This window comes from Mytilus californianus, unplaced genomic scaffold, assembly GCF_021869535.1.
Source record: "Mytilus californianus isolate M0D057914Y unplaced genomic scaffold, xbMytCali1.0.p SCAF_7, whole genome shotgun sequence".
Taxonomy (NCBI): domain Eukaryota; kingdom Metazoa; phylum Mollusca; class Bivalvia; order Mytilida; family Mytilidae; genus Mytilus; species Mytilus californianus.
The window spans coordinates 32,591,068-32,879,425 of NW_026262723.1; the positions used below are offsets into that span (position 1 = coordinate 32,591,068).

Here is a 288,358-nt window from a genome sequence, read left to right on the forward strand (position 1 = left end):
TCTCTATAATTTTCCTACATAGATCAATTATCCCTTTTTCTTTGTATATCAATTTCACCAGTGCGCTTGGGCAGTAAGTTAGTGCGCTAAAGCTTTTAAAAGTACCCTTGGGAATTTTTCTGTAATCAAATATTCATTAACTACTCTTACTATCAGAAAAGGTCAACAATATTAGGTAACCTCATTGGTTTTCTTTAGAGTTAGAATGATCTACTTCAAGGTTATGTCCTGATCTACAAATTATTCCAGTTTTTGCATATTTCAAATAAAGTGTAAAAACTGACCGGCTTATCAAGCAAAAGACAATTTCTGCATGTACATAGTTGTTTTTTCAATGGAATTCTTGTCTTTTTACCAATAAAAAAATCAACCTTGTGGGAAAAATATCAAGAAAATGTTATAAACACTTATTTAAGTGATTACATTTTAACTTCTCAAAGTAAGCTGTAAGATTAAACTATTCGCGGACGATACATGCATCTATGCTTTTGTAGATAATCCACTAGTTTCATCGATTTCTTTAAACTACAACTTGCGTAAAATAAATAGCTGGGCGGATAAATGGTTAGTAAATTTTAGTCCGTCTAAGACAGAATCCATTTTATTCTCACGAAAAAGCGAACCAGATTATCATCCACCTTTGAATATGAATGGCGTCATAATAAAAAGAGTTCAAACTCATAAGCACTTAGGATTAACTTTCTCGAGTGATGGAAAATGGAATCATCACATCAAAAAAATTACATCAAAGACATTATCTCGACTAAACTTACTGCGTCGCCTAAAATTTAGGCTTGACAGAAGATCTCTTGAAAATATGTATTTTAGCTGCGTACGCCCATTACTTGAATATGTTGATGTTGTCTGGGATAACTGTCCCGAATACTTAAAAGCCAAGCTTGAACATATAAATTACGATGCTGCACGCATCGTTACTGGTGCAACAAAACTCACCAGTCTACGCTTACGTTTAGCAGAATGCGGATGGGAGAGACTACAACAGCGAAGAGATAAGCATAAATTTTTACTTTTTCATAATATGGTGAATGGAAAGACCCCATGTTATCTGAATGATATCATACCCGATCAGTTTAGAAACATACACCAGTACAGAACTCGTTACGCAAATAATTTTCCATCAGTACCCTGTCGAACTACTTATTATATGAATAGTTTCCTTCCATCAACAGTTCGACTTTGGAATAGCCTTCCCCCAGATATAAAAAATGCTGGTTCTATCGCTCCACTAAAAGCCTTTCTTAAGTTAAATCATTCTATACCAAATTATTATTATGCAGGCAGTAGATTAGGTCAGATATATCATGCCCGAATCCGTACCGAGAGCAGTAGTCTTAGAGATCACTTGTATAAAAAAAAATTGGAATCAGACCCATTTTGTAAATGTAAACAGATAGAAACCTCGGAACACTTCCTTCTAAACTGTCCCATTTATCATCGAACTCGTGAAGCCCTTTTTGTTAACCTAGTTGGTACACTTAACATAGATACGTTACTGTATGGTGATCCGAACATTACAGATATAGACAATAAAACAACTTTCTTATTGTTCAAGACTATATATTGAAAACTAAGAGATTCACAAAATAATTCTTGTTGGCTTAACAACATGTCACCCAATATTAAAAAAGACTATCTGCTTTATATGTTAATTTCCATTACATTTGATTTCTTTTTCTATGATATTATGTTATATGATTGTACATTTTCTGACCATTGTAATTAATTTTGCCGTTCAAAAGGAGAGGAATTTGTATAAGTGACTTGTCACTTGTTTTCCAATCCATGTATTGTATTGATGTACGTATTTATTTATCTGTTTCTAAATAAAAATATTGTTTACACTAACTTCTCAAATTACTTGTTTCAGTGATTTTAAAAAGTCTGTGTCTATTTTTGTGAAAAATTTTAATATTTCACAGCCAAAATCACTTGAAGAACTGATTCTGAAATCACTTGTTTAAGTAGTACCCCTGACTGTTCAATGTTTGACTTAAATATTTATTTGTTTATATGATTACAATTGATTGATATGTTTCGTTGGTTTTTGAGTCAAACATTTCGAAAGTCTTTGGTCCAGTGAACACGAAATTACGAGGTTCATTTTCCAGTCAAACACTACGATGATAACCAGTAGGTATATTTATTTATCTTGGAATGTAGGACGTCACGAAATTGATTGATTGAATTTAGTTTTTGTTGAGAACGACCAGTGGACAGTGACTTTCAATTAAAATAACCAATTTTCAACGTTCACTTTTCTGCATAAGTTAGTTTAATAGGAACTAATAATGATAGACAATAATATTTTCTATAAAGTTGCATTATTATCAGTACATCTGAGTTTGTCGACTATTTTCAGGTTTTATCCGTAGTTTCATGGTCCAACGACTTTAGTAATCCGAAGAGACACATGATGAGACACACGAAAACACATACTAGATTGATTGATTGTTGGTTGCTTTACGCCGCATTAGCACAACAAGGCCACATACTAGAGATAAGACTTATAAATGTAATGAATGTGGTAAAAAGTTTAGTCTAGTCAGTGATTTAAAAAAAGGGCATCAAAGCATATTCAGGTGATAAACCTCATATATGTGATGTATGTGATAAAGTGTTCAGTCAACCTGGTAATTTAGGCCAAAAAAAAATATATGTCTGTTTAAGGTTACATCCATGAAAAAAATAGGGTAGTAGGTAGGTATTTCCATTTTTTTTTTTTTTTTCATTTTTTTTTTGGCGAGATGTGTGATGTTGTTACATGTTGTTTTTACTAATATTAAGTGACTATATTAACTTTTTACTGTCATATACACATAAAATAAATTGTATTGTCCTTTCTAATATATAGGTTTATTAATGTACATGTATGCAGAAATAGATTCATTATGCTGTACTGGTGTATGAACAATCAATATGTATAAAACAAGAAGACCCATCAGAAACGAGGAAAGATGACAAAACCTGCACTTATACATATGAACGTACTGGTTCAAGTTTTGGGGGTTGTACCAACTCCTTGTATTAAAGAATGTTTCTTTCACTTTTGCAAATTTGATGCATTAATCTTTTAATAAATTCAATTCTTTTATACCATAATAAATAACCTTCCCAGGAACATTGCTGACAAGTTTGGTACTGTGTGTTGTTTTAGAAGACACGAGGAGTAGACACCCCTGCAGATCATACATGTTATTAAATGTGGTATTTACATTTATTTATGAGAGGTTAGTCTGAAATTATCTATCTGTCAGTACTTGGCTAACCTCTACAAGTACTGACACTTACCTGCAGCATTAATAAATAGAAAACAAAAACATGCGTGTTTTAACAGGTTCAATTCCTGGTTTGAAATATATTTGCAGGGATAGGTGTCAAAAGGGTGATGTCAGATGACTTTTAATATTTAAAAAAAGTTGGATATGCTCGTCCTCCAGCCATCATAACTTGAAAAACATTTATTGCAATGTTGGTGGCATTGTCTGCCGCTGTTTGAACAATAGATACCAAATTATTGTTGATTTCCTTCTCTCATGAAATATCTATACATTTAACATTGAATTTATCTACAACATCTCCAACAGTTAAGTTCCCGTCAGCAATATAACCGTCACCTTGTTGAATTTCAGTTTTCAAAGTCACCGTTACTTTGTATGTTTTTGCAGGTTGTTTACTATGGTACAGATCAAACACATCGGTACCTTTTAATTTGTTTGGTAACGTTGTCAAAATAGATTTTGTAAGCATGTGGTCGCATTTTTTTAACTTTAATGTGACCACGCTTGCTGCCTCAGCCTGTTGGGGCCATGCAAGCTGTCATTGAGATCTAGATCGTAAAAACGCTTCAATTTCGAGTCCGCGATTTTAAATTAAAGCGCTCAGATGATCACGCACATACTTTCACTTTTGTTTTAAACTGAAAGTAGGTGTTTCCTGCTTTGTATTTTCACTTTCGATTTCATTTTTGAATAAATTGACATAGGGTCGGCACCCCAAAATAGGGACGGTCGGGTAACCGTAAACAGACATATATTTTCTTGGCCTTACAGATTCACACGAAAACACATACAGGTGATAAACACAATACATGTGATGTGTGTGGTAAAGGATTTAGCCAGCAAAGAAGTTTACAGAGACACATGAGAATACACACAGGTGATAAATATCATGTCTGCGATGTATGTGGTGAAGGATTTAGTAAGAGTGGTAATTTACAGATTCACATGGGAACACATACCGGAGATAAACCTCATAACTGTGATGTATGTGGTAAAGGATTTAGTCTACTTGGTCAATTACAAAGACACATGAGAATACATACAGCCGATAAACCTCATGACTGTGATATTTGCAGTAAAGAATTTAATCGGCATTATAATTTACAGATTCATATGAGAACACATACAGGTGATAAACGTCATGACTGTGATGTATGTGGTAAAGGATTTAGTCTGCTTGGTCAATTACATAGACACATGAGAATACATTCAGCCGATAAACCTCATGACTGTGATATTTGCGGAAAAGGGTTTAAGCAGCATTATAATTTACAGATTCATATGAGAACACATTCAGGTGATAAACCTCATGACTGTGATATATATGGTAAAAAGTTTAGTCATCATAATCATTTACAGAGACACACGAAAACACATACAGCTGAAAATTATCATGTCTGTGATGTATGTGGTAAACGGATTAGTCGGCTTAAATTACAAATCCACATGAGAACACATACACGAGATAAACCTTATGAATGTGATGTATGTGGTAAGGGGTTTAGTCAGCATGGTCATTTAAAAGACACATAAGAACACATACAGGTGATAAACCTTACGACTGTGATGTATGTGGTAAAGAGTTTCGTCATCTTAATAATTTACAAAGACACATAAGAACACATACAGGTCATAAACCTCATGACTGTGATGTATGTGGTAAAGGGTTTAGTCAGGTTGGTAATTTGCAGAGAAACATGAGAACGCATACAGGTGATAAACCTCATGACTGTGATGTATGTGGTAAAGGGTTTAGTCAGGTTGGTAATTTACAGAGACACATGCGAACGCATACAGGTGATAAATTTCATGAGCTTGGACTATGGTATAATCTGATATTTTTTATGTTAAACCATGATTTAAACTCCGCCTCTTTGTTATGCTTCAATGTGATGATGGTTTAGTGAATGCACGAGGACAATGATTTCGTTTGTTTTACAAATAGGATTTCTACTTTCTTGGAATTCCGTCATTGACTTCATAAATTTCAACGAAATTTGTAGACACACCTCTAACGACTCGGCCAGTGTTTCATAAAAATACAGAGAAGGCATCTGGTCCATGCTTTTAGTTTTAGGAACAAACATATAATTTTCGGAGGGGTGGGGCTATTTATACCTGAGCCGGATTATTGTTGCCAATGCATTTAATAAATACAATAAAATTTTGTTGCAACAAAACAATTTTAGGGGGGGGGGGGGATTTATTTCTTTTTATGACAAATCAGAGCCGGAATATTTTGTTCTAAAAATGCCCAGGCCCCCAAAATCAAATGGTATGTGCCTTAGAGGAGCCCGAGTCGCTCAATTCAGAAAAATAACTTTTTGTCATGTCTGAGTGATGTGCCGTATACCCCTTATCATTTGTTTTTTTAAACTGAAAACTGATATTAGCTAGTGTATAGGATCAATTTATTGGAATGGCTGGTGTTCTTGTTTTGTAGTTCATTCCGGGGCACCTGGGGTCGAGATAATTCAATGTCCTCGGTGGCATCAATGAGCCTCTTGCTCGGTTCCAACAATATCCATAAAATCTACGTCTTCAAATTTCACGGCCATTCTAAACGACATGTAAGCACTGAAAGAACCGGCTGATTTTCGAAAAATTGCTTGGGTTGATTTTCTCGTTCGCGCTAAGCATCGGGCTAGAACGATACTTCCACTGTTTTTTTATTGGATAAAAAATCATCAGGCCACTTTTGAATGATGTTACAAAACATATACACCACGCCTTACTCATTAACATATTTAAACGAACGCCTCCTGCGGATTCGTCGTTTAAATATGTTAACTTAAATATCGTGGTATATATATAATACATATTCCGTTTTTGTATGCTTTACTTTCATTTACCTGTGTTTAAAGTTATTGCAAATGGATGGTATTTTTGTTCGAGCATATTGTTTTTCTTTTATTGTTTAACATTTCTTACCTATATAACATGTTACTTTTATTATTCTTCCCTTAGTTTATTTATTTTGTATTCTAAATTATTTATTTTGTAAAAATATTTCCTTTCTCTATTGGTACTGTACACGTATACCTAACAACAAAATTATTTTCATTTACCTGTGTTTAAAGTTATTGCAAATGGATGGTATTTTTGTTCGAGCATATTGTTTTTCTTTAATTGTTTAACATTTCTTACCGATATAATATGTTACTTTTATTATTCTTCCCTTAGTTTATTTATTTTGTATTTACATTGTGTCATAGGTCAAATTTATTTGTTCAGTGTATGTTCAATGGTGTTAATATGTCCTTTGATTGAGTTAAGCTATTTCAGTTGATATTTTATAGTGTGTCTTTCTATGTTGTGATGTTACACTATTGTTTCAGAAAAAGGGTGAAGGTTTGGTACCATTAAAACGTTTAAACCCGCTGCATTTGTTTGCACCTGTCCTAAGTCAGGAATCTGATGTTCAGTAGTAACTGTTGTCGTTTGTTGATGTGGTTCATAAGTGTTTCTCGTTTCTCGCTTTTTATATAGATTAGACCGTTGGTTTTCCCGTTTGAATGGTTTTACACTAGTAATTTTTTGGGGCCCTTTATAGCTTACTGTTCGGTGTGAGCCAAGGCTCCGTGTTGAAGACCGTACTGTGACCTATAATGGTTTACTTTTATAAATTTTGACTTGGATTGAGAGTTGTCTCATTGGCACTCATACCACATCTTCTTATATCTATTTACGACAATAAAGATTTATTTATACTGCACTCGTTCTATTTGAGCAGTCAAAATGCGTTGACCGTATATTTCTATGTCATATACAGTCACTGACCTCATATCACTTTTCCTCATGAACATTTAAATAGAAATTGCCAAAATTATAATTAATTATTCATATGACCTATTCAACTTGTTCTTGTTTCCAATGTATACAACGACTCAAACTTATTTCTTTTGCAATTTTTAGAAAAAAAAAACATATTTCACTTGTTAATATTTTTGGTTTGCAAACTATAAATCATTATGTTTTATGCTTATTGTTGATATTTTAGTTCATTCTCAAACAAATTTGTTCACCATCGATTGCGGGTTTCAACAGGTTATATATACATTTTTTTGTATGTACATTTCATTGTGTTGTATATTTCTCCGCCTGCATGATTTGGGGCCATTTTATAAAAGGGGGAAGTTCCCAATATTTAAATCAAATAATAAAATTAACACATTAAACAACTATTGAACATGTTTTTTTTTAAGATTGCGGTATAAAGACAATAATAGTGCATTGACTTGACATATCAACGATATAAGGATTCGGCCCGAAACGGGAAAAAAGCTCGGCAGAGCCTCGCATTTCCCCGTTTCTAAGCCTCATCCTTATATCGTTGATATGTCAAGTCAATGCACTATTATTGTCTATATATATACTAGTACATTTATATTGGAGATAAACCTTATGAATGCAATGAAGGTGGTTGCGGGTTTACAAAGAGTAAATTATTAATGTAATAACAAACATGCATGTATATACACATGATAACACATACTGAAGATCGACTTTTTGAATGTAATGTATATGAATAAGTGTCCAGTAAGAGAACAAAAGAACACTTACTAGTGATAAATGTCATCTAATTTGTTTAAGTGGAAGAAGTGTCGTACAGAGAACACATATAATTGTGACGAACATCATGAACATGCACGACTCAGACAGTGTAGTTTGTGTGTGCTTTGAAGAAATATTTTAGAAGAAATATACAATTAAGTAGATGTGGTATGATTGCCGACTCCCCACTATGCCAAATGGCCAAGAGGTAAACAACTATAGATCACCGTACGGATTTCAACATATAAAAGGCCCCGAAATGACAAATGTAAAATTGTTTAAACTTACGGCCTTATTTATGTATAAAACAATGACAAATATTTATATTACCACTAATATACAGGCTCCTGAAATTGGATAGGCACATACGAAATGTGGCGGGATTAAACTTGTTTGCCGTTGCCAAACCCTTCCCTATTAAACATAGAATTGTAAGGTAACACTAAAACACAAGTGCTTAGATGCGGCGGCGACGTTAGCTAACTTTTTAAAAGCTTTATATTTTAGAAGGTGGAAGACCTGGATGCTTCATACTTTGTATATAGATGCCTCATGTTACGAAGTTTCCGTCTGTCACATGTACATTTTCCATGACCTCATTTTCAAAGTTCAGTGACTACTTGAAAAAAAGTTAAGATCTTTTGTAATGTTAATTTAGTATGTGCGTACCTTGCAAGGTCCTCATAGCCGTAAGACAGTTTTTACTTGACCTCGACCTCATTTCATGTATCTATGAACAAGGTTAAGTTTTGGTGGTCAAGTCCATATCTCAGATACTATAAGCAATAGTTCATGTATATTCGGTATATGGAATGATTGTAAGGTGTACATGTCCAACTGGCAGGTGCCATCTGACCTTGACCTCATTTTCATGGTTCAGTGGTTATAGTTAAGTTTTTGTGTGTTGGTCTGTTTACTTACTGTAAGCAACAGTTCTACTATATTTGGTTTATGGAATGTTTGTAAGGTGTACAGGTCTAGCTGGCAGATGTCATCCGGCCTTGATCTCATTTTCATTGTCCAGTGGTCAAAGTTAAGTTACTATAATATGCAGTAGGTAAACTATATTTGGTGTATGGAATTTTTTTTATGATGTACATCGTAACATGTCAGTCCAGTCTCGCAGGTTTTTTTGACCTTGATATCATTTTCACGGTTCATTGCTCAGTGTTAAGTTTTGTGTTTTTGGTCTGTTTTCTTAAACTATAAGCAATAGGTCAACTATATTTGTTATATATGGAAGAATTGTAAGCTGTACATGTCTGCCTATATGGTTCATCTGACCTCATTTTCATGGTTCATTGGTCAATGTTTAGTTTTCATGGTTATGTCGGTCTGTTAGAAACTATAAGCAATAGGTCAACTATATTAGTGTATTGAATGATTGTAAGGTGAACATGTATTTCTTGTTTGGTTTATATGACCTTGACCTTATTTTCTTGGATCAAGTTAAGTTTATGTGATAGTTGTAGTAGAGATTTCCAATAAAATGACTTTACTCGACATAACCGACCTAACTCAACGTATTTCGTCCTATTGCATTGAAGCATGACGGAGGGGAGCATACACTGCATGCATCGTTTTGCTCTTTGAACACGCATTTTTTGCTGATATAGACTTAATGTAAAATTCAACCCCAACTACTTTTTTTAATCTTTATATATTTTGTTATTAAATTTTGAATGACTTTATTGACAAAAATGTGTTAAGGGAATAAGTAAGCTAGCAACTTGTAATCAAATACACCCATCATTTCTTGTCATTTCACTTGACCCATATTTCATTTCGTCTCAAAATATGAATTTTAAAAACTACCAAGTAAAAATTTAGCGTGAAAATATTAAAATAGTGAAATCCGAAGCGAGAAGGTTATCTCTTTTTTTTTGTTTTTATAAGTTTTAACATTTAAAAAGTAGATTCAAACACACCCGAATGTAAAAGGTGTACGCGACTAACTTTTAAAAACAATTATTTTTTCTATAATTTAATTCAAGATAATTTGACGTGGGCAGAAATTCATATCATTGATACATTTATCAAATAGTACTTTTTCGTCTTTAATTATAATAATGCATGGGACGAGGTTTTTGTCCATGTATACCTAAGCGTGCATTAACGGATACATGGGTAGAGGGCGTACTCCCTCCTTTCGATCGCCGAATAGTTTTGAAAATCTCACGTTTTTCACGTTATCTTTACACATTTTTAGTATAAAATCGTCCAATTTTTTTTCGCATCGCTCCGCTCGGCAGTATAAATTCAGTTATCGGGAACTACGCCCTCTTTCAAATATCTTGGATCCGGCCATAATCACAAATTGTATAGCACAAAAAAAAATGATTGTCGTTTGACTTTGATAAATACGTTTTAAAAACAACAATGTTTGAACATTAGACATATCGCATGAGATTTAAAAGTTTAAGACTACATGCTGAATTGGATTTTTTCCTGGATTTAGAGCTCACTTAACACGGAAATGTGATACTGACGTGTAATCTAATGGACACATATTCTTCTTGTTTCTTTTAATATAACTATTTATTTATTTAGTTATATATAATTCCACTAACAAATCATCATGTATCTTTTGCCGATAAATTATCATTACATTTTATAGAAACCTACATATAATCTGCTATACAGTTATAATCACTAATGGTCCTACAGACACTCTGTGCTTTTGACATGAAATTCTAGACTGTTTATGTACTTTTTATACTTAATTTGTAAATGTACAAAAAAGAAGATGCAGTATGATTGCTAATGAGACAACTCTTCACAAGAGATCAAATGACACAGAAATTAACAACTATAGGCCAGCGTACGGCCTTCAACAATGAACGGCCCATACCGCATAGTCAGTTAAAATGCCACAAAATGACAAATGTAAAACAACTAAAACGATAAAACTAACGGCCTAATAAATGCACAAAAAATAAACGAAAGCACAGCAACAAACGATAACCACTGAATTACAGGCTCCTGACTTGGGACAGGCACATCCATGCATAATAGGGCGGGGTTAAACATGTTAGCGGGCCCATTTACCTGGGACAGTGGTGTAACAGTACGAAATATTTGATTACTATTCTAGACTAGATAATTATTCTGTATTTATTAGTTGTAGTTGTTTTTAAGATAGTATTCAGCAGCTGTGAATACTCTAAGATCAGTACATGGAGTTTATTTGGAAATACTAGTAATTGCTGTGCTTGTGCTTTGTTTTAGTCGGACGAGTCAATCCCTTTTTTACTGTTTTAATTGTGAGTAGACATGATCATGTGATAAACATACTTCTACAGACCTTCTACAATTCAAACTGACCATTATTCCGTGCGTTCATCGTGTATCGTGCGTGTTGCGTGCGTGTATCGTGCGTGTACCAATCGTGCGCTCATCATTCATCGTTCCGTGTATTTTCCGTGTAACGTGCGTGCATCATTTATTCTTAATCGTGTATGGTGCGTGTATCGTGCGCTCATCAATCATTCATTCTTAACCGTGTATCGCGCGTTCATCAATCATTCATTCTTAACCGTGTATCGTGCGTTCGTCAATCGTGTATAACTGTGTACATCAGATAACGTGCATTTGTCAAACGTTCATCTCTTATCGTGTAACGTTCATTCATTGCGGTTTTTATATGATAGTCGGTTATAGAGCTCATCAAAGCTTATATTTCATCTCACGGTTAAACGGTGTATGTATATGTTCGGACTTAAAACAAAATTTACATTCATACTTACTTTCTTGTGAACACTTAATTAACTTCATCGTACAGAACGTTCTTACAGATTCATGACTTTTTGTGTAAAATTCATTTATCATCTGTAAACATTTCGTGGTTATTCAGTGGATCTTGGCTGGGACTGACACATTTTAATATAATGATACATGTTCTACGTACAAACAATAACATGATGACATTTCTACGACAGAACAGTTAAAATTGGAATTTGTATTCAGCTGAGCGAAATGGGCTTAAAAATATACTGTTGGCCAACTGTTATTTGTTTAAAATATTCTGTCAATTAAAAACAAAAGTGCTTTTGCAAAATTTAGATGTGGGGTAGCTCCACTAAAAATAGAAACTGGAAAGTATGAAAGAAAAAAAGTCCACGAGATGACATGTGTTGTAGCTCTACTATTGAAGATGAACTTCGTGTCATTTTAAAATGCCAATTATATGTAGATTTAAGACAAATTATGATACATTAAGCTAAACATTTTAATGAACATTTTAACCTATAATTATCAGATAGCGAAAAATTTATATTTAGTATTTAATATCGGCAATGTTGCTGCTATAGTTGCCAAAAACATCAACAATATTTTATTGAAAAGAAACGGTATTTTATTTCCCAGTTCTCAAAGAAAAAAACAAGTTTTATTTTCATATAGTACAGGTGGACACAGTAAATTTTAAATGTAAATGAGTAAATATATTGTGTCTTAAAAGTCTCTCATTATTCTTTTTAAGATTGGTACATACAATGCAAATGTTTTAATGTTTTATCTTTATTTCTGTGATTCTCATTTTATGTTTGTATGTGGTGCATAAAAAGAAGTGTGTGTATATATATATATATAAAGTATATTTTAACAAAACGCATTTGACTAGCAGGTCGAACAACGGATGTTCTTAAACCCTGCTGACTGCCATGGCGATTGCCAAATAAACGGATCACAGATGTAACAAAATGGATCTTAATTTTAATCTAATACCAAATAGAAAACAAAAAACTTGCGGAAAAGATGGTATACCGCAAACATGAGGTGCAAAAATGTGTACACCATATCCGGATTTCGACAATTAATGTCTCTTCAGTGATGTTAGGAATCGAAACGGTATTTGGAAGGCCATATAATTTACCTCAATTTGGGATTGACTCTTGAATTTTGAAGAGTCGAAATAGGATGAACGGATCATATAAACCCGAAGGCAAATATAATACAAGCCCAAACGAAAAAATATAAACAAGTCTAAATTGAAAACAACGTTCAAACCTATGATTGCGTTGGATAAAAACCGAAATTTTTATACGTGTGCATGCAAAACAAATTTCTTGGTAGAGGGGTCTAAATACAGCACAAACAACATTTTCCAAAAGACCAAAAAGTGAAAAAGTATATTTTAACAAAACGCATTTGACTAGCAGGTCGAACAATGGATGTTCTTAAACCCTGCTGACTGCCATGGCGATTGCCAAATAAACGGATCACAGATGTAACAAAATGGATCTTAATTTTAATCTAATACCAAATAGAAAACAAAAAACTTGCGGAAAAGATGGTATACCGCAAACATGAGGTGCAAAAATTTGTACACAATATCCGGATTTCGACAATTAATGTCTCTTCAGTGATGTTAGGAATCGAAACGGTATTTGGAAGGCCATATAATTTACCTCAATTTGGGATTAACTCTTGGATTTTGAAGAGTCGAAATAGGATGAACGGATCACATAAACCCGAAGGCAAATATAATACAAGCCCAAACGAAAAAATATAAACAAGTCTAAATTGAAAACAACGTTCAAACCTATGATTGCGTTGGATAAAAACCGCAATTTTTATACGTGTGCATGCAAAACAAATTTCTTGGTAGAGGGGTCTAAATACAGCACAAACAACATTTTCCAAAAGACCAAAAAGTGAAAAAGTATATTTTAACAAAACGCATTTGACTAGCAGGTCGAACAATGGATGTTCTTAAACCCTGCTGACTGCCATGGCGATTGCCAAATAAACGGATCACAGATGTAACAAAATGGATCTTAATTTTAATCTAATACCAAATAGAAAACAAAAAACTTGCGGAAAAGATGGTATACCGCAAACATGATGTGCAAAAATTTGTACACCATATCCGGATTTCCACAATTAATGTCTCTTCAGTCATGTTAAGAATCGAAACGGTATTTGGAAGGCCATATAATTTACCTCAATTTGGGATTGACTCTTGAATTTTGAAGAGTCGAAATAGGATGAACGGATCATATAAACCCGAAGGCAAATATAATACAAGCCCAAACGAAAAAATATAAACAAGTCTAAATTGAAAACAACGTTCAAACCTATGATTGCGTTGGATAAAAACCGAAATTTTTATACGTGTGCATGCAAAACAAATTTCTTGGTAGAGGGGTCTAAATACAGCACAAACAACATTTTCCAAAAGACCAAAAAGTGAAAAAGTATATTTTAACAAAACGCATTTGACTAGCAGGTCGAACAATGGATGTTCTTAAACCCTGCTGACTGCCATGGCGATTGCCAAATAAACGGATCACAGATGTAACAAAATGGATCTTAATTTTAATCTAATACCAAATAGAAAACAAAAAACTTGCGGAAAAGATGGTATACCGCAAACATGAGGTGCAAAAATTTGTACACAATATCCGGATTTCGACAATTAATGTCTCTTCAGTGATGTTAGGAATCGAAACGGTATTTGGAAGGCCATATAATTTACCTCAATTTGGGATTAACTCTTGGATTTTGAAGAGTCGAAATAGGATGAACGGATCACATAAACCCGAAGGCAAATATAATACAAGCCCAAACGAAAAAATATAAACAAGTCTAAATTGAAAACAACGTTCAAACCTATGATTGCGTTGGATAAAAACCGCAATTTTTATACGTGTGCATGCAAAACAAATTTCTTGGTAGAGGGGTCTAAATACAGCACAAACAACATTTTCCAAAAGACCAAAAAGTGAAAAAGTATATTTTAACAAAACGCATTTGACTAGCAGGTCGAACAATGGATGTTCTTAAACCCTGCTGACTGCCATGGCGATTGCCAAATAAACGGATCACAGATGTAACAAAATGGATCTTAATTTTAATCTAATACCAAATAGAAAACAAAAAACTTGCGGAAAAGATGGTATACCGCAAACATGATGTGCAAAAATTTGTACACCATATCCGGATTTCCACAATTAATGTCTCTTCAGTCATGTTAAGAATCGAAACGGTATTTGGAAGGCCATATAATTTACCTCAATTTGGGATTAACTCTTGGATTTTGAAGAGTCGAAATAGGATGAACGGATCACATAAACCCGAAGGCAAATATAATACAAGCCCAAACGAAAAAATATAAACAAGTCTAAATTGAAAACAACGTTCAAACCTATGATTGCGTTGGATAAAAACCGCAATTTTTATACGTGTGCATGCAAAACAAATTTCTTGGTAGAGGGGTCTAAATACAGCACAAACAACATTTTCCAAAAGACCAAAAAGTGAAAAAGTATATTTTAACAAAACGCATTTGACTAGCAGGTCGAACAATGGATGTTCTTAAACCCTGCTGACTGCCATGGCGATTGCCAAATAAACGGATCACAGATGTAACAAAATGGATCTTAATTTTAATCTAATACCAAATAGAAAACAAAAAACTTGCGGAAAAGATGGTATACCGCAAACATGATGTGCAAAAATTTGTACACCATATCCGGATTTCCACAATTAATGTCTCTTCAGTCATGTTAAGAATCGAAACGGTATTTGGAAGGCCATATAATTTACCTCAATTTGGGATTGACTCTTGAATTTTGAAGAGTCGAAATAGGATGAACGGATCATATAAACCCGAAGGCAAATATAATACAAGCCCAAACGAAAAAATATAAACAAGTCTAAATTGAAGACAACGTTCAAACCTATGATTGCGTTGGATAAAAACCGCAATTTTTATACGTGTGCATGCAAAACAAATTTCTTGGTAGAGGGGTCTAAATACAGCACAAACAAAATTTTCCAAAAGACCAAAAAGTGAAAAAGTTTATTTTAACAAAACGCATTTGACTAGCAGGTCGAACAACGGATGTTCTTAAACCCTGCTGACTGCCATGGCGATTGCCAAATAAACGGATCACAGATGTAACAAAATGGATCTTAATTTTAATCTAATACCAAATAGAAAACAAAAAACTTGCGGAAAAGATGGTATACCGCAAACATGAGGTGCAAAAATTTGTACACCATATCCGGATTTCCACAATTAATGTCTCTTCAGTCATGTTAGGAATCGAAACAGTATTTGGAAGGCCATATAATTTACCTCAATTTGGGATTGACTCTTGAATTTTGAAGAGTCGAAATAGGATGAACGGATCATATAAACCCGAAGGCAAATATAATACAAGCCCAAACGAAAAAATATAAACAAGTCTAAATTGAAAACAACGTTCAAACCTATGATTGCGTTGGATAAAAACCGCAATTTTTATACGTGTGCATGCAAAACAAATTTCTTGGTAGAGGGGTCTAAATACAGCACAAACAACATTTTCCAAAAGACCAAAAAGTGAAAAAGTATATTTTAACAAAACGCATTTGACTAGCAGGTCGAACAACGGATGTTCTTAAACCCTGCTGACTGCCATGGCGATTGCCAAATAAACGGATCACAGATGTAACAAAATGGATCTTAATTTAAATCTAATACCAAATAGAAAACAAAAAACTTGCGGAAAAGATGGTATACCGCAAACATGAGGTGCAAAAATTTGTACACCATATCCGGATTTCGACAATTAATGTCTCTTCAGTGATGTTAGGAATCGAAACGGTATTTGGAAGGCCATATAATTTACCTCAATTTGGGATTGACTCTTGAATTTTGAAGAGTCGAAATAGGATGAACGGACCATATAAACCCGAAGGCAAATATAATATAAGCCCAAACGAAAAAATATAAACAAGTCTAAATTGAAAACAACGTTCAAACCTATGATTTTTGTTTTCATAGGAAATGTTGTTTGTGCTATATTTAGACCCCTCTACCAAGAAATTTGTTTTGCATGCACACGTATAAAAATTGCGGTTTTTATCCAACGCAATCATAGGTTTGACCGTTGTTTTCAATTTAGACTTGTTTATATTTTTTCGTTTGGGCTTGTATTATATTTGCCTTCGGGTTTATATGATCCGTTCATCCTATTTCGACTCTTCAAAATTCAAGAGTCAATCCCAAATTGAGGTAAATTATATGGCCTTCCAAATACCGTTTCGATTCCTAACATCACTGAAGAGACATTAATTGTCGAAATCCGGATATATATATATTGAATGACAAAATAACATAAATGTAGCTACCCCAACTATCATATATTATTTTTAAAGACATATTAATAGCTATCATTGTTACGCTTTTTCATGGGGAGATAAATAGTTATTTAAGAGTCTCTGGTGATTTAAATTTCATCTGTGAAAAAATATCGACATCTGATTAGTTTCAGATTCAATCATCAACAGGCTTGTCTTATATTTCACCTTAATTTTTCGACCTCATGAAATATCATGAAGCTTCAAATAGTGACCTATCCCAGCGACTAATCCCTTCCACTCATTACATAATAAGTGCCCCCACACACACCCAAGATTGTTGGACTGGGTTGGATGTTGTCTAGATCTCACTAGCTATTCCTACCAAGATATCAGACGTTGAAGAACAGAAGATCGAAAAATGTCTAAAAGGAAATATAAGAAGAACAAAAAACTACTCTCAGACGATAAAAGCAATTATACTTGTATTCTAACACATTTTAAGCAAATTGTTTAATTTCTATGAATGATTTTAAAAATGTGAATTAAACATTTATTAATTAATTTAGACAGCAACCCAATTAAAAAACAAACAAAACGTGACAATTTACTTCTAAGGTTCAATCTACGGTCTTCTTTAATCCACATGTCATTACAACATTTTAAGTTTTTTCTCCACCCAAGTCTAACTGCAATGTATATAATAGTTGTGTATACATGTAAAAAATAATCTTAATAGTAATAAAATAATTTAGATATTACTTAAAACTATGAGCAGGGTCAGGAACAAACTTCAAATATTTGTTTTGAGGTTTATTGGCTGTTTATACTAGACATGATATATGCGAGAAAGAAAACTTTTATATGTCAACATACGAACGGTCTCCCACAAAAGATTATATCAATCCAGTATGTCAAGCTTTGAAAGGTGAGTACGATAAAGGTCTTTTTAGTCAGCCAACATTAAATGGTATATATATTTTGATAGATTTAAGCCATTTCAATTGATATTTAATAGTGTGTCTTTCTATGTTGTGATGTAACACTATTGTTTCAGATAAGGGTGAAGGTTGGTACCTATTAAAACGTTTTAACCCGCTGCATTTGTTTGCACCTGTCCTAAGTCAGGAATCTGATTTTCAGTAGTTGTCGTTTGTTGATGTGGTTCATAAGTGTTTCTCGTTTCTCGTTTTTTATATAGACTAGACCATTGGTTTTCCCGTTTGAATGATTTTACACTAGTCAATTTTGGGGCCCTTTATTGCTTGCTGTTCGGTGTGAGCCAAGGATCCGTGTTGAAGACCGCACTTTGACCTTTAATGGTTTATTTTTGCATATTGTGACTTGGATGGAGAGTTGTCTCATTGGCACTCATACCACAACTTCTTATATCTATATAGTAAATAAATATGAAGATATGTACAAGTAAAACAATAACAAACAATACAGTATCAACCTGTATGCCTAATAAAGTTTTTGGTAAAATTTGTTGATTCTCTTATGTTGATGGCCTCATAGTGAACTTTAAATAGGACTGCAGAACCTATCATCTTCTTTATAACCAACGACGTCCAATATAATTTGAAAAAGAATGGCAGCGAAACTAACATGTTTTGAATTTCATCCGCTTACAATAGATCTTATATAACAAATTACCTTCTGAGTATTTTTCCTAAAATGAATATATTCAAGACGTCCAATAAAAACAAATAATATGAAGAAAGAAACATTTAATTGTAAGGATACTCGTTATTTCAAATATAAAAAAAAAATGGCATGTGCCATTTCACATTATAATCCAACTACAATAAATAGACAAGATCTTCATTGACAACAAAAATAAACATACATGTATGTAAACTTTACATTTTGAGGATCATTATGAAAAGATGTGAGATACCGTTTGAAATATATTAATTGTGTTATTATATGTTAAAATTTTACTTCGTTTCACTCTCTACACTTTTCGATACCTATTTTGAACGAACAACTTTCTTTGGAACGGCCATACTTTTCTAAAACAAATAAATAAGCAAACAACCAAAGAAAAAGTAAGCGAAAAACTCCGATATTGGTTTGAAAAAAAAGAGGTACAAACGCAGATGATTAAATGAGAGGCGAAAGATACCAGAGGGACATTCAAACTCATAAGTCGAAAATTAACTGACAACGCCATGAAAAAAAAAGACAAACAGACAAACAATAGTACACAAAACTCAACATAGAAAACTAAATACTAAGCAACACGAACCCCACCAAAAACGGGGGGATCTCATGTGCTCCGGAAAGGTAAGCAGATCCTGCTCCACATATGGCACAAGTCGTTTTGTTCATGTTAGTATAAACCCTAACTGTGTAGGTCATATTCGTGAAAATTCGTCTGAACTCTTGGTTTAGACATTACCCCTCCCTTTCCAGTGTTCATACATTCTCCATAAAAATGAATTTGTAAATCTAAAAAATTGTATAGACTTTTATAATATTTGTAACCCACTAAAATTTATATATATATATATATATATATATATATATAAGGCTATTCCGAACGAATCAAACAACAAAGAGAAAAAATTTTCAACTTTCATCAGCTATGAGACGGCTAGCTTTTTAGAAAAGCTATTACTTGTATATATTCAGTAATCAATACTGTATATATCACAAAAGGAATTCTATCTCAGTTTTTTTATGTTCTATTGGAGTCTAGAAATCTAGATAACTTGAAATGTAGGATAAACGTAAATGGTATATTAAAGAATTTAAACCAGTATATTGAATCATGCATGCTGTAAAAATAATCACACGTTTAACAGGCATTTCAAAAGAGCAACAACATGGCAAAAAAAAAAAAAAAAACAAGATTGCACACGCTGAAATGATTGCATGTCATACTGTTAACCGAATTAGTCTATTGCTTATAGTATCTGATAAACAGACCGCATAACAAAATTGAACATTGATTTACTTGACCAAAAAGCTATTGAAATGATGTCATTGTCAGATGAACCTTACCAGACAACACCATGCAATTGTTCCATATACTGAACATCGTTGGCCTTTTTCTTACAGTATCTGAGAAACAGACATAACCGTTAACATTGACACTGGGATAAATGTGATATCCGTAACTGCAGTTACGTATATCCAAAGATGGTGGACGACGTTTCTGGCGGCCGTCAAAAAAACGCGATGATATGGATAACTGAATAAAATAAATTGCCGTTGATATATTTAACTGATTTAACTGGAAATATTGATATCCGTAAATGATTTCATTTCTATACAATTGTACTTTTCGTTTGAAATGAAATAAGTGTCTCCGGTTAATGAAATTGTTATAAATCGGAATCTGAATTGTTCTTGAAAGTCTTTACAAAAATTGTGTGAAAATATATTGATTAGGCTACCTATTCTGTATTTCTATATAGCCAAGCCAGCAGCATGCCTAGTTTAGTAGTTAGATAGAGGAAGGAACTTGTGTTGTTTATTTCGGATGAAATATAAGTGTCAAACAAGACATGCATATCGCTTATAACGAAAAAAGTAAAATAACAATAATACCAAGAAAATTAATACGGAAAGTCTTTTAGCAAATGGCAAAATCAAAAGCTCAAACACATCAAACGAATTGATAACAACCGTTATATTCCTGACTTGGTACAGGCATTTCCTTATGTAAAAATGGTAGATTAAACCTGATTTTATAGCTTACTAAACCTCTCACTTGTATGACAGTCGCATAATAATACATTATATTGACAACAATATGCGAGCAAATCAAACAGACATAATAGGTCAAAATGTCAAAAAATGGGGTACAGCAGTAAACATTGTTTTAAAATCTTAATCACTATAAAACAAATAACTTTTTTAACCAAGAAAACCAAATGGCAGATAGGCAAAGAACATACGCGAAAAATAAAAGACCAGAGCACAAACATGAATGTAGCACGATTACACCATGGCGGGATGTATAAGTACCGAGCCACGCCAAAAGAATATTCCCAAAAATAGATTAAACAGTAAAGGTTAAAATTATACAGACAGATAAAAAGAACACTATAACACGTCATTTAAATGACAAACTACGACAGTACCTATAATATATAATACAAGACCATCACGTATTATGTTTATGACGTCTTTACACTAAATTCATTGGATGTTGGATGTGTAGTGATTGATAATTTAGTCTTAGATGCATGAGTTTTTTTATCAGTTGTTATTGGCTTTGAACAAGCTGTCAGTAACTACGAGTACTTCTATATCTGTACATAGCGTCTCACGTCAACTCTGTGTATTTGTTACATTTATTTTTATTTGTATATATATGATGAGTTAAGCCTTTTTCAATTGATTTTTATAGTCTGTTCTTATGTTGTACTGTTACACTACTGTCTTAGGTTAGGGGGAGGGTTTACACAGTCGATTTGAGAATTCATTGTAACAAATATGTTCTACCAGAACAACTCCGTTTGCGACCGTCATATATTATATCCTATTGACGATAACAGTTTTGTGAGACGGGTCTAGATCACCCATCTGCTGATACGGCACCTGCTGATTTTGCACCATTAACCTGCCAATTTTGCCCCTATGTAGAACAACTAAAGTTGCTTCCCTTGGTACATTAACCGATTTTAAATTGAAAATTAATGTCATGTTACTTTATCAATTAAATTAAGATAAATAACAGCTAGAAACTAATTATGTAAGATCGCAGGAAAGTATAATCTAAATGGTTTATAAAATTTGTAATACACTGTTTAAAAATTTGTGTTTTTTATAGTTCACAATAAGAATACATAAATTAATTGGGAAAACAATGATGTAAAAAAAATGAAATTAAATAATTTGAACTTATCATGCTTATGGCAAGAAATTAACTTAAATTCCTTTAAAAAGAATATGACTGTAATCTGTTAGATTTTTTTTTTATAAAAGATTATTGTTTGGAAAACACTAAAAGAAGTTAATCATACAATTAATATAATGTACACAATGATTTTATGATTAATGCAAAACGATAGTCCACCTACGACCCTTCAAAGAGTTCTTTCGAGGATTCTTAACGTGCAGAAAGCCTGACACTCTATTTCTTCACGATATATAGGATTAATGCCTCCTTTCTGACCAAACGACGCTGCGTATATTTATTCATCTAACACGACCAAACGTACGCCCCACATTCACAGGGACTAAACTGGCGGTTCAAAGAAGACCAAAAGTGACCATATTTTTTGTTCCTGAGTCACCTTTAGGTTTAACGCAAATATCATCTTTAAAATATTATAAAGGGGATCTAAAATGAATTTGCTCTTATTTTAGAATGAAATATGCTAACAGATGACATCATGGTGCAAATCTGATAAAGAAAATAGTCTTTGCATGAAACATGTTAAATATATTGCATAATATATTTAATTCTTTTGGTAATTTTTTGTGAAAGTAAGTTTCTCCATCAGCCCTTTCTTTGCTTATAACATCACCTGCTGATATGAACCCTCCCTATAGGCACCATATAAAGTGTCTCTATCGACCCTTTCTTTACTTATAACATAACCTGCTGATATGAACCCTCCCTATAGGCACCATATAAAGTGTCTATATCGACCCTTTCTTTACTTATAACATCACCTGCTGATATGAACCCTCCCTATAGGCACCATATAAAGTGTCTCTATCGACCCTTTCCTTACTTATAACATCACCTGCTGATATGAACCCTCCCTATAGGCACCATATAAAGTGTCTCTATCGAACCTTTCTTTACTTATAGCATCACTTGCTGATATGAACCCTCCCTATAGGCACCATATAAAGTGTCTCCATCAGCCCTTTCTTTACTTATAACATCAACTGCTGATTTGAACCCTCCCTATAGTCACCATATAAAGTGTCTCTATCGAACCTTTCTTTACTTATAACATCACCTGCTGATATGAACCTTCCCTATATGCACCATATAAAGTGTCTCTATCGACCCTTTCTTTACTTATAACATCACCTGCTGATTTGAACCCTCCCTAAAGGCACCATATAAAGTGTCTCTATCGAACCTTTCTTTACTTATAACATCACCTGCTGATATGAACCCTCCCTATAGGCACCATATAAAGTTTCTCCATCAGCCATTTCTTTACTTATAACATCACCTGCTGATTTGAACCCTCCCTATAGGCACCATATAAAGTGTCTCTATCGAACCTTTCTTTACTTATAACATCACCTGCGGATATGAACCCTCCCTATAGGCACCCTATAAAGTTTCTCCATCAGCCCTTTCTTTACTTATAACATCACCTGCTGATATGAACCCTCCCTATAGGCACCATATAAAGTGTCTCTATCGACCCTTTCTTTACTTATAACATCACCTGCTGATCTGAACCCTCCCTATAGGCACCATATAAAGTGTCTCTATCGACCCTTTATTTACTTATAACATCACCTGCTGATATGACCCCTCCCTATAGGCACCATATAAAGTGTCTCAATCAGCCTTTTCTTTACTTATAACATCACCTGCTGATATGAACCCTCCCTATAGGCACCATATAGTGTCTCTATCGACCCTTTCTTTACTTATAACATCACTTGCTGATATGAACCCTCCCTATAGGAACCATATAAAGTGTCTCTATCGACCCTTTCTTTACTTATAACATCACCTTCTGATATGAACCCTCCCTATAGGCACCATATAAAGTGTCTCTATCGACTCTTTCTTTACTTATAACATCACCTGCTGATATGAACCCTCCCTATAGGCACCATATAAAGTGTCTCTATCGACCCTTTCTTTACTTATAACATCACCTTCTGATATGAACCCTCCCTATAGGCACCATATAAAGTGTCTCTATCGACCCTTTCTTTACTTATAACATCACCTGCTGATATGAACCCTCCCTATAGGCACCATATAAAGTGTCACTATCGACCCTTTCTTTACTTATAACATCAACTGCTGATTTGAACCCTCCCTATAGTCACCATATAAAGTGTCTCTATCGAACCTTTCTTTACTTATAACATCACCTGCTGATATGAACCTTCCCTATAGGCACCATATAAAGTGTCTCTATCGACCCTTTCTTTACTTATAACATCACCTGCTGATTTGAACCCTCCCTAAAGGCACCATATAAAGTGTCTCTATCGAACCTTTCTTTACTTATAACATCACCTGCTGATATGAACCCTCCCTATAGGCACCATATAAAGTTTCTCCATCAGCCATTTCTTTACTTATAACATCACCTGCTGATTTGAACCCTCCCTATAGGCACCATATAAAGTGTCTCTATCGAACCTTTCTTTACTTATAACATCACCTGCGGATATGAACCCTCCCTATAGGCACCCTATAAAGTTTCTCCATCAGCCCTTTCTTTACTTATAACATCACCTGCTGATATGAACCCTCCCTATAGGCACCATATAAAGTGTCTCTATCGACCCTTTCTTTACTTATAACATCACCTGCTGATCTGAACCCTCCCTATAGGCACCATATAAAGTGTCTCTATCGACCCTTTATTTACTTATAACATCACCTGCTGATATGACCCCTCCCTATAGGCACCATATAAAGTGTCTCAATCAGCCTTTTCTTTACTTATAACATCACCTGCTGATATGAACCCTCCCTATAGGCACCATATAGTGTCTCTATCGACCCTTTCTTTACTTATAACATCACTTGCTGATATGAACCCTCCCTATAGGAACCATATAAAGTGTCTCTATCGACCCTTTCTTTACTTATAACATCACCTTCTGATATGAACCCTCCCTATAGGCACCATATAAAGTGTCTCTATCGACTCTTTCTTTACTTATAACATCACCTGCTGATATGAACCCTCCCTATAGGCACCATATAAAGTGTCTCTATCGACCCTTTCTTTACTTATAACATCACCTTCTGATATGAACCCTCCCTATAGGCACCATATAAAGTGTCTCTATCGACCCTTTCTTTACTTATAACATCACCTGCTGATATGAACCCTCCCTATAGGCACCATATAAAGTGTCACTATCGACCCTTTCTTTACTTGTAATATCACCTGCTGATATGAACCCTCCCTATAGGCACCATATAAAGTGTCTCTATCGACCCTTTCTTTACTTATAACATCACCTGCTGATATGAACACCCACTATTGGCACCATATAAAGTGTCTTTATGGACCCTTTCCTTTCTTATAACATCACCTACTGATATGACCTCTTCCTATAGGCACCATATAAAGTGGGGACTAACCCTGTTTATCATTCAAACCATCTTAGAACACTGTGCGGGACAAATTTGCCATTCCAGAATTGGCAAATCTGACTTTGTTGTTTTACAAGATAGCAAAAATATTTTTGGCCAAGTGATAGATAATTAAAAAAATTAAATTTCCCCATATGTCCTAACATGTCACTGTTGTCACTGTTGTCACCACAGCTGATTAAAAGTACATTTCCCATGGGAAATTTAAAAATTCCCATGGGAATATTAGAAGTTCCCATGGGAAAATTTAAAGTTCCCATCGGAAAAAGTACTTTTCCCTTGGGAATTTTAAAGTTCCCATCGGAACTACAATTTCCCATGGGAACATTAGTAGATAGTTTCTTCCCATGGGAAATTCTAAATTTCCCAAGGGAATTTTTGTTCCCAAGGGAACTAATTTTTCTTCCCATGGGAACACCTTTTTCCCTCGGGAACATTTATTCTTCCCATGGGAAGATATATTTTCCCCATGGGAACATTAATTTTTCCTTTATTATTTTTTTTCGGAATTTGTAAAAGAGCTATAGAATTTCGCAATGGACTGATGGTAACTAATAAACATGTCTGGAGCAGTTGAACAAAAATTTCATTTGATAAAAAAAATATGTAATTACAATAAATTAAAGGTATTTCTATCATACTTTTACATTCAAAAGTCTTTTATTAGCATTGAATGATTGATAGAAACTCTAACGTCCAGCGCGCTGATTTTACAATTTGAATCTCTCACCTTTGTTTTCGATCAATAGCATCGTGCATTTCATGTAATATTGTTCGCTGAACTGCCAAGTATCAGCGCCATGCCTTTGTATTTCAGAATTTAATAAAAGAATAAAAATTATAAATCTGTTTTAATCTATATACATGGGAAATCACGAATCGTGTTTAAGATTGTTTTTCTAGTTATAATCCTTGAATTGATGAAATTGACATCATAATTATTATTAATATACTTATTCTTTTGCATCTACGTAACTCGATATGCGTGTTTTTCTCCACTAGAAAGATGTGCACTGATTTTTTTAAAAGTTTATTTCATTCATTCGGTCAAATTTCCTACTTCAATGTGTTACTCGTCTACAAAACAATCTTTTATTTCGTTTCATTTTTCGCAAACACCCTTGAAAGTCTTGTTAGATTTGTCTTTTATGATCTCTCAGGTAAATATCAAAGAGAATCCAGAGTTTTGCATTTACAAGGACGGATGAGGATTAAATACTTTATGGTATTATATACACTTGTATTTTACCAATAGGCTGTCTTCGTGTAATTTATAGTTTAAAGGAATACGAATACTTTATTTCTCATAAAACTTCTATTACTAGTTATAGAGAACATACATAAACATAACTATAAGGTAAAATTATTACATGCATGTCGGTGAACGATACAATTAATTAAAATTAACTTGGAGGACTGACTTTCACATTTATAACTCTGGTAATTTACATAGTTTTTCTAATATCACTATATTTGATGAGTTAAACAGTTGATCAAATTTATAGATATTAAGGTTTGACCAACAGTAGTTCGGCAAAAATTTCTTTCTTTCTAGTTTAAATGTTCCGCAATTCATAATGTAATGGTACTCGTCACCAATGTCGTTTGAGTCATAGAGACGGCAAATTCTGTCTTCTCTCTGTAAATCCTGTCACCTTCCAGACTCAATCGGCAAGAGGTGACTACCACATCTATATTTGCATAATATATAAATGAATTTGTAAGGTAAAAATGAAAAGTATTTTTCAAATTGTAAATTCTTTTTAAAAATACGATAACATAAAGTTTTATGCGATTCTGCAACAAAAGCAAAGCATTCTTGTTGAAACTGGTCTTTTAGTTTTTGCTCAATACATTTTGACACCCATTTATCAACAAACTGTGCATTCCATATATTGGACATAATCATACCGCAATTATCAAAAATATTTTTTATATATGATATCCACTTAGTTTCTATTCCGTTATCATTATAATATAAAAACACAAGTTTGTATAATACAACACAAATTTTACTTCCTTTTCCATTAAGAAGTCTACTCTAGAAATTTATCAATCGCAACTTTACAGAGGACAGTAATGGGTATCTGCCAAGCTCTGCATACACTATGAAATTTGGAGTAGACTGTTTTAAATGTAAGAAGCATTGTCGTCTTTTGCATCTAGATCAAAGACTAAAATGAGTTATTTTTGCGATTGCATACAGGTAAAAAAGTATTTGATTTTTTAATTTAAGATAATTGCTGGTGATTTTTTGTACGAATAGAGAACAATTCGAAATAGTTTTAATTTGCAAATTTTATTAAATTTGTTTTTTTTTTTCTCACTAGGCAGGTGAAAATGATGTATACAATTTATTGTAAATTTGCGAAACTTGCATTACGGGCATATTCTATACTTCTTAGTTTAAATAAAGAGTCTAATTTTCTAATATTGAATACGCAACCAAATCTCTGTAATCTTATCCATGTTTTATTAATGTTTCTGTCAAAGGCGGTTAATTGGGTATAAGTTTAAGGTAGGCGTGGTTTACTTTAACTTTCCTTCAATCAACTGTCCTATTCGACAAACCTGTGTGCGCTGATGCGTGCTAACAGGCTATGACATTATAACGGCACGTGTGTTACATCGGAATATGTCGTGCGTGACCAATGTTTATTGTAGTATTTCTTGTCATGTCGTCAAATTTATCTGGTATACAAGTTTTAAAGATTGAAATTTAAATTTGCTTTTTGAAAAATTATTTTCGGCAGTGCCCCCGAGATACGGTCCTAAAGTGTTTAGGAAAAACAAAACTTAAAAAGAAGGATGCATATTAACAGAGACCAAGGAATTGCAAATATACAATTCCTTGCAGAGACATAATCTCAGCATATAATACATGTATTATATGTCTGTGATATTAACTATAACGTGTTTTGGAAAAAAAATAAATGTCCGAGAATTTGAATTACGCAATTAGCGCATCTCGATCACTTTCGATAAAATAGTAATGCATTAATGTTACATCGTTGATTTTTAATATTTAGAAGTGATTTGTGACTGTTATGAGCAGAGACATCTATACGCATTCTGGATTAAGTTTACCCAAAAAGTAAAATAATTGTATATTTAATTTGAATTATTGTTATAAAACGTAATTTCAATTGAGGTCCGCCAAACCCAAATTCAACAACAAGGAGTGTCCATACATCACACAAGGTATTAAAAAAAAAGTTCTCCGCTATATTTCAACAAACATTTTTTGTGATTTTTTACTATAATCAAAACTGGCCAGGTAAAAAAATCAGCATTATTTTCATAACTTGAAAGTTTAAAGTTGTTTGTGTAATCATTTTTTTTTTACATTTCATTTATTTCAGCTTTCATACACCGGGTTTATTTTCTTTTAGCGGTTTTGATCTTTTTATTTTGTTCAATAAATAATAGTAAAATTTACTCTCCATAATATATATTTGAATTCCTAAATAAAAAACACTTGGAAATAAATTGTGAACAATGAATTTGTCACCATTTTGCTTTTGTCGTCTGCACAATTTAGTTTGGTCTTGAATATGCATGAAATACTTTCCACTGAACGTTAAACAAACGGCAACTATCCACTTATCCATCTGCAATTGCGATACCTCTGTTACATACCCGTCATTTTGCCACATGCTTGGTACTTTTGAACTTAGTAAGGTAGTATGGTTACCGTACACCTTCCTGTTATAACAGATACGATCGACGTGCACTACAGCGGAATTACGGCTTCAGTTGTTATAGTACACACAACAATTAATTGGGCTAATTTGGTCTCTGCTGCATAGTTTATTTCATTGGCAATCATAGTCCACATCTTTTTATTCAAGAAAAGTTGTAAATCTTGAATATTCTGTAATATCTTTATGAAGCTTGATTGTGACGTAGATTCACTCAGATACCGATCATTGTTATCTTTTCTTCTTTTACACAAATGAATGTCAGGGATTCGGAATATGGCAGTTATATATATATATATATTCTCAGTTTTTATTTAATTCGAAGCATTATCGAACTATTGGATTTTCATCTTTAAAATTCACTTTGCATTAAATATCTAAATGAGATAACATAGGAATAACTTGGAATGTATTCATGTATATGTAAAAAAAAGAAACCAACAACAATATTTGACGAAGACTAAAATTGAAGATGGAATTTTAACGTACAGTGACATATATTACAATGCATGTCGAAACAGAACTTGAAATTGAGAATAGGTATTAATAGAACCGTCGCTTTTCCAAAGTATTCACTTTTAGTTGGAATTTCACGTGCTATTTCACAAGGTTTGCATTATAGTTATACATGTACAATATAACTAACAATTGTGATGACGAATTTCTTAAACTGGTCTAGAACGTTCTAGTTAAAATATAAATCTGTGATTTTTCTATATTCATAACTTCGACGAACTTGCGGCAAAGCAAGTTAGATATAGATCTGGACTGAAATGCATAAAACGATATCCAATCGTAGTATTAATTTATCGTAGAACATGTAGAAAAATCCGTCCGTTCGGAACAAATCTTAACTATAAGTACCTTTATGCAAATACGGGCCCTGAATTTAAATCAGATCGGTTCTGGAGGTTTTTGTCTTATTTTCAAAATACATATTTTAAATTGTGACTATCTTTTGTTCCGTATCTTTCTATCTGTATAAACCAACGATCGACAAGTGCGTACATTTTTGTGAAATGAATATTTAAATGTTTTCACGCAATGTCAATAATTATTGACAAGTAGTACAAACTTACATTTTTCAAGTTTTACCGATTGAAAAAATCTCAATAAATTGTTACTTCCTCAAATCTTTGGTTGGAATCAGTAAATATCATTCATTACAAAAGAAATGTATTTCATAAACAAGTGGTGGTAAAATTGACTAAACGTACGAGTTTAGAAATTATAGTATATCCCTGTCAGACTCAAGATACAAAAAAATGTACACATGATGTATATTATAACAGATGAATTTTAAATATAAAGTTCCAAATTACCGTTCGCTCGTACACTGCTCAGCAGGCGGTGCGTGAACCTGCATTACGTGTAATCAGAGTTTTTAAACCCGACAGGAAATCGCTTGAATACCTGGAAGTGTCACCTCACAGTACCCCTGGCAATAATTCTTTTAGCCATGCTGATGGTCAAGTTAGGGAATTAAATAAAGGTATTATATAAAGGCTTGGACATAAAAAGATTTTATATTGTATAATAGTCCCAGATAAAAAAGTTATGAACAAATTAGATTATTGGAAACAATTTTACACGGAACACCGCTAGTTAATTATTGCTTTAAACCATGAGAGAATCCATAAAAGAAATTGCTCCTATATTTACTTGTTTCATAAAGTTAGTTAGAAACATGTTTAAAAATGACAGATCATAGTTATTCAAAAAATTAGAGAATGTAGAGAATTGATATTTTGAGTTTGAAATTGATAGTGATATTTTATCTAGGAGAATAAAACGTTAATATTTATGAATTTGTGCTGTTTTATACAAAATGAACATGATATCAATTTTTCATTTTTTTTGCGGAGTTTCCCTTTAACTTTTTAGACTTTTATTGCTGTATGTTTTGGTTTTATTGTGCTATCATGATACAATATTAAAGTTCATTATTATACAACGAATGAATAATATTCTCTAAAATGGCATTGATAATTTCTCGGTATAAATGGACTGTTTTTTGCTAAATGTCCTATCTATGCGCTAAAATATTCTCCGCCGTTGATAGTGATACACTTTTTGTGAATGAATTGAATATGAATACACATCTTAGCATTATTCAGTGTAAAATAAGTTAACATCATCACACGGTATTGTTTTAACACATGAAATTCCGAGCCGGAATATGTACAGAATGTATTAACAAGGAAAATGCACAGTACAAGATTAAATGTTCTTGAAAAATTGAAATATGCATTATATAGAAATAGTCTTGCTCGTATAAACTCAGGGGCGGATCCAGCCATTTTCAAAAGAGGGGGTTCCCAACCCAGGATAAAAGGGGGATTCCAACCATATGTCCCCATTCAAATGCATTGATTGTCCAACCCCCGGACCCCCCCCCCCCCCCCCCCCCTGGATCCGCCCCTGAAACTTAACTTTTATTATACCAATTATGGAATATGCATATGTGTTTCGGGATAGTTGTACTCAACAAGGTTCTAATAATTTAGAACATGTTAAGTTGGAAGCAGGAGGAATAGTAACTGGGTTGCCCGTGTATGTCAGTCGTTAAGCTACATATTTCGAAACAGGCCGGAAATTGCTAGTAGACAGAAGAAAGTCAAGAAAGCTCAATGTGTTATATACCTTATATTCTTTATATAACGAGACTGCTCTTGATTATCTCTGCGATTTAATGCTCCCACTTATTGGTCAAATTTCAATTATGATTTACAAAATAGTAACAACTATGTAGTACCCCGCGTCATAGACTAGATATAACCAGAACATCTTTTTTCCCATCTACTACAATTGAATGGAATTCTAAACCCCGACATATGGACTTCCCGAAATATAAAAACAGCCACCCTTCTACTTTAGTTGTGGTGTTAGAAAACCTAATATCAATCATGGTTCAGAAATATGCGAAGATCTTTAAATGCAGATCTGCACCGTGTTAATATTAAACTAAATCCCGCATGCAGCTTTTGAGGATTGTATTCATAATTTTTTCGAGTGCCCATTTCACAATGAAGCAAGAGAAATATTGTTTTTGATTTTAAAAAGGTATTCTATACCAATTGACCTTCTATTGGCTGTTCACGGTGACCTTTATACATTTCAGCAAAGTAAAGCATTTTTTGCATCTGTTCAATCTCATATCAGAATTACACAAAGATTCAGAACTTCGCATACTATTAAAATTCTGAATTTCTACTTTCTCACACTTCACGCCAGTTCATATTACAACAATAATATATTGCATTTTCGTTTTTGTTTATAGTTTGTATTACATGCATTCCTATTTTGTTTTTCGTCATTATCTTATGTATTTTGTGTTTGTATTTGTATAAAGAGAGATGTGTTATAAGTTATAACTTGTGTTCAATCCCATTTGCTACTTTTGGAAATAAAATGTGTTTAAACAAAATCAAAACAAAAATAAGGTAAACGGAAATAAGTCCCACACAAAAAAAAACAACTCACGTGAAAAGTAACAAACTTGTACATTTGGTACATGAACGTGTATATATATGAAAAACAGTCACAGAAATCACTAATCCATGTCAATGTTAAGTTTTTAAAACAATACAACAGAGACTAATAATATGACTTCAATTTACTATTTTCTGTTCTTGTAATTCATCTACATAAACTGCCTAGTATACAAAATATAATACGGAAGGAATCAAATTGTTGAAATAAAGACGTCCGTAGAAATACCGCAAATGATTACCTCAATATTACGCACTAGGGCCTTAATGGGATGATATAGTTGGCACAAAGGACATGGAATATAAAAGTAGACTATGTTATTATAAATAAATAAAAAAATTCCAAATTATTTAATCATATCGTTAGTAATGACCATGATTACAGTGTTATTAAATGTTTTCTCTAATTCTTCGTCAATTTATCCCTTTCTGCACCCATTGTATAAAAAAATTTAATCAACGTGTGGTTCGTTTGATCTCAGTTCTTCATTGGTTAAAATCCGATTATGACGTCGAATTTTCTTGCTTTCCTCTGAATTTCCTATTGTGACGACATGAAAAAAGGCGACCATGCATGATGACGTCACATAGAAAGAACACATATTTTTGCAGATCATTCGAAAAGAAGGAATAAATTTGCCTGCGTATTGTTTGAAAATCATTAGAGAAACAGATTCCACCACCAAATCTCGTGTAATACGATATTTATCCACTCCCGACAGTTAAATTTTAAATATTTAAAACGCTCGGCGAGCCTCGCGTTTTAAATTTGAAAATTTAACTGTCTTGAGTGGATAAATATCGTATCACACTCGATGCAGTGGTAGAATCTATATTTATCGACACGTGCCACACTCTATTGATTGTCATCTGTGTGTAATCGATTGAAATTCATGTTCATTCAACCAGAACCCGTTAATTACGCACGTGTATACAGATTGTAAATGAATATATTATTTCAGCATGTTATAGTGTTTTTGTTTTATGGGTCTTGTATTTTGTAAAAAAAAAATCAAAATTTGTGGTATTTCTACGCACCGGAAAAAAGTTGTTATAAACATTTTTTATCTATTTTCCAATAAAGTTCAATAAAAGAAAAAATAATATTTTGTTATCACAACACACACACACAACTTAATTTAAAAACTTCCTTGTCATTGCTTCATATTTTACTGGATAATCAGAGTTTTATGGATACCCATAGGTAGACAAATTTTCCATTCGGAAAAATAAATGTTCCCATGGGAAGAAAAATTGTTCCCATGGGAAGATAATCTGTTCCCATCGGAAAAGTTAAATTCCCATGGGAACTTTTTGTATTCTTCTTTTCCCATGGGAACTTTAAAATTCCCATGGGAAAAATACTTTTTCCGATGGGAACTTTAAATTTTCCCGTGGGAACTTCTAATATTCCCATGGGAATTTTAAAATTTCCCATGGGAAAAGTACTTTTAATCAGCTGTGGTGACAACAGTGACAACAATGACATGTTGGGACATATGGGGAAATTTAATTTTTTTAATTATCTATCACTTGGCCAAAAAATATTTTTGATACCTTGTAAAACAACAAAGTCAGATTTGCCAATTCTGGAATGGCAAATTTGTCCCGCACAGTGTTTTAGCATGACAAACCAGAATATATATGATTTAGGGGTGGGGATCTCGACCATTTACAAGATATTAGAACTTTCTTAAATGGGAGGGGGTGGGGGTGACCCCTGGGGACTAACCCTGTTAGATATTAGATCTTTTTTGTAAAAATACATTTGTGGATGTATGGTGGTAGAAACGCACATCTCGTCTTTTAATTTTTCTCTGAAACTTTAAAAGATTCTGTGCAAAGGGAGGGAAAAAATTTACCAAAAAGGTGCCATATTGCCAGCTTATGGTGCTATATCAGCAGGTGCTCTATCAGCAGATGAGTGATCTAGACCTTACTGAGTATTGTTTGTCCTGAAGTTGAACATATTAAAAAAGCTGATTATTAATAGCAAGTATCAACATAATTCTTTCATAACTTTATTCAGTTATTTCAGTGAGCAAACTTCATTTATCTATGATTGATTTACAACCATTTCTACCGATTGCACTGTATTCAATAACCCAAGTTCTAGAAAATTAGCCATTCAGGAAGAAAATGTTGGCGGAAAGTAAAATTGTAGTTATGGTTCTTACATTGTGATTTTTCTTATAATAATACAGGTATGTTCATATTCCTAAGTCGCATTAGTACATTACAGGTTCAATATCCGACTGAATATAAACATAAAATTAAGCATTATACAAAATGTTATACTCTATAAAAATCAAACATTAAATATATTGTCTTTATAGCTATATATCGTAAAACCTTCAAACTATTGAATATATATTGGTGAAATAAATACATTATTTACATATGTTATATTTAAAATGAAGGTGTGAACCGTGAAATATTGTTTTGTATTTTCATTGTCATATTCAAATTCTACATATTACAGAAGGTCTGCCAAAAATGTGAAGCTACATGTAAAGTACACGTGATTATTAAATGCTCATATCTAAGTATTGTTACGCTTGATATGTTTACGTTTTTTTTTGTTAATTTGTAAACGATACCAGTAGTGACAGAGACGGTAATTATATTTTATCAATAGAAATACATTCAATGTCAATATAATTTATGAAAATGAGTAATTCAAAATCAAAAATACAATTTTAATCAATATACTAGTAGTTGTGGTAACGTTGTACTAATGTTAGCAAGGTTATACCGAATGGTATTTTTACTTTTGTTTTGTTTCGAAAAGTTTTAAATTATGCAAACTGAGGATCCAGACAGAAATATGTATGATACTATATGGATAGAATGTAGTTAATGTAAAATGACTGACCATGGGAATCATTGTAAAATAATGGAAATAGTAAGAAATCAACCGAACGTATAAACAGGTTAACGACTTTTTAACAGGTCAAGAGCCACTGTTACATTTATGAATATAAATTATTTTTAAGAAGTATATAAAACAGAATAATAAGAAATACATGTAAATACGGATTAAGCAATTATTGTCCATTGTTTAGATAATCTGTCTTTGACACGTAGATACGATGTCCATTATCGGATTAGTAGAAACATAACTTTTAACCGAAAGATAATTGTGTGGGAATATTTGAGCTAATAATGACAATTAAAAGATATAATAATTAAAGTCAGAAAGATGATAGTTCAAATAATTAACATGCTTTTCATCCGGTCATATTTGCCACTCTCGTCCAGAATCACGTCCACGGGATTTAAATTTTCATAACTAAAATCTTCTTCCACGGTATTGATAGTTACGCCTGTTTTGATGATTATTTCCTGAACATTTTTGAGTGTTGTTTCTTAATTGTTCTAGTTCATATTTGTAATTTTTGCAAATTTCCTTTAAATTAAGTTGTCTTTTTCTAACTACATTGTACATTTCTGAAACATCATTACACTGTAGTTTCCAATTTTCTTTTTCTACTTTTATCTCAGTGACATAGTCTGCTATTTTATCGTGTCCTCTCTCATATTTTTGTATGGTGTTTTCCAGTTCGATAATTTCAGCGTCTCGATTTTTAATTGTTTCACGAAGCTTCCGAACAGTTTCTTGTTCTTCTTGCAATTCCATTAATGCAGATGTATGGTTAAAACTTTCGTCTTCCAATTTCGTTTTTAAAGTTTCAATTTGGTCCCTTCGAAAACAATCACTACTGATAGTTGAAATGAAGACAGTATTCCCGGTTTTGTTAAATGGACGTTCCTGAAGTGTCCGTTTTCGATCAAAATAATCTTGAAGTCTTTTAGAATCTCTTTCCTTTTTCTTAATTGATTTCTTATGGTTACAATTTTCCGTTTGTGTCGAAATTGAAACAGTTTTAAGTTCATTCTTATGAATTTTAACTCGGCAAACACGAGTGAAGCACTGCCGAGCAAAGTGTCCTGGTTTTTGACATTTGAAGCATTTTGAATTTCTTGCGGCACACCAACTCTTGTTGTTATGTTGTTTTCCACATTTTCCACACATTCTGATCAAGTTCCTTCTTTCTGGATTAAAGCGATACGGCGAATAATTCCACATCCACTCTGGTCTTAAGGAATATCTGTAATAATCCATTGTATTTAATAATACTGTCCACATATAGTTCGTCCGAAATATAAGAATTCTGTGGTAAGCTATTCACTTGTTTGTAACTTGTCCTTGGGGGATATTTCGCTTGGCTGCTGAGGTAACGGAATCTTGTGTTGATCTATAATAGATAACACTCACGAGTCTCTAACACCATGTATAGCCAGCCTATTTGCTGGGTATTAAATGAAGATTCAAGTCGGTATAAAGTTTAACAATTTAATAAACGATCCAACAAGAATATAAACGATGTTACAATATTGAGTCCCGTGTTTACGGTTCGAGAACCTTTCCAAAACTGAATATAAATTATTTTTAAGAAGTATATAAAACAGAATAATAAAGAAATACATGTAACTACGGATTAAGCAATTATTGTCCATTGTTTAGATAATCTGTCTTTGACACGTATATACGATGTCCATTATCGGATTAGTAGAAACATATATTTTTGACAAAAGATAATTGTGTGGGAATATTTGAGCTAATAATGACAATTAAAAGATATAATAATTAAAGTCAGAAAGATGATAGTCCAAATAATTAACATACTTTTCATCCGGTCATGTTGGTGGCAAAATTTAATATAGGATTGCTTGCTTGTCTATGTAAGAAAATAGTACCTTCAGTCAAAGTTACTCTACCGTTTGATTGTTAGCCATCTTGTGTTGCTTTCTCGATGTTCATGATTCATCTCCTTTTATGTCTCACCTACACCGAGGAATCATGGTTTATAATCATATCTATTAAAGTTAGCTTAACGTCCAGTGGCAAATATTTCATGCATATTCAGGAGAACAAATGAACAAAATACAACAGGTGTGTACTGTAGTAGAGTCGTCCGGAATGAACATGATGAAGGTCGGGAAATTTTTAGTGCCAATGGAAAATTAGGATATATTTGATAGGGACAGAAATGTTGCCTTGCATCAGGCCATCTACGGACCTCGCAAAGAGTTGTTGCTAGGTTACTTAGCGTGCACGGAGCGTGACGCTTTCGTGGTTGTGGCTGCCTACTTTTACCAAAATTTTACTGATGTTCGGAAGAAGACCAAAGTGACCATATTCTTACTCCCTAATCATCCGGGGGATATGGGGGATTATTGGACGGGAAAGGTGCACGTTTGTGCGGGTGAACGGGAGTGAAGAATGGGATGAATTGTAATACAATAAAATTGAGAATGGAAAGGGGGAATGTGTCAAAGAGACAACAACCCGACCATAGAGCAGACAACAGCCGAAGGCCACCAATGGGTCCTCAATGCAGCGAGAAACGTCTGCACCCGAAGGCGTCCTTCAGCTGGCCCCTAAACAAATATGTATACTAGTTCAGTGATAATGGACGTCATACTTAACTCCAAATTATACACAGGAAACTAAAATTAAAAATGATACAAGACTAACAAAGGCCAGAGACTCCTGACTTGGGACAGGCGCAAAAATGCGGCGGGGTTAAACATGTTTTTGAGATCTCAACCCTCCTCCTATACCTCTAGCCAATGTAGAAAAAAAACAAACGCACAACAGTACGTACAGTAAACTTCAGTATAAGAGAAGTCCGAGTCCGATGTCAGAATAGGAAACAAAAGAAAATAAACAAATGACAATAATACATAAATAATAACAGACTACTAGCAGTTACTGACATGCCAGCTCCAGACTTCAATTAAACTGATTAAAAGATTATGTCTTCATCATATGAATATAGTATACACTTCCATATTGATTAAATTTACATAGTAAGTAAGTTTGATAAATTTATCACAGTACTTGGAAAAAATCAATCTGTCACTCCACTAAACCCGCACATTTTTTGTTTAATCTGGATAATTTTCTCTCGAATGTCTCTATTAATATGAAGGCTTCCAAAGGCTTTGAAAGTTTTTGTGTGCCTATACATGTAGCTAATTAATAGCGTGCTCTACATACACCGGACACTTCGATAATTGTTCAAAGTCAAAATCACTGCCATAAGCTCTTTCCAAATAGAACTTTTTTGCACCATTATAAGTTAACCTCTAGGAAAGTTTCTGAATTTGAGCTAGCACACAATTAGGTAAAGATTTCAGTGTAAAATGCCAAAATTCGAACTCTTTGATGAACATAACTTTTATGATCTAACTTAACTCTAAAGTCCCAAGAGGATCGCTCGTTTACTAAGCGATGTAAATGTCTTGTCATAATTCTACATATATTACCTAATGCGGGTGATAATGCAATGATTTTACCAATTACCCCTGCAAATTTCCTTGCAGTCATATTACAAGGATTTACAAGAACTAAAGCAATAAAATTGCAAAATATTCAACATTTTCTTTTCGAGTACTCTTAAAACAACCTATGTAGATCCCATAAAAAACCAAGCCAAACTGAACTTTTTTGGATCTAAACAAAATCTTTGTGTTCAAAAGCAGATATATTGTTATCAAAAATACAGACGGAGGTGTATTTGTAAATTATAAAGAGAATACTATATTCAAGCATAGGTAAAATTAAAAATTTTAACTATCAGCCAATACAAGTTTTCTTTCCAAAATTGTAAAATATTACATAATGTAACTTTTACATTATAAAATTACACTGACTCATTCTCATACTCGTATGTGTCTGAACACAAATCAAAGCTAATCAAAGATAATACCTCATTTGGAACTACTGGTTTTGTTAGACTTGTTGACTTTTCGGGACAGTTAGACGACCAGTGTCCTGTGGCACCACAGTAGTAGCAGATGTCTTGAGGAGATGGCCCTTTCATTGCTCTGAAGATTGCGGTGCTTGATCTTGGACCATTATATCTTGGTGTTGTTCGTGCACTATTGGTAACTTTTTGTTTCATGTTTTCAGCTAAAGCCACGAAAAAGTTTATCAGTTGCGAATTCATTTGATGTATCTTTGGGTGCGACTTTCTTTTTTTTACGTATAGCACTGGTTTCGGCTTGTCGTAGACGGTGCGTATTGTCAGAATTATCAGCAAGAGCGTTAACTACATACTCGCTGATGGTGTCCAAACCATACTTGTCATCAATCTTGACAGTTTTGTTGCAAGCAATAATATCTTGTAAGACTTTTTAAACAGTTTTAGAGCATAGTCACGATTATCTGACGAAATGGCGGCTTTCAATATTTCAATGTACTTGGAAGCTTGATCATTAAATCTGAACTGCTTTTTATTACTTACAAAGCTTACTTGCAGGTTGGTTTAAGGCTTGAACTTTTGCTTCAAAGACTGTGAAGATCTTTTTTGTTATGCCGTTGTCTAATTGCTTGGAGGGATGTTTGTAGAACTATCAACTTCACGCCTATAATGACTTCTTGTAGATGCACGTTCAGGCGAACTTATGATTTCCTCGTCAGACAGGAAGGAAAAGAAAATCAAACAGATCTTAGTAAATTTTTAAACGTCTAGACTGGTTGAATGCAAACCGTTGAATTGTTTCATATTTATCATGTCGGGGCCTTGTATAGCCTACCATACGGCATGGGTTTTTCTCAATGTTGAAGGCCGTACGGTTGCCTTTAATTGTTTACATCCATTTTTTTTTTATAAAATTCATAATGCCTCGTAATGAAAAGAAATTTATGTACTCGCAGTTACTGACAGCTAGTTCAAAACCAATAACAACTAATAAAAAAATCGTGTATCTAAGACTAAAATATCCATCATAACACATCCAATGTACTTGAAAACTAAAATCGATAGATAGAAATTTTTTAAATTGCATAAATGATCAGCAAGGCAACATCGGCAAAACGTCAAACGTCAGAATAATTAAAATTGTTAGTTATCTTCCTATTAGATTGATTGCCCTCAAATGACTTTAATCTTTTTGAGTTTGGGCAGAAACTATAGAACATAGAGAAAAATCAGTAAACTTAGACTGAAAAAACATCAGCAATACCAGATCAACAAAAAAGAAATTTAAGTCATGATTTATATTCTATAAATTTGAGAATAGAAACGGGAAATGTGTTAAAGAGACAACAACCCGACCAAAGACAATCGTGGGTCTTCAACAAAGTGAGAAGATCCCGCACCTTGAGGGAGACTTCAGCTGACCCCTTAACAGTAATATACTAGTTCAGCGAAAATGGACGTCACGCTAAACTCCAAAATATATAAATGTTGGAGAGTTTTGTAGATGTATATAGACATAGTTGAGCGACACATGTTCTTCAAAGTCTCTAGTTGTTTTGTCAATGATTTCGCCGGTCTCTTCTCGATTTATGCGGTTTAATTTTTTTTAGAGCGTTGAAAAGATTGACTTCTTCTTGGAGTACTTAAATATTTCATACAATCCATAAAGATGTGCCAAATTTCTCCAAGGGCATATACATGTTAACATGGGAGTAGACAATTCTTAATGTTAATTGTTCTGTTTACATTACATGTACATTTAGTTATTCTATATAAAGTAAATTTACGGAAAATTACCGTACTGTGTATCTTTTATTCTTTCCAGGAAACCATGAGGATAAAATTGTAATACAATGGATACTGGTATTGATAGGACCGTTTCTCATAGGACCCATTACGCTCGCCTTGGTCACGCGGCACATAATCTTTTACCTATGTTCTTACAACAGGTTCTTCTCAAATTTGAAAATCCCGAGCAAGTTTGTATCAACTGCAGTAAAAACAAATCTTTAAGTTGTCTACTTAAAACAAGGGAATGGACAAGACTAAGTAATGCTGTGCAAAATGGATACGCTGGCTTTGATATTCCTCTTATATATTCTATTTTACGGCATTTGCATGCACCTACTACTCGACCAACCAGGGGATGGGACAATCCTAGTGGACCATTGGAAAACGAAATTGAAATCGGGGATGATCTTGAAAGATGTCGCAGATTGCGTCATGAAATAATAAACAGAGGAAACACCTGTGTTTCAGATCAAGAATTTAACAATTATTATAATGAATTAAAGTCCATTGCGTGTAGATTTGAAAGGGTTTGCCAAAAAAATGAAAATGAATTTGTCTTCGAGTTGGAGCGTTTACGAACATGCTGTATGGACCAGGCTATGGAGAATGAGTACTTAAAGAATCTTGAGGATTTGCATCGAAGAGAGAAAGAAAAAAAAGAACGTATATCACAACTTGAAGATCAACTGAAAGGTATGAATCCGTATTGATAAGTTTAGATACATATCCTTAAAAAGTTACATTTACTGTTTAATTATGATGCATAAACACATCCAATTGGTGTTGGGATCTTGATGTGCGATTTCAAACATGTAAGCGTGACATACAAAACCAATCCAGACGTGATACGTGATTTTTGCTTAAAAATAGAAACGTAATTCGTTATTTTACCTATACGTCTCATGACCGTCAAAAGCTAGTACACAGGAAAAATATTAACTTTCCAGCTTGGTATAAATGTTTTTAGAGATAAAACTGGTAGATTTATATTTTCGTTTAAGACTTAAATAAAGTAGCTTTTGCATGCATATCTGCTATATATCTTATATATCATGTATAAAGTACTATTGTACAAAATTTACTAGATAACTGTAATATTATAGCCGTTTTGATCACTCAGCGTCTGCTAATGGACAATGAGGATATGATGGGCAGTATCCGACTATATCTTTACATCTATCCCCCCCTACCCGAATCCTAATTCCCGTCGATCTACCTATGGTATCATTCGGTAATTTGTTGTCGGCATAATTTCTCTATGCCACTGAACGTTTGATTAAGCAACTTTACTTTAATTTTTTGTCATTTACCCGTTCTTTAACTTTGTTTCTTCGGTATTGAATGGTGTCTTCATTCCTACCACTTCTTTTTCAGAAATCCGCGTTTATAGATTTTCTTCATCGGAAAAGCTTTGAATGAAGTAGTGACATGTTAGGGGGCGATCAATTGATATTTTTATCCTTCCATTAAAAATTGATGGCAACAAATCTTATTAAAAATACATGTATATTAATCCTAATACAAATCAACAATTGATAAAATATTCCGCGACGGAAATCCATCTGCTATTATTTCTTGTTTACATCTTTTTTCAGAATCGTGGGAATAGATATATATCTTATACCCATATCACAATAATCATGATAATAGGAAAATTAAAAGGACTAAAACAATAACTGACATAATCGGGATAGAAACTTTCACGATGAACTTTCTGTTTTATATGCCTAATTTATTTATAATGCTGAAATTATATTTGCCACAGAAAAGAGTTTATGTGTGATAATGACACGTAAATTATCAAAATAGCAAAATAGAAACTAAGATACAAAAGTAACGATTGCAAATTGGTAATTAGAATTATTGGGTTTTTTTTTGCTGATATCATAAAGCGTGTATACTTTCAACTGCAAGGTTGTAGGATTTTAAAGAAGTTGTTCTAATATAATCAAAGAGCAACTTTTTTATTTCCATAGAATTAACTTTTCAGGTTTACAGATGCAAGATGTATTAGAAACACCAAAAAGAAGTAGCATGCAAATTGGACATGACAAAAGGTCCTTTCAATTAAGTACGACTTCATCCAATGAGAATAAATGTACAAGCAAATTAAAACAAGAAAAGACAGATTATCCGATAGATGATTTTCATTCTGAGACCATGCCTACTATTAACAGGAGTGATGATTGTTATAAGACTAATTATGCTCGTCTCGGTCACGCTGTACATCATCTTTTACCTACATTCTTGCAAGAGGTTCTGTTACATTTTGAAAAAACCCATACAATTTATAGGAATTGCAATAGAAACAAATCTTTAAGTCACCGACTCAAACCTGGAGAATGGGCAAGACTTAGAAAGGTTGAACAAAATGGATACGATGACTTTGATATTCCTCTTATATATACTATTCTACGAAATCTGCATGAGACTGCTGCTCGACCAACCAAGGGATGGGAACATCCAAACGAGCCATTGATTAATGAAATCGAAATTGGTGATGATATTGAGAGATGTCGTAGAAATAGAGATGAAATTATACACAGAGGAAACACCAAAGTAACCGATCGGGAATTAAACCAATATTTCGATGTCTTCAAGACCATTGCAGAAAGATTTGAGAAAGTGTGTAATAAACGTAACAATGAATTTGTTTCCACAGTTGAACATTTACAAGCATGCTGTATGGATGAGGCCACTGAACAAAAATACTTCGAGGAACTTCAGGATTTGCATCAAAGAGACAAAGAAAATGAAGAAAGAATATCACAACTCGAAGATCAACTAATTGGTAAGCATCTATATAAGTTACTCAAGAAAAATATATTATATTAATTTTATTTACGACCGATGCAAATTATGTTTTTCTGAATTTGAATACTGGTTGGTATATTTTAATTTGGTTAATTACCAAAGGCCTTTCCTGTTCCATTTTACATGAGCATTTTTTATATAACAAAACAATATGCGAAAAACAAATATGACAGACATGAACTAACGACAACAACTGAAATACAGGCTCCTGACTTGGGACAGCCACATGAAGAAATCATTCACTCTATTTATAATAACCCATTGTAGATTCAGTTATTGATTATTGTAAACGGTGTTGAAAATATCTTAGAACACCATACATTAAAAATGGACATGGTCGATGACTCAGTTTCTGGAAATATAAAAAATAGGAAATGTTGTATGGTTACTACTATCCACCATGTACTTATAATGCAACTACATATTAAGTCGCTGTACTGCAGTAAACAATTAGCAATATCATGCCGTATAAAACGTTATTACGGTATGTAAAACAACGTGAACGAGAAAACCAACGGCATTATTTAAGCTATAAGATTTAAACACTATATGCAACCATAGTAGATAAGATAACAACTTACGACAAGGTGCAATTACATTCACTTGATTCTTGAAAGGCAAGGCACATGCAAATATAGAAGGATTAAAGTATATTTAGACAGCGGTGAAACAGCAGAATCAAACTCTGAAAATCAGTTTCAATAGACTTGGTTGACTATTCCGATCGACACATCAAAAAGAAAAATCTACCAAAACGAAATTACTTTAATAATAACTGCTGTCAATGTTACTGACAGTAAGTAACTGGATTTTTGCTAATATGCTTTGTCTATATGCCTTTATGTGTTTCTTTGTTACATGTACATACGACGTGGCTCTGTACTTATACATCCCATCATTGTGTTATTGTGCCATGGTAAATGTTAAAAAAACAACTTTGTTTACATATTTGTTTGTTTTTATAGTGATTATGTTGATAACACAATGTTGACTGCTGTACCCCTATTGATGACATTTTACCTACTATGTCTGTTTGTTTTGTTCACACATCGTTGTCAATATAATGGAATTGTATGCGACTGTCATACAAGTGAGAGGTTTAGCTAGCTATAAAACCAGGTTTAATCCACCATTTTCGACATAAGAAAATCCCTGTCCCAAGTCAGGAATATGACAGTTGTTGTCCATTCGTTTGTGTGATTGAGCTTTTGATTTTGCCATTTGATTAGGGACTTTTCGTTTTGAATTTACCTCGGACTTCAGTATTTTTGTGATTTTACTTTTTAGTGCAACGTCTTTGTTGATAGATATAATAAGTTTTTGAACAGGAATGTATACAATTCAAATGGTAGGTTTGGTGCTGTAGTTTAGTTTGATCAGCCACATTAATTAAAATTGACTCTTTCTAATCAAGATGAGGAGTAGTTTTATTCTAAAAAGATCCCCTACAATGCATGAACATATGGGTATCGAATATAGATAAAAGGAGATATAGGGTATATGTCTTTGAAACGGTAAAATCATTAAAAACGAAACAAATAATAAAATTCAAAGTTCAACTTATCAGTACGAAAGTTTTGCCCAACTGAAGAAGTATTGTCCAGACGAGGTTAAAAGATCCATGTCTGGACATCAAATCTAGCACGGGAAAACGATCCCCGTAAAAACTGAACGGGCAAACCTAGTTATTCATAAAAATTAAAAATAGAAACAGGGGATTTACGCCGACCCATAAACGTTACAATACATGATCAGTTAAACTGATCTTTATTATATTCCCCCTGCTTATCACATATATTTATGTTTTATAAATCTCAGATAAAACCAAAAGTCTTAAAAAAAGAGTTTTTTACAAATCTAATTTAAGGAATTTTTCGAAAGTTTTTGTCACCCGAATTCTTTTGCCACTAGCTTATTTATTAAATGTCATTGTTGGTCCAGTTTTTAGATTCATTTTAACAGTCTGTAGATGTATTAAAGGACATATTGTATTTCATTTGATGATGACGTTTTACTGAGAGTCTTTTACAAGATGTCCATGTGTAAGTATGTTTGCAATGTTCATATATGTGCAGTTACAGATTCCTTATAATTTTTTTTATTGTAGGCAAGGACATTCAACTCCCTTGGTTGGTTAATGCTGGAGATTTCCAGAGTATGCTGTCAAATGGCGAATATCTGACATACGAGAACCGTCTGAGTCTGGGTAGTAGAAATGTAGTATTCTCGAAAACAAAACAAAAAGCATTAAAACATCAATCACATTAATTGACATACTTAATATTGGCATCAATTTTCATTGAATATAATAAATAACCCATTCCATTTTATTTCGAGAAAACTTTTACAACTTTTATAAAAAAAAAAAAATCAGTTTGAGAATGTTTAAATATTAAAGAAATATTTAAAAATCGCAAATCAAAGTTTTACAGAAAAATCATGAACTGAATTAAACCCAAAACAAATAACTGTCACACTTTTGATGAACGAATAATTATGGAACACTTTATGTTAAAGTTCAATTGAAGAATTTGAACAGGTAGGTGCAGAAATATGATAAGATCTAGCTATCGCTTGAAAGCATAAAAGGATTTCGACATGTCATAATTGCACTGAATCTCTATATTTTAGTATCAAATAAATATTTCATACAATTAACCATAAGCAATAAAAGATAAATAATTGATATGAGGATAATAACGCAATTTCATGGATAAAATGACATACTGAAGTGAAAACATCACAATGTTATGTGCTTACTTTCTTGTTTTGTTCCTTTCGTGTGATTGTGTCTTTTTGGCATATTTCACAGTCGTTACAAACAAATAAAGTCTTACCGTCTTTGATCTCTTATTTGTGCTGTTGTGGATAACAATGGAATCAAAAACATCTGATATGAGCGTAAGATACATTAACAAATCGAGTTTCATGTAAAATATTATACCGATTTTCTCCCGTATTGCACATGTTTCAAAAAATGACATTTACAAGGAATCATCGAATAAAGTGGAAACATACTGTTTGAATTACTACATGTATTAGATCATCAACATCGTTGTTGTTTTACTAGACGAAATTGATGGTATTATTCACCTTAGTGCTTTTGTAATTACTCGAACGTTGGTACAATATTTTGGTGTCGAACGTTTATTTGTAAACTAGAAGGTAGATAATAATATTGATCGTTATTAGGTGGCCCTTGTCAAGCAGGGAAAAGTACTCTGGCAAGCTTGCTTATAGGCAACGAAATTCCGCTAAATTGGAACTCTACAGACGGAGTGGTCATATATTTTGGCAGAAATGGTATTGATATTAAAAAGAAGAAAATGGTACCGCTTAGAGAGGGTATGTCTGACCTATGGTTGTTCTAATCATATCGTCTTTCTCTTTTGTAATTGCAAAAACTCTCAGTTTTCCATTAACATTAACTTAATTATTCAAAGCTGATGTTTTATATCATGGAAGATATCACTTGACCAAAGATATCAAACCATTGGAGTAGAAAACAGATAGTATCAATAGTGAAATCTTTAAGACTTTGTATATCTACAGTTTATCGTTTTTTAAATCAATATCAGGTAGATGTCGAAATTTGAAGGTGACAATCATTTCAAGATGAATACCGCTGGACTTCAAACTTAATAATCTTACGGTGGATGGGGTTCGGGTCTAAATCAAAATCCATAGATTTTTTTAATTATTTTTCAAAATGTTGTTTTTATCATGCTTATTTCCAAAAGATAATAAAAAGTGTGGGTCACCGGACTTTTTTTCACGCTACAGGTTGTGCAAAATTGTCAGATTTATATAGATTATGCATGGAATATCCAATTTTGTGTGATAAAAAGAAAACTACACCATAGAATGTTTAGATAAAATGTGAGCAGATAGCTCTTATAACATGATTTCAGATAAGAAAAAAAAATGGGGTCACCGGACTTGTTTTCTTGCTACATATAAAGATAGAAAAATTCACAACACTTTTTATCAGACAAATTACTTATCTGAGTTATATCCCTTACTATCTGAGTTATCTCCCCTTATGTGGCAAAGTTGAAAAAAATTTACCCAACAAAAATATTGTGTTTTTTAGTATAACATACAGCCGTAAATTTGATAAAACACATAATTTTCTATATTAACATGAAAAGTCTTACACATGAATTAGATACTACTCTCAAAATTTGCCCATTTCATTAAAGATCTAGACCATTTGCTATCTGCTTCTTCAAAATCCAAGATGGAGGAAGACACCCCATCAACTTTAAGTTAGAAAGATATTTTTTAAAACATATGAGAAAGAAAGAAAGGCTGGTCTATGTCACCTGTGGTTACGCGGTTAAAGCAAAAGAGGCAGAAATCATAACCTAGTCAGTTTGATATCTCAAATTTCATCAATCTGTTCTGGTAAATGTTTCAACTCAAGAAAACCATATACTTGAATTATTACAATGTATTGTATTTTATAAGGCCAACGAGGACATGAGGTTTTTGCAAAAATTATTCGAGGAAAGCCAGGCGTTTGCAAAGGGTCTCAAATGGAAGCTAGACAGCAAACAAAATCAAGTCCTGGTAGCAGCAGTCAAGCAGTTGAAACAGATGTTATAACGTCTCAATCGACAAACACAGACATGCAAGAAGGACAAATGGCTACTACAAATTCAACAGACCACACTGTCTTTCAACATTTTTTATCACAGACAGAATCTGTACTGAAAGATAAAAGTATACATATGTCACACAAATGTATATCTTTGGCAACTAATGAGATACAAACATTAGAATGTGAGAGGCTGCAAATTCAATCCGACATTTTAAAAGAAGTCAGAAATGGGCAATACAGAATTGAAATAGCACCTTCAGATCTGATCGATTTTGGTGGGCAGAAATCATATGATATGACTCATCAGCTTTTCATACAACACAGTGGAACATTTTTATTGATGTTCGATGGTCGATTTGGTTTACATACTCAGCTTGGAGAATATCCCGAGGGGGTTGTTGCTGCATGTAAGTTTAAAAACATGAGTAAATACAAGATACATTCTACGTTCATGGAAATGATCATTTTTTTTCAAGTATTAAAATGCGAAGTATGTTGACTCATATTCAGAAATATGCTGCAATCCATTATATATATATAGTTTACAATACATATACACATGTGTATATATAACTCAAGCGATATAAGTATAGTAAACATACAGTTTTGCTGGTATTCTGTTTCCGAAGTAAAGCTATTGTTCACGTCAGTACATTTTGGTGTTCTCTTTGCAGTTCGCGTCTAAGAAATGTCGATTTACTTAACTTCTTAATCAGAATATTTAGATTTTGCAGGATAAAAAACAATGTGCAGAAAATATGAAAATACATTTGTATTCGCTACAAAATAGTGAAAATGACCTGCTTTTTCAGTTTCTAACGAGAGTCCAAATGAATCTATTCATCGATAATGTTCGGAATTGTTTGTGTTTTTCATTAAGGATTACAGAATGTTATTGTTTCGATTCAGAAGAGCTTTCGGATTAAGAATATTATTGCATTTCTACTAGATATTAAACAATACTACTGGATGATTACCTTGAAATCAATTACTGAGCTTTTATTGCTTACATGGCAATATAATTTCAAAGAACTTTTAAAGGAAATGGAAAATTGGTATCTGCAAAAAACATTTCTAACTTAAATGTTGCAAAATACTGAACATAATTTGCCTAAAACCATAACTGGTCCGGGTACACAGTTTTCGTCCTTTGATTTTCGTTGTCCACGAATATAGTCCCTAGTGTGGACAGTGTGTTACTTGTCGATTTTTTTTATACCCCTTCCGAATTTATTTCTCCATGTTTTATGACTCAAATAGTAAGTAGGGGGGGGGGGGGGTGGGGGGTGAAATGACACTGTAAAAAAATTTGGGTCATGAATTTTAAAGTAAAGTAGTGATTTGGTCCAGCTGAAAAATGTTAAAAATTAGCACTTCGGAAGCTGTCAAAAGATTTGAAGACCCCCTTAGCATGAAATAGTCCATATTTTGAGTTAGAGCCGATGAAGTTTTCTATAATTTTGATATAATTTGTCCCAAAAGTAGTACAACACACTGTAAAAATATTATTGAGAAAGCGCAGGTGGGATTTTTTTAATTTTCATTTATTGTCTAAAAGAAATGCACTACGAAATAACTATGTACTCGGACCTAAGAGGTGAAATCAGGAAATATAGAATCTGTACTTTGGCAACTTCCCTGAATGATTTGGTGGTTTCAATTTATCAAATAGCATAAAACTAAAGGATTTAAACTTTTATTTGATAGAATTTCTGCAAAAATGACCAATTTTGGCATTTTATCGTCAAAATAAGCATTTCATAGCTTTTTCAATTTTGATGCATAAGTGGCATTCTGACTTTCTATCTGACAGGTTTTTATGTGTCAATATTTGTGTTTCTATGCTTCAATCCAGTTGTATTACTCATTTGTGAACTTTGAATCTACAGAAAAGAAGATTATCTCAGACAATATGTGCAAAATGTGTTGTATATATATGATCCTCGTCTAACGGCCTGTTTGGATCAAGTTAAATGTGAGGAGCTTGGAACATAAAAGTTGAAGTCCATTATAAAGACCTCACTAAATTTGTATAAAAAGCACTTAACAATGTCTTTTGTACCTGTTTTATGTCACATAATATCTTTCTTTTCTTCTGTAGGATAGCAAGTGGTTCAAATATAAGCCTGTTGAGACTAAAATTGCATGCATGTTTTTCACTAAAAAGTGAAAAATCTTTGTATCAGACCATACTGTCTGCAAAAAAAGTTGAATGCAAAAGTCTTTTTGTGCTCAGATTTATTGTATCATGTCACCTGAGTATAGAAATGATAGAAAAGACACAAAATTTTATTTCATATAGCTTCAATATGCATTTTTAAATGTAAATATGTGATACGGCCTAAATTGACCCTAAATTATTTTCAGTCTTACTTGGCCTAAGACCCTTTTAAACTAATGTGATATGTTATTTGTAAGTTTTCTTTCCATTTAAAGTACATTAAATACATATGTAAGGATTATTTATAACCAAAAAGCTTTACAAATTTAAAATTGCTGGAAAATATTACATCTTCATGTAAGGCCCCCCTTCATTGGAAAACCTCCATTTTTAGCCACAGGCTCATATAAATTTGACTTTTTAATAATTATGATAAGTCTGATAAATCAAATGAGTACTCTATTGCTTTTATTACATAATATATTATATATTAAGGCATTTCAAAAGTATTTTTTTGCAATATTTTAATTTCTTAAGCCCCAAATGTTGATAGTTGAAAATTTTCAATTTTAACGTCTAAATTTAACACTCAAAGTTGAATATAGAATTAGTCATATTGTCTATAATATATATCCTATTGCCATGAAACTTTGTAAGCAGTTTTATAATTTAATAAGCTTTGGTCACACCAAGTTTCATAAAGATTGGTCAACTTTTTCTACCCTATTAGGTCCGGGTACACAGTTATCGTCCTTTGATTTTCGTTGTCCACGAATATAGTCCCTAGTGTGGACAGTGTGTTACTTGTCGATTTTTTTTATACCCCTTCCGAATTTATTTCTCCATGTTTTATGACTCAAATAGTAAGTAGGGGGGGGGGGGGTGAAATGACACTGTAAAACAATTTGGGTCATGAATTTTAAAGTAAAGTAGTGATTTGGTCCAGCTGAAAAATGTTAAAAATTAGCACTTCGGAAGCTGTCAAAAGATTTGAAGACCCCCTTAGCATGAAATTGTCCATATTTTGAGTTAGAGCCGATGAAGTTTTCTATAATTTTGATATAATTTGTCCCAAAAGTAGTACAACACACTGTAAAAATATTATTGAGAAAGCGCAGATGGGATTTTTTTAATTTTCATTTATTGTCTAAAAGAAATGCACTACGAAATAACTGTGTACTCGGACCAACTGCAAATTGTTTAATATGAAAAAGCTTAATTGTATCAAACTTGTAACGTACTGTGTAATGAAATGTGTAATAATGCAGCGTCTGCTTTAACTGGGACTTGATAAACATAAGAAAATATAAAAACCGAAAAATTTTGTCTGTTAAATGCAACGGTGGCTTTTAAATTTTGGACGGAGGAATACGTACGGTTGATACATTCAACAATACCTACCGTTATCTGAATGATATTTTTTCGTTTAATAATCCAGAGTTCTCTAAATATACTACCGAAATTTACTTTAACTAAATCTAACATAAACAGCAGCATATGTCCTTTTCTAGATTTAGACATTTCAATTTCTAAAGGGAAACTCCATACTAAAATTTACGACAGAAGAGACGATTTTTCATTCCCTATTGTTAATTTTCCTTTTTTAGACGGCGATGTGCCTTTGGCTCCATCATACGGTGTTTATATATCCCAACTCGTTCGGTATGCCCGTGTGTGTAGTGATGTCATAGATTTTAACGAACGTAATCAATGCATCACTGGTAAATTATTAAGTCAGGGATTTCGTTACCATAAATTACTTAAAACTTTTACTAAATTCTTTCATAGATACAAAGATTTGATTAGTAAATTTTGCTGTACCCGTAGAAAACTTTTTAAAAATGGTATTTCACATCCTAAATTTTACGGTAATATTGTACCTAAGGCGCGGAAATCACTATGTGATCCGTGTAAACTCATCGAACCTTTAAACAAACTTATTAGTAAGGGTTATCGTACCAATGTTGTAATTAGATCTCTGAATATAGTTTACATTGGCACTAATATCGTTTTTGTCATTAGCAAATTAAAACATAACTAAATTTGTATTTTCTTTTCAAACGGGATGTATAGAGAGACACACACATTCATTTTTATCTATAAAGAAGTCACTCCTAACTATCCTACTACCTGTCGATACATTTATTTTTGGCATTGCACAAGTCATGTCTTCTTTGACTGTTCATGACGTTAAAATACTAAATCCCTGGGATGTGTTTTAGTTGATTTCAGTCTCTGATGCATGTTGTTTTATTATTAATTGTTTTGGCTTTTAACTAGCTGTCAGTAACTGCGAGTACTCTCAAATCGTACTTTCTTTTTAATTTGACCTGTTGATACTATTTGTAATGCTTTTTTTGTTATTTAATGTTAACATGGATCTTGTCTATATACCAGCTTTGGTTATTTGGTATTACTACAAATTTTCACTTCTTCGTACTATGAACATCAAAATTATTTCATTTCTCCTTAAATTCTTGCACCTGTACAGGAAGTTTTATCTAGCACTTATTGTATAGTTTTATTGCTGATATTCACCCCATATGTACCAAGTGTTAAATTAGTTTTATTGATATTAAAGAAATTTCTTGGTATTCCTAAACGGAAGATTTTATACACACAGAAGAAGTATACGTAACAACAAAATTATTTTCATTTACCTGTGTATAATATGACGCAGGTTTTTTCAAAAGTGATGATTTTCTAAATATTGTTTAACATTTCACAGTGGTATCATACTTTAAGTCAGTTTAAACCTGTTTATTTACTTTTGACCTTAATAATTTATCCCTTATAATTTTTTTAATTTTTATTAACTATGTATTTGCATTCAGGTATCCCAGATTAAATTTATTCGTTCATTGTGTGTTAATTTACGTTTTTTGATTGAGTTAAGCCTTCCAATTGATATTTTATAGTGTGTCTTTCTATGTTGTGATGTTATACTATTGTTTCAGAAAGGGGGGAAAGGTTTGGTACCATTGAAACGTTTAATCCCGCTGCAAATGTTTGCACATGTTCTAAGTCAGGAATCTGATGTACAGTAGTTGTAGTCTGTTTATGTAGTTCATACGTGTTTCTCGTTTCTCGTTTTTATATAGATTAGACCGTTGGTTTTCCCGTTTGAATGGTTTTACAATAGTAATTTTTTGGGGCCCTTTATAGCTTGCTGTTCGGTGTGAGCCAATGCTCCGTGTTAAAGGCCGTACCTTGACCTATAATGGTTTACTTTTATAAATTGTTACTTGGATGGAGAGTTGTCTCATTGGCACTCATACCACATCTTCCTATATCTATTTGGGTCGACTTTAGTAACTGAATGTTTGGTTGATAAGATGTCAATTATATTTGGTTGCTACATACGTAACAATATTATACAGTACGACTCGTTTTTGAATTACATTTCTTTTTCTCCTGTTTTCATCGTATCAATAATAATAAAGAGCGCTAATACCTATTTTTAACACGTCATAATTTATAAAATGAATGCGCATGTCCTAAACGGGTGGCATAGATTTATTACATTAATAAGTTTATGTTTACAAGGTTTGTTGCCATGGCGGATATTTGCTAGTGTCGGCAATTTCATGTAATAATCGTCTCGACTTGGGGCCATTTATAGCTTGAAAAGCAAGACACCTCTTTCGTTCAAATACCTAATGCTGATCATGATCTCCAAGTGTTTATGAGATGTCATTGTTTAGTCTTTGAATTCAAGATTGCATCTCATTTCATGTATGCGAAAATATTGTTTTGCTAAAGAAAAAAACTATAGTTGATTCAATCCTATCAACGATATTTTCATCTGAAACGTAACTACCTGTCCCTGTTTCCTTTAAGACACGACAGTTATTTATTTTAAATGCACTCATTTTATTAATCAAATGTATTTTCTCGGAAAAGAAGAAAACGATTTTTTTATTGTACTGTTAATTTTATTGTTAATTCAAGACATTGTGACTTGTAACATACATATTCAACTCGACAATAATAGGACCATTGGTATTCTTGTTTACGTCTTTAATTGGTTTCTTTTTTCAGCCGTGCTTAAACACTGGGTTGATTCAATTTTGACATATACTGAAGACACCGAAGACTGTATGCCAATGATTATGTTTGCTGCAACACACAGGGACCTGTGCAAGGTAAATAAACATCATACACAGTATGATGGGAAGCGACACCTGCAACTCATATATTCAAATATATATATGTCTATATATATACGAAGAACGTCTGCTCAAACATATCCGAACTAGAAAGACCTATTTAATAAGTAGACTTAAACTAACGTCTCCCCTTCACCAGTAGAAATTGGGTATAAAACCTATGGTGAAGTAGAAAGGTCTTACAATGTATCAATGCCAGTAAGATATATTGGTAAGATGTGGAAATCTGATCACTTTTAGAGATAAAAAAGTGAATTACATGAGGGGCCGAGCATCATTCCTAATGGGCAAACTCTTCGTTGCACCGAAAAGCTCTTGCAACAATTACAATATAGTAGTGGGTATTTTCACCATTTTTTAAAAATAAATAGCAATTTGAGTATATGTAGGGGCGGGAATGACCACAGGGACAATCCCTTCATTAAAATAAAATGGTATTGTCTTGGCAAGCAGATCATATGTATATATGGTTTTGGAGTAGCCACACAAAAAACAAATATTTGACCATGACCCTTTATTGACGTTGAATGTCAACATAAGATCATCGTCCATAACAGAAAACATTTTTTTAACTTCTAGGATGATACCGTAAAGATGAAAGAAAACTTCACCAGAGATGTTTCACAGATGTTTTCCACACATGAGAACAGAAATCACATATTTCTGGATACGGTTTATTTCATAACAGGAATAGATGAAGGTGACACCGAAATTCAAAGCATGAAAGAACAAGTCGTCATTTTTGCAATGAAACAATCGTCTTGGGGGCAGCGTCGACCAATGCAATGGGTTCCTTTAGAGTTACAATTATCCAACATGAGAATGAAAAATATAAACATCGTAACAAGGGAAGACCTACGAAATGTAAACATGCTTAATGACGACCTGGCTTTAAATGAATCTCAGTTAGAAGACTTTCTTTTAGTGCAGCACTCCCTTGGTAAATTGATGTACTACAACCTCCCTGGATTAGACAAGCACATCATCATTCATCCTCCGGCATTGGTAAACATATTGAGGTCATTCGTAACAGATGAAAGGTTCTTTCCAGCAGACCAATGTCTGACATCAATTCTGCAAACAATGACGATGACAGGAAAAATCTACAAAAAAGGCCTTCTTAAGCTTTGGCAACAAGAAACAGTTCATCGATATATGCCTGGTGATACCATTAAAGAATTTGTTATACAGCTCCTAATACATTTGGATATTCTGATAATCCCAAAAGATGCTAAACTAAATTCTTCTAACCCTCACGTGTACATTGTACCATGCACAATCAAGGCAATTAGACCATCAAATTTTAATTTGGTTGGCAGCTTGGAAGAAAGAACGATCTGTTTAAGATATACCTTAGCCCGTCATTCTATTCCCACTGCACTGGCTTACAAAATAATCGGCACAGCAATTAACGCTTGGCCGTTAAAATACGAATTTCAAAAACCATGTCTGTATCACAAAGCTTCAGTGTTGAACGTGAGTGAGGACAATGAACTCCGAATATGGATAGAAGACAATCGAGTTATGGTATATATGGTCAACCAGAACTCATTACTTTCTATATCACCAGATATTGCTGCCAGCGTACAAGAATGTCTAACAAGGAACATTGAGTCGTCCCTCTTATTCCATTGTCAAAGTTTTGGTAGGAAAATAACACCAACAAAGGTAGTAGACATATACACCATGGAAGTAGGCATTCCATGCGGAAGTGATATTTGCTTCATACCTTCCGAAGATGCCCTGAAAATTGACAGCTGGAAATGTGGAAAGGGGAGAAAACATGACACAAGATATCTTCGATACTGGGTTTTTGACAAAGTAAGCATTTTTTTTAAAATAGAAACATATCATTCCACATAAAGGTGAATTCAAGATCCTTTAAGTTGACTCGACTTTGTGTTCCTAGATTAAGTGGTTTTACTAGATAACTGCGGTGACTAACATGTGAATTGAAATGCATAAACAATCATCAGACGATTAGTTTAAATACTGACTTCGAATATACACTGCCAATATTAGCAAGTATTGAATAAAGTTGTGCGGCACCCAAGATGGGCCTTCTGAAAATCTCTAAATGTCGAAGTTCTTTTTTTCTCTACTATGGGATTTCACTTGGGAAAATATTTTCTTGATATTCAATACACGAACAATTATGGAGAAATAATAGGACAATTAAAGGTGTTTTGAGTTGATATTGCTGGATGTATATTCCTCAAAAGAAAAGTACGAAACTTTACTATAAAAGAAAAATCCGTAGAATATGATTTTTACTTCAACATGTAGACTTTATGATCAATTAAGTAAATGAAATACATTTCGAATCACATAACAAAACAATTTTCAGTAGATAAATACCATTCCATTGTAATTGTTGACTTCTTGGCCATATTTCAGACCCAAAAGATGTGTGTGCATGGATGTGAAGGTAAATATAGCAACAATTATACCATGAATAATATTAATATTAAAGTCCCACAACAAAATGTAACACCAAATCATAGATGATGATCGAAATACTATACCATATGCATTGATGAGTTTCATTAAGGATACAGGCAAATTTTGCTTATGTGAATTTCCCGTGAAATTAACCTCGAACGAGCTTATACGTGAAACTAACATGAACATGTTCATGTTCTAGTACATGAGCACTTTATAAGGAAAATTGTTGGGAAACTCGGGCTAAACAATGGGAGAGATGACAAGACTGAATTTTATGAAATACTACTTAATAAGATTTAAGAATTTCAGCAATTTATTTGAACAGAAACAATTAAAAGTGTACCTATATATCAAGTGTTTTCTCTTTTTTAATTTATGAATCCGATATCGTGATAGTCTTAAATGACTGTCTATTAACCACTTATTATTGGAAAATTAAGCATTCCGCTACTTACTAAACCCACATATAACAACATTTTTAAAACTTGCATTATTTTAACTGTACTTCATTATACCTCTCTATTTCTCTTTCTGTCAATGTACTTATGTTCTTTATTTATATATTAAAATCGTAACTAGGAAGATATTAGACTATCTTACTATTATACTTCAAAATGATCTGCAGTCACTAAACATTCTAGTAACAATCAGAACAAATGTTATATTTTACCACTTACAATACAAATATATCCTTAATATAGTATTTTTAAATGTTAGTGCTCTTAACATCATCTTTATTGTAATATTGTTTTCCACGCTGGTGTATGATACTGGTGTATGACATTGTAATGACATATAAACATGTACTTTTTAAGGACTGACAAACAATGAATTGGAGATAGAACCAAGTGATAAGCACCTTGTTAGATTAGGAGGTCAAATTGGAATAAAGTTATTTGAAGAATTTTTCATTAATTTGGGAATGAATAAGAAAGAATGGGAGAGCACTGAGTACACGTATGCTAGTCACAATTCTGATGGCATTATGTCGATGGCACTGAAACAATGGAGGAAGACTAAGTTGTCAAAACTTGAAAAACCTACCTTGAACGATCTCACTGATGCCTTGAATGCAGTCAATCTGGATAGTCATCTTATATGTCAGGTATTGAACGTGTACGATTTAAACGTTTAAATGTCCTCCTATCTGAAAAATATGAAAGACAGAATTTTATTTGAAATAATGCTTAAATATTAAAACGTATTGCAATGTTATATCAACAATACAAATATTTGGCCATTGTCACTCTTAACCAAGATCTTTCTTTCAATTTGATTTGAATTATTAAATGTAATTTCTAAATGTAAATTTTTTCGATGATTATCATGATTTTTCATATCCCAGTTTATTGTACGTTGTAAGTCGAAAACAAATCTTCTTCGTTGAGAACCAAAGTGATTTCTATTTATATCTAAAAACAGTCCCTTTCCTGAATTTAGCTTTATATCACGTACTTCAATTTACTTTCTGTTATTCCAATACTATAGATTACAATGGGAAATGAAAAGATCTGCAGATCACTGAAAGTTAGTTATTAAACTCACATATTCGTGTGCCTGTCCAAAAGTCAGGAACGTTGTCAGTTGTTGCTAATACTTGTTAAGTAATGTTCATTTGTCCTTCAGGGAAATTGGATTTGATCTTTGATGTTTGCACGTTTCTGGAAACGGTCAAATCTAGAAGTTGGCGAATTTGTAAACAACACATTTTCTCTTGTAATCTTTCGGTTTTTCTTCTGTTATATTTCACATTAAAAAAAACGATGTGGTATGATTGCCAATAAGACAACTCTCCACAAGAGACCAAATGACATGTCCTTTTATTCTCAACCATTTCATTTTTGAAACATTTTTTTTAGGTTTTCAGAGAAAACACGACCTTGTTCGGTAAGTATTACATTTTTGGGGAAATTATATATTTTAGATTTCAATAACGATTTTTCATGTGAGATTAAAGTGATATAGGTAAACAAAGATAACTCATTGATATTTAAAATTTTACTACAATATTATCTTGTAATCAAATGTTTATGCCCCAAACCTTTCTTTTTATTCTCTTAATTTTAGATTATGTATCATCATTTTCGTTTATAACATTCTTATATTTTAACAATTTTACCAAGAAAGGATTTTATAGCATGGCGTCATTGAACTCAATGTTGTCGCATTTGCGACGAATTGTTTTTAAAACTCATTTTGTCCCGTCAACAATGCATATAAAGACATAATGTAATTACCCGAATTCATTTTTCTTTAAAAAAAAAATAGGTGACCTGTAGGCAAAGTACTTTAAATACACGGGACCTTTTTATTAGTTTACACTGTTCCTATGTTTTTTTGTTTTTGTTTATATTTATATATATATTTATTCATTTGTGATCATTTGTTTCCTTGCTTGATTTCTTCGATTTCTTCAATAACACTGGATCATGCTTTTAAATTACTATTTTGTAATAAAAGAGGACTTAGTCCACTTTGGAGACCAGGGACAATCAGATAACACACACAGTACATTTAATAAAAGTCAAATTCGATTTCATACTTTTATCTTATTGGGTAAAACTCTCAACAGAACCGATAATCCACTAATCGTTCCCAGTATTCATAATATCAAACAGAGCTTAAACACCATTCTCTTATATATTTTGTCATTTTATCTTTTTATTATTGTTTTATAATTTCATAACTTCAACTCACTTTTGCAATTTGTGAACATTTCAAAATAATTATTGACCTTTCGTCAGTCAACACTAAACGGTTTCGTGAACGCTACAGATACCTTACACCTATAGTCATTAAATTATTTCATTTGAACATATTTACCGCCGCTGAAGTCCCCACAATCCTATTCAGCTCTTGTTAAGGATGTTCGCTCCTCTTGTTTTTGAATTTTTGCCAGATATTTGGAATCCTCTGGTTTTATCCATGTTGTGCCATTAAATATTTTGCCCGCTAACCCCTACTTTTGTATCCATTATTTGATTACATATAGTTTGAAATGCCATCTTTGAAAATCTTATAAAATCCTTGTTATTTTTTCATAGTTTTTGAAAGAAAAACGGTGCCCATGTTAAATGTATGAAAAATCTAGAGAGAATCATTTCCCGCCAAATTTTCGATGGCTTATATATAGAAGACAAGCACACAGACTCTTAATTTTTTTCTGATTTTTAATTTTCTTTATTTATATACTATCAATTTATAACAGTCTTTTAAAAAGCTTGTTATTTTGAAACAGAGTAGCGAACATCCTTAACTTATTTTATGTGCTTTAAATGTCTCCTAGTGACATAGAAATATCCAAATTCAGATTTAAAACATTTCTGTAAAATCAGTGTTTCTTTCTAGTTTGGGTATGTTTTCTATAGAACTGTCTTAAATTATTTTCATTACATACATAACTCCATATTGACAAACCCAACGAGTTGACTTGTGAGATATGGAAATAACGTTGTTCCTAGACTTCTACCATCCGTCAGTAAAATCCTTTGCTAAAGTTAGATGTCTGTTTTGTTGTTTTTGGTTTTTGTTGTTTTTTTTTTTGTTTTTTTTGGTGTATAAATACGCAGCCACGTAGAGTCAAAATTGTAAAGTTAAATCAGATAACCTTTGTCGGGTGAGTACCACGTTCTCTCTGCATATTACAGAATCCTTTCAAGAACCACAGCGGATATTCGTATTGACTTGTTGCAAGGAACCAGCATACCACTTTGTCTACTGACTTTCCAAATTTTCCGCCCTTCATCCATCACAACCTATCTTGCAGAATCAACCTATTGTATTGGTTGGTCATTTATCTGCATGTGGACGTTTGGCAAGCAAATATCTATCCTTGATAATCTGATATTATCAATCAATCATAGTGTTTATGTGTTGAAGACGCAACCCTTTAATTTTACTCTGCCAAACAACATGGTTGAATAGTTTGCTTTAATCCTATATCACAGTATATCATAAAATTGGAACATGATTAATGTATTTATTTACATAAAATTTTATTTTTATTGCATCAGAAATTGCAGACTTCAATCTCCAAGCCATTCCAACTGACCAACATTTGAAGGAATTGTCAAACCAAATAGGAAACTGTCCATTGCAGTTGGGAATAGAACTTGGATTAAGCTTCACTGAAGTTGAGCAAAGTTTGTTTAGTTTCCCGAAAGATCTGCCTGGTTTGGTGGAAGATATTGTGATAAAATGGAAGAGAAAGTCAAAGGTCAAAACCATCCATAGTTTGATGCTTGCACTTGAACGAGTAAATGCAGGTGGAATCAGATATTTACTTGACTTGTCAAAAAATCTCTCAGATGCTAATATTACATAAAACAATTAAAACTTTTCAATGGGCGTGTACTTGTGTTACTATTTAACACCTTTGAAAATCTGTTTTAGTTTTTAAAGTTTATTTCGGTGTTTAATGTAGTATGCTTAAATTGTGTCTTTGTCTCTAGCAAGTGCTCGCAAAAACTGGTATTATGCGCGATTTGTATAGTAAATTATTACTTATACTTTGTCTGAGAAATAAGCTTTCATGATACAGCTTAATAACACAACAAATAGTACGCTTGTCACGATGTACATTTTTGTTTATCTCTCAAATATTTGCATAATTACAATATATTAGTCTACAATTATAGATCAAAACAAAAAAATTATATATTTGTTTAATTTTCCCATTTCTATATATGAAATTGAACAATTAACAAATTAAAAGACTGACTAAATTTTGGATTACGTTGATTATATTTAGAATATAGCAATCTAAATGATTTTCCTTAAGTTTGTATGTATATTTATAAAATTACAGATGGTGTATAGGTTAAATTTTGAAAATAATAAAAGTTGTAAAACCGGTTATTCCCTACAAACAGAAAACTGTTGTATATACTTTTAGTAGTCGTTTGCTACTTTAATTTCCATTTATATTTTAGATTAAGTTCAATCAATTGTGTATTTTATACCAAAGTTGTAGAACTTGATTTCATTGTATTGAAAGTAAAAAAAATTCACGGTTCCTTTATACAAGGAATTCGAACGTTTCTGGACTTTTAACTTATATTCATTGCCGATGTTTTTTTCATGTATAGATTTTCAAAAGTATATAAATTAATGCAGTTTCTTCGAAAATTTTCAAACTTCCTGTTTTGCTTTTGAACTATTAATGGATATTCTTTGTTTTACCCCCTTATATTTCCTTTCAACTTTCATACTTTCGACAAAAATTAAAAAAAAAAACCAAGACAATAATAGACTGGATATTCATTTAATGAGTAAATGTAAACCATTCCGTTTTAACTGCAAAAAAGTAAACCCAGCATTATTCTTTGCAATTGCTCCTTCATATTTTCAACTTTCCTTCTCTTGCGCCAAAACAAAATTGAGTCCTTTTACGACAATGATACGTTTGCTCGGGCGTATGACATTTGCTCCGATTTAAAAAAAATGATCTTTCATTTGCGCCGATTTGATTCTTTCATTTGCGCCGATTGTGTACATGTAAATTATATATGAATATTATTTTTTATTTATCATTATAAACCTCTTCCGTTAGCCACTAATTGTCAATTATAACATGTATATAACTGTTGTCCCTGCAAACAGATTGTTGTCGTTTTCATCTGGCTCAGAATTGGTGGAAAGAAATCCAGTCTGTTGGGTTAGTCACTGAGTATAAAGACAAATCAAGTGACACTGTTAGATGGCTATCGACAAATGTCATGCATTCTTATAACATGTACGTACTAAGTACATATATATATGCTCAACTCCACGTTATCAAACTCATTTCTGGGCAGCTGCAACCGTTGAAAACTGTAAAAGGACGAATAACGGACCAGAATCGTTTCATTTGCATTACAATGAACAGTTCTATTGGCACCACCCTAACATATATGTCTTTATGGATATCATCAAGAAAATCCAGGCCGTTACTTATGTCAAAATGAGAACTCTTGAAATGCCCGCCTCTGTACGCAAGCCAGAGAAAGAAAAGATGGACTTCAATGTTGGCAAGAACAACAAGTATAAAAGAGATGAAATTACAAGGAAGGAATACATCAGATGTGTAGCATATAAATACTCGGCAAGAACAGATTTATAATTCATTATATTCCCTTTTTATGGATTTTAATGTTGTGCTTTTGAATGCTGTAATTAGATTTTTACTCCGTGGTTTTACTGGATATTAACAGAGTGGTTTTATCTTTTAAATTGACTTGTCCTGCTCGAAATCCTACTTCCACCTCCCCGTGGTGAGCAGGGGATAACAGCTATATACATGTTATAATTGAAAATTCATGACATATGTACAACTGGCTAACGGAGGAGGTTTAAAATGATAAGTAAAAAATAACATTCACCTGTAATTTACCTGTACACGACAGACAAAATCGGCGCAAGTGAAAGAAAAAATCGGCGCAAGTAAAATGCAGATCGGCGCTAATGCAAAACGCCGGTTTGCTCCATTAGATTTTAAATCCTTACAAACATTTGAGGTAAAAATTAAGTAACTGTGTGATTGCGACTACACTTCGACCAAAAATTATTTTTATTTAAACAATATTTCACTCCTTCGCACTTTTTGCGGGCTGAGATTATTAATGTTCCAAAGACTACTATATACATATTAATGTAAGAGTAGTCTCAAATATATCCCATTACAAAAACACCGTAAATTCACCTTTTTCACTTATCCAACTAATAAATATACACCACGTTTCAGAATACTTTTGAAAATTCTATATCTGATTAAAGATGAATGTGACCAGGCTGCATTTGTCGTTCGTTCTTATGGTATTACATTGTACATGTACGATTGAATCTTTATTTCGGATAGTAAGATGTTTGGCAGTTGTCCTAATATCAAGTCATCAAATATCCAGATCGATTGATAACATGTCAGTCAAATACAGGGGAAATAAAAAAAATAATAATAATGCCCTCCATTGGGGTGATTTGCGAATTGTTACTCCATGAGCCTTGGGGCGACCTACGTATGCGCGAATTTGAACTTTGACAGGTATTACGTTTGCGCGAGTTTCCCTGAGTTTTTTAATTTATCTGCGTTTTTATCTTGAGAATAACATGAACTTAGTTAATGATGTATTTGTTTAAAATTTAATATATTGATAGATAATTTATATAATCAAAGAAGTCTTTCTTCGTTTATACATGAGACAACCTCCTTGGTTTATACATGAGACAACCTCCTTGGTTTATACATTGTATAAACATTAAAAAGCACTTCATATATGTCGAATAGCAAAGTTTTGAATAAAATACAGTTTGTCTTTCCTGAAAAGGAACATTCTAAGTATGGAAACCTTATTCTGGAATAAAACACAGTATGTAATCTCGACAGGAGCAATATATAAGTCAGTCCTTGCTGTTAAAAGACCCTGGGCCATTGTGGGTACGTTTCTGGGCTTTCATTTGGAACAGTCGTCCACGTTCTCGCATGGCGGTATTATAGACTTAGAACTTTAATAAGACGTACATCACCTATTCGTGGCCCTGATTCCTATCCACGTTAATTTTTTCACTTTCAAACATTTATGGGTAGGGAGCGGGATCAATATACCGTTATTTACACATCAGACCGAAACATTGGATACACTAAACCAAGTACTTCATATCTGAGAAACAAGCAATATATGCCCTCCATTTTAGAATCTATTCATACAGTTTTGCGTTATTCAAAATTATCAGTCAAAATGTGTTCTACAAGGATCACCAGTCCATCACCTTTTATTTCATACCTAAATTACCAAAATATATTCTACATAGTTTGATATTAACACCCATGTGTAGGAACTATCTTGTTTTAAATATGTACTACTTTCCAGTATGTCCTTTTTGACCGGGCCCGATTTGGTGTTACAAAGTCTATTCGAATTATTTTTGCAAAGAATTCTGCTCAAGCCGCTGCTAGGGGCTTAAACTTGCAGTGAGGTGAGAATTGTTTTGCTCCGTGTTGAAGGCCTCACTGTGACTTTGAGATGAAGAACAGCAATAAAAGCGCTGTTTATTTGCATTATTTTTTGTTTATTGCTGTGCATGTACTAATTATGTGTCATGGATAGATACCCATATCCTTTGTTTTTCTATTACTGGTGACGTAATTGTCAACTATGTAGTTGGCAATTAGTTTGCGACTTTCAATCTCAGTAGCATTTAACATTGCATCATCTACATAACTGCCCTTAACTTTCTCCGCTGAAAAACTTGCAATTACAATTTCTAGCCGTATTTATACCCCGATCCTATTTCAGTTGACGAATTTTCAATCAAGTTTTAATAGAAAATTTAATGAATTCGCGCAAAGGTAGTAACTTTTCAACAGTTTAATTTCGCACAAACGTAGGACAAATTCGCGCAAACGTAACACACCGGCCCCTTGATCAGTGTTCAAGTTACACTTGAATGTTTTATGGATGCACTTAGAATAGTCTGTGATACGGTGCTTTTTGTCCGCAATTTGCTTTTTGTCCGCTTTTGCTTTTTGTCCGATAATTTTGCTTTTTGTCCGACACTTTTGCTTTTTGTCCGTTGCTTTTTGTCCGTTTTGCTTTTTGTCCGATAATTTTGCTTTTTGTCCGACACTTTTGCTTTTTGTCCGTTGCTTTTTGTCCGTTTAGCTTTTTGTCCGATAATTTTGCTTTTTGTCCGACACTTTTGCTTTTTGTCCGTTGCTTTTTGTCCGTTTTGCTTGTTTAGCTCACCTGGCCCAGAGGGCTAAGTGAGCTTTTCTCATCACTTAGCATCCGTCGTCGTCGATGATTTTTACAAAAAAATCTTCTCCTCTGAAACTACTGGCAAAATGTAAGCAAATATGGCCAAAATCATCCTTAGGGTATCTTGTTTCAAAAATGTATCCGATGATCCCCCAATATTCAAGATGGCCGCCATGTCTTAAAATAGAACATTGGGGTAAAATGTAGATTTTGGCTTATATCTCTGAAACTAAAGCATTTAGAGCCAATCTGACAAGGGGTAAAAATGTTCATCAGTTCAAGATCTCTCTGCCCGAAATTTTTCAGACACATCAGACAACAATTTTTGGGTTGCTGCCCCTGAATTGGAAATTTTAAGGAAAATTAGCTTACTCGTTATAACGACTTAGCTTACTTGTTATAACGACTTAGCTAACAACTTAGCTAACTTGTTTTAACGACTTAGCTACATGTAACAATTTAGCTAACTTGTTTTAACTACTTAACTAACTCGTTTAAACAACTTAACTTACTTGTTTACTTAAAAACTACTCATTGTAAATACACAATTTTTTAACAGAGTTATGTTTGATTATAATATTTTTTTTAATTCATTGATATTTTCCACTTGTATAACATATTGATTTGAAAAATTCAACCGTCTGGGTAACCGAGACTAGTTTCAGGTTGGATTTTATTTCTCTTTTCAGGAGTAATAACCCGGGATACAGTCATATTTCTTTGGTTGGTACATGCATACTCTATCGATAAGAAATATACCGAAAACTTCATCACATTTACGGATTAGTATTAAAAGTATCGCATATTTCAGTGAGGAGAAAAAAAATAACAATAACTTCTACTTTTGCCGCCTTACAGACTTGACCAATTTAAAAATAAACACTGTTGGTATATTATTTCAAATGTTTCTATTAAAAAAGTGTTTTATATTTAGAAATGCACTATCTGTATCTAAAATATTGTGCACATCTGTTTCGTTATAAAAATTAAGTAAATGCTAAGTAGCCTTTTAATTACTTTCCTCCTCTTTTCGAGTATGTCTAACAACAATTAACTACTTGGCTGACAATGCTGTTGTGTTAACCAAAGTTTCCTTATTACTTGAATAGCCTCGAACGTCTTAACAATACGCCATTTGGAAATAGTTGCTAGACAATTCCGAAATTTAAAGATTAATACAGTTTATCTCAATAAATAGCTACACATGTCTTCCTTAAACTTTGCGATAGTGTTCCAAAAGTTAAAGCATTGTTTGTTATATTTGTAATGTTTGTAATGTTTAAAAAAAAAAACAAAGTTGTTGGAAATATGACGAAATTATAACCAGACTTAAAAGAAATTTTTAAACTAAAAGGTTGCGAAATATTTTGGAGCGACGGACAGACGGCCGTTCGTATATCAGTGCCAATGGTGACTATATATCACTAGCGGAAAGAAGAAACTGTGCGTATAAGCTATAAAATGTCGTGAATGTATGCACTTCCACATGCAGCAAACGCCGACACCATATACCATAATGGAAAAACAACTCAAACGAGAAAAACCAACGGCTTGATTGATTTACAAAACTGTATACGACAAACAAATATGATATACAGAAACAAACAACAACTACTAAATTACAGGTTGAACCCCCGTTCCTGACTTATTTGTATGATTGTCATATATAATATTTAGCGCGGTTAAACATATTTAGAATTTCAATAACGAAACCATCACACATGGATTATTTGATTTGATCAATTTCTAAACTATTATAAAGTTTCGAACATGTTCGTCTAAATCTTTGAATATCCCATGCATTCTACAAATTTGGGAAGGTACACCATTGCTAACACGTTAGAGGATGACAGACTAACTTACGACCAGAATGAATAAGCGTTTGTCTATATAACGATCTAAAATATTCCTTGTTGTGTAAAACACTAAGAATACCAACTCCTCACACGTACAAATATCCATATGTCTTGCCTTCTACTTCTCCTGTTTATGTCCCCTTTTTTCCTATTTCTTCATTTTCTTTTTTTTTACTCATCTGATTATTATGTCTATTTTAATTCAACATTGTATCCATATAAATGCATATGAACGCTTACATATATATATAATTATTGTGATATCATATATAAGAGAGAGGCGAAAGATACCAAAGGGGCAATCACACACTAAAAAAAGGTCGAAACAAACCAACAAAGCCACAGCTAAAATGAAAACCAACAAGACACACAACAGTCCACAAAACACAACATTGAAAAATAAAATCTGAGCAACAAGAACCCTGTAAAAAACCGTGATGATTTATGGTTTTCAGGAAGGGTAAGCAAATCCTGCTCCGTTTGTGTCGTATTATAATCATATTTTGGACAAGACTTCAGTGTGCCAGGTCCATTAATATTATGTTTAAAAAAGACATATGTTTAACTGAACTTTCGAAGCCGTTGTCTTGGAAGATCTTTAATCCAAGGGGTTCTTAATAGTTGCTTTATTATGACCCTACAAGGAGTTATAATTTAATTCCTTGCGAACACATTCATAAGGACCGAAAATTCCCATCTGCATCTTTTAAAGATTCCGAATATTGTATAAATTGAATGGGATACCCCATTTCAAACCCAGCGTCTCGGAAAATCTCATCTAAGGGCACTAGATAATGATTAAATTTGTAGCTATTAAATAATTATACATGGATTTTTGGCGAAAACTTTTATAACGGCCGAATTTAAAGTTTGTCTTTGCTGATAGAAGCAATTTCACAATAAAAACTGAAACGCAAAAACGCACGAACACATAAAGATGTTTATTCAGGAGAATGACTTATATACAAAAAAAAAAAAACAGCAGAAATATATATTAACTACCACCAATGAAGGTTGTAAAATACTATAGGTGATACTTAATGCTTTACGTAATGTTCTTTTTATCTTTTTTTGTCGTTAAGAGCAAAAATTGCACAAAAATAAAGGAATCATCCTTTAAAAAAAAAACAACTCTTGGAAAGTCATCGGCTATTCGTTGATGGCTAAAGGCTATTTATTTCTGAAATCTAAATTTTGTTTCGCTGTTCTGAGTGTTCAAAATGTTACATGCAGCTAAAATATTGGTAAAAACAATTGAACAAAATACTGGTCTGTATAACATGTACACAAAAGTAAACGAATGAAAGCCGCTGGAATGCAGTCCAGGACTCGGATAAGCACATTTAAAAAATGACAGCTTACATGATTTGAGTGCCAATAAAAGTCCAACACTTGCTTTTTCAAAAATAAAATCTATATTCAAAATGATAATCTTTAAAAAAAAAATTGAATATGAAAATTTACAATTCAAACAATAGATCGATATCAAACAAAAATGTTTCATTATCATTTTTCGGCTACAATGGGTATATGAAACATCCAATGTCGAATTATCAACATAGAGTCCTAATAAAGAATGTTTCTGTCATGTTGTGCAACGAAATCTGTACAGCAAATGGTAGTGACAACACTAAATGTTTAATAGGATCCCGCGAAAAGCCAGACTTTGGTCCACGAAGGTAACAAATTGTCTGTGTGACCATCGCTGACGGCTTTTGGTACACATACGATGGTTGTTGGTTAACAGATATTTTTTAACGCCGGACGGCCATTAAAATATCATCAAGGAAAGGTCGCCGTGCTCTTTATTAATTTCCACGCAAACTTATATAGCTCCAAAGGTTTTACCATGAACACCAATGGATACTCGTGTCAAATAGAAAGCCACGCGGAATCAGTATCGGAGATGTTTAAGACAGATGCATCGGTCCTGCTGGGCGGTTGTTGCTTTATGTCTTCCTAGACGTGGCCTATCATTAAAAGATTCCTTTTGCGCAATTCAATTATGTAATTAAAATATACCTTCATGTGCTACTTTAAGAGATAAAAGGGATCAAAATTTCGGTTTTTTGGACATTTCTATCCTTTTGATAGACACACCTAACTTTTTTTATTTCAACAGATAAACACAAGCGGATTTTTGTACAAAATTATGAAAATCTTCTTTAGTCATCTCTTAGTATGTTCAACAATTCTATGAAAATAGTTAATGTTTAACAAAGTTTCGGAATCTTAGGAAAAACGGCATTTTTGCGGTATATTTATCAAATTTAAAAAAAAATCAATGTTGACTTTTTCATTAAAATTGGTACCAATAAACTTCATACGTAATCAAACATAATGCAATTTAAAAAAAAGAGGGGTCCATGTACTCGTTTTCAAGTTAAAGCAGTTTAAATCACATAAAAAAACAGTCATTTCCCGATATGCCACAGTTTGACCTCGCGAAAATTACATTTTACGTTAGCAACGCCATTACCTCTCCTGTAATTGTATTGTATGCCCTTAATGACAGAGGGTAGTCGTGAAAGTATGATTACTTGTACAATTGATTCAAACGTTTATAACATTTAAAACAATAAGAGGGATTTGTATGTTTAAGAACACATATTAATGTCATATAATTTTCACAATTCTTTTCTTACCAATTTGACTATACGTTTTGACTTTTAAGGACCGATACCTCTGAAAGTGGTACAAAGGACACTTTTCTAAATGTATTTACCGTGTTTTTACACATCAGGAAGATGTATTTTTCATTCATTAAAACTTTTTTATCAGAATTTTTTATTTCTTATGTTTTGTATTTTAATCTATACAGTCATGCACATACCGTATAGCGGAAAGTTTGACTTCTTATTGACTAAAAAATCAGAAGACATCAGAAATTTCATACCAATCCAATGGTTTCGTGTAAAACTTGTGTGGTATATTTGTACATTAGATGACTATCCAGTAAAGCCAATAATCAAAAGTGTGATCATTATAAACCAGTTTTCGCTCGGCTTTTAACATTGAGTAAACCCCATACTACAGAAAAAAGCTCGCTCAAGCCCTGGAATGGTCGATATTTAACGCTAATGGCATTTTCTGAATTTGCAACCACGAGTTCGTTAGTTTATGCATGCAAATCGTAACAATACTTGTATCTACATATTTTCAAAGTTTCTTTTTTCAAGGGCCATAACTAAGGCAACAATTCACTAGTTTGAAACGAATTCAAAAATAAATTAAACAACTCAAATTAATTAATAATAATTATGCCTCGATACAAAAAAAGATGTAAAATTGACATTTCAAAGCAATTATTTATTTTAAGTCCTTCAACTTTGGCAAAAATTTCTTAATCTGAACGAAATTGAAGGATGCTATGCATTTTCTCAGGATAAAACCGTATAATGTTTCAAGCTTACAGATAGATAAGGAAAATGGAAAATATAAGGTTTCAAGCAGAAATGTTCCATCTAAAGAGGAAGGCGAAGGATACCAAGGGGGCATTGAAACTCAGAAGTCGAAAATGAACTGACAACGCCATGGCTAAAAAAGAAAAAGACAAACAGACAAACACACAAACAATTAAAGTACAAAAAACATAACATACTGAGCAAAACTGGGGGTGATCTCAGGTGCTCAGGAAGGGTAACATGTATAACCCCGCCACATTCTGTATGTATGTTTTCTGTCCCAAGTCAGGAGCCTGTAATTCAGTGGTTGGTGTTTGTTGCTGTTGTTTTTCGTTAATTTTTTTGTACAATAATTAGGCCGTTAGTTTTTCGTTTGAATTGTTTTACATTTGTGATTTCGGGGCCTTTTATAGCTGACTATGCGGTATGGGCTTTGTTCATTGTTGAAGGCCGTACGGTGACCTATAGCTGTTAATTTCTGTGTCATTTGGTCTCTTGTGGAGAGTTGTCTCATTGGCAATCATACCACATCTTCTTTTTTAAAAGCAGTTCCTGCTACACACGTGGCAGTCATCGTGTTGCTCATGTTAGTACAAACCCGGTACCAAGTCTAATTAGGTAGGCCACATTCAGGAAAAAGGGGACGGGATTGTAGTTAAGACATTTGAAACCTATCCGCTATCATCTGTGAAACAGATATTCCATAACGTTCAACCAACTCTTGATGGCGTCCGTAAAACTTACGAGGGGGTGATTTCAACTTCACCACTTGGAACTCTTGGTTTAACAGCTTCTTTGTGAGCAGCAACCCTCTATCAAAGAAATCATGATTGGAAAATTGGTATTATTGTCGGCAAAGAAAATGGGTTAACAAAATAAGTTAAGTTGACCGATTAGTAAAAGTATCTGAAAAACTTGACTGTCACAATATTGATCAAGGTCAAACAGACGTCTGATGTTCAGTCGTTTGTTGATGTGGTACATGTACATATGTGTTTCTCGTTTCTCGTTTTTTATATAGATTAGACCGTTCGTTTTCCCTTTGAATGGTTTTACACATGTCATTTTGGGGCCCTTTATAGCTTGCTGTTCGGTGTGAGCCAATGCTCCGTGTTGAAGACTCTACTTTGACCTATAATGGTTTCCTTTTACAAACTGTGACTTGGATGAGAGAGTCGTCTCATTAGAACTCATACCACATCTTCTTATATCTATTCTAACGCTATCTTTTCGGTTTTTAGGTTTATGCATTATAAATGATGCCGATGATTTTCACGTTTTTGATTGTCTATGAGGTGAAGAGTTCTGCTCCGCGTTGAGTGTCGTACGGTGTCATGTAGTCTCTATCATCAAAGACATTTGTCTCTTGTAGAGAGTGGTTTCATTGGCAATCTTACCAATTATTCTAAGTGCCATATTTTTTTTTTAATCGACCGTCACTGATGAATCCTTTGTAGGGAAACGCGAGTTTGGAGAATACAGTTATACATCTGCATGGTATCTTTCATGAATGTTTTAATTATTATCCGAGATACAGACCTATAAACACCAATACCTAAAATTGACCAATGAACTATGAAACTGAGGTCAAGGTCAGATTGCCATTTCTTGTCGGATATGTAAATCATACATAAATTAAATCTAGCTTATGTCGAGAACTCTTGATTGATCGATGAATGACGAAAGTAAGGGCAGTGTCAGTTTACATACAATTAGACATCTATATATTGCAATCATCCAATACAACCAATATCGTCCACCTATTGTATTTATTATCTAAGATACCACACTCATTAAGACAAACAAATAAACCATAAAAATGTATTAAATTTCAGACATACTATTTGCGAATAGTATGTTCACATTACAATCATTTCAGAAAGTATACTTGGTCTACTATGAGATTATTAAAAAAAACACCAAATTCTCATGAAAAATAAGCATCGACCAATAGCACATGAAAATAAGGTTAATGTTAGATGAACCATCCGTTCAATATTCTAGTAAAAATAACAAGCCCTGCATACGCTAATTGTAATTGACCCATTGCTTAAAAAGCACCAGAAAAAAAAAATCGAACCATAAAAATAGAACATTGACAAAAAGTTAGTTGAAACCTAACGGTCGGACATGTACACCCTACAATCAGCCTATACACAAACGAAACAACGAAAATTAAATCAAGGACAATTGAAAATTATGTCATTGAAACATAAAGCTTTAGTATGCAAAATTTGAAGCATTCGGATCTTCTTCACATCTGAAATAAAAGAAATATATACCACAAGATAATGACGTCGGACTTGCATACCTATATTTTGCATTATGTTGCGCTCTTCTCAGGCGAAACTAAATGTATGTCAAAATTATAAATGCTCATGATAACGATCTTCTAAAACTTTTCCAATGAATCATTTTAAATGTAAGTGAGCGGTAAATTCAGAACATATTGATCATACTAGATGGAGAGTTGTTTCATTGGCACTCATACCACATCTTCTTATATCTAGACTAGTGAAAGAAACGAATATTTCATGTACAAATCATTTAAAAAGTGAGTATGGTCTGTATTTAACTCCAAAAAGGGCATGGTGTTTCGAAGTTCAAAGTGAAACCTGCAAAAAAATATACACATTTTTATATCGGACTTAAAAACAAAATCAGCGGACAAAAAGCAAAACGGACCAAAAGCAACGGACAAAAAGCAAAAGTGTCGGACAAAATGCAAAATTATCGGACAAAAAGCGAAACGGACAAAAAGCAACGGACAAAAAGCAAAAGTGTCGGACAAAAAGCAAACTTATCGGACAAAAAGCGAAACGGACAAAAAGCAACGGACAAAAAGCAAAAGTGTCGGACAAAAAGCAAAATTATCGGACAAAAAGCAAAAGCGGACAAAGAGCAAATTGCGGACAAAAAGCACCGTATCAGTCTGTTTGCAAATTCCGTAATTGGTCCTATAATTATATATCCCTTATTGTAATTTTCGCATTTAGGAGGGACATATTACATAATGCATTGATAATGAAGAACTAGCGGAAAGGACAAATTTATCTGTGGGTTATTTGTGTAAGTATCCTTTATTTTTTTCAAATCTTTTAGATACATAATATAAACTTTATTTAAGCTAAAAACTTGATATCAGTAGTAACATTTCAATTAATTGCACTATTAAAGATATAGATAATAAATTTCATTTCTTCCTCAAATGTAAGAAACAGTTTTATATGATACTTCTTTGAAATTGTTTCTCAGAATACTGACTTTATGAGTTTCTCAAAAATAGAAAGCTACAATATATACTCCATCAAACAAATTTTCAACATATACAATGTCTATGATCCTTTTTAAAATGGCCAATGGAACTGATGACAAGAGTTTTTGTAAAATAGATGTTACAATTTGTATTTTGTTTATCACAAGCTGTATTTTTTATTCTTTACAACAATAAAGATTTTATATCAATAATTGGTTAGAACGCCTTTCAACTTAACATGATTTGCATGGACAAAGCCCATTTTGGCCGGTATAAAACCAGTCTACAAATGGTAAAGGGAAACAATTCATGTTAAAAATTTGTAATAACAGAATCAAATCGGTAATTTGCAATTATACTATCCGTGCCAATAGTGAGGATAATTTAACAACGTCATGCCATTTCCTGGTTTTGTTATTGAGTTTGGCAAATTATGCATTATTCAAAAATGAATGTAGAAGGAATAAGAAATTAAAATCATATCAGAAGTGAAGATATTACATGTATTACAGATACCAAATATTTCATTTGTGCACATTTAGTTCAGGATCCTTTTATTTCGAGGCAAACCTTATCATTAAAATATAAAGTTGTCGTTTTGAACAGCAATATAAAAATAAGAAGATGTAGTAGGATTGCCAATGAGACAACTCTCCAAAAGAGACCAAATGACACAGAAATTAACAACTATAGGCCTCCGTACGGCCTTCAACAATGAGCAAAGCCCATACCGCATAGTCAGCTATAAAAGGCCCCGAAATGACAAATGTAAAGCAATTCAAACGAGATTACTAACGGCCTAATTTATGTACAAAATAATGAACTAAAAACAAATATGTTACACAGCAACAAACAACAACCAAGTCTAGCTCTGAAAAGTACATTATGTTCGCTAATTTCATATACATTTTTATGAATATTTATAGATTTAGGCTCTTAAATATTTAATTTCTAAAAGGTTTCAACAGCATTTTGACCTTGACAGTGCAACACATATACAGTGAAGATCTTACTGAATTCTTACCCAACAATTCAATCAGAAATTTGCTTAAATAAATTATCACAAAATCATGTACCTATTTTAAAAAGTGTGTCCATTTAGTACATATTTACTATAGTCAACACTATACAATACAAAAGGTATGCTATCTCGTCATCTTTATATTCTGTTGTAGATTAGAATCTATCTTTTAATCGGTAAGTTATCTCATAAATCTGAATAAATGGAGGTGAGGGGTAAACGTCAATGGTATATTAAACATGTTAAAGGGATTTAAACCTTTATATTGAATCAATTGCGTTTCATTTTATGGTGTGAAAGGGTCAAAGATATCTACACGAGTTGAAAATCCATCTTAGATGACATCGTTTCTTCATAATGTCATTCAAAGTTGGTCAAATTAATAGCTCGATTCAAGTTTTATTATGTTGTAAACATTCATTTTCAATTCCGTCTCGCTTTTAATCTACACAAAAGGTTTCTGATCTTTCAATTTTAGTTGCTGTTTTTTGCATAAGCAAGAGTTGCAACTAGCAGATGTCACGGTTTATTATTGCGCAAACGGTAATGAAATTAAAGACAACTCAAATAAAAGATACAAATTAAGGAGATGTTGTATCATGCGGATTGCCAAAAAAAAAAGAAAAACAACACGTTTTAAATTTCTTGCTTCCGAAGCGAACTAGACAATCATTTTACAGAAAGCATATTTAGAAAAATTACAAAATATAAAAAATAATCCACTCGAAATCCGTAACCGTTCGAACATTCCGTTTGCATACAATCATTAATGCATTACTGACGAATACGGTCCTTATACGTGTACCGGCATTCAGATTTTCTGACTAATGCTAGAAACTTCAAACATGTGAAATATGGTATAATTCCTTTCTAGTGATATTTTGTTTTTATCGCAAACAATAAATATATTTGTAAAACAAGTATGTTGGAATATTCAAAACTTTGAATTAAAACTTAATTTTAAAACTATAGTTTTGCATCTTGATCAAGTTCATAGCAGTGGTGAGTTTGAACGAGTTTCTATTTTCCAGCCTTTAAAGGCTAGTTATCTCCTTTGCGTCATACGGGTATCTTTTAAAAACTGAAAAAAGGACGCGGAGAGGAGGTTAAGCCATAACCCAGGCTAATAAAAGGACAAACAGCCAATCTATTGCCCAGGATTGTCTGACAAATGTTTTATCGAATTTGATTTTACAGTAACAACGCGTTATTAAGAGTATGATATATATATATATATAGAGAGAGAGAGAGAGAGAGAGAGAGAGAGAGAGAGAGAGAGAGAGAGAGAGAGAGAGATCATGTTGAGGATGATCTTTAAACGGATAATGACGCTTTAATGGTATATATACATACTGCTGATACTTGACATAATTGGCATGCACTTTTCGTGGGTTTAACACAAAATTCCCAATGTACTGAAAATAAATACTTATAATATTATTAAAGTTTTGACGTTACCTACATTTGCGATGGTTCACTTTTAAATGTATGCGTCCTTGATATTAACAAACAGATAAAAAGGATACCTTGCAGGTTATCAATAGTATATGCTAATAATATTCATAAATAAATTATGTAGCTTGCAGTTAATCTTCGTTCGTTCACGGTATGAGTATAGCACAGAGTACATTGTTAACATAATAAATTCACCAATATAAATGCTATAATCCATAAACAATAATAAAAATAATGGTGTTTGCAAGAAATGTTTTGAAAAATCAAAGCAAACACGGTTTTACACTAGCAATTGTTGGGGCACTTTGTAGCTTGCTGTTCGGTGTGAGCCAAGGCTCCGTGTTGAAGACCGTACTTTGGCCTATAATGGTTTACTTTTATAAATTTTGACTTGGATGGAGAGTTATCTCATTGGCACTCATACCACATCTTCTTATATCTATATAGTATAAAAACTTTAACATGAGGATCATGGATTCAATCCCTAATTATTATTATTATTATTATTATTTTTATTATTATTATTATTATTATTTTAATAAAATGGAATATCCGAATGCAAGCACTGCATATTCAATGCCTTCAAATTTGACTCTTTAGTTCATTCGAGGTAAACGTCTCAAGTTAACTTATTCTCTTTCACGGGGTGTATTTAACTATCGTATTTTAATTTAATGTCGACACACACCGATGCCTTACTTCAAAATAAAGTTTCTGCTTTAATACACATAATACTATATTTACAAATATAAGGTTACTTTAAACTATTTTATACAAGATTGTGTATATAAAGGCAATAAACGATGGAGGATGAAACTGTTCAGAAGAAAAAGGTATGTGTTTATTTATTTATTTATTCATGTTTCCATTTTACTATGTTTGTATATAAACCTTACAGAAGTGTTGTCGGAAACTCTATTTTTGTTTTTGTTTTAATAATGATTTTACCTAGTGTATAGTTAAAAACGTGACCATTTTGAAAACTGGTCTATTGAATATCGCATACATGTATATATTACAATGTATTTAACGGAAATGGGCCTTATTACTGCAGTGCAATCCAATTATGAAAAGACCTAAAATCGCATTTTCGCCAGAAAGTATATATAAAAAAACAGCGTTTGATATTCATTTATCTAAAAGTTTCAAAATGAAGTATAGCAGAATAATAAATAATAAATTAAAACTTGACTTTCAATACGAATTATGGCCATGGAAACCTAATTTCACACTTTTTATATATGTAAGAATTGAAAATACATTTGTATCTCATGGTATTTCGCTTCTCAATTACATGTAACTATTTTGTACCAGGTTAGAGTTGTCTTTTTGACATTGTTCCTACATTTTTTGTATTGATATTGTATTTATATTGTGTCATAGATCAAACTTATTCGTTCAGTATATGTTTACTTGTCGAGTTACGCCATTTCAATTGATATTTTATAGTGTGTCTTTTTATGTTGTAATGTTACACTGCTGATTCAGGTTAGGGTGAAGGCTGGCGCCTGTTAAAACGTTTAAACTCGCTGCATTTGTATGCACCTGTCCTAAGTCAGGAGCCTGTTGTTCAGTGGTTGTCGTTTGTTGGTGTGGTTCATAAGTGTTTCTCGTTTCTCGTTTTTATACGCCCGTCAAATTTTTGACGGGACGTATTATGTTATACAAATGTCCGGCGTCCGTCCGTCTGTCTGTCCGTCTGTCCGTCCGTCCGTCTGTCTGTCCGTCTGTCCGTCTGTCTGTTCGTCTGTCTGTCCGGCGTAAACATGTCGCACCGTAACTTGAGAATGACTTATCCAAATTTCATGAAACTTAACATAGTTGTTTCTTATGATGGTCAAACGATCTGTATACTTTTTGGTGAAAATAAGATTAAAACTTTTTGAGTTACGGGACTTAGTAACTAAAACAGGTGTGTGTTTTTTTTTCACATGTCGCGCCGTATCTCAAAAACAATTTATGATTATTGCTTAAAACTTTACACACTTCTTAGTTATATTAATCTTAAGATCTGTATACTTTTTGGTGATGATTCAAAATTTTGTTTTTGAGATATTGAGTATTTTGTTAAAAAGGGGGAGGGGTTTTTCACATGTCGCGCCGTATCTCAAAAACAGTTTATGATTATTGCTTAAACCTTTACACACTTCTTAGTTATATTAACCTTAAGATCTGTATACTTTTTGGTTTTGATTCAAAAATTTTTTTTTGAGATATTGAGTATTTTGTAAAAAAAGGGGGAGGGGTTTTTCACATGTCGCGCCATATCTCAAAAATGATTTATGATTATTGCTTAAAATTTTACACACTTCTTAGTTATATTAATCTAAAGATCTGTATACTTTTTGGTTTTGATTCAAAATTTTATTTTTGAGATATTGATTTTTTTTTTAAAAGGGGTGTTTTCACATGTCGCGCCGTATCTCAAAAACGATTTATGATTATTGCTTAAAATTTTACACACTTCTTAGTTATATTAATCTAAAGATCTGTATACTTTTTGGTTTTGATTCAAAATTTTATTTTATAGATATTGAGTTTTTTGTAAAAAAAAAAAGGGGGGGTTTTCGCATGTCACGCCGTATGTCAGAAACTATTTATGCTTATTGCATAAAAATTCACACACAAGACGACGGGCGTATCATGCGCTCATGGCGCAGCTGTTTATTTATATATGGATAGAACGTGGTTTTCCTGTTTGAATTGTTTTGCACTAGTCATTTTGGGGGCCCTTTGTAGCTTGCTGTTCGGTGTGAGCCAAGGCTCCGTGTTGAATAACGTATTGTTACCTATAATTGTTTACTTTTTACACATTGTGACTTGGATGGAGAGTTGTCTTATTATGTATATGTACCACAAAACTATGACTATCTGAATCTCACATATACTGTAATCTGGAAAAATAAGGGTAAGAAAGGCTTAGCAATCAGCAGCAATCAATAGATCGCTGCCAGTCCCACATTTTCCAAATGTTTTTACAAAATTTTATTTGATTTTGGTTGTATGCATTAGAATAGGAATAACAGTTTTGTATAGTTTTTTCTTTAATTTCGATCTTTTTTGGAAACTCCCAGAATCCCGGGTATGTTATCCAGTATAAACATATCACTGCTTTTACTGGGGATGATTATTGTTTAAATATATATCAAGTGAACCTGTATATTTAAGCATGCTTATATTTTTATTTTTACAAGAAAAATAACTATGCATAATGTATATTTTCAGTATAAAATCGCATATCTATAAGATCAAATATATACTTTAAATGTTAAAAACAAATAAACACCTTCCCTTAAGGATATTTTGAAATAAAAGTCCTAATGCATTATTTAGTATTATTTAATATATGTACGCGTTGATGTTTCAACTAAATGACGTAAAATCTATATCATAAAAGTGCTGTTGAAAGATTGTTATCTGATAGTAAGGTTGGCCGATTTTAGAATGCCTACATTTGTTTTATAAGTTTTATAGAGAGCTCGCCTTAATGTTGTTACATGTAAAACTATAAAAAACATATGGAACAATATAGATTAATGCAACCTTAATCTGATTTGTCAATGCTAAGTCAACAATTGCAAAGATCTGACAGCGCTCCATTTCATATGTTGTTTTGACGACTATGTGATCCTCCAGTTGTGTGGTACATTTGTATAGATTCTAATAAGCAAAGCGTGGATTTCAAACAGATTGATTAAGGTACCAATCTTGATAAAATGGTATCTTATTATAGAATAAGGACTTTCAATGGTATTTTTAAAAGCACTGTACACATATTATTATAGTCCTATGCGTTTGCACTAAGTATATAAATAGCAGTGATATCAAAAGATGTTCGAGATCCAGTCTATAGCATCGTGCTTTGTCTGGTCTGTTAGGGAAGGTCAACTATTATCCAAGCATTACGCAGTTATAGATTTCAATTAATGTCAATATCGAAAATTTTGCATTCGTCACCTCAGTACTTTTGAAAGTCCTGTTTGACTTGTATTAGCCAATAGGTAATAATTTTTTTTTATAACAAGAAAGTGTTGAGTATAAGGACCATGAAACTAAGATATTCATTTCTTGGTGATTCATCACCGACACCGTTATTCAATTGTTAACACCTCGTATACATATGCTTTATTGTTAACACCTCGTATACATATGCTTTATTGTTAACACATCGTATACATATGCTTTATTGTTAACACTTCGTATACATATGCTTTATTGTTAACACCTCGTATACATATGCTTTATTGTTAACACCCCGTATATATAATTATGCTTTATTGTTAACACTTCGTATACATATGCTTTATTGTTAACACCTCGTATACATATGCTTTATTGTTAACACCTTGTATACATATGCTTTTAGATATTCGGTATCTCATTTTGGAGATTGAACTTGCAGCCAGTAGATCCAACTAAAAGACCGAATGTCTGTTGAGTTGGTTCGTAGTTTTGTTTGATACCGAGCTCGTTAAAAGCATCCTCGGCAAATGACAGACCCTTACAACTCGTTCAGTTGTACCATCAAAACGAATAAATTGCGTAGTGTTAATCTACAGTTCTGTAGTTAAAACATAATGAACTTTCAACTGAATTAGTAAAACGCGAAGTATAAATGAACAAGTTGAATTGTTGAGTTGTCGAGTAGACGGAACGATTATTCAACATATTCAGTACGTTGAGATTGCCAATGGGTGTAAATCTATAAATATACCGTGTATGATAAGGTTCCTTATACGGTGGGATCTGGTAATCGGAGTTGCTATACTATAAAACCAGGTTTAACCCACCATTTTCTTCGGAAAATGCCAGTACCAAGTTCGGAAAATTACAGTTTTTTTTTCTCACTCGATCCGTTGGTTGATAATGTTTTATTTTGTTTTGTTTTATGGACTTCCCTTTTTTTTCATTTATTGGTTTTAATAATCTAAACATCATTTTGCATTTTGGTGGTTGGCCATACAAAACTTTAAGAGAAACATATTCTCAAATTTATAACTGTGATGTTATCGCAAAATTATTGAATTTGGACTATATATACAAAAAAGTCATATACATGTTAATCAAGTGTTTTGTTTAGAAAATATTCCTGTCACTAGTATGTGAAGCTGTGTGAACATGGTTAATGACTAGAACAGTTAAATCTATTGTGGTAAAAGTGACAGCACAAAATAACATTTATTATTTTGAGTTTTGGAAACAGTAGAGGGTATAGAAATTAGCAAACCACGACCAAGCCCGCATAGATAGTTAAAGGGTAGTTGGATAGGACTTGGGTAGCTTATTATACAAAAGGATATATCTCCTTTTAAAAAGATAAGTAGTCTCTACAGAAAATGAAATAATAAGGCAGTAAAAAAAGGAAGTCCGCGGTTTAATGTATTCGCATTCTAGCTTTCTAACTTTCTTTTTTGCAATAGTTACTATCATACAGAAATTTTACAAGTCTGACATTTACAAATACATAAATAATTTTCTAATCAGGTCAGTAAAGTGCGATGAACTTGTTTTCAAAATATTACTGAAAACGGACTATTTCAATAGTTAAACGTGTTTTTGCTCTAATTGCCCAATCAAGTGATAGAAAATTGAGAAAAAATGAAATATTATGTGTCACAAGCACGATCGTCGTAGACAAATCACTGTTATTAAATCAACTGTAAAAGAAAATTTTATTTGCTGGAAATCACTCAGAGATTTTATCATTTACGCAACGTCGCAAGTGAGTAACTTAGCATGTTACAATTTCCGGTAATTGCAGACGACCTTGACAGATGATGTATTTACAGCGTGCTACTGTTAAGTGCGTTTTGTTTAAAATTGATATAGACTTATTGTTCATTTCCCTTATGTTAGTTTGAAAACATCAAGACAAACATTTCTTACGAAACCTAGATGAAAAGAAATTTGTTTGAACTTCCGATTTTAAGTAGTTGGCCGACAAAAGAAAGCAATGTAATTAAACTAATTATGAATTAATGAAATAATTAAAGTAATTAATATCAGAGTATTTCGAATTCAAAACTTTCAGGGGACAATCTAAAATTGAAATGAACTTGTAGATTACTTACATGTAGTTATTGGATGATTGTGTACCTCGCATCACATATATAATTAGTCAAAATCACATAATCATAATGATAAAAAAAAAAAATGATTTACCAACAACAGACAAGAATATGAACAAATATATTAATTAAAATGATACAAAAGTGTGTCCTCTTAACGATCCCAGGATCTGGCTGGTCTATTCTCGTAGGACTGATACTGTAACACCTACATGTTTGAAAAGATTAAAAGCATTTTATAGTCTTGAAATTATTATAATTTTCATAATTTATTTACTAATTTGTTTATTTCAATTTTGCGTCGGAAAGATTTTTAAAGAATTGAATGCTTCTTTTTTTAATTTTGCATGTAGCGCTGAGGCGTTTATACTAAAGATGTGCGCACAATCAACGTTTTAAAAACCCTATAAAATTACAAAAACAAGCATTCAATTCTTATAATTACTTTCTTATGCTACTAAATACGATTTGTATCAACGTACCTTTCATTTTTCTCGTATGCATTGTTATGACGTTTTCACCGGAAGCACGTCGTGCTATCATGAATGTTAGATTTTATTGGAAAATAACATTTGATTTCTGAATGCCTCTTGAATGTTTTCAGTCAATTAAAAGTACGGATTCTTATGAAACATACATGTATTATAATTATTTAGGGAACGACTGCAATATTTTTTCTGTCAATGAAGAAATAACATAAAAAATGTGGTGAACACTGAATAAACCTTGTAGCAGGTTATTTAAAAGTGTGCACCACATTTTTGAGGTTATTTCGAATAGACAGAAACAAAAATATTTCAGTCAGTCCTTATAATCTAATTCTCAATTCCATTTTAAGGGGTAAATCATGAAAAAACGTTGCCGATGTCACGGTCACATGACAAAATTATGTCTATGAGCTGATAGACAACACAATTTCAACCAATCAGAAGACGTGTTACATCCAAAATTAAATTATTTGTCTAATTAATCCCTTGCGACATTTAATTTCATTCTCAGCTACATGGAAACTCGTCATAATAATTGTTTGCACGAAATGGGAAACAAGGCAATGAATCTAATTAGTTGAGCTACGTTTAATTTCAATAGTCGTATTGTCTTCTTATAGCGAACTGCCAATGAAGAAACAATTAAATTGCTGTTCCGGCTATATCTATTCAACCTGTCAATCATTCATTTTTGCGCATGCCTTGCTTGCTTCTCCCTCTGAATCATAGTTCTCACTAAAGTTCGGCTATAGTTTGTATAAGGGTTGTATGTGGCTTATTCTCGGTTTGTTTATTGTTCCTAAAATAAATGCTATTTTAAAATTAGTATATAAAGATTGAATATTCCAATTTATATTCAGAATTTCTCGAAATTCCTTAGAAGCTGTCGTATAAACTCTCAAACAGGATAACTTTGGTAAGATAAGAGCCAGTATATGTTAACAGTACACAATAATTCCAAAAAAAGAAAAACTTTTTTCTCAAATTATGTAATTTCCATAGATAAATAAAAAGGAGGAAATAATTTGAACTTTTTTGTTCGAAAATGTCATTAGTGCACATGATATCTCTATGATGTCATAATCATGTTGGAATTGATATGCTTCCTAATGGAACATATATATAAATGGTATAAAAGGGTCGATTTGTATCTATACCATTATATCACTGAAACACTTCAACAACATGGCAGCGATTAAATTTGTTTTAGATTTCTATTCCTTTTTATGATTATTCTCCAATCATCATCGAGATCAGACAATTTTTACGCAAATTTGTACCTAAAGAGCGTATGATTTTCCGTAATTTTGTAAAACAACATAAAATCACCTTGTTAAAAATAACATTCGGGACCTCATCACATAGCACCTGCCTCAGTAATAAACAGTCATGTTTGACCATGAAATTGCCTTTTGGTAGGGCTCTACACGAAAGTTACCAACATCACAGCAACATCTTTGTATCAGACATATTATAGCAAATTCTAATGCAACATCGTATGTAACGTTCATTTTAATTGCATACGTCACTAATTTTCATGACATAAATTGTCAATTGATGCTTTGAAAACGTACGATCAAGCGGAGAAGACGTATGCTAGATTTTAAATGTATGATTTGACGTTGTTTTCTGTCAGTTTCATTAGAATGGAGATAACAATATTGTATTTTAAGCTCCGACGGCATCAATTGGTGATTTGATGGTCGCAAACTAAGTTTACCGGCGACGCGTTTTGGGTAAGGCTTTTGTTCATATATTAAAGACAACATCTAAGAATCACTCAATATCTTGGAAACTTCATATTCTCCGATTTTTTTAAATATATATTCAGAAGTCCATTACTAGAGGAAGTGTGCAACCCTCTATATAGAAAGGCGACCACGCTTGTCCCCGTACTTCCAACTGTCTATCAATAGTAACAAAAATCAATGTCCAGAGTTTTTGCAATGAATTCTGGGTAGAGATAAATTATGCAAAAACCCTATACATCAATTGGCATACAGTTTAAAATAATGTTTGACTATCGACGTGTTAATGAATAGCAGATTCTAGATACCATATAATAACAGTGTCATGAGCCATGGTAATGGTATGATATAAAGTCTTACTGTAGGACAATTTGATTTAATTTGTTAGAGTACTAAATCAATCTCAAGGGTTGAGTTGGGTATAGAAATATGGTAATCCCTGGAATCCGGATCACCCAGTAAACCCCGTTCTTACAAGCGTGGGATGTATGAATTAGCAGCCCCGTAAGGTCGGAGGAGGGACGTTAAATCCAGAACCTCGCGTATTTAGGATAAGTGTTAAGCTCGCTACATGTTAAATAACACTTGCGACAACTCTTTGATGGGATATACATGAAATATTTGCCACTGAACGTTAAACAAACAACACGTAATAAATCAAAACATAAATCCGAATGATATGCAGGCCTGATGTGTCTTCAGTCTTGTGTTTATAAAACGACCTTAAAAAAGGACTATAGGGACGTTGCATTGGTGACTCACGCACATCTCGTGAGGGAGAGCGTAATGACGGATAGAAAGGAGTAAAAAATGCCTCTTACTTTAGAATAGATTAAAAACAAAAGACTTTTGAAATTCGAAATTGTTTTGAAGCCATCTGCAGCAACAAATATTCGGTCATTTTTGACAGATGCGTTTCTGTAATACCAAAGAAGAAACCGGTCTTTCGATCGCTTATACATCACGGTATATAGCTTCCTTGATTCCGTAAAATTAAACCAAGAATAATTCGTCAACACAACGTTCTATTTAAAAATGGAAGCAATTGTAACTATATTTTGACAAAAACAACTATATCTTTCAAACATGTTAAATAGACGATACTTGCATATGTTTAGTCACGGCAGAGTTGATGTTGTTTTTATAGTGTTCATTTGCTTCATGCACAATTTAGTGATAAATGGTACCAGTATATTCTTTTATATTCTTTTATATCATTTTCTAATTGTTGAAAATGAAGTTTTAAATAACTGGCAATAAGAAATTACCGCACTAAGTTGGCTCATTTTATTTTCAACAAACTGATTATCAACCAAACACTCAAGGAGACTAATTAACAGCTATCTGTTTGATGATAACATTTCTACCCATGATTGCATAGTTGAAAAACGAGATTTGGTAGGACCACCTATAGCGCTTTCCACTGATAACGGGGACGGTGTGATCGCCAAGCTATATAGTACAGCTTGCACACTTTCCCTAGTAATGGACTTCTGATATTATCTAATAACATGGGGTAATGATTCATTATGCATTGAGGCGAAAAATCAAAATATAAAAATAAAAAAGACGAAATGTAGTCTGAGTTACATAATAATGAAATTCAGTACATTCCGTTTTGCATATTTCTGAAATGAGATATGCAAGTTAGCGGAAAGCAAACATTAAAATTCTGATATTCTATATACCATTTGTATGCGAAATAAGGATTGATATTTTTGATAATTGTTTTTCATATTTTTTGTAAAGTTTTATGTCGATGCGTTTATCGTTCCTTGCTAGTTTAACAAAACTTTTACATAATAATTGGGCTTAGATTGAAAAGTAATGGTATAATCTAAATGTAAATCTAAACATTTCAGTTGGCTTGAGTTATTCTTTTCCATTTATATAATAATTTGTTTCGTATTTTCCATTTCTAATTGAATATTGGCTATACAAGAGATTGTCTCTCATTGGCCTTTTCTATATCTTGTCATTAAAGCACCAAGGAATATAAGGTGTCAAAAATGTAGGTCCTGAAGACGGTGTAACCTCGATGTCATGGTCTAGTGATCATGATTAAGTTGTTGATCAAATTGGCAGTATGTAAATGGTAAATGTGATCTCAAAATGCTTCATCGTTAAAGAACACATGCTAAAAGAGGAGGAATTTACGAAGGGACAATCAAAATTCATAAATTGGAAGAAAAATCGACAAAACAATAGCAAAATAGAAAAACGACTAAAAGATAAACACAATTCTACTAAACACTGATGTCTATATAGAAAACAAATGACTGGGCAACTGGAACCTAATCAAAAACCGGGGATGGTCTTAGGTGCTTCGGAAAACTTCGGATCAGCAGACCCTGATCCTTATGTCAGGCACGTGTTGCTCGTGGTAAATACATATTCGGTGATAAGTCCCATTCAGAGATGTCACAATATAGGAAAAAAAGACGGGATTGTGGAAAAAACAATTGGAACCGATATCCGTGGCTTCTGTAAAATATATAAGATTTGTTTTTAATTTATTTCAAAAACAGATACATCTTATAGGTATATGACAAAATATACATCAAATTGAAATACACACATTCATGTATAAACAATATCAGATAGCGAATAATATCAATATACTATAATTGTTTGATAACATGATATAGAGGAGCAATTTGTCGATAGAATGATTTTATCTCGTTTTCACTGTTCATGGATCATGGTTGAAGTTTTTAGTTTTAAATTTCAGATTTCAAAAAGTATTAGGTAAAATAGATGTGCATAAATTGTATTATATTAGTATTATGTAAAATAGATGTGCATAAATTGTATTATATTAGTATTATGTAAAATAGATGTGCATAAATTGTATTATATTAGTATTATGTAAAATAGATGTGCATAAATTTCTCAGCTTGTGATTCCACTACAAAATATATTTAGGGAGCTACCATTTGACTTAATGGGGGGCTAGGATGAAATTTGAAAAAAGGCAGGCCAGGATTTTTGAATAAAAAAAAGGCAGGATGAGCAACTTGGCAAAAAAAAAGGCAGGATGACAAATTATGTAAAAAAAGTCAGGATAAACTAATAAAAAAAGTCAGGACCGAATAGAGTGAAAAATAAAAAGGCAAGACAGAGATTACAACTAAAAAAAAATGCAGGACAAAATTTTTCATCCTAGCCCCATAGAAATCAAACGGTAGCTCCCTTAGATAGAAGATGTGTGTTAAAACCATGAATTGATATGACCTAAATTATATATATTTTGACTCCAAGTTGACCAGTGCCCCTTTAAACCTCAGATACCACTGATGAAGGATACCTGTTACTCTAAATATCAGCACAACAATGTTAAATCTGCAAATTTTGCGGAAGCAAATTTTTGTTCTTCCCTCGCCTGGATAATATATATATATATATATTATCATCCTTTACGATAGACAAAATAGCTGATCTGAAAGGTACACCATCTACTTGCCACTATACATCATGTACTGTGTTACAACCCTATATATATAAAGCTGGATAAAGCCGACGAGGAAAGGCATTACATCGACCACCAACAGCTATTTTTTTATATAGCCTAGGTTGTCGAGTGATCTAGGGCGCTGGATACGGTGCAGGCGGTCTTGCCACGATGTCACAGACGCAAGGGTTTGAATCCCGTTGAGGGAAGGACAAAAGGTTAATCGCTAACGCAAATTTGAAGATCTAACATTGTTGGGCTAAATTTGAAACGAATTACATATATATATATGGAAAATGTTGTTTATGCTGTATTAAGACCCCTCTAACAAGAAATTTGTTTTGCATGCACACGTATAAAAATTGCGGTTTTTATCCATCGCAATCATAGCTTTGAACGTTGTTTTCAATTTAGACTTGTATATATATATATATATATATATATGGTGTACAAAAATTTTTGCACCTTTTGTTTGCGGTATACCATCTTTTCCGCAAGTTAATTGTTTTCTGTTTAGTATTAAATTTATAATTAAGATCCATTTATTACATTGGTGATCCGTTTATTTGGCAATCGCCAATGCCAGTCAGCAGGGTTTAAGAACATTTGTTGTTCGACCTGTTAGTCAAATGCGTTTTGTTAAAAAATACTTTTTCACTTTTTTGGTCTTTTGGAAAATGTTGTTTGTGCTGTATTTAGACCCCGATAACAAGAAATATGTTTTGCATGCACACGTATAAAAATTGCGGTTTTTATCCAACGCAATCATAGGTTTGAACGTTGTTTTCAATTTAGACTTGTTTATATTTTTTCGTTTGGGCTTGTTTTATATTTGCCTTCGGGTTCATATGATCCGTTCATCCTATTTTGACTCCTCAAAAATTAAAGAGTCTATTCTAAATTGAGGTAAATTGTATTGGCTTTCCAAATACCGTTTCGATTCCTAACATCACGGAAGAGACATTAATTGTCGAAATCCGGAAATGGTGTACAAAAACCTTTGCACCTTTTGTTTGCGGTATATCATCTTTTCCGCAAGTTTATTGTTTTCTGTTTGATATTTAATTAATATTTAAGATCCATTTTGTTACATCTGGTGATCATTTTATTTGGCAATCGCCAATGGCAGTCAGCAGGGTTTAAGAACATCCGTTGTTCGACCTGCTAGTCAAATGCGTTTTGTTTAAATATACTTTGTCACTTTTTTTGTCTTTTGGAAAATGTTGTTTGTGCTGTATTTAGACCCCCCTAACAAGAAATCTGTTTTGCATGCACACGTATAAAAATTGCGGTTTTTATCCAACGCAATCATAGGTTTGAACGTTGTTTTCAATTTAGACTAAAGTCTTGTTTATATTTTTTCGTTTCGGTTTGTATTATATTTGCCTTCGGGTTTATATGATCCGTTCATCCTATTTTTACTCCTCAAAATTCAAAAGGTCTATTCTAAATTGAGGTAAATTGTATTGGCTTCCCAAATACCGTTTCGATTCCTAACATCACTGAAGAGACATTAATTGTCGAAATCCGGATATGGTGTACAAAAACCTTTGCACCTTTGTTTGCGGTTTACCATCTTTTCCGCAAGTAAATTGTTTTCTGTTTAGTATTAAATTTATAATTAAGATCCATTTATTACATCGGTGATCCGTTTATTTGGCAATCGCCAATGCCAGTCAGCAGGGTTTAAGAACATTTGTTGTTCGACCTGTTAGTCAAATGCGTTTTGTTAAAATATACTTTTTCACTTTTTTGGTCTTTTGGAAAATGTTGTTTGTGCTGTATTTAAACCCCTTTACCAAGAAATTTGTTTTGCATGCACACGTATAAAAATTGCGGTTTTTATCCAACGCAATCATACTAGGTTTGAACGTTGTTTTCAATTTAGACTTCTTTATATTTTTTCGTTTGGGCTTGTAACATATTTGCCTTCGGGTTTATATGATCCGTTCATCCTATTTCGACTCTTCATATAAAATTAGTACACCATATCCGGATTTCGACAATTAATGTCTCTTCAGTGATGTTAGGAATCGAAACGGTATTTGGAAAGCCAATACAATTTACCTCAATTTAGGATAGACTCTTGAATTTTGAAAGAGTCGAAATAGGATGAACGTCTAAATTGGAAACAACGTTCAAACCTATGATTGCGTTGGATAAAAACCGCAATTTTTATACGTGTGCATGCAAAACAAATTTCTTGGTAGAGGGGTCTAAATACAGCACAAACAACATTTTCCAAAAGACCAAATGAGTGAAAAAGTATATTTTAACAAAACGCATTTGACTAGCAGGTCGAACAACTGATGTTCTTTAACCCTGCTGACTGCCATTGGCGATTGCCAAATAAACGGATCACAAGATGTAACAAAATAGATATTATTAATTTATTACCAAATAGAAAACAATAAACTTGCGGAAAAGATGGTATACCACAAACATGAGGTGCAAAAATTTGTACATCATATCCGGATTTCGACAATTAATGTCTCTTCAGTGATGTTAGGAATCGAAACGGTATTTGGAAGCCATATAATTTACCTCAATTTAGGATAGACTCTTGAATTTTGAAAGAGTCAAAATAGGATGAACGGATCATATAAACCCGAAGGCAAATATAATACAAGCCCAAACGAAAAAATATAAACAAGTCTAAATTGGAAACAACGTTCAAACCTGTGATTGCGTTGGATAAAAACCGCAATTTTTATACGTGTGCATGCAAAACAAATTTCTTGTTAGAGGGGTCGAAATACAGCACAAACAACATTTTCCAAAGACCAAATTATATTTTAACAAAACGCATTTGACTAACAGGTCGAACAACAAATGTTCTTAAACCGTGCTGACTGCCATTGGCGATTGCCAAATAAACGGATCACCGATGTAATAAATGGATCTAAATTATAAATTTAATACTAAACAGAAAACAATTAACTTGCGGAAAAGATGGTATACGGCAAACAAAAGGTGCAAAGGTTTTTGTACACCATACCGGATTTCGACAATTAATGTCTCTTCAGTAATGTTAGGAATCGAAACGGTATTTGGAAGGCCATATCATTTACCTCAATTTAGGATAGACTCTTGAATTTTGAAGAGTCGAAATAGGATGAACGGGTCATATAAACCCGAAGGCAAATATAATACAAGCCCAAACGAAAAAATATAAACAAGTCTAAATTGGAAACAACGTTCAAACCTATGATTGCGTTGGATAAAAACCGCAATTTTTATACGTGTGCATGCAAAACAAATTTCTTGTTAGAGGGGTCTAAATACAGCACAAACAACATTTTCCAAAGACCAAAAAAGTGACAAATTATATTTTAACAAAACGCATTTGACTAACAGGTCGAACAACAAATGTTCTTAAACCGTGCTGACTGCCATTGGCGATTGCCAAATAAACGGATCACTGATGTAATAAATGGATCTAAATTATAAATTTAATACCAAACAGAAAACAATTAACTTGCGGAAAAGATGGTATACGGCAAACAAAAGGTGCAAAGGTTTTTGTACACCATATCCGGATTTCGACAATTAATGTCTCTTCAGTAATGTTAGGAATCGAAACGGTATTTGGAAGGCCATATCATTTACCTCAATTTAGGATAGACTCTTGAATTTTGAAGAGTCGAAATAGGATGAACTGGTCATATAAACCCGAAGGCAAATATAATACAAGCCCAAACGAAAAAATATAAACAAGTCTTAATTGAAAACAACGTTCAAACCTATAATTACTCTAAATATGAGCACATGCAACAATGTTAAATCTGTAAATTTGCGGAAGCAATTTTTTGTTCTTCCCTCGCCGGGATTCGAACTCATGCTATTGGGATATCGTGACAACACCGCCTGCACTGTGTCCAGCGCTCTGGACCACTCGGCCACCTAGACTGAACTTAAAATTCAGCTTTCGGAGGCCTAGTATTACCTTTCCTTGTCAGTAGAATCTAGAGTTGTAACACAGTACATGATATATTAGGCATGAAGATGGAATTGATTGCAGATTAGCTAAATTATCTTTCGTAAAGGATCGTAAGGTGCAGTCACAAAAATAATTATTGATCATTCTAGTATTTGTTTTTGTTCACAGGGTATATGGGCTCAAGGCAACAATCAAATTGCAGGATTAGCTGAGATATTTCACTCCAGTAAAAAATAAATTGGTGTATATAAGAACATTTGTTGGTCGACCTGTTAGTCAAATGCGTTTTGTTAAAATTTACTTTTTCACTTTTTTGGTCTTTTGGAAAATGTTGTTTGTGCTGTATTGAGACCCCTCTAACAAGAAATTTGTTTTGCATGCACACGTATAAAAATTGCGGTTTTTATCCAACTCAATCATAGGTTTAAACGTTGTTTTCAATTTAGACTTGTTAATATATATATGTAACACTCAGAATCGTGTCCATCTCCCCAAACGTATCCGATTCTCCCAAACGTGTCCATACGACGTCACTGAACTACAAAAACATGTATAGTGCTAAAGGGCGCCAAAATGTGTCCTTTTCAAAAACGCTCAAAACGCTCAAAAGTCGGTAATATGAAAATAGTCTATTTAGGATGTGCTATTCCATCTAAAATTCCAAGTGATATCAAAAGTTTGCGTGGCCTTTTAGGCCAGAAAAGCTAGGAATAGCATGATTATATAAATCGTCAAAAATGTGTCATACAAGAATATTTTGTATATCAATTATACATCAACAAGGTAAGAACATCGTAAAAATAAATCGTCGCGAAGCCGGCTATAGAAAGAGCTACGCGCTAACAAAAGTATCCGCGGATATTGGATATTGGCTCATATTCTTATATATCCTATATATCGTTAGGCGATAATAATATAGGACATTAACAGGTAATAAAAGCCGCTATCCCATGTGAAGCCCGAAGAACCCATATTATAACAGAGTGTCAACGTTATTTACCATTTATAGTCGCCTAACGATACAGGAGATATAAGAATATGAGCCAATATCCAATATCCGCGGCCACGCGAACTTTTGATATCACTTGGCGTCCGTTGTCATGTCTGTCATCCTGTCCTCTGACACCATCTTACGGTGTTTATATATCCCAACTCGTTTGTTATACCCGTGTCTGAAGTGACGTTTTTGGATTTCAGTTAAGCGTAATCTATGTATTACTGGTAAATTATTAGGTCAGGGATTTCGTTACCACAAATTATTTAAAATCTTTGCTGAATTCTTCCATAGATACAAAGATTTGGTTTGCAAGTTTGGTTGTACCTGTAAAAAACTTATTTTAGACGGAATAGCACATCCTAAATAGACTATTTTCATATTACCAACTTTTGACTCCAGATTATATAATTTTTCGACAGGTTACCTTTTCTGTGGTAAGACATCCTGGTACTCGGTCAAGTAAGAGCAACCAAAATAAGTAAAATCAAGCATATACTCGGTGTAATTTGAGGGGAAAGTTTACTGTTTTCCGATGATTTTGTCGTGTAAAGAAAATATGAAGCAGTTAATTTTCCCCAAATATCGACCGATTGAAAGTTTGATTTTACTTCTTTACGTTGCTCTTACTTGACTTGGTACCAGGATGTATATAGTATATAGCAGGGTTTAAGAACATCAGTTGTTCGACCTGCTAGGCAAATGCGTTTTGTTAAAATATACTTTTTCACTTTTTTTGGTCTTTTGGAAAAAGTTTTTTGTGCTGTATTTAGACCCCTCTACCAAGAAATTTGTTTTGCATGCACACGTATAAAAATTTCGGTTTTTATCCAACGCAATCATAGCCTGATAGGTTTGAACGTTGTTGTCAATTTAGACTTGTTTGGTATATATATTTCTTGACTTAGTACCAGGATGTCCCACCACAGAGAAGGTAACCTGGCGAAAAAATATAAACTTCGGAGTCAAAAGTCGGTAATATGAAAAGGGTCTATTGAACGGTAATGTTGTTTACCGAGCCCGGAAATTTATATACGATCCTGGTAAATTTATCGATCCTTTAAATAAACTTATTCTAAAAGTTTACCAATTCAACACTGTAATTAAATCTTTGAATATTGTTTTTATTGGTATAAATATTGATTTTGTTATCAGTAAATTAAATTCATACTAAATAGTTGTGTTATACACATATGCACGTTAACTGTACTAAATCTGTCGATACCTTTGTTTTGGCATTGCACATGGTCATGTTTTTATCTGACTGTTAATAACGTCTTTACAGTAAATCCATTGGATGTTGGATGTGTACTTATTGATATTTTTGTCTTAGATACATGAATTTTTTTATTAGTTGTTATTGGCTTTGAACTAGTTGTCAGTAACTGCGAGTATTCTCAGATCTGTACTTAGTGTCCTTTTTGTTGTTAGGGATGAGGGATAGATAAATACCCTGCCACGTCCGATCTGTGTATTTGTTTGATTGTTCTGCTTTGTATCGATCTGACGAGTGAAGCCTTTTTCAACTGATTTTTATAGTTTGTTCTTATGTTGTGCTGTTTCACCACTGTCCCAGGTTACGGGAAGGTTGAGCGCTTATAATAAAATTGTGAATGGAAATGGGGAATGTGTCAAAGAGACAACAACCAGACCAAAGTGCAGAAAACAGCCGAAGGCCACCAATGGGTCTTCAACACAGCGAGAAAATCCAGCACACGGAGACAGGCTTCAGCTGGCCCCTAAACAAAAATGTGTACTAGTTCAATGAAAATGGACGTCACACTACACTCCAAAACATATAAATGAACTAGAATTAAAAAAACATACAAGAATTAATAACAAAGGCAAGAGGCTCCTGACTTGGGACAGGCGCAAAAAAAAAACATGTTTAACCCCGCCACATTCTTTTCTTCATGTGCCTGTCCCAAGTCAGGAGCCTATAGTTCAGTGGTTGTCGTTGGTTGGTGTCGGTCATACTTGGTTTTCGTAAATTGTTTTGTAATAAATTTGGCCGTTAGTTTTCTCAATTGAATTGTTTCATATTTTTTTTATGTCGGGGCCTTTTATAAACGACTATACGGTATGGGTTTTTCTCATTGTTCAAGGCCGTTCGGTTGCCTATAATTGCTTACTGCTTACATCCACTTCATTTGAACTTTGGTGGATAGTAGTTGTCTTATTGGCACTCATACCTCATCTCGAACCTTATTTTTGTATCGGATTAAATCTGTCAACAGGCCAAGGTCTATCTCCTACGAAATGTTCCAAAAAATTAGATTACTTATTTGAAGTTATAACCTCTAAAATGTGAATAGTTATTTTCTTGAAAACAATAACTGTTACAGATAGAGAGAGAAAATTTAAACAGTAAATATGACAAGAACAATAAGATCGACAAATAAGTCAAAATAACAGAAATCTTACCCTTGAAAGATATTTTTGTAAGTTTTTGCATCTGAATGATGAATTTTACTCTTTTTGCAAAAACCTATAGTTGATAGATTGAATCTTTCAAAGTAAAAGTGTTCAGTAAAATAAGATCTTCAAATAAGTCACCATGGTCAAACTCGTCAATTTATGCCTTACATGTGTAGGAGTATTTCCCTTGAAAGATGGGTTTTACCTGTTTTGTAGAAACCATAATAGATGGAGAAAAATTGTGAATACCAAAAATGTTTAAGACATTAAGATCAACACATCAGCCAAAATGATTGAAACTGTCAACTGCCTCTTTATAGAGTAATTGCCCCTGAATGACTATATTTATCTATTTTTTTTTTTTGCAAAAATTATGAGAGCAGTGATACTATATATATGTAAGCCTCAAATCTATGTCCAGCCTCAAATCTATGTCTTTTCCGCAAATTTTTGTCCCTTTTAATATTGCGTCATAGGCGTTCCAAATTTATGTCCTTTATTGTCTCAAATCTATGTCTTTTATTGTCTCAAATCTATGTCCTTTATTAACTCAGATCTATGGCCATTTTTGTCACAAATCTATGTCCTTTATCGAAGTGTGGTGACGTAAGACATAGCAAACCGTAATCAAGTAAAAAAATATGTGTAGTTTCATTCTTGAAGGCACATTAATAAAGTAACATGTATGCTCGTTATGCCAATAGTTTGTACACAGAATTATGTTGCGGTTGTTGAATGTTGATGTCATGGTACACAATGGATTTTAAAAAATACATAGATTCGAAACCGGAATAGTTTCACCAGAAAAAAAACTTTTTTAATAAGATAGTGGCACAAAATGTCGTTGTTAAACCGGCAATAAATTATACCCTAAACATTTGTATGTGGTACCTATACATTGAAACATTGAACAAATAGGTGTATGTGTTTACAGATTACGATACAGAATAGGTTCAGTTCATTGTTGAAGGCCATACATGTATCTTTAGTTGCTTTTATACAGATGTCATTTTGTCTCAGGTTGTTTATTAACTTATATTTCGTATTTGTTATCAAGACGTTATGAGTAAAGGGAAGTAACGATAATTACTACAGAACAATTAAACAAGGGATCAAGAAAAGCAAACAATTTGAAAATGTTGTAGTTTTACAATAAAATGTAAATCATACAATAATTACACACGCATGTAAAATTTTTAAGCACACACATGGAGAACACATCCCAACTTAACATTAAATTATGGGAAACGACTAAAATAAAACAAAAATCCTATAAGGCCGTACTTATTAGACTGGCATAAATTTGCGCATGACGAAACAAACTGGAAAAAGATTTTAAAAAAGAACACAGATTTGAGGCCGTATCTTTTAAACGAACATAGATTTGCGAATGACGTCACGATTGAAAACAAATTTGAAAATAGGACACAGATTTGAGGCCGTATCTTTTTTAACGGACATAGATTAGCGATTGACGTACGATGGGGCACAGATTAGCGAAACGGACACAGATTTGAGGCCGTACACAGATCTGAGGTTTACATATATAACAAAAACGTTCAGTAAAAAAATTAGATCTGCATAATATGGGTATAAACTGCAAACAATAGAATTGATCATCAATACCAGATTTACAAAATAGAATAAATATCAAAATGGCATATTTTCACCAGGTGAGCGATTCGGGCTCTTGGAAGTATCTCTATCAACTTGAAATAACGCATTTGAGACTGACATCCAAACGGAAATGTACACGCGCTAACGTAGCATGCTATCGAAGAGCTATATGTTTCGCTTTTTTTTAAACCATGATTGACAAGTTGAATGATTGATATGAAGTATTTATTTTGCATATCGGAATGACACTTATACATAATCGTGCATCGGTTCTGACGTAATAGTATATTACATTTTTGATCATGTTTCAATTGGTAAATGGTCGTAACATTCCGTAATAATTAGTGAACCTAGCTAATCCCAGACGATAAGTACAATGCTATGAATAAATATTTGGTTAATTATATTTATGTCTTATTATTAGTAGTTAATTGGTATTTAGAGAAACTGTACCAATTACAGCTTGTGTTCTGTTTGAAATATAAAAAAAACCAAACAAACAAGAAATATTTATGGATAGTTTTTTCATCGTAATATACAAGATTGTTTTTTTATTGTAGAATAGCTTCTCGTGCTGTGTAAAATAATTGTACGATTTGTCAATTACAATAACAGCGCGACACGACCTAGAGAAATTGACTTTCTTTCCGAGTTAAACATGCTATAACCCATTTGTTTTTCACATCAGTCTTCCAGATCAAAGCATATCATTACAATCATTTCCAGGAGACGTATTCTATTAAACCGCTATGAAATATTCAATTTCTAATTGTCTTTGTTGTTAAACACTAATTGAGGGTTCTACAAAACGTTTTGCTGTCGTAGATTTTCCTTTTGTCATGCAAAACGCTGCAAAGCTAAAACGTCATCCGGGAGAATACAAATTATTATATTGGTTTGCCAACATTTGATATAATTTGAAATAATCTATTTTCTTCTAATACGAGTGATTTAAGCCTTTGCAGACGACAGTTAATCGCGCGTGCTAGGGCTTCGAAGATTTACATCGAATGTCTAATTTTCTTTTGATAAAGAAAGATTGATGTTCAAATAGTGGTCACAACACATTTAAAAAGTGCTTTAAAACTATTTAAGCTGAAAGGAAAAGTTCACTGTTTGTTCTGAAAATCGTACAGAAGGACCCCATTGGAATCCAGCCATTTTTATTTATCTTGTGTCTATGAACGTGTTGATGTTCGTCGGTCAGTAATACCGCGAGGACATGATAATTGGTTAATTAACAGACTACTAATTACATGTTATGTTGTAGGAGTGATATCTCTGTAGAAGACCTCAGAACTATGTGTAGCCATTACATTCACTTATTCTTGCAATAATAAACTTTGAATACAATCGGGTTCTTTAAGCAATAATTTTGAGGTTTATTGTGACTTAGGATGCTCTGATAGTGAAAGCAATGGCTGAATTTATATTTTTGCGAGAATGACCATATTTGAACTTTGAACTAATGCCACTCATACGTAAAGAACGAGACAGAAGTGAACTTTTGTATGGATTATGTTTTGACGTAAGTATAGTTTTGTATATAGTGCGGAAGGATCTAAATGACAAAATTGAATATACAATGTGCATTCTTAAAATAGACCGGATTTTTACGTTGGTACTAAAATGAAAATTTCATGTGAAAAAGAATTATATCGACATAATCAAATTAAGCTAGACTGAATTTCCTGTGTTTTTTTTTTTATTTTTACAATATACATATACGGGTAAGGTATAACAATAGGAATATCCGCCATCCAATATTTAGCGAGAACAACTGTGACTTAATGTTGCACTGTCACCATAGTTGATTTGCACAATTTGTCAAGTAGAACTCGAATTTTGGGGAAACATTGTGATTGTGTGCGGCATGTATGGTCAAATGTTTTAGTTTGGACAGGATTCGGGCAACAATGATGTCTACGTTGTCCGTACTTGAATACTTCTATCAAAATATGTGAAAGATTGAAGCATATTTATAGACTTGTTTGAAGCTACATTCGTGGTTTTTAGTTGTTTTTATATATTTTTTATTTATTTCGTTGATCTAATTTTAAATATTGTAAATGGAAAAATAAACTTCTTATTATGAATAACATGAGTAAATATTTTCAATTTTTAAGAGCTTTATCATGATACCGAAATCGGTTTAATAAAATAAAAGTAACCTAATTTCTTCGAAAATTTGTGAGCATGTGATAGAAGTACGGCAACGTCCTTAAACCTGGAGCAGGCCATTCAACTTTATATATTTTCTATTCTGAATTTCTTGAAAAAGAAACAAAATTTGCGTTAGAAGGGAATTGCTTATTTTCTTTGAACAAATAGCTTGTTTTCATTGAAAATTAACGAAAAAAAATATTAATTTGGCATTGAGTTTTAACAAAAATGTCTAGCTCTTTTATGTTATTGGGTATTTTTTTTTTATTAGTGTCGAAAAAAATGTTTTTCCAAAGAAAATAAAAACCATGCCCCTACTTGTGGAGCAGGATCTGCTTACCCTTACGAAGCACTTGAAATCACCCCCAGATTTGGTCCTTTTTTCTCAGTTTTTTTTTTTGTATTTTAACGTGGTGTTTTGTAGACTGTTGTTCGTCGCTTTTCGTTTTTTTTGCCATGACATTATTAGTTTATTTTCGACTTATGAGTTTGAAGATTCATTTGGTCTCTTTTGCCTCTCTTTATCAAAAAGTAAAATCACAAAAATACTGAACTCCGAGGAAAATTCAAAAAGGAAAGTCCCCAATCAAATGGCAAAATCAAAAGTTCAAACACATCAAACGAATGGATAACAATTGTCAAATTCCTGACTTGGTAAAGGCATTTTTTTATGTAGAAAATGGTGGATTGAACCTGGTTTTATAGCTAGCTAAACCTCTCACTTGTATGACAGTCGCATCAAATTCCATTATATTGACAACGATGTGTGAACAAAACAAACAGACACAATATGTAAAAATGTCAAAAATAGGGGTACAGCAGTCAACATTGTGTTATCATCTTAATCACTATAAAAACAAACAAATGTAACGAAGAAGCGCAAAAAGGGCATACATCAAATTTAACATCCTCATTTTGCTAATCAACTTATTAAGATGATTATGACTTGGGACAGAAACATGCATATGTTGCGAGGTTTTTGAAAAGCCAGTTTTACATATCTCAATCTTTTCCTATTTCAATCTCAATGGAATAGAAATCAGTTCAGATAAATTATTTCAAAAACTCTATGAATAACCAGATAACGGAAAAAAACGAAAAATTAACAAAAGGAAATCCTGACGAAGATACTGATCTTGTATGCCAGAACATTTAGAAAGAACAAAAGACATACTGACGAGGTCCGTGACCTGATATGACATGAAACATTTAGATAAAACACAAGACAACCACTGACAACATTCCTGACCTGACATGACATAGACTATGAAGATAAAACAAAACACAACTCCTGACGAGTTTTCTGAAATTTCTATGTCAAAAACACACTAATATAGAACATACCGTCGGACAACAGCTGACGCGGTTTCTAAATAGAAGGGATACAAACCATAATGATTAAGATTTAATGTGTATAACAAAAACATATTTGATTGATTGATTGGTTGTAGGTTGCTTGACATCCAGTGGCAAATATTTCATGCATGTTCAGGACTAGAAAAATAAATAAGACATAATTTATATGATGAAAAACTTGAACTGAAAGATATATGATAAACAATAATTATAACTATGTACATTGTTGGAAAATATGAACTTCTTCATGTTTCCGAGTTTAGAAATAGGACAAAACTCGAGAAAGTACATAATTTTATATTGTTTGTATCCTGCTATTCAAGTACACGTACAAATAAAGCAAAATAAATAGTTTAATGTATACGGTAAGATTCTATTTGAACAACAGTTGGGTGATTGCAGGATAAAACAAAATATAACCGCTGGCTTAATACATTTGTACTTAACTATTTTGTTTATTTGATATAGTACAAAAGTCATACTGAAAGTTCTATAATTGATCTTTATCGACCAATTTAATTTGACTCGTTGTCATATTATTACAAAACGTGACTTATCTTTAAGTTAACTGTTTCGACTTGTGATTGGTGATATATTCTTTAATGTGTCTCATGATTTGTGTATTGTTTTTTCAATATAATTTTTGGTCGGGAGCGTACTTTGTAAAATTCCATAAAAAATATGCATTTAAATCATAAGGTTATTGAACTTAAAGAAATAAATGAAGTATTTTAATCAATGATTTTCCCGCATAAGCACGTACAAATATGCAATATTGTAGTTTTCTTACTGATAAAAAATGGCGACTGAAACATTTACGATATGTAATCAAAAGTTATGTAAATGTATTGGAATTTGAAACTTTTCCAAATAGCCTGGAGTATACGACAATTCATTAATATGTTACGATTCTTCTGCGCAGGAGGTTAATTCTGCTTTGTTTATTTGCAAGTTAATGATTAAAAAAAAAATAGAACGAACACTATTTTGTACCGGATTACTACTATAATATATCGCACTAGTTCGGACCTCAACAAGGGGTATTTTCATTATACACAGTCAAGATAGCGAACCTAAAGAAATATATGCTTTCATAGTTTACATTATGAAAAACGCTGACATTATTTAACATGTTTTTTTAAATGTTTTTGACAGGAAAGCATTTCAAAGATTTCGTACAAATGTAGTAGGTAGAAAGGAAAAAGGCAATTAAGGCCCATTTGAGGCCTAAGAAAAGTATTTTTTTTTTTTTTTTTTTGGAAACTGCTTGAAATTTCATCAAAATATAAGGAAATTTCTAAAATAAATTAAAAAAAAACATATACATGTATGAACTGGATAACTTGAAAATTTACAATGTATTAACGTTACAATTATATATATCAAAAAATCGCATAATTTACGAAAATAAAGGGGAAAAAACTTATTCTATGCAAATTTCAATCAAATTGAACATTTATTTTTTTTTTAATCATTAGCCACAGCAAAACAAAAATAAAAATTTCCTTACAGAAGCTTCCTTATATATAGCTATTTACACAATCCCACCAAATACAAAGATGCTGTTTCGTTGTGCAAATACTATTCCAATCCAAAATATATTTACATGATACAATACAAAGAATATCAAGATTTAAAAAAAAGATATATTTACTTATTTCCTCATGTTTTTTTTTGTTTTTTTGCCTTGGTAACTCGTCATAATTATTTTTGCACTATTTTTATGCCAAATATGGGCCATATTGCTTCTACTCGGATATATATATCTGTAACTGATCTCGTGTCAAGACACGGAATGCGTGTAAACGTCGTGCGATGAACATTGTGCATGTAAGTAGTTGAAAAAAAATGGGTCAGTTGGCAACTGTGTTAAGATAAAAGAACTAAGAAATTCAGAACATGTACAAGCTACTAGTAGATATACTGTTCTTTTGTCGATAACAAGGAAGTTCTGCTCCGCGAATAAGGAGACAAGCCAGTTATATTTTCAACTTAATAATTTACATGTTACAAATGACAACCTGTGTCAGCCTATTGGTACTTACTTCTATGAATTTTCGATTGGGTTATAAATCCGTCAATCAGCTATTGTAAGTGACTGACCAAAGGACATTTGAGAGAACCGTGGCACTCAATTAACATGATGGAATCAATAAAATAAAATCAGTTGACTATTGTTTCATGTCATGAAATGTTTAAAACAAAAACAAACAGAAAAAGTTGCATTTCCTCTCGGTGTGTTTGATCACTTATTAAGAGAGAAATCTTCATGTTGTAATTTAATTGTCATCACAACAGATATCATAATTATCACTTTACTATAGGTTGCCAGTTCCAATCCTGCTCGTTGTAGGGTGCGTTCGACTTCGATTTTAATTGGCTAAGATTGGCAGTGTTCCTGCTAAGGGTTGTTGTTTGTTTCCTGGTATTCTGGCTTCGACTGACGAATAAAAACTGCCCACAATGATATAAAAAGTGTGCTGAAAGTGGCGTTAATCACAAACAATCAATCAATTATAATATATCACTGTTATTTGAATAGGAGAATAATCTCTCTTTAATTTTGATCATGATTTGCATTTGTATGATCAAGTTGCCTAAAACCTGCAAATTTTGTTGATCCTATGACATAAGTAAAATTAAGGGCATCAATTAAGTAAAGTATTTTTTTATTTCGAAAATCAAACCTATCAAGATTGATGCTACAAAAATTTAACAGTCTAAGGTCAACTTTGCTGATTTAATTGTACTCTAAATTTATTTCTTTAAAAATATGTATACAAATGCTTTTCAAATTCCGTATTAAAATTATGTTGGTGCCAAAACATTGGCTTCACTGCAGTTGATACCTTTTAAGACTACCAGTTCACCACCAGCAGTGGTATCGACCCAATTGTGGAAAATAAAACAAAAAATTACCACGATTGAGATCAGTAGTACATGTATATTATCTGCACTTTTAATATCTTTTCAACAAGTTCACTTCCTTGGCCGACATGTTTCTTCTGTGATGATAATCAAAACAAAATTAAAGCCTATGTCACTTTGACAAATTATTTATCGATAGAACCATTATTTTCTTCTGACAAGACGCACAAAAGTCAATCTTTAATTTGGCATGAAATTATGGAACAATAAACACTTCCACCTTGATCAATAGTACACAGACACTACAATGACCTCGTATTCAATTAGCGGTAATGATATGCGGTCTGTGTTGTGAAATGTTCATTTCAATTTTCTATTTGTCAACTATCGCAAAATGGTAATTGAAGACACGCATCAGAGCAACAAAATAAAAGGCTAGAATTTGTCTTGGTGATATTTGAGATAGGACAGGTCGATATTGACACATGTTATGATATAAAAAAAAAAAATTAGGGATATTATATGTGTACTTTATTCAGTTAAAGGGTTCCTCGTTGGAAAAATTCATCAGTTCATTCTACGTATAATTTAAAGTAATTAACTAACAATTCACCGTTCCATTGTATAAAAGACTGTTTAAACATTGAATATTCGTAACCAAAATGAAAAGAACGTCTCGTCATTGGTTGAGTTCTAATATCCATTGTATAAAAATCGTTTAGTCAATCACAGCGTTTTGGTGTACGCTTTTGAAAATGTTACCCAAAATGCTGCGATTCTGAAATTGATCATAGTTACAACTGGGAGTAAGACCTCAATTTCGTGAACTACTGAAATTAACTTGATCATTCAATGTATACTATTGTATTTTAGTAATAATGTTCAAATGAAATATAATGTTGAATGTTCCTATGAAATTATGTGAAAGTGAAATAATTGGTGTAAATATAGGTATTCCTACCCAGTCTCACAATGACGCAGTTGCAACATTTGTGATTCATCTCTGTTTTCTCAAACATTTCCTCCCAAAATGCCAGCTGCAGATTTCGTATCGAATTTGAATAATAGCGGGTATACAAATCTGTACCGGCACGTCGATAAAACAGCAAATCTCCGATAAAAGAACCAAATACGTACCCTGCATATAGTTATTTTTGTTTATCCTCAAAACAATTTTGTTGGTTGTTTTTTGTTGTTTTTTGTTTTTCAGGGAATTTGACTCTATAGTCTGTATTAGATCTATTATAATTCACAAATTTTCTATACTTACGCAGTTTATAGCTTACCATATAGTGTATTAACACTCGTCTATTATTGAAGACCGAATGTTGTAAATGACCTATTCATGTTTTGTTTGTGTCGCTAAGGTGCGTTTGCACATACTTGTATCCTTTTATTAAAATTCATAGCAAAACAGGAAAACATTAATAATAACAAAAGACAATACATTAATGTCTGGAAAGATCTACTGAAGATTTCCAATTGACAACTCTTGTGTCCAATTTAAGTTTTTGGGAAAAGGGAAACAACACCTATGGAGAACAAACTGTATCCCTACCTATACAAAGCATGTGTTACTGGTATACTGTGCTGGATCTCACATTAATTAATTACCTTTGTATGGAGCCGTGTCTCATACAGATGAAGAATTATGGTTTTTCAAAATCAAGAGCTGTAGATTTAAGGTCATGCGCTGGTGATGTAAATTCCACCGTTGTAGATGTAAAGTCTAGCGCTACTGAGGTAAATTCCAGCGCTGTAGATATGAATATCCAGCGCTGGATTTTACATCTCTAGCGCTGTACTTTACATCTCATGCTTTGTATTTTAAATCTCCAGCGTTGAATCATATCTCTGCAGCGCTGGGCTTTGCATTATCAGCGCTGCACTATACGTCTACGTCACTGTACTTTTGATCTCAAGCGATTGACTCTACATCTCAAGCGCTAGACTTTGAATCTCCAGCGCTGGACTTTATATTTACAGCGCTGGACTTTGCATCTCCAGCTAGCTCTTTACTTTACATATACACTGCTGGAGATTACATTTTTAGCGCCCGACTTTACATCTCCAGTGCTAGACCTTTTAGATATCTACAGCGCTAACTTTACATCTCCACTGGTAACCTTTTTACATATCTACAGGGCTAAACTTTGCATCTCTAGCGATTGACTTTAAAAACCACAACCATTTATCAGTATGCGACTAACAGGGCTCCTTAGTAAGTGTGTTCCCATTTATGAATACAATGGGATTGCAATGTAGCTGATACACAATGAAAATTAATAAAATGTGACGCAGATAGAAACTATATATCAATCATGCTCTGTCCCTAGGATTGATATAGACAATGAAACAGTTTTACTTATCTAGGTTTTGATTTCATTTGCTAACATTACTAAAATTTGCAACAAAGGGAGGTATAAGAAGACGACCATTCAATATATAGAACGGTGGGGGATGATTTTGAAAATGAATATCCTGGCCTGGAAAGATCCTAAAAACTTTGCTCAAATCAGGATGAAAATACATGAAATAAATGTGAGAGAGTGTTTGAACTAATTTGAAGAATTGAAACGTTCAATTTTAAATCAACGTTATTGCAACCGTGCGACATAAGTTTTTTTCAATGCCTCGTATTTTTTTTTATATTTAATAGAACAAAAGTATATATTATTATATCAAAACTTATTCATTACAGGCTGGTAATCCTCTTTAAATAAACAAAGATCATGTTTATAAGTACAGAGTTTAGTATCTTTATTTTACTATTGAAATAATAATTATACAAATTTGAATTAATATTAAGGAATGCCTGAAAAATGGAAATTTTCAAGGGACTTCTTTTCCTAGAAAAAAATGATAACATAGACTTTTATAACTAGGAAATAAATGTATGATTTTTTCATTATTAAAACATTTTATATTTATATCAATTTAATTTCCTAGGACAGAAGTGCCAACCATATTTTACTAGCTATGGACATATTTACTAGGAAAATGTATCCTGGGACTTACATTTCTAGACAAAGTATGGTCATTGACTGGATTATTTATAGGAAGCAATGTCTGGGGGACAAATTTTACTACCGGACCGAATTTATTTATCATTTTCAAATGATATAACGTGAAAATAAACCAAAATTAATTTATTTGCTTTTAAGATTTTTACTTTGTTGCAACATTAACTGCCTCGGTGGTTTCGAGGTAGCGTGTTCGCCTCGACTGCGGTAGTCAGTAGGTTCGAACGCCAGTCCGGTCAAGCCAAAGACTTTAAAATGGATATTTGGTTCTTCTCCGGTAAGCAGGCGGCATTAAGGAATAAAAGCAAAGGCTGGTCGACTCGGACTCAGAGTAATGTGTCCGGGTAGGGTGACATTTCTTCCTGCCGACCGTTTACTTTGTAAACTAGCATGTTGGTCTATACAAAGCAGGGTTAATGTCCATATTAGCTTAACATGTTCTTCTCCTGAATACGCATTTAATTTGCCGCTGGACGTTAAACAGCAATCCATCATCATTGTTGCAATATTGGTTTGTTTGTTTGTTTTGGGCGGCCTTTATATCTTTATTTTCTTTATTTTGCAACATTATGTTTTTGTTAAGAATATTTAGCACATTGATTGTTTGGATTTTTTTTGTTTATTTGACACGTGAGCAGAAAATAGAATATATGTGTATGGATGTTTTATTTAAAGACCTCAAATCAAAATACCCTTATATTTTTGAAATTGACATTTAAGCATTAATTTTGTATATAAAGATAACGAAAAACAAATCTTATGAAATATACATCATCAAACATTGTCGTCATTCAGATATTAACACTTTTGCGATATCAACATTATAAATGAATATAAAGGAGGCAGACTGTATGTCACTCTGCAAATATTTACAAAACGTTAATTAGCTGATTTACGGTATCAGATACTGTTTATACTAATATATTATCGCAAAGTTCTTCATACTTTATTCATTAAGACGATAACACAAACAAAATACGGATACAACTTTGGACATAATATTCAGTCAATTGCTTCTTTTTGCTGCTGTACAGAGACATGACGATGTTTTGTAAAACTAATTCTTATGGATAATGGACGTTAAACAGGCGACAATCAATCAGTCAATCACATGGATACTTTACAGCCTGCAAGAATTCGTTCAATTTCTAGGGAAGTTTTGGTCGTAAATGTAAGTTTTCGTTAATTATTTTTCTGTTTACTTACACCTTGAAAATTCAAAAACCGATATACATTGTTTTCTTCAATATTGTACGATGAACAATTTTATCAGTATATAACATATATATTGATGGAAAATGTTGTTTTTTTTCTAATGAAAATCTTGAGTTATCGATAATGAATTACATTTTGTACATCCATGTTCTGAACTCAAAGATATACCTAATTGATGCTTTTTTCTAAATAAACTGGCCACTATCCGGATGAATTTCTTTTCAAATAACATCATTGGAACAATTTGCGGTTGGCTGGTATAGTCCAGAAGTTCTTAGTTAAAACTTATTTTTTCTTATTTCAAAAAAAGGAAAATAAATATACAGTTTTTTATGACTTATTTGGAACAATATTTGGGAATTTTAAGTTTTTCATGCTCTTCAACTTGTCTCAATGATATTGGATTTGGACTTTAGACTGTTTGGTTATACAGACGATGTTTTGGATATTTCATATGATTTGTTTTGGACATTTCACTAGCATTTCAATAGAATAGAAATACTAGTACTTGAATTGAAGAACTGCCACGGGTGACCGTAAGGTTCGGATTTGTCGGTGGTACTTTTCAAACAAGGGGTCGTTTTCTCGCCAATGCTATATGTAATGCAGTGGCTATGAAGATAAAGAGAAGTAATAAATAAGTTATCAGTTAATTTTGATATGTTGTTATTTTAGGTACTATTTCATCCACCAATACCTTTTATATAAACTTAGATTTTAATGCGTACCTATATAGGTAACAATAATGTAATTGACTAACATGCACGCAATCATTTTATGAAGATGGTATTTAGAATTAAGAGTACGGCTAATCCTGATTGGTCGTTGTGTGCAGACGATATTTTTTTTATTACATTGTAATCCGTACACTTTATATTATACAAAAGGCAAAATAATTTATCAAAGATTAGCAAAGAAGAAAAGTAAAATTTACGTTCAGAAAAGCAACAGGAATCTATATTCTCGGACTAAATAATATTGTCCTAATAATTTTGTTTTTAATTCTAACAAGTTTTTTGTTTTAAAAAAATAACCACCAAAAGTCTTTAACCCAAAAAATGCTTCTATTGTTGCCTATGGAGATCTGAAACATGTGTCGTTTATACGGAAGTTACACGTTGCATTTTCCGGTTTATATCGAGAATTATTGATTTATTGTAATTATTTTCTCATTATCGTGTAAATGTTCATTTCCCCGTTACCAGTACTTTTTTGAGTTATGCCGCTTTTATCAAAACATGCCTTTCTCAATCAAATGGAAAACTACTCATAATTTCAAACAAACAAAAAATTGCTTAAATAGCTTTTTTGTATGGGTTTTGCTCACTGTTGAAGGCCGTACTGTGTGACATATAGTTGTTAACTCCTACGTCATTTGGTCTCTGTTTTGTCTCATTGGCAACCATACCACATCTTCTTATTTTTATATAACATACATGTATATTCGGGATGAATGTTTTTACTTAAATATATCATTCTGTATGAAATACATATATGGATAAGAGTGTCAGTATGAGGCACATACAAAAGGTAAAAATTAATCAAACATATTGATACATAATTTCATAAATATGATAAACTGAATGGACAGTTTGGATCAGTACTAACCTATATTGCATCTTTAAAACTGTCAATCTATATCTGATATAGAACTGTCAGAATCTGTCCTAGGAAAAATTGTCAGAAACTTGTTATAAACGTGTCCGGGGTACTGTATTAGAAACTATACTAGAACAGTTTCCCAGAGACTGTTGTAAAGGTACTAGGAACACTGTATTAGAAACAAGCAACAAACGGATTAGGTATTTGTACGGATATCAATTTTTAGTGAATCCATGTATACATTTGTACCGAAGGACATTATGTAAAAACGAAGTGCATACAATTAATTTTGACTTAAACAAAATACGTCTTTTGACGTCAGACAATTATCAGGTTTCCATTAACGTATCTATTCTGATGCAATTAATTGTTTATATAAGTAAGGTTTAAAACGTAGGACTTTTCACACTTCTGTCAATTTTGTTTTTGTAATTACACGTGTATTATAACACGAGTTTTCACAACTGTCGGCTTTGAGAGTACCGTGTGAAGATAATATCAGAAAACACTGAAGATTATTTGAGTCAGGAACCTCTTCAGTAGTTTTCATTATACTTTGTCAGAACTTAGTGTTTTTGTTATATGGAGAAAGGGTTTTAATGGCAGCTCTTTAAATCTTCCAGTTGGATATGTTCACATCTTTTATAGACACGTGACGACTTAGAGCTTTCAAATTACACTATGTATAGACACCTTGACTATTGTTGAAGAGGGCGCATCAAATCCAATCTTTCATTTGCGCCACAATGATATATTTCAGTTTGCGCCAAAAAATAAAAACTACATTCGCGCGATTTTACAGTTACATGTCAAGAAAAAATTTCAATATTCATTGCTATATCGTGAATAAGAAATAAGTCTGTATTTTTTTATTACCTCACATAAAGGTTATCTAATGTTCTGAAAAATGCAGACAAGTCGTTTAGAAGTACAAAAAATACTTGCAAAGCCAGAATCACAACAGATGTGGACAACAAAACATCAATTAAAACTTTGAACGATCACAACCATCACACCAGCAGAAAGTAGAACCACAGCAACTAAGAATCAGATATCGAAAAGCATCTGGTGACATTACTGGAAGACCATCAAATATTATACCCACAGAACTACAAGGTGAATTCTCTTTTTGTTGGCAAATACGATACAATATTGCTTGTACAATATGCGATTCAAAATTTATTTTCCAAATCAAACACAGAATAATGCTATCTGCAAATGTGACGCAAATGAGAGATTATTTAGTAAAATTTTGAAATTGATTACGTGTAAAATTAATGTGTTTTTTATAATTTTTTGGCACAAATGAAATATAATCTTTTGACCCAAATGAAAGATTGAATTTTGTAAAAAATTGGCGCAAATGCAATGCACCTACTGGTTGAAGACTGTATATTGATAATGCTCTCTAGATGTCTTTAGGTTGTGTTTGTGTTTGTGGTTTTGTATTATTATGATATAAAGATTAACACTCGCCAATACGAACGACAGTGCACCAACACAAAAACTAAGAATTACAATAAAAAAAAAAATTAAAAAGATAAATGATTTATCATAAAAGATAGAAACGATATCACGGACTATTTTGTTTGTAAACAAAAAAGCAAAAAAAAAAAACAACTCTCCAAACTTGTTCTATATATATATAACAGAACTGCCAGGATATGTTCTAGATAGAGTAGAACTAAATTTTTGCTTGGGGTAGAACTGTTAGAAACTTTTCAAGGCTAGAACTGTTCAGAAAACTGTTATAAAGGGTGACTGTAATCCCGCTCTTGTAAGAAACTGTTCAAAAGCTGTCAGGAGAAATGTTCTACAGACTGTTTTAGGACAGTTCTCCCAATAGTTCTTAACAGATTTTAAGAGAGGTTAGAAATGATCATTACTGTATATAGGGTTGACATAAACAATCAACAGACTGAAGCTAAACATTCTACCAAGGATTTGAATAGTCTTACTATACAAATCATTGATTATACATATACATTTTGGTGCGAATGATTTGTTACACAAACATTAAAGTAAATTTAAATCAGTAAATTGCATCTTCGCATATTTCGATGGACAAATTTTGTCTAATATAAGAGACTAAAATCGTAAACTTTAACATTAGAAATGCATGTAGCCAGAAACACATGATTTAAGTCAAATAAGAGAATATTTTTTTTAATAAACTACATTCAATATGTATATGTAAGAGAATGATAATCCCTTTCTTCATGATTAAGTACGAGCGTTAGCGAGTACTTATCATGAAGTAAGGGATTATCATTCTCTTACAAACTTAGAATATTGTAAAGTGCTCAAGGCTCAAATGATCTATTCAAGAATTAGTTTCATTGTCAGTGCAATGTTTATAATTAATGCATGACTTCTTTTTTCGGCATGTCATTTATAGATTAGTTTTAGTGAAGTGAGGACTTTCTTATCATTTGGGAAATATTTAAAAAAAAAATGTGTTATAGATATTAGGTGACACAACAGTAGAAAGAAAAGGTAGGAATTGTATGTTTCCTGATTGTGAGTATGAATGTAAATCATGTAATATTTTAGTGAGGAATTATCCTTTTTTTATTTACAGTTTAAACCAATAAATACATTTGAGTTACAACTAAATTTTATTTCACAGCCAATATTTTGGTCCGGCTTTTTACATCAAATACAGTTTCATTATGTCAGGGAAATGTTCAAAAATAGTGCCCTTAAAAGTTTTTAATATGTTCAAAATTAAACTCCTCTGTTTTTTTTTATCGGAATACATGTATTGGAAATAACTATTTTCCACAACCGCTGATCAAGTAATTAAAGTTTTGGAAAGCTAAAGATTTAGGTTATTTTTTATCTGAAAGTTTTTTTTTCTTTCTATTTTTTTGCATTGCTTTTGTATTGTTTAATTTTATAGTAATTTGAAGTTATAAATATTTTCATAATAACATTCATGGTACCAATTTTACTGCACCAGTAAACTTCAACTTATTTTGAGATTTTTGTTTGTTTCACAATTCAACTTTTAGTCAGTTTCAATCACTGTGTGATAAATCCTTTCAATCTGATAAATGTGCTTTGGGGCAGTTGTAACTCATTTATAGAAACTCTTTGTTTTGAACTGTAAATAGACCCAAATAATAGGATAATCCCTTACTAAGAACATGATTTACATTCATTCTTCACAAATAAGAGGCATCCAATCCTACAATTTCATTGGTCAAGAGTACTTTGCAATATTCTAAATTTATTTAAACCATTGTGGTGACGTCAGCCTATTCATTTACAGTGTATTCTTTTTCTAGAATCAACGCATCCTAAATCTGCCGCTGAAATTGACTCACCAAATTTTTTCAATTGTTTCCTTTGTGTGCCTAATTTCATTAAGTTTGAATTGGCTAATTTACTGATTTCTGTTCACTAATGGAATTAATTTAAAAACTTACTTTTAGTTTTTGTAATTTTTATATGCCTTTACTGGGAATCGAACCCTTCCTTGAAATCTGTTATGTGTGACTGACATCAACACACCGACGAAACCTCTCGGCTACCAATGGGTTACACTATAGATGTTTATTTTATATATTTAAATGAACATCTGATATACATCGGTTCATCGGACACACAGTGCTTGTACCTTTATATAGACACAATAGGCATTCGTATAGTAGAAGTTGGTAGCCGCGAGGTTAGCATGGTTAAAATCAATGAGTTAAAGATCGGGATTTGTCGATTTAGGTTCGAATCCCTGTATTCTCTCTGTCGTTCCAATTCTTAAGTTATCCTGGTTTTTTTTCTAATTTTATGCAAGTTATAGTGGATATTTTTGTTATAATAGCGAGTTTTACCGGGTTTTTTTTAATTATTATTGGCTATTTCACATGTTTGAAATAAAAATGATTACATTCTATTTGTCAATTTTTGTTTTATAAATATAGTATGATTTCATCTGTTTTACTACATAATTTTACAAAGGTTTGTTCGCAAATTTCTATGCGAGAAAATCGTGATGTGCCTAGAGTGCTAGAAAAAAAAAAAGTCGATAACATACTTATTATATATTATACTTTATATATGCTTTTTAATCGGGTTGTCTCTTTGACACGTTCCCCATTTCTATTTTCAATTTTATTAGAAATAATTTGGAATATGTCTTATTTTGTATAAACAGATAATATTCATATGCCTGGTAATATAAAGATCTTTAAAGGTAGAAGTGTTATATTTGTATTTTGTTAACCAATTAATTGTGATCTTAGATTTATCAATGTATCGTTGGACACGATAACATGGTTATTTAAACTCACTTACAATACCTTCTAATTAAGAAAAGGCTTTAATTTTGAAAAGAAATTAACACAATAGTTTAAGTTATAGATACAATGGATAAGAGTAGATTCATGAAAAACAAACCATTCGCCCTCCGGGCTCATGGTTTCTTTTTCAAGAATCCACGCTTATCCATTGTATCTATATAACGTAATATCAATCTTTTATTAAAACTTAGGTCAAAGTTGAATTTAAACTTAGATATTCGTTTAAATTGTGTAGCTCCCAATACATTAAATTTTTTTCTACCCCTAAGGGTGATTGGGGGAACAGTAATATGACAACTTTGGTCTTGTTCCGACCGGCAGTAAAACCCTCGCCAAAGTGGGGCGTACGATATACAAGTACGCAGTCACGTCTGGTCAGATTCGAGACGTTAAATCCGATGCCTTGTGTAGAGAGAGTGCCACGCTTTCTGCACGGCACGGTAAGAATCCTTACAACAACTCTGTTAGGGTCTGTAGGTGGCCGTTGCAAGGCAAACGTTCTGTCCTTATCCAAAATACCCTCATTTTCCAGAAGTCCAAATTCCCCCAACTTTCCTCCCGGACAGCATGTACTACAGGACAGGCCTACCTATTGTATTCATTGTTAATTTGTTCTCGTCCTGAACATGCATGAAATATTTGCCACTGGACGTTAAGCAACCAACAATAAATCAATCAACTAAATCTTTTGCTTTATGCAAATGAACCCTTCTTCCATGTCTTGATGACGTAACTGTAAAATTAGTACAAAATGCTCGGACAATTATTTTGTATTTATGCTAATTTTGCATTCTATACACAAAGCTCCTTTAAGTCGTAATAGGATAAATAGATATAGGAAGATGTGGTATGAGTGCCAATGAGACAACTCTCCATCCAAGTAACAATTTATAAAAGTAAACCATTATAGGTCAAGGTACGGCCTTCAACATGGAGCATTAGCTCACACCGAACAGCAGGCTATAAAGGGCCCCAAAAATTACTAGTGTAAAACCATTCAAACGGGAAAACCAACGGTCTAATCTATATAAAAACGGTAAAACACATTTTTTATAAATGATATTGATGTGTAAAATGGACCGCTTAACTAATTGCAGTGATATCGACACACGACACACTATTAAACGAAATTCTAACAGACCAATTACATTCAGGTATTTGTAGATATGCAAATCATTTAGAATAATTTAAGAATAAAGATGTTTGATACACCGTTTATAATCTTGACCAATAGTCAGGATAAAAGTTAATAATTCTTAAGATATATATATGTCAGTATTAGTGCAGTTATGGATGACTAATTCAGGAATTAAATTTTATGTGTAAAATTATTCAAATTTAAGCATTTTCTTGGATAATCAAACTCCGTCATATCTCAAGTGTGTTGCTGACTGGTGCTTTATTGATTTATTGAGGATTTAAATTCATTTATTGAACCAAGGGATGTAACTCTAACTTACTGTTGATGTTCATGTTTCTGATAATTACTTTCTATAGTTTTTGATTGATTGATTGATTGATTGTTGGTTGCTTAACGTCCAGTGGCAAATTATAGTTTTTGAATAAAGTCAAAATTCTTTAAAGCGAATTTGAAAAAAAAACCCATAAAACTTATAGTAAACATATGCTGCATTTAAATGTTAACTTGAGATGGTAGCTAACGAGAGTACTATACTTAACTTTTTTCTCTAATAATAGGAAAACTGCGGACAGAAGACAGGAATTATCAATAAAATTGTTAAGAGATATTTGCAAGTCATACAAATTTAAGTAAAATATCATAGCTGAAAGAGGAGCAATAATGAAGGTCTGTTCAAGATATTATGGCTAAATCATCGTAAATTATTCTCTACTAATCTTTGACAAAACAACAACCATATCGATATAAATGTAACAAAATAAAGAGAATCTATAGTGATGTTTGAGATTTCAATTAATGTTCTATGTATAATTGATTAATCTTTAAGCCAGGGAATTCGTTACTTCCAATAACTCAAACACTCGGTTTGGAAATATAATTGTACCCGTAGAAATCTAATTTAGAAATGGGATGTCACTTCCTAAATTGTACGGTGGTGTTATTTATTGAGATCGACCATTAAGTAAGATACGATTCATATAGTTACACTATAGTGTTCCTTTGAATACACTCATCCTCAAAGGTTATTATATCATGGTAGCAAGGTCTTTGAACAAGGTCTTCATCGGTACCAATCTTTTATTTATTTAATTACATTGATTTTATTTTATTTTCTTAAATTAGATAAATAACTTAGTACATGTATGAATTGCTTTCTAGTTATTAACACTTATGGTCCTGCATGTACATCTTGTCGATACTAATTTTTTGGCATTGCAAAAGCTCATACTTTTCTATATTTGTCAGTTTTCCTACCAAAGTTCGATGGTTCTTTCTGGGCGCTCCAGCTTCATTTACCAATAAAAAAACTAGCAGCCACGAACAGTGCTGAAAGTGGTGTTAAACAACAATCAAACAATCAATCTCAAAATGAAACAGAAAAATGCCTTTTCTGTACATCACATCTCACCCTTACTATACAGATTATGGCTATCAAAAATATGAGAGATAATTTACTTTTTGTACATGTTGTACATAGTCATACCACCATCATGCCACGGCATGTGGTATATATTACATGATAGAAATACTTGTTATCATTCTTACATATCATAAACATAGGTCGTTAAACACCAATCAATCAATCAATCAATCAATCAATCTATCTAAGACTGCTTGTTATGACATCTTTACCCTAAATTCGTAGGAGATTGACTGATTGACATTTTAGTCTTGGATAATATGATGTATTTATAAGTTGAAATTGTACCATGAACTTGCCTACAGCAAGTTTATGCACGTAGTTTAAGATCGGTAGTTTTGTGTCTTTTTGTCTATTTGGTATTTATTGTTGTCTCATTTGCAATAATATCCATCTCATTTTTTTTAATATACAGTACAGTTACATTCTATTTGAAATGAAGCAATGATGGTTTGCTGTCTGATTGACATTTACCTTGCAGCTGTTTCATCTCTACGAAGTGAAAAGCAAATTTCTTAGTCCAATGAAATTGTTTAGAAATATCTATAATTTAACTGAAAATTAGTAATAAGCAAAAAAAAAAAAAAAAAAAAAAAAAGTGAAAGCTTCCACAACATTACTTTCATTGGTTATTCAATTCTGCATTTTATTTAATCAGCTACTGTAAATAAATCAATTAACATACAAAGTACAAATTGAATAGTAAATTTCCTTTTTAATATTTCCCACGTTCCCTTAATGAAAATATTGAAATTTGTATTCACATACTGTAACCGTTACTTTTCTCTTTGATTATTTCATTAGAAGCTATTAATGCTGATGGATTCCTAATTAATTAAAAAACGTTGTTTTGTAAAAATCCTTTAAAGATTACTTTCAAGCACAACACTGCTAATTTACCATCCAAGGTTATATACGGTAAATTTAATAGTTATGAAAATCAATAAATATATTTTACGTACTTAAAAATCTGTTCTTATACAATACAACTTCGTTATTAACCTTAAACAATCAATTGATGATCATTAAATAGTAATTTTTCTGGCTAAAACAAATATTTGCTAATAACGAGTTAGATCATAAGCCTGTATTTCTAGTACTAATACAATTGGATAACTGTCAATCAAAATGGTGACTATGCTAATAAAAATTCATCAAATACAATTATTTCTGACAATAATATATAAACATTATGATCTTAGTTTTAGCCTTTTATCGAACACGAATCTGAATCGATTATCAGATTTTTTTTCAGAGTACAATCATATATGTATTCGAATCAGTAGACAAGTACATATCTATGTATCAGTCAAACGATACTAACCTTTTATTGATGACAAATGGTACAAAGTGTAGATTTGTAATTGTAAGCTTTAAGCACGGACCATTCACCTTGGTTGAGTGGAAAAGGTGACGGGTTTTTATTTTGTTCTCATTATAAACATTGACACATTCCTAGTTTCCATTCTAATTTCAATTTTTAAAGATTTTGTATAAAATAAAACCTTTTTTCAATAACAAACAGGAATTCAAAACTCAATATTGTATAATTCTGTCCCCTAATTTTAAATAGATTCACTTTGTTGTCTCTTTGACACATTCTCCATTTCCATTCTCAATTTTAATTTTACTTAGCTCTTGAAACAATTTACTGTTCTTTTCTTCAAGAGTCAACATTTATAGTCACGCAATCTATCTAAAAAACATGCCCCCTCCCGCCAAAATAATAACAACAACAAAAAACCTAACAAAACATTAAAAAACAAAACAAAAAGCAAGATGAATGTGTTGTGTCTAACTAGAAATGCACATTGCGACTATTTTACTTAATTTACACTATCATAAAATTGAAGAAACTATTTGGTTTGCATTTATACCTATAAAATGGTTGGAACATTTCCCTAAAAGTTGCATACCAAATCTTTTCTAAAATTCATAGTATCACAGCATCACAGTATCTTTGATGTATTAAACATAGTATTACTATTTTACTGTACCGTTGGAAGTTAAGCAGACTGATGATATTTATCAATCATTTGAACAAATAACCAATTTGTTATATATGCTTAAATATCAGAGTTCGGCAATTTTAAAGTATTTATCCAAAATATGGATACAAGAATAACAAATTTAAGAGAGAAATGCAACGCCGAGTTAAAAAGAAAAGAGACGAAAACACTAATAATAGTCAACGTGACATTACACAGAAAATTGAACATTACGTAGAAACGCCAAAATATGGTCACACTGTTTTATAATGAGACCATTGCAACATCATTTGATTCTTTTTCATATGGTCTTGTGTACTAATAGAACCAAATAGAGAATTGGGAATGTGTCATAGAGACAACAACTCGGCAAAAGAGCAGAAACAGTCCACAACCACCAATGAGTCCTCAACGAAGCGAGAAAATCCTGCACCCAGAGGCGAGCTTCAGTTGGCATCTAATCAATAATGTATACTAGTTCAGAGAAATGGACGCCACACGAAACTCCGAAACAAACAAAGAACCAGCATTTATTTTTGCGGCGGGGTTAAACCTGTTTTGTAAGATATTAACCATTCCCTATACCTCTAGCTAATACTGAAAGACTGTGTTTATCAAGATCAGTTCGGCGAAATCTTGTACACGAGGCTGAGGCTATCAGTCTTGATCTTTCTGTACATCAAAGGAAGGGCGCGGTGTGATTAAAAAAAATGACAATAGCATTTGCCAATTGAATATACGCACATTCTAATATACATGTACGTATTACATACGAGTTACAGCATAAAATGAAATACAGTAGCTTGAAGGTTACCATTAAATTTAATTTGCTCTGTAAAACAATCAATAATCCTGTAGACAGATAATTGCAGTATAAGTATATATATATATATTTTTTTTGCCAATAAGCTTCGTCAGCTTTTTATGGTGATTAATAACCATGTATCTAATATTAACAACGGGAAAAAAACTATACTCTTCTGGCGATTAAATTGTTGATGATAAATTGCTCCTCATTAGTCTTTATTGATATCGTTTATAAAGCAGAAATAAGTTGATTCATTGAATAATTAATAAAAAAAATCACACAACTTGACTTTTGACTTAATACAGATGGATAAAATGATGGAACTACCTTGCCCTTAAATTTCAACCTTCGTGTGAATGCGGAAGATGACTAGAATAGTCGATTTACTGTAGTTGTACACATACAGTAGAACCTGCATGTAAGTGCACGTTGTCCATAAGTTAAATTATCATGAGAGGTGTTTTACTCTATTTCATTCGAAGTTACTGCAAAGAACGAACAGTATTACTGACATTTTGTGTTGCTACTGTGAAATCTATTTATAAATGTTGTTGTGTACGGTAGCCGATATTAAATTGATCAGACGCGTTTTATGTTTATGTATTCAATATTACATATAAAAGTTTTCAACTTTTTTTTCATTAGTTGTCAGTTTTCTTTTATAAAGTAATTCCTTATTATAACTGTCTTTAATGTGATTCATATCTATTAAATCTACGCATTTCACTCAAAACCAAAGATTTGCTCTGGTGTAGAAATATAGTCATCCCTGGACTCCTATCCGGTAGTTAAACCCATGCTATAGATGGGCTTCCGTTTGGTTGTGTAAAAGAGCAGCGAATTTAAGATTTTTGCATACATGTATTGATAATGTAAAATATAAGCAGCGAGTTCAATACGAGCGTATCTAACGAGCTCAGGAAGTCTTAAGACGAGTATCTGATGTTTAACAATATCAATATGATGAAAATTCTGATAATCAACGTGTTGAATTGAAAAAGTGTTTTTTTTATGATAGAAATATATATTCTTTGTTTAAAAAAAGCACAAGAAAACTGATGGGCCCTTATGAAGTTTGGGTCAAACTTATCAACTTCGATGCAAACATAATGACGTCGGTGATAAGTCTGGGTCAACGAATTTTACGTAACAAAAGCCGGGATATGCAATTTTATGAAGAGCTGAGAAGAGTGATACAGGCAAAGGAAAGACTGATAAAAACGCAGCATCGTCTGGTCGGAAAACGGGCTTTTAATCCGATTCTTCATATATGAAGAGTGTCACGCTCTTTTGTCGATGCAACATTGCAAAACATCTCTAAGGGGTACGTAAGTGGGCTATCACAAGGTAAATACGTCTATCCATATCATAGTTACCCTCATTTTCAATATTTTGTCAAGCCGTCTTGTTATCATCCCTTAATGGTTTGTCAATTTTGATAATAGTTTTGCATTGTCTGATCTTATCAGTCTGTTTAAAAAATTAAAATTACACGCCCTACCGGAATGCTTCGTTCAGTGTGAGTGCTACGCTCTCCGCGCATGAAAAAGCATTTGGACGTCCATTTGAGGAGTCCGTAGGTGACTTGTTGAAAGGAAAACTTTAACTTTATCCAGAGGCTGTGTAAATGTCCCGCTCTTCGACCCTCTTTACGAAACCTTTCTGATTTCGATGGATTTATTGTCAATTTGTTCACGTTCTAAATATGGGAGTGACCGATAGTTGCTAGGTGGAGAGTTGCCTCATTAACAATCTTACAACACCTTCTTATTTTTATATTAACTACTGGTATGTACCACTGGACGCTCAGAGGACACAATCAATCAATACACCGTGTCCCTTCTTTTTAATTACTAGCAGATATTTTCATAATAATATTTTTTTTTGTAACTCAATTTATGTTTTAGGCATTAAAATATCTTTCACGATTAAACAAAAATATTCTATTTGACAATTTATACATTTACGATCAAATTATGCGGTTTTTTGTTGTTTTTGTTTTTAATTGATGGATGGATCATGGCTGGCTGTTGATTGTCGAATTTCAAATTAAATGCATATTCAGGACGATAACATGATAGTGTGATATGAGTGTAAACCCTGCTTTGTACTAGACAGAAATCTTGGATTTTTAACGTGCTCGTTCGTAAGGTAACAGTCTGCATGAAGACATGTCATCCTACCCGGACACATTACTAGTATTCTGACACCTGGCCGACAAGTCTTTGCTCTTACTCCTGAATGCGGCGTGATTAGCAGAGAGCTAGCAAACACCAATTTTCAAGTCTTTGGTTTTACCGACCGGGGTTCGAACCCACGTCCTCCCGCACTCGAGGCGAAATGCTACCACGAAACCACAGAGGAGGTTAATTTCGTGTGTGAGCTATGCATTCAACTTGGACTCTTTTGTTTTACTTTTCGTTAACAGTTTTTGATTCACTTGCCAAGCGTTTTAATGATAAGGTCAAATTTATTTGATGACGAAGATAAGTCGAAATTAGGTTGTAATTTTTGTCAACAAATAAGATTGATGGCCTTCCAAATTTATGTATCTATTGAACGGTTAGTTAACATCTTTTATTAAGAAAATGCTAATTTTGTGATTTATAGGATGTTTGATGCAGATAAGTTTTTTTTCAATATTCAAGATATAAAAAAGGTATTGAAAAGTTGTAGATAAACTAATGAATAATTAAACTTTATGCAGTAAAGTTGTTTGAATAGTTATGATAAAAGAGTATGTCTTTTTATTATTTTGGTTGTCTAAACGAATAAAATTGGTTTACATTTTGGTATATTAAATATTAAATCAATGTGCATTTCTATGTGCGTGAAATTGACATTTGACAAAAGCTGTTGTGATTACTTTGTGTAGAAATGTTATTTACTGATGGAAAATAATAACTGTACACCTTTAACACGATTTAAAATCTTCTAAAGCAATTTTAAAATGTTAAAATTTATAGAGTGCAAATGCATATAGTATGCATTTGGTGGTTTTTTCGTCAAGTTCATACAGTAAGCTTTATCTAAATCAGTGTGTGTGGGGCTGTATGTGATGTGGGAGGGGGTCGAACTATACTGAATTGTTAAAAAGTAAAATCACAAAAATACTGAACTCCGAGGAAAATTCAATCGGAAAGTCCCTAATCACATGGCAAAATCAAATGACAAAACACATCAAACGAATGGACAACAACTGTCATATTCCTGACTTGGTACAGGCATTTTCAAATGTAGAAAATGGTGGATTGAACCTGGTTTTATAGCGCTAAACCTCTCACTTGTACGTTAAGTAAATGATATTTTAAAATCAATATTATATTGCAGAAAAAAACACAATAATACACCTTAACTCCAATAATTATGTCAAAAAGGGAAAAACATCTTATTATAATAAGAAGTAGAGCTTTGCATGGAACCTTTTTGAAGAATATATACTCAATTTATAGTGACTTCAGTTGTTTTATTGACCATTGTTGTTGAAATCTAATAATTGTACTCGTCTGTACCAAACGAAAATAGATTGCAATTATTTTATGTAAGTCTTGGTGATAAGAACGGAGCAAAAATAATAAGTCAATTTCAAATTCCAATAACCACAACTTATAAAATAAGACCCAATACCTATATATATATATATATATTCCCATTTCATCACATGTTAAAGTTTCTGGTCGTAGAGCGGAACCGCACTGCAAGACCAAACACCTTGAATGTATTCCCAGGTGACTTTCGTGTTTCATCGGTGTCAACTAGAGTGTCCCGATGGATAGGATAACAGACAAACGTCTTGAATCCGTCGTTTCAATTTTAACACTAATTTCTTCTTTTATTGACGTTTATTGTAATCAGGAAAATAAGTGATAAAATTTAATTATATTATTACAAATAGAGATTCAGGGAAAATTTATTAACACAAACTTGTAATAAAGGTATAAATTACATAGAATACATTGTGTGAACTTGGGAAATGATTTTCCGATGGAATGTGCACAGTTGGATATCAGTTTGTAAACCAATGGACATACAGGCTGATTTGGCCAATCGAGTTTGAACATAAAGTTCCCATGAATTTACAATAAGAGGAATAATATGAACGGCAATATTACAAGAAAAGTCTTTCACCCCAATATATTTGGTATTAGTTCCAGGAAAATAGCTTTAGAACCTTTTGATTTATTTAGCTGTAATGGGAATCTGTTTTTTAATATAATGAGGATACAGCTAATTATGGTCGGAATATAAATACTTTATTTACCGAATGAATCGATGTTGGTTTAAAAGAGTATTTCTTCTGGAGTTGCAAAATGAGTGGACGACTAATGAAAAAAATTCCACTGAAGATTCTTAACAATCCGAATCGTTATTATAAAACAAACGATGACCATAATACTATTCTTCTTCAGGCTTGCTTTGATAATCCGATCTTTCAAGAGGATGGAAATAAGTTTCAAAATGATGATCACGTGACAGCAAACGACAAGTATCCCGGAAATGACTACAGTTACGCTTCAGGACCAGGACGACCAACCGAAGTGCACTTCCGGAAGACAAATCAAAGACACAAATATTTGCGTATTTTTGCAACTGTAGTGATAGCCATTATTCTTATTGCCTTGATCATAGCTCTTTTAGTAGTGTTTGCAGGTAAGTGCATGATTTTAATATATAACTAGTATTCACGCTCGAAGTCTTCGTGGCCACTATCGTAAGGTTTAATTATTATAAAATCAGACTTTTTGTCAGTTTCTGGAAACCACAACCAAACTGTTGATGGCTCAACAGTCCTTATAGCAGAGTACTAACTGTTGAACTGTTGACCTCAATGTTATGGGTTGAATTTGGTTGGTTTATAATAATCGAAACGGCTATATTTTATACGCTGTTGTCCTAAATAATCATGAAAAAATAAGTAACGTCCATATCAGATGATTTTTCATGTTTTTGCAATGTTATTTTTGCATCGTCCTGCATATGTTGAAATATTTGCCGCTGGACTCAATCATTTTTGCAGACAATCTATCCAAGGATTTAAAGGGTGACAAAAGCTGAAACTACTAAAACTAGAAAACCAACGACCTGAATTATGACAAAACAAAAACGTTAAACAAATAAATGGTAGAGATCAACCAACGAAAACAACTGAATATCTTGCACCTGATCCCGGACAGAACCGTTTAAGTGGTATTCCAAATTCAAGATTTAATATTCTTAAATTAGTATTTTCTAAATTTCCAAATCTTTTCAGATGTCGACTTTCCTAATTTAATTTCAGAAAAAAAACCATGTAAAGATGCATCTTCTAAGTGTTTATTAATTGTAATTGTTATATAATGAGAGCGCCGTTACTGCGCAACGTAAATTGCGAAGACGGAAGTATAGATTTTTTTCTAAATAGACCACTGTGCATCTGTTTGCTATTGCCAAATAATTGTTGATCTAAAGATGCATTTTTGTGAACTTTATCATTATATTTCTTTGAAGTGTTGTTTTGTTTTGTACTTTATTTTGACCTTTTTAACTTTTTTGATTCGAGCGTCACTGATGAGTCTTTTGTAGACGAAACGCGCGTCTAGCGCAAATACAAAATTTCAATCCTGGTATCTATGATGAATTTATTTGACTGCTGTTTTGTCTATTTGACATTTACATTTTACCGTGGTGCTGTCTGTTTGTCTATTCATGTTATGGTGTTTTGACCCCCCCCCCCCCCCGGTTAGAGTATCTTCTCCTCTTTTCTCTTTTTATGTTAGTAAATCCTTTTAGTTGTCTAACTTAGGGTTACCGCATATCACCTCTTATACAAACAACATATAGTTGAGATACGTTGTGTTTAGATCAAGTTTTAGAGAAATTTACACTAGAAGTTATAATTTGCAGGTCTTCAACATTTTGTTCAAATCTGAAAACCCCCGTGGTTTCGGTCATTCAAGAAATAATAATTTAAAAACAGTCCTTCTGTATATATGTATAAATCTTAAATGTATTCTTAACAATAAAAATGATTATTTTCTGTATATGTAGTAATCAATTTATCTTTTCGACTCTACATCTTAAGCATTATCATTCCGACCTTCATTTCCATATTCATTCAGTAAAATTATAGAACATGTTTATTATATGAAATATCACTTAGTAAAGTGATAAACATTGTAAACAAGTTGTCCCTTAAGAAATTCTATGGTTATTATTGATATGTTGATAAAGTTTATAAGATATTGGATTTGTCTCACAATGACACAAGTTGTTCGACAAGAGAATTTCTTTTGTTACACATATGATTATAGTTAAATCCCGAAGCATCTCGAATCTCTCAAAGTTTGTCTTAACCTAGCCAGATTATGAGGGTTGTATTTCGGCACTCTAAGACTTTATAATGTTGTATATAATAGTTTAAAACCCCAAGGTTGACTGAGTTGCTAACATCTAAGTCACCTGGCCGGCCTGTGTTTGATAGTCTTCTCATTTGGGAATCATACTCTGTGCCACATCTATATATTTTATATGATGTACAAAAAATGGTCACCTTGATCTCCTTCCGACCAGCAGTACAATCCTTGACAATTTAGGGCGTCAGTTTGACTGTGTCGGATGGTTAAATTCGCAACCTTGTGAGGCCAGAATGGAGACTTTAAATCCGATGCCTTGTGAAGAGAGAGTACCACGCTCTCTGCATATTTAAGAACTCTTGTAACAACTGTTTGAGGGGTCCGTAAGTGGGTTGTTGCAAGGCAAGATTACTACCCCTATATACCATGAGATTGTTTTCCTATGGCAATCAAAATTTCTCATCCTTCATCCCTAACGTCCCATTTCGTAGATCCTAACTAGTATTGTATTCATGGTTAACAGCTTATCGTCCTGGATATGCATGAAATAATTTACACTGGAAGTTAAGCAAGCACCACTCAATCACTAAATTATGGTTTGATTATTACCCGCAGGATATATGGAGTCGATGAAAAAGCAATGAAAAAAAAAAGGATAACGAAAATGTAAATGGGACACTGGTAATTAAATATTTCATTCACATTCAAAAACAAAGTGGCAACACATAGAATAAGTACGTTCTGAAAAGTGGCAAAACCTGCCTGAAGGACTGAAACTTCGATTCTAGATGAGTATCTGATTAAACCAATCCATTCTGACGTGATGTTGATCTATACAAACACAAATGCCCCTCTTCAGCTAGTTTTCCCTGTTTGATGGATGGAGTCTGGGGTGACTCCAGTCAATCTTTGAGACTAAAGAGATTGTGACAAATGTCATGTACAACAAAGTGTCCGGCATCTTTTAATGTTGTATATTTATACATATTTTATATTGTGTCAATCTATTCTTTCTATCATTCTTTCGTTCGCCCATTTTTGCAAAAACACAAAGTTTGTATAATGTCAGTTATATGGACAGTGTTTTTTTTCTTTCTTTTTTCCCCTCACTCATTTAATAATCCCAAATTCTATAATTTTTAGCTGTTCGAGATTAGCCTAAGAACTTGCATGTGTAAATCTGATCGTCGCTTTAAAAATACAAAAAATCAAAATGCGATTATGTTTATTTAAAAAAAAATTGACGTCGCAAAGAAAACATTTTCAAATATTGCTTCCATACACCGCAAACATCACCTCACTTAAGGCTACAGGAACTAGACGTTAACGTCTATGTGTAGACGTTTCACGATGTGTATTGTTATTGGTTTTTCCCTCTGGAAACCGTCAATGTCAACAGTTTATAACTCAGATGGTTAATTAGTGGAGAGATTTTACGATCCAATGCCCATTTTACTAACTAAGTCCTGTAAGTGCTTGTAAAGGAAGTGTATTTAAAACGGACGATTAAACGCTCCTGGTTCTCTGTCAAAACGTCTGTAAAATTGCCTTGAAGGATACTTTTCATTCTCGACAATTACCGTGTTTATCTGTTAGTGGTTTTTACATTTCCCACTAAATCCGTATTCTATTTGTTGTACGTGAAGAACCATTGTTAGTAGCTTATAGCATGTTTGTCATGATTATTCCGGACAACATGTAGTTAACCTTGGTTTGTTCGTATGATTTTATAAATAGATGACACTAAGCGGGTGATTAAACTTCAATACGAAAAATTGATGTTATTTTACAACAAGCTAACTTCCAAAAAGAGATGTCTCCTTGTGCTATTAACGTGCAGGAAGTGTTTCATTTACTCAAAACGTGACGTATACGTGCAGTTTTAGTTCAAACTGTGCCCTTTGCATGTGCAACTAGCAGATGTACAATGTCGCATACTCTATGAGCGTCTGGATTTTTAAAATTTTTTTTTTTGTGGGGGGGGGGGGTCTTTCAGTTCTGTATTCTTTAACTTTTAATGTCATTCTTCTCTATTCTTTACATTTTTTGCTGATTATTCTCTATTTCGTATATTTTATCACTCTATTATTCTCTATTCTTCATTTGTTTGATCATTTTTTCTATTCTTTTTTTTTTTGCCTACTGTGGTACTGTTCCATTATTCTGTAAACCCAATACCAACCCTCCTCTATCAAACGGAGTGTTTCATACGCAAACAGTAGCCGGTAAATGAATGTACAATGTATCACTAAAAATGCAGTGGAATATAGGAATATTTTTCTAATCCAGAAAAAGATAACCTTAGCTGTATTTGGCAAAACCTTTCGGAAATTCGAGTCCTCAATAGTGTTCAACTTCGTACTTTGTTCGGCCTGTTTAACATTTGAGATTCGATTGTCACTGTATGATGAGTTTTTTGTAAACGAAACACGGGTCTAGCGTACAAAACTGTTAGCCTGGTATATGTATTTGTAATATGCTTATCTTGCATGTATTTATAATATGATTATCTAGTTACCACTTTAAGAATATTAATATCACTTATGATAGGCAGATGCAAAGGGGCAAATAAAATTGAGAAAGGAAATGGGGAATATGTCAAAGAGACAACAACCCAGCTAAAGAGCAGACAACAGCCGAAGGCCACCAATGTGTCTTCAACGCAGCGAGAAAATCCCGCACCCGGAGGTGGTCCTCAGCTGGTCCCTAAATAAAATTGTGTACTAGTTCAGTGAAAATGGACGTCACCCTAAACTCCAAAACATATAAATGAACTAAAATTTAAAAACATAAAAGACTAACAAAGGCCAGAGGCTCCTGACTTGGGATAGGTGCAAAAATGCGGCGGGGTTAAACATGTTTTGTGAGATATCAACCCTCCCCCTATACCTCTAGCCAATGTAGAATAAAGAAACACATAGCAATACGCACAGTAAAACTCAGTTTAAAAGAAGTCCGAGTCCGATGTCAGAAAAGGTAACAAAAGAAACTAAGCAAAATGACAATGATACATAAATGAACAAAGGACTACTAGCAGTTACTGACATGCCAGCTCTAGACCTCAATTAAAATGATTGAAAGATTATATAATTATAAATAATGCATTTAATGCAAATACATTGAAAAGACGATAATTTTAGCTCGTCATATTTTCCGCTGTACCTTATGGAATTTTCTTTTTCAGATGTGTTTTGTTTTCCTTCAATAATTACCATAGATAAACATCAAACAAACTAATTGTAACAAACCTTCTAATGCATTTGTCTGCTTCAGTAATGATAGTAATCCAAAATACAAATATTTGAAATAACACCGAGTGAACAGATAACTGTAAAACTACACATTGGGATTTGAAAATAACTTTTAATCTGTACAATGGTTCCAAAGTAAATAAACAATAAAATATTGACCTTTCCACTAGAAGCAATTACGTGTACATGTATTCCTCTGTATTTGTGCCCACTACATTTAAAGCTAGTCTTGTTTTAAGATGTTTTAACTTTTATTGCCATTGCTATTTTTATCCTCTGTTTTTCTATAATTTTTCGGAATTTGGGTTTAACATGAACAGACTTTTGTCACATTAATGATAAGTATAAAAAGGGAGATATGAAACAGCATCCCGTCGAAACTTAAAACCTCAGAAAACGTGTCAATATATGTCTATACTGGCTAATATGTTTTAATTTGTGAACGCTTTTGAAAATATTACCCAGAATGCTTTAGATTCTGAAACGGCGAACTGGAAAGTACACTAATATACTGTCCATTGGTCTTTGGTGGACAGTTTTCCCTTTTGTAATCATAACAAATCTCCTTACTTTTATAGTACATATAAGATTATTAATATTTTATTATTTATATTGCAGGTAAATCTGATGAAGAAAAACCAGTAGGTTAGTTTATTTGATTATTATTTTTTTTCTTGCTCAGTGCTGAAGGCCTCACTGTGACTTTGAGATGAAAAACAGCAATCAAAGCGCTGTTCCTTTGCTTTTTGTGTGTGCTTTGCTGTGCATGTCCTGATTTTGTATCATGAATGGATACCCCCATATCCTTTGTTTTTCTATTATATACAAATTTATAATAGAACATTACAATAATATTTTTCATTTTCAACCATATGAAAACTGGTCAATCCAACTAAGATCAACTATTTAAGAAGGGTTAGAACCATTTGCAATCATTGACAAACTTAAAAAAAATAGAAAGACTTTAATTTACTAAACAGCCCCCTTTTCAAAATAGTTGATCTGTCATCGACTAATTCTATTATAGAGCTCACGTGCATTTATAACAATATGTACCTACATATATGTGCTATTTCAAATGTATTATATTTCCTGTTATTTTAACTAATTTACACAAGGCCCTAATTAAAAAAATCTAAAGGGCAAGCACCGTCAGACGACGTCTGGGTGATTTGTTAGTAAGTAATTAGACATTTCAATCGATCGAAACAACTGATAAGGAAATATGTAAGGAGTAGACGAGCAGTAAACTATCAGTCATTTTACTTAAAAAAGTGAAGTTGTGCAAAAGTATGTTGTGATATACGAATTTTATACGATTATGGTTTCCTTGCTGGTTTTATGCTTTTTACAACAGACGAATTTATTATTCGAAGGCTTATTGCTGTTAACATCCCAGATCAGTTCAGTGTCTTCTTTGAAGTCCGCGTGTGAATGAAATAACACTATATGAATTTGATGCGTCTGAAGCGGTTTTCAAGAATAGCCAATCCATCAATGGTCAACTGTGTCTGAAGGGTTGGAACTATGTGTAATCATTGTCAAACTATTTGAAAAAGAGAGATAACAATTTGCTGCTCAAGGACGTAGTATGGGTATTCACCGTGACTTATCTAATATTTCACAACATATTTCTTGCTCCGTATGAACCATATGAACGGTATTTCCTTTAAACAAGAATAATTTCTGTTTATCACATTAATAAACGATTTCCTCCTATACGAGTTATATGTAACTCTTGTTCGGAATAATACCGTTTATTTGGGATATCGCTCCGTGATAGAACAATTACTCTATAAGTCAGTATACATATTTTTAGAATTTTCCATCACCCATTAAAACTAGAATAATAATCAGGCTACGTGTTTGCTAATCAGTACAAAGGCACCTAGAGTTATAAAAATTATTTTCAATGTTTAGATCATGAACATTCGATTTTCCAATTAGATCTTCGAGTAATCACTACGAATTCTCATAAAAGAGGACATCTTACTTTCGATTTACAATATTACTTGTCAAGCTAGTAACGCTTCGGTTACACGGATCTAACAGAACTGTGTTCTAACTCTCTGTTCTGATAATTATTGTATCAACCAATTAGATTTCTGCTGCCTTATTTTTGAAGGCGTGTATCATAGCGAGGATCCCGAAAACGTCTTATCCAAGAAAGTAAAATTGAACGTTAGCTGATGAATCTTGTAAGCGCGCAGCGTGGACATATGATCTTAATTTAAAACATGTTGAGTATATTCAGATTAGCATTGTTGCTGTAGAAAACCAAGAATATTTGGTCAAAGTTTTTGAAAGATTTTATAAAGTGACAACCGTCAAAACAATCTTTGATTGAAGAAATCTCATCATTTTTTTTTAAACGTGGATAGACTTTGACAAGAATTAGTTAATCATAGTCATAGTTTAAGAATGATGCAATTGTTAATGTACAAAATAAATGCAAAATTGATGGAAAAGATAGGTAAAGATCCAGGAAGTGCAAAAGAAAATTGCTTCATAGAAATGAAAGGATCGATGAATTTACTTTAATCAGTTGTTCAGCTTTACATAGAAGCAGATTGAATATCTCGTGACCATTCAAGATTATTTCTAAATTCCACAGGGTCCTCACTATAAGTTTTAACAGAATTTCTATGTACCACAGGGTCATCACTCTAAGTTCTTAAAAAGAGAGTATTAAAAGTTAATCTGTTTTCTTCTTAGTAACTTGTTTCCTGTCCCCTGTCTCCACACTCTTGTTAGATTTCTCTTCGCAATATCGAAATGGTTATACACAGACTACACAGTGAAAGAGCAATGCAGTCATTCTATGAGATGTTTATTGAAGCCATTTTTCATTTTGTAGAACTCAATTCCTGCCTTTTCTGTGACCAAGGTTTTGATGAAAAAATTTGATAGTGACAACATCTGACTTCTTCTTGTTCTATGCCCACATTTTTATATGGAAACCTTTGATAGTGACAACAGGTCTGAAGTCAGTGAGACAAAACACCAATGACTTAATAGAACCAAATGGTATACACATACACTGAAGTCTTAGGCAAAACAGTGTCTTTGTCACTACATTATGCCGATGTAAGGCAAATAAGTGGACTCGTTATCTTTATATGTATACGAAGTTGTTATTTTTGATGATGAACACAATAAATAAAAAAATGTAAACAGGAAGTATCAATACATTTGGACAGTACAGACCATACTAGTATTCAATGTAAAATATATACGATTAAATAGCCCGGTTCTTTACAAATGCGACAAGTGCTTCAATTAATCAGAAGACTTTTTCATTTTAGGTCATTTTTGGTAATAAAGCTCCTATCGTTTCTACGTAGTTATACATCCCGGGCTTTCAAATGTTTAGTTTTGAGATCGACATCCTGATGAATGTAAAGCAAGAAAAGGGACGCTGACGTACGACATTCAACCTTGTCTTTTTGCTGTTGGAATCATAAAATTTACATATATCAATATATATATGATGATACAATGTATATGATTGTATACTTCTTTGCTAGCATAATATTTTAATTTTTAATATTTTATATTTCAGTGCTTTTTAAAACAAGTAGGATATCGGGCAGAGTAAAGATCATCCAGGGACCATTTTCTGTATATACATCATCATTAAAAGACTCCAAATCGGAGGCGTATCGTTATTTTTCAAATAGTTTTATTTATAAAGTAAGTAAATGTATTTTCTGATCAACATAACTTGCTTTTTGATGTAATTTTGTATTAGTTTTATGAGGGAAATTATGGTTAAATTATATTAATATCTACAATGCTTGATATCGAATACATTGTTTCCGTAGACTACCTCGAAACTCCGGCTTTTACCGAAGTTTTTCGATTTCTTTTTGATTTGATACTTGTAACTTTGCTTGATTTGAAGTATGATCAAGTCATAGTTGTTGGCTGACGCACTCAACCTGCACGTATTAGACAGTGTAATGAGCAACAGTGAAAATTTGCAATGTTATGTTTTACTTTTTTATTAGAAAGATTCTACAGAAAGTAAAAACGCTGTTTGTATTGTTCTATTTGCTATGACATCAGATACTACTAACCATTCTGGGGCGTTTGTGTTCATTGTTTTAAAGATGATGTTATTCAGGGTATAAAGAAATTACATTGTTTTCGTTGAGACAGAACCATTTTGTATTGATTAACAAGTATTAATTACGCATCGATCTCAAGGCTATCCAATAAATTTGGTTAATATTTGTCATGTCCTCCGATTGAATTTAAGGCTAAATAGATATAAGAAGATGTGATATGAGTGCCAATGAGACAACTCTCCATCCAAGTCACAATTTGTAAAAGTAAAGCATTATAGGTCAAAGTACGGCTTTCAGCACGGTGCCTTGGCTCACACCGAACAGCAAGATATAAAGGGCCCCAAAAATTACTAGTTTAAAACCATTCAAACAGGAAAACCAACGGTCTAATCTATATAAAAAACGAGAAACACTTATGAACCACATCAACAAACGACAACAACTGAACATCAGGTTCCTGACTTAAGACAGACTAAAGGCTCTTTATAAGCACTCGTACACTTGTTAAGTAATCCGTGTTATGGGTTGACCCCGCCACATTCTATATATGCCTGCCAGAAGCCTTTCATCCAATTGTTGTAGATGGTTGTATATGAAACTCACCTTGAAATGTTCGTAGTAACTGCAGGTTCATGCGAATCGTTCGCGTAATATTAAAATATTGTCGGGGTACATACAGAACATATGTAGACATAACCAACACATTACATCAAATCCAACAAAGAGTGTTAGCTTTGTCCTGTTCAGAAACGCTTTTCCGAAAGCTCGAATTTGACTATACAATTATAAGTTGCTACAACTTGTTTCCTCTCAAAGAATATGTTTCCAGTTTGTTTCAATAGAGAGTGTTGGTTAGAAGTAGAAAAACAAATGTATAACTTCCATAGTACTTTATGTTACATTTGTTTGAGCTACATTTCCCGTTTTGCTCGGAGACATGATTGACTTGTTTATTAACCAAAAATTTGTTTTGTCCACACATTATTGTCAATATAATGGAATTCTATGCGACTGTCATACAAGTGAGAGGTTTAGCTAGCTATAAAATCAGGTTTAATCCACCATTTTCTACGTAAGGAAATACCTGTACTAAGTCAGGAATATGACAGTTGTTTTCCATTGGTTTGGTGTGTTTGAGCTTTTGATTTTGCCATTTGATAATAGAGTTTCCGTTTTGATGAATTTTCCTTGGACTTCGGTATTTTTGCTTTTTTACTTTCTACAAAATATCTAACTACAAATATATAATCCCAACCATTGTTATGTATTGGGCTACATATTTTATTACATATTGTTCTTCGTAAATATCTATATCGATATTTCCAATCGAATTTTATTTCAAATATAGACTTGCTCTGTATACAGAAATTACAACCTATCAGTTACTCCTAGTGAAGAATATTACACGCAATAACATAAAATAATCTTAACTAGGTAGAAAGTAGTTTGAACATACCCTTTTCCCCTTCTGCTTGTAATCTGAGACAAAAATTGTTTGTTCCCTTCAAATTTAATATTACTTTTGATATAACCCATAGATAAAAAAAAAACAAAAAGGCACACTTGAAATCATTTTGCACAGAACATATTTATGCGATTAAATACGGGGCTTATTTCATAGAAAATCGTACATACAGTATTTTAGTGATTGCTGTTTAAGTCCTTATACACATGAAACCGGATGTGACGTATTTGTTCTGATGGTATTCCACCTTATTCCTATACTACTGTGGATTGGTTTATTTTCGTGGATACCAATGTGCATGGATTGAGGAAAAAGTGTATTTTCGAGGATATTTGATTTCGTGGTTTTGCCAAAGCCATATGTTAACAGAAAATTTCTACTTCGTTGAACATTTAAAATCATAGTTTACCTATACCCATTAAATCTCCGAAAATTGGTATCCAACAAAAATGAATTCACAATACCGTTCAATAAAGGAAATAACGTAATCTATGAATTTTTAATTATAGAGTGAATTTAGGTTTTTGAAAACAAGGGCTAAAGTCATACACTAAAATTTGGAAACAAATGTGTAGTCCTTCTTGCTAATGCATACATCCCAAATAACAAGACATCTTTGTGAACAATAATAAGTTTTATGACGAGATTAGTATATGACATTGTTTACCAATGTACGTTTGTTATTAGCATTCTCTATCTATTACAGCCAATGCAATATTGATTCACAGAAAGTGGTGTCTTATCTGACTGATGAAACTTTGCTTATTTAGCAATATTAAGCTTCTGATAGACAGTGTTACCTAATCATGGTTATTTACATGCAAAATAAAAACGGATATCGAGTCAATTGCTTCTAGATTCCGAATGGATTGTTCAGTAAACACTGCTGTCGGATTCATCTCGCGTTTTGGCATCAGATGTTTATGGGTGGTGGGTGGATTGGTAATTGTTTTTATCAAAGTAGACTGTAAATTTAATTTGCATCTGTTACGATTCTCTTCATATAGCAGTATAAAGTTATATGATGTTAATTTCGTCCAAACATGGAAATAAAACATTGAAATATACATGAATGTCTCTTTGACTTACGACATTATTTGACGTATTGAAATGGGAGTATTAGAAAATAAATGTATACAACGCAAATCAGGAATAATTGATGAATTATGTCGTAAGGTTTTTTGTTTCAAGATATAGTATGTATGACGTCATGAAATTCATCGGAAAGTTAAAGATAGCAATTATTTATTGAAAATATTGACACAGGTCAAATTGTGCAACTTCAATGAAATTATTCTTTTATATTTTATATTTACATCCAAAAATCAATTAATCAGTACATTACACTTAACTTGTATTCAACGATTTTCTATTTACGGACACCTGGCGATAGAAACTCTTTTATTTTGATATTTTTATTCTAGTGTAATATTTTTGTACACACACAATGATATGCAATAATGATTATATAAATATATTTTCTGAATTTGCATTTCCATTGTAAATGTTCGGTCGTTAGCTCTTGCCGAATAAAAACGAAATGCAGATTTGAAAGTTTAAAATCGATCAAATTATAATATATAATATAATCTTGGAATTTACGATTTAGTATAACGACTTGATAACAAAAATCAAATTGCAGTATTGAAAATTTCGACAACAGTTTTCAGATTTGATATAATATGTCGTCAGCAGTTCTGTTAAAAGCTAGGTATTATGTTCTGTTTAAACTTGATCAAAAAGTACATATGTAAGTTTTAATTATAGGTGCTCCGGAAGGCTTCTCATATCCTTCTCTACATGTTATAACGACAATAAATGTACAAACGCCTTTTTCCATTCTTCAAAGACTTCTTTTGAAAACATAAAACAACACTTGCAAAAGATACCAATAGGTTGTACACAGTGTGAACGGTATCAATACATTTTCTTTTAAGTTATTATCTCGAAAAATGGTAAAGAAACAGCGGTTGATTCCTATCCTAAAGTAATTAATTGAAACCTCTCGTCTTTATTGTTTCTAAATAGTACCATATTTAGAAAAGCTATTAAAATAATCAGTGTGGATAAAAGTTCTCTTTTAATGTTCACTATTCTTAGATCTTTTCCAATCCCTAAAATGAAGTTTCACAGGCGTATTTTGTACTTTATCATCAGTACTACAGAAGTATTTAACATGAATCTATAATATTATTTCAACATGTTTCGATAACATAGGAGTCACTTTCAAGTGATATGAAGGTAGAATTAGAAAGTCAAAGACGCGTCCTCATATCCTGTTAACTACAGAAATATATATTACACAAATATGCGACTTTGATTACTTTGTCAAAGAAGACAATTTAGTCACCATCTGATTACTTAATTCTTTGGCACTTATTGTTTGGGAGTTGAAACAAGAATCCTTACATTATCTAGAATCCAAAATTTATATTATTCCAGAAACCGGAGTGTTATGTGTAATAAAATCGATCTATATAAATGTAGTAGGATTGCCTATGAGAGAACTAGCTACCAAATGAGAAAACCAAAGGCCTGATTTATTTCAAAAAAATAAAAATAACATACATGATACACAATAACACACGGCAACCACTAAATTAGCATGCTCATGACATTGAATAGGCACATACGAAATGTAGCGGGGTCAAACATGTTTGCGAGAGACTAACCCTCCCATAACCTTTGGAAATGGTGTGGTTGCACAACATAAGAACAAATTATAAAAATTCAGTTGAGAAGGGTTTGTCTAATCAGATCGATACAAAGCACAAGCACAACTGACACGGACCCTAACGACACAAAGTACCGATCTGTGACTTCTCGCAGTGACTGAAAGCTATTTCGATGCCAATAACAACTAACCAAAAATCAAGCACCAAAGATATTTATTCCTGATGAATATCGGAATCATTTTTAATCGGCATGTATCAATTCTTAAAATAAATATCTTAAATTTGTATTGAAAATGCGAGGTAATATGACAGATATAAACCAGTTTTAATCAAGGAAAATTCGTTTTGTAAATGATTACATAAGATCTATTACTCATGGGAAACATTGTATAATAAGCATTCAGTTCTCTTGAATTTCAGATAACAGTCTCCAGGCTTATAGATTCAAAGATCATTGATCCACATTTTATGACACTTAAATAACAATACTTTTATTTTATTTGTAAATAATTATTTCATACATGATGTTATAAATAATGGAATGTAATCTTATCTTAACCATACTTTTGATATTCGAATAAACCTATGGTGACAGCACAGTAAACAATCAATCTATATCAGAACGTCAAATGTGTGGTAAATCAACATCATTTGATACCGAAATATTATTTGACAACAGGAACAACATATTCATGTATTTGTTTCATTTCCAATTAAGCAATTTAACGGAAGCCCATTTTGAACATTTATAAAATTTTATATTGATAACTTTAACTTTCATTATTAGTTATTCTTAATGGGAAAAGCGGTAAAAGAAGAAAAAGTTCAGGGTATCTGTTTACCTTTCTGGAGCGACTGAGAACACTAAAAGTTTTAGTGGGTTTCATGTTGCTCAGTATTTAGTTTTCAGTGAATTTTTTTGTGGTTTTCTTTACCCTTTCCTGGTTTTCCGTTTTTTGCCTTGCCGTTGTCCGTTTGCTCTTCGACTTGTGAGAATTGTTTGTCCCCTTTGTATTTCTTCCTCTTAAATATAATACACGTATTAATATACGATGAAATTGTATTGACTCGACATTATATAGATATAAGAAGATGTGGTATGAGTGCCAATGAGACAACTCTCCATCCAAGTCACAATTTTCAAAAGAAAACCATTATAGGTCAAAGTACGGCCTTTAACACGGATCCTTGGCTCACACCGAGCAAGCAAGCTATAAGGGCCCCAAAAATGACTAGTGTAAAACCATTCAAACAGGAAAACCAACGGTCTAATCTTTTTAAAAAACGAGAAACGAGAAACACTTATGAACCACATCAACAAACGACAACCACTGAACATAAGGTTCCTTACTTATAACGATAAAAGAATAAGGCTTAGAAACGGAAAAAAATACAAGGCCGTGCCGATGATGTTTTCCCAATTTTAACTGAGTGGGAATTCGAATGGCTGGTGATTCATGCAGGACAGGGGACGCTTTCACTGTCGACTTACCCGGTCTTACTCATATCGAAGTTCATACGATTCACTCAATTTTTGTCATCTTAATTGATTTGTGTTGCCTTACTTTATCGCATCACTCTTCTCGCATGATGAACTTAAGACACTCTTATTCACATTTTTTTTTTATTAATACCGGTAACGTTTATGTTATATAAGCACCTACGTTTTAAGGTAGATTCACTGTATACCACCATCTTAGATTGTATAATTGCAATACATAATCGGTCTAGTTCTTTGCCTATATCTGCAAATTTTGAGACAGACTTGCAATTTATGTGTAAGACTATTTAATTATATAAAGACAAATAAGTGATTGATTGGATTATGCAAAATGTTTAAACAAATACCAAATATTTGTGTTTTTAGAATACATTTTTGAACTTAGTCATTTAAGGGGAGATAACTCTTATAGTAAAAGTTTTTTACTGGAATGATAGTGAACTTTTCATTTTTTACTTGTAGTAAGAAAGCAAGTTCGGTGACACCATTTTTTTTCTGCTTATTTCTTAAAGCATATTATAAAGCCTATCTTCTCATATTTTATTTCAAAATTCTATCTCATAGATTTCTATTCATTCACAAAAATGTGTTTTTTCATGAACAATCTATGCAAATTTGTGCAATTTTGCACGACTTGTAGCTTGAAAAATAGCACGGTGACCCATACTTTTTATTATAATAAAAAAAAAAATCATAGTAAAATCTTCGTTTTGGCAAAGTGTAGGAAAATTCTAGCTGAGGAAATATATACCGATGATCCACCTTAATATTATATTTATATTGTGTCATAGATCAAACTTATTCGTTTAGTGTATGTTTACTTGTTTTGTTTTAAGGTCTTTTTGTTCGAGTTAAGCCATTTCAATTTATATTTTATAGTGTCTTTTTATGTTGTAATGTTACACTACTGTGTATCAGGTTAGGGTGATGGTTGGCGCCTGTTAAAACGTTTAAACCCGTTGCATTTGTATGCCCCTCTCCCAAGTCAGGAGCCTGTTGTTCAGTGGTTGTCGTTTGTTGGTGTGGTTTCATAGGTGTTTCTCGTTTCTCGATTTTAATATAGATTAGACAGTTGGTTTTCCTGTTTGAATGGTTTAACGCTAGTCATTTTAGGCCCTTTATAGCTTGCTGTTCGGTGTGAGCCAAAGCTCCGTGCTTTGACCTACAATTGTTTACCTTTACAAATTGTGACTTGGATGGAGAGTTGTCTCATTGGCACTCATACCACATCTTCTTATTTATAAAGATACAGATACCACACACAACATATTCACCAACCGTTATTCTCGTTTGAAGTAAAAGGTTTGAAGGTAACAGAAAAGGACTGCAATTTATAGTTTTTGTCCAAACAAATTTTTCATCCATTGCTCGATGCACTGTCAGCTTGTCAATCCAAAAAATATTCTGTGATTTCATTATATTGTTTTACAAATTAATGGCATTATATGATGCGTTTGTTGATCTTTTTAACTTAAGGGAAATTTGTAGACATATAATCCATAAATTATTATAAAGAACTATTTTAACTTGCACACCGAATACACGCGATCGACTCCTCGAGTTGTAGTGAAAAGTGCATTTAATCAGTGCCTCTAATTGTTTGCAAATGTTTAAAACAACACTCTATAGATTTTATTCGTCCGAAGCGCTTTATGGATTTACCTTCATCAGGAGCACTGAAAGCCAAATACTAGAAAGACAAGATTTACAAGAACCGAAGCAATTGCAGAGCTATGACCAAAAAGGACACAAAAGTAATAGCCAAACCCATCTTCGGTCAACTTTGACTCAGGAAGTTGAAACCATAGATTCTTAAAAGTTCTAAATTTATACACGGCTGATTTAAGATAACCGTCTAACGACTGTTTTATTTACCTTTTTTTCCAGATAAATGCAATATTTCATACAAGTGATTATAGATCTGTATATAATTCAACCATCATCAATTCATTATCGTAAGTATGTTATATTTTTCTGGTAAAAGTAACCATACACTAGTGAATGCTAAATTTTAAAATAGATGTGTGATGAAACATCTCGTATTGGTGTTTAGGTTAACAATAAGTTATATACTTCATCAGAATGGGGTAGCTATCGTAAGAGCCACTTATTTGACCTTATTTGAAATTGCAAAATTAGTAAATATAATTCCAGCCTTTTTTATACATGATCAAACTGGTGTTTCAACTCACTAGCTACATGTTTTCGATCTTAGATCTTTAGATACCAGTACAATCCGTTGCAGTGTAATTTATGTGATTTCTATTGGGCCACCCTTAAGAAATTCTTTGTTGGATTTTGCCTACCCATGCCCTCTAGGGTTGGGAAGGTAGGTATAGATTTTTTCTTGGCCTACAGCATAAGTTACATGTTTTAGACAAGAATAGACAAAATCTTTAATAGAAAAATCTTAGACGATTTGTGACGATTTTTTTGGATAGGCTGCTTTTTACATGTTTAGGTGGGTAGGTAGGCAACATCAAACAATTTAAATTTCATTTAAATTTCATTTTTGGCCTTGAAGATTGTGACATTTTGACCGAGAAGAAAACGCTTATCATGGCGATGCACCCGGCCTCACAACATTTGCAGTACTTCAATTTTTCTTTGTTGCTTTGATTTTTCTTCTAGGAATGAAGAGATTTGCACATCGTTAAATTACTGTCGCCTTAATTTTCACAAGTTGCATCGTGTGATTTTTCTTTATAATTATGCCAAAGATATTTTTAACCTATATCGGTATGTAGTCTTTATATCATAGAGAAGTCGATATTTCTGAATGATACATTTCTTTGTAACGAATTTTTTATCAATCAGACCTTGGAATTTTATTGACAATTGTTCATTCAATTGATGAAACACGCTGGCTTTTATGCATTAAGTTCTTGAATGAGGTTATACGCGGAAGTAAAATGAGACATAACTTCTTCGCACAGTGGTTTCATAGTTACAAATCTAATACTTGTGGAGTTTCAACAATGATATCTTATTCCAAGCAATTAAGCAAATTCATACTTTTAATCAAGTTTATCATTTATCGCTTGCTTTTTCATGTTAGAGATATTAATTGAAATTTTCTTTCTGTAACCGTAGTTTGTAACACTCTGGTAACGTTTATCTAATTTGATCAGTATTACTGCGTATCCTTGTACAGAATATTAGTATTGTTGATATTTACGAGGAAAAGTGTTTTCCCAAATATAAATTTAAAAAAAAACTACTAGTTTTTATGAAATAAAGATAAAATGATGTGGTATAAATGCCAATGAGACAACTCTCAACCAGAGACCAAATGACATAGAGGTCAACAACTATAGGTCACCATACGGCCTTCAACAATGAACAAAACCAATACCACATTGTAAGCCATAAAAGGCCCAAAAATGAAAAATATAAAACAATTAAAATGAGAAAATTAGATGACTGATTTATGTACAAAACAATAAATGAATATGATATACAACAGTACACGACAACCACCGAATTACAGGCTCCTGACTTTGGACAGGCACATACAGAATGTGTCGGTGTTTAACATGTTTGCTGGCGCCAAGCCTTCTCCTTAACCTGGGACAATGGTGTAACAGTACGAAAAAAGAACAAACTATAAAAATCAGTTGACAATAACATACCTCATCCTTTAGTATGAAACAGCTAGTTCAATAGATATAAGAAGATGTGGAATGAGTGCCAATGAGACAACTCTCCATCCAAGTCACAATTTGTAAAAGTGAACCATTATAGGTCAAAATACGGCCTTCCACACCGAAGAGCAAGCTATAAAGGGCCACAAAAGTTACTAGTGTAAACCCATTTAAACAGAAAAAACCAACGATTTAATCTAATCTATATAAAAAACGAGAAACGAGAACCACTTATGAAATACATCAAAAAACGACTGCAAGCGATATGTCTGAACAGTTCTGAATTTACTACAGCGAATTTGTATAAATGGATTAAACAACTTTGTGCCAGTAGATACATGAATCTGTTTTTATCCAAATAAGTGCAGTTGCGTCTTTAAGGAAATGTCTCGTCACCTTCGGCCTTACGGAATATTCCATTTCAAAGGTTTTTTCTTATCAGAATTTATACTCTCTGTTATTTAAATATTTTTGGCGGTTCGATTGAAGTTTGATATTCAAAAGTTTAAACATTTTATTTCATTGTACAACATGCGATTCAAGACTGACTTAAATATTTCACGCTAGGGATTATGATTTGAGAAAAAAAACTGATATATTTGTTTTGTTGTTCACGAAAAAAGATTCCGTTGAAATATTCAACAATTAACTTTTATAAGAAGAAACATGACTTTTATTGCCGTATGTATTTATTTGATTAAGTATTATATTTTCATTTCAGATCAGGAAGTGTAATTGTGCATTTTACTGTAATATTTAAATCATCTGTAGATATTAAATCATCAACAGCAGAGTCTATTAAATCATTGCTCATCACAGAGTTGGATGATAGTGTGTTCTTCATAGATAAAAATGATGTAAACATTTTACCAATAGGTAGGTGCAGCAGTTGTCATAATGATTTAAAAGTTTTGGGTTCGTCTAACACTTACCTTTATATCACACAGATATTTGTTGATCATGTTTTATGCCTGCATTGCAGACAATATTTAATACAGAAAAATTCAAAATGTGTGCATTTTGTATTATTTCGAAACTTTCGATGGGATAAGTTTCGTTAAAATAAAAATAATCATTTTAAATTATAAAATGTTTTATTGTAAGCAGCATTTTCTGAAATCGTAATAATTAATATTGCATTTTGAATCATTATGCAACAATCTGAATAATAAATATACGCAACAATTTCTGAATTCATAGTAACATTATTTGATGTACACATTCGCAAATTTGCAAACTTTGATTTGAAAAAAATACATGGCAATTTTATTGGTTTATGGTCATAACATAAGGATAGTCAACCTTCTTAAAAGAGTGCTTTACTCATGTTAAACTGAATTTATGGTAGTAAAATTTGTCTTGAAATTAAGTTCAAAAACGAAGAAGGTTTCAAGTGGGCAATTGAAAAATATTACAAAAATACTAAACTCCAAGGTAAATTAATAAAAGTGGAAGTCCTTCAAAATTGTTATCAACGAACGGAACGAGTGGAAATCTGCTGTCATAAAACATCGAAGAACGACGGACAATACCATAACCAAAAGAAAAAAGACCAATAAAGACAACCAATAAAACTAACGAAAATACTGGAGATTACTTCCGGTGTTAAGGTTTGGTCAGACATGTTTGTAGAATTTAATGTTTCATATTTTCCGATTGAAATTTCTTTTTTGGTTAAATATATAGGTTCTAGTGTAAACATTGTGTGTTGGTGATCAAATTCAAGGACTTTTAAAAAAATCAGAATAATAACATTGTATATAAAAGAGTTCATTATAGAACAATGACAAAGTAAGACCTTTCGCAATGAAATCAGATTTATAAAAACCTAATTGAGGTTCCGTCTTTAACCTTTGGAAAATCTCCCCTTATGAAAGCATTTAAGTGATTTACATGTAATATAGTATGCATGACTTGGTATTTCCAGTTGTGTTATTTCATGTTTTACCATTTTCCTTTCCCATACGGATAACAATTACCGATTAGATGGCTTTCTAAGTAATTCGTCAATATACAACAAATCTACTAAACTGACATTATATTTTATTGAGTATGATTCTGAAATATATCTTTATTTCATTTTAATTGCAAGGTTTTCCCTGGAAACATAAATGGTATGAGACTCACTGAAATTAATTGTATAATATATCTCCAAAAGAAGGGATACAATTCATAATTGAATACAGGATCTGTCTGATATCTGACGTACTAAGTCCATAAAGTATTTAAGAAGCGTTAATGTAATATCTAATGAAAAAACAATCAAATAAAATACCTTAATGTCTTTTAAATCATATTAAGATTTGGGATACAATGATCATGATATATAATAAACATAAACAAAAAGCAAACCCCAACCCAGGAGGAAAACCTATACCTAGAAAGTATAAAAGCAAACAAAACTTTTTCATACATGATATAAATATACCATTAAGAACACCAAGTCTTCAGATATAATGCTCGATGAATAAAGGTTTCCAATCTAAGGCCTATACTTTTAACGTAAATTGTTTGTATTAAATACAATTCAGAAAAGCATTACATATGATTTTAAATGACGAATAATGTATGGTATGAATATATGTTGTAGGGCCTCCTCCAATACATACTACAGTTTCACCTGGTAAGTATCTGATAATACTACTTTCTATTTGTCGTATGTCTTAATGAAAGTAAAAAGGGAAAATGTAAACTAACAAGTCGAGCAGACTGACAGAACCATAATAATATCATTTAATGAGACCAAATTATGTGTCCACTACTGAATTATTTGCTAGAACATATCTCTAGTCCGTATTGTTAACATGTATAAGCCTGGTGGTAATAACACAATTAAACTAATGTCAACGTTTAAAAACGACATTCTTTGGTGTTGTTAAATAACGTGAAGACAGAATATGCATATCAATCATTTTTGTAATTTTCTTTTATTTTCAGGGTTATGCCAGTCTATAACGTTACAGCAGTGTATTAACAATTCTGAATACAAATTAACGTCTTTCCCGAATTTTGCTGGACATAAAAATCAAAAAGAACTAACGGACAATTTAGAACAATTTAATGATTTATTAAATAACCAATGCTATGCATTCTCAAATCCATTCTTTTGTGCTTTGTTGTCTCCTGAGTGTCGAAATGGACGAAGATTTCCACCATGTCGAAAGTTTTGTGAGGGTAAGTTAACGGCTAGTAATGTTTTAATTTTTGTTAATGAATGTTGTGTTCTTACAAATACCATACATGAATTGTTTCACGTTATCTTCTAAATGATTGATTTATTTTGAGCAACCTTATCTAAGAGTTGTGATATGTTTTGCGGATGAGGAACATGACGGCTTCCACATGTGGATCAGAAACTGCTTAACATTCCGGATCACCTTAGTCTACTTCTGCTTTTGTCTCGCCTTCGACGAAAGTCGCGGAAAGCGAGACATAGGGCTTGCTTTTCCGACAACGACGACGGCGACGATGATGACGGCGTCAGCAATTGTTAATTTTTCTGTTTAAGTTAGTTTGATCATTTGTTGGTAGGAACTACTTGTGATAGATCATTGATATTTAATATAAAGTTGCATTACTATCAGTACATATCAGATTGATGACTATTTTGAGGCCCTGTTCCCTAGGTCATGGTTTAGTTACATTGAATTGATTAGCAATTTCCAATGTTAAGTTTTCTGCTTAAGTTAGTTTGATAGATTTACGCGTGATAGATCAGTGATATTTTGTATAAAGTTGCCTTACTATCAGTTATATCAGTTTGATGACTATTTTGGGGCCCTGCCGCTAGGATATGGTCCAGCCACTTTCACTTAATAAGCAAGTTTTAATGTTAAGTTTTCTGCTTAAGTTAGTGTGATAGGAACTTCTTGTGATAGATCAGTGATATTTTCTATAAAGCTGCAATACTATCAGTGCATATCAGTTTGATGACTATTTCGAGGCCCTGCCCCCTAGGGCATGGTCCAGTGACTTAATTTAATTAGCAATATTCAGTGTTAAGTTTTCTGCTTAAGTCAGTTTGATAGGAGCTAATTACAATAAACAACGATATTTCTATTAAGTTACATTACTGTCTACATCTCAGTTTGTCGACCATTTTCAGGCATTGCCCACTAGATCATGGTCCAGCGACTGAATTTATAAGCAATGTTGCTGACCATCAGATCTTTTTTTTCTAAACTTCTTGCCGATAGCGAGACATATCTTGGTATCAACAGTTTATTATACGTGGTTCTGTCTAGTCGGTTTTTAGTTTTCTATGTTTGGTTTTATGGACTTGTTCGTCTTTGTCGTATTTTTTATTTTATTTTTGCAAATTTCTTCCAATGATGAGTTTTGACTGTCTTCATGGTATCTTCCGACTATTTGTTACCACGTTTTCTTCAAATTGGTGTCAATAATGAACACATGATTCAAGTCAATAATAATATAATTTTATTTATGAATGTTTTATATATGACGTGGGCAGTATGTTTATATCATTGGTTTGTCCGTTTATGCACTTGATATCAAGACATTTTAAGTCTCCATTGAAATCATTGATATTGTTTATTCGTTTAAGCTGTTTGAACCTTGACATATGAATGCCTATTGTTGAACATCATTTGTTCATTCTTAAGTGTCTTTTCTTGTTAATTGTAGTGGTAGATGAATTTAACTGTTTCATTAACGTATTCAGCACTTCTTAATTTTTGACATCAAATAGTTTTGTTTTGTGTCAGCAATTTCGTTTTTTTAAAATCCTACTATTTTTCAAAGCGTTTATTTTTGGAGAGTTTTTAAAACTATGTATATACAGCAAACCGGAAGCGCGATGTAATATAAATTTTCTGACACTTCGCATTTGTGTCGAAATGTAATTGTCTTTTTATGTCCTATGGTAAATTAAGTGTAGAACCTGATATTGACTTTCACCCTGTCTAGATAACAACCATTAGTATTAAAATCAGACGGGTCTGATGAGTTCTATATGGGTATTTTGTAGTTCTATTGAGATGTAAAACGTCAAATATAACATTATTGTATTGATCTTTGGCTGCTTTGTGATCTTCTGATTGTTATTTGATTTGATATGTTTGTAAATTTCCCAGATAAATTCTGTTTGTATCCATCTTTTATGGAATACGTTCATGGAATCATTGGAATCTAGATGTAAACAATAAGTTGTAATTGATTTATCTATGCATACATATTAGGTTTTGTAGATTCTACCACACGTTCTTGTTGATAACGATATCTATCAACATGATATTTTAAAACTTTTTAGAATTTGATAATTTAACCATCGACTTTTTTTGGATATCTAAGTCAGATATAGAGTTAAATGTTTATATTTAGAAAACGGGAGGAAGCGGTAGATCTTTTTTTTTATTACATTGAAAACGGCAAGTGCAATGATACGAATGCATTTGACCGTCATTTATACAAGACAATTAAGTCTACGTTTGGCTCATCATAGAAGAAGGTATGATAAGGTAACGTTTTTCCCCTTGAATTAAAAAAAATATTGTAATTGAAAAATATAATATTTAGAAATTATAATATTTCTTTTGTTCTTTTAAATGAACACTTGTACCAATTTGTGGCCAATTTATGGATGTTATCATACCTCATTCTTTATCTAACTGACAGAACCGCGTAAAATTCGTATACTATTTTTTATGTTCTTTTTGGTTTATAGCTTTTCGTTTTCGGTCCTTATACATCCTTGGCTTTCAAATATTCGGCTTTTAGCGTTCCTGCTGAAGGTAAATCCAGAAAAGCGCTTCGGACGAATGAAATTTATAACGTGTTGTTTTTATTTTTTATAAGAACACAAATCAAATGTTAATACAATGTCTAAAAGGACTATCATGCATATACTTGTAAAGCATTTTATATCTTCAATATTAAGATAGATTTTAAATAAATCATACCACACTAAAATATATACGGTGTCTTTGTATAGATGTAAAAGATGGTTGTGTCAATCAAACATTCCCAGTTGACTGTGATACGCTACCAGATTCAAATGATCCATCAGTCTGTGCAGCAAATCCTTATAAACGTAAGTATAATAATAATAGCATTGTAAAACATATTTTTGTCTGATTGAAGTAGTTAAAACATGGTATTTATGTAAAACATATTTGTGGATTAGCAATTAGCTATTCGTTATACCTCGGTATTTACTGGTAACTACCTGGTAACACAGAAAAGCAGTGTACATCAAACTTATCTCCTTCTCTTATTTCTGTACATACATTTTTTGGAGGTTTTACTATCTCTTATATACCTATATTCATTCAGAATGATAAGTCATTCTTTCGAAGAATCAACCCGGACGATACCATGTTTCAATGAAATATGCTTCAAGGCATAAAATAATGACCTGTGTGAGGTAATTATTTTCCTTGATGAAAATGCAAACTATAATGTACTTCAAAATTTAATTCGTTTGGAAGTTTGTTATTGCCAATCGGTCGGGGAATTTATTTTTCAAATTTCAATCTTTGATAGGTTTAAAAAAAAATCGTCAATGACCCGCATTTTAACTTTAGAAACAAATAATGTTAATTTTTGTTAATTTATCGTATCGCTACAATAAAGGGACATTATCATGTATGTGAGGAAAATTTGATGTAAAACTTTCCATAACACTTTTTAAAAGGCCAGATTTAACACATTCGTGTATAAGATTTAGAAAATCTTATTGATTCACACTGAATTGGAAATCATACTGTGACCTACATGTATTGGTATTCGTTTTCGTTTTCGTGTTACATGTACATGTATCACGATTTCGTGGTCTCTTCGTGTCAGGTCTTAACTTTTTTACATAGATATAGGAAGATGTGGTATGAGTGCCAATGAGACAACTCTCCATCCAAGTAACAATTTATAAAAGTAAACCATTATAGGTCAAGGTGCGGCCTTCAACACGGAGCATTGGCTCACACCGAACAAGCAAGCTATAAAGGGCCCCAAAAATTACTAGTGTAAAACTATTCAAACGGGAAAACCAACGGTCTAATCTATATAAAAACGAGAAACGAGAAACACGTATGAACTACATAAACAGACGACAACTACTTTACATCAGATTCCTGACTTAGGACAGGTGCAAACATTTGCAGCGAGATTAAACGTTTTAATGGTACCAAACCTTCTCCCATTTCTGAAACAATAGTACGGTCGGTCTTTCGTTTGATCAATGCTGACACCCCTCGGTGTGTTCTACGACAAGAAAAACCTTAAAATATGCATTATCTATAACGTATGCATCGAATAAGGATCTAAATATATAATTTACTCCCGATTCTGACTCTAATAACGTTTCTGTTCAATAAGTCAAAAGAAAAACCTCTATGTTTCTTCCTAGATGACATTCTGGAAAAAACAATTTATTCTATATATGTGTGGACAAACATATAATGATTAAAATAATGTTCTTGTTTTAACTTCTAACACACACATAATTTTACTTCAACACTTTTTCTAATGGAACTCAGACAATTTAATTATATTGTTTTAGTCGAAAAGTTCTACGTTTTTATTGTTTGGATAATGGTTGGCAGACACGAACGGGTTTTTACACTACGTTTCTTTTAATACATATAGCCTATTATACATCTATTCGTAAGACTTGTTATATGTAAAAATCATAAAACACATCACTATTCGGTATAATCATTTTACACATTTATGATAAAATTTATTACGGATACGTATTTGTCAATATTATGAAGTATAAAATATATATACACATTTCAGTCATCATTTGACAGACAAAGGTTTTATAATCGATCTTTTTTTGAATTGCATAATAAATCTAACTACCGTTTCTAATCATTGAATCATTTCATTTTTGTAGAGCCCGGATTTGCTGAAAAAATAAAATCATGTTGAACACTATACACGTCAATCTCTCAAAATCTTGACACTTTTTTCAGTCGTTTGTCTGTCTGAATTTAAAATTGAAAGTATCAGCTTAAAAGTCGTTATTTTCTTAATGTTCATATAGATTCATTAAAGGGCCAAAACGTGACAGATACAATGCCTAAAATTCTTTAAGCGAATTCACATAGCAAAATTAAATATTTTGCAATAAGGGAAATCTAATCTTCTACTTTAATATTAACATGATTTAAACATTGACTTGTTGAAAGGATCTTTTTTCACATTTTAAAAGATGAAATCTTCACATCATTTTGTCGAACACGACCCTTTAGCTTTGTTCACTCACGTATATATCTTAACTGTATTCATATTTTAAGTGATTAATGCACATTCGAAATTTTGCTCTTGATGCATTGTGAATTATCAGTATTTTTGTAATATTTGAATATGATATACATTCTATATAAATCGACATCTAAGTTTTAAGTATTTAAGAGGCAAACGCGTTACTCGATTGAATAAATTTCAACATAGAGACGGCGGAAATGTTATTTATTGTATTGACGTGGATTCAATATAGCGTTTTAACACTCCATTGACGCAAAATAATAAAAAAGAAATTTAAACTAAATGTTTTTATAAATTTCCTGAAAAAAATAAGAGAGAAGATGTCAAGGAGTTGACCATATTTTAAATAGTTAAAGGCAACAATAATTTATCGATGTTAAAATCTCACAAATCGATAAAGAAGCAGGAAAATAACCGCGGGAATCGTTTGATCCCAAAAAGGACCGACATCTAATGAATCGACAGGGTAAGTGTATGCATGCACCATCCGCCATATAAATCACACTTAGTCAAAATATAACAATCGGAAATAGGACGCAATTGGTAAAACTACAGACCACCAGATAACTATTCTGTTATCTTAATATCTTAGATTGCAAGCTAGATGAGACATAGACACATCGTATCGGTCACCAATTCCTGTTATAGTCATCCATGTTTAGTAACAGGACATCATCAATATATCTGAAAGGAAAATTAAATAAAAACTATGCCTGATGTTTTTTTTTCTTTTGTCTTTGAGAAGGATTTGTATGAATTCGGCTCCATATGAGTACAACGATAGGACGGCCGGTAATAGTGCACAATTGATTCCCTTGGATCATTGAATGTCTGTAGAAATAATAATACACCAAATTAAAAAAATCAGTTATCGATTAGAAAGTTCAATATTTTGATTATATCATCTTCGGTGTAATTGTTTTTTCTTCACAAAGTAAAAAATGTTCATGACCTAAAACAAACAAAACTGTATATATAAAGATTTATAACTTTTCATAAAGTAGATTCATTATTTTAAATAGTTAACTAAGCTACCGATAGTGGTCAAAACTCTTGTTACTCTCATTTATCCGTTAGTTGTTCTTTCTGATCCAATTGAGCGACGTCAGCATGATTATAGGCTTTATTTATAATCAAAAACAAAATATTGAAAGGGCAACTTGTTACCTGGTTTTAGATAATTGTTTGAAGCTGGGTGTGAATTGTTTCAGATTTCTGGAGGTGAAAATTGTTGTTTGACAATCAATCTTTTTTTCCGTGATAAAATCTAAATATTTTGATAATGATAAAACGACAACAAACCACTATGTATGACATTTCTTACTAATCGTTTGTCAAAACGATGAAACTTGATTTCAAATAAAGTTATGATATGTTGCTTCGAGTGATACAGGATTATATAACACATGTAACATATAATTATATTATTTGACATATGTCATCGTTACCTGTTATATTCTCTGTAAATAACTAATGCCACTAATTAGATAATTAGATAAAAGGCTGCTTGGTTGTTTTACAAAACCTCCGCTGTCTAAAATAAAACAAATCGAAACTAATCTTCACGTTTATCATGTAATGCTGACTAGATTTTATTATTTCAGCTGCCCATTGTTATGAATATAAGAATGAAAGCTTTGCGAGATGTTGGAATATGGGTTACAAAACTACAGCTTTTCCAAATTATGCTGGACAAATTTCTGAAGGAGAAGCAGTCCATTATGTTAATCTGTTAACCTCAATCGATGATGCCACACGATGTTATAAACATGCCTCTTTGCTTGCCTGTTCAGCATTTGTCCCAAAATGCACTGGTATAGAGGTTATTGGTCAGCACACTATACCACCGTGTAAAAGTCTATGTAAAGGTATATGTCTTAGATTGTAAAATCTATTTGTATACGTAAAAAAAAAACAACCGGCGAAAACAGTATGCATGCACACAGTACGCAATTTGCAAATACTGGGAAATAAAATTATTTTCATAGAGAGTCTTTAGCATGTTCAACAACTGATCGCAAATAGATTGAACATTAAAAATAACGGTACGTTTAGATAGATAAATTCATGATAAATCGAAAGAGGAACTAACATGAGTTAGACAATTTTTTCGATTAGTGAGAACAAAATAATACGCTGCGCCGGTTTTGAACCTATATGAAATAATTGGTCGCTCAGTTGGGAAATTCACAGTTGTTCATATAAATTAACAAAATAATAAAAGGGGAACAAACCAATTGCCTATGTGAAGTTGACATTTTAATTAAATAGTGATAATGACAGTATATTCTTTCAGAGGAATACTATGCTACCATTTATTTCTTTTTAAGAACAAAATTATATCTAAACGTTTTACAAGGTCAATATACAGTTAGTTATTTTCATTTACTTTTAATTTACACAGCCACAAAAGCTGGATGTGAAGTATTCATGAATATATTCAGCATGATATGGCCAGAAAAACTTGATTGTGACGCCCTACCAGACACCAATGATACATCTATTTGTATTGGGTATGCCGAAGCACACGAACCTAGAAAGATTGGAGGTAAATTTTCTATTTTCTATTGTAGATAATAGTATTCATATATCGACTACTTCTTGCATGAACATGCATTTCAGGAGAAAAACACACCACCGATGCTAGATATCATAGTTTTCAACATTTGTGGGGCCTATCAAAAGATGAAAGAAAACTTTGTTCTGTAGATTCATTTAGAACCAGAAGCAATCCGTCTGATTGTAGATTAATACCGACATCAATATGAAAATAAAATAAAAAGCAATTGATTGAATGACATGACGTCCCACAGAAGTTATACGGATCATCCATTAACATTTTGTGATCTGCATATCTTTTGAGGATCGTGTGTTTTGATCTTGGAGTTATTCTACGTATTTGTAACGTTTGAAGCCATAGGCCCGACGCTCATTTTTAATCTTTTTTGTTAATTATATAGGCCTTTATTATTTATTCTTAAACTTTCGATAACAATTTAACAATGATTAGCGCACGGTATGGAACGCCATGACTGTCTTCTGATGTTGATTGTTAACTATGTTCGGTGCTTTATGCATTACGTTCAGTAGTATTTATATTTTGTTCAGTAGTTCTCATTTTATGTTCAGTAGTTTTGAAATTATGTTCAGTAGTTTTGACATTATGTTCGGTGCTTTGGTTATTATGTTCAGTAGTTTCATTATTATATGCAGTGGTATTAAAATTATGTTCGGTACTTCTGACGTTATATTCAGTGCATTTTTTAATTATGTTCAGTACCATCGACATTATGTTCAGTAGATTTAATATTATTTGCAGTACATTATGTATTACCTTCAGTGGTCCCGGTTTCTTTATATTCGGTAGATTATTCATTATGTTCAGTAAAAGCATCAGTATTATACTCGGTTCAATGAACTATATGTTCAGAAGTTGTATCATTATGATGATGCAGTGAACGTCGGGAAATCAATAACAGAAATTTTCAGAAAAAAACAAACGCGGATATTTTCGACGGACGTTTTCTTCATGGACACTTTAACGGGATCAGGAACGAAAATGCAAAAAATGGAAGCAGTATTACATTGGTTTGGTTTAGGTTGACACGTTGGCAATTTTCACAAGGAAAACAAATACCCCTGACATAATTTGTTAGATGTCATGATTGATTGATTGATTATTGGGTTCTGAACGTACAGTGGCAAATATTTCACGCATATTTATGACGGAGAGAAGAATTTTCAAACAAGAAATAAGAAGTTACATGCGTTGTCGTTGATACACCATGACCTTAGAGAGACGACAAAAAGACAAACAGCAAAAAATAAAATATAAAAACATATTCTATAGCTTTTGTATTCCTAGTAGGTAACCCTTTTTGTTGGTTGGTTGTAGCATATTAATCTCATGCACCGACTTTTAAGAGACCACGAAAAATCTCCTTGCAGATACTCCTATAGTATTCTGCATCCTACCCCGCTAATAGGCGCTTAAATATCAGATATTTATTTGAAATAACCCAAGATAAATGAAGTTGTGGATGAGGTTTACAGAATAGAGAAAGTTGATTCATAAATATGACCATATCAATGATAATTCATGGTAACACGGATTAGCCTCGATCCTGTATCTTGATATTGTCAATCTATTCCTCTTCATTCTGGTTGTCTTTGGTGGATCTAGAGACTAAATCCAGAAATATGTTTTTAAACGCTCTGTTCAAGAACAGATATTAAGTTATTGGTTTGGGTAGTTTCTAGTCACTTATTAAACAAAAGGGGTCATGTTTTATGCATTACTTTAAAATTATAAGAACCATAACTGTACAGAAATGGTGAAAATTTGCACATAATTAAAGTTTTGCACTTTGTATTTTGGTATTCATTGCCTGTCTAATAGACAGTCTATGGTAATCATATTTACACTTAGACCTAGTTAATTTTTGTGTATACAGCTTGAATTTGGAAGATTAAAAATCTAAATAAATGATTTTAAAATGACAGTCATACTGATACTCAATGTTCATTTTTTGTAGCACTTTGTACAATATTTCATTCTATACCCTTGCATACCAGCATAAATTTCAATGTAGCTCTTTGAATGTATGAAGTTTGTGACTAGTTGTTTTCTGGTTTCTCTTCTATTGCAAAGCTTTTTGCTGTCATTTTTGTCTGAACTTTATCACGAACTGTTTTATCTCTGTTGTAATAACTTCTGACACAATGCAGGAGAAGAATGTAAGATTATCTTTGTCAGCAAAAGTGGACGAAATAGTACGTCAAGATTTGTTAACTCGTGCAAGATCGTGATTTTCGAGGAAAATATCGAATGTACATAATTTGAATGGTAACATCAATTGACCAGTTCTGATTACGACCAGTTCAATATTTCATTCCATATCAATAATAAATTCGATATGCAGAAAAAGTTTAGTTATTCTGTTAATCATGTTAATCATTTAATTCTGTAATCACTTTTTTTTTTTTTTACCTTTTTAACATTTTTTTTAAAGCACTCCTTTATTCTCTATTCTTTATTTTTTGCCAAACTTGGGTTATTTCAAATAAATATCTGATATTTAAGGGCCTATTAGCGGGATAGGATGCAGATAACAATAAGAATATCCAGAAGGAGATTTTTGGTGGTCTCCTAAAAGTCTGTAAGTCGGTGCATGAGATTAGTATGCTACAACCAACCAACAAAATGGGTTACCTTCTAGGAATACAAAAGCTATAGAATATGTTTAATATAATTGTTTTTTGCTGTTTGTCTTTTTGTCTCTCTCTATAGTCATGGTGTATTAACGACAATGCATGCAACTTCTTATTTTTTGTTTAAAAATTCTTCTCTCCGTCATAAATATGCGTGAAATATTTGCCACTATACGTTCAGAAAACAACAATCAATCAATCATGCCATCTTACAAATTAAGTCAGGAGTATTTTTGTCCTTGTGAAAATTTCCAACGTGGGAAAGTAAAACAAACCAATTTAATACTTCTTCCATTTCTTCCATTTTCATTCCATCCCGTAAAAGTGTCCATGAAGAAAACGTCCGTCAAAAATGTCCATGTTCGTTTTTTTCCCGACAATTTCCGTTATTGATTTCCCAATTTTTTAATGCATCATCATAATGAAACAACTACTGAACATATAGTTCATTGAACCAAGTATAATACTGATGCTTTTACTGAACATAATGAATAATCCACCGAATAAAAAGAAACCGGGACCACTCAAGGTAACACATAATGTACTGCAAATAATATTGAATCTACTGAACATAATGTCGAAAGTACTGAACATAATGCAAAATGCACTGAATATAACGTCAGAAGTACCGAACATAATTTAAATACCACTGCATTTAATACACATGTAATAATGAAACTACTGAACACAATAACCAAAGCACCGAACATTATGTCAAAACTACTGAACATAATGTCAAAACTACTAAACAGAATATGAAAACTACTGAACCTAATATAAATACTACTGAACGTAATGCATAAAGCACCGAACATATTAAACAATCAACATCAGAAGACAGTCGTGGCGTTCCATATTATGGGCCAATGATAGTTTATATTGGTGTTTCAATATGTTGAATTAACAAAACAAAATCATCACACATGTGAAGTACTACAGAACCGAATGATTTCACATTTTTTCATCAGCTTGACAATGATGAGTTGTTACATGTGCTGTTCAGAGACTGTTATACATCTTTAACATCAGGGAAGCTTATTTGAAGGCAGGTTATTTCAGATATGTCTGAATAAAATATGAATTAGCAAAAAGTGAACTAACAACTCTTATGTCCTGATTTTAAATCTGTAATTTGTAATTTTAAGAGAATCTTTTCATGTATCAAATTTTGTTCTTACATTTTTATTGGTTTCATATTCGTAATTTGGTATTATCTTTTTCTTCCTATTTGCTAATTTTCTACCTTCCCTTGTAATCGAGTAAGTTTATCAAAATGAACGTATTTAACAAACTTTTAATACTTGCGTGGAACAGAGATTATACATTATACAAAAAGAGTTGATTTTGTTTTGTTTTGTTTTGTTTTGTTTTTTGTTTTGTTTTGCCGTAAACATTTATACTTTTTTTATGAATAATGAGACATGCTTTTGAAGATTAAAACAGAGCGATATTTAAAATAAAATAAAAGGACATATTTCCATGCATCAGTACTCAACATGAAAAAAGTAGAAATGACCTGAACAACCTTTCATATAATTCATTGTAATTTGCAGCATGCCCAACCGAACAACTACGCTGTGACACGGATGTGTGTATTCCGTCATCATGGGTTTGTGATGGTTACCAAGACTGTAAAGACAATTCAGACGAAGAACTCTGTGGTATGTTAATATAAGACTTGGTCGTTTTAAAGAAAAATATTGTTTGAGGAACATCCTTTTTCTTGTATAAAGGGTACACTTTATAAATCGAGGTCACATTATATTCTGTTTCAATTCTAAGGATTCATACCATTCGACTGATCAGTAAAATAAAGTTGTTTTACCCAATGATTTAGTGTGATCTATTGCCATCACTTGGGTGCATCGTCCGTAATCCATCCTATTTTTTTCATTTGCCAGTCCCATGATAATTGCCAAAAAAAAAAAACGTTGCAGCAATCATCCTTAGAATATCTAGTCTAAAATGACTAATCAATATGGTCGTAATGGTTATAATGAGAACAAAGGAGTAAAATATAAGACTTAGTATTGTTGTTTTATCTTAAAACCATTAATGATAGAGAAAATCGTGCATGTAAAAGAATGCCAAGTTCTAATTACTGTTTGTGTTTTACCATCGCTGTCCGACAATGGTTAAGAGGATTTTTTGCTCTTCAATGACGATTTTTACCGTTTTTATCTTTGATTTTGGCTTTAAGCTGGAAAAGTTTATTAGATATAGTATCGTACATTTATTCCTTTTTGTCCGTTCTCTGATTTTTTTCAATCTGTTAAATGAATTTCAAAGGTATGTATAGATTGATACTTTAGTTTGGAAGAACATGATTTATTTATAATTGTTATTGACTTTTTACAAGCTATCAGTAACTATGAATACTCTCAGATCGGTGATCAGAAGCTATTAACCAGTAATTCAGTGGTTGTCGTTTGTTGCTGTCTTTCATATTTGTTTTTGTGTTTTTTTCTTTTTTGTCCTTAATCAGGTAATTGGATTTCTTTTCGTTTGAATTGTTAAATGTTTTATTCATGTCGGAGCCTTTTTTAGCTGACTAAACGGTACAGTTTGTAAATAGAATTTTTACTGCGCGTATTTCTGTGTGTTTGTTTATTCTACATTGGCTAAAGGTATAGGGGGAGGGTTGAGATCTCACAAAACATGTTTAACCCCGCCGCATTTTTGCGCCTGTCCCAATTCAGGACCTCTAACTTTTGTTAGGCTTCCATGTGTTTTTTATTTTGGTTTATTTATATGTTTTGGAGTTGAGTGTGACGTTCATTTTCTCTGAACTAGTACACATTTTTGTTTAGGGGCCAGCTGAAGCCCGCCTCCGTGTGCGAAATTTTTTCGCTGTGTTGAAGACCAATTGGTGGCTTTGGGCTGTTTTCTGCTCTTTGGTCGGGTTGTTGTCTCTTTGACACATTCTCCATTTCCGTTCTCAATTTTATGTGTTCATCATTGAAGATTTATAGATATTTATACATATATTTGCTTAAATCCACACAATTTTGAATCTAGTGGAAAGTTGTCTCTTGGTAATCAATCTCATCTTCTTATTTTGTATAGGTCACACATTTTCTAATACTACTTTTCATAAGGATTCATATTTAGTCATCGGCTTGGCAGTGATGAGCTGTAACGTTCGAGTGCTTTTCTGATCTGCCAGACAACCAGTGTCTTTTGTCTTATACTTTGGTCTTCTTTTATTTCGCAAGATTTACAAATATGTATCAAATACCGAAATGGTAAGTCGACTTCTTATAGTCGTTGTTGCCCTTAAACTTTGTCAAAAGGCGAGTCGTTTTATGTTTGATTTTATTTTGAAATTGTTATAAATAGAATAACTGTCTAACTACAAAACAATACCAACAAGAAGAGATGTACAAATAATTCAGAATGGTCGAAATGATCAAATGACTTTTGATATGAGTTACTGCACTTAAAAGAAATTTTTTATAGTCGTTAGCATTTGGTTATTACCTTTAAGAAAACTATAGTAGATAGAGAGACACTTTAAATTGCAGAAATTATCAACGAGAAAGATGGCCGAAATAATCAGATAACCTCTAATAGGAGTGATTGTCCGTAAGATAGAAGTTGAGTCTTTTGTCATCTTAGGTCACAAATATCATCAAATTATCAGTCAAGATTTTAGATCGAATAAGCAACTTTAGTGGTTGTCGTTTGTTGATTTGTTTCTTAAGTGTTTCTCATTTCTCGTTTTGTATATAGATTAGACCGTTGGTTATCCTGTTTGAATTGTTTTACATTAGTAATTTTGGGACCCTTTATAGCTTGCTGTTCGGTGTGAGCCAAGGCTCCGTGTTGAAGTCCGTACTTTGACCTATAATTGTTTACTTTTGGCACATTGTGACTTAGATGGAGAGTTGTCTCATTGACACTCATACCACATCTTCTTATTTCTATTTAAATGCAGGAATACATTTCAATTGTGACATTATTCATTCAAAAAAAATATTTGATGTAATCATATAATTATAACTGTTTTTACAAATACAGGGTTTTTATTATTGATTTCTTTTAACTTTGTTGGTGAAGGAGAGATAACTTAATATTATAAAGTCATTTTCTTTTTTCTTTTTTGCTACAAGGCAAGAAAAAGTGCGTTGACTGCATTTTTTAAAACATGTTTTGGAAAGCATTTCATAAGAGCTATCTGCACATATCTTATTTCAAAATTCCATCCTTTAGTTTTCTATCTCTTCTCATGATAATGCTTTTTTTTAATTGTATAATTCTTACGAGATGTATCAGTTTTTCCGTCCTTTAACTTAGAAACATGTTTTGTGACCGATGCTTTTTATTATATTTTTGAAATAGAAATATAATACATGTAAACAAGGTTTTGGCACATTTTGGTAGAAGTATGAAAAAATTATTTACTTTGTTTTTTATAAACCCATTATTCCTTAGATAACACTATTGACCACTTCTCTGGCATTTTGGCTATTATCTTGAAAAAAATGAATAGTAAAGTGACAATTCAAATTGAGAAAACTATCATAATAAAAATAATTACAAATAAGTCAGCATAACAAAAATGGTTAGTCGACTCCTTAGAAGAGCTGTTGCTCTTGAAAAAACTGTTACAGACATGATAGATAGAGAGTAACATCCAGTATGACAGGACAATATGTCAACATGGCTAAAATGTATTTTAACCTTTTGAAGGAGTAAATGCCCTCAAATTACAATTTCTTTCACATTTCTTCAAGCTCTACATTAGAAAAGATAGAAACTGCAATCCCAAATAAACATGTTAAGACAGTAATTTACCGATGCTCAAATCCCGCCAATCAAAAAACAAATCGGAGTAACAATACAAAACTGAGGGAATCACATGAACTTCATAAGGAGCACGACCGATTGCGTCCACATGATACACTTCTCCTGCCATACATCCATCACACGCCATACGATTTCACCAAATGTCACAATCAGTAATAGGACACAATGGGTAAAATACAGATCAGATGACTATACTGGTACATCAAAAGATCTAATACCGTGAAAATATTTCACTAGTAGAACGTATCGGACAACCAAATGCGTGATGGTGACCGTAAAACCTATACAATGTCGATTTCGGTCTTCATCCTCATAACTCTGTAGAATTTTTGTTTAAGGAGCAAAAATAATCAGCAGCATGAGATTAACAAATAAATCACAATGATCGAGATTGGTTAACTTCCTGTAGGACTTAATACCCTTAAATAAATGTTTTTTTTTTATCTTGGAGACTTATATTGAAAATGGTAAGCAATGCAAGATATTGGCCAACACATCTGCCAATCAATCCAAATATTTCTGTTAATTCGACCAAATTTATTAAAGATGTTGAGCGCAATACAAGCTCGTTGGAGCAACTGGTTTATGATGTCATCGCTGTTTCGTTTCCCAAATGACATTTCCTCAGTGTTAAGATTGGTGTACGGAATATTCTTAATACAGCAGATGATGCCTACGATTTTTATGTTCCGTCTACGATAGAAGTGGGAAAATATGTTTTTCGTCCGTATTTTTATTCGTTTCTTACCAGGTTAACGTTTTTGATTCAGCTAGTTTACCATCACATCATGTTCACATCGACTTCAAACAACACATGCACAAGTACAGATGTTCATTATGATTTGAAATTTTTAATATATATAACAAATGGGGATTTTGACCAGGTTTCGCTGTAAATGGATCATAGAATTATGACAAAACAAGCGAGGCATGGTGTCATATTGACACATATTTTGATTTATAAATGATTTACAGATACCTAGCTAGTCACAATTCAACAACAAAAAAATAATGTAGCAGAGCACTACTTCATTGAAGTTAGAAATTCAAGCTTAAGATTTTATCAATTATTGATACCATAGCATGTTGTATGCTAATGTTTTGTAACTTTTATTTTAGCCAAATGTCCAGTAGGACAGGAAAAATGTCACCCAGTTTCCGGACAGTGCATAGGTACCAACTTAGTATGTGACGGCGTTGGAGATTGTTATGAAAACGTTGATGAAGCACAGTGCAGTATGTATATTTACCTTAGATGTTATCAATAATAAGGCATTGGAATGTAAGACTTGTTACTTTTTTAAGGGTTCAATTAAATATTTGTTTTCCTGTTTTTATTTTGACCTTCACTATTTTTCTTTAATTTGATGAAGGTTAAATATACTTTATACGATTTCGAAATTTGATTAACCTAGCAAGTCACTTAATTTTTTTTCAACATTGTTACTCAAATGAAAAGAACACTTAATCAGTTTTATGAGATGTCTAGAAATGCCTGACGTTCTTTTACCATACCAAACTTATGCTCGCTGTTTTCTTACCGTTATCTTAATTGTAACTGTTTGATGTATAACAACCGCTTACAATGTGTTTGAAGATACCTTGGCAGGAATGATTTCTTACATGCGTGCAAAGTTCGTAAGTTTTTTTTTAGACTAATTCGATATTTTATAATGACTACAAACATAAAATTAGTAGCATTTCATTATCAAGACCATACATTGTCCTTACTGTGATAAGCTAAATATTTTTAATAATCTAGAAATTCAACATGTTCTTCAGGATTTTGCTACTTTTGTTTTAGTTAGACTTGGAGACGGTACAAATTCAGGCATTTTACTAGTAAAAGATGGTGTTAGTTCCCACTGGCAGGAGGTTTGTTCTGATAACTGGAATACAACTTTTAGTGATATGGTCTGTAATCAGCTGGGCTACAAGTACGTTCTTTTGCTTTCCATTTTTATTTTATGTTTCAAATAAAACAAATTAGTTTTCAAAAGCATTGTTATTTTGTAAAAAAAAAAGATGATATATTTACTATAAACATTTAAAAAATGCTAATTTTGAGAATTCATAAATTTTGACATCAAAATATTGTTTTACATGTATATTTATATATCATTTATTTTGACAAAACAAAAATGGGTGTTGTACTTTGGAATTTTTAAATTGATGAAATCTTTTGTAAATAACTACAGAAAAATTGCACCTAAATGTTTTTTAATGTGGTATATTTAGTCAATAGACGAGATTACAGTGAGGACCTTTTAAACAATGTTTTTCTAAAAAAAAAAATGAAATCAACACGTTATTATTTGCATGCGTCCGAACCGCTTTTCTGGATTTAACTTCATCAGGAACACTCAAAGCCAAATATTTGAAAGCCGAGGATGTATAAGAACCGAGACAGTTGAAGGGCTATATGACCAAAAAGTATTAAACCAGTTGTATATGAGCACAAACGTCCCCCTTTACTTTGCCTTAGATCTATAAGTTGGAAAAATGTTGAAATTTGGAAAATTTATTAAAACTCCATCAAACCAGCTTTATTTTATACTATAAATGTATTGCTATATTATAAATCTTGCTTATGATTCTTTTTCTGTTCTGCAGCAGAAATTAAAGTCTTTAATAGATAAACTATGTTGATATTGAATATATAGATATATGAATGAGATCGCCATTACTTTGTTCGTGGCTTAATATTTAAAATTTTAGCTAGGATCCTGGTTTGCTTGTGTTACCGAATTATTGTTGATATTGTATTGTCTTTAACTTTTTTGTATTTGTTTCTGTTCGTGTCTTTTAGTTTGTATCAGCTTAACCTATTTTTTTCAGAGATACCAAATCATTCGAAGAGACAAATCCAGGACAAAACCTAAAGTCAGTTATACATATTGACATGAAGAATGGTTCCAACACGATGGCTCTCCAATCCTACCTACAAAAGTCGTACGTATTAAACCAACATAGAATAAACTCATCAAAGATACCAAGTTTAAATTGTGTACGCAAGACGCGGTTTTCGTGTAAGCAAGACTCACCAGTAAAGCTCGAATCAGAAAATATAATAATGCCAAATAAAATACGATGTTGAATAGCATTGAGGACCGAAAATCCTGAAATGTTTTTTGTTCAAATTCAAATAAGGTAATCTATTCTTGGCGTAGAAAATCCTTAATACTTCGAAACATTTAAATACATACTATGAAGTTAATATTCACCAGGGATGTGGAGTTCTTATTTTATGTTTTAAACCATTAGATTGTGAATTAAAGGGAAATAATCAAAATATATAGGGAGCAATACAAAGTGTACCGAGAGAGACGGCGACAAGTTCAATCTTTAACATGTTTAAGGGAGCCGTATTTAAATAACATTTTCTTGAATCGCATATCATACAAGACATTGTCGTGTTTGTTTTTAATCATTGATATATGTCATGAGGTATAATGTATGTTAATGAGTAGCCTAGTACAGTCTCATACGGAATAACTGTGATTGATGATGTTAGGAAACATGGACAAAGTAATTTCCGTTCCGTTAGTTGATATAGTTGAGCGTTTGGTTTTGTCAGGTTTTATGGACTTCACCCTTTTTATATTGAAGTTCGGTATTTTTGTTAATACTGTTTTGTAAGTAGGTCATATAGGTATTGCTTATCTAAATAATAAATTGAATTTAGAGCACATGAACATTATCCTAAGAATCGTAATATCTACAAATGGTCTGTTTGTAAATCGGAAACAAAAGCTTAAATCATTCTTTTAATAGACATTGGTGGCCTTCGGCTGTTGTCTGCTCTATGGTCGGGTTGTTGTCTCTTTGACACATTCCCCATTTCCATTCTCAATTTTATTACATATTAACATTAAGTTTTTCATGAAACGTTTGATACATGTATATGACAGGCTATATGTTTAAAAAAATAATAAAAAAAATATGGTATGTTAAATAGTCATGATTAAATACAAAACTTCTGATGATTTTTGGAGATGAAAGTTTACTTTCATCTTCAAGTAGACATTACATATTTACCATTAAGTTTTTTAAAACTGTTTGATAGATGACGGGCTCTATTTTTGTTAAAATCAGAAAAATATGGTATGTTAAATATTTATCATTAAATACAAATATTTTGATGGTCTTTTCTATTGTATATATTTTGTTTATTAATTTTGATTATAGCGTTGCTAGCTGTACTAGTGGAAAAGTTGTTCGGTTGTCCTGTGAAAATGCAGGTAAACCAACCATTTTACTTATTGTGTAAACACTTAGTAATATACAACAACAAACATAGAAGCTTTACCAGTTATGTTTCACTCTGAACTGCATGCGTTTTAGTATCATATTGTGATTGATCGTTTTTTTTTGTAATTACATACATTACTACTATCCGTAATTCTGATTGGCTGACACTAATATCATATTTGATTCCGTATAAGATAAAACAGCTATGACTGCTCGTGCTATCCGTGACAATGTTAAAATAATGCATTGCAAAAAAAATTAAAGCTTGCTATAACTTTAAATATATGGTTGTAGCATAAAAATGTAATTATAAGAATTGAATGCTTCTTTTTATACTTTTATACAAAATGTGCTTCATACAAAATGTGCTTCGGTCAAATCTTTTCCAGCCCATTAAAATTATAAAAAGCAACATTCCATTTTTAAAAATTATATGTGTGGTAAACGACAGCGATACGGCATCTAGATGACAAAAAATGTCGTTACTGTCTACTTGATAGTCGAAGAAATTAATTAATTTCTTGTGTAACTTCCTGATTTTTTTTATCTGTACATGAGTACATAAAGTACCTTGATGTTCTAAAAAAGCATATAAATTTCTATAAACAAAATAATTTTTGAAATTAGGTGACATGCAGGTGAAAAACACATTGTAAATCGCGTTTGATGTGTAGCAAAATATTGAAAGAATATATGTGCTGAAATATAGATGCTCGAGCTTGATTATTTTAGTCTCTAGTTCTGCAATGAACAATAACGGTACTATTTTTCAATATTGAAATTTCTTTTTTATTCTAGTATGTGGTAATAGACCGGCAAAACACCCATCTCAATTACGAATTGTGAATGGAGATGAAGTCGACCCCGGAACATGGCCGTCCCAGATTTCATTACACGGTGGTGAAAATGAAGCTTATTACTGTGGAGCAAGCTTGATAGGCCACAGCTGGGTCATGACTGCTGGACACTGTGTTGGCGGGTAAGATCTTTATTTCTCTCTCTTCATTTTTCGGTTTGTTTAAACGTCGTTTTTTTTTATAGTCATGGAAGAGACAACTCATTTTTCATCCTTTTCAATGTTTGAAAATAAACTAATCATAGATACAAGGATTGAAATTTTGTACGCCAGACGTGCGTTTCGTCTACAACAGACTCACCAGTGACGCTCGAATAAAAAAAAATTAAAAAGGCCAAATAAGGTACGAAGTTGAAGAGCATTGAGGACCCACAATTCCTAAAAGTTTTGCCAAATACAGCTCAGGTAATCTATTCCTTGGGTAGAAAATCTGTAGTATTTCGGTTATCTAAAGTTTTTGTAAACAGTTGATTTATAATTATGACCATATCAATGATAATTCATGTCAACACAGAAGTGCTGACTAAAGGGCTGGTGATCCCCTCGGGGAGAAAAAACTCCACCAGCATTGGCATCGACCCAGCGGTTGTAAATAAAATCATCATAGATACAAGGATTGAAATGATGTACGCCAGACGCGCGTTTTGTCTACAAAAGACTCATCAGTTACGCTCGAATCGAAAAATTAAAAAGGCCAAATAAAGTACGAAATTTAAGAGCACCGAGAACACAAAATTCCTAAAAGTTAGTTTTGCCAAATACAGCTTGAATGTCTCTATCTTATATAATACATTTATATAAATCTTGAAATTTTTGCGTCAAGTTCCCGGCACAATGCTTTCTGGGAACATCAAAAATATTAAAAGAGGAAAATGTACGGTATATTTAATTTGTATATCATATTTTTTGCCATATTCCAATTTATTAATGATTAAAATAAAGTTATGATAAAACTTTAAATGACATTATCAGGTGTTTTTGGAATTCTCAACAAAAAGTCCGCTCAAAAGATAAAGTATGGGAAGCCGTATAACAAAACTGTACAGGATAATCAAGACAAATTCAGGCGCTTACAGAACAAAAAAGTAACATATTAGATTTTTGTTGTCGAAACGCACGTCTGGCGGTACAAATTTTAAGCCTTGATGAGATTTTAAAAACAGTTCATACACCAAAGGATAACGGGAAGAGGGTCAAGTTGTAAAAGAATTAAGTTGATCTCAAACCATATTTGTGTTCCAGAAGTTAGAACCTCGAAAGCTGTTTTGTTATATTTTGCTTTGTCTTTTAGAAATATTTGCACTTTTTGTAGATCCTATATAGATTTTGTTAAATTTGTTCAAAATTTTACTGGACTCAATGTAAAAGAGCATGAGTAGACAACTGTCTATTAGTAAAGACCATAAATAAATATTTTTGATTACGGTATTTCATGTCCCCGCGTTTTAAGTTGTATCAATTAAACTAAGTTAGCCCATCTTGTCCATCCGTCCTTACGTCCGTCCACATATATGGTAAATGATTTGTCCGTTGAACTTTTCCTAGAGTTTTTGAGGTAAAAATTGTATGTTGTGTAGAACATTTTTTTATGTAATTAATGAAAATGTGCCTTTGGAAAATGTCTTGATTGTCTTAAATTTATCACAAAATTGCCAGTTATTGAATAAAAGATTGACGTAAATGAAAAGTATTTAATGTATAGGAGATCCCGACAGTGTAATGGCTTTTTATGTCAATCATCTCTTTTTGATTACAAGGTGAAACAGTTGTCAAAAACCGGTAAATGTTCATGATGACATTTTAACGTTTCTCAAAGTTTTCTTTCAAAATTATCAAAATGTTGCACCTTACTGATGTTAAGTCATTTTAATATAGGCACATGTCTATCTTACTCCTGGCACAGTACTAGTATTCAACCTTGAACCTCTGATTTCTGTTGAAAAATTACCATGTACTGACTATATACAAGTTGGTACAAATTTGTAAATTTTTCGATTAATTTTCTTTAAAAAATAATGCCCATTGTTGATGCAACACGACAGTTGCCATATGTGGAGCAGGATCTGCTTACCCTTCCGGGGAACCTGAGATCACCCCCAGTTTTTGGTGGGGTTCGTGTTACTCAGTCTTTGGTTTTCTGTGTTGTGTTTTGTGTACTGTTGTTTGTGTGTTTGTCCTTTTTCTTTTTAGCTCACCTTTCTAAAGGAAATGTGAGCCTTTGCCATCATTTGGCGTCGTCGTCGTCCGTCTTCGTCTGTCGTCGTCGTCCGGTGTTTTTCAAACATCTTCTCCTCTGAAACTACTGAACCAATTCCAACCACACTTAAGCGGAATGATCCTTAGGGTATCTAAAATTAAAGTTGTGTTTTATTTTCTGTTACGTTAAAAAAACATGGCCACCATGGCTAAAAATAGAACATAGGGAATAAAATGCAGTTTTTGGCTTATATCTCAAAAACTAAAGCATTTAGAGCAAATCTGAAATGGGGGTAAAAAAGTTCATTAGGTCAAGTTCTATTAGCTGTAAAATTTTCAGATGAATCTAACAACCCATTGTTTGGTTGCTGCCACTAAATTGATAATTTTAAGGAAATTATGCAGTTTTTGGTTATTATCTTGAATATTATTATAGATAAAGATAAACTGTAAACAGCAAAAATGTTCAACAAAGTAAGATCTACAAATAAGTTTCATGACCAAAATTGTCAATTGACTCCTTAAGGAGTTATTGTTCTGTAAGGACAATTTAACACAATTTGTATATCATGTTTCCTAATAGAACATAGGATAAAATGCAGTTGTTGACTTATATCTCAAAAACTAAAGCATTTAGAGCAAATCAGGCAAGAAATTAAAGTTTTCATTAGGTCAAGGTCTTCCTGCCCTGAAATTATCAGCCAAATCGGGTATTTGATTTTTAGGTAATTGCCCCTGAATTGATGATTTTAAGGAAAATTTGCAGTTTTTGGTTATCATCTTGAATATTATTACATATAAAGATAAAGCAAAAATGTTCAGGAAAGTAAGATCTGCAAATAAATTTTTTATGACCAAAATTGTCAATTGACCCCTTAAGGAGTTATTGTCCTTTAAAGACAATTTTTCACTATTTGTTCATCTTGTTTGCTTACTTTAAAAAATCTTCATCTTTGAAACTGCTGAATCAATTTCAGCCAAACTTTGGCTGAATGAGTTTCAGAGTATCTAGTATAAATTTTGTATTTTATTTCCTTGTACGTCAAGAAACATAGCCACTATGCCGTATGGCTAAAATGGAATATAGGGGTAAAATGTATTGTTTTTGCTTTTGAAGAAAATATGACAGATACAAAGAACATTTAAATGGCATTTTTGAGCTACTCATTAATATATATTGTAAAGCAAAAATCATCATTGATGAAAGATTTAAGCAAAAAAATACAGGTGAGCGATTCAGGCTCTTGAGAGCTTCTTATTTCTTTTTTTATCCATGGCGTTGTCAGTTTATTTTCGACTTATGAGTTTGAATGTCTCTTTGTTATCCCTCGCCTGTCTGTTTGATCGTTTTGGAAATTTCCATTTCAATATACATGTTCATATTACTTACGCAACAAGCTATTAATCACCAAAAATATATGACACCTATTCTTAATTAAATTCGATACGAAGAGTCAGTCTGAGAAAACTCGCTAGAATAAGGACACTAAATTCATGGTATGTAAGAATGATTATAAGCATTTCTATCATGAAATATATACCACATATGCAGTGGTATTATAGTGTTATGACTATGAACAACATGTACAAATCAATTATCTCTCATATTTTAGCTTATTTCTCCAGCCATAATCTGTATAGTGTGGGTGAGATATGATGTGCAGAAAAATTGTGATTGATCGCCCCTTGGCTATATAGCTCTTAAACTGTTTAGGTTCTTTTATCCTTGGCTTTCAAATATTCGGCTTTGAGCCTTTATGATGAAGGTAAATGCAGAAAAGCGCTTCGGACGCATGAAATTTATAACGTGTTGTTTTCAATTTTTTTCATCACTATTGTGCTATTTCGTGGCTGTCAGTTTTTGTTGTTGGAGGAAGCCGGAGAGAACCACAGACCTTCGGTAGGAAAACTGACAATCTTAGTCAATTAAAGATTGAAGTTGAGGGCACCTGCCACGTGCGGGTTTCGAACTCACCTCGGCTAGTGATACAGTAGTTCGACTACTTAGACCACTCGGCCACCGAGGCCTCATTCATTTTGTGAAGATTGGTTACTGTCATATTGACGTTTACCCTGCTTCTCCTATATTTATGCAAATTATTGCTTTACAACGTTCATTATATCAATTATTATAAATAAATATTACTATATGCATATTTTATTGATATTTAGAAATAAGGATGCATCGACAATTACATTGAAGATAGGAGCAACTAGGCGATATGCATATTCAGCGTATCGTCAAATCAGAAAAGCTAAAAATCTCTACCCACATCCAAAGTACAACCCTATAACCGTAGACAATGACATAGCATTGATAGAATTAGACGAACCTGTTTATTTTAATGACTACCTCCGTCCTGTCTGCCTGCCAGAACGTAATGAAGAGACACCAGCTGGAACAAGATGTTATGCGGTCGGATGGGGTAGAAAAGATGAAACAGGTAAGTGTCTTGCTAATAGTATTTTCAGCATAGAAGGCAGTACTTCAAATATATTTTATTATGGTACAGATTTATGACAGCAGTTCATGAAAATGTTGCTTTTAGGATTGTTTTAAAAAATGGTAAATTTTTAAACAATTAAGTAATGCATTTCCTTGTTTCATATATGACTTAGAATTTCTAAGTTCAAAGGTTCTCGTAGTTTATGTTTTAGATATCTAAAAGTTCATCCAAAACTACCAACGAGACATCTTTCTATTGACATTTTGCATTATTTACAAAAATACCTGTATGAAACAATACTGAAAGAAATGTTGTGGAACAAAAAATCAATAAAACAATCTCAAATATAGTTTTGATGATGTCATGCTGTTAAGATCAAAAGTAACATTTTGAAGGACTGGATAAAACATGTAAAAAGGGATATGAAATAATTAACTGTAAACTTTCATTTCAAAAAAATATAAAACTCCTTATTCTCCCCTAAATGAAATCATCAATAGTCATCGGCCGTTTCATTTTGAAAAATGATACCGTATTATATTATTCATAAACAAATTTAAAACAATACAGGTTATCCTCTTCTAGATTTGGTAGATTGACATGTTACTTTTAATCCTGAGCATGGTCGTTCCTGGCGCATGTTTTCCTTTTACTATATAAATCATTTGGAAGATAACAATACGGGAACTAAAAAACAGATTCACAAGTTTGTTTTTTATATGCACTGGTTGATAAATTGTTCATGGTTTATCTAACAATAAGGCAAACAAAAATTCAACTTACTAATTACATATCTAAACTGTACTAACATTAACGGTACAAATTTAACTAGTAGAAAAAATATAAAACCCAAGCTCCTAACATAGTTGAACACAAAATTAGCACTTTAATAGAATGAACAAATGGTTATGAACATTTTGTTATTGAAATATAACATGCTATTTACATATCAATATTTTGCAATTGGTTTTTTCAGCAACTGACTATGAAAGAGCTTTAAAGGAAGTTATTTTGAACATTGAAAATTGGGATTCCTGTAAAAATGCAATAGAAACATCTCCGGTCAAGTCATCGTACAAACTTACAGATAATATGATATGTGCTAGTGGAGGACCTGACCATGATGCGTGTCAGGTTAGAATACGTAGGGTCTTTATTGATTTCGACAAATCATGTACTCAGCGTGGCAAAAACATTCATGCAATAAGAGGGTACAAATGATCAACATAAGTCCTATGAAGAAGGCCACGTTCAATCCACCATTTTCTACATAAGAAAATGAATGTACCAAGTCAGGAATATGACAGTTGTTATCCATTCGTTTGATGTGTTTAAGCTTTTGATTTTGCCATTTGATTCCTTTTTGAATTTTCCTCGGAGTTCAGTATTTTTGTGATTTTACTTTTTTCCAAACATTTCTCTTAGTTTGCAACTTCAACAATCATCTACTGTGGATTCATTATTATTCGTTGGATACCAATTTTCGTGGATTTTGTGGGTACAGGCGAACCACGAAATTAGATGTTCAACGAATGACAATTTTTTTATAGGCTTGTATACAGACTTCGACAAAACCACGAAATTAAATATCCACGAACATGCAAGTTTTCCTTAATCCTCGAAAATTGGTAACCACGAAAATAAATGAATCCACAGTAATCGTTTCAAATACTATTCCTGTCATTTTTTATATAGCCAACAAATCAGAATCAGCATGCGATTTAGGTTTAATGATATCATAAATTGATTTATATTTGTGAAGTCTCAAACACTTAAAAATGTTAATTTCTTGCAGTTCCGGTTAAAATTATAAATTTATAAGTAATCACCCCAGTACTCAGCACTATCGTGCTGATACGAACTCTCAGTCGTGCTGTTCTTGAAGTTGTATATATTAATTTGAAACACTTTTGTCATAGGGAATCTTAAGAATAATAGATTGTTAACATTGATAACTTAAATGAAAGATAAAAGTTGACCGTGTATGGTGAGGTTTAAATTTAATCATGGAAACTAGGTCTCTACAGCTCATTAAACCTTAACTGAACATTTGATTGATATGTTTGACCTTTAAGGATATCATTTTCCTCTTTTTTGAAATAAATCAAAAGTTTAGTTTGATGTTCCTCACCCTTGGTTTATGCAATAGCAATTGTCGAGGTCATGTAAATAAGAGGCAACTTTAATCATACTCAAAACTCGTATCAATTTGAAAACACATAAACAAGATAAAAATAAACTGAGGGAGTCACAGATAACTCCAACTATATCAACAGTGGGTGTTTCAGCAGGTTTATCGTCTCCTGTGATGCATGTTTGTTTTTTCTACATTGGCTAGAGGTATAGGGGGAGAGTTGAGATCTCAAAAAACATGTTTTACCCCGCCGCATTTTTGCGCCTGTCCCAAGTCAAGAGCCTCTGGCCTTTGTTAGTCTTGTATCATTTTTAATTTTAGTTTCTTGTGTATAATTTGAAGTTTAGTATGACGTCCATTATCACTGAACTAGTATACATATTTGTTTAGGGGCCAGCTGAAGGACGCCTCCGGGTGCGGGAGTTTCTGGTTGCATTGAAGACCCATTGGTGGCCTTCGGCTGTTGTCTGCTCTATGATCGGGTTGTTGTCTCTTTGACACATTCCCCATTTCCATTCTCAATTTTATTCAGCTGCCAAGTGAATATACTCTCAGTCAAAATGACCTTACGCTCGTTCAGATAACAACTTCAATTAATATATGAAGAATATGAAAAATATAGTTTATCGATTGAAGATATCATGATTGTAGCTTGGTATCTGTAAACATGTTAACCAGTTGATCAAGTCAGTTTTACAGGTATTGAGTTCTAACATAACTAAGATCTAAGAAAGATTGACAAAGTTACATTCCAAACAAGTTTTTTAACAGGGCTTTAAGACTTAAACTTTTTGGTTTGTTGCATTTGACGCAGACTTTTTTTCTTTTACGTGTAATACCACCATTGATTTTCCCCTATTAGTCTTTGTTAAATTTGCACTTTTTTTCACAAAAAATGTGCAGAATTTATCTTTGTTTCAAATAAAGAAATACTTGGCGTGAATAAAGTTTTATCCCGTCCAGAACTATAGACAAAATGTTACATAACATTTCATAGCATATAAGAAAATAACCATCACTGGAAGTTACATTTGTAACCACTCAAATTTTTACCTCTTTTTTTCCTGTAAACAAGCTTCAGTAACCATATGCATTTTACCTCAAGTTTCCAAAATATTCTATAGAAACACCAAATAAAAAAATAAGGGTGCTTTGAAACACCCAAGATACATGTTTATGACTCAGAAATTTTTTACTGCAATGAAATGTAGGATTAATTTCCTACAACTGTCAAATTCAAGGAAATATTTTGTTTCGACCCTTTTTCATATGCAACCGGATGTGACGTACTATGATTTGGTGGTATTACACATAAGATCTCTTTTATACGTATTTTTGTTTTCTTTAGTCGTTTATGAGCTATAAAAAATTTTGTTATGTCTCGATATTACCTCAGGAAACTATTGTGTTATATGATGAACGTTACAGTCTATATGCTATAATGGAAGTCACTTTCTTATTCGTGTTATTTCAAAGACTTTGGATCGAGATTTTGCCAGTTTAATGGACCATGTCCGAAATTCAACTTCCGTTCTAATAAACTTCTCTTCACAGTCTGTACCAATCAGAACGTCTGATACAATCGTTTTCGAATAATTCAGCCACAATGTCTGAATTGGTTCATTTGTGCTTCCTTAATGTATACATATTTATTAATTGGTTGGTTGGTATATACTAGATATTTCTTATTTAATAAATAGCGATAACATATCAAAAACAAGAAAATTAAGACATTCGATATGAAAAATTTTAACTTTAAAGTGTTTCGAGGTAGTCAATATTTAAAAAATGGGCATTAGCTACTATGTTTAAAAAAACACAAAATATGATCTATTTTCGTTTCAAACATTTATGTAAGCTGAATATTGAAATAATTTTTCGCTATCAGCAGTCAGTTTGGTTTAATATTGTCAGAATAGGCTCAAATATTTCGCTGATGTATTATTGGCTTTTGCGTTAATATTTCAACTCATTTGAATTCATATTCATGCGAACTTCAATTTTACCTTTACTTTGGGATTAGTTAGGCATGAGCTAAGCATTTTTTGAAATAGAAATAAAAAGAATATCAACATTGAAAAGTGAAACAAGGCAGCCACCAAGTAAAACATTTTTGTTGACTGTTGGCCACAAAAACTATTCATTCTAATAAAGGTAAAACAATGATATACTTAATTTTTCAATATATAACATGAAATCAAGCAGACCTAGGCAAATCGTCATTATACGGTTGCATGTGTTTGTGTATTTATATATGTATCTATGTTTACATCAAGCCTTATGACATACGGAATGCATCTCAATGGTTAATAAAATGGCGTCTAGCCTAAAATACACACGAAATGTTGATACATTATAACGAGTATATTATGTAATGTAAGTTGTTTCTTTTTGAAATTTGGATACACGTTTAAGTATGCTATAAATAAAATGTAAGAATTTGAGTCGAATCGGTGAGCATGAATTTGACTGCTGATGTCCCTTTCAGTAATGAAGCATTAATAAAAAACGCAACTCTTAAAAATCACGTGTTTGTTAGTGTTAGTAATTTTATTCTTTGTTTATAAAGAACGCAGATAGTTTTTGTTCTGTCTCATATGAATGTTTGAAAAACATTTATATAAAATAGTGTATTACAAACCTTTAACAGATTTATATGCCGTTATCTCCCTTGCCCAAATAGTCTCTCCTCTAGGTTACATATAACTTTCAATCTTATTACAGGGTGATAGCGGTGGACCATTATTGTGCCCAAAAAACGCAACACTAGATACTTGGTACCTAGCCGGAGTTATTTCTTGGGGTATTGGATGTGCTGTAAATGTTCCAGGCGTATACACTGAAGTACCACTGTATGTCGACTGGGTTCGAGAGACTACAAAAGGGGCTGTTGGATGATACTTCAACTTTTATTTAATTTTTATCATATACACCATAACGTTATAAATTGACTGCTCTGCTACCAGGATTAAATATAGAACTAGTAGAAGTCTTTATCATGGACAATGTTATATATACAGAACCTACTTACCCTTACACCTCGTAGTAGGCGTATTGAAAAAAAAAACTATACTACATATGGTTATATAATTATATATATTGAGTACCTTGATATGAAGATGATTTGAAATAGTGCGTGTAAAGTATCAAAAAGGTGTTGATACTCTCAAAATATTATTTCTGATCAAATGGTGCATTGTATTATGGAACTTTTAAATATAAGCATAGTAATGCAATAAACTTACAACACTGTTTACAATGATGTTTGGATGAATACTGCGAGAGATTTTAAAAGTTTTATAGATTTAACAAGTACAAACAAAATTGAAACAAAATGAACATATTATGTAAATTAAAATACCAATATCAGTTACTTGCGTCCGACGCGCTTTTCTGGATGAAAATGCATTCCAACTCTAAAATTTGAAAGTCAATAAGACCTAATCATGTGATGAACTATATGACAAAATTGGACCTGCAAAACTATGTAAAGTACAAATCATAGAAATCCCCCCCCCCCCCAAAAAAAAATAACTTCAAGTCTGTAATAATCTATAATCTACTGAACTGCGTTGTATGCATGGTTGTGTAAACGAGAATGGTGGATGGGTGAATGCACTTGAGTAAGCAAGTTTTAAAAAAAATATTTGAAATTAGATGTAAAAAATGTGTTATCATGGTTAATTTTTCATTTGTATTTCATTTCTCATAAGGTGCGTTATGTCTTTTATTACGGACACAAAAATTTTTGAAATTTTGAAAGTTTAAGCAATCAAGCAACTTCAACAATTTTGAGATCAAAAGACTTTGAAGATTAAGAAGACGTACAAAAGTTCAAAGTTTCTATTAAATAAAAATGATATCATATCTCAAACTGCGGCATTTTCACAGTGCAAACAATCTGTTTACCTGTGTGTCATATCAGTTTTGTTATAAAAAATATTCAGATAAAAATTATTTCGAAGACATTTTAATTTATAAGCATTTTTAACTAAAACACCAATTGAAAACATTTGTTGATGTTGTAGAATTATTCTGTGAATATTATTTATTTTTGCTTTGTACATAACATTTTCAAACGATTGAAATTGTATTGTTTTATACCCAAAATATCATAAGTTGTATGTACCGTTATTCCTTCATCTAATAAACAATATATGTACAAACATATTGGTTTATTCAATATTTCATTTTTATCCAACCAATCTTGTTGATCCTTGTTGTGTCGCGATAGAGTGCTTGCCTTCTTTTTTTGGATGGGGTTGAAATACTCTGACCAATTCAAAATAAGACTTAAAATTGTGTCGTCTCTGCTCAACACATTCACATTCACTCAGAAGTTAAACCAAAGACTGGTCGGTTTGGAGGTGGAATATTTGCCCTGGACATTACGCAGCCATCAGTTAATTTTATTACGCCTTTTTTTTATTTCTAATTTATCTATATATTTATCTTTGAGTTTGCAACACTTTTGACACAGGGTTTTCAGTTAAATAGAGAATAAAACAGTCCTTCACTCAACAAGTACGGTACGTTTCTTCTTGATTTATACCGAATTACAAAGTGTCTAATATGTGTTGTAGAACAGTTTGCATAATAAAATTAAAAGACAAATGTAGAACTAATCAAATTATGTAATATCTGTGTGATAGAACTTGTTTTTGGAAGTCACATATTCAAACACTATATTTTTAAGGCGGGAAAATGCATTTTTTTTTTATTAAAATGCTCTAGGGAAATGAATATTAAGTAAAACAAAAAACAAATTGAATATATCTTAGTCAGAAGTCTATTTGAGATGTATGCTTTTCAAATATGAGCGGCATGTTGTTATTTTTTCCCACTTTTCCCTTAAATTAGGAAATAAGAAAGAAGACGCTTTGATAATATTTGAAATTTTAATAATTTTAATAACCATTTCCTAATTTTAACCATGACTACAGGCTCCTGGTGTGACAGATACATCATCAATTGCCAAATCGCTGTGATATGAAGTTCCTGTTCTACCTTCAATTTGGAACTGAAATGTTAATATCAAAATATTAAAACAAAAAGATTGGTAAAATACGTCGCATTAGATTTCTAGAAGAAGTTAAAACGAATCAAAGATAGGAATTTACAGGTAACCGTGTGTATCCTTTAATAACAACATACAATTCAACTCATGGAGAGTTTGCGTTTGTTGAAAACTATGCAGATGACCGTATTAATTAGTAGCCTTAAAAATCATGACATGATATTTTCATGAATTTCAGTCAGGAAGGGTAATATACACGCTTTATAGTAATTTCTGTAAGCGAAACAAATGCGTTTAGAAAAGAACTCTTGAGACTGGTAATAAATAGAGTATTCTAATTCAATATTGCTAACAAGAATGTGGAAGTATTAAACCTACACTGAATGCATGGGATCCATGAACATTAATTTGAGTCTGGAAATGTATCCATCTGTCACCGTGGTCACCGTGGTAGGACCTCATCGCATGTTTCCTACTCCCAATAAGCAGTTCAAAATAAATATAGCCCATTTCATGACCATACATATTAAACCATGCTGAGAAACAGTAAGTTCCAGGTTGGTATTGTGGGGACACAATGATGGCGTTTTTGTTCGTTTGTCCACTTGCTTCCAAATACAAATAATGTCCTGTAAGAGAAATATTTTAGTTTATTTTTATGAGTGAACGTTTGGAATGATGGATATAGAATTATGTATGTATGACATTTCGTACACAGTACATGCTAAAAGTTAACTTGACGATTTTTATGACGATAATGAAATCAGTACATGTAAATCGTTATTAGATGCCGCAATCAGGCCTAACTAATTGACTACAATTTCCAAATGAAACCATAAACAATGCATAGATTCGTTATAAAGTATCAAAATTTCGTGCGTATTTTTCAGACTGAACTCAATTTGATTAAATTTCGACATTTAACACAGAGCTAATGTACTACAAAAGTATCAGAAATAAAAGAAAAAATGGACCAAATAAATACATAGAAATTCCAATAGCACTATCAATTTATACCTCCGCTAGTTCCGCTATGGTCGGCATGTGGACCAGTGTTTCGGCTTGGTGTACTGCCTTTACCAGTTCTCCAGTCAATATTATCACTTGTGGACTGTAACCATCCACACAAACCAGCATCAAAGGAACATGTTGCAGCTGTAGAATGTAAAATTTAAGATTCTATAGACCTCAAAAATTAAACTTAGTGAGTATTTATTTATTTATTTATTTATTTATTTATTTATTTATTTATTTATTTGTTTTGTCATTTTATTATTTATTATCAGTAACTTATTTGTTTATTCAAACATTAACTATAATAAGAACATGCGACATGGCGGGTGCCACTAGTGGAGAAGGATCTGCTTACTTTCCAGGAACCCCCAACCAAAACGTTTTTTGTCTGGTTCCTGTTGATCAGTCTATTCTATATGTTACAATATTGATTTGTGAACATATTTGTCTTTTTGTTGTCTTTCTTTTGTTGCCATGACGTTGTTATTTATCTTCAACCTTCGAATGAAAATTGAATAAATCCTTGGAATCTTCAGCCTCTTTTTCCAGTGGAATCATAATTTTATGTTACAAACATTATCCTGTATTTACGCTTTACTAGTTTAAACATCGTATGCGAGCCCATATCATTGTGCTTATATTTGAAATGAATAAGTGGTCAGAGTATCTGGTGTCCGATATAGTTATCATAAAGCTAAAAACATTTAAGCAAATAACATGAAATATAACAATTCAGTAGCTATTATAAAAAAAATATAATATACTAAAACTTACCTTGGTTTGTTATGTGAGGATCTGCAAAAAAAATACGACATTATTTTTAAACCGTTATTGCATATCGAAATTTCGTGGATATCAAGGTATCTCCCTATTACACAAGAGCATATAAATATAGGTTTAATGACGAGTGAGAATTGGGTATCGCTAGATATAAACTCGGCTTCTTTTATTTCAACATAATAATATACGAGCCTAGAATTCACGGATTAAATGATCAATTAAGAAAACATTTATAACGTTCGTGCGTCCGCGGCACCTCAATGGATTTATTCTCACCACAAACCCACAAATCCAAAACAGTTGACAATTAACGATGAAAAATCACTAGAGCAGTTATATGACATTTAAAAAACCCAAACAAGAAAAGCCAAATGCATATAAAGTTTACTTTGCCTGAGGGAGTTTGAACCTTAGTTTTTGAATCATTTTTAAATTGATAATTCTAAGAAATGAATGTTTTAAATCATTTCGTTGGCAAGGCACTGAATATTGGACTGTCTCCAAGCTATGTCTTAGAATTATAGAATGATATCGGTAAATTGATTGTACGCATAAAAGGAGACGTTGGTGTTCGTCAATGACTTGACGCCGACACAAGAACCAAATAATATCTAGCGGTCAACGTAGAACAGTATTCATGCAAATCTGTCTGCCATTACTTAGAATCACACAGTTCCCGTAAAATTTGACATCACATTTTTTTTAAATCCGACGTCCTTATTAAAAAGTGAGTTTTGCCTGACGTCAGAATGTTATTCGTATACAAATCAAGGGTCATTCGGAGACAAAATTCAGCTTGGTACCAAAAGTGAGAATACCTTTATAAAACTAACATAATTTTAAAAAGGTTGAAAAATGTTACTTTTATTTTGGAATTCAGATAAGGGCTCATATAAAACATTTGTACCTTTTCCTTTAACAGTGATTATCTAGAATAAACCATAATATAATATTATATCTGTTATATTGTGACGTTAGTTTACCAGTGTCCTACTGTTCCCCATATAGGAACGGTTTTAATTTGGGGTTGAAATATATTTATTCCAACAATTCAAATAATTTATGCAATATAAGATCATAAAAAAAAGCATAACTAACACATCTCATCAAGAAAAAGCAAAAGAACAAAAAGACGAAACATTGCTTTTTGTGATCGACCAACAATTATATAATTAGTATGTTTTAAGTTTATAGTATATGACTTGTATTACACTAGGTAGCAATCTTACTTGGTGTAGAAACGTGTGAAACTTGTGGTGCTTGAGTTGTTGCGCCAGGTGCAGATGTGAATGAACCAACACTTCCTCTTGGTATGCAACCATATAAAATCTGAATTTCTTTGGCGTCAGTTTCGCTCAGTCTTACTCTTTGTCCAATGGTAACTCCACTTTGTTTAGGTTCAAGGGTCATTTGGTGTCTATCAATGGCGAATGCAAAGGCTGGATAATGCATTACTGATCCATAATCGTATGGCATACCCAAATGATCAATCTGGGTGCCTAATTGGTACTTGTCAAAGTTACGTGCATGACCTGCAAGCAAGAAAATATTGAAAACATACTACCCTTTTAATTTATACAGAAACAGTACAATGCGAAAAATAGAATATGCTATGCATCTGGATATGTGGATCGAACATAAAGAACAACAACATTTGGGTTTAAACTTATTTGAATTTTTAATAATATTTGTCATTACTTCAGAGAGGATAAAAGCCCTGTTCCGCTAATTTTATTACTTTTAATACTTATAAGTATCTCATATATACGCTGCAGCTACTCTTTTGTTATTCAAGTATAAACGGGTTTTTACATATAAGTTTTTATCTCCTATACAAAAACAACACCAATACCAAAACCAAAACCTAGAAAAAAAGTACATACTGCGTTTACATCTAGGCGAATTTTACTTTTTGCTAAGTAAGCTATCATAGTTCATACATGTCTTTAAATGATAAATTCAATCATTTTGATGAAACAAATAACTGTCATATAATTTATGGTACTTGATTTTGTTCAGTTTTCCTATTTGGGTTATCTGGGCTTAACTTTTGTTTGATGAGATATTAAAGGAATTAGTTAGAAAATAACCGCTGAACAGAGCTGAATTGCAGCGTCAAAATAGTTGACATACTGTGATTAGGATGCGATACTATACCAATGTAGCCTCAGGGAAAACATAAGTCAACTGTACTTTGTGTTCTTTAAGCATTTTCAAAATATTTTTTAGTAATAATAATATGTTTGTGTTTACTTGTTTGAATATTCTTCCAGTGAACAGTGACGTAGTTGTCTCTGTCTGCTCTGCTTTGTTCGTGCCAGAATCCTAAACCATGAAGGATTTCATGCATAACTGTTCCTTTACGTAGACACCCAGTACCTAATGTGACGTCAGATCTGCGTGTACTGTGATAGCCAATTGGTGTGTGGCATCTTTAAATAAATAATGTATGTTTTACATTTCGGCATCAGAAGATTGTTCAAATCTCATTAATCCATTAAGTCGTATTCTTTATTCCTCTAGATCTGTTGAAGCAATGTTTTGTGTAAAGAGTTACGAGCACAACCCTGCTAATTAATTCAAGTTTCTGTTGTATGCTATTCTCCCTATAGCTAAGTTAAGTCTACACCTGGATATCCACCATTAGAACTAGATTTTAGATCCAAATTCATAACAGAGAACTTAAATGTTTCCAATTTTGTTTAGAATCATTCTAACACCACTTGCAAATTTTGTATAGATCAGTTGATACGATAGTAAAGATATTTTGATTTCTATTTTTAGACTTGATAGTTAGGGTTACTGTTGTATGTACTAGGAACATATACTAAAGGTTTCTGATGTTAAATGTTCGTCATCTATTCATGATTGTCATCATGGCGTATTTCGCTGTTACATATAAACGTTTTACGGATGCCCATCTGTATGAGGACAGATTTTAACTCATTCACATCCTATCTCAATGATATGTGTATAATACTGGTATAAAATAAGGATATTTAAATTGATTGCCAATTGAGAACAAGTATTCATCAGAGACAAAAGACGAATATGATAACAATTTTCGACAATGAGAAAAATTCATACCGTATAATAGTCATAAAAATGCCCCAGCATATATATAAATATACTTGATTTTGTTTTATTGTATTTGAATTGTATCTTCTTGACTTTGGTTGTTATTTACTTTGTTATTCTATCCAACATGTCCTGTCTGACCCTTATATGTTAATGATCTCTGGTGGCCACTCCTGTGGCCTCTCATTTCCGACATCATTGCATTGAAAGATATGCATGTGGTAAGAGGAGAAGGTCAATGCCATCATTGACTTTTTCAGCGTATTCATGTAAGGTATTCCAGAGTGATAAAAGATGAGTATAATCTAATAGATAATTACCATATATATGCATTAAATTAGCGTACCTATCATTTTAGCTATATACTGCTATTGACAAATTAAATATAATAATTAAATTATAAATCATGTATATATCTATGTATCTCAATGCTTAGAGTTTATTCAGATGAAATAAAAAGATACAAAAAAGGCCCAAGCATGACAAAACATAGATTAGTTCAAACGAGAAAACCAATGGCCTGATTTAGGATGTCAACAAACGACGAAAAATCAATAAGACAGACAACAACTAACGACAAACACTGAATAATAGGCTCCTGACTTGGGACTGACACTTAAATAATATGGTATGATAAAGATGTTTATTAGCAACCAACCTTCCCGTTACCTGAGACAGTGTCGTAACAACACAACATAAGAACAAACTATAACAATCAGTTGGAAAGGGCTTTACTAATCGAACCAGCAATCTAAAAAGTTTGGAAATTATAGTCCTATCTCGATCAAATTCTATAATATCAGTGGCATAAACAAAATGTAACCTCTGCTAAATGTTTCGATTTTGTTTACAAATAACTGTTAATATTTCCAAGTAAACTTCTAAAATATATTTTTACGTACATTTAACTAAGATACCACTTGAAGAGTTGAAGAACCAGTCTTCTGCAAATTCAATATTGAACTAACTGAGACAATCTGTACCTACCCACTTCCGTAAGTAAATTGCATATATCCATGTTCCGCTTTGCGTGGTTGAAAGTCAATGCATTTCTTTCCATTTACTTTTGTCTTTTCCATAATTTCGTTCATGGCATCGTGGAAAACCTGGACGTGAGAAGCTTGTCCTAAGTGCACAAAAAAAATTATTATACTTCATGTCAAAATGCTAGATTTTGATTGGTTAATACGAGTGAGACAATTTACTCTATCCCATGGCACATACTCTATTACCCTTCACAGAGACGCTTGGTCAATTGTGCGCTTTTATAAATACGGATGATTGTTATGTTCAAGACGTCATAGTGTATTACTTTGAATTTGAAATTTTATAGACAGTAATAACAATACATTCAGTATAATAAATTAAATAACACATATCTGAGAGGGTGATAGAGCAGATTGTTACCCCTCGAAAAGACATTGTCAACCTTGGCTTCGCCTTAGTTGACAATGTTTTCTCGGGGTAACAATCTGCTCTATCACCCTCTCAGCTATGTGTTATTTATATAATGAACATTAAGGGAATCGAAATTAAAAAGTCGACAAATTCGGAAATACAATATCATGTTTTCAGTACATGTAGTTCCAAAGTATGTTTCAGATATATATTTGTTTTTTGCACATGTATTTTTTCAAAATTATCTCGAGCAACTGATGATATCCTGAAGCAATTTACTCACTTGAATGGATTGAATCGATGGTCCATGGAACAACACCATGTGGCCAGAGCAGTCTGTGATTAGCAACAGCATTTCTCAACTATAACAAACAAAAAATGTACGAACAAGAAATACAGGTTTGTATACAATGAATATAAAATTACTCTCATTAATATATGTTCCAAATGTCGAATGTGACCTACCGAATTAGAATTATTACCGGATTTGTACTAACATGAGCAACACGACGTTTGCCACACGTGGAGCAGGATCTGCTTACCCTTCCGGAGAACCTGCGATCACCCCCAGTTTTTCGGTGGGGTTCGTGTTTATCAGTCTTTAGTTTTCTATGTTGTGTTTTGTGTACTATTGCTTGTTTCTTGGTTCTTTTTTTTTTGTTAGCCATGGCGTTGTCAGTTTATTTTAGATTTATGAGTTTGAATGTCCGTTGGTATCTTTGACCTTTATTGTACGTCGGAAACAGCCAAGGCGACACTTGTCTCTTGAGTGTGTAATTGTATTGTGTTTTTCTTCTAAAAGATGGTTCAAAATAAGAAAAACAAAAACAAAATCAAAATCAATATATATCAAACGTTCTTTGGAGAAACAAGAAAATTAGAATTTTCAGAAGATCACCTGAACGTAAGTCAAATGTATGACTATCCTCAATCACATTCAATACTGATGTTTTATTTGCAAGATAAATTATTCAATATGTTCAACAATAATCCTGGTGATGTCAAATAATAATGTCAAACTGTATTTAGTTTATTAGTGTGGTTTTATTCATGCTTGTGTATTTCTTTCTTTCTGGCTGGTTGGTTGGTTGGTTTTCAAAATTATACTCGACAAAAAACAAAAACCCAGACGTGACTTTACCTTAATTTTATATAAAGATTTAGTATTTCACGAAAAAGGTATTTAGAAATTAACTACTAGTAAAACACTATTAACAATTTTTGATTCGCAAATATTCAAGAATCTGCATTAATCTTACATATTTATTCATCCGCCAAAAAAAGATTGCAGTGAAATTGACAATGTATAAAGTGAATCCAAATAATGCCAGCAACACAGGAAAGAGTTTTTATATAAAAATAAGAAGATGTAGTATGATCGCCAATGAGACAACTCTCCACAAGAGACCAAATGACACAGAAGTTAACAACTTTAGGTCACTGTACAGCCTTCAACAATGAGCAAAGCCAATACCGCTTAGTCAGCTATAAAAGGACTCGAAATTACAAATGATAAACAATTCAAACGAGAAAAAAAACGGCCTAATGTATCATAGTGAAATAATGAACGAAAAACAAATATGTAACACAGCAACAAACGACAACCACTGAATTACACGCTCCTGACTTGGACAGGCACATACAGAATGCGACGGGGTTAAAATAGTTTGTTGGCGCCAAACCCTCCCTCTAACATGGGACAGTGGTGTAACAGTGCAACATAAGAACAAACTATAAAAATCAGTCGAAAAAGGCTTAACTCATCAGATGGATACAAATAGAAATGCATCTAAAAAACACAGAGTGGACGTGGACGGGTACTTATACATCCACACAACACAAAAACACCTAGTACATATCTGAGAGTAATCGCAGTTATGTTTGGTTTCTATATAAAATAAAAAAGTAATTGAATATCAAAAATAAAACAACGCATGACCGAACGACGCAGGACTGTGTAACACGAATTTAATTGATAGTGCCGTTCAATCGCTAGTGGTCTTATTTTTTGTATTCAAATACCGACAGAGAATCGGTACATGTAATACTTAAAGAAAGGCACATGCAATGATTTGTTAACTGAACTCTTAAATAGTTGTTGACCTCATCCGTTGTTGTAGAACTTTCTGTTCCGATTTTATAAGAAAATACACACTTAAATCAATATTTTGTTTTGTTCAAAGTATCTGCTCTATATAGTTGTATACTAAAAGGAATAAACAAGGATTAAGTGAAATCATTATTAAAATTGGTAATGTATATTTAATAGTCAATTTCATTTCATTAGTACTTTTTAAAACAGATTTGAAATAAACTTTGTCAATTAGAAGCTTCGAATAAATTTATGACAATAGTTGACTTAAAAGTACTAGTAAAGTCTAGAGTCATGCCATTTATTCAGGTTTTCTCCTGAATATAGTGAAATAAAAATTACCAGTCATACTTACATATGGCTCTTCTCCTGGTTCTATCTCTATATCACCTTCAAAAAATCCTGCAAAACATATAAAACTGAATTATATTTCTATTGCATTGATTTGACAAAAATGAAAATGTTTGTTACTAACAAAAATCTTTAGGTTTTAAGACTTCTGGTTTGAAAATCAGCTTTTCGTCATTATCCATGTTATCAGGTGTAATACCACCAAATCATAGAACGTCACATCCGGTTGCATACGAAAAAGGGTCGAAAAAAATATTCCCTTTAATTTGACAGTTGTAGGAAATTAATCCTTTTTTCATAGCAGTAAAAAATTTCTGGGTCATAAATAATATATCTTGGGTGTTTCAAAGCACCCTTATTTTTTTTATTTGGTGTTTCTGTAGAATATTTTGGTTACTTGAGGTTACATGGTTACTAAAGCTTGTACACAGGAACCAAGAGGCTCTCAAGAGCCTGAATCACTCACCTGTTATTTGTTTGCTTAAATCTTCCATCAATGATTATTTTTGCTTTTCAATATATATTAATGAGTGGCTTAAAAATGCCATTTAAATGTTCATTGTATCTGTCATATTTTCTTCAAAAGCAAGTAAATGCAATTTACCCATATGTTTCTTTTGAGCCATAGTGTCTATGTTTCTTGACGTACAAGGAAATAAAATACAAAATTTATACTAGATTCATTTGAGAAGATTTTTAAAGTTCAAAAACATAAACAACTTGTGTAAAATTGTCCTTAAAGGGCAATAACTCCTTAAGGGGTCAATTGACAATTTTGGTCATATAAAAACTTTTTTGTAGATCTTACTTTGCTGAACATTTTTGCTGTTTACAGTATATCTTTATTTCCAATAATATTCAAGATAATAACCAAAAACTGCAAAATTTCCTTAAAATAACAAATTTAGTGGCAGCAACCCAACAATGGGTTGTTCAGTTTGTCTGAAAATTTCAGGGCTGATAGATCTTGACCTTTTAAACATTTTTATCTCATGTCAGATTTGCTCAAATTGCTTTAGTTTCTGAGATATAAGCCAAAAACTGCATCTGAGCCCTATGTTCTATTTTTAGCTATGGCGGCCATGTTTGTTGGTGGATCAAAAATTAGCATACAATTCATAAACTGAATTGCTAAAGGAACATTCATTTAAAGTTAAGAAGTATTAGGAACAATAGTTTCAGAGGAGAAGATTTTTAAATGTTAGCAAACTTGATGAACAAATTGTGTAAAATTGTCTTTAAAGGGCAATAACTCCTTAAGGGGTCAATTGACAATTTTTTTTTTTTTTTTTTTTTTTTGTAGATCTTACTTTGTTGAACATTATTGCTGTTTACAGTTTATATCTATCTATAATAATATTCAAGATAATAACAAAAAAGTGCAAAATTTCCTTAAAACTACCAATTAAGTGGCAGCAACCCAACAATGGGTTGTTCTATTCGTCTGAAAATTTCAGTGCTGATAGATCTTGCTCTAAAAGTTTTAGTTTTTGAGATATAAGCCAAAAACTGCACTTGACCCCTATGTTCTATTAGCCATAGTGGCCATATTTGTCGATGGATCAAAATTTCGGATATAATTTATAAACTAGATACCCTATGGAACATTTAGTTAAATTTTGAAGGTATTTGGCTGAGTAGTTTCGGAGGAGAAGATTTTTTTGAATAGTTTACGACGACAGACGACGACAGACGACGACGACGACAGACGACAGACGCCAAGTGATGGCATAAGCTCATATGGGTGAACATTTGATTGCACTTCCAGTGATGGTTATTTTGTTATATGCAATTAAATGTTATGTGAAATTTTGTCTATAGTACTGGAGAGGATACCATTTTACTCATGCCAAGTATTTCTTTTTTTGAAACAAAGATAAATTCTAGACATCTTTTTTAAAAGTGCAAATTTAACAAAGACTAATAGGGGAAAATCAATGTTGGTATTACACCTATTACATATAAAGTTTACACTTTTACGACCAACTTTGAAAATGACCTGAACGTGCTACCAACAACTGTTACAGTGTTACTAAAACGATCTGCGCTTTAATTCGAATTGGAAAACAAGTTTTATTAGATAAACTATTAATGAATGCAAATTTATTTCATGGTTTTTGTGTAAATAAATTGAAATTCGCTTAAATTTACTTAATTGTTACCTGCTTCTTCTGGGTGATTGTCTGAAAAAATAATTGCATAGTTCAGTTAATTTTTTATATTCAATGGTAAATAAAACATTTCTCGTAATTGAAAAAATGTAACTTATTTAAATATAATTATCATTAGTATTCATAATATTATTATAATAGTTTTCTTTTAAATTATTATTATAATAATGTTCTTTTAAATACTTTCTATTATTATGTTCTTTTAAATATTATAATAGTAATTCGGAATTTTTTGTTATTGTTTTTTTACTGTTATAATAATAATATTTAAGTTCCTCCCTAGATTCTTACTAAATGTTGCAATGAAATGATAAAAGTCATTATTTCGGTGCGAACACCTTTAACCACAGATAACAATGTAATCTTCTTACCTACCACATGCACAAATATGTAGGTCAAATTTGGCAGATAGGTGTTGACACTGGGTCATTATTTATAACATTTATTTTTGTTATGAGACATCAGCATATTTCTACTAATTTACTTGACTAACATTCAGAATAGAATAGAGAATGGACACGGGAAATATGTCAAAAAGCCAATTAACCGACCAAAGAACAGAAAAAAGTCCAATGTCAACAACCCAGCGAACGTATTAGCACTAAAAATCCATATGTGTTTGTGCAGAATATCAATATTTAGCATGTATTTATCCTTCCATCGAAATCTCTAAAGTAAAGAATATGCACATACGCTCATTTTTGCGAAAGACTTTCCTCAATGATTTTAAGAGTTAGATAGTATGTTGTGCTGTTACGCAACTGTCCCAGGTGTACATGTTTACCTCGTCACATTTGGACCTGTGTTGTTGTCATTGGTTTATGTCGGTCATTATATTTAGCTTTATTGTTTGTTGTTTTGTAATAAGTCAGATCGGATTTATCTTGATTTGGTTTTACATTGTGTTACGTTGGATTGTTTTAAAAGTTACAATACAGTTTTTGTGAATGCCGTACAGTATCCTACAGTTCATTTTTCTTCGGAAAATGCCTGTGCCAAGTCAGAAATAATGGCTGTTGTTTTTTGCTTGTGCCGTTGATTGATAGCGTTAGATTTTGTCATTATTTATGGACTTTTCCTTTTTGAATTTTACTTGGAGCTCGGTACTTTTGTTGTACTTTTTTGCTTACAATCCACTTCTTTTTGGTATCTGGTAGACAATTGTGTTATTGATATCTTCGTATTTCTATATCAAGTGAGTGTAGCCATTTTGTTTCATGAATTGAGACGAAGAACAACTGTAACACATGCTACAAAAAAGCGCTGTTAGTATACTTTTGGTTTTCAATTATGAAAATAAACCGGCCACTCCAGTGACTGGTACGCTCATTCTGTTATTAAAAATTTCTCAATTCCATGTTTACATTGCATACTTCCATAATGTAATTTCTCAGTTCCAATTTGATATTTTCAGTTTCAACTTCAAAGTGATTAATATATAACCGTGAAAATGAGAAATGTCAAGTTGAAAATTGTCAACTTAAAAGGCAGAAATGGCAAATCAAGATAAAGAAGAAAGCAATAACAGAATTAATCACCAGATAGTACAAGAATAGAAGGATAGAAAAAATGTTATTAAAAGAAAAGACTCACCATCAACCTAGATAAAAACAAATTAAATATACAAATTTAAAAACATAACGACGTTTAGTATTCAAATCAGCATATCATACTGATTCTTTTCAATGTGAAAAAAGTTTGAAAGTGAAAATTATAATTTTTATCTGTGTGAACTGATTGGTATTTTCCACTAATTTGTATATAAATGAAGGATGTGGTATGATTGCCAATGCGACAATTATCCGCCAGAGCTGAAAGGGCGACGAGGATGTTAACAACTATTTGGCAATGGACCTCGACAAATTACGATTTCAGCTTTAGCATATGATATATGTATCCACGATGCGAAAGACTGGACATTCAGAATGTATGTTTTAAATATGTAAGGTTACTACAGAAGCGTCACAAATACTTTATATATAGATAACAAACATTGAAAAATATACGCATATGCAATAAGTAGAACCTTGAAACAAAAGTTAATGCAACCTGACTTAAATTTTTGAATTTAAATGATAGGAATTAAAAAGTATTTTCAAGTTAAACAATTGTGAAGAGTTATTTGTATTCCTTACCTGCACCGGTACAGCTAGTACCAGAGACACCCCCAGTGATAGAGCGAGAAAAATGTTCATCTTGTCCAAGCAAAGTGAGACAACTATCTGGAGAATCGAATCACGAATAACCTATATAAGATCGTGCTCTACAAAGATAAGACATGACAGAAACATTGAGGTACTGTAAGAACATTTTATAAAATATTATGATCACGATAGATGATAATATTTTGTTTACGTTCACTTGTAAATGAATTAAAGTCTTAAACGGTCATTTTGATCTTAACATCATATGAAATGTCTGCACAATAAATTTATCAGTCATTTTCAGTCTTTCGTGCAATTTTTAGACTTATCCACTGCGGTAAATTGAGTGCAATTTAGACACAATTCGCTTGTAATCTATTCAGAACTGTTTAGTAGAGTTTTAGGGAATTTAGTACATGAATGTCTATGATCTGTATATCAGTTTAATTGAGGTCTGGAGCAGGCATGTCAGTAACTGCTAGTAGTCCTTTGTTCATTTATGTATCATTGTCATTTTGCTAAGTTTCTTTTGTTACTCATTCTGAGATCGGACTTGGACTTCTTTTGAACTGAGTTTTACCGTGCGTATTGCTATGTGTTTCTTTATTCTACATTGGCTAGAGGTATAGGGGGAGTGTTGAGATCTCACAAAACATGTTTAACCCCGCCGTAATTTTGCGCCTGTCCCAAGTCAGGAGCCTCTGGCCTTTGTTAGTCTTGTATGTTTTTTTAATTTTAGTTCATTTATATGTTTTGGAGTTTAATGTGATGTCCATTTTCACTGAACTAGCACACAATTTTATTTAGGGGCCAGCTGAGGACCACCTCCGGGTGCGGGATTTTCTCGCTGCGTTGAAAAACCCATTGGTGGCCTTCGGCTGTTGTCTGCTCTTTAGTATGATTGTTTCTCTTTGACATATTCCCCGTTTTCATTCTCAATTTTATGTAAATAACAACTACTAAACAGCCTGAACATAGACTATGTTGTCTTATGGATAGTCCGATAATACCTAAGCTGCTATGTTGTGAAGCATAATCAAAGGATATGACTGATCAAAGTGATTTACCATGAAAACATTGAAACACGGCCGGTGCAAGAGTTAGGACAGCTGACCCGTCAGTGTAGCACCAGAGTTCACACCCGGGTTTAGGCCGTATTTCTTTTGCTAATCTTTAGTGTTATGTGTTGTGTTTTCAAGAGTGTTGTTGTCTTTTTTCGTCATTTTTATTTGTCACGATTTTCTGTTTTTCTGTGATTTATTGGGGTTGTCTGTTTTTTGTTGTTGTTGTATTTTCTCCCTCTTTTCACGCACAGCTTGACCTCTGACTCTCTAGTTTTCGATTACATTGCTTCTTCAGAACGGTTTGACTTTTCAGTATCATAGGTATGAATCGAGGTCAAGGTATTGTTTTATGTACTTATAAAAGTTCTTACATGCATTAATGTATACTTTGAATAAAGTGGTCAAGTGCATTGTACTTCATTAGTAATATATATGTATAATTGCATTGCCTTCTCTAAGCCATACGTCAATCTATTTAAATTTAGATGGCTTGCTTTTTTGGAATCAGAATAAGAATATAGTGGATTGTTTAATCATCACAACATTTGTTTTCATTCCAAGCTATGGAAAAACATTCAAATAAACCTTTTAACAGTTAGGCGGGATGACAAGGCCGTTTTATTTATCAATTAAGGAATAGAACTTGTTCAAGGGAGGAAACTCTTTAAAACAGCAATGCGTTTTTATTAAGCAGCCATGTGAAACAAAATTAATCTGTGTTACTAAAAAAGAAATTATGTTTTTTACCTGTATGCAAAATGTCTGCTTTTGTTTCACATGTTGCAGTATGTTGAATCGATTGTATTACATTTTGATTAATTGTTGCGACCGGATAAGTTATCATTTTAAAATGAAAACTAAGATGTCTCATGTTTCGTATATATAATCCCATGCGCTGTGAGCATCCCTAAATTTCATTTACATGTATCACAAGATTGTTACTTGTTATGAGCTACTACTTTACAGATGCCGTTTTTTTTTTTTTTATATGCATAGCGTTACACAGCACAGTGTTGCTTTGTTTTTCTCAGTTGTGATCTGTTATTATTGTTTGTCTTACGTTGTGTTTTTAAGGTCCTGGTTTGTCTGTTTTTATTGGACTTATGATGTATTAATTCAATTTGGCATCGTGTCTCTCCTTTTTTAAAGATGCTTTTAAAATATTTGAACAATATGAACAACGGATTATATATTCACTGAATGCTCACACGCATGACATTTCACTCAACTTGATCGTATGCCATGAAACTATGAAGTTATTCCGGAGCAAAATGTGTATGTGTTGACGCCCTATTGACTCATTCCAATTGCGCAAGATGATATTGTAAATATTTCTAAACGAAACGGCCTGAAATGTGTAAGTGGCTAATCTATTTATTCAATCATCATCGATCCAGTCTTTAGTTAATACTTTAAAAAATGATTTGCTACTCCAATATTAAATTGTAACAACCCTTGCCATAAAGTTTCTACACGTGAAGGCTGTGTAAAAAACAGAGCAGTGCCATCCATATAAATTAAAGATATTTTTATTCAGCCCAACATTTTGAAAATTATGTTCTCAATTTCACAGTTGCTTAGCAGATTAGTTAGTGATATTTAATAGCTGCCTCACCGCAATCCCCCTTTTTTGAAAACTCTGTTGATTATATATTTTGATGATTCTTCCATGTAAAGGAAGATAAAGACTTTAGTAATATTTAATGTATTATTCAATTGAGTACAATTTCAATGGTTAAGAAGGGATTGAGCGAGTAATTCCATTGAAAGGAATTTCCAAAGAGACAACTATCCAACAGAGTTCAAGTGAAGTGGATGTAAGCATTTATAGGTAACCGTACGGCCTTCAACAATGAAAAAACCCATACCGTATAGTCAGCTTAAAAAGGCCCAGACATCAAAAATGTGAAACAAACTAATATTACCGATTAATTTACAACAATACAATTCACGATTACAAAAAACGAATATGACAGACCTGAAGCAAAGACAACCAATGAATGTTAGGATCCGAACTTAAGATAGGAATATAATAGGTGTGGCGGGGTAAACCATGTTTTTAGGCGCTCACCCCTTAATGGTGTCAAAGCAAAAAATATATATACAAATCTGTAAAAGTCAGTTGGAAAAGGTGGTTTTGTCATTTTGGCATGAAACACAAATGCATGTAAATTCATTAGACCAACTAGAAATAAGATGGACAGAAGGGTTTGCAAGTGTACCTAGTAACTTCTTCTAGGATTTGTTTGGGTTTTTACGCAAGATCATATGTTATGCTTTTGGCGACGAGTACATTGTATATATCTGAAGTTCAATTATTCTTTGAACATTGTCCCTACAAAATAACTTTTAAAGACAAATAGAGGGGCGGACGATATCAAGGGGATATTTAAACTCATAAGTCGAAGACAACCTAACAACACCATGTTAGAAAACAACAAAAAGACAAACAACAGTCTACAAAACACAACATAGGAAATGCTAAAGATAGAGCAACTAGAATCCAACAAAGAACAAGGCTGATTTCAGGAGCTCCGGAATGGTAGGCAGATTCTGCTCCACATCGTATTGCTGATGTCAGTGGAAATTCAATGATTAGTTTAAGAAATGACAAATACTACTAACGACTGATAGGCACCTGACTTAGGAATATGACACTTGAGCATGTGAAGCAGTATAACTCATATTGTTTTTATTTCACTCTCGAACTTTTATAGCTAACAATAACAACGTAGTACAAAATTCCGGAACGGACACATTTATCCACAGATACAAATATAATCCGTATGCCTACGACACGCATTAACATGTAGATCAAGTTTTGGAGATACATGTAGGTGTTCACATTTGATCTGTAATAAGGTCATTATTTATGACAACTAGTTGTAAATTACATAAGCAAGTTTCCATTTTTGGCAATATGATATCAGTAAATTACTTGTAATTCACTTGCATGTCTACTCTGTATCAGTTACTATTTTTGTTTGCGAAAACAGTTTGATACTTAGCAGGTATGTAGAATCAGGGACGAGCATAGGATTCGACATGATGCATTATAACTGTGAAACACGGAAACATGACTTATCTTTCTCTTTCTCGTGTAAGTGGTTTGTTTTTTCTTTCATATACACACTTATTTTACTATGAGCACATAGTCGAGTAGTAAATTAACACTTAGTCTTGCACTATTCATAATGGTGTAGTTGTATATAAAGAAAAAGAACCAGTCTAAAGATAAAATGTTATCCTTTCCACAAGATATGAACATTTGTCATTCATTGCACGCTGTGCAATGCTGTCTGTTGACTTTTAACTGACTGTTTTGTTATTTTTTGTTAGGTCAATGTCCTATTGAAGTTAACCTTGTACCTTTTATTTTGATTTATTTTACAATGTATGAGTTCATGTCTGTTGTTTGACCAGAACTGTTGTGATAGACATGTGGCAATCTGTTTACTACCAACCAACCTTACATGAGGGGACGGACAGGGGGTACCTTTCTCCTTTCTCCCGCCCTTTTTCTCCTTTTCCAACCCCTTTTCTCCAACCCCCTTTCTCTCGTATCATGCCTTCAAACATGAAAAACTAATGTAAAGGAAGCTTATTTTAATAGAATTTAGAAATCGTTCAAATGTCTTGTTTTTTTCATGGCTCGTCCCCGTCTTGTCATTTCACAAGATAGAAGTGTTGTTTCTTCTGCTTCAAGAACCTCAATAACTTTTTCACTGATTGTTAAGCTGTCTGTTTGCATTGAATATGTAAATCTGTTGTAAATGTCTTCGTCTAAAGTATAAACATCAAGAAAGAATAAAGGTGGTGCAATTACTTCTAAAACGGAAAGGTTGCCCACTGGTAGGTTTCTCTCTTTGTGAGAATTTAGCCCGCTTTCTTCTTTATACAACATAACTTTGCAAAATGTTGAGGTGTCAAAGAGTGAAAAAAAAAAACAACAAAAAAGACTAGAGGTTCTATAGAGCCTGTGTCGCTCCCCTTGGTCTATATGCATATTCAACAAAGAACACACTTCGATCTCCAAACTTTTAGACGAGAATAGAATTAATGACAAAAATCTCTGTTTTTTTTTTTTATCTTATATTGCTGATCAATTAGTCTGCTCAAAACACAATAAGAGAGTAAAAAAATCCTTATTTAAGGGCAATCACTCCTATGACATGTATAAAGAGTGACAGTCTACTAATTGTATCGGCAAAATTTGACTTGTTAGTAGATCTTGTCTTGCTTATCATTTTGGATTATTAAAGTTTCCATCTATCTATTATAATAATTATATGTTTAATCATATAAGGCAAAACGCAAAAAAAAAAAAAATGGAAAAAATCGTCATTAAAGGGCAATATATTCTCCAATAAGGAGTCGTCGGACGATTTTCGCCATTTGTTCTAACTGTATACATGTATCTTGTCTTGCTGATCAGTTTTGCTTATTTGAGTATCTTTTTATCTATTATAATTTTAAGATATAAGTCAAAAACGAAAAGAAAATTGTACAAATCGTCATTAAAGGGCAATAACTCTAATAAGGAGTCAACTAACGATTTCAACCATTAGACTTATTTGTAGAACTTTTCTTTCTGATTATTTTTGAATTTTAAAGTTTCTCTCTATCTATTATAGTTTTCAAGATTATAGGCAAAAATGAAAAAACAAATGTCATTTAAGGGCAATAAATCCTATAAGGAGTAGTGACTCTGCAGCTTTCACCATTTTAACAGAAGAGGAATTTTTGTGTACCCCAATTTGAAGCATACTTATTACCTATTAAAAAAATGACATTATTTCTGGTCATCAGTATGTGGCATTTTTTTCAAGGACATTGTCTCCCCTTTTGACGCATTTTCTACCCTGGAGGAATCGGCTCGTTTTGATCTTATGGCACTAGACTAAATAATTGTCATATTGCCCTTTTGAAATACCTTAGTAATTTAACATATACATAATGAATCACTATCAAACAATTATTATAGATGTTAAAGTTCTGTAAAGAGCATGGAGAAGGTCATAGCAGTACCAAAACATCATATTTCAGCAAAAATTGAAGTTCAGAAAATAACGTTATTTTATACCATGTAAACCTTCAAAAGAATGCATATCATGTTTATTGTCATGATCCATTAAAAGAATGCTATTCAATAAAAATATGCAAGAAATGAAAAAATAATGTTACATAGTTACCATGCAAACTTATCACAGAGGGAAGTCCATATGAAGTGGTCATGAAAGACATAACCAGAAAAGAAAAGAAGATATCAGAAAAATTTCAAAAATAGTTGTCTCAGTGGCAATCATACCACATCTCCTTATTTTTATACAGATATATTATCTTAAACACGGAATACAGAAATTATTCATTAACAAGTTCTTAATCAATAAATCTAAATAAACTTGGCAAATTGTATCAAAGCCTAAAAGAGTACCTAACTTTCAACCGAACTATATTATATGTATTAAAATTTTAACGTAAACCACAATCTTCATTTTTGTATCTAGTTTGACATGAACTCCAGATATATATTGTGATTGTGTTGCTGGCTTGCTGTCTCATTAAAGTGTATCCAACATCTCCAATTGTTTATATGTAAAATACATCAAAACGAAATGTGTTTTATTTCAATTTTAAGTTTATGTTCATTCATATGTTGCCATTTATTCTTCTGTCACTGTTTCTTCTACATCTACTTCTATTTCTGAAATAAAATAATGTATGCTATGTTAAGGTGTATATTTACATATAGCTTATTCGTAGTTTGAAATCTATACAACAAAAGTCAAATTGATTAAAAGAAAATTTGTTATAAATACTCAGTCAGCTGTTTTCTTAAATTGCTATCTGGTTATTTGTTTGTCAAATGTCAAATATCACAGGTGCTGGTCTGTTGAAACTCGACTTCTAATTTATAGAAGCCTGCAAGTTTTTTTTCACAAAAAAGAGTATTCTTACTAACAAGAATTTTTGTATGAAGAGCTGAATATGGTATCTTTGACGAGGTTTTTTTCATGCAATTAAACTTGTTGTAATATTGTACTTGTAAAACTAGATCAGCATAATTCAATAAGATTAATAAAAAAATCTACTGAGTAAATGTTCAGGCCAATTTGAAGTAATTAATTTCCTATTTTGATTAGACTGTGTTGTTTGTTTGCTGTCTCACCAACATATACCAAAATTCAATGTGTTGTTAATAACATATTTGTTTTATGAGTTGTAACGACTTACCTGATACATGTTCCAATCTTATTAAGATCTCCATGTTCGACATCAGCATATCTATAGTAACTGGTTTGCCTTCAAATCTGCTTATTTGGAAAGTTTTTTTGTCAGCTGATTGTTCTAGGACTAACTGTCTAAATTTTATTTGATTAGTCAACATCTTTCTTTACAGTTTTTTTGACTTCTGCTGTAGTTTCATTTCTATTTCTTGCCTTGACTTCCAAAGCCCTTGTACAAAGATGGCATCCAGTAATTCTCTTTTCTCTTCCAGTTGTTTGGCTTTTTTTGTCTTGCTTTTTTCTTCCTTTGCTTTGCTTAAATCCTCCATTTGCTTTTTTATTTCTTTGATTCTCTCTTTCTCCTGAAACTTGATTCTGGGTAACATTCTTTTTGACCATTGAACTAGCTTTTCAATCTCTAGTTCAGTTTTTTTGTGGAGCCACTCTGATGTTTTGTTTAATTTGTATACGATGTGTGCTTCGTTGGCTAGTCTTGTTGAATTTGGTCTGTGTTTAAGGAGCCAATCAAGGTATCCAAATACCCACTCAGGTAATTTGTTGTGTGGAATGACTGATTTCATTTGTATTTGTACATCTGCTGTAACATTTTCAAATTTCCCATCGGGTAAATGATCTTTTACTTTTTCTTTTAATGATTTGCATGTTGCGGCAGCCATCTGCATTAACAGACTCACAGTTTCGGCATCATTGGTCTGTTGTTTGACCAAAACTTCCCAGACTTCATCTTTTTTTATCTTTATATTGGGGAATGGTCGCTTTTCACCAGTTAAGAGTTCGTTTGCTGATTCTATATTTGTAGCAACATCTTCTAAAAATTGGATGAGATTATGGTAGTGCGCATTCATGTCTAGAATATGTGTATTGTCAGCTTCAATAATTTTCCAAAGAGGTGATGTTATAAATTTATTGTAAACTCCTAATGCCCTTAAGCCTACAATATTGTGACTGCATTTCAAATTTCTCAATACGTCTTTCATCAGCCCATTCAAGGTGTTGGTATTGCCTTCTGATTTTATATTTTCAAGGAAGTAAATGAAATGTTCATGAAGGTAATATATTACTCCTCCATTATGGAAGACAATGTTGAATCGGTTACCCTGGAATGACTTCAATTGAAATTTAACGTTGATTCTTGACAGGTATGTTTTTAGCTCTAGTGATGCTCCATTTTTATTGTCCACGCCAGGAACAAATGCCTTGCATACTTCTCTTACTGTTTTTATAATTGCTGACTCCCCAACTACTTCTTTATTCATCACAGTTTGCTCCCATTCTTTGAAGATACTGCACATCAAATCTGCAATATTGACTAAAAGATGAAGACCACAAAAGAAATTATTCATTTTAGTAATCAGTAATTGGTCTGGTTCTGATAGTTCATTAAAGTTGTCCATGTTTTCTTTCAGAAGAGTTGTTCTGTAATCTTGCAGAAGTTGCTGGAATGATTTTTCTGTCGCAGCTCTATCAGACATTGTATTTGAAATATTTTTTAAAATGTTATAAGCCAAACTTGGAGGATTTTCATTTTGCAAATATTGAGTACGATCCTCAATTTCTTTTAGAATTACTTTAAGCGTTTCTAACTCTGTTTTTGAAGCTTTACTAGACATGTGCTTCAGTCCCAATAAGCATGGTTCTTGGTTTTCATTGGATGTTATGACAACGCCATATGACTGTCCATTTTTTCTTGTTTCGTCAGTGTACAATGTTCTGTTTCCTTCTATGCATGTCTCTGCAATGTGAGCCTGACTGATGGCAAGTCTACGGACATTAACAGACGAAACATAATCTTTCTTTGGTAAGGTTCCATCTTTAGCTTTCAACTTGCAGAGAGAAAGAACACTTTTTATGACAGTATCAACTCTATCAAAGGGAACATGGCAGTTCAATAATTCCATTATGCATAAATCTGTCTCTGCTGTATAGGTATATCTTCCAAATTTACTCTGCTTAGTTAAATCTATTTCGGCAGTGTGTTCATTTTTTTCTAGTTCCAATTCTAAGTCATGTAATCTGTTTTTTAGATCTGTGATTTCTAAGCGATTCAGTCTATGTATTTCTTCATGGGTTTCTATGGCTGTTTTCAAATTGTCCAGTTTAGTTTGAGTTTGCTGCTTTATTTTGTTAGTTTGTGTTTTCCAATATCGTACTTTCTCTTTATCTCTTTTTTTCTCTAATTCGGTCTTACTTCTACGTTTCTTCAGAAACTTGAATACTTGGGTATATCTTTTCTTGTTTATTTTGTTTTGAGTCTGTGATATTTTCAGTTTTCTTTCTGTCTGACTTAACTGTTTTTCACATTTTTGAAGTTTGAAAATTAGTTTCCTGTTTGCTTCTCTCCATGTGTTGCTATTATTTCTGTGTTTCAAATCAATTGTTTCTCTTTTCTTTGATTTTACATTTGAAATTCTTTCTGTATCATTGTTATGACGCTTTCTTGTTTCTGGAATTTCTAACAACCAATCAGTGTCTATAACCATATTCAAATAATTCTCAACATGTTCACTGTTAAGTTTGTTTTTCTTATGGTTTGAAACTTTTGTCTTGATTTTCAGTAGTATAGATTTTACCTTTAAATATAAGCTTTTGTTGGTTACATTTTCTTTACCACTAAGACTTGATATCCAGTTGAGGACATCCTGGTACGTGTAAACACCATTGGACCTTTCTTTAATGGTGTTCAATTCAAGAAGTAGTTTATTAGTTATAAATTTGTCTTCTACTTCATCTATCTCCAGTCTTTTATTCACAGACACAGTAAAGCCTAGTCCTGCTAGGCAAGGAAATTTTTCCATGCTGCCTGAAAAAAAAGATAAAAGTATTTAATTATAATAATTGATGTGTATCAAATGTGTGACTGTCAATGATATATATGTGTGTTTTGTGTGCATGAGTGTGTGTAATCTCATGTACATGTTCACAGGGAGACAAAAAGAAAACATCAAATATTATAAACCTGATTTGTAGAAAATGTATTTAAGATGATTTCAGACACAAGGTTTTGTTATACCAGGCCATTCTTGTTAATGACAATGGTTTAAAATTTTGTTTTGTTTTGTAATAGAACTTTATCTAAAAGAATGCTTACAAGTTATTGGATATTCATACAGAAATGTACATCTTTACATCTTTACATCTGTAGTGTCTAGTCTCACTTTTAAAGGTTAAAAGACCTGAAACAGAAAAAAATATTATTATAATAACATGTGCAGAAACTGAAGAATATATAATTCAATTAAATAAAAATAAACGCCACCAAAATTCAAACTGGATCTGTTTTTGTGGTAATAAGCATTGTGTATAAGTTTCAAAACATTTGGTTGAGGCAAACTAAAGTTAGAGAATGGAAACTAATTTTCGGGACGTACGTACAGATGGACAAGGGTAAAACCTAATGCCCCCTCCGCTACAGCGGGGGCATAAAAATTGAAAGAACTGAATGTCATAAAAATGTACAGCTTCATATATATATGTTAAGACACTGTTCTATAGATAAAGAGTGTATGTTGATATTTTTCTCTGCTATACTATAAATGTCTCATACTGTATCACTAGCCTGTAAACACTGAGGTTGGGAATTTGGAATCCTGCACATGCAAGGTGTGATTTTTTTTACTATGGTAATTGATTTATTGGTTTAGACTACAATCTTATTGACTAGGATTGTCAAATTTCCTACTGAAGGTTGCAGTTCTGTCTAAGCACTCCTGCTTTCTCCACCAATAAATACTGACCACCATAAAAAAGAACACTAGTGTTGAAAGTGGCGTTAAACACCATTCAATCAATCAATCATTGACATAAAACCATAAAACCACACATTTTGAAAAAATAATTAAAATGTTGATACCTTCAAATGTGTTATATTTTTGAACTTGCTTATAATATAGTAAATAATTGTTTCATATATTGACAACAAAATTTCTAACAGCATACTTACAAATAATTGAAATTCGTATAGATTAGCAGCAAAATATTTTTGAATTCTTTAGTGCCTTGTCATACAACATATAATATTAGATCTGAAAAAGATATATATAAAAAAATCAAGATTTATAGCATAAGACTTTAAAATCTAAAAAATCCAAATATTTTCTTCTCTGAACATTTTAAAACATGACATTTAAAAAAGTACTGTTGCTTAACACTTTATAATTGCTGGATTGCTGTCAAATTGACACAATACCAACATTACCAGGCTAAATAATTAAAACATTTCTGTATTATATTACTTTAAATGGAGTATGTTTTGGCTACTGCTCTTAATTGTAAATGTAACTGCATATAGTATCATATCTTTTCAATGTATACTGCAGTGATTATTTAATCTTGTTGGAGGCAGAGCAAGTTGTCTTTTGTTTTGTTTTGAAGATATCCTTTCAAAATTATCATACCAGAATTTTTAATCTTAAGTATTATTAAAATCATCATACCAGAATTTTTAATCTTAAGTATTAAGTTATTTTGGAATGCGTTTTCAAATCATTTATCCTAAAAACTTATACTGTATGAACAGACTTTTATTTTATATATTTTACAAAACTAACTTTTCTCCAAGCAAAGTGTAATCCAAAACAGTAAAGATATGTCTTATGCAATTAATATAAGTCTGGCACCTACAACTTTTTGCTGTTTAAATAATGTAATATAAACTTAAGGGTTTGATTTTAACAAACCATGTGTTGTAAGTCACAATATTGTCTCTAGAATATTTTAGTTTTTTCATTTTTTCATATTTAGTTGTTTTCGTGTTCTCTTCATGTGACCATTTATGAATATTTTTTTAGCACTTCATTTGGTAGAAACTCATAGTAAATTTCATGATAAAAATAATATTTGTGTTTATATCATCAGAAAATGAAAGCATTTCACAACAAAACTATGTCCAAATAATCAAATAAAGATGTGTAATTTTGATTATAATGGTACATGTACCATGTTCTTTTAAATCAAACTAGAAATGCCTTCAAAATATTTTTTTTTTAAATCACACTTTTATTTAAACTATATAGCAAAAAATTGAAGGTGACAAATTCTTGTAAAAGTTATTACTTTAGAAGTGTAGTGTCTGACAATTGGTAGAGCTCAACGTTCTGAACATTTTCACCCTTGTCAGATTTTCTCTATTAATGATTATTTTCAGAATAATAGACAAACCTAACATTTTACCCCTATGTTCTATATTTAGCCATGTAGGCCATCTTGGTTGGTAGGCGGGGTCATCGGACACATTTTTAAAACTAGATACCCCAATGATGATTGTGATTAAGTTAGGTTTAAATTGGACCAACAGTTTCAGAGGAGAAGTTTTTTGTAAAAGTTAACAGACCACGACGGGCGTCAAGCAATGAGAAGAGCTCACTTGGCCCTTAGGGCCAGGGGAGCTAAAAAGTTTATCACGAAAAAAGGCATTCTATCAGAAAAATAGAGAGTTTAAGATTCGCTTTCTCAAGAGAAAACATCAATTTAAAAGGCACATGAATATGTTAAAATTTTCAAGACTGAAAAAATAAAAGACAGTGAGATTTTGTTACTCAGTAAAGGATTAATTTACACACCGTCTCCCTCGACGAAATTTGTAAAATATAGTATTGCATCAGATATCAATGAATTTGCAAGAAAACTAAGATGTAAATATCATTTCGACAAGGTTGATATCTTTAAACGTCATTCCTGTTTAACAAAATCCCGATACGAACAGAAACTTGCAAACAATGCAATTGATACATGTATATTATATATACTAGAAAACACCCGCGACATCGCAGATCATTGACTAAATTAAAGTAACTACGCCTTATTTTAAGCCTGGATTTTTAGTATTCGTATTGTCATCTGATAAAGTCGTGCTGATTATAAGGTGCATAGTTTCCTCTGCTATCAAAATCTTTCTGTTTGAACCAGTCCTGGTTTTCTTACTACAACCGGAAAATTCATGTGACAAAGATTCAATTTAGAAGTATTAATCTCTGTATAATGACGAAGTTCAAGACCTCGTTGTTTTAGTATTATATAGATTTTGCGGGCAGTACGTCAACTGAGCATGCGCGAAAGCGTATAAGACACGGATAGATAACGGTCTCCGAATTTGGATATTTTCTCAAAAATTGGCGTTTTCTGTGGGGAAAAGATTGTTAACAAATTTAGGAAGTACAAAACACTACATTTATAAGTCATATCACAAATATTTCCGACTTTGTATGGTTTTAGAGGCTCAATGAAATCGGTCTCTTCCTTTAGTAGTATAGATATCAAAAGCTAAGATTGAGATAGATAACTTAATAATCTCACTGGCTACGCTGGAAAGAAAAGCAATTTACTCCCTGAAAAAAAAAATAGTTCGAAATTCGAAAAGCAAATTAAAATAACACCACAGTGATCTTGAATAAAACAGAATATATATAGCATGTATAAATGAAATTAGGCAACTTACATGTTGTAGACGTGCTTCCCACTTCATAGAAATTAAACAAATAAATATAATAGAGACCAACCAGAAAATCAATAATATTATCTTTGAAGTGCATAGGAAAGGGGTCATGGATGATATCACATTTAAATGTTCTTTTGCTAAGAGAAATCTTAAACCAGACAGGTTGTATCTTTTGAATAAATCGCACAAACTGGATCCTGAACTAATAAAAAAAAGGTTCAACAGAATCCTACGCTGTATAAAATGTCAGAATTCAAGGGAGGCCTATTGTTTCATTATCTGGTACTGTTTTAGAGAGAAAAGGGAAGTGTTCGGATAAATTCATACTTCCAGTACACGTTTAAGTGGCTCATTAGAATTTAAAATATTATTGAGAAATTGTAGGTAAAACCCGACACCTACTTATTCAGTTTTGACATACAAAAAATGTACAACAATATGTCCCATGCAGAAATGGTTGACTCAGTCAATCATGCTTGGCCTACGATAATTAAATGTAAATATGCGATACCATTGCCTCCGCAGCGATATATATTGGAACTTCTAAAGATAGATCAATAGATATGTTCAATGATAAATTTTACAAAACTTCCAATGGGAAATAGTTTATCACCTGAAATTACCGATCTGAGAGTTTATGAAGTCTTAAATAGTATTTTAAGGACTTTCCAACATAAACGGAAAATATAGAGCCTCTATAGGTTTAGGAACGATGGCTATTTATTTGCAATGAAGGTACAGATGATGAAATAGCACAATTTGTTGGACATGCTAACAGACACCATTCAATACAGTTACAATAATTTACATACAAGAAATCACAATTCAAACTAAAATGCAGTTTTTAGATGTGTTAAATTGGTATTCAAAGGCCCAAGATTTAGAGAAACAGGAATATTAGACCTCATGACATTTCATCGGAAAATAAACTGAAAATTATCAGTACTTAGAGAGGTCCTCATGCCACCCATCCTCTACTTTCAGAGGCATAATTAAAAGAGAACTGCTTCGCTTTAAGAGACGTACGAACGATCCAGTAGATTTGCAAACACAATTTGCAAACACAGTAAGCGTTATTTCCTGGACGCCTTATTAAAAGGGGATACAAAGAAAATGAAATTAAAACTGTTATGCAGGAGGTGACTGCAAAACAACGAAATGACACATTAATGGTTTAACCCAAATCTGTATTACAGTCGCCTCCCTTGGTGTTCTCCATAGTGTTTTAAAGAACACCATTTTAAAACACTGGGATAAATAAAAAGATGACGAAAAGGCAAAACTTGTATTTGATAAAAGACCTCTTTCCGCTTTCCGTATGCATAAAACTTGAAAGACACAGCAACATCTGCAACACTTGGTAATTAACATGGTGCAAATTTATATGAAAATATATTCTACTAGAACACACCCGCGATATCGCGGGACCGGGACTGAATTAAAGTACCTACGCCTTATTTTTAGTATTCGTATTGTCATCGAATAAAGTTATGCTGATTATAAAAGAGGGACGAAAAATACCAGAGGGACAGTCAAACTCATAGATCGAAAACAAACTGACAACGCCATGGCCAAAAATAAAAAGACAAACAGATAAATAATAGTACAGATGACACAACATAGAAAACTAAAGACTAAGCAACACGTACTCCACCAAAAACTGGGGGTGATCTCAGGTGCACAGTTTTCCCTGCTTTCAAAATCTTTCTGTTTGAACCCGTCGACCCCGAACTTGTAAATTATTGGTAATATAAATTATGTGGAAAACAAAAGGGCTTGGAATGGTGTAATTTTTAATCAACACCATTGTCCTATATAAGTTATATATAAAGTTGAATTCTTTAGTTTGTCATTTTTACGTCATGCCGGCTAACAAATTGGACCTCGTTATCTTAGTAGTATAGATAGATATATCGCCGTATTTCTATTCAATATTTTATGAAGGAGTGTATGTAACACTTTTTGTTTTTAAAAATAAGTATGGTAAAATTTTCAGTATACCCGTTTATTAGGTGAACAAAAAACGGTCTTTAGATTTAGTAGTATAGATAGTACATGTACAGTGTATAAATATCGGGGCCGGGAGTAGTTTGTTTCAAGTTCGGTACAGCATGATTAGTGTATAATGGAGCAAGTACTTTGTTTCTTTGTGAATGATGATATCTATACTACTTGTTCTTTAACATGTTAAACTGCTTACATTACACCAGAAATATAATGACATGACTAAAAGGAAATCGCATCGGATAGTTCCGGAACTTATTAATTTGTCTAATTGCTTATTGTTTCAAACAGTAATCGATGGAAAAGGGTAAAATTTTCAGTATACCTTATCAAGTATATATACCCTTATATAAGTTTGACTTGTAGCTTTCTTCGGTTATACGTTTATAAGGTGAACAAAAAACGGTCTTTAGATGTAGTAGTATAGATACTATGTTTGTTAAATTGATAAACGTGGACAGAACAGAAAGAGTATACAAAAGTATTAGTTACACAGATCACGAGGTGTCGGGCCCCTTATAAAAATTCCAGCATTTTTAAGATTAAGTGTCACTATGCAATGGCTTGGGCTCCTGACGATGGACATGCGCATGATCAATTAGTTTATTCTTTTTGGTAAAAATGGATGTTCGAAACACCTTGCGATCTATGGAGTTGGGTGCTGCGATAGGATTTGACAACGTTTTATTGTAATATTAGTGCCCTATAAAAATTACAGTATTTTTAAGATTAAGTGTCACCATGCAATGGCTCGGGCTCCTGACGATGGACATGGCCATGGTCAATTAGTTTATTCTAATTGGTCAAAATAGATGCCCGAAACACCTTGTGATCTATGGAGTTGGGTTGCTGGAATAGGATTTGACAACAATTTGTTGAAATATTAGAGCCCCTTATAGAAAATACAGTATTTTTAAGATCAAGTGTCACCATGCAATGGCTTGGACTCCTGACGATGGACATGGTCAAGGTCAATTAGTTTATTCTAATTGGCCTTCAGAGATGTTCGAAACACCTTGTGGTCTATTGAGTGGCGGTCCTGGGTAGGATTTGACAACCATTTATTGGAATAAATTCGTAATGGCCCGTAATGAACTAGTGACGATGCTCGGAGTATTTATGAGGTCGTTTTCATTACTATGACATTTATTGGCACTTTATTGAAGCTTTTTATTAACCAAATTGATTAAATAATTGTTTTCCGGCTCAAGTTTATTATTTTTTATATACATTTTTGTCTCCCCTTTCTCCTGTCTCTTCTCTCCTTTCTCCTGTCCCTCTATCCTTTCTCCTGTCCCTCTCTTTTCTCCCGACCCTCTTCTCCTTCCTCCCGACCCCTCTCTCACTGTCTCCCTTTACCCTGTCCGCCACCTCCTACATTAACAAATAACGAGTAGCAAATTATCTGATGAAATACACTCTTATTACGTCACGTCAAAATATTTAGACAACAGTGAGTACTGCCAAGATGATGTCAAGAAAGTTGTTTCAAAAGAATAAGAATAAGAAAAATAATATATAGTTCCTTTTCAACTTAGTAAAAAGGATAATAATGCGAGAACTCTGATAAAGAAAACACAATCATCGATTTAATAAATAGTATTGAACGGTCACGAGTTGGTTATTTTTCAATATTCGAAAACGCCGGCTTCCTCTTAGGTACAGATGCTCTTTATGATGACAGAAAAGAAAACACTACCACGAACATGTAGTTTGTATTAATAAGATGTAAATACCAGATAGTATACGAATAGAAAGATATGCATTTAATTCCAACTGAAATCACCGCATCGTGGACTAAACAATTCGTTTTTTTTTATAATCTGCCATTATACACGTGCTTCTACATAACTAGATATACTAAAATATACACAAAACGGTCACATATATATATACATATACAAGTCTAAATTGAAAACAACGTTCAAACCTATGATTGCGTTAGATAAAAACCGCAATTTTTATACGTGTGCATGCAAAATAAATTTCTCGGTAGAGGTGTCTAAATACAGCACAAACAACATTTTCCAAAAGACCAAATGAGTGAAAAAGTATATTTTAACAAAACGCATTTGACTAGCAGGTCGAACAACTGATGTTCTTAAACCCTGCTGACTGCCATTGGCGATTGCCAAATAAACGGATCACAAGATGTAACAAAATAGATTTTATTATTAATTTATTACCAAACAGAAAACAATATACTTGCGGAAAAGATGGTATACCGCAAACATGAGGTGCAAAAATTTGTACACCATATCCGGATTTCGACAATTAATGTCTCTTCAGTGATGTTAGGAATCGAAACGGTATTTGGAAGGCCATAGAATTTACCTCAATTTAGGATATATATATATATATACGTTATATAGATACAATGGATAAGCGTGGATTCTTGAAAAAGAAACCATGAGCCCGGAGGGCGAATGGTTTGTTTTTCATGAATCTACGCTTATCCATTGTATCTATAACTTAAACTATTGTGTTAATTTCTTTTCAAAATTAAAGCCTTTTCTTAATTAGAAGGTATTGTAAGTGAGTTTAAATAACCATGTTATCGTGTCCAACGATGCATTGATAAATCTCAGATCACAATTAATTGGTTAACAAAATACAAATATAACACTTCTACCTTTACAGATCTTTATATTACCAGGCATATGAATATTATCTGTTTATACAAAATAAGACCTATTCGAAATTATTTCTAATAAAATTGAAAATGGAAATAGGGAACGTGTCAAAGAGACAACAACCCGACCAAACAGCATATATAAAGTATATATAATAAGTATGTTATCGAAATTTTTCTAGCACTCTAGGCACATCACGATTTTCTCGCATAGGAATTTGCGAACAAACCTTTGTAAAATTATGTAGTAAAACAGATGAAATCAAACTATATTCATAAAACAAAAATTGACAAATAGAATGTTATGATTTTTGTTTCAAACATGCGAAATAACCAATAATAATATAAAAAAAAAACCCGGTAAAACTCGCTATTATTACAAAAATATCCACTATAACATGCAAATTTAGAAAAAAACCAGGATAACTTAAGAATTGGAACAACAGAGAGAATACAGGGATTCGAACCTAAACCGACAAATCCCTATCTTTAACTCATTGATTTTAACCATGCTAACCTCGCGGCTACCAACTCATACTATACGACTGCCTATTTTGTCTATATAAAGGTACAAGCCCTGTGTGTCAGATGAACCTATGTATATCAGATGTTCATTTAAATATATAAAATAGACATCTATAGTGTAACCCATTGGTAGCCGAGAGGTTTGGTCGATCTGTTGATGTCAGTCACACATAACAGATTTCAAGGAAGGGTTCGATTCCCAGTGAAGGCATATAAAAATTACAAAAATTAAAGGTAAGATTTTAAATTAATTCCATTAGTGAACAGAAATCAGTAAATTAGCCAATTCAAACTTAATGAAATTAGGCACACAAAGGAAACAATTGAATATAATTTGGTGAGTCAATTTCAGCGGCAGATTTAGGAAGCGTTCATTCTAGAAAAAGAATCCACGGTAAATGAATAGGCTGACGTCACCACAATGGTTTAAGGTTATATAAATTATCAACAGATAAGGTTCCACTGAAAAAGTAAACTTTACGTAAACATGGCTGGCATCTGACGTTTAAAAATGTCTGATTTTAAAAATGAGAAATTAAAATAAGCCACAGACATCCATTTCATACAAATTAATAATTATACAAGAGATATGCAATCACTACGAAACCGATAAAATTAATAAATTTTACCAAATTTGTAGTAAAAGAGAGGAGAAGATACCAGAGGGACATTCAAACTCGTAAGTCGAAACAACGCCATGGCTAAAAAAGAAAATGACCAACACACAAACAACAGTACACAATACCCAACATAGAAAACTAAGTACTGAGCAACATGAACCCCACCAAAACCGAAGGTGATCTCAGGTACTCAGGGTAAGCAGATCGTGCTGCATATATGACACCCGTCGTGTTGTTCATGTAAGTAAAAAAACGGTTTTAAGTCTAATTCGGTATTTCATATTCCGTGAAAAGGGGACGGGATTGTAGTTATGACAATTGGAACATATCCGTCGTCATCTGAGAAATTGACATTCTATAACGGTCGACCAACTTGTGATGTCGTCCGTAAAATTTACGAAGGGATGATTTCAACTTCACCACTTGGAACTTTTGGTTTAATAGTATCTTTGTGAGCAGCATCACTCTACCAAGAAATTCATGATAGGAAATACAAGCCCTTTTTACAAATCAATCTCAAAAGACTTTTCTTTTACGTAACTTCATACAAACGTAAATCATCGGACTGAGACCTCGATTAACAGAATAAATGACTCCCATGAGGAACAATCAAATCTAACGAAAGTCTAGTATTGTATGATTATTTGCATGCACGATAATATTAATTGTATAATAATATTTATTTAACTTATTTCGGTAATTGGCAGCACCGAATATTCAATTTCAAAACCCCCTTCCTCAAAACACAAACGCAATTTATAGGCACATGGGGTCAAAAGCTAAAAGCCTAAATGCCAGGTGATGGTAACAGTCAAGGAATTTGAGGAATATCGCTTGATTCAGGTGAATATATTTAGAAGTAATGAGAATAAGTATTACAAATTACAGCAGCTATGTCCTTAAATAAAATTAAGATTATTAGTAACAACTGTCACTGTCATCCAAAATCATATAGATTGTTGTAAATCAATTCGCAAAAGCGAAAGTAGAAAAAAGTTGAACGCCAATCAAAATCGATTTTACAAGCATTTCCGGTTTTAATTAAAGTTATCGAACTTACGACTCGTGTTTTAATTCACTTGGTCGAGGTTAACTAAAATTCTCGAAACAATTCACTTTATGGACCGTTAATGCATTATCAAAAAAGTAACTATCATTATCTGCGCGCGAGTCACATTAATTAGATTATGATGATCGACCGTAAAGTATACTTTACGCCGACTATCTATAATGATCGACCGATAAACTATCATTATCCCCGATAAATTGTGATTATCTATTAATGTGGTTCCCGCGTTCCATAACAAATGCTCCGATATTGATTTTTTCATGCAATTCATTTTAGAATATATTCTTTATTTTATTTACGAAAACAAAGCAAAATGGCGAGAAGGCGAATGCGTGAATAAGTCGAAACTTATAAACGATAGAGCGAAAATGCGAAAATGAGAAAATAGTGTTTTCACGTTATTCCGTCTATGACAAATGCGAAAACGCATAAATACGAATGGCCGCATCCTGCCATCATACAAAAGCTTCCTGTCAACAAGACCAGCTATTTCGAAAAAAGCAAAAGGACAACCAATGAAGGAAAAATAAATATTCAATACAGTTGCAATAAACTATGTCTGTGAACATAAAATAAGTTGCACGCAATACTTAATATAAACTGAATATTAGTTTTAAATATTGGAATTGATTGAATTTTACACATTCTGTATATAGGCCAAAACTTATACTTTTCAATAAGATTATCTGTTTGGTGGTAGATATCTTAACAACTTTTTAACTGAACTCTTTTCAACTTGTCCGTTTTCAATTCGTTTCATTTAATTTCAGTAGACACAGATTTGTTTAAATACAGAAATGTGAGTTTGAGTAAAGAGCAACCACATGTCCTAATTTAATTCTAATGTAATTGGTTTTTTTTTGTTGTTGTTTTTTTATTGTTTTTATAGTGAGCGACAAAACGTGTGGAGCTTCGGAAAGCATCGCAATTTAGCGGAGTTGAGATTTCCGATGCCTTTAACATCAGTAATTGTTTAAGTTGTCTTCCATTGGCCTTCATTTTATTGATATCGTACGTTAAAAAGAACCAAGTTTGAATAATCATAGAATATAAACACCATGACTTCCGACGTTTTCATGACAGTCAGCATTATTGCACAAATATGGTCAGGAAAAGGGGGCATTCAAATTTTTAAATTATAATGCACTGAATTTCAAAATTTCGACGACCTGTTTTTAATTTTTTAACTTCGCTACGTCATAACGGTTTGACTTTTTAGAAGCAAAAGCATAACGGTAAACTATTTTTTTCTGCACCAGATACGCATTTCTGTAAAGTCTCTTCAGTGATTCTTGAGTCCAAAATATTTACCAAATGCACTGAAGGTTGGAGTGATGATGTACCTGGAGAGAAGCAAAAGTATAGCAACCGGACTAAAATATCAGACCTATGCATGATGAAAATGCACCCCTTAATTTCAAAAGCTACCTCAATGTTATAAAAAAATAGTCTGTTTGAAAAGTTTCATAACAAGGCTGCACTTTCTATAAACTTTTAGAAAAAAAAGAGAAAATGGAGGTCACCGTTCTCCATTAATTCCGGCAAGGTAACATAATACATTAAAGGGCATTTTAAAAGGCGTCTTGTTCTAATGTAAAGTCCAAAGATACAGCACATGATCTTACTTTTACCGTAACATAACTAAAGTAAAAATGTTCAGAAAATGGAACAAAAATTTAACATTTGACGTGTTATAATGGCAACAAACTATGTCGAATTTTAGTACAAACAATCAGGAACACCACAGTATAATAAGCTACAAAAGTTCCAAGATAACACCATGTGAAACAATTCATAACAAAAAAAAAACCGGTCAGAGTTAAGCATAAAGAATTACACGAAAAACAATTGATATGATAGACGGCAACCAGCAACAACTACTAGAATACTGGCCACTCGCTTAGGACAGTCACATAAAGAATGTTGCGGGTTAAACATGTTTTTGTTTTGGCCTACAACCCTCTCCTAACTGTGGAACATTGTTGAAAGGGTATAACATTAGAAGAAACTGAAAAATCTTGTCAAGCGAAGCTGATTTGATTGGTAGAAAGCATAAAACCAATGACCTTAAGTTTAGATGTAAGAGTGCTCATATTTACTGAAAGCTAGTAAATATCATGTTTTTTCAAGGCTAACACATAAATCAGTACACATACAATGATTTGGTACACAGAAGTCATTAGCAGTCTGCGAAAAGTAATACTTTCTGAAATGTCAAAATATAAATATCGCCAGGATGCATTACCATAACTGTTTATTACTGAATGGCAATATACGTGTATCAATTTTGTGTTAATTTTTCAGTATAGATAAGGACAATTTTCAAAGATCTTATAACAATGTACACAATTTTAACCTTAACAACATTATTCAAAGGATATCATGGATTGTATCATGATTTACCAGCTCAACATCATCGTGATTTGATATCACACCTGTTTCAAAATTCATATACATAAGTATAGGTACACGTACAGCCAAAATTCAAAACCAAATGTTGAAATCTTTGTAAGAATTTAATGAAGTTTTTCGAGAAATCCAAGACTTAATAATTTGTCAGTAAATCTTAAGTATCGATTCCCTGCATTGCAATTTAGGAATTTAACCAGTTGTAAAATAACCTCTGCAAATATCAATTGAACTGGAAAGAACAACTCTAACAGATTATGGACATATTCGTAACATTATACAGCAATAGTTTAAATAATGTTTTACATTTGGTAATTAACCGTTAATTCTTTTATTTATAAGACCGTGTCTGTTTGTTTTTTAAGTTTTTTTTTATTTGTTTTGCGTTAGCAATACAAACGTTTTCTATATATTTCATTGGCTTTGAGCATATTTGAGTAGTATTTTTCAACAACCCTGCAAAAATAACGAAACTAGTCTTGAATTAGAAGATTTTATCAAATTAATATAATCTTCGGAGCATCATCACTGAGTGTTTTAGTGAGTAGATGTTTCCTTACCATGTACGCCAGTAGGCACCATTGTGTTTCTTTTCTTGTCTTGTTTCATGTCAGACGTATTGCATTTGTTGAAACACCGGGCGCCTGCCTGGATAATAAGTAGCACAATTTGACTTGGAATTATCACTATCCATGTCTTTGGTCGAAAAGGGGTAGCCATAATGGTGCGCCAAGCTGTTTCCTACAGAATTTTATTGAAAACTAATTACTCGTATAAAACAAATATTTGAAGCTGATATAATACAATTTTTAGACCTTTTATGAGGTCGTTACGACGTATATCAACATACATGTAAGAGAAAACATATGGACCGAGGACGAAGTCCTAGGTCGATATGCTTCTCTTTTCGATATAACATCGTGTTGACCTCAACAAAAGGCTACAACTGTCATATTATTAATCAACAACTATTGCATGCACATTGTAAAACTAGAACGTATTTTAATAACATGATGTATGCCCTGTGAAATATGCTATTTTTTTACCTACGAAAAGCTAAACCAAACAGCATTGGAGTATAAACGGAGTAAATACTAATGTGCATGTGATCAGTTTTAAAGAACCACAAATCCTTAAAAATTTTCGATTAATAATATAAGACATTGCAAATTATGTATCACCACACATACATGTAACAAGAGGTCTCTTCGGAGGCTCAATTTCTTCCATGTAAGAGTGTATTAACATAGTGTTTAATATCCACTAGGCTGGTTTTCTCCCTTGCAACATACGGGTATCATATCCAAACAGATAAAGAATAAGGAACTAGTCTAAATATTTACGTACAAAATATTTCTTGTGCTTAATGTCAATTTTGACTTCATTTTCTTTTTTGGAAATCAAGTCATGATTAAACAATTAACTTTAGGCTACATGAATCTTTGGAGTGTTTTATGCTTTCTTTTAATCGAACAAGAGGAAAGAAATTTGAGTTTTTTTTTTAATGGAGTTAAAACCCTCTTTTTTGAAAAACAATCCTGTTTTATCCATTTTACAGCATATTTATACATGTATTAAAAGAACCTTTCCTAAATCCATATCAACCATATCCAATTTTTAAACAAAATAATTATTTAATTAAAAGTAATCAGTTTTTGTGTTAAGGATGTACACCTCTGAGGAGTCAAACATTTCTAGAATCAATCTTTTTTTTTTCTTAACCTGATTGTTGGGTTTATATGACTGTAAAAAAATAATTGGTGAAGAAAAAATCATATGATGGTGCACTACTTTTTTTGCTACGGTCATTTGAAAGTACCCAATTTTGATGATTTTTCCATTTTTCATCAATTTTTTATCCATTTATGGGCTATTATCATGAAAAAAAAATCACAGTTTCACAATTAAACTTTTTTTTATACTTTCACTTAAGATGAAGTGGACCAATCTAAATAAATTTAACTCAAAAAAACTATAGGAAGGTGTTAATATAAGAAAGTTTTATAAATCATTTCTTGTATCCTTCACCCATTTTCTCAAAATTTTGGCTAATGAGACTGACTTGATTGGTTATAAAATTTGAAAATTTTATTACTCAAAAAAATACTTATTGTAAATACACAATTGTTTCACAAAGTTAAGTTTAGTTTAAACAGTATTTATTAATGAAAAGTTACATGAATAAAATATTACAATACAATGTTAGATAAAGTTCAAATATGGGATTCGGAAAAAAGTTTGGAAAAACTTATATAAATCCGTCTCCCAAAAAAAAAAATATCCATTTAACAAACAATATTACGTGCCAACAGTATATTCAGTTTAAGGTAGCATTTGATAAATTGAATAAATACACACACACACACAAAAAATGAAAAAAAAAAAAACAACTAACAAATAAAATAAATTAAAAGAAAGAAAATGTGAAACAAAAAAAACAACAAAAAAATGAAAAAAAAAAATGAAAAAAAAATGAAACAGTCAACACTACTTTGCTTTCTTGATAGACAGTCACTGAAACCAACAAACATGTCCGATTATAGTCATTTACGACGGACAATCCACTTGATTTTACATCGTTTTTTTATATATATATATACAAGATCAACTTTCAAAACGTTTTGTTTTATTTATGTATTCAGAAACTTTACGAAATATTTGCATATTGTCCTCGTCAGACTTTAAACTGTCCCCATATAAGATAATCTTAAGATTAAAACAAGAGACCGTCCCGATAGTATCCCTTCGAATTTCATTATATTTTGGACATTTGAGGAAGTAATGAGAGGTAATTTCTACACGACCACAGGAACACAGTGCGTCTTCGATAAGATTTTTTTTAAATAGATGGTCCCTTAGAACACTACTCTGGAGTCTGAGTCTTGCTAAACATATCTGTTCTCTTCTACAGCCTTAGTGAAAATACAAAGGTATTTTATTAATATTTTGAGAGAGATATGTCTTAAAACCCGATTTTGATTGATTTAAACGAATGTCGTCTGGAATATCATTCCAAAGGTTTATAACGGCTGGTAGAAATGACTTTTGGTAATAGCTTGTTCTGCATAATATTGTTTGTAAATTTGAAGACCCCCTAGTCCTGTGGTCGTGTAGATCTAGCCTCTGATTTGGAACTAATACAGAAAGATAATCAGGACAATCTCCGTGAAACATTTGGTGAAATTTTAATAACTTATGTTTATTACGCCGAGACTGGAGAGTTTCCCAACCGGTTTCATCGTACAGCAACTGTCTCGATGTTATCTTAGTACCACCTGTAACAATTCTTGCTGCTTCTATTTGTAAGTTTTCCAGAGATGTTTTTAAATAATCAGGTATGTTATCCCAGACAATGTCCCCATATTCTAAGACTGGACGTATAAAAGATAAATAAATAGTTTCTAAATTTTTCCTTTTAAGTTTAAACTTTAGCTTTAGGAATAATGCTAATCTTGGAATAGCTTTATCAATAATCATTTTTACATGATTATTTCAGCTTCCATCTTCATTTATAATAGCCCCTAAATGCTTGTGCGACTCAACTTCTGTTATGATAATATTATTCATATACACAGGTGGGTGATGAGGTTTATGGTGCTTTTTTGAAATGGTCATTATTTCTGTTTTGTTTGGGTTGAAATTGACAAGCCATTGGTTAGACCAATTATGTATTTTCTCAATATCTTTATTTAGCTTTTCTGCCGCTTCATATTCGTTATCAACCACTATATAAATTGAAGTGTCGTCAGCAAAAAGTTTAATATCACATTCTATATCATTAACTATGTCATTTATATAAATAAGAAATAAAATAGGACCCAAGATAGACCCTTGGGGTACCCCAGCTGAGACATGCTCGTTGTTGGACGTTTCTCCGCAAATGATAACCTGTTGCCTTCTTGAGTTTAAATAGCTTTCAAACCAAAGTAGCAATTTTCCATTAATTCCGATTTTTTAAAGCTTACAGAGTAAGCCTTTATGCCAGACTCGGTCGAAAGCTCGACTTATGTCCAAATTACCCTTACCTCTTTCCCTGCATCTAATGCTTTACCAAAATCGTTAATTATACATAACAGTAGGTTTACCGTCGAATCACCAGGGATAAAACCAGACTGGAATTTTGTTAATAAAGAATTTGTAATAATAAAGTTAAAAAGGTATTTAAAAATGCATCTCTCCATTGTCTTACCAATGTTAGACAGCAAAGATATTGGTCTGTAATTAAGTAAAAATTCTGGGCCACCTTTGTTCTTATAGACAGGGATAACATTTGCTAGTTTCCACACATCTGGAAATCTACCTGTTAGAAGGGATAAATTAAAAAGTTTTGTAAACGGATACTTCAAGACAGTTGCTGCCGAACTCAGGAGTCCTGGACTGATTAAATCAGGCCCTGTAGCTTTTGAAATATCAAGATTTACAAGCACATCTTCAACATCCTACTCACTTATAATCAGTTCCTCTAGTTTTTTAATTTCATCATATTCTAATATTGGTAATACAGTTTTTGAGTCATCAACCGAAGACTGTGCGCAGAAATAATCGTTAAAATAATTAGCTTTGTCGTAATCACTTTCTATATATTGGTTATTGAAAATTAAAGTAGGATAGACTGATTTTTTATTTGGTAGTCCGATCAAATTTTTAATGGTTTTCCACCATTGTTTTGTGCTTATTGTGTGTATACTATCAACTTTATTGACTTGCTTAAGTTAAGTTTGATTATAATATTTTTTAAATTCATTGATATTTTCCACTTGTATCACATGTTTTGGAAATGATTCCAGAACGAGATTTCAACGAGACTGAAACGTCAGAAGAATACATCCATAACATGATAAATGAAGTTACCTGCAGTGCCGTTGTATCCATTTGCCGTAAGTTTAAACTTTGAACTTGCATCTCCTATTTTGAAATCTTTATATTTTGCAAATGCATGATTTCCATCAAAGTCAGACAGATCTATTCTCATTTCGTACTTTCCTTGCGCTGTAAGGGAATGCATCTTCTTGTTACCTGTAGAATTAAACATTAACTGTAATATAGTTATACGGTGTTAAAGAGTATAAACCCTTAATTTATGGAGCCTTTAAACGACAGAACATTGAAACAAATAGAAACAATTAAATTCAATTTCAAAATTAGACCTTTCCTATGTTAAATATGACGTATCATCATTGGAAGACAACTCTTAAAAAAAAGACATATCATTAAAAAAAGAAACTAAATATTAAGCGGATAAATCACATTCAATCTTACGAAACTCGATAAAGAATGACAACTGTCTTTGAAGGTGTGGCATTCTAAGGGGTAAGATATATAAAGTTACTTAAAGGATCACCTCCAAGATGATCGAGAATGCTCCCTTACAAATGTAGAAACGCAAGACATTTTGACATGTTAAGAATTCATGTTTAAAAACAACACAGGTACATATAGTTTGTTAAAACTTATTTGAGTATTCAAGGTCTGTGACACAAATGTAACAGAAAAAAAAAATTGATTGATTTCAAATAACGCAACGGCTAATAAGACAATCATAGCATTTATCTTTCTTTGCTTCTATAACTTACAGTCCAATAAAATAGAGAATGGAAATGGGGATTATGTCAAAGAGATAACAACTCGACCAAAGAGCAGACAACAACCGAAGGCCACCGATGGGTCTTCAATGGAGCGAGACAATCCCGCACCCAGAAGTGGTCCTCAGCTGGCCCCTAAATAAAATCGTGTGCTAGTTCAGTGAAAATGGACGTCACACTAAACTCCAAAAACATGTAAATAAACTAAAATTAAAAAACATACAAGGCTAACAAAGGCCAGAGGCTCCCGACTTGGGACAGGCGCAAAAATGCGGCGGGGTTAAACATGTTTTGTGAGATCAATGTCCACTTCTATTTTCATTTGACAGAAGACGTCAAATCCTGTTGTATGTTTTGGATAAACTTTGTATACACCACTTGGACACGATGCTGGAATATCATTGCAGTCCTTCTATAAAATATAAAAAAAACTTAACTCATGAATAAAACTAAGAAGATTTGGTATGACTGCCAATGAGACAACTACATGTATCTACCAAAGACCAAATGGCATAGATGTAAGCAATACTATATTATGTCACTGTACGGTCTCTAGACTACAAAACTGGTAGTAAGTCATGAAAGGCACCGACATGTCAGTCTTGGTATCAAGTAAAATAATTCAAACAAGAATACCAACGACCAGGCATGAACGAAAAACAAATACGATATAGACAGCGTTTTCACAGACAATCACTGAATTGCAGACTCCAATGTAACCTTAGTACTCGATTTCTTAAAACATTTCAAACCTGTCTACGTGAAACTACACTTACATTTTGTATATGCTATAAGCTTCAATATATTCCATTTACGAAATAGCGTACAATATACATAATACTACTGAGTATAGAAAAAAAAATCGTGTTAAAACTCGTTCTATTTGAGAGTTGAAAACATTGTATTTCTTGCATTGGCAATTCCCTGTATGTTATAATAATATGTTTTCGATGAATTGAGTCGAAAACCTGTCTGATAATTTCTTAGTTAGATTTCTTACTATGACATATTGGATTTAAATCTTTCTTTGCCAATACCAGTATCCTTTCAGCAGCCTCTCCATAAAAACACACGCCTGTATAGTAAACAAATAAATTCATTTGTGACTGGAACTGAATCTTGAACTTCATCATTTAACAAAAAAAAAATCAATTACATTGAAATTAATTGTATAAATATAAATGATAATAATTGGGTATACATACACAGAGAGAGTCCTCCATCAGTTTTAACATCCTGTTATAAAATGGCCTCTTATTACTTCTATATCCGGAAATCTTGAATGTCATACATATTACAAAGCGAAAATTGTTTGCTTATTTATTTCTATAATCTTAAAACTAATACAATCTGTAATTATATTATAATGATATAATTGTTAAATTGTAAACTATTAAGACAATTGAATCATCTACCCCAAAATTGATTGACAGCAACAAATTCACAACAAATATGGTTACTTTTATTTCTACTGGCAGTCCTAATTCTACTCTCCTCACCCTAGTCGATTCATTTTGGAAAAAAATCCTGAATAAAAAAAAAGTTCTCCTCCCGAATATGCATGAGATATTTGCTACTGGATTTAAGCAAACATCAATTAATCACAAATATCAAGTTTTTGGTTAATTCGGTTGGCCAACTTGTGACCTCTTGCAAGTCAAATACATGTTGTAAGTAAGCTACATTTAATTTAATTCTTAAAGTGGTACAGAGTTCCTAAACCAAGTAACAAATGTATCGGTTATTCGCATGTCATTTCAATGTTGAAATTTCAATGTAAATATGTAAAAGTTGCTAAGAGTTTACATACATGTACTAAAGATTTTGAAAGATTTGTTAATTACTTCCTATTTCTTTTTTACTCTCCATCGTGTCCATGAAACGATACAATAAATAGATGATGTGAACTTTCAAAGTGCGTCTTTGTGAAAAAATTAATAACTTTGTTTATCTTAGTCAAACATATCTCTCGTTATTTTGTTTTCATTTCTATTTTTTCGTTTTATTAAAAAGATTTAGATAATTAGAATAAGTTTTAAACCTGACAGGCTTATCTTAACATAAAATTAAAAACAAAATCAGCTTGTTGATCTTTATGTCGGAGGTTTACGCTCACTGATTTCCTTAAGACGATGTATGCGTGGGTGTTTACTTATTTATACATGTAATACTAGTTTTTAACTTATTTATTATTGTCCATTTAAACCTTTGTAAAGTTAGAAGTTTGGAAATTATAGGTTATATTTTCAATTTTACTAGTATTTCGAAATTCTCTTTTCAATGCATGTTTTTATGTCGAATACGATTATATTACATTATGTTAAAAGTAGGGTATTCTTACTTTAAAGATTATGCAATAAAAGAATAAACATACTCCGTTCTTGATTTTGATATTCGTTCCTCATCATTAAAGTATCTTGAATGATTGATTGATTGTTGATTGTTTTAAGTCCAGTGGTAAATAGTTCATGCATATGTAGGTCTAGATTCATAACAATCAATACAAAGTCATGAATACATGCATGTATGTGATTTGAAAAATACGTCGACCGGAATTTAAGGACGGTTGGAGAGTTTGGACAGCCAGTGGGAAATGAGATCGTTTTGGATTAATCCAGACTGAGTAATTTTGCATTTAAAAAAGCAATATATACGGACACCTTTTGTCGCAAGGGTATTTGTATTCAGGACGGGATAAGCTCAGCTATGACATATTTCTATACGCAAAGCAAAGCTGGAGGTGTTTAGCATCTATTTTAAAATATATACAAATAAAACATGTAAAAGAATCGAGTAATACGTGTCAATGTTTACTCATCGACATGTAAGTTACCTACAAATGTACGGCAATGGTTGTTGTGTATTGAGATATTCCGATTTTACCCAACCTACTTGTTGAGACAGTGTAATACGGTCACCCTCTGAACGATTTGAAGGAGCATTCCACATGTGAGAAAAAGAAAGACACCCTGGTAAAATTGCAAGGCTTGAAATACTGAGAAACCGTTAGGAAAGATTTGCTTTTATTTGTAAATTCAGTATTAAACCCTGTTGTTTCAACTTTTCAGGTCTCGCATTTTATTCTGTGTTTTATTATGTCACTGTATTTTTTTTTTACTGTTTGTTTATTTCTACATATTATACACTTTGAATGATTTACTAAAACATAGATATATGGAATTATTGCCTTCAAGACAACTATCATCGGAGAGCGACTGACAAAGATATAAGAAATCCATAGGTCACCGATTTGTATGTCTTATCTATAATGCCAGTGTTCAATTTCTTAATCAAGATAATGGTTAGGATAAAGGATATGGTTCATGTTATATATAATTATTTTTTAAATTCCTCTCTTCAATGCAAGCTTTTAACCAATTATATAACATGTCAGACGTATATGTAGCTGTGAATATTATGCAATAACATAATACCGGTATTCAAAGCGCGTTTTACATTTTGATGTCTGTTAATTTAGATTTTTAAATCGACATAATTCAATAAATGAATATTCATTTTCTTGTCCTGTTGTTGATTAAGTGAGTCACAAACCCAATAAAACAAGTACATCAAAATATATATAGAGCATTCGTAAAGATAGAATTTCTAAAATATTACTTCACGAATCAACTTTCCTCTGTAAGAGGATATAGAGGGGGTTTATAGAATAGAGAATAATGCGTTAATACGTTCGAAAAATGGGCCAAACAAATAAAGCCTAAGAATGAAAACAATAGACCAAACAAAAATTGATTGATGTCTGATTTTTGGTGTTTAACACCACTTCTAGCCATATGGACTACATGTAGTTTTTATTTAGGGAAAAACCGCCGACAAAGTCATACAATATTTTCATGCTCATCATAATTTCAATCTTTATTGGATCTGATTTGATATGTATTATTACGCGAAACGATTAGTTTTCTTTCACTGAGGTTTATATTCAGATAATTGGGTGACGCCCTTTAACAACTTTAATATATACACTATCAAGTGAAATTTAAAACTTGAGTAAAGTGGTTGATATTAATTTCAATGGATCTCCTACTTTAGGATGAATCAAGAAATTTATTTTGCACTTTATTCTGGTGTTATAGTCCTACTTACTGCACTTTCATTCAAAGATGATGAAGTTACGAAGTACTTAAAAAAAAACTTATTTGTTCTGATTTGGTCATTTCACCGTTTATCATCATAAAAGAGAGATGAGGATACCAAAGGGATTTTCAAACTCGATCATAAGTCGAAAACAAACTGACAATGCCATGGCAAAAAAAGAAAAACGACGAAAAGACAAACAACAGTACACAAAACACAACATAGATAACTAAAGACTGAGTAAAACGAAACCCCACCTATAAGGGGGGGGGGGGGGGGGGGTGGTCTCAGGTGCTCCGGAAGGATAAGCAGATCTTTCCCCACATGTGACACCGGTGAAAAGTCTAATTCGGAAGGTCACATTCGAGGAAAAGAGGAGTGGAGTGCGGTTATAACAATTGGATCATATATCCGTCGTCATCTGTAAAACAGATATTCCATAAAGTTAAACCAACTCGTGATGGCGTCCATAAAAAATTCGAAGGGATGATTTCAACTTCACTACTTGGAACTCTTTGTTCAATAGCTTCCTTGTAAGCAACAATCCTCTGTCAGAAATCATGATTAGAAATGCAAGCTCTGGGGCATCGTATCAACTGAGAGATATATACTCCGTATGCAGGTGCTGAAGGAATGTTGCCACATAGAAATGCAAAGTTCACAATTGGGAAGCTGAGATCATCTCTTTTGTCGTAAAGTAGTTTTGTTGTCAACCGACCTTCATCGTCAATTTCTAGACGTGTAGGTCAAGACAGAAGGCAGACTGTATCTGTTATATCCTTTATTTCAAGTTCGATGGGATAGATGCTTTCAACATAGTCGCCAAACTTTTAATTATTTAGCGAGAGGACATCATCTATATCGCAGAACGTGTAGTTAAAGATTAATGCTAGCTTCTTTTCATTCTTCCTAAGAAGCTCCTGTTTGGTTTCGTTGGTTATCTTCTGACTTTTTCTTCATAATTTTTTGTCAACTAAGTCTGTGTCATTAACCGTAGCGTACTCAAACGTAAGGATAGAAAGTAAACTGCAATCACGTGATATTGTGCCAAATGTATAACTTTCAAGTATTGATATTGCATGCTCTAAATTCTTGGGTTTCAATGAACTTGAAGGTCTTTTTTTCTTCTTTTTTTTCTCTGTGAGTAGTAAATACAATGTATTTGAATGAGTGGAGTTCTATGTCAAGAATTATATTTCTGTAAAAGTTATTTCTATGTTTATTTCTTAGGTGCAAATGTTCCTTCCGAGAGGTCATTTTGAAAATAGATCACCTTCAGTTGACCTCAAAAGAGGAGGCATGATAAGACCAATTATTTGGACTCTGAGATTGTAAACATAGTAAACTTATTAAAGCTTTTTTTTTTAAATTCTGTTATAATTGATAAACCAACTGTTCAATAAGATATGGACACTTTAATGCAGAAAGGTTACTTTGTGATCTCACTATGACACATCATAAACATGTCGAAATACAGTTTTTACGTACTTGGCCTAAAATTACCATTTCACAAATAGTTTTTGGTAAAAAATATATATGAGGGACAGCTTTACCCAAAAAGTATTTTTAAATTTACACAAATTATTGATAACATCTTTGTAGCAAAATATCGTTTTGGTTAAAGCTGTTGATCAAGTCTAAACATTAATCATGTTAATGCCAATATCTCAAAATGAGGCTATTATGGCAGCTGCTACTGCTTTGCACTAACTGTAAGAAAAAATGCCAACATTAAGATAAGACAACATTCAAAAATATAAATACTGCTTTACGACAATCTTCTTATGCATATCTTAAGATTTGGTATATTGAAAATACTTTTTGATTTTCGATTGAAAGTGGTAAAACGGGTGGCTTTACCATAACCGAACTTTCTCCTTTCTCCTTTACAAATAATCTCTAGATGGCAATGCAATTTTTATTTTGTATTCAAACGCAGATCAAAATTTCTAAAACTCAATTTTTGTTATATGAGAAATTTGTATTCATCACTTAACCGAAAAGCTAACAAAAATGTTAACCGTTTCATTTATCCTCATCAAATATAAATTCTATGTTTAATCAAAAGTATAAGGAAAAATTTATAAAAAATGGGACATTAAATCAACATATTAAAGAAAAAACTGTTTTTATTTTTTGGTATTATTTAGAAATAGAATAAACGACATTATATCATAAATTACACACATTATGAAATGTGCAAATACAAATTTGGTTAGAACGCAGTACACCCCAAAAAATGTGATTTAGAACAAGGGTGAAAAACTAAGTTGTTTATTATACCAAAAATACTTGTGTAAGCATTTTCATTTTGAAATATCCAAGGTTATTTTATATAACACCTTTTCATTGGTTAACATTGTAAAATAGCTTTTATAAAAAGCCCCAGGGCAAGAATTTAGGCATTATAGTACTCAGTAGAACCAAAACGTTAAGGTAAGCTTTAATTTACTTGCTTGTTTAATATTTACTTCATTATCGTTATTATATTAAAGACAAGGAGATGTGGTTTGGTTATTAATGAGACAACTATTCACCAGCGCCCTAAAGACAAGGAGATGTGGTATGATTATCATGAGACAACTATTCAGACAAGGAAGAGAACAACAACAGAAGGCCGACCGGCCTTCAAAAATGACCAAAACGGTTATCATATAGAATGCTATAAAAGGTTCCGGAATGTCATAATTTATCAAATTAATTTTGACAAACATATCATAGTAATGGTACTAAACTAACGGAAGGGATTGTGCTTGATTTTCATGTGATGGAGACATAATCTTTCAATCAGTTTAATTGAGGTCTGGAGCTGGCATGTCAGTAACTGCTAGTAGTCCTTTGTTAATTTATGTATCATTATCATTTTGCTTAGTTTCTTTTGTTACCTATTCTGACATCGGACTCGGACTTCTTTTAAACAGAGTTTTACTGTGCGTATTGCTGTGTGTTTGTTTATTCTAAATTGGTTAGAGGTATAGGGGGAGGGTTGAGATCTCACAAAACATGTTTAACCCAGCCGCATTTTTGCGTCTGTACCAAGTCAGGAGCCTCTGACCTTTGTTAGTCTTGTATGTTTTTTAATTTTAGTTCATTTATATGTTTTGGTGTTTAGTGTGACGTCCATTTTCACTGAACTAGTACACATTTTTATTAAGGGGCCATCTGAAGCCCGCCTCCGGGTGCGGGATTTTCTCGCTGTGTTGAAGACCCATTGGTGGCCTTCGGCCGTTTTCTGCTCTTTGGTCGGGTTGTTGTTTCTTTGACACATTCCCCATTTCCATTCTCAATTTTATGTTGTATTTTTTTAATGGTATGAATATAGTAAAAAATTCAGCTGAAAAAGCTGTTCTCGTCCTGAATATAATTGAAATATTTTTCACTGGACGTTTAGAACACAATCAATCATCGTTCAAAGAGGACTGTAGATTTATTGATTGGTGTTTGTAATACGCCACCTTAGCGCACAAGCCGATGTTGCGTCGGGTTGACTTCAAACAGTTTTGCCAAAAATTATATATTTTATTTCTAGTCATAAACATTTTTGAAAAGGAACAATTAAAGAAGAATCCGGCTTCTTTTCCTATTTTTTAAAGAAGGAAACCACTAAACACAAATATATTGGCCTCATTTCACAGATACGATACAAGTATTTAATTGACAGCAGAATAATTAAGATGTGACCTGATGGACATAAAAAACCTAATTTCTATTCTAACTGAATTATTTAATTTTCAGAATGAAGTTGACACTCGTTTCTCTTGTCATCACCATTTTGTGGTGTGCCAATACCAACGCTAGTCCAGCCTCTGAATTTGTTGGCACTGTTGCATGGATAGGCGGGAAAAACATGGAAAATGTAAACGAGGAAATAGGCCAGTGCGCAATGGGTGAATACTCTGAGGACGAGAAAGAAAAGGACACACAGGTTGGCGAGTGCGTGACGACAATTGGTGACTATCTGTGTCCAAGGGACTGTTGCAGTGCTGAAGTTCGCAAGGCTTTAATTGGCATTGGCAAGTTCTATGTTTACTTACATATGCATTGCCCCGATATGGAAGTATCTTGTCGCAAAACACTTATCGATTTAGCTTGCATGAAAGAAGAAAACCCCGACGTATGCAAGTGGTATTTGAATGATGCAGATAAGCCAGCCGAGCGATCTTGGAATAAACGAGGGGAATCTGGATCAGTTCCACCAGCTCCAAAGGTTCCAAATCTTCCAAACTTACCCAAAATTGGTGAGGCATTGAGAACCAGCCAACGAAGTGTTTCCAAGTTGGATTTCATTAGAGAAAAAAACTTCTTGAAAAAATTGCTTAACAGTAGAAATTAACTTTTGTTTGAAATTTATCGACAGCTGACCGTGACGACCGATGAACATAAAAAGGACTACCCATTATCATTATGATGAAAAATGCATTTAATCAGAGCATTGGAACGTTGTTTAATAAGTTAATTCAGAATTAAAAATGTTTTAATATTTAGTTTAGTATGCGTACAATTAATGGTATATTGTGAATTATTAATACTCTCGATTGCATGCAAAAAACATGCCCTGGAAATAAAACAACGATAAAAATCCAGATTAAAATAGTATGTATCCCTAACTTGAACCTGGGACAGACATGCATGTAATGGTGTCGGTGGTCTGGTGGTAGCGTTGTCTCTTTGAATATAGGAAGTAGAGGGTTCGATCTGAGTCTAAAATTGGTATTTGCTACGTCTCCGTCCTTCACGCAAAATTTAACAATGAGCCCAAAATCTGTTTGATATGTAGTCGGAATAATATGCCCGGGTCCTTGAGGACTGTTACCCTAGATGCATATTAATACTCCGATCCAGTGTGTTGGTCTTTATAAAGCAGGGTACTAGTATTTGAATCTCAAATTAATATGTTATCGTCCTAAATATGAGTCAAATATTTGCTGCTTGACGTTAAGCATTCGTGAATCAATCAATATTCCCATATAATATATATCATATATTTGAAAAAATATAATTAATTGGCTCCCTACCAACTCAATTTTTGCAACATAAAAACATTAACCAATGTTTTTTGGCCTAATTTCATGAGATCTATAATAAGAATTAACAAAAACCCAAAATGTACTGAATTTTAAGGTTAATTACTGAATTTGGAAATCCTAAATATGTCACTTATAAACATACGAAAAGACTGAAAATATCAATGGATTGAACAAATGATAATTTATCAATAAAGTTTATCAATAAAGTATTAATTTTTATACACATTTTACAAAACACACGTAAGAGTATAACCTAACAAGAAAGTTTACACAAACAACAAGGTCAAGAATAAAATCTGCTTAAGAAATTTCTAATTTTTGTCACAGAAAAATAAACTTGATAAGCCAACAGAGTTATAACCTATAAAAATGTTGTTGTTAAAATCTAATACAGAAATGCCGTAAATACGGAGAATAAAGTCGGAGAGTTTCAGTCTTTATTGAATTTGAAGACATCTTGTCCAGCCTTTGGGTGATTAAGAGTTTGTCATATTGCGAACACTCTCCTCTACATTGAAGATCGTGTGTTGATTTCTAGATTTCTTTTATTATTGCTTGTTTTGTTAGGTAGTTATCTCATTTACTTACTGCTGGGATCAAATCTAACCTCTCTTAAAATTTATCAAGAACTGTAAGGATAACTGTTCAATGCTAGAACAGTCTCTAGAGCAGTTCTTCTGACACCTTTAGAACAGTCTGTAGAGTAGTTCTTCTGACACCTTTAGAACAGTTATGCTCTAGAACAGTCTGTAGAACAGTTTTCTGGCACCTTTAGAACAGTTCTGCCCTAGAACAGTCCGTAGAGCAATTCTTCTGACACCTTTAAAACAGTTCTGCTCTAGAACAGTCTGTAGAGCAATTCTTTAGAAACCTTTAAAATAGTTCTGACCTAGAACAGTCTTTAGAGCAGTTCTGCGGACACCTTTAAAACAGTTCTGCCCTAGAATAGTCTGTAGAGCAGTTCTTCTGACACCTTTAAAACAGTTCTGCCCTAGAACAGTCCGTAGAGCAATTCTTCTGACACCTTTAAAACAGTTCTGCTCTAGAACAGTCTGTAGAGCAATTCTTTAGAAACCTTTAAAATAGTTCTGACCTAGAACAGTCTTTAGAGCAGTTCTGCGGACACCTTTAAAACAGTTCTGCCCTAGAATAGTCTGTAGAGCAGTTCTTCTGACACCTTTAAAACAGTTCTGCCCTAGAACAGTCCGTAGAGCAATTCTTCTGACACCTTTAAAACAGTTCTGCCCTAGAACAGTTTGTAGAGCAGTTCTTCTGGCACCTTTAAAACAGTTCTGCCCTAGAACAGTTTCAAACATGTCTAACCTAGAACAGTTTTGGACAGTTTTTACCTATATCCGATTATAACAGTTCTTCCTTAGAACATTTTTCTTTAAAAGTACATTTGTAATATGAAAATTTGGAACATCTAAGTACTTGTTTCAGCTCCAGTCATCATATCATCGCAGAGGAATCCTCAACATCGTAATCTGGAAGAAATAATAGCCCGAAAAAATTATATAACCATATTTGTTCTGGACGTGTACGCTCTTTGTATTCATTATTAGTATGCAGTATGGATTTTGCTCAAATGTTGAAGGCCGCACGGTGATCTATAGTTTATAACCTACTACGTCATTTAGTTTTTCTCATTGGCAATTATACCACACCTTTGTATTCTTATACTCAATGACTAAATTTTTCGCGTCGGACTCCATGTTTGTGGAAGCCGCAAACAACAACATTTCAAGAGGGGGGATGGACATATATTCTTAATTACAAGTATAATTCTTTCATCAAAGTCAATATGCACAGTCGTTGGACAGGTATAAGTTGCTTAAAAAAAAAAGAAAAGCAATACGTGAACTTAAGACCGCTGACTGGTTAAAAAAAAATGTTCTTTGTTTGAAATAATTGACTGTGAATAAGATGATTCTGATGTAGAAGCACCTTTATGAAATAATATAACTGTATAAACAGAAAATTGTATACAGTTTGGGAGTTTAAACTGGATGTCTAAAAGAAATTGCACAGACATATTGCAATATAAATTTAAGCACTCAATTTGCTTAATACTCTGGATGCGTGTATTTGATCTTTCATACTCTTCGTGTTTAGTTTCCTAGATGCGCTCAATTCTGATACTCATTATTGAAGTTGTCTGTGACAACTGTATATAGTTTTATTTAAATGTAAGTCCTGGGGAAATATTAGACATCAGTACAGTGTTAGTGTTAAACTAAAGCAAGACACACGTTGGAAAATTAAATGCGGATTTTCCCATTAATTGTCTGAATTAAGCACCAGTTAGAGCTTAATACGTGACTTGGAAACATGGTTTCCATCAAGGTATATTGGCCTCTAGTGTTTCTTGATTTTGTTGTTGTGTTCCTGTCAAATTGACTTTTACCAATCATATTATTTTGGGAGCATAATCAGGTATTCATAGCAATTGTAATTAAAGGAGAAGTCTGTTGTGTCATTTACGCTTAAAAACAAAGGAAACCTAATAAATTGCTTCACACAGAGTAAAGCTTCAAATGGAAATTTGACTTTCGATTGCTCTATACCATGAGTAGTTAGTCAAAAATAGATAAGTCTTGAAGGCTTTAAAACCAAATGAATTTTAATCCCAGTGATGTATGCAGTTTTCCTCTTTTTAAGAAACAAAAACTATTGAAGTCAGTTTCCCAGCATAGCAATATATCAAATTTTGTAAATAAAGCAATAAGTTTTCATAACAGAAAAGATTTAGCAGCTATAAGGTTAAACTGTTTAAACAAAATAAAAAAGCAACGAAATTTAATTAACAAACATTCCCGTTAATAAATCTTTTCCGAAAATACAAAATATACTATCAATAAACAAAAACGTCAATAATTTATTGATAGATCTAGACATTTTTTTTAAAATCAGTCAAATTTTCCATTTTATGAATACATTGCAATACAATCCATATTAAAACCTATTGATAGTATAAAATAATTAAGTTGTAATTACAATTTAGTGATTATTGCAAAACATTAATTACCTTTTTGTTAGATGCAAGGATTTAAAATTCTACTAAATTGAAACCATACACTTTTATTTCCATTCACTACAGTTTAGATTTTAGATACTTATTCATTTATGGGCATCCCTGAGAAATGAATTCACTGTTAACACCTGTGGGATATTCAATTTCAGCTGAAAATAGTATACTTTAGGTCCCAGGTTTCAATTAAAAATTAATAATTTTAATGAATATTCCCTTCAAGTTGGTTTTTAGTTCTGTTAGTGTCTTTTGACGAAATTAAATATTTTTGAAAGAAATATGGTTTTGTTCAATTTTCTTTCTGCTTTTCGAGCTATATCGATCAATAGACCTCATGCTATGATGAAAATACTTTATATCACGTCGTATAAACGTTCAGAAACAATCATTTTAATGTGACAGATAATGCACAACGCGTACAGGGATCGTCTCAAAACATAATTTACATAATTGCGTTATCATTATACTTGATATTTAACAAAAATTCACATGCAAACGTCCATGTTTTGTCAAAAGGCAAATACGGTTAGTATATCTCGATGTTTTTTAACTGCCATTTATTTATTTACTTATTCAATTTCTGATCTACTAATGAACTTTGATTGTTGAAATATACAATGTAACGTGGTAGCCTTCCATTGAGGGACCGTTACAAAGCTTTAGATACACCTGTAACTTCCTGTGCAAATGATCGAAAATTTTTGTGACGTTCCAAAAAGTTTCCGAGGATATCTGAATGGCCCATAGAAGCTACCAAAACTCACTAATATATAGGCGCAAAAATAAATTTTGGTCTTCACAAATTGAATGACGCTTAGATAAACAATGATGGCAGCAGATTTACTCGGACTTTCCAGGTAAAAGAATGAACACAAGAGGAATATTATAGTTTCCATTTTTTAATCCATTAAAGGTATACAGCTGATTGAAGAAGTGATAGCAACATTTGAATGTTTCAGTCATAAAATTTTCTTTTACATAACACATTCAATTAAATTATGACAAAAGAAATCCCTTCAATCACTTGACAGAACCTAAAGCCAAGGCAAGTTAAGGAGGATACTTTGCTTGATCTCAACAACACTACTTCTGGTTATTGAGGAAAACCTATATATTCGGGTTATTATCAACGGGCCAATTTCCCCTGAATTCATTTCACACCAGTGCCATTTTCAAAAGGTTTTTTTAATCCTTAATAAAACTTACAATGCCAGAGCTACATGTGTATTCTTTGAGGTTCTAATGATATTATGGCTTATCTAAACAGATAGCGAAATTATAAACACCTGAAGATATATTAAAATTGCATTTAACCGATTTTGGCAAATATTTAGTATGTATCGACAAACTGTATACGAAGAACACTCAGTGTTAACCAAAACCAAAATTATATGTACATTTGAAAGTAAAGCTATTGAAACATTTCAAAGGAGTAGGTCCGGTAAGGGCCGATTTTGGCCTCAAAATTCAGGTTCATCTGATGAAAGATTTTGGACACTTTTTAAACACTTAAGTGTCTACTTCAGTCGATTCAATTAGTTTATGTGAAAGATTTGAACTGATTTAGTCATTAAAGACGCTCAAATTCAAGCTTAAATATGAAAAATCTATCAAATATGCCATAATATGTCATTTTTCAGACGGTTTTTGTCAAAAATAAAAGTGGCCGCATCCGTGTTCATTCTCAACCTTTATATATGTTATGTAATATCATCAAATACAACTTACATTTAAATATTAAGAATGAACACAAATGCGGCCACTTCCATTTCAGACGGAAACCGTCTAAAAATTAACCAAAATGCTAAAATTTCGAAGATTTCAGTAATTTAGCATGACTTAATGATGCTAGTACCCGATACATGTGCATTATATTGTCAAAAACAGCCCATATTTATGTAACAGAAGTATTCTTCTTTCCAATAAATAGCTAAAAATTTACATTTTAACAATTTTGTAAAACTGCTATATTTTGGGGCCAAAAAGGGGTCTTACTGGGCCTACTCCTTTGCAAAACACTCATTTGCAAATCCAGCGCCGCCTTTTCTAAATATACCGTGTAAATATAAATAACGAACATGTGCGGTATAGTATGATATTTATTAAATTAAGTGTTGAAGCTCAATACTATAAAATTGTTTTGCAATTTTAATATATTATAAATAATATACTGTCGTTCGGGTAATAGTTATTTCAATAGGTTTAAGACATCCTTCGATACAAATTGTCACGAAAACATACAAAATTAGCAAATGTGTAACAAAATGTCTTTAACAACTTCTATAAGTTCTAAATATAATTTGTTATGATAATAACTCTTTAATATTCAAATCCAATAGGTTTCGACAAGCTTTTAATTTTGATTCTGTGAGTGAAAAAAATACAGGCCGAAATGACCAGTTACCTCTTGCACAAATACAGTCATAATTTGAACACAACAATCTGACTGTAAAAAAAGGGAAACAATGAATACAAATATACGACCACGCGGCTCATTAGAGCATTTGATAGATAAGGTCACATGAGAAAAATAAGACATCGCTGAAATTTAAAGAGAATGTGGGTTCTGTTTAAAATTAACCTTATTATTTTGTTTCGTTAAATACTCAAAATTGGCTAACCCTTTTAAAAAGCAATTTCAATTTGCTTCCGATTTCAGAAGAATAACTCAATGCTGTAATTACATTCTTATGATTTATCATTCAAGCTGTAATAGTGTAAATTGTAGTTAACTGAAGAATTATATACTTTACAAGTTTTCCCACGGGAGAAATAAATACCCGTCTTCTTTAAATCCTCAACCCAGTTTGAGTCGATCCCTTTAATAAAAGTTACAATCGTTTAAGCCGACATCAGATGCACGGGTGAAAATCGAATGAAAATAAATTAACTGTTTACCAAACTTTGAATTTTTCGAAATACTAAGGATTTTCTACCCCAGGAATAGATTACTAGATCTCAAATTTTTTTTTAACCCCGCCGCAATCTTGCGCCTGGCCCAAGTCAGGAGCCTCTGGCCTTTGTTAGTCTTGTATGTTTTTTTTGGTTCATTTTTTATGTTTCGGAGTTTAGTGTGACGTCCATTTTCGCTGAACTAGTACAAATTTTTGTTAAGGGGCCAGCTGAAGCCCGCCTCCGGGTGCGGGATTTTCTCGCTGTGTTGAAGAGCCATTGGTGGCCTTGGGCTGTTGTCTGCTCTTTTTTCGGGTTGTTGTCTCTTTGACAACATTCCCCGTTTCCATTCTCAATTTTACCTTAGCTGTATTAAGCAAAACTTTTAGGAATCTTGGGGTCCTCACTGCTCTTCAACTTCGTACTTTATTCGGCTCCTTGAACTATTTTGATTCGAGCATCACTGATGATTTGTTTGTAGACGAAACGCTCGTCTTGCGTTCAAAACATCCATCCTTGAATCTATGATGAGTTTTTTTGCAACTTAATCGAACCTTCAAAATGGTAAGAAATTCAAGTAGGCTACTAGTATCTATTAATATTCTATAACATTAAGAATGGAAACGGGGAATGTGTCAAAGAGAAAGAACCCGACCAAAGAGCCGAAAACAGCACAAGGCCACCAATGGGTCTTCAACTTTGTATGTTTCAAAACATTCACGCAAGCTTACCACGAACATAAGGGTTTGCAATATTACAAAAATACTAAAATGATTCCTGGAAGGTTGTATCTAAATGCAAACATCTGCAAACATTATATAATTGCTTCAATTCCTGACAACTATTGTTTTCTAGAAATCCTGCAATATGTAATCTTCAGATCTACAGATGATATTTCAGACGAAGAACCAAATACGAAATAAAATAAAATTCCATGAACTTCATGAATGATTTTGGCACTTAGATGTCATGGCTAAACTTTACGTCATAAAAATGAGAACCTACAAATTGAATAACTATCGATTATTTTCTATTCGGGGAAAAGAAAGCTTTCATAAAGCACTAAATGTGATTGATGATAAACCAGAAGAAACGATGAGGAATTAATAATATCGATTTCAGATCAACGTTATATAAGTTAAATTGATTACCCAAACTGTTCATGTTCGACCGGAAGTAACAATTTGTATGTTTGTGTATTAATTCGCCATTTCAGGATTGTTGGTAATTTTGTTGCTCTTGCACCAAATTGAAGAAAATGTTACGCCTCATTTGGTCAAAAATCCTTTGTTTAAGACGTTCTAAGTCAATCACAACTGTACGCTTTTGAGAATATTTTCAGGAATGAATAAAAATAAGAAATCTGCAAATTGGATTGACAACACAATATGCAATACAAAACAATTGACAATACAATACAAAACTTTATTCTCTAAAAACCAATACAATCAAAGGTATAAAGAATGCATTGGATGAACATTATTACTTCTCTACACATACATGTACATGTATCATCATATTATAACGTACGCATAATTCTCTAATTAAGACATATGGTTACAATGAATTAAGCATCGCTTAAGTAACACTTTCCCACTAAAAGCGACTTTATTGGAGTTTTTTCTGCAATGTCGGATTTGCATTTGTTGAGTTTTTCTCGTGATTTCTTTCACCAAACAAAGGTTCTGATGAAAACCCAAGTTCTCTGCCGCAACCATAATGGGTTGGCCTATCATCACAACAGTAACAACTTTCTTTCAGTACTTTTGTATAATATTCTTCTCATATTTGTTTAGACCATGAATGTTTTTTGGTGGTTCCAAAGAAGATCATTTCATATATCTCTTCTTGGTTTAAATGTAACAATAAGTTATTGATAGGTTGGTCAAACGACAACATTGATTAAACTTATTAAACTTGCCCTTACAAGAGCTCTCCATGCGGATCTGTAATTATGTTGGAGGGGAATTTTTAAGTATCGCATTAATATTAATTATTAATTTGTAAACCTGACAGGCATATTTTATATAAAAGATTTTTTAAAATATCAGCTAGTAAACCTTTTGGGTTGAAGTTTACGCTCACTGATTTCCTTAAACCGATGCATTTACTTATTCATGATACTAGTTTTTAACCTATTTATAATTTTAAAAGTTATGAAATTATAAGTAATATTTTCAAATGTACTATTATTTCGAAATTCTCTTTTAAATAGAGGTTTTATTGCGAATGCAATATTACACTATGTCAATATTAGGTGATAATTTTATGTGAAGATTATTCAATAAATTAATAAAACAAATCCGTTCTTAATTTTGATATTCGTTCATTTAGATATAAGCATATTGAATGATTAATTAGTTATTGCTTGCTTGACGATCAGTGGCAAATAGTTCATGCGCATTCAGGACAAGATAAATAACAATTAATACAATAAATACATGTGTGTCTGTTCGTCGGTCAGGATAAGAAAAGGATAGGAAATTTGGACGACCACTAGAAAACGAGGGCGTTTTGGATGGATCCAGTAATTTTATTTTAAAATACAATCTACGTACACATGTAGTTGCAAAGGTATTTGTATACCGGACTGGTGAAGCTCAGATATTACCATATTTCTGTACCAAAGCAACGCTGGAGTTGTATAAAATAAAAACAAGTGCAGAATTTACAGAACGAATAATACGTTTTAATTTTCTCGTTAACTTGCCGGCAACCTACGAGCGTAATTGTTTTGATTGGCATATTTCTGCATCACCGGCTTGCAGAGTCATCATATGCACCCTGTAAACGTTTTGTAGGTTCAGTTGAGCATTCCACAGGTGAGAAAATACATCACACACCCGGTCCGGTAAAAGTGCAAGGCTTGAAAAGCTCAGAAAGCATTAGAAAAGATTTCCTTTCACGTGTGAATTTAGTCAAAACCCTGAGATAATTTTCTAGGTATTTCACTCATTCATGAATCAGATTTACAATATGTTTATAATATGTATTCTGTGTTTCATTTTGTCATTGTATTTTGTCAGTGTTTGTTTACTTCTACATGTTCAATGATTTGTATACAAAAGTAAGGAGATGTGTTATTATTGCTAATTAGACAACTACCTACCAGACCGAAAGACGAATATGTAAGCAACCATAGGTCACCGTATAGCCTTCAGCAATGAGCATATTCCATACCGTGTAATAAGCTTTAAAACGCCAAAGAGACAAAATGTGAAACAAATCTAACAAAAAACAAACAACTTGATTTATGCTAACACAATATACAAAACAAAAACAAATAATACAGTCATCAACCAACGACAACAATAAAATTACAGGCTCTTGTGACTATTTTCACAATACAATATGTAAATCAAACGAGAAAAAAACAACTCGTATGTCAAGAACATTGCAGTATAATTTATGACAGTTCTTTGTCGTAAGATGTTTTGTGAAAAGAGCACCTGACTTGGGATAGGCACATAAAATGTAGTAAGGTTTAACATGTTTGTAAATGCTCAATTGTCCCTCTAACTTGAGACAGTAGTGTAACAGTGCAACATAAAACCAAAATGTAAATTTCAGTTGCAAAGGGCTAGACTTATCAGATGCTTTCGAAGCACATAGAGCGAATAACAAAATAACAGAAGACAAGGGACACAAAGTTTGATCATGAACAAAACGATACGACAAAATAATCTAACCTGAGACAGTAGTTTAACAGCACAACATAAAAACAAACTACTAATTTCAGTTGAAATGGTCTAGACTCATCAGACCTGTGCAAAGCACATAAATTGACTAACAAAATGACAGAAGACAAGATACATAAAGATTGACCATGAATTAAAAACGATATTACGACACAATGCATTAATATACAGAGTACCTTAGTTCAATACTCAACTTTCTTTAATTAATAAATGCATAGTTATATATTGATATGTGGGTCGTACTAGCAGATACTGCGTCGGCCATAGTTCTATAAAGTTAGTAACAGTGGGTCCTTCATATTGACGTGCGTACCTTTTTAGTGATTGTTGACTTTACCTCTATCATTTAAAGGTGATTCATGCGCAGTCGGATTTTAGACGTTGATTAGATCCTTTAAACCTTTGTGGATACAATTTGAACGATGTCATCTTACTTTGTGAAAATGTAACATTTGTCGCTGGACATTGCAAACTATGTTTATACGAAATGAATGAACAATACAAATAATTTGGTGTTTTTACATCAAGAACATGTTCTTAAAATTAAAAATGAAAAAACGTCTACCGTGTTTGGCACTATTTTATTGATATGTTGGTATGTGGGTCGTTCTTTGATAGTGCTCATCATATATGTCTTTAACAATTATGCATTTCATTAGCAAAATTATAGAAAACAAGAATGTGTCCATAGTACCCGGATGCCCCACTTGCACTTTCATTTTCTATGTTCAGTGGACCTTGAAATTCTAATTTGGCATTAAAATTAGAAAGATCATATCAAAGGAAACATGTGTACTAAGTTTCAAGTTGATTGGACTTAAACTTCATCAAAAACTACCTTGACCAAAAACTTTAACCTGAAGCGGGACAGACGGTCGGACGGACCAACGAACGGACGCACAGACCGAAAAACATAATGACCATCTACTATCGTAGGTGGGGCATAAAACAGATGAGGTGATCTTTGATGATGATGATGGACGGTTGCTTAACGTCCAGCGGCAAATTAAAATGCATATTGAGGACGAGAACATGTTAATGTAATATGAATATTAACCCTTCTAGACCGAAAAGCTGAGCCGGATTTTAAACGTTCACAAGGTATCAGTTCGCAGGAAGACATGTCACTTTGCCTGGACATATTATTCTGACTCCGCGTGCTTAGCGAAGTAGGAAATACATGTACCAATCTTATGGTCTTTAGTTTGATCCGGCCGGAGTTCGAACTTACGACCTCCCGCTCAGGTGAACGCATGTCTCTGAAATAGAAATTAAATTTAGAAAACTGTTTTGTTAATGGACAACCATCGTTCCAGAATTGATGATGCATACACACATTTCTATCGAAATAACAATCAGTTAAGTTATAAAGCTGACGCATATTTAAACATAACAAAAAGTTGTTTTGCAGACGTAAAGTTCCGCAGTTTACGATCACCGATTTCCTTAAGAAGATTTGTATGTGTTTAATTTGTATTCACTGATTTATATATATACTACCAGTTTTTACATTTCTTTACTTTGATTAAATGGTTATGACGCTTCACGTTGTTTTTGAAAGTCTCCGTTTCAATACATGTGTTTAACCGATTACATAATATGTCAGGGGTACATGGAGGGGTACCAGTATTAAGCAATTTCATAATTTACAAAGCGCGTTCCAGATTTTGATTTCTATTAATTTAGATTTAATCGACATATACACATGTTATCAAAAAAATATGCAAATAAAAGCTAATGATGAGGTATGATCGCCAATGAGACAACTATCCACCAAAGTTTAAATAAAGTGGATGAAAGCAATTATAGGCAACCGTATGACCTTCAACAATCAGAAAAACCCATACCGTACAGGCCCCGACATGAAAAATATGAAAAAATTCAATTGAGAAAAATAACGTCCTGATATTTAACAAAACAATTAATTAACGAAAAACAAATATGACAGACATGAACCAACGACAACGACAAAGACCAACGACAACCACTGAACAACAGGCTGCTGACTTGGGACAGGCACATAAAGAATGTGGCGGGCTAAACATTTTTGTGAGTGCTCAACCCTCCCCTAATATGAAACAGTGGTGTAACAGCATAACATAAGAACCAACTATAGAATTTAGTTGAAAAGGGCTAAATTCATCAGATTGATACAAAGGAGAAAAACATCAAACATAAACACAGACCGGACGTGGCAGGGCATTTATCCATCCCTCATCCCTAACAACAAAACGGACACCAAGTACAGTCTCTCTTTGGTTTAAGAATTTTGATTCTTCCTTTAATATCTTCCGCCTCTTTTTTAACAATTACAACACGAACAAACGATTTCTGGATAGGTTACTCAATGTCATGAAGTAGTTATACACTATTTGCATGCTCATCAGTCTTTTAAAATTATCATTTTTTAATTCCATCTGTACTGGATCTGATATTATATCTGTCATTACGTGGAACGATTTGTTTTCTTTCAATGAAGTTGGTATTTGGATGATCGGTTGACGCCCTTCAACACTTTAATATATAAACTAACAAGTGAAATTTAAAACTTGAGTAAAGTTGTTGAAATTTATTTCAATGGGTCTCCTACTTGAAGGCGAACAAGGAAATTTATTTTGTTCTTTAAGCTTACGTCCTAATCATACCAAATGTACCTTTTTGAAAAGACGATGAAGAAGTTACTAAGTACTTTAAAAATCAAAAACCAATTTGTTTGGATAATTTTGTCTTTTACCTTTTATTATTATGTGGTTTCGTTATTTGAGTTCTGACATTTTTCCTAACGTTTATTCTGAGATTAGAAACAAAGCTTTTATAAAAATAAGAAGATGAGTTATGATTGCCTGTGAGACAACTACCCTCTAAAGTTCAAATAAAGTGGATGTGTCATCTTAGTCTGTGTAAACAACCGTTGCGGACACCGACTTGATGATAGAAAGTAAACTGCATTCACACGAAATCATACAAAATTCTTAACTTAAACTTTTTGATTTTGCATATTTCGAATATCGAAGGAGTTCAATGAACTTGAATGTTTTTTTGTTCTTTCTTTCTTTCTTAGTTGCAAGTACACAGTAGTAAGGTACAACGTCTAGTATTATACTTCTTTAAAAGTTATTTCTATTTTCATGTGCAAATATTCCTTCCAAAAGATCATTTTGAAAATGGATCACCTTCAGTTTGTCCCTAGTTTGTTACAAGAAGGAGGTATATTAAGGACCTTTATTTTGACCCTTTAGGTGGTACCAAACACCTTGACTAAAATTAATTTGGCTCGTTTAATTTTCATAAAATTTTGACAAAATATTTACTTTGACCCTTTGACAAAAATTTCCAAAAACTTGACCATATACTTTCTCAGAAAAATTTCATTGGATATATAGCAGTTTGACAAACTCTAATTTTGATCATTGAGAAGCTTAATATTTCCTAAACAATAGAAAGTGATTAAAACGTTCAGCTGATTTTTACAGAGTGATCTCCCTGTAGTGTTATGTACCACCTTAATTGTAAAACATTTAACTTAGTCAAGCCTTTCAGAATTATGTTATGATTGATTAATGAACTGGTTAATATAATCTGGACACTTTTGTGCAAAGAGGTTAATTTGTGATGTCATGATGACGACATAAACATGTCGGAATATAAGTATTCGATCAAATATGGCGATTTCACATATAGTTTTCGGTTAAGATATATATGAGCAACAGCTTGAACTAAAAGGAGATTTTACACACATTAACATCTTTGAAAAATACATTTTATAGCAAAATATCTTTTGTGGGTAAAGTTGTTGCTCATATCTAACTATCAATTACAAAATCTCAAAATGAGGCAAGTTTGACAGTTTTTGCTGCTTTGTACTAAATGTAAGAAGTTTGAAACCCTTAGCGTATGCCAAAATGTTAGACAACATCCCAAAATCCGACAGACTAATGTCTTATGAATATCTGAAAGATTTCGTTTGGTAGATTTATAATACATTTTGATTTTATTATTAAAGGGAAAAATTGAATTTTAAAGTGGCTTTATCATACATATAACTTCTCATTTAATACTTTCAATTACGAGGCTACTTTACAAACATTCTGCATGATGTCAATACAATATTTATTTTTATATTCAAACGCAGATTTAAATTTCTAAAATTTAATTTTTTTGTATTATAAGAAATTTGTATTCACCACTCAACAAAAAAGCTAACAACATCTTAAACTGTTTCATTTATCCTCAACAAATATGATTAATATGTTTAATCAAAAAGATAAGTAAAAATATATAAAAAATGGGACGTTAAATTAACAAATCAAACATAAAGAACTAAGTGTTGATATATTTTTTACTATTATTTAAAAATAGAATAAACGACATTATATCATAAATTACACACATTATGAAATGTGCAAATACAAATTTGGTTAGAACGCAGTACATCCCAAAAAATGTGTTTGAGAACAAGGGTGAAAAACTAAGTCTATTATACAAAAAAATACTGGTGTAAGCATTTTCATTTTTAAATAGCCAAGGTTATTTTTTATAACACTTTTTCATTTGTTAGCATTGTAAAATAACTTTTATGAAAAGCCTCAGGGCAAGGTTTTGGGCATTATAGTACTCAGTAGATCCACAATTTTAAGGTGAGCTTTTACTTGCTTGTTTAATATTTACTTCATTATCGTTATTTAACTAATTAAAATATAAGGAGATGTGGTATGATTATCTATGAGACAACTATTCACCAGCGAAATAAAGACAAGGAAGAGAACAACAACAGAAGACCGTACTGTCTTCAAAAATGAGCAAAACGTATATCGTATAGAATGCTATAAAAGGTTCCGGAATGTCTTAATTTATCAAATTAATTTTGACAAACATATTATAATAATAATAATTTGTTTTTTTTTTTAATGATATGAATATAGAAAAAAATTCTGCGGAAAAAGCTGTTCTCGTCCTGAATATAATTGAAATATTTTTCACTGGACATTAATAACACAATCAATCATCGTTCAAAGAGGACTGTAGATTTATTTATTGGTGTTTGTAATACTCCACCTTAGTGCACAAGCCGATGTTGCGTCGGGTTGACTTCAAACAGTTTTGCAAAAAAAAATACATATTTTATTTCTAGTCTTAAACATTTTTGGAAAGGAACAATCAAAGAAGCAAACAACTACAATCCATCCGTGTTCAAAGGTATCATTTATTATCTTATTACGGCACATTTAATTGGGTTTCCCTACCTATCCTACTTCTTATGCCTCAAAATGCATAAAGGATTTATGGGCAAATTGGTTATTAATCGCAACTAAAATTGTAGGTTGTCCCATATACTTAAGATAAATTAATTGAGTCAAAAAAACTTTTTAAAAATACGGCTTCTTTTCCTATTACAGAAGGAAACCCCTAAACACAAATATATTGGCTTCATTTCACAGATACGATACAAGTATTTAATTTACAGCAGAATAATTGAGATTAATATCATGTGACCTGATGGACATAAAAAACCTAATTTTTATTCTAATTAAATTATTTGATTTTCAGAATGAAGTTGAAACTCGTTTCTCTTGTCATCACCATTTTGTGGTGTGCCAATACCAATGCTAGTCCAGCCTCTGACTTTATTGGCTCTGTTGCATGCATAGGCAGGAAAAACATGGAAAAGGTGGACAAGGAAATTGTCCAGTGCGCCCTGGGTGAATACTTTGAGGACGAGAAAGAAAAGGACACACAGGTTGGCCAGTGCGTGACGACAATTACATGTAGTGACTATCTGTGTCCAAGGGACTGTTGCAGTGCTGAAGTTCGCGAGGCTTTAATTGGCATAGGCAAGTTTTATGCGTACTTATAATTACATATGCATTGCCCCGATATGGAAGTATCTTGTCGCCAAACACTTACCGATTTAGCTTGCATGAAAGCAGAAAACCCCGACGTATGCAAGTGGTATTTGAATGATGCAGATAAGCCAGCCGAGCGATCGTGGAACAAACGAGGGGAATCTGGATCAGTTCCACCAGCTCCAAAGGTTCTAAATCTTCCAAACTTACCCAAGGCATTGAGAATCGGCCAAGAAAAAAAAATGTGGTATGATTGCCAAGGAGATAATTCTCCACCAGAGACCAAAATGACCAAAACAATTATAGGTTACCGTACGGTTTTCAACCATGAGTAAAACCCATACTTCATAGTAAGCTATAATTTAAAAGGCCCGAAGTGACAAAAATGAAACAATTTAAACGAAAAAACTAACGGCTTGATTTATTTACAAAAAAAAAAAACATACGAAAAACAAAGATGATATACAGCAACAAACGACAACCACTGAATTACAAACTCCTGACTCGGGAAAGGCGCGTGCAGAATGTGGCGGGTTGAAACATGTTTGCTGGCACCAGACCCATTACAAGTAATAGTGTTACTTTAATGTATATATCTTATTGGTGGGAATTCCGAAACCGCTCCCCTAACCTGGGACAATGGTGTAACAGTACAACATAAGAACAAACTATAAAAATCAGTTGAAAAGGGCTTAACTCGTCAGATCAATAAAAAGAAGGAACACAGCTTACAAAAACAAAGACCAGACGTGGAAGGTATTCAGCCTTATTGGATTTGCAGACAACTTTGCCAATCTTGGGATGTTTAAGAGTTTCGAAACACTCCTCTTTATTGAAGGTCGTGATTTGAACTCTAGATTTCTTTTATTAATTATTTGTGTCGTTGGGCTGTTGTCTCAGTTGAGATTAGTTCGAACCTCTCTTCAAATCTCCTAAGAACTGTAAGGATAACTATTCTATGCTAGAATAGTTTGTAGAGCAGTTCCTCTGACACCTTTAAAACAGTTCTGCTCTAGAACAGTTTGTAGAGCAGTTCTTCTGACACCTTTTAAACAGGTTTGCCCTAGAACATTCTGTAGAGCAGTTCATATGACACCTTTAAAAAAGTTCTGCCCTAGAACAGTCTGTAGAGCAGTTCTTCTGACACCTTTAAAACAGTTCTGCCCTAGAACAGTTTAAGACATGTCTTCCCAAGAACAGTTTTGGACAGCTGAAGAAATGATAGTCCGAAAAATGTATCTAACAATATTCCTACTGGACGTGTATGCTCTTTGTATTCATTAGAGACTATGCAGTATGGGTTTCGCTCATTGTTAAAGGCCGTATGGTGATCTATAGTTGATAACCTACTACGTCATTTAGTTTTTCCCACTGGCAATTATAGCACACCTTTTTATTTTTTTTACTTAATGACTAAATCTTTCGCGTCCATGCCTGTGGAAGACGAAAACAACAACACTTCAAGAGGGCGGATGGACATATATTCTTAATTACAATTATGATTCTTGCATCGAGTCAACATGCACAGTCGTTAGACAGGTATAATAAGTTGCTTTCTTAAAAAATGAGAAGCAATACGTGAACCTAAGACTGCTGACTGGTAAAAAGAATAATTATTTTTATTTGAAATTATTGACTGTGAATGAGATAATTATGATGTAGAAATACCTTTATGAACTGATGTAATTGTATAAACAGAAAAGTGTATACAGCTAACATTTAAATTTGCTTTTTAATGCTTCATTGTTTAATTTATTTTTTTATTTTGGATGTAAAATGGATGTCTAAAAGAAATTGCACAGACAGGTCGTGTCGCAATATAAATTTCAACACTCGATTTGCTTTAAAATCTGAATGCATGTATTTCATTTTTCGTACTTTTCATATTTTGTTTTGTCAAAAGGAAAATACGCTTGGAATATATTAATGTTTTTTTTTTTAACTGCAATTTATTTATTTACTTATTCAATTTCTGATCTACAAATGAACTTTGATTGTTGAAATATACAATGTCACGTTGTAGCCTTCCATTGAGGGACCGTTACAAAGCCATAGATACACCTGTGACTCTTGTGGTTTTTAATTTGATAGATGCTTTTGTGCTTTTGTGCTTTTTTGTAAATAATTGTTTGTTTTGATATTGTAACACAGTGATGACTGCTGTACCCATATTTTGACTATTTTATTTATAATGTCTGTTTTGTTCACGCATCGTTGTAAATATAACGGAATTTGATAAGACTGTCGTACAAGTGAGAGGTTTAGCGCTATAAAACCAGGTTCAATCCACCATTTTCTACATTTGAAAATGCCTGTACCAAGTCAGGAATATGACAGTTGTTGTCCATTCGTTTGATGTGTTTTGTCATTTGATTTTGCCATGTGATTAGGGACTTTCCGATTGAATTTTCCTCGGAGTTCAGTATTTTTGTGATTTTACTTTTTTTTGTACAAATGATCGAAATTTTTTGTGACGTTCCCAAAAGTTTCTGATGATATTTGAATGGCCGATAAACGCTACCAAAACTCATCAATATATAGGCGCAAAACAAATAATTTACTCAGATTTACTCGGACTTTCCAGGTAAAAGAACACAAGAGGAATATTATGGTTTTCATTTTATAATCCATCAGAGGTATATAGCTGATTGAAGAAGTAATTGCAACATTTAAATGTTTCATCCATAAAATTTTCTTTGCATAACACAATCACTTAATTGCTGTTCATTTTTGAAGCCACTTGGTTTTTATAGATTATGGACCAACACGCTGCCAATTTAAAAAAATAAATGATATGGTATATTAAATTATGACAAAAGAAATCCCTTCAATCACTTGACAGAACCTAAAGCCAAGGAACAGTGCTTTAATTGCTGATCCTCACCTTAATTCACAGACAGACCTTCAGCACCTTACTGCAAGTTAAGGAGGATACGTTGTTTGATCTCAACAACGCTACATCTGGTTATTGAGGAAAACCTATATATGCGGGTTATTATCAACGGGCCAATTTCCCCTGAATTTATTTCACATCAGTGCCTTTTACAAAAGGTTTTTAATCCTTACTAAAACTTACAATGTCATAGCTACATGTGTGTTCTTTGAGGTTCTAATAATATTATGGCTTATCTAAAAAAATAGCGAAATTATTAACACCTGTAGTTATATTAGAACTGCATTTTAACCGATTTTTGCAAATGTTTAGTATATATCGACAAACTGTATAAGAAGGACAGTGTTAACCAAAACCGAAATTATATGACTTTGTACATTTGAAAGTAAAGCTATTGAAACATTTTAAATTTTGTCATGTAAATAACGAAAATATGCGGTATAGCATAGGATTTATTAAATTCCAAGTGTTGAAGCTTAATACTATAAAATTGTTTTGCAATTTTAATATATTATAAATAATATACTGTCTTTCGGGTATATAAGTTAATTAATTCAATAGGTTAAAGACATCCTTCGATACAAAATGTCACGAAAACATACAAAATTAGCAAATGTGTAACAAAATGTCTTTAACAACTACTATAATTGTTGAAAATATTCTAAATATAGTTTGTTATGATAATAACTCTTTAATATTCAAATGCAATAGGTTTCGACAAGTTTTTAATTTTGACTCCGTGAGCGAAAAAAAATACAGGCCGAAATGGCCAGTTACCTCTTGCACAAATACTGTCATAATTTGAACAAAACAATCTGACTGTAAAAAAGGGAAACAATGAAAACAAATATACGACCACGAGGCTCATTAGGACATTTAAGTTTGCTACATAAGGACACATGAGAAAAATAAGACACCGCTTAAATTTAAAGAGAATTTGGGTTCCGTTTAAAAATAACCTTTGTTATTATTTTTTCATAAAATACACAAAAATTGGCAAACCCTTTTAAAAAGCACTTTCTATTTGCTTCCGATTTCAGAAGAATGACTCAATGCTGTAATTACATCCTAATGATTTATCATTCAAGCTGTGATAGTGTAAATTGTAGTTAACTGAAGAATAATATACTTTACAAGTTTGCCCGCGGGAGAAATAAACACCCTGGTTCTTTTAATCCTCAACCCAGGTTTAGTTAATAAAAGTTACAATCATTTTAGCCGAAAGCAGATGGACGGGTAAAAATCGAATGAAAATAAATTAACTGTTTACCAAACTTTGTATTTTTTTGAAATACTAAGGATTTTCTACCCCAGGAATAGATTACTAGATCTCACAAAACATTTTTAACCTCGCCGAATTCTTGCGCCTGTCCCAAGTCAGGAGTCTCTGGCCTTTGTTATAGTCTTGTATGTTTTTTTAATTTTGGTTTATTTATATGTTTTGTAGTATAGTGTGTCGTCCATTTTCGCTGAACTAGTACAAATTTTTGTTTAGTGGCCAGCTGAAGCCCGCCTCCGGGTGCGGGATTTTCTCGCTTTATTGAAGAACCATTGGTTGGTTTGGGCATTTTTCTGCTCTTTGGTCGGGTTGGTGTCTCTTTGACACATTCCCCGTTTCCATTCTCAATTTTACATAAGCTGTATTTGGCAAAACTTATTAGAATCGTGGGTCTTCACTGCTCTTCAACTTCGTACTTTATTCGGTCTTTTGAACTATATTGATTCGAACGTCACTGATGAGTCTTTTGTAGACGAAACGCGCGTCTGGCGTACAAAACTTCCATCCGTGAATCTATGATGAGTTTATTTGCAACTTAATCGAACCTTCAAAATGACCAGAAATTCCTGCAAGCTACTAGTATCTTATAATATTCTATAAAATTTAGAATGGAAACTTGTCAAAGAGAGAAACAACCCGACCAAAGAGCCGAATAGAACACAAGGCCACCAATGGGTCTTCAACTTTGTATGTTTCAAAAACATTCACGCAAGCGTACTACGAACATAAGGGTTTACAATTTTACAAAAACAAAAATACTAAAATGATTGCTGGAAGGTTGCATCTAAATGCAAACATCTGCAAACATTATATAATTGCTTCAATTCCAGCCAACTATTGGTTTCTAGAAATCCTGCAACAGGTGAACTTCAGATCTACAGATAAAATTTCATTTGTATAATTGTCATTCATTAATTATTGGAGTCTGTTTTTTTTCCTCATATTTTTCACTTAATTTACAAAACAAAATTAACCTGAAGACACATTGAAAACAATAGCCATGATAGCAGTAGCTTATTTTCGTATTTTACGACAACAAACCAATTTTAAATCCGAAATAAAAAAAAATTCCATGAACTTCATGAATGATTTTTTGCACTTGGACGTCATGGCTTCCGCCGGAAGTAACAATATGTATATTTGTGTATTAGTTCACCATTTCAGGATAGTAGGTAATTTTGTTGTTCTGACACCAAATTTAAGAAATGTTACGTCTCGTTTGGTAAAAAATCCTGTGTTTAAGACGTTCTAAGTCAATCACAAATGTACGCTTTTGAGAATATTTCCTAGAAAGAGTTAGAATAAGAAACTGCGAATTGGATGAACAGTTTACAATACTTTTCTACACACACATGTACATGTATCATCATATTATAACGTACATTTAAGACATATGGTAAAATAACACTTTCCCACTAAAAGCGACTTAATTGGAGTTTTTTTGCAAGGTCGGATTTGTATTTGTTGAATTGTTCTAATGATTTCTTTCACCAAACAAAGGCTCTTATGTAAACCCAAGTTCTCTGCCACAACCATGCTAGTTGGCCTATCATTACAATAGTAACAACTTTTGTTCAGTACCAGTCATTACTTAATGTTCATCACTTTTCACTAGAAGTCTTTCAGAGAGTGATTTATTTGCACTACTAGGGCACACTGGTATAAATCTTGCCGATAATCTCGGCATGGGGTCCAGTATCAGCTTTATAAGATTAAAGTGCTCCCAAATACTACATGATTGCCCCAATCAATAAGTCATGGAGTCTTACCTGAATCGACAGGATGTGCTAAAGCGGGAGAACCGAGCCAAGGAGGATGGTGTACAGATTGCACGGGAGTTAAACGATACTGGATGAACGATCGGGCTGAATGTAGGCAAACTTTTAATTGGGTTAACCGAATTCAGTTGTATCCCATACAAGAAAAGGATAATCCCTCGGCTTGAATATCAGAAGTGCTAAGATGTTTTACTCAGACAATATTTGCGTTATTGTTTTATCGTTAAATTGTTGATCACTTACTTTATTTATATGGTAGTTGATTTTTGAAATGGCGAAAAGAAGTTGGGAAACTGATTGGACAAAATGTTGTTTGTGTCACAACGAACACAATGGACCTACTAAAATCGTCAGATAAAGGATACAAAATGTTGGGCAAAAATATCCCTCTTTTTCATGAAGTAAATGCACTCCCCATCCCTCTAGATATTCGGCGATTAAACGACGGAGAGAAAATTGAAAGCACAATGATCAAGAAAAATGCTAAGTACCATAATTTATGCAGAATAAAGTTTAGCAATACAAAACTTGAGAGAGCCCAGACACGCCATATGTCACCTATGCCATCTGGAAGTTCTAGTGAATGTAAGTCCCCTAAACTTTTTAGAAGTACTCCTCGTTCGAAAGACCAACAACCAGATCCCGTTGAAAATGTGCATGAATGTTTCATTTGTGATAAAGAATCGCCTTAACTCTCTTTAAGAGAGGCAATGACAATAAAACTGAACCAACGATAAGTTGTTTGTGCAACAGTGCTACAGGATAAACAGCTGTTGGCAAAACTAAGTAGTGGTGATGTCATAGCACAGGAAATGAAGTATCACCCGTCTTGTCTTGCAGCTGTATACAACGGAAAGAGAACAAAGAAGAGACAAACAGAGGTCGAAATCAGTTGTATTCAGGAGGAAAATATGCTGCAAAAAACTGCATTAGCTGAGCTGGTAACATACATCTTTGAAACTCAAAGAAATTCTCAAGACTCAGTGGTGTTTCGATTAGCAGACATGGAAACATATACGAAGAAAGATTGACACAACTTGGTTCTTCTTCTACACTGGTACATTCTACGCGCCTGAAGGACTAGCTTTTGCAGAAGATGCAAAAACTAGAAGCACTCACAAAAGGCAAATATGTCCTTTTGATGTTTGAAAAAGATGTAGGACCAGCTATCGCGTTTGCTTTTGATTACAATGACACTATGCATATGGCAAAGACGACCGGAATGATTCGCTGCCAGTTAGCTACTTACAGACAACATTTTCGGGATCCTTGGTCTCTGAAGATATCGATGACAGCATACCATCTCCTTTGTTACAGTTGGTGAAAATGATAGATAGATATAAGAAGATGTGGTATAAGTGCCAATGAGACAACTTTCCATCCAAGTCGAAATTTATAAAAGTAAACCATTATAGGTCAAAGTACGGTCTTCAACACAGAGTCTTGGCTCACACCGAACAGCAAGCTATAAAGGGCCCCAAAATATTACTAGTGTAAAACCATTCAAACGGGAAAACCATTGGTCTAATCTATATGAAAAACGAGAAACGAGAAGCACTTATGAATCACATCAACAAACGACAACTACTGAACATCAGATTCCTAACTTAGGACAGGTGCAAACAATTGCAGCGGGTTTAAACGTTTTAATGGTACCAAACCTTCACCCTTATCTGAAACAATAGTGTAACATCACAACATAGATAGACACACTATAAAATACCAATTGAAATGGCTTAACTTAATCAAAAGACATATCAACGCCAGTGAACATACACTGAACAAATAAATTTGATCTATGATACAATGTAAATACAAAGTAAATAAACTAAGGGAAGAGCATGGACCTGATATTAAATCGCAGTTAGAAAACGTTTCTACACAGTCCGACTTAGCTCTGGCCCAACTATTAATGTTAAATTACCATCAAAACACCCAGAAGGTTCCTGTACAACACAGACATTCAGCTGATCGTGAGACACCATTTTGTGTGTATCTTGGACTGTTACTCTTTGCAAAAACCAGGAGGAAACAGCTTATAAATACATTATTCCAACATGGGTTATGCATCTCTTATGATCGTAGTACTGGAAATATCAACTCAACTAGGTGAAGATGTAGTTGAACGTTATTTGAATGAGGGTGTGGTTTGTCCGCCTTTTTAAAGGGCAAAGTGTTTACTACAGCTGTGGTCGACAACATAGATCACAACCCAAGCTCAACAACATCGAAATCATCTTTTCATGGGACCTGGATCTCTATTTTTCAACATCCAATGAAAGAAAATGAAAATGTTGGCGTTAGAAGGGATCAGATAATATTACATACAAGTAAACCAAAATCTAAAAAGGTACCTGAACTCCATGGTGCTTACATGAATATGAAACCTGCATATCTTAAAACAAAACCAGAACTCCTTATTCTGCCCGATGATGTAACTGGCATTCTAAACCATGGCTATCTATTCACGAGTTTACAAAATGAGTATGAGTGGTTAAATACGGTTAGGTTTACGGGTGAAAATATTACATCAGAAAATATTTTATGGTCATCATTTCATTCTTTAGAGAAGCGGGGACCAACTGTTGAAGTGAGTCTTGTCTGCTTAATGCCGTTATTTCAGGAACAGGCTCACTCAGTTGCTACCATAAAACATTCGATGGAAATGGTCAGATATGATGTGTCGTTTTTGAATCCTGGACAAACTCCAGTGATTACAGCAGACAAACCGCTATTTGTTTTGGCAAAGCAAATTCAGTGGGAATGGCCAAATGAATACGGCGAAAATAATTTTTTTTATGTTATGTTTGGTGGATCACATTTTGAAATGTCATGTTTCAAAGTTCTTGGTGATCTATTGCGGGATAGCGGTTGGATCGAGGCTTTGTCAGAAGCAGATGTCGCGTCCTCTGACTGCAGAATCGTTCTTATCAAGTTCTAATACCCCCACAAACTAGACTAGCGCATCAAGTAACCGCATGTGTTTTGTTTTATTTACTAATGTCTGCTTATAAAAGTTTTCATAACAAAAATCCTGATGAATGAATAGAATTTGATAATTTTATGCAATGGTGTGAAGAAAGAAAAGTAGGTAAACCTCATTTTGAATTTTGGTATTCGGTTTTTGAAATTCAGCAGTTGGTTTTTTCGTACATTCGATTATTACTAGAGGCAGATTTTGAGCTTTACAAACAAACATTGTCTTCCTTGATCCCATACTTTTTTTTTTCGACTAGATCATATCAACTATGGTAGATGGCTTCCTATTCACCTTCGCGATATGGCTTCCTTGGAAACAAAAAAAAAAACCCTGATATTTACAGAGAATTCATAAAAGGGCATTTCACTGTGAAAAATCAAATCACGTTTTCTCAAACATAACGATAGACCAGGCTCATTAACAAAATAACGCTATTGTTAAAGGTGATGGGGGTGCTGTAGGGCTAACCGCGGATCCACCTGCCTTGAGTCGTTGAATGGTAGTCGGACTAGAAATCAGTAGACTGGTAAGCCAGTTTGAAGAATGTTAGTCTGGAAGAAGGAACGCAGATGACAGGTATCATGACAATTCTGTGTCGATGCAACGAGATTTCATTGACAAAGTGAAAAGACTGAAGACTATCATGAATGATTATGGAAATCCATTTGTTAAGGATTCTGGAGATATCTACAAGATAGACAGTAAAGATATTGTACAAGCAGACACTGGAAAGCTGTCGCAAATCAAATAAACTGGATGCAATCAGTGCGCTGACTTCAGGACCCGAATGCAAAACTAGGCAATTATACATTTATGAACCTATTAAGAAAACAAGTTTCTGTTGTTCAATCGCCAACCAAAGAAAAGTTCAAGTGAAATAAAAAGCAAGCTTGACCTCGCCAGAGAAGATTGCAGTCTTTTTCCAAGGCTTTTCAAGTCCTGTCAAAGCAGAAAATGCGACTTGGAAGAGTTTTTCAGTCACGAAAATCAGAAATTTCCTCCTTCACTGTCTCAAAGTGCCAAATTCAATATTGGCGTTAAATCACATTTTATGGTAGTTCTGGAAGCTAAGGGGGATTAACCAAGTGAAGAACCTCAGTCAGATATGGTAGTAGTTGATGGTGCGGCTATGGTAAATTCGGGACCTACGCGTGGAACATACACTTTTGATGAGTACGCGAAAGATGTTATGACAAATTCTTATGATGACCATGATGATCTCAGTCCTTGTAATCACGAGAAAGCAGACACAAGGATATTTGTTCATATCAAAAGTGCAGCTGAAAGGGGATGTAAGTCGTCAATGATAATCAGCTCAGACAGTGATGTAGTGGTTTTGGCAGTGTTTCTATTCAAGACACTACAAGTAGAAAAACGTTGGGTTGCCATTGGAAAAGGAAAAGACCTGCGATGGCTTCCGATTCACGAAATTGATCATGCTCTTGGTCCTAAATCAGAGGCTTTGCCATTTTTCATGCTTTCACTGGATGTGACACTGTCTCTTCTTTTCTCTGCAATTCCTGTCTGTTTGACATATTTGCAGGTCATTTTGTTGTATTTCAAATAGTTGTCATTACCTATATCACGTTAAAAAAGGTGTGGATCTGTTTTCAATCTCCACTATTGAGCAAAATTTTAAATTCAAGATGGCCTCCGTGAACCGTGAAAAAAATAAAAAATATGTTGGCTACCCCTCTAAAATGTTAAAGTACACCATTAAGAATGTATGTTACAAATCGTATGCTTGTATCACCATTTCCATGATTTTGTCAAATTTCGGTACTAAGCCGCCCACTATAAGTCCAGTCATATCAAATTGCATTGTGTTGTGAACCTGATTAAACCGAACATCTGCCAAAACCGGACAAAATCTTAAGTCCCGTAAAAGGTTCGGTTTAGACAGGTTTCACTGTATATATAAATGTTACTGAAATAACGACAACCATAAAACAATCTTACGCTAATGCCAAAATTAGAGGCCTCTGTGGCCGAGTGGTCTTAGTAGTCGCTAGCATGTCAACTATGAGGTTGTGAGATCCGGCACGTAGCAGGTGCTTTTGACTTCAAATTTAATTGACTAGGATTATCAGTTTTCCTACCGAAGGTCGGTGGTTCTCTCCGGGCAATCCAGCTTCCTGCACAAATAAAAAAACTGACCGCCAAGTAATAGCACAATAGTGCTGAAGGAAGCATTAACACACCAGTCAATAAATCAATAAATCATACCAAAATTTATAACAAACAGTTAATTCCCTTCCCTATTGTTAATTTTATGATTATATATCTTTGAGTTGATAATATTATAGTAAGCCAGTGGTGACTAACCCAACAAATAATAAAATATAAATCAAAACCTCTCTGAACCTGTCCACTGAGTTCCAAATAAAAATGTAGGAACTTTATTCTTTTAAAAATGTAAATAATGTTGAAAATTTGGTACATAAAATACAATATTAATTGACTTGAAATTTATGAAAAAAAGGAGGTTGTGATCTGAGTTCCATATAATACCCTATGTTGTACTACACAAGGAAATGTAACTGATATATACGAATTTGTACACGTTTGAGTCTTGCTGTATAGCTATATAATTTACCAATTTAAACTGACATTTCTATATAACAAGTTTTAATAATTTCCATAGAGGCTAATCAGAATCTTTTTCTGACTAAGATAATATCTAGTTGTTTAGAACACTAATTCATTATCAGTTCGAAGTATATATTTCAAGTACCTTCCTTAGACAGTTAAAAAAATGTTAATTAATGAAATACTGTCAGGTCCTTCTTTACACAGTATTTATAAAAGTACAAGGTAATTGCCAGGTCCTTCAGGAAACAGTACCTATTTTAGGTAGCAGATACCTTACGGACACCATAATACCTACTGCCAAATATTGCCTATTTATTTCCTATTTAAATTTATGTATCTTAAAATATAAACATCGAATAAAATAACTATTTAACAGATTAACTTCAAGAAAACTAGAACTATTATAACTGAAGCATTCTCCTGTAAAATCTATAGAAATTAACTGAATAAAGTTTTAAAAGTTTTTGCTACAGTTTCCTAAATTTAACTTTAAATAGCCGCTGTGAGAAAAAAGATCAAAATCTTTAGAGCCCAAAAGACCGCTAAAATAAACTTCTACAGTTAACACTAAGAAAAAATTTAGTTTTTACCTTTGAAATAATTCTTTTCTACCAAAATTTAACTCAAAGCTATAAAAATTTCGTAAGATTGCCGAAAATTTAACGTTACCCAAAGTTCTGCCCGAACTAACCAAAGTTTTAAACAAGACCAACTTTCAGTGTTAATTTTACGTTACTCGTGGGATTTTTGTGGGATGTTGGATTGTTTGATTGTTGGAACGTAGGAACTACCCGCAGAAGATCAAAGAAAAAATAATTATTTATAAAACAATCGTAAATTCAAATAAAAGATATTTTCTATCTTATTTTTATATTACAACTTCTACTAGTATGTTATTTAATTCAATTCTCCACGGCATAAATAAATAAAGTTACGACGGCGCTATCGGAAATAGTGACGTCTCTGCGAGAAGAAAACATTTGTGTTAACGGCTGACAAAAATTACAGAATTCGCCGCTAAAACAACTTAATAACTTATAAAAACTATATGAATACTGTATATTCGACTCATGGATCTACGTAATGCCGATGAGTACAACTGTGAATGCGTTAAATTAAAAATCGAAATAATAATACTGGTCAAACGATTAGCTTGATGTTATAACCACTGCGCATGAGCAAGAATTTACACATTCATTCATAAAAATCAACAAGTGCTCGTAAATCGTCTACAATGGAAAACTTCATATAACAACGATTCAATATAGTGAACTGATATCAGAATAATATTCTACACATTACAATCACAGTTTATTTACAACGCTAATAAAAATAGCGTATTTCTTACAATATATGGATAGACAACAGCACATGTTTAAAATGCTTCTTGCTGCTTGTCAATACAAAATTAATTCAAATATAGAACAACATATACATGTATATACAAAATTCAAAATATTGTCGAAATCCGGATATGGTGTACAAATTTTTGCACCTCATGTTTGCGATATACCATCTTTTCCGCAAGTTTATTGTTTTCTGATTGGTATTAAATTAATGATAAAGATCCATTTTGTTACATCTTGTGATCCGTTTATTTGGCAATCGCCAATGGCAGTCAGCAGGGTTTAAGAACATCCGTTGTTCGACCTGTTAGTCAAATGCGTTTTGTTTAAATATACTTTTTCACTTTGTTGGTCTTTTGGAAAATGTTGTTTGTGCTGTATTTAGACCCCTCTACCAAGAAATTTGTTTAGCATGCACACGTATAAAAATTGCGGTTTTTATCCAACGCAATCATAGGTTTGAACGTTGTTTTCAATTTAGACTAATTTATATTTGCCTTCGGGTTTATGTGATCCGTTCATCATATTTCGACTCTTCAAAATTCAAGAGTCTAACCTAAATTGAAGTAAATTATATGGCCTTCCAAATACCGTTTCGATTCCTAACATCGCTGATGAGACATTAATTGTCGAAATCCGGATATGGTGTACAAATTTTTGCACCTCATGTTTGCGGTATACCATCTTTTCTACAAGTTTATTGTTTTCTGATTGGTATTAGATTAATAATAAAGATCCATTTAGTTACATCTTGTGATCCGTTTACGTGGCAATCGCCAATGGCAGTCAGCAGGGTTTAAGAACATCCGTTGTTCGACCTGTTAGTCAATTGCGTTTTGTTTAAATATACTTTTTCACTTTTTTTGCCTATTTATTTCCTATTTAAATTTATATATCTTAAAATATAAACATCGAATCAAATAACTATTTAACAGATTAACTTCAAGAAAACTAGAACTATTATAACTGAAGCATTCTCCTGTAAAATCTATAGAAATTAACTGAATAAAGTTTTAAAAGTTTTTGCTACAGTTTCCTAAAGTTAACTTTAAATAGCCGCTGTGAGAAAAAAGATCAAAATCTTTAGAGCCCAAAAGACCGCTAAAATAAACTTCTACAGTTAACACTAAGAAAAAATTTAGTTTTTACCTTTGAAATAATTCTTTTCTACCAAAATTTAACTCAAAGCTATAAAAATTTCGTAAGATTGCCGAAAATTTAACGTTACCCAAAGTTCTGCCCGAACTAACCAAAGTTTTAAACAAGACCAACTTTCAGTGTTAATTTTACGTTACTCGTGGGATTTTTGTGGGATGTTGGATTGTTTGATTGTTGGAACGTAGGAACTACCCGCAGAAGATCAAAGAAAAAATAATTATTTATAAAACAATCGTAAATTCAAATAAAAGATATTTTCTATCTTATTTTTATATTACAACTTCTACTAGTATGTTATTTAATTCAATTCTCCACGGCATAAATAAATAAAGTTACGACGGCGCTATCGGAAATAGTGACGTCTCTGCGAGAAGAAAACATTTGTGTTAACGGCTGACAAAAATTACAGATTTTTGGTCTTTTGGAAAATGTTGTTTGTGCTGTATTTAGACCCCTCTACCAAGAAATTTGTTTTGCATGCACACGTATAAAAATTGCGGTTTTTATCCAACGCAATCATAGGTTTGAACGTTGTTTTCAATTTAGACTTATCAAAATTCAAAATATACACACCAAATACTTGTCATATAACATACACACTATTATATCAACAACAAAATTCTTATATGGTCAGGGGCTTGAGCTTTACAATATATTCCAGACATTTCAAAAGTATTTTTTCAGAGATCGAAGCAATGTACTGAAAATTTGGAGTATTATAATGCTAAAGAGCAGTTAACCAAAATTAGAAAAAACTGCGAGGAGAGCTCATAATTTCATACTCCTACGCTTCCATTTGCATTGGGTTTAACTTGGAAAGGGTATGGAAAGCCTTAGAAAGCATTTGGATCGAAAAATAAAATAAGATATCTACAGAAATCCGATTTGTAGATATGATTAAGTCAATGTTTTGATATTGAAAATAAATCCATAAAGCAAATGAATAAAAAAGATAAAATAAGAGGTGCGCAGCACCCACTAATAGACTCCGTGAAAGTTTTTTTTAATTTTTAGGTGACAAGAGTAAAATCCCAGATCATTCTATTCTATTGGCAAAATTTAAAACATTAACTAACATATCCGAATATAGTAGCTCGAAATTAGATAAGTTCAAACGCTTCAGGCTTAAATCGATTCCTAATGATTTTTTGGATCTGATCTACGGAAAGCAGCACTTCAAACTTTAATTCAACGTATTGAGACCACAAGGGAGACTCAAAGTCACGTGGATAATATCTATTCGGATCTTTGTACTTTGATAATTGACGAAATGAACTGCAAAATTCCAGTATGTGATGCAAGTAGAAAGACAAGAAAACGACATAAAAGTTCTAAACCTTTCTAGGATGAAGAACTCGGCCAACTGTGGAACGCAATGCGCCTTAAGGAAAAGCAGTTTCTTAGTTTTAAAGGAAGATCATCTACCAGAAGGAGATTTCGGGAGGAATTTCAACAGGCGCAAAAATCATTTGATAGAAAATTAAGACAATGTGAATGTCATTACAGACAATCTTTTTGTTTGGAAATCGATAATATGGTTACATCGAATCCTAATGATTTCTGGGACAAAATCAAAAAGCTAGGACCCCGAAAAGTACAAAACATTCCCATGGAAGTATACGGTCCAAACGGTGAAATCCTAACTGATGATGATTCAGTGTTAAACAGGTGGAAAACAGATTCTCATAATATTTACAACATGGACAATAGTACGGCGGAGTTTAATGACTATTTTCATAGCCAAGTATTATCACATAAGTCTTCTTTAGAAGACCGTATGGTTGACCCGTTATATGATGAAAACCAGGAACTGAATACAACAATAACTATCGATGAAATCAGGCGTCTAATACATGGGGCAAAGAATGGCAAGGCTTGTGGAATCGATAGCATACCGTATGAAGTCTTGAAATATGAATCTGTGATAAGCGTGCTTCATTCTCTGTTTCAGCTTATATTTGAAACTATTATTATTCCATCAATCTGGCGACAGGCAATAATTTGTCCAATTCTTATAGACAAAACTTCCGATGAACGAAGTCCTCTTAACTATCGTGGAATAAGTCTGCTCTCTTGTATCTCAAAACTATATAGTGCGTTTATAAACAGCCGAGTATCTGCTTATTTAGAAACAAACGACATGTTAGCAGACGAACAGAATGGGTTCCGTGCGCATCGTTCAACGTTCAAGTGAAGACCATATTTTCACACTAAATGCAATTGTGAGGAACTGTCCAAAAACGTTTGCTACATTTATCGATTTAAAAAAGGCATTTGACTTTGTTGATAGAGATATGCTACTGTATAAGCTTCTTTTAAATAAAATCGATGGGAAAATTTATAACTCTATCAAAAGCATCTACGTTAATACTACCGCTTGTATTCGATTGAATGATACTTTGACGGATTGGTTTAGTTGTAAATCCGGTGTTCGACAAGGCGATAACCTTTCGCCCACACTTTTCTCCATTTTCATTAATGATTTAGTGCAGGAAGTTAAAGACCTTGACCTTGGTGTTAGCATAGGAAACTCAAATTTATCGATACTGTTGTATGCTGACGATATAGTGTTAATTTCACCCAATAAAAATGACATGCAAGCGATGTTGAACAAAAGTCCATGGCTGGTGTAAGCGATGGCGAGTACTTATCAACACTGAGAAATCGAAAGTTGTTCATTTCCGCCAATCTCATATAAAACGATCAGAATACAAGTTTAAAATTGGAGGAAATTCATTACAGACTGTCGACAAGTACAAATATCTGGGTGTAATGTTCCATGAATTTAAAGACTATAAAGTGTATGCTGAGAGATTGTCGGAAGCTGGAGGTCGAGCACTCGGTGGAATTATTTCAAAAATTCATAATCTTAAAAATTTTGGAATAAAGACATTTGAAAAACTGTTAACATCATGTGTCGTTCCGATTTTAAACTATAACTCGTCAGTCTGGGGTTTTAAAGGCTATGCATGTGTTAACTTAGTACAAAACAAAGCCATTCGTTATTTCTTGGGTATTCATACATTCGCCCCGAAAGTTGCTATGAATGGTGATGTTGGATGGCTGCCAAGTAAAGAAAGACACTGGTACAATATAATTAGACTATGGAACAAGCTCATCCGAATGGACGATTCACGCGTATGTAAACAGGTTTTCAACTGGGATTTTGAACGGTGTTTGAACAATTGGTCATCAGATGTGAAACTTATTTTGTCACACATTGACTTTGAAGATTATTTTCACCAAAAACAGACTTGTGATATTTCTCTTGTTAAAGACAGACTTTTTATGTTGTATGCCACTGAATGGGAAAACTCTATTACAAACTTTCCGAAATTGCGGACATATAAAACATTCAAATCCGAATATAAATGTGAAACATAAGTTGGACTGAACCTCACTCGTGCTAAACGTTCTATACTGGCACAATTTAGATGCGGCATACTTCCTTTGAGGATCGAAACAGGACGGTTCGTCGGAGAAGCAGAAGCTGACCGCATTTGCAAAATGTGTGACTCACGTTTTGTTGAAAATGAACGCCACTTCCTGATGGACTGTGTTTTTTCCCGAGATCTAAGAATTCAACTTATACTGAATATAGGACACTCTTTTGAAGACATCTCTAAAGATGAACAATTTAAAGTGCTTATCTGCAAATATCCTAGAAAAACTGCTAAATTTTTGAACAATGCATTTACATGTAATAAGAGAAAAAACTTTTTGTATAGGAACAATCAAACATGAATTCTAATTTTTTCCGCTGTTAAATGATTATTCTTTGATATGTATAAATGTTTAAAGTGACTTATAGGTCCAAAGGGCCGGGTGTTGATACATGTAGCTAAAACCGCTTATTGAAATATTGTGTATTGTTATAAAACACATGTCACTATAATAAAAAATTTGGTATTGGTATTGGTATTATAGTAAAACAAGATGCAAAATATTTGAGTTCTAAAAAAAGGTAAGGCAAAATTATTTCACGCTCGGCCCATTTTAAAAAAAAATGTAGTTTGTAGCCGAATTATAAATTCCACAAAGATGGTTTAAACCGTATTTTGGAAAAATAATGACCAATTTTGTGTGTTTAACTTAATATGAATATGAAATTAAACGCAAGTAAAGCTATGCAAATTAACACATTTTGATTAAAGGAATATGAAACGCTTATCTGGTAATATTTAAGTTAATGAAATTATGGGACTAATGCATGCACATATACTAAACTAAGTTCTATGTACATGCTTTTTACATTTAGTACGAATTCATAACGTATAATCGACAAGAATTATTTCATTCAATGATTGATGATCGTAAACTTTAACTGTTAATTACCTTTCGGGTTTTGGGGCCGAAGTTTACGGATCGCGATCGCGACCTTGATAAAAAATTAACACAGACTCATGAATATTGAGTTGATCACGTGTATAAATGAGATGATAGAGCTATGCTTGTTTTTTATATATATTTTCCATGCATCCCATTTGTTAACTAACACTTTTTTCATAACAATTGTTAAATGATTTGGTTTATCATACTTTTTCTTTCCGAATAGGTTAATACATATCTTCTTTCTACATGTATTTACTTTTTCTTTCGTCAGGATTTTCCCCTTTGATTTGCGCAGTGAGATTGGCGAATGATGTCATATCAAGGTCACTGCATATGGAAAAGCTGTCAGCGAACTAAAGTAAAGGAAGACAATAGTTCAAAAGCTACTTTTACAGCAATACATTTCTTGGAAGATTTGGATGCAATAAAGGGTTTACTTTTAAAAGAAAGTATAATAAAACGTGTTTATCATAAAGCAAAAACAGCCATTAGTTTATTTGAAAAAGAATAATGAAATTACGAGTTATCTGGATCAATTTAAAAAAAATACATAAACACCGCGCTAAAGACCCGCAACGGTCCACTATTTAGTTTTCATTTTTCAAAATCAAATAATGAATAATGAAATAGTTCATTATTAGTTACTGAATTTTGAAAATCAAAAATAAACAATGGACGTTCTTCAGCGCGGTTAATTAAACATAGATCAGATGCAAAGGATTAAATGTCTTACTAGGAACACATATTGTTAGTAATTATTGGAGAATATATACAAATTACAAGGGTTCTGTACTTGTCTTTATTAATAAGTCCAGTTTCTAGTACTAGAAGCACATAACTTTGCATTTTAAACCATCGAAATTGAAATAATCATCTTGTCAGCTAAGGCTATATCAATGTCTGAAATAGAAAAATAAATATTAAAACGAATAATTATGAGTGGCTTTTTTAGTAATATAACGTTTGTCCTATTATCAAATTATATAGATTTCGTATTTGTGGAAAATACAAACAAACATGTCAAGAATTAGGGTATTAAATGTATCGATTACATTGAAATATAGTTTGGATGTTCGATAATTTTGTTATAATTTTATACATCTGATTCAGATAAACTGTGTTATATTTAACTGCATTCAATGTTTTTCTATCAGGTGCAGGGCAATGTATAATCAGAGTACATCTGATACCGTGTTTGCTGTGTTTGGAGCTATATACTCGGAACCTTCAAAGATTGACAGAACCGTCTAAAATTAACATTGCGTAAGGTGTCTGGAACTCTTTTTATCAAACATTTTTATCAAGGCTTTTAGTTATCAAATGAAAATTGATCACAATGTAAGTTACACATCATTGGTATTGATAAATTAAAATTACGCATTTTAGAATAAAATAAAAGTTATTACAGTATTACAATTTCAAAGTATCATTTAAAGGAAATCTGACCTATTGAAAAGTTTAAAACACTTTCAGATTAACCTATCATAAGAGGTGTTATATTACTAAGTACTTAACAATGTAGCCTCGTTTTGAAATGACATCGTAAAGGCAGCATTGTCTACCTCTAGCGAATAAACCGCTTACCAGTGCCATGGACCGTTCCGAGGCAATAGCAGTTTACCACTGTTGAAAGCACGTTAATCCATTTTGCATTGACGCAACCAAGATAAGTTAAAATTGAGGGAATCGCACGAACACCATCGTAGCCAGACCATGCGCGTCATCTGTTAGGCTGCCACCACTCGCAGAATTTTCAAAAAGGTGTGAGGTTCTTCTGCGTGATGAAAGCAACAACAAGACTATGAGATGAAGAACAGCAATAAACACACTTTTATTTTGCTCTGGGTATGGTGGACATATGGGTTTTGGGTCATTAACCTATTCATCATATCCGTTATTTACGATCATGTGTTTTGACCATTCCCTCGAACATTAAAAAATGACAAAAAATTTGTAATCTGCATAAAGATTTCAATAGTGGTATGGTTTCCAATAAGTCAAATATATACTTAGGACCAAAATTCGTGATACTCGTATCTGAAGTACATGTAGGTCACTTCAAATTATGCTACTGTCAAGTAAAATTGAACACATATGAATATAGCGAGAACTGCATTAGCAATTGGACCAAGACATAGAGTGTCGACAGGGAAAGAATATCCCATTTTGCACAATTCCACACGAGACAGGTTTTGTTTTTAAAAGGCGCACATATATAGATTTGCTTAAATTAATATTCCTTGATCATGCTAATTTCCTCGATCAAAAAATAGTTTAAATACTGTTTAAAACTGCCGTTCAAATAAACAAATCAAATTGTTAGATCATTTAGCAATAGGTCAATGAATACGAAATATATTCGACGTGATCTAGTATTTAATCGTGAATCAAAGTGCCTGACCTACCATAATTAAATCGAACCATTTGCTGATCTGGGCCATACAAAATATACGGGTAGGGCTTTCCGGGTAGCTTATCAAAGCGGCAATAACGGTAATTGGCATCAGCTGTGTCAACCACTAATAACCAACCTCTGTCTTGATTACAGGTTCCATATCTATTACTGATAAATAAATGGCGGTCATAATTTTGATCCCTATATAAAAAAAATAAAAAAATACATTATTATACTTGCTGTTTAGTTTTGAACAGAGACAGAGTCATTATGCAGTATCAACACATTGTATACTTTTTTCCGTTTATATTATTGTCAATATCTATTATTTTGTTATTAAAAGATAACGAGATGTGGTATGATTGCCAATGAGACAACTATCCGGAAAAATAGGCAAAAACCATACCATATACTAGCATTACATTGTGTTAGTTTTAAAATGCCCCGACAAAATTTGAAACGATTTAAAAGAGAAAAACCAAGTGTCTGAATGATAACGCTTGATTTTGTCAGTTTTTGTGGACTCTCCTTTTTTGAATTTGCCTTAGAGGTCGGAAATTTCGTTATACTTTTTTATACTTCAACATTTTCAACAATCAACGAAAACTAAATATAACAGACAGTAACCGACGAAAACCATTATATTACATGCGATCTAAGAGTAGTCACTTTACTAAAAGCTAGTTAAAAGCCCAATTACAACCAATCAATAAACCCTGTTCTACACAACTAATATGTCAATCAGTGCATCTTCGAAGGATATAGTGCAAAAACGTCATGTTCAGTGTGAGAAAAGCAAGACCTTATATTGCCGAAACATAAGTATCGACAGAATATAGGACCAGTGGTGTTTATGCTTGAATAGCAATAAATGTTTAACTATGTATTCAATTATCAAAAATAAAATCAATGTTGGTACCGATAAAGACACTATTCAACGATCTTACTACAACGCTAAATTGATAACCTTTTGAGTTTATTCAAAGAAAAAATAAGATAGCATTGATCGTATTTTAAAATAGGAAGATCCTTTGTGTCCAGAGTGGTCTAACTAATTTTCCCACAGTTATTACTAGTTCGAACCCCGTTCGATGCGAAGCGTGTTAGAAAACTGTCCTCTCTCTCTCTCTCTCTCTCTCTCTCTCTCTCTCTCTCTCTCTCTCTCTCTCTCTCTCTCTCTCTCTCTCTCTCTCTCTCTCTCGCTCTCTCTCTCTCTCTCGATCTCGAGTGGCTGTGTCATATTTTGCGGGCGTATTACCCGTCCATGGAAAATATATTGAAGGTAGACGACTGAGTCACGTCGTTATAAGAACTGGAACGTAGTCGATTTTTAGAGAACCAATCAGAATTTGTTGAACCTCGACCATCAAAATAAATCTCTACAGCTAGTTCTCCATTTTTGAATAGCTCAATTTTCACCTGAAATGAAAATGTTACTTTAAATACAGACATTCTGCATGTATTATTGAGTTTTAAACAAAAACGCGAGGTTATTACAAATGTATTTACGATTTAAAAAAAAAAAGATGAATGCACAAATAATGATTTCAAAATTTAAAATAAGAGTGTTTTTTTTTAAATCTAGCCCATCGAAACTTTTTCAATTGATAAAACATCGCAAAATTTTAAAATTATATTACAAAATATAAATGCATCAGTTGAGAGTAGTTCTACAGTGATCCATTCTGAATGGTAACCAAACTCATCATATATACCGGGATTGAAATGTTTCACTTTAGACGCGTGTTTCGTCTACAAAAGACTAATCAGTAACGCTCGAATAAAAAAAGTTAAAAAGGTCAAATAAAGTACGGAGTTGAAGAGCATTGGGGACCCAAAATTCCTAAAAGTTTTGTCAAATACAGCTAAGATAATTTATTCCTTGGGTAAAAAATCCTTAGTATTTCGAAATATTCAAAGTTTGGTAAACAATTAATTTATGATTATGACCATATGAATGATAATTCATGTCAATACAGAAGTTCTGACTACTTGTCTGGCCATACCCTTGGGGAGAAAAACTCGACCAGAAGTGGCATCGACCCAGTGGTTGTAAATAAACTCATCATAGATACATGGATTGAAATTATGTACACCAGACGCGCGTTTCGTCTACAAAAGACTCATCAGTGACGCTCGAATAAAAAAAAGTCAAATAGTCCAAATACAGTACGAAGTTGAAGAGCATTGAGGACCCAAATTCCTAAAACATTTTGCCATATACAGCTTAGGTAATCTAAACACTGAACAAATAAAATGATAATTGCTATAAAAAAACACGGGTTCCCTTAGCTTGGACACCATACTCGATGAAACCTCTTAAATTGAAATTCATGTTGTTTGCACAGAATGAAATTTCCATATGAAAGAGGAATGACCAGACTGGCTTTGTATGTCTTAGGAGTTAAATTATCTATAAGTAATATACTAGTATACCTGATCAATAGGTAACACATCCCATTCATCTATCATTGTACTCCTAATGTGTCGATTATTCATGTTGGTACACATGTTTTTAATGTTTTCAATGTCAAAGTCCATTCCATTACATGGGTTTTTCCAAGTGTCCAATACTGACTGTTGATTTCCAGCACATGCCACAAATATCTGTGTAAAATCTTTAAAAATGCAGAAATAGTTTTTTTTTCCGTTAGGCAACTATTAAAACAAAGAGATATGAAATCATATTTAAACAAAAATTCTGTTAAGATATATTATTACATTGAATGCAATGAAATACCATGACGTCCCATTGAAATAAAATACGATAATTTCACATGTGAAATAAATCGGATACTTTCACACCTCTGACGTCATAAATCAATGGGTGTTGTCTAGATATTATCAAAGGCGTTGCATCAAACCGAAGTGGGAATGTGTGAATTTATAAAATAGTTACTTATATTTTATACTCTATTTCCGTTGATAAGCCCATGGTCAATGTAATAATAAATAGAATAACTAAACAAGGAATTCAAATACAAAAAAATATTCGTGACCGAAAAATCAATGACAATCAAAATTAAAAAATATAGCATTATTGATATCATGCATTTGATTTTAATCTACATTTTTATAATTGTTATTTTGCTGATTTTTGTGAGCTCTATATATTTAAGGAAGTGTTTTTAATTATGAAAATGAAGAAAACGAGAAACGATGAAATAGAATCTAAAACAAATCCCCATGGCCATAGCCTGAATGAAGCAATCATCTTTCATGATCTGAAAATATAAAACTTTTGATCTGATCTCTTTTTTCTGTGATTAAATAAACACGGTAATTGCAATTAATGTTTGATCTTTTAAAAAAATCAATTTTGTTTTCATTGATTGATTACTTTTGCTTTGTAACATGCCGCCTTCAGATTTATTAAGCGACAAAGACTCACTTCTCTGACGTCATACAACAATGGGTGTTGTAAAGACAGTGTAAAAGACGTTGCATCAAAACGAATTGAGAATGTTTATAAATAGATAAAGTTACTTATATTTTATACTTTATTTCCATAAATAAACCATGGTCAATGTAATAAAAAGAATAGTTAAACGAAAATTTAAATATAAAAAAATATTCGTGATTAAATAACACTTACAATTATTGTTAATAATTAATAGTATTTTTGCTAAAATTGATTTTAAGTTAATCTACACCCTGGTCATAATAATAATTGTTATATACTTATTTCACTAAGCACTGTATACTAACGGGAATGTTTTAAGTAATGAAATTGAAGAAATTGGGACACGGGGAAATAGAATCTAAAACGAATCCCCATGGCCATAGCCTGAAGCATTCATCATTCATGATCTGAAAAAATAACATTCGTGATCTCCTTTTTCTATGCTTAAATGCACACGATAAATGCAACTAATGTTTTATCTTTTAAAAAAAAATGATTTTGTTTACATTGATTGATTACTTCTGCTTTGAGACATGCCGTCTTCAGATTTATCAACCAATAAAAATTAACTTGATATCCTCTGACGTCATACAACAATGGGTGTTGTCAAGACAGTGTCAAAGACGTTGCATCAAAAAGAATTTAGAATGCGTGGAAATAGATAAATGTACTTATATTTTATACTATACTCCCATTATTAAGCACATGATCAATGTACTTAAAAAAAAATTAAACAAAGAATTCAAATATATAATAAAAATATTCGTGATCAAATAACATGGCAATTAATAATTAATTGACATATAATGGATAACATTGATTCGAACGTAGTCTACATCATGGTCATACTAATTATTGGTTGTTTTTTTTGCATTTTTCACTAAGCACTGTATTAAGGGAATGTTTTTTTAATTATGAATTTGAAGAAGAAGTGAAACTAGGGAATACAAACGAAAATCAAATTCCCATGCCATAAGCTTGAAGCAATCATCATTCGTGACTTGAAAATATTACATTTTGATCTCCGTTTTCTATGATTAAATACAAACAGTAATTGCAATACATGTTTTATCTTTAAACAAAAGTCTATTTCGTCTTCATTGATTGAATAATTCTGCTTGGTAACATGCCGCCTTCAGATTTATTAACCGAAAAAGACTTACAAACACACTTCAAAATTTACGATGCATTATTGCAGTACATGTATATAGTTTATAGTTGAACAGTCCTTTTTAAAAACAATATTTATGAATTCATTAGCGGGCTTGCAACAGAGAGGCCAAAGATTCCGAAGTGACAATCTTAGTCCTAATAAAACGTGTATGCTGAAATAATTTCACGAAATCAATTTAAACAAAAAGAATTAAATGTTACAGCTTGATAAAGGACAAGCACCTATATAAAGCGGCAGGGTGAACAAGTTGCATAAGTGACATATTTGTAATTATTTACGCATTTAAAGCAGCATGTTTACCCATCCGGAGCACCTACAATTACACCCGGATGTTGGTAGTGTTCGTGTTGCTTAGTCTTTCGTTTTCGATGTAGTGTTTTGTAGTGTTTTTGTAATCTTGTTCGTCTATTCGTTGTTTTCGTTTTTTTCATGGTGTTGTAAGTTTTGTTTCGACTTTTAAGTTTTGAATATTCTCTTTGTATCATCTGCCTCATTTGACCCTTTAAAGGAAAGTTGAATAATTGTATACTATCTAGTATCGCAATCTTGTCAATTTACAGCCTCGTAATCAAACATACAATTCTAACCGGACCTGTTCATACTGGACTATGCATTGAGTGGTGCTTTTGTGGTGCATTTAATTCCAGAGCAATGTTGACGTCACATATTTGTTTAATTCAATGAAAATTGCTTTTGGTTTCAGTGTAAGTAACTCTCAAAGTATTAAATAGTCCAAGACAAAACAAAAACACCATTTCAAGACTAAAAGGTAAAGATTTAGTTAGTTATGTAGTCGCTGCAAAACATGTTTCTAAAGCTTGTACAAGTAAATAAATATATTTTTCTACAATGTGCATACATATGGATCTTTGATTTTATTTATTGTTTTGTTTGTTTGTTCAAATAGAGAAGTTCTTTATTTAAACATACACTATTTTTCTTCAACAGTAAACTTACTACGCTCGGCAAACGGTTCAGTCCATGGGAAGCAATAGTAGGTTATTCCTTTTGGCATGCACACTTCATTGAGCTTACAGTCGTGGTCTTGACATGTACCAGCTAGTTCCTAAATGTTGATAGGACAACAAGATAGTAGACATAACTACATGCAGTCTACTAGGACATGATCGTTTCAATTCTTCATTTTTTTCTCTAAAACATTTACAACTTTTCTCGTCTCTGCCTCTACATTATATATTTTAGACATTGACATGCAATTCATGTTTACAGATACTATTATTGTGAAATGCCTCAGTTAAACTTCCTTGAATATAATGTGCTTTATAAGGGTGAAGTATGATATAAAATAAAAACGTTGAAAAAAACCTTTTTAGTAGGAAAAAAATACGAAATATATTTACAACCTTTCCTTATTTAATATTTCAGTGAGTGTTTTGAGCTTATTTTGACATGGTTTGAGAATTGAACAAACAGACTGATGATAGTGTATTTTTATTCAACATTCCGTTCTTGTAATTGTTAAAAAAAAACATTTTATTTTGTTTAAGGTCCAACAATCAAAAGCTTTGTTAAACAATTATCTTCAAAACTAACAAGAACAAAACATCTGAAAGACATATATCTTGTGCTGTTGGTAATTTTTCCTATTTACAGTTTCTACATACATGTATCTGATTACTGCTATGAAGATTCATTTGATGGTTTTGATCATCTCGCATTTATTTTAAATCTTGTATAATAGGTGATATTTTTGCTGCCTACAGTATTTTCCTTTTTTAAATAGTTTTCAAGATTAAAGGAAAAAGTCCAAAATTAGTAAAAATAAAGGAAATTTGTTGAATGGCAAAAAATCATATGAGATAAGTTTGCTAGAAAGAGAAGTAAGTATATCATAACCTTCTGGGCTTTTTTTATTTTGTCTTGTCAGATTTTATCTATCTATTATGATTGATTGATTATGGGTTGCTTTACGTCCAGTGTCAGCTATCCAATATTATGATTTTCAATACATTGTAATATATTTTACCGTACGTTCTACTTTTACCCAAGTTTTTTTTATTGGTAGGAACTAAACACACCAACGTTATACCCTTAAGACCATGCAGTCCAAGTCTGGTTAAAATTGGCCCAGTGGTTCCAGGGAAGAAATTTGTTTGATAAAGTTGACGACGACTTCGATGACGAAGGTTAAGCGATGGTAAAAGCGGACATGACCGATAGGGAGAGCTAATAATGCCGCTAAGTCATATATATAATCATATTATTCAGCAAAATCTATACTAAAAACGTAGTGCAAGTGATTATTTTGCAGAGAACATTAATTAAAAACGTTCAAATATCTGAGAAGAAAAACAATGCATTAAAACAAATCTCACAGTCCTACACTGTGACAATGATATGAATTCTATCCGATGTTTTGGTCCTAATTATTTGACGAATATTTTGACATAGTTTTTGAAACAATTTATATTGTATCGTATTTACCTTTGGAAAAGTTGAGGCTGCAGCAAAGCTACTTCCATTACTCTCAAAAAGTTCACCATAACATTCACCGGGTTCAGCATGGTTTATCTGACAAGTTTTGTTCGATGCAATAAAGTTAATAGATTTGCACATTTTTACTCTAGAGCAAAACTGGGCACATATTGACCACATCGGCATAGATAACTCAAACAGTACATAATCTCTAAAATATTTGTCTTCATGTTTTTGGATTACGACTATTTTACATAAAGTCCAAACAAAAAGAAAATTTGATAAGAAGGTCCGGCGGAACATTTTGTTGCAATTGACCAACCAAGAAATCAGAATTCTTCTTGCTTTTTTTCTTGGGATAAGTTTTCCGTTAATTTAGTAGACCGTGTTCATTACAAACTGATACGTTGTCACACGAACTTGTTCAGTTTTAAAGGTTATTTAAAACAAATAGAAACAAATATTAATATTTTGTCATCTGCTTGTTTCCTTTTTGACATCCAAATACTCATGCATCGCAGTCAAACAGATTATTACACATAATGAGTTTTTATTCTCCCTGTGGGATCTCCCAACTTTTTTTTTACAAGGAAAGAAGCGATGCTATTTCAAGCAAAACCGATAAACTGATTATTTTCCTTTACATTACATTTCAATAAATAAGTACAATAATTGATTTGTGGGATAGTCATAAGTATATCAATATTATGTTTGAAAAAGTCCTCATCATCCTGAAATGGTCACAGTTAGTGCAGAAATGATATAAATAATATAATGCGTTAATTGTTTCCAACCCATGTTAAATAATGTAATAAAAAGATTATGACTTCCTTACATTTTTATAAAAAAAACCACTTAGTCCTAGTATTTGAATGACAAACTTTAAGTATTCCAGCCTACAATACATTGTTCATCATACCATTTATAAATCTTTTATAATTATAAATTCTCTTCTAGTATACTACACAATCAAACAATCTTATAAAATCTTTTTATTTAATAAAACGATTTCCTTAACATTTTTGTATAATTATATCTGTGACAGTTGTTACAGTTCCTTTTTAGTAATTACCTTACAAAAAACAAATACTTATTTGCTGGCAAAGAACTGTCCTTCAAATATTCTCCTTTATTGTTCAATCATTAAGCCTCATATGGGGATGGATTGGTGAACATAAACTCGTGAATGCATAGTTTGAAGCAGTACTCAAATGTTTCTTTTGTTTTCTGCATTTTACAAGATTGTGTCTTCATTTTGTTTATGGCGTTGTTGTATGTTATTTTTATATGAAGTACTCTAATCGATATTGATAGTATGATTGCATGATTCATATTATCCGTTAGGTACTTTCAGCATACTTTTATTAATTGCGAGCCTTTTTACTTTTTTATTTATGTTGTTGTTGTTTTTATTGTTATCTATTCTTCCATCGAGTTAAAAGTGCTTTTTATGAACTGATATGTATTGTATTTTACTTAGTTTACCATTCCACCATCCATTGATCAAGACTGAAAGAAAAGATGAATTCTAAAAGAACTATTTTAATCCTGCCGCATATTCATATGCCTGTCCACAGTCAGGTTGTACAAAAGTGTCGTTAGGCTAACGACTAGTTAAGCCTAGCAACTCGTTAAATTTTAACATTGTTGAAAGCTTTTTATTGTGTAAAGTTAACATTTTTTTTTTAAGATAACGACTGAGTTAACTAACAATTTGTTAAAATATCTAAATAAATGGCAACAGTAGTATACCGCTGTTCAAAAGTTATAAATTGATTGAGAGAAAAAACAAATCCGGGTTACAAACTAAGCCCGAGGGAAACACATCAACTATAAGAGGAAAACAACGAAATAACAGAACACAGAAGTGCAACAAAAAACAAACACTCGTCAGTATAGAATAGTATGTGCCTGATTTTGTTGTAGTTTTCACTTGAATTTTTTCCATGAGGTTTTCTCAGCCAAGATACACATTCTAAAGAAGTGAGAGCAGACCAACAGTATAAAATGTCTGTATCTAAATAAGATTTCCATGCGTTCAAATGACCATGAACTGCTACAGAAATTTTCTTTTGTGCATGAAATTCAATTTTCTCTTAAAAAGACTAGGTCCATTAATTTGCTTGATTTGTTGTCTGATTAACCGATATAAAAACAAATCTATAAGCATTAAATATATAAATGACAGTTTCTTTTATATAGTTTTATTTTAAATTAGGGGGCAAATATGAATATGTTTCATTAATATGTCAGTGTTCATAATATAAATTTGAAGTTTATAGAATGTTAAAACTGACAGTAACTGCAATAATATTAAAATTGTATATACGTAACCATGGGTCAATAAATGAAGGGTGGAAATATTATCCCATGCAAAATTTAATTTGGTATGATTTTGCGAGTACAATTATAATAAATGAGGGATAACGTTTATGCATATCAATCCTTTTTATGTAGAGCAGAATTAACTCGCTATGCACTGTTATATGCATTGGAATAAACTTAGTATATTCACTATTCTTAACTTCATTCACATCCAACTATGTTTTGTGACATGAGTCACCGTTTTTTATTAATATATTCCAGATCTATTTATAAATTTAAATGACAGATTGGGAAGAAAGAGACAAGCTTAAGGGTATAAGATTATTCATGTGTTATTCCATTCGAATTGGTACTAATGAACAGTATTAACATCAATCAAATTCCCTAAATAACATGATTGTTAAAACAAAACAAAAAACATAAGTTACATTACATTTCAGAAATGTATAAGAAGAATGATGCTGTAACCAAAATCAAAATTATATGTAAGTAAAGCTATATATTGTCTTCCGGGTATAACATTTTTTGGTAAATAATTCAATTTGGTTAAAGACATCCTTCGATTCAAAATGTCAAGAAAATTTGCAAACTTTTATCAAATTGTCTTCAACAGCTACAAGTGTCGCTGAAAAACACTTTGATTTTATGAAAATATCTTAATATATGAAATTAACTCTTCAATATTTAAATCCAGTAGGTTTGCACGACTTTCAAATTTTGACAATGTGAATGACACAAATACAGGCAAGGTAACTTGGTTAAATACCGATTCACAAATGCTGTCATAACTTGCCCATCAATCTGACTGTGAAACACGAAATCAATAGAAAATTCAAACATATAATCAGCCGAGGAGTTCATTTAGAAATTTGCTATTTCAGGACACAGGAGAACAAAACATTGCAAACATGTAAAGAGAATTAAGGTTTTGATTAAGAATTAATCTATTAATATTTTTATTAAATACAAAATAAACGCCAAACCCTTTAATAACAATTTTAATTTGATTCCGTTTTTAGAAATATGACTAAGTTTTGTAACAACCTCATGATACGTGATTGAAGCTATGATACTGTAAACTTTAGTGAAGAATTATATACAAATTTTCCAACGGAAGAAAGAAATACCCACCCTCTTTCTCTAAATCATTTCTCCAGGTCGAGTTGATCCCTTTCTAAAAATTACAATCGTTTTGTGACTTAATCGAACCTAGAAAATGGTCAGAAATTCCTGAGAGCTATCTATTAATATTCTATGTGTTTCAAAACTTTCATGCAAACTTACTGCAAACATACGGGATTGCAAACTTACCGCAATATTGCCGCTAAAAACAAAAAATCTGCAATGATTGCTGGAAGGTTGAAGCTAGCTGCAAACAATGTATATAATAGCTTCCGTTCCTACAATTAACTGGTTTCCAGAAATCTTGCAGCAGGTTTACTTAAGATCTTCAGCTAATATTTCAGTTGTGTAATTGTCGATTATGCGCTGATCGATATAAACAGATTCGAAATTCGAATTTGACTTCACCCTATGTGTATTTGCTTGTCAAAGGACAGGTATATAACTTTGTTTTTTATTTAATTTAATTTGTTTTTATCTTGTTTGGAATTCGGTGTTTGTAAAATTTATTCATACCTTTTATCAAGCACAGGACGATTTAAAGCTTGTCGCGGTATAAGTGCATCAGTGTATGTTGCTAGATGACTTTTGTTTCTGAGTCGTAAGGTTGTTGTTAACATGAAATAAACTCATCATAGATACCAGACGCGCGTGTAGTCTACAAAAGACCCATCAGTGACGCTCAAATTAAAAAAAGTTAAAAAGGCCAAATAAAGTACGAAATTGAAGAGCATTGAGGACATATCCCTCACTTTATTTTATTGGTCCTTTCTACAGAAAGTAACCAGACTAAAAATAGCAGCCCCCTTTAACAACCACTTTTGACAAATCACAAGATTCAACTTGAATAAGAATTCTTTTGTATAAAGAGATTAATTTAGTATGCAGTTGGATTTAGAATTGTAGTATAAATACACGTGTGAAATTAAAAATATCTGGCTGCAAGCTTCGAAAAAAATGTTGTTGATAACATGTATAATAGATCATAGTTACCTTCTGACTAGTAATTCATAATATTTCATAAGGTTGTACTGTTTGTGAATAATATCTTTTAAGATATATCAAAGTGTTCTAAATTCATAATACTCATAATTTGTATGCGTCCAACGCGCTTTTCATGATATAATTTCATCAGGAATGCTTAAACTCTCCCCAACAATAATGAAAGTTTCGAATAAATTAACTTTAATGTAAAAACTTGATATAAATTAAGGAAGTCTAATATATATACCAGAAAGTCTACATTTTCGTGCGAGGTTGTAATACTAAATACATTATCACACCACGTACTCTTACTTTATTGTCTCTAAATATCTTGATATAATTCCATGAAGCTTACAGTATAGCTCAGAGTCACCTACTTTTGTGATGTATTTATCAGTTAATATGACTATATAGTAGAGTGACAAATCAAGATAAAGTCGCTTATTTAAAGAGTTTAAATTTAATGGACCGAAATACCTCATGGCTGAAAATTCACATGAAGATAGAGTAAACATTATACTTTCATTTTAGTCCTGTCGTAGAGTTTTCCAACGGTGCAGTTTTTTTGTAAAATCGCGATAAGTGTGACTTTCTGATTTTTTTCTTTTCATTTTCAAACACTGTATCATTCAGTATGCATTGCTGACTACATGCTGAACTGGAAAAAGGAACTTGATTATGATGCTTCAAATTAGTCGGAGCATGACGCTGCTTTCCAAAACATAACAAAAAGTCTACACGATGATCTGTTTGTGAAAAAAAAGCATTTTCGTTGTCGTATTTACTAAATACATATTGTTCCTTTCTTCCACTAGAAATGAGAACGCTTATAATAAATTCCCGAATGAATAAACCATCAAACAGATGTTATCAAATGAAACAATTATGTATAAGCTTTTATTCAACATCAAACTTTAATATCACATGAACATATGAATTGAGTGAATTGGACGATTTTCAAATGTACGTGACATTTTTTTCAATTTTACCGTCTGTCAAAGTATATTACTTTTCTTATATATATCACCAGTAGTCAATTTGCCCAAAAAATAGTGGCACAACTAATATGCAAGAAGTTGTAATATATAAAAGTTTGAAAAAGCATACAAATTAACTTTTACGGGCCTTTTTTATAATACTCATCATATAGCAGTTTTACTATTCAATTTTTACCTCAATAAGTCGTGTTGCGCTCCCTTTTCCTATTTTTCCTTGACTTATGATTTGCTGTGTTTTTACAAAAGAATTAAACTGTGTATTTTCTTTATTTTCGTATATAAAAATATAGATTTATATCAATATTTGTGTCTAGATTTTTGACTTAGTACAGATTTATGTTTTAGTAACTTTTGAGGTGTTTCATTTTCTTATTGAGTTTTTCGAACAGACTAATTTTAGGCAACATTGGTACACCGCCGGAAAAAAAAACGGAAAATAATGAACATGAGTCCTGTTAATATGCTCATCCAATGCCGAAAATGAGTAGACTCAAGAGTAATTGGAAATAATGCGTTATTTGCCAAATTTCTGCAAACAAATACAACAGAAAAAGGGTAGAATACTCTTTTAGATGCAATAGATGTGAGACAGGGTACTGTTTATCGCCGCTTTATGATGAATTCGATTCAACCAAAATGATTCCATTAGAACAAATAAAGTATCATAGGTCGTATTATAAAGTCAATCAAGGTAGAAAAAAAATTGGAAACATTTTAATTCTCAACAGCTAGTGCAAAACATTCCGTGTATGAATCAAAAATGATCAAATTGCGTTAAAACACGCTCAATGGCATTACCATTAGACTGGTCTAAATGTTTATTCTATAGACAAAAGTCAAACTGTAACGAGATAAGCAATTAAAGCGAGTCTATTGAACGTGCCGATATTTTAAATGCTGCAAACACAAGCCTGACTATCCAATGGTAAGTTTACTCTCTATAGATAACTTCAAGGACAAGCGCGGCACTGTATGCATTGCTGACTACATGCTGAACTGGAAAAAGGAACTTGATTATGATGCTTCAAATTAGTCGGAGCATGACGCTGCTTTCCGAAACATAACAAAAAGTCTACACGATGATCTGTTTGTGAAAAAAAAGCATTTTCGTTGTCGTATTTACTAAATACATATTGTTCCTTTCTTCCACTAGAAATGAGAAGTAAATATACAACTGCTAAACTGCAACACAAATCAGAAAATCACTACGGTGATAACATTGTTGTTCAGACTCAAAGGGGACAGAGTAGATCCAATATGATTTTCAGTAGCTCAATTAGTGTTTCTGAGGCTATTCGCGCTGCCAGTTGTTTAAAAGCGGAATTTAAGTTTTCAGAGATGGAAACAAGTTTTGTAAATGATTCCATACATCAAGAAGATCATACCCTTCATGATGCGTCTCAAATTTTGAGAAGCAGTTTACGATCGCTCAAAATTTCAGATGAATATTATCCATCTCCTTCAGAAGTTTCTATCCCTACAGCTTTACAATTTATACCTACCTCTTTGATAAATTTTCTTGACAGGTTAATAGATGACAATTGTTTTCATATGAAGAAAGATTACAATTCACTCCCATGTGATAGTGTACGGAAATGTATTGCTTTAAGCTGAGTGTGTGATATCCCTGCATAAAATCCAGTACACCCCTTTTAGTTGAGCATTGGCTCTTCAGCTGCATCATTAATATGGTTCGAAAAATCTTATTGAAACTTTAAATTCACATGGCTTTTGCGCGTCGTACACTGAGGCTAGAAAATTTCTGACAGGTTTCTTCAACCAAAAACGCAAGACGGTTTATACATGTACACGACATATGCAATGTTATTGGAACAGTGATGTCTAGCACACTACTAGCTGTTCACGCTCTAACGGGATGAGACACGACGTCTTCTTTCTTCGGAATTGGCAAAAAGACAGTATATAAGGCGTTGAAATAACACCAATTCAGATATCAAATCTAGCTGGTTCTGATATTGAAACGTCTATTGCAGTGGGAAGACAATTTATCACTGATCTATATGACCCCAAAGGCAAGGTTCAACCAGTACATGATGATCTTAATAAACTGAGAGTGAAGTCAGCGCTATTTAAGGATGCTGCTTTAGTGAGACTACCTCCTCCAGAGGCATCATTCAGACAACACATTTTTAGAGTTTCACTACAAATGTTAGTCTGGATGAATGCTCATATCGCCAAAACACCACCCAGATCACCTCTGGGGTATGGATGGACAATAGGGAATAGATCCATAAATCAAGTATATTTTGAAGGGCCAATGTCTTTTGACTTTTTACAGTACCTTTTTTGCACATGCAAAGGAAACATTATTTGTAGCAAATCGTGTACATGCTACGAACAAATCTTGTCATGCACAAGCATTTGTGGTTGTCGGGGCAGTGAAGATTGTAGAAACCAGGTTACTTATCATACTGTTTTAGAAGATTGCAACGATGAGGATGATGATTAAGTGTTAATCTCAATGCCAAATATTTCATGTGTTTGCTGCAAATGGCTTTTTACTTGACGTGTAGAGGGAGGTTTTCTATCTCTCTTAACAACAAATTTAAAAAATTAAAAAATGAATTTTAAAATTTAGAATTAAAAAAAAAACAAATGCCAGTGGTCTCCGACCTTGACGTGGTTGGTGGGCTTGTAAACCAACTGAAGAATTTGTCGAATATTTTGAAAGTATAACATGACATCGAATCGATACATTTTTGTCTTAGTTTTCCGTTACCACTTCAAATGGACGTGCATATTGATATCAAGAGTTACAGAAATATAAACAAATATCTTCATTTTTATCATAATCTCTGTGAATCGTGTTTGTTTGATATGTATCGTGCTTTAAAATCGTTTTAGGTCAAGAGTATGCTCTTTATTCCATTGTTTGTGTTGTTTTGTAAAAAGGGGGAGACACATTTTCAATATGCTATTGCTCTCGTACTGATTGACCTATTATCATAAAATAAAATGCATATACTATAGTGTTCGTACTGACATTTATGCATCAAGACTATTTTTTAAGTTCCAACATTCATTTAGGTTTAAAAAAATAATAATGAATTTCATCATTTTTTCGTTGAATCATTGGCCGGGTGTTAACTATACTGTACTTATTTCTCCTTTGTTCTTTGTGGCATGTTAACAAAACTTTCCCAAAAATATTTTTATATGTTGTCATATATTATTTCACCACTAAATATTAAATATAAATATTTTTTTGTCGATAATATCTGCAGATAAATATAATTTTTGTCATTTTCTTCCATGTTGGATGCGGGGGTTTTCATCACTAATCTCTGTCAATCTGACATAAATATGACTAGCTGAATTTGTGCAACACTCCCAGAGCATGATTCCATATATTTTTTTTTCTCAGTTACCATGAGGGACTATCGAGAAATTGTCCAAAATGTCAAAAAATTGCGATTTTTTAAAATCCCCCTTTTGACCTTTGACCACAGTTTTTTTTTCAAAAATCTGCACCACTTTGGCACTCTACGACATGCTTTAATCAAAGGGTATTATATTTATCTTCAGAATAAGACCAAAATTAGCCGTGAGTTATTTTGGTCCATTAAATTTTCTAATTTACATTACTTGTCACCGTACTAATAGGCCACTTACAGGTAGTACTGACATTTAAACTTTGTCGTAAGAGTTAATCGAAGTCAATTAAGAATAACTATAAGTAAAATAGACTTATAGGTAAAATTAATAATTTTCATTGTCATTTTCATATTTTGAACTTAATTAACAAAAAACAAATAACCGAGAAAAAAAAACAATAAGTACCTCAATTTCGAATTTTACAATAAAGAACCAACTATGACAAAATAAAGAAATATAGATTCTTATTTTGTACTATCGGAGTTCTCCAATCGAGGTAGTTAAATTGTGGAATTTTAAGTCCGAGTCTTAGCGAGGACTTAAAATTTTATTATTTAACTACCGAGATAGGAGATCTCCGATAATTCACTCATACTAATGTAAGAATATGTTTCTCTAATTTTTTAAAACAACGAAATTTAAATTGATGTGGATATTCTGCCAACCTTTCTATCCGACCTTTAGTTATCCTTTACCATGGTTACAAAATGATATGTACATGCATTTTAAAATATTTCAAACGAAGAAAGACAAATCAGTTACTTAATATGTTATATTATAAATTATAAACGAAATAGCTTAACAAAAAACAACAATATTTTATATTGGTCAACTTTCCTGGAAAATAACATGTCCGACGAAATATTTGCACCGATGGATCTAACGATATAATAACAACAATGGCGGAACAGCTGAAACTATTATCCAGAGAACTGTCACTGTCAAAAATGACCCGCCGACGTTTTCTTTGCTGAGGTTGATCATCAGGTACACTATGTATGTCAATGTTAAATATTCCTTCATATATCGGGGCCACTGAAATATAGTTAAGCCCGGCAGGTGCGGCTTGACCTTGTCAAACAACTGAGATCTAATTCTCGGATGTTGTTTGGTGGATATTTCGTTCATGTTGGTTAGTGTCTATCGTCACTAATGTTTGTGATGTCTGGATTCTGTCCTCGCAGCTACCGAGAATACAACTGCTGATCTCCGTGTGTTTATTGGGATTCAGCTTCGATTAACTTGATATGCTGAGAATGTTTTTGTGTCCGGATATCTGCAAATGAGACGAAAATTTTCAGTGAAAAACTCATGTCTTAAAATTCTCTAAATATTCTTCGTGAGAAAACATAATTAAAGCACATACAAAATAAAGTTTCACAATCGTACACAAACTACACATGAGGATAGGATCTTTTTCCATGTTTTGGGACGTCAGGATTGGACATTTTTAAGTTCAGGATAGGATCTTTTTTGATATTGATTTCTATTTATTTGAACTTGTAGATTAATCTTAAAATATGAACGGGAAATCAGGATGATTACAATTAAACTCAGGATTCCAGGACGAGCCCCCTCCTATCCCCCTTAAATATTGTCTTCCACTTGGTGATGCCCTTTAAAGTATTGCTGTGTTCGTTTTTGTTTGTCCCTTTAACAAGGATTATTTCAGAATCATATTGACACAAAACAAAAAATAACCTTAGAGCAGTGATGTCTACGGGAGAAGAATGTGAATGCATTCCATTTGAAATTCACAGCAAACCTCGTCCTATTTAATTTTGAAAATTTCATGTGTTGAGACATATCAAAATGGTAATCAACAACATGTATCTTGCATTGTCATGACTGATTGTACATTTTCTGGGGGTCATTTAGCTGAATTTGACCAATATTGCAGACGTGTGTCAAGCTTCAACTTTTTAAAAAGAAATTTTCATCGTGTGTTGAGAACTTTTGTTAATCAAATACATGTAGCTTGTATTGATCAGCTTCTACACTGGGTGGTCGTAATTGTTCGTCACATACATGTATAATTTTACACCGAGCATTTCATGTAGACAAATTATGAATTTGTTTTAAATGAAATATACAGTATAGTATATTTTCACTTGGTGTGTAAATTGTGAGAAAATAAAGCTTAAGACTCTCTTACCAAAAATCATGACCATAGAAATCCGACAAGAAATGACCCTAATGGGATTTTATATGAAATTCACCGTAAAAAATAGTATGTGATGAACCATTATGTCCACCCAAGTTGCTTCATGTTTTGTGATAATATTCCCAGAATATGTATGGATGTCCATTATAAATTCAGGCAAAAGTTTCAACAATATGACATTGTAAACCAATTCACCCGAGAATAAATGGAGAATATGTATGGATGTCCATTATAAATTCAGGCAAAAGTTTCAACAATATGACATTGTAAACCAATTCACCCGAGAATAAATGGAGTATGACATTCATAAAAGGAATTATGCAGTTCGTGTAATGTACATGATTTTAATTTCCATTTACATTTGTAGGTATTAAAAAATAAACATCACAGATTTTTGCAATGTCAGTGGTAAATTTGTGGTGTGTAATGGCGGGTCATCCACAAATACCTAGACCAGTTTGTCATGTGAGAATCAAACTATTTCACGGGTGTAAAAAATTATCTTCAGTTTACCTCGGATTGGTCCTTAATGTCAATATTTTACCACACGCTATAGTTTGTCGTTGCAAAACAGTTGGCATGAAGGGCCAACCCGTGATGACATAATGATAATTTGATGTGCCCATGAAATATTTTCTGCTACATAATTCAAAAATATGTACATGTGTGTAATTTTATGTGTTTTGTCATGCTCTTTGCAGGCCCATTCAAATAGAATAATATTTTTTTTTCTCTATTAAAATAGGATTTAGTTTATAATCTGCTTTATATTCTTATGCTCAATTCCCGCATCATCCAGCTTCTGGAGCATAAAACGCCGTGCAGAATGCTTAGTGAGATGCCTTTTTGCTTCCTCATCTTAATCATCATTTTCATCACCGTTTTCAACTTCTTTTTATAATCCCTAGTTTTACAAACAGAACTCATCATTTTAGTTGGGCAGTTTTGACTTAAAATTTTACATTTTTAATAAAGATTGTGATTTGCAACTGAAACAAACTATATTTCACAATTCTTTATGGTTGATTACTAAATTTATCAAATCTTGTTACTTGATATTAAAAGTTTAGATACTGGACAAGGCTTGTTTATTTAACTAACTCGATTAGATAAATTCGTTGAACATATTAATATTAATATGTTGTAACACCACATCTTTATCCGAAACTATTTGAATATTGCAATGACATCTTGTTAATACAATGAGGTATGAGAAATTGCTCATTGTTGAAGGCCTCATGGTAACATCAAGATGAAGAACAACAATAAAAGTGTTAAATTGCTTTGTTTCCCATGTATTATAAATTTGGATATTTTCTTATGTACACATTAACGCCATATCCCTTCATTTTTTATGAGTTTTGTGGTAGGGTTATACTATATACCGAGAGATAAAAGAAAGGATGTATATTATTTTCACAATCTTCAGAAAATACATTATTTCATGATACAACTTATTCTTTATTTTTTTCACTATTTTCACATATCCCAACCGATTGTGAAAAAATTGTTCTCCTACCTAGTGAACTTGTAATCGGAATGATATTTAACCTTGTTAGTACAACTGTTAGTAGTACACTTATCTATCGATGAGTGATCCAGGTTCGAATCCTGGGAATGGAAAATTAACTTATGGCCAATTACAATGTATGTAAATTTTAAATATCAATCCTTTTGTATAGTTTTGTATGTTTGTTTATGTTACTGATTAGAAAGTTTATAGTTTGGATTTGATTTTGAATTTTACATTGGTAGGACTTGTAGTCTTGTACAATGTTTTGCATTATAGCCATATAAAATCATTTTTTAATTCTAAACCACGCCTAGAATCATAATGTTTGCTTGTCGCCAGATAAGTCATCTACCCTGTGTATAGTATTGATAACAAAAACAAGATTTTATTGACAACGGACCTGAAAATAAAGAGAAATGAGCAGAATTAATGTGATAAGACACTAACAATAAATTACTAGATTCTCATCTGTCTTTTATGAAATTAGAACTGGAGTCCAAATTTTAGTTTTTTATCATTTTTAGTGAAAAATGCTGCAAAATCTAAAGTAACTCACCATAAAACAGGCAAAAAATCAAAAGCATTTTTTTAGGGAACGGATAGCATGGATAGGGTTGACAAACTAGGATTGTTTTACTTGGCCTGAAAGGTGGGTTGGGAACTGTTTTGTTGATGCCTATCACTCTAATTGACAAGGTCTAATTGACCAAATTTCATCAGTCTTGAATAATAGACTAAAAACTCTGCTATCCCGCCCCACATTTTATAAAGGTGGAGGATGAAAATCTGACAATTAATTTCTTGTAACCTTTTCAACAAGCCTGAGAAAATAATCTTCTACACTCTCGAAAGTTAACTTTTCTCATTTCAAGGCACTCGGCAAGCTTCGTGTCTGTAATGAGAATTTTCAACTGTCTCAAGGGTAGAAGCAATGCTTCACACTAGACTTTTGGGAATAAAAGTATAACACTTACAACATTTATTTGTGCATGAATTATTGTGTACCTGATTTGTCTTTGTAAAAACAAAACAGGTGTCACTATTGTGAACAGAATTGCTTACAGTTTCAAAGCACTCACATACCGACCGTGCGAGACTCTTATGGGTAGTCAAGGTCGTTAAACAAACATAGTAGTAGCACTCACATGTTGAATAATGTTTGTTTTACTCAATCCTTTGTTTTAAATAAATGTTTTGTTGTTCAAAGTTAAATTTCTCGGTGACCTCGTGATAGCATGTTTGCATAGAGTGCGGAAGGCTCTATTCCAGACATTATATTTTGACATTGTGACGTATTTCTAAAAATACAACAAGTTCAATTATTATATCTGGAAGATCAATCTATTTATCAGACAGCGTTTGAAAATTACATTCTTTTTATCAACATTTACGATAATTCCCTTGTAATGTATATAATGGACAACATAAAAGAAACGTTGTTTTTTTTCTAAATTCTAACGTTGAAATTTGTAGCAAAATATCATTGACATAAATGAGTTGTAGTTAAAACGTTCCTGTGTTAAATTGTATTGATTAATAATTCTTATATGATTTGCATATCTATAAATTCTTTAAACGGATTGGTCAGTTAGAATTTTTTCCCTTGATTTACACTTCGATAAACCATGTTTCCAAAACTACTTTCGTAACCTTCACTGTGATCTATTCATGCGCGATACACATGCATGCATGAATCCCGGAATTTGCAGCAAATTAAGATTGAAAAAGTAATACATAACAGTTTTTACAAGTGAGAGGTTTAGCTAGCTATAAAACCAGGTTTAATCCATCATTTTCTACATAAGAAAATGCCTGTACCAAAAAAGGAATATGACAGTTGTTATCCATTCGTTTGATGTGTTTGAGCTTTTGAATTTGCCATTTACTTAAAGACTTTCCGTTTAGAATTTACCTCTGAGCTCGGTATTTTTGTAGTTTTACTTTTTTCTATTCTTATACATATATAACAAAAAGAAATAATGCACTAAAGCTTTGAAAATGTATAAAATTTAAATTCGAATACAATTGAATAAAATGTCATGAATGATCTTAGCGAATTTACTTCACAAAACACGATGTCATACGAATGAAAACTTTCAAGCTTAAGATTATTCCGTTACTCGTACGCATCAAATTCGGATAATATCTCAATACAACGAATTGTTTGAGGTAGTTGCTATTTCATTTTAGATTCTGCTGCATTTATCAAACATTTACGAATTTAAGAAAGTCAAAATGGCGGCTAACTGCTTATTTAGGACATATCAATTGTGCATTTGATAGTTATAGACCAACGGTTGAAATATAATAAAATAATTTAATGCACTCATAGAACACACGGCTAAATTATATATCATTGGAAAGAGAAAATTATGAATTTTCAGATTAATGATGCCGTAAGCCTCAGAAATGGTCTCAATTTTGCATTGAATTGATCTGGGATAAGTCATTGAGTTTATCTGATATAACTCATTGAATTGATCGGGTGTTTCAGTGCCTTTAGTAAGGATTTGTTGCCTTAACTAAACGAAGATGATGTCGTGTCACATCCTGTTATAGCATGTGCAGTTGGTTGGAACAAACACAGAACTGAATTCATTGACCTGCACAGCTCATGCAGGGGAATGTAACGCCGACAATACTCAAGGCTATTCCTGTATAAGATTACAATGCAGATATATAAGTCATTTGTGCGAAAGCTTTGATAGCATCATCAATAGTAAGAACATTAACGGTACCAATTTTACTACACCAAATGCGAATTTCGACAACAAATGTCTCTTCAGTAATGATCGAGGTCAAAATATTTGAAAATACAAAACTTATTAAAAGAGATGACGAGCTTATTAACCAAAAAGACAAAAAGTATAGCCAAAGCCGTGCAAGGAATCAGAGCTTTGCATGAAGGAGATGTATTCCTTAATCTATAATAATTTCAAAAATTTTAAAAACACAATATCCGTTTTTTTCATCCCAGTACCGAAGTACTGAATACTGGGCTGTTAAAACCAACAGTCCAACAGCAGAAGTATCGACCTAGTGGTAATAATAACATTAAGGGTACCAACTTTACTGCAAGAGATGCGATAGATATGGAACTGCTGAATAAAATGTTAGATTTACCTCTGCTTTGTTGTAGTTGTATAATAACTGATCGCAGTAATAATTCTACAACCTATTTTGCAATGTATTCGTTGTGTATTTGTCAGCATGCTCTTTTGGAGGCAAGGCACGTAAATTTTTAAAGTAATGTCGACTTGAAGGCCTTATGCTTAACATTATTAGATAAGAATTTATTTCTGATATCAAATTCACAAATTCAGTATTCTGGTTTAAAGATTTGCTTTGAAATTCGTATTTTACTTTTTTGGCGTTTACAGTGGATACTTAGTAAGTTAAACAGGGCGAATGGTAAAGTGCATTTTTATTAAACAAAAATATTTAAAATCGTTGATTCAACTTTATGATTTATTTCTGGATGCCTCTGGGATACTTTTCATTCTATTTTCTGATTCAACTGTGTGCAGTCTTGAGTCTTTTCTGTTGGTCTTACAAAAAATGCAGGAATACCAGTTAGATCGGGTTGATATTCTAGATATGCTTACGAGTAAGATTGTGTTTACTAGTGTATATTTTATGAGTATTTACCTTTTTTCCCAAAAATAATATGATTGACAGAAAAAAATCTCTCTTCACTTGGCGCAAAAGACTTACCATTTTAGCTTGCACTAAAGAAGAAAACCCCGACGTATTTGAATGATGCAGATCAGTCAGCTGAGCGATCTTGGAACAAACGAGGGGAACCTGGATCAGTCCCAACAGCACCAAAAGTTCCAAATCTTCCAAACCTACCCAAAAATGGTGAGGAAATGAGAACCAGCCAACGAAGTGGTTCCAAGTTTGATTTTATTAGAGAAAAAAATCTTCTTGAAAAAAATGCTAAACAGTAGAAAATTAACTTTAGTTTGAAATTTACCGACAGCTGTCCGTTACGACAAATGAACATAAAAATTACTACCCATTATCAGGAAGATGAAAATACATTCAAATAATGCATTCGAATATTGTTTGACTAGTAAATTCAGAATTAAAAATCTTTTACTTCTGAGTATGCACATAATTAATCGCATGTTGTGAATTCTTAATACACACGACTGGTGGTAACGGTGTCACCATTGAATACAGGAAGTAGAGGGTTCGATCCCGAGTCGGATCAAGCTAAGGACTCTGAAATTGATATTTGTTATATCTCCGTTCTTCACCTAAATTTAAGATTGAGCCCGACAAATGCTTAAATTGAAACGGAGTCTATATA

General features: G+C 32.5%; 4 protein-coding genes and 1 long non-coding RNA gene across 8 annotated transcripts; 3 read left to right on the forward strand and 2 right to left on the reverse strand.

Annotated features, from left to right (window-relative positions):
- Positions 1-34,976: 34,976 nt before the first annotated feature.
- On the forward strand, positions 34,977-62,003 carry LOC127708924 (uncharacterized). Its single transcript, XM_052214107.1, has 12 exons — positions 34,977-35,012; positions 40,994-41,652; positions 42,950-43,750; positions 45,881-45,979; positions 46,966-47,118; positions 48,244-48,783; positions 54,579-54,682; positions 55,286-56,527; positions 57,104-57,134; positions 57,967-58,256; positions 59,011-59,038; positions 61,165-62,003. Exons 2-12 carry the CDS (start codon positions 41,022-41,024, stop codon positions 61,473-61,475), a joined length of 4,230 nt encoding a protein of 1,409 aa, XP_052070067.1. The 5' UTR covers positions 34,977-35,012; positions 40,994-41,021; the 3' UTR covers positions 61,476-62,003.
- Positions 62,004-77,634: 15,631 nt separating this feature from the next.
- On the forward strand, positions 77,635-176,073 carry LOC127708925 (atrial natriuretic peptide-converting enzyme-like). Of its 4 annotated transcripts, XM_052214109.1 has the most exons (21): positions 77,664-77,708; positions 98,870-99,127; positions 123,894-124,134; positions 129,686-129,712; positions 132,630-132,760; positions 140,666-140,733; positions 143,144-143,298; positions 145,013-145,045; positions 145,360-145,596; positions 148,373-148,471; positions 152,256-152,519; positions 153,056-153,199; positions 157,416-157,523; positions 161,791-161,907; positions 162,476-162,608; positions 163,510-163,623; positions 164,860-164,912; positions 165,721-165,901; positions 170,147-170,418; positions 171,398-171,555; positions 175,280-176,073. In XM_052214109.1, exons 2-21 carry the CDS (start codon positions 99,068-99,070, stop codon positions 175,451-175,453), a joined length of 2,769 nt encoding a protein of 922 aa, XP_052070069.1. In that variant the 5' UTR covers positions 77,664-77,708; positions 98,870-99,067; the 3' UTR covers positions 175,454-176,073. The 4 variants fall into 4 exon arrangements, with proteins under 4 accessions (XP_052070071.1, XP_052070069.1, XP_052070070.1 ...); XM_052214111.1 differs by lacking the exon at positions 98,870-99,127 and having other exon boundaries at positions 77,635-77,708; XM_052214110.1 differs by lacking the exons at positions 77,664-77,708; positions 98,870-99,127 and adding an exon at positions 108,097-108,180.
- A 1,361-nt stretch (positions 176,074-177,434) lies between these two features.
- Positions 177,435-189,786, reverse strand: LOC127708359 (meprin A subunit beta-like). Its single transcript, XM_052213210.1, has 11 exons — positions 189,759-189,786; positions 188,448-188,468; positions 186,290-186,336; positions 184,126-184,204; positions 183,432-183,570; positions 181,620-181,798; positions 180,596-180,898; positions 179,361-179,381; positions 178,590-178,727; positions 177,951-178,201; positions 177,435-177,575 (listed from the first exon to the last, which is right to left on the reverse strand). Exons 1-11 carry the CDS (start codon positions 189,784-189,786, stop codon positions 177,483-177,485), a joined length of 1,299 nt encoding a protein of 432 aa, XP_052069170.1. The 3' UTR covers positions 177,435-177,482.
- A 7,402-nt stretch (positions 189,787-197,188) lies between these two features.
- Positions 197,189-199,465, reverse strand: LOC127708927 (uncharacterized). Its single transcript, XM_052214113.1, has 2 exons — positions 197,899-199,465; positions 197,189-197,368 (listed from the first exon to the last, which is right to left on the reverse strand). Exon 1 carries the CDS (start codon positions 199,382-199,384, stop codon positions 198,059-198,061), a length of 1,326 nt encoding a protein of 441 aa, XP_052070073.1. The 5' UTR covers positions 199,385-199,465; the 3' UTR covers positions 197,189-197,368; positions 197,899-198,058.
- Positions 199,466-225,611: 26,146 nt separating this feature from the next.
- Positions 225,612-227,768, forward strand: LOC127708931 (uncharacterized). The gene is made up of 2 exons (XR_007985436.1): positions 225,612-225,720; positions 227,020-227,768. It is a non-coding gene; the product is annotated as an uncharacterized LOC127708931 (long non-coding RNA).
- The last annotated feature ends 60,590 nt before the right edge of the window (positions 227,769-288,358 follow it).

Bases quoted from the DNA above. Each gene is read 5' to 3' on its own strand.
- LOC127708924 (XM_052214107.1), top strand. From the start codon at position 41,022: ATGGATACTGGTATTGATAGGACCGTTTCTCATAGGACCCATTACGCT. The intron at 54,683-55,285 runs GTAAATAAACAT...TTTAACTTCTAG, and splicing joins CACACAGGGACCTGTGCAAG to GATGATACCGTAAAGATGAA. The intron at 56,528-57,103 runs GTAAGCATTTTT...GCCATATTTCAG, and splicing joins GATACTGGGTTTTTGACAAA to ACCCAAAAGATGTGTGTGCA.
- LOC127708925 (XM_052214108.1), top strand. From the start codon at position 123,795: ATGAGTGGACGACTAATGAAAAAAATTCCACTGAAGATTCTTAACAAT. The intron at 145,046-145,359 runs GTAAGTATCTGA...TTTTATTTTCAG, and splicing joins ACATACTACAGTTTCACCTG to GGTTATGCCAGTCTATAACG. The intron at 145,597-148,372 runs GTAAGTTAACGG...GTCTTTGTATAG, and splicing joins ATGTCGAAAGTTTTGTGAGG to ATGTAAAAGATGGTTGTGTC.
- LOC127708359 (XM_052213210.1), bottom strand. From the start codon at position 189,786: ATGAGCGTACCAGTCACTGGAGTGGCCG. The intron at 178,202-178,589 runs GTATAAATTGAT...TTTCTCTTACAG, and splicing joins CCATAGCGGAACTAGCGGAG to GACATTATTTGTATTTGGAA. The intron at 177,576-177,950 runs GTAGGTTTAATA...TTAACATTTCAG, and splicing joins ATGGATCCCATGCATTCAGT to TTCCAAATTGAAGGTAGAAC.
- LOC127708927 (XM_052214113.1), bottom strand. From the start codon at position 199,384: ATGTCTGATAGAGCTGCGACAGAAAAATCATTCCAGCAACTTCTGCAA.